The 243,793-nt window shown below is 41.1% G+C and overlaps 3 protein-coding genes across 8 annotated transcripts; 1 reads left to right on the top strand and 2 right to left on the bottom strand.

Annotated features, from left to right (window-relative positions):
- The first annotated feature begins 645 nt into the window (after positions 1-645).
- Positions 646-95,118, top strand: DNAH7 (dynein axonemal heavy chain 7). The gene is made up of 64 exons (XM_075429739.1): positions 646-702; positions 4,265-4,330; positions 4,810-4,918; positions 5,032-5,185; positions 5,537-5,630; positions 7,164-7,344; positions 8,220-8,295; positions 10,326-10,451; positions 11,945-12,064; positions 13,533-13,716; positions 15,214-15,393; positions 16,327-16,602; positions 17,534-17,661; positions 17,844-17,922; positions 20,858-21,082; positions 22,439-22,585; positions 23,076-23,761; positions 26,131-26,317; positions 31,355-31,548; positions 32,668-32,866; positions 34,347-34,487; positions 38,614-38,826; positions 39,730-39,839; positions 40,300-40,468; positions 41,789-41,891; positions 41,993-42,120; positions 42,791-43,003; positions 44,094-44,192; positions 45,897-46,145; positions 46,989-47,138; positions 48,216-48,398; positions 49,141-49,317; positions 49,614-49,745; positions 50,373-50,597; positions 52,443-52,640; positions 53,269-53,424; positions 54,231-54,399; positions 56,749-56,875; positions 57,749-57,968; positions 59,175-60,047; positions 60,896-61,125; positions 61,667-61,997; positions 62,469-62,815; positions 64,093-64,273; positions 65,531-65,716; positions 66,386-66,549; positions 69,196-69,350; positions 70,283-70,473; positions 72,808-72,941; positions 73,321-73,656; positions 75,925-76,051; positions 77,245-77,439; positions 79,249-79,341; positions 84,429-84,605; positions 85,633-85,794; positions 86,523-86,723; positions 87,239-87,400; positions 88,696-88,881; positions 89,389-89,526; positions 90,414-90,644; positions 91,654-91,806; positions 92,781-92,958; positions 94,305-94,408; positions 94,788-95,118. The coding sequence occupies exons 1-64, from the start codon at positions 688-690 to the stop codon at positions 94,992-94,994; spliced, it is 12,030 nt and encodes a 4,009-aa protein (XP_075285854.1). The 5' UTR covers positions 646-687; the 3' UTR covers positions 94,995-95,118.
- On the bottom strand, positions 80,185-83,403 carry LOC142362358 (baculoviral IAP repeat-containing protein 5.1-like). Its single transcript, XM_075429745.1, has 4 exons — positions 83,266-83,403; positions 82,115-82,224; positions 81,541-81,655; positions 80,185-80,370 (listed from the first exon to the last, which is right to left on the bottom strand). Exons 1-4 carry the CDS (start codon positions 83,401-83,403, stop codon positions 80,185-80,187), a joined length of 549 nt encoding a protein of 182 aa, XP_075285860.1.
- SLC39A10 (solute carrier family 39 member 10) lies at positions 89,520-211,654 on the bottom strand. 6 transcript variants are annotated; one of them, XR_012764971.1, is made up of 11 exons: positions 133,983-134,056; positions 117,717-118,787; positions 116,490-116,691; positions 110,130-110,299; positions 108,932-109,150; positions 107,441-107,561; positions 105,121-105,489; positions 103,223-103,303; positions 101,241-101,431; positions 97,840-98,415; positions 89,520-89,967 (listed from the first exon to the last, which is right to left on the bottom strand). XR_012764971.1 is itself a non-coding variant. In XM_075429742.1 (11 exons), the coding sequence occupies exons 3-11, from the start codon at positions 118,776-118,778 to the stop codon at positions 98,257-98,259; spliced, it is 2,574 nt and encodes an 857-aa protein (XP_075285857.1). In that variant the 5' UTR covers positions 118,779-118,787; positions 203,805-203,879; positions 211,563-211,654; the 3' UTR covers positions 95,194-98,256. The 6 variants fall into 6 exon arrangements, 5 of the variants coding, with proteins under 5 accessions (XP_075285857.1, XP_075285856.1, XP_075285855.1 ...); XM_075429742.1 differs by lacking the exons at positions 89,520-89,967; positions 133,983-134,056 and adding exons at positions 203,805-203,879; positions 211,563-211,654 and having other exon boundaries at positions 95,194-98,415; XM_075429741.1 differs by lacking the exons at positions 89,520-89,967; positions 133,983-134,056 and adding exons at positions 203,805-203,879; positions 211,438-211,512 and having other exon boundaries at positions 95,194-98,415.
- Positions 211,655-243,793: the final 32,139 nt, after the last annotated feature.

Genomic DNA, 243,793 nt, shown 5'->3' with positions numbered 1-243,793 from the left:
GCTTGCTTGAACCCCCTGAGGTAGGTTGAGCACCAGGGTATTTCTCCTTGCAAAATCACAGCCAGGCGGGGGCCCTGGTTTGGGAAATGCACCGGGAATCCCAAGGGCTGATTAATTTTCTACAGCTGGATGAAGTGGAAATGCCCTACTGCTTCTCTGCCCGTGGTGGTTCAACAAAGGGGCTGTTCTGTTCACAACCCGATGTGTGAACGTGGCTGCAGGTGCGGGTCAGAGCTCATTTAGGGTGATTCTCCCTCAGGCTAAGGCCTTGGTGCCCCCAGCGCTGCCTCCTCCCCGCTGCCGCAGCCCCTCTCCCCGCCCCGCCTGAGGGGCCGAACCCCGCCGGGGCGCCCGGAGGGAGCACCCACCGCCTGCCCGCGGGCCGGGAGGGGATTTTAACGTGTCTTGTCTCGTGTTCTTTAATTTACTGCCCCGGGGAGGCTGCGCACCAGGTGGGCGGAGGGCGCGGTGCGGCCCCTGGACGACCCGCGGCAGCTGTCGCCGTTTCGCCCAGCCGCGCCCAGCCCTCGCGGCTCGTTAAGGACGGCTGAGGCGGGAGCCCGGGCTGAGGCGGGAGCCCGGGCTGAGGGAGCCGGGGCGGCGGCGGGCGGCGGGCGGTGGCCGCCCTCGGCACTGCCAGGAAACGGCTGCTAGGAGACGGCGACGCCCCGACGGCGACGCGCCGAGATGGCCGTCCGGCGGGTAACCGGGGGCTGGGGAGGCCCGGCGGGAGGCGGGCGGCCTCGGGGCGGGCGGGGGACGGCGGCAGGGGGTGCAGGGGAGCGGCGGGCCTCTGAGGGGAAGCGCGCGGGCAGTGCTGGCCGCCCGCGACTGCTGGGGGGGGGGCGGGGGGAGGTTTCAGTGCTCTGTCCCGTTCGCTGCGGGCTGGTTGCGACCGGTACCCTCCAGAAAAACATGAAACCGCCGGTGCGTGCTGCCAGTGCCTTCCGCCGGGTGTGGAGAAGCCCTTTTAGCCGCCCAGCTTTTGTTTGGCTGGTTTTGTCTTTGTTTTCTTTTTAAACGTGAAACTTCAAGACGTTCTGACTAATTCAACCTGTTTCTAGAGTTCCAGGAGGCTGAAATGCGGCAGACAAATGCCAATAAAGCTTCTAGCTGGGAGCGTGGGTTTAAATTGCTGGGTGTTATCCGATACTGATTTGTGTTATTTCTCCAGTGGCCTGATAGGGCTGCCACTGGTCCATGTGGCTGTAAGAGTCTGCCCTCTTCAATCGCGTTGTTCCCCTGTTAGTCAGGCCTGTTCCTTTACTCACTTTTGGTTTTGATGTTCCCGTTCGCATTTGTTTTCCTCGAAGGCAATGTGTGAGATTTTTAGTGAAATCATGCAGTAACTTCCTTCGGTGAATTCAGAGTTCACCCGTTTTTCTTCAGGTGTTTCTACTTGAGATGTGTATCAGAGGGTGTGAGCTGGCTGCTCGTAACTATCCCACATAGCCCTCACTGTCCACGACTCGCTTTTTACTACAGCTTACTGCCAGTAGTAAGTTTGAAGTGTCATATTTTAAAATACTGGCACTGCCTGCAGTGGAACTAATTTCATCACAGAGTTTATCTGTGCCAGCAGCTCAGAGGTGTAAGCTGCGGGGCTGAATTCAACGTTTTCCCACAAAAGAAAATCTAAACAAAACTGTGTAATGTTGTGTGTGAAGACACGGTACAGCCTTAGTCATTTTCGTAGCCATATTATTTGTAAAAATACCCAGGGTTCTGTTACTTCTTCCTAACCAGGAATCTAAGAATGAAGATGTGGACCTTGCCACTGAGAGAAATAGATAATATTCTTCCAGGAATTCAGAACCATTTTCTCCTGTACAGAAGAGTTTTTTCCCGTCCGTTGCCTTCAGGGGGTGGTAGATAGCATTCACCATCTGCTTTAAAATGGGGACTAGAAAATAATAAGCTTTATGTTTCAGTCTCACTACCCTGCACTCACGGTTCAGAACCACCTTAGGGGACCCTGCCTGGGCCAGCTCTGGTCCAGCGGCTGTGAGGCTGTGGGCAAACCAGAGCCCATCAGATCGCCACGGAGATGGTGAGGGGGCTGGAGCAGTCGGTGTGTGCCTGAGGAGCGGTGTGCGTTCAGCTTGGAGAAGGGAGGGAGGCAGAGGAACGTAGTTACTGGCTTCCAGTCCCCGAACGAGAGGGGAAATGGTGGCAGGTTCCTCTCAGTGCTGTGCAGCAGCAGGAGGAGAGGCAACGCGCTCGGGTTGCGAGGAGGGAAATTCTGACGGGACGTAAGGACGACGCTCTTCGCAGCGAGGTGATTCAGCAGGGGAGACAGATGCCCAGAGAGGCAGTGGCTTTAGAGAACTTCGGATCTCAGCTGGACAAGGCCCTGTACAATCTGACCTAACTTTTTGTACTGCTCTGAGAAGGAGAGTGGCTAATCAGAGGCCCTTTTCAGCCTAATTTTTTTTTCTACGGTTCTGTCGTAGCGTATTTGTGTAGAGATGTATCCAAAGCAGTCCAGACTCTGTCCGCAGGCTACACTGCATCCTATGGGCTTACTGGCTTGGTAAGCAGCAGGTTTGATGCAGCACAGATCCGCGATTCGGAGGTGTATTCGTGCTAGTATTAAAAAAGGCTGGTAGCTGTTACATGGGCTGTGGTAAGAATCTGTTTGCTGTTGAATATGTTAGAGAAATAGATGGCTTCGTATTTTCCCAGTAGAGCTACAACTGCTCCAATTTCCAGATGAAAAGCAGGCTCGTCACGTGAATCTTTATGTATTGGTTGTGATACTGCTTTTCCCTCATTTATGCTGAAATAAGTTCATCTTGTGTGTCGCTGCAGACTATGAGAACTGGTATGGGCATGCGAATTTTGAGGTGTGAAAAACCTGGCACATGGGCCATGCCTAACTGGAAAACAGACGGACAGGAGCGTTAAATGAGGGACTGAGGAAGATACGTGGTTATTGCAGCAGAGTCTTCAGTTGCCTTTTTTGGGGTTGCCAAAAGGCTAGATTAAATACACTAGAATTGATCTGATCGGTGTTCAGAGTACTTTAGTTCACCAGGAATTGTGATCTCTGTTCAAGGCGAAACCAGTTGTGTTTAATCTCATCCGGGGAGAGAAAGGGGGAGAACGGATCTTTTGTTTGTTGAAAGAGTAGTGCTGTTGATTTTTGAAACAAAATGCTTAAAACGTTTTGTTGTATGACTCCCTCTTGCAGCGAGTGGTAGTCGAGGAGCTTCTCCCCGTCACGTTAGGGGAAGAACTCCCTAGAGCTGGGAGGAGTTTCTCCCCTTCCACAAGTTGGACCACAGATTAGTTTGCGAAGGGATTGCTGACAACTGATAATGTATGTCTATACATATTTTATCACTGTCAAAATCCTGTGTTTTGAAGGGGGTTTTCTCTGGAGCCTGGCTGATTTTTGGTCCCCTTTGGAATTGCCAGTGTTTACCCTTGACTGCAAACTTCATGTAAATAGTTAAGTGCCTACAACTTGTGTAGTTCTACGCCATAGCAACTGCGTTGTAACCAACAGCCAGCCGGATTTGTGTAAGGGTAGCTCGGGTGTGCCTGCACAAACTTTGTGTGCTTTGTGTCGTTCCTGCGTTACAGCCTGGGCATGAGATACAGGGCAGAAAGAGGACGGCTGCAGCGTAGGCGCGCAGTGTTACTGCGAGCGCAGCTGCGTGGCAAGAGGCGGTGGTGTGAAACAGAAGAATGGCCAAAGGCAATTGTGTCAGAGCCAATTTTAAAGAATTTGTTTATAGGAAGGTGCTGTACCTTGCTAAAATCTGCTAGCCAGAGGCCTGGGTGTGGCCGGAGGGTGCTTTTGGGCAGGCAGCTTTGGTGTCTGATCAGCATTGTGCAAAAGTAGAGAATACTGGACACTCACAGTTTAGGGATTGGAAAAAAAGGACCATTTTGTATTTTGAAAAACGATGGCTGAAGAACGGGAATAAAAAAGTTGTTTATTTGTATTATGTCATGGTATCTCGTAGTGCTTTAATGTATAACTTGGCAAAAAAGTAACATAAATGTTTCCCAGCCTAAAATTAATTTTTTAGAGCTGTGATTTTTCAAAAGCGTTTGAGAAAGTTGAATTCTACATAGAAACTCTCTAGGAAGAATAGGAGAACTGATAGGAAATTGTATGTGTAAAAATTAAAAATAAGAGCTGAAAAAAGAGTTCTAGCTAGATTACAAGTTAGAAGTGTTCCTGGAAGTCTAATATTAGTAGTGATTTAAATGTCTAGCTCTGATTTTCCTTTTTTTTGTTTTTTCCTCCAAGCCCAGTCCAAGTGACAAAGGGAAGTTGGGAAAGACAACAGCGAACTTCCTACCACAGTTGCCTCAGGTAGTTTTGCTGACTTTTTTTGTAAGCTTTCATTTTCAAGTATGCTTCACAGCATGGTTATGTGACGACCGTGGTTCTCATTCAAATATATGCTGAGGTGTGTATTCTCTCTCTGCACTAGGTGTGTACATGATATAGGTGTATTATATGTATGTATCTGTATGTGGAGCACTGTTTATGTTTCAGTATTTGGAAAACATTGAAAGTGGACTATTTGAACAAGGTTGAAAATCGTGAGGTATAAAACTGAAGAGTTTACAAATATTACATAGAAGTTTGACATGCTTACCTCTAATGGTCTGGATATTTAGAATTTGAGGGCAACATATGCGCAGTAGTTGGTTGTGTGATCTTTATGCTGCCTTATTCCTGCTATTAGGCTACAGTTTCTTTGATTTCCTATATTTAAGAAGTGTTGAAGTGTGTGTTAGTACCACCTACAACAAGTGTGAAGCTAAGATATAAAATATTTTTTCCAGGCGAGGTCTAAACCACTGTGGCAGCAGACTTCTCCTTTGTTCCATCTGAGCAAAGAACAGAAAGATGATCAGTCAGGTGAGTTTACTGTAAAAAATGAGTATTCACCTGGTAAGACTAAAATCTTTAGTACTACTAAAAAAACCTCTCAGAAACAATAAACATCTGTGATACATGTGAAATTATTTTTTTTAAACTTAATTTCAAAATGTATTTTCTGCAAGGAGAACATGCGATGCGGAGATGCAAGAGACGCAAGGTACAGGATTCTACAGATGATGAAGGAGGTGCTGGACCATCGACTTCTACATTGCAGAGCAGCAGTCGTCTGAAAAAGAAACATGAAAGTTTCAGAAGTGCTCTTGTTAACATTATATTGTGAGTTTCCTTACCTTTGAATAATGCAGTTTTCCTTTTTGATAGATGAACAATGTTTTAAAATTAAATTATTTTAAAATTTTGATGATTGCAAGTGGAAACTGTGTATGTGAGCGTGAACTGTATCACCAGTGTTACAAGCTGAACCGTAGCAGATAAAATACAAACTTGGTCACATGCTTCAGTGTTCATTTTGAATCAGAATGTCTTGTGCCCATTGTAAAGTTTTGGCAGTCACCTTTTTTGGTTTTGTTTGCTCACAACTGATGTTGAGGATGGCTGTACATTACTTATGCCAGTAAAAAGTGTCTGAGAAATGCGATGCATACTTTTTTGTTTTTTTAATCTCAGACAGCAAGACCTTGCTGAAGAGCAGCTTCCACCCCTTGACGGATCCCAGCCTCCAAGAACAGATTCTTCTACACCAACAGAGAAAGATATTTTGGTAGCTGAAGACTGTTTTCTAGAGTATTAAATGAAATACAGTGCCAGTCGTTTATTGTACATATTGACAAGATGATTGACACAGTGAGAGATGACGGATAGTGGCATATTCTTCCACTATTAGTTTCTCACAGTGTTATTTTTAGTGTTACTGTTGAGAATGGAGCTTTAGCAATGTATGGATAATTCAAAGAATTGAAGAATGGAATAGTAACTGGGGGGATAACCGATGTCAGGAAGTAACAAATGAGTATTTTCTACGCTGGTGAAGGTGAGAATAACTTGTGAGGGAGAGTGCACTGCTTTGTCTGGGCAGGTAGAATCTAAGACAGTTCTCTTTGGGTTCCCCTCATCTAAGGGCTAGGAAGTTCTTCGTTCTCGTTCTGGTTTAAGATACCTTGTATGACACAATTATAAAGAATATTTCTAGGGGTGAGGCCTCCACTGCCTCTCTTGGCAACCCATTCCAGTGTTTCACCACCCTCATTGTAAAAAATTTCTTCCTTATATCCAGTCTAAATCTACCCTCCCTTAGTTTAAAGCCATTACTCCTTGCCCTGTCACAACAGGCCTCACTAAAAAGATCGTCCCCATCTTTCCTACAGGCCCCCTTTAAGTACTGAAAGGTCTCTCCGCAGCCTGCTCTTCTCCAGGCTGAACAGCCCCAACTCTCTCAGCCTGTCCTCATAGGAGGGGTGCTCCAAAATCCACAACGTTGTGATTTATTTATATCTAAAATAGGTTAAGTTCACTTTGGGATAAATTGGTTGAAATGGATTCATGTATTACTTCCTGACATTGGCAGCCTTCCAGCTGATATTCCATTCCACATTTCTGTGTATTTGGGCTGATTTATTTCTTTATCTACGTTTCCTTTAGTGCGCTGAGGTTTTGTTGGTTAGATTTCACACGTTTGCTTAAATGCTGGCATATACAAGCAGATGTACATATTTGTGGTTATGCATTCATATTCTGAGCAGTGCATTAGCTCTACATTGCATTTCCACACGAAAGTCTGTGGAATGCGTGGCTTTCTTTTGGAATATATCATCCAGCCCCAGAGCTAATGGATAATAGTGCCAGCACTGGAATCGTGAGATAGATGATTGTATATATTGAAAATTTATTCAAGGGAAAGATTGGTACTGGGACAGTGGAAAGGAGAGGCATCTCTTGAGAATCGTAACAGCAAAATCAAAACAAAAACCGGATTTTTATGAGCTATGTCCATTCTTCAATGACATTTTTGTTATTTAGCTCTTACCAGAGAACTAGAATGAAGCTTATGCCACTATGCCCCGTTTTTCTATCTCAACAGCTTTTTAGAGTTACTCTGCTGACTAGTGTTTGGCAGGCTGATGAAGGTATTCACATCAGATTTAGTGATATGTATGTAATTTACAAGGTAAATCAGTATATAGTACTAATTACATTTATGTTTACTAAATAAGCCTGTATCTCTAGCTAAACCTGTAGTAGCGATGACTTTCTAGTCCTGGGCTTAACTGATGCATCCTATTCCTTTACCCTGCAGAAATACTACTATTACATTCGCCACGGAATTGATGCAGCAAATGTGGCCCCCATGGATGAATTGTGGCTAGACCACGTCTTAGCTTTAATTCCGCAGCGGCTGAAAGTACTTGATGAAAGGATACGTTCACTGACAGATGAAATGAAACAAGACTATCTTCTGAGCGTAAAAAAGGCTATAGGTAGATTTCTAGGAGTTTACTTGCATTTTCTCCTAGGTTGCTAATATTCAGACGTGTTTATTGTTGAGTGCTGTTCACTGCTGAGAGCTACTGTTGTGGCAGAGTTATATAAAAGTGCTCATGTGGAGGTTAGAGGCACATTTTAATAAAAAGAATACGCAGGTTTTCTTATCCTTGTAATGGTCAAAGCTAATGTTATTCAGTATTTTTGATCTTTCAGCAGTTTTTAAAAATATTATTTTATTTTATTAATCCCTATTCATTAGTATAGCTTTCTCCTGAATCCCTTTCCGTGTGTCTAGATAGAACTGTTCATCTCAGTGCGTTGGGCATTTGGGCATTTTGTTTGAGACAGTGAGGTGCTGGAGCATGTCTGAAGAAGAGCAGTGAAGCTGGTGAAAGGTCTGGAGCACAAGCCCTGTGAGGAGTGGCTGAGGGCGCTGGGGCTGTTTGGCCTGGAGAGGAGGAGGCTGAGACGGGACCTTCTCGCTCTCTACAGCTCCCTGGAAGGAGGCTGCAGTGAGGTGGGGGCTGGTCTCTTCTCCCAAGTGACTAGCAACAGGACGAGAGGAAATGGCCTCAATTTGCATCAGGGGAGGCTCACATTGGAGATGAGGAAAAATTTCTTCACCGCAAGGGCTGTCAAGCACTGGAACAGGCTGTGCAGGGCAGTGGTGGAGTCCCCGTCCCTGGAGGTGTTTGAAATACGTGTACAGACAGCGCTTAGGGACACGGTTTAGTGGTGGACTTGGCAGTGTGAGGTTGACGGTTGGACTTGATCTCAAAGGCCTTTTCCAACCTAGATGATTCTATGATTCTGTTCCTTTGCGAAGCTTATTTTGGCTTTTCTTTTTTTTTTCTTATACTTTTTTCAGTTGACTTTGTTTTAAGAGACACCAGGGAAAAAGATGAAGACGGGAAGAAAGATTTTCTTCTACCTCATCGTGCAGAGTAAGAAAATATATTTATTCAAAAACGCTGACTAGAGAACAGTGGGGTAGAATAGCCTGTATGAGGAACGGTCTTAATAGTGGTCGTCAGTGTGAGCTGTAAAGAAGACTTAATTATTAGTTACGCAAATTCAAATAATGATTGTACAGCATCTTTGGAAAAACCCTGGAAAATATGTGTCTACCTGGAAAGGCTATTTGGAATTCGTTTTGTTTAGCAGCGCTGAACTAGTAAGAAGTCTCACAGTTAATGCCACAGCGTTTGAAAATGGGATGTAGTAGGCCAAATGCATGTGTATAAACTGCATCGTAATCAGTGGAGCAATGTCGTGTTCTGCACAGATTTCGCTGGAACTCCGTCCCGTTTACAGGTTGTGCCAGTTTGGCTCAATACATCCAGGTTTAAGAATGTAATAAACGCAGAGTGTTCTGTTCCTCAGAACAATTCAGCAGTGTGCAGTGTGAACAGTGGTAGGTGCCTAGCTTTGCTGGCTGGGTTGTTCAGGTTGCAGCAACCTCCGCACTGGAGAGGGTGGATGTGGCCTTTGTTTAGAGTAGTGGCCTATCACCGTTCCGTTCAGACTGGCCTTACAAAGCCTGCAGTCTGCTGAAAGCAAGTGTGGTGCTGCTCCCAGGAGCAGACATCTGCCCAGAGTGGATCGGCTTAACTAGTATCAGCTTTCCTAGAATGTACTTGAATTCTTCCCACGGTGTGAAAGTGAAGAGGTATCCCTTTCAGAGTTATAGCCAAGAACTGGTAAAATTGCTTTGTAGGGCAATGACCTCTTACAAACGCTGCAGAACGTTCGACTGATATCAGCCAGGCCCTGTATTGGGGGTGGCATTACTGAGTGATTTTAAAAACTGAAAAGCTTTTGTTACAAATAATTTCTAGCTTGTGGTTTGAGGTAGAGTCTTTTAAATATCAGATGGTAGGCACTGGAATAGAATGGAAGGGGTGGCTGTGACAGATGTTATTTAAGCAATTTGCAGCTTAAAAAGAGAACTAATACGTGATGAATTTATTGTTGTTACTGTATCCCCTCGGTAAGAGGCCATCCTACATCTGATTCTTTTGAGATCTTCCCTATCCTCTAGGAACCATGTAGGACATCACAGCAGTTTGTACACAAGCTTATGTCACACACTTATGTGCAAATGTACAGAATTCTCCTAGTAGAATGATCGTTGGTAAAACAGTTCTATTCCATCAACGGTATTTGACATGTGAGATTTATTCTAAAGAAATATGTAAGATGGATGTGGGAAAACTTGAAGTTTTTTAAGTTAACTTCCTGTAGCTACTTTTTATGTCTCCTACAAATATGGAGTCACTGAGAAATGGATAAAAGTTTTATACCAGAATTTTTTTTTGGGTAGGAGTTCATTATGAAAATGGGAACAAAAGTGTTACAAATATATGACACCTTTTTTCCGTTGCAATCTAAAGGTTGCAGTGTTTACTTCTTAGGTTGCAATGTTTATTATTTTAATAGTAAAATCAGACTGCCTGTAGAAAATGACAACAATTTTTAAAGCAAAGAAAAGGCTATGACTATATAAAGAAAACTCATCAAAATAGTTTAATTATTTTAAAATTTGAAAGCAGATCAACTGAGTTTATGAAAAAGCTCTAAATTTATGAGTTTTTACAGATTTGATATGATGAGCATAAACATAGATACTACATATTGCAGAAAATTCCTGTTAATTAACTTAATACATTATATACGCATTATGATTTTATTAGATGCTAAATACAAGGGACCATGTATATGTTACAGATCTCGTAGGGTTGGAGCAATATTTCTCTCTCTTTTTTTTTTTTTTTAACAGGACGTTTTGTTATCTGAATAATGAGCAGAAAGCTAGATTTATCTCCTGAATTCTGTGCTTTCTGGGATGCAGTTATCTTAAAGCAAATGTATAAACATTTCGGTTCTTAGCACAGCTACATTCATCCTTCTGTTTCCTGTTGGTTTTGTGGTGATTGTGGTTTTTTTTGTTGTTGTTTTATTTTTTTCTTTTTAGTCTAGAAGTAGTGCCAAAACCTTGGAACAAGTCTTTCTTGTCAGCGTGCAGATACCTGAAAGAAAATTTGCATGCATTAAATCCTTCTGTGATTGCTGTTCTGAACTTATGGGAGACCTCATTTAAGTAAGTGTTACCCATATCTCTTAGGTTTCGGCTGCCCAGGGATTGTGAAATCTGTATAGAGAAATAATGTATGGTGACATCTGAAGATTTCCAAGTTGCCCTATTGAATTTGGGACTGCCACAATACACGCATCTGAACACTGGTCGTGGATCTGATGGCTTTGGTCAAAAGTCATTATCCCAAATATATTTGTCTGTGTTCCCGCTAGCTGTATGCTTTGAAAAGCTTCTGCTAACTTTTCCTCTACAGAGGTCAAGCTTTCTTACCTGTACTGCCCCAGAAATCACATGGAACGCTTCGCCATCTTCATTTCCTTTGGTATCTAGACAGTTTCAAGCAAGAAGCTACACACGAAAATTGAATAGTTTAGCCATTTTGTACTTGATTTTCTTTAGAGCTTGGGTGAAATGCTGTCTGGACCTGGCACTTCGTGATTTTGTTTTCTGGTTTGTGGATTTTTTCTGCAGCCTGTTCCACTGACTCTTTGATTGAAGACACCATGTTCCTTGTACAGAAAGGCTCCAGCATGGAGCTGCTATGGTTGTACCTTCCCTAAGCCCTCTTCCTCCCCTCTCCCCTCCCCCCCTCCCCCCCTTTTATTTCGCTTACAGACTCTGGCAAGCTTCCTGCTTCTGACATGTTTGAAAAATAATTTATCTTTGGATATCACTCCCATTTCTTGCTTACAGTATAGTCCCTTAATCTCTATTTAAATTTGACATCTTTTTTTTTCAGTCTTCCTCAGATCAGGAATATTCAAAATAGTCTGTCTCCCAAGAAGAGAAGGGTTGCTGTCTTGCCTCCCGGGGCACTTAGGTTTTTCGTCTGATCTGATTAACAAGGGAAAAAGGCATTAGATAGGCTATTATTTTCTGCTTCCAGAGCAGGCCACATGGCTTGCTTATTTCTTGATTGGTGATGCAAAAGAGAACGAACTGACCTGTCCAGGCTGGGTGCTGTAACAAGTTGCAGGGAGTGGTTTTTTTAAAGTTTTTATTGTATCTGGTAAGTAGGAGGCAAAATTCAGACACCACCTTTAAAAAACATAAAAACTGGAAATTATTTTGAAGCTAGGTTTAGATGGTTATTTATTTTTATATTGTTTTATAATACTTGTAAAAATCCATCCAGTCCTAGAAAGGAATGCTGTGTAACACATTCGGAATTTTTAATGTTTGATCCTATATATAATAAGTAACATATGCACAAACTCTGATTCTGAAAATAGTTATTAATATGCTGAAATGTAGTAATCACTACTTCCGTTTAAGACCAGGTATACAAGACAGTACTACAGTGCTTATATTCGGTTGTTGTGGAACAATAGAAGCTAATTTCTGAAAATAACATTATTTTTAAGTGTTTAAAATACACTTGAAAACCTTTTGTGTTTGAAGTGTGAAATATGAAAAATGTTTTATGGAAACAAAAGACTAAAAACCAAGATACAGTGAATATGCTCCTAAAATATTTATGTTATATTCTGTTTCAGAAATTTACGCCTTCTTGATACGGAAATATTTCACAATAAACAAGAAGCTGAGGAACTCTCATTTTTCCAGAATACAGTCGTGAAGGAAATTGGAAAATCCAAAATGATTCTGTCTAAGAAGTATGATCCAGTGTATCCGTATTTTTTAAGTTACAAGGAAGTCTTTAACTTTTTCTTCAGCTGTCTTTTGAAACTCTGAACTTTCTAGAGAGAGAAGGAATGACCCATTTTAACAGTACATATTGAAGAGATGCAGTGTTGGGAAATGCTTTGAGGCATATGAGCGAAAACTGCTTTGTAGATACTGAGCATGGTATCATGATTTGTGCAGTTTTCTTATTCTGAATTTTGGTGTGGTGGTTTTTGCTTGCTTCTTAGAGGGACATTAACAATATGTGTGTTTTGGCCTGTTATGACAAAAGCTTTATTTTGTGGCCTCATTTGTGCTGGATAAAGAGAAAGTACCATGTTGCCCATCCCTGTTTCACACAAAGGAAGTGTCTCATTAATAGGAAGATTAACCTAGTATCACATCAGCAGCGGTATCTCTGTTGAACATCTGATGATGTTGGAATTTCAGTTTGTGTATTCTCTGTTGTGTAGCAGTTTCTGAGAGTAGAGTCATCTGAAAAATGTTGTATTAATGAGATCAGTTAACTTTAGAGATCGTGACTAAGATTTTCAAAAGTAAAGTGTTTGGATACCAGAAGGTTTGTATATTCAGTCTTCCGATATTTTAAAAGGAGAGAGGCAGTTTTCTTGGTAGTGCACTCAGTATGCTGCATTTAAGTTTGCAGATAAAGCATCAAAATTACTAGGTCTTTTTGTAGGTATCTGTGGCCAAATTGTATTGTATTTGTGCATCTGATCTAGCTTTAACCGATAATGCTTGATTCGTGCAGTTACGTATTACTGCACTTTTACTATTTCAGGTTTTAATGAAATAAAACAACTGTCGAGACTACTGTAGTCTCAAATATGTGTTTTTTCATGCTATTAACAGTGATGGTTTTTATTTATGTACTTGTCTATGATTCTGTTACATATTGCCTTTACCATTTTCAGAGGTGTTTCTTCCTGACCCTGAAGATACCTTTCTGCTTTTAACTGAAGGCTGCATGCTTCTGTGCTTCCTTCCTTCCTATTTCCCGTCAGTGCCAGAGCCAGTTTCATTTTGGTTAAGGGCGACTGGGCAGGATTCCCTTTGGATTGCTTTCACATCTTAACGTTTGCTAAGGTTACAGGGATGTGGAACGAACTGCACAGCTTCTGCGACCTAAGTGTGCTGCCTGTGAAGCATTTCTGGCCTGAGAAACAGGAGACCAAAGCAAGATAGCACATTTCTCTGTCACAGTATTTTGTGTTTTAAATATGGTTCCATAATAAGAGATAACATTTTCAGAGACACGATTCCTTAGAATGTAAAGATTCTGCCATGTGACCTGCTTAAGTTAAACTAAAGTTTCCCAAGTATACTGCAGCATATTTTGACTGCACGTAATATAAGCATTTATACCAATGCACTTAAAACCACAGATTTATTAATGCTGATCACTTGAAAAACTTAAAAATATTGTGTTCTTTTAAGGTGGATTCCAGAAGTGCAGAAAATCTTGTACCACGGTAATAAACAAAAACAAGTACCTGGCAATGCCAGCATCGCTAAATTAGAGTCTTTCTTCGATTGTGCTGCCACTTTAATGACTCGTCAACTGCAGCAGTTACTTCTGCATTCAATTCAAGACTTTACAGATTTAATTGTTCAACCAGCAGTAAGTAGTCTTTCACATGCACACTAACAGCATTGTTTATCTGTGTACATAAAATTTGTTTCCTGTTTATTTTCCTTCTTTGGAAAAAAACTAGTAGGAAAAAATGTATGAACTGTCGTGGCAGGGGCTTTCTGTGAAAAAAGGAAAAGTATTTTTAGGAATGCATTATTTATTAAGTGGAGTTAAACCAGCTTTTGCTTTTTTTTTTTTTTTTTTCCATGTAAGAAGGGAAATACCAACATATTTTAAATCTGATATCCTCCAGAACACACTGCAGTCAGTTAGACATAGGGTAGAAGTTCATTAGGATGGAGGCCGTTTGCGTCCTGCGCTAGTGCGCGCTCTCTGGAATACGCATCTGTGAAGAAGTCTTACCTTCTCTCTGCTGTGCCTAGCTGTCTACTACGTGCTTTGGCAGAATGGTTCTTGGGGGGGTAAAAAACGTAGGAAAGAAGGAGTTTCTCTTTTGCACTCACATAATGTCTGTTGTAGAGGTAGAAATTTCCCAGTGGTATTTGATGTCTTGGAGTGCAACTGGATCTTTGCTCAGCTTTTTGTTAATACAGCCTTGCCATGGCTCCAGATAATATTGATGAAAAAACACGCAGAGAACGTAAGGAAGTAAGGAGTCATGTTGTGGAAGCAGAGTATATGTTTTTCCTCTCCTACTCCCTTGTAACTGCTTTGTATACTTCTGAGTTAAGTGAGCTTTGATGTCTATGGTACCGTTTTCTGTTATTATTAGTAATGGGTATGTATTTTCTAATCTTACCCTTCCTAACGGTGATCCTGTGCTACCTAGTAGTGATAAAACGCTTGCTTATGTTTCCTAATTAAATTTTGGTGTAGTTAGAATGTGTTAGCAGATGTGGGAGCGTTAAGAGATGTCTGATCCAGATTAAAGATATGATGAAATATCAATTTACGTCACTAGGGACAAAAGCATACGCAAATTTTCATACTGGAATACATGGGAATCTGTACTGCAGATACAATCCATGGAATACTCAGTTTTGTTTTTGAGGATCGGATTCTTGTTTACCAAATAAATTTGGATGTAACACCTTTTTTTTTTTTTTTTACATTAGTAGATTTATAGCCACTGCTCCAGATGAGGAATTCGTGTACTGCTGTACATATAATAATTGATATATTGCTACCTTTGTGAGGGCTACTACTGTAAAGCTGCTTTGCCTCAACCTGTGCAAACAACTTTATGTTGTTGGCTGGTATATAAGGGATGCCTCTTGTGCCTACGAAAAATAACATTGTATTTCATCTTAATGAACGTCACTTTCTGTGAATTTTATCAGAGACACACTTCTTACTTGCACAAGTATTTTTATTAGGATTATAGCATGTCATTTGCAGTTACAGTCCTGACAGCTTAAAGTACATATGCTGGAGTAATTCTTAATGATGCTTTGAGTTTTGCTGCATCAGTTAGGTTAACTAATATTTTACCCTCTTTTTTTTTTGTGTGTGTGCACGTGTTAGATATCAGTCCAAGCCTACAAACACCCAGGTTTAATCTTGAGGCTAATCCTTGAGAATGACAGTATTAAATTTGAACCTGACTTCAGTGACTACGAGGATGTATTACTGAATGTTTATGCTGTTATGATTCAAGCCGTCAGTGATATACCAAGAGCTGAGACCAAATTATTTCCTAAGCGGGTAAGAAATCACGATACTGATGGGTTTTGTTTTATCATTATATTGTTGCTACATTTAGTTCCTAGATATTTTAATGAATAGCCCTGTTGTCTGAACTCACGTAGTAATATCATAATAATCTTTCAGATTTCTTTGAAATACTCTTAATTTTATTATTAAAAGGCCCAATCACTGTTCTCTAAGCAAATAAAAAGCCAAGAATTGACTGGTTTCCTCTGTGAGTTATTTTCTGCAGCAGCTACTACAAATGTACTACAAACAGAATTGATGCATTTAAATTTTAAACATATTTCTGCAGTATTTTGTTGCCCTTTCTGTTTAGCACCAACTTGAATTTTAAAGAAAGATACTAACCCTCAACATTTTTGTTAATATGCTTGACCACATGACCAAGCAGAAACCTGAATGGTATGCTATGCTTTATAAAAGCACTAATCAAGAACCTGTGAAAAGACAAATTAGAAGCATCTTAAGCATGTCTAAATGCACCAGAGCAAGGCTTCAGGTTTTCTGGGGGACTGCAGCAAAGTGTTTTCCATATTTCTCATGTTACAGATTCATCAGTTGCTAGCAAAAATGAGGTTGTGCCTGTGGTGTGGGAAAAATAAAATCTGTGAAGATTAAATTTAAAATTGTTGAAAGAATTGTTTTGGGTGGATAAGTATGTGGACTTCTGAGTTTCTGAATGAAGCAGCTCTGATTTCTTACTTGTTGGAGGCAAACATCCGTAAGCTAGGATTCACAAAAAATTTGGGAGTAGAATGTAAATAGCTGTATCTACTAAATTAGGTTTGTAATCGAACAGTAGTTAGAAATATTTTAAAGTAACATTTAGTTGATTTTCTGTCCTATTTATCTTCCATGACGTAACTGAGCTACAGACATAACTGTAATTTGAAAATGTGTTTGGTTTTTGTGTGTTTTTTTTCAAAGTTGAAAGGTGAGCCCTCATCAACTGTGTTGAAGCCTGTTATCTTGGATGAGATCTTGGATGAACACAAGAGAAGGATCAGAGAAGAAATCATCAAACAACGTGCTGCACCTGTGGACCATCTCAAGCTGTATGACAAGTACAGCTTCCTGATGAACAAACAAGCTGAGCAAGATGTTGATCGGTTCCTGACAGAGGAACATACTTTTGAAGAAATGAAAAGGGAAATTATAAAGTACAAGCAACTTGCTAAGGAAATAAAATATACTTCTAGGAAGGTAAATTATAATAATATTCTTAAAGAGATATTGTTATCATTTTAATGTTGTTTTTTATACTAAGAATCTTGTCAGTTGAAGGTGATGATAATTAGCTGTGAGATAAAGTGAATTAAATTTTTTTTTTTCAGAAGAAGAGTTTTTCAAGAGCTAGCATTTCTGGGGTGTATTTGCCATACTGAAGTGAGACTTAGTTATTTTTGCTAGAAATTGTTTTGGGACTTCTGGAGGCACGCAGAGTATCCTTTGCTTAGATGTGAAGGAGGAAGAGAAAGTGTGGGTCCAGCCACCTCCGGATTCCTCCCAGACATCTAAGTCGGAGAGAGAATCCTTAACGTGAGCCGCTTTTTTGTCCCTGTAAGGTTATTCTGTGGTAAGAATCCTTTGTCCGTGCATTCTGAAAAAGAACTCGGAAGGCTAAAGTGGTCTTCCTGAAATTGTTTCTCTCCTAGCATTCAGTGCAAACCTCAGTTCTGGAGGAACTAGAACTTACAGGCCAGTCCTGAGGGCTTCTCCCTGTGGAAGTCGAGCTCACTTGCTAACTAGTCAAAGAAAGCGTTGGATTCGGAGGCTTTTTTTAATCCTGAGGAATGTCACGTGTCTCTAACAGTAAAGCAGGCTTACCGCATTTTAGATGTATCTCAAACTCTGTGATTTCACCAGACACCATTCACTGCTACAGGCAGTAGAAGCCCTTCTTTTTTGAGGAAGTAGATTACTTGTCAACGTCAAAAGTGATAGAAGTAAGATGTGCAGATGCAGAAAAATGATTATTTGCAACTCTAGCTTTTTCTTTCCCTTCTTCACTTGAAAGTTCTAAAAGCATTTTATGATTTAACTAAATTCCTAGGTGACATTCCTGCTTGAGACAGTGAGAGAGAACAGGTAAAAGCTGTTCAGTGTTCTGACAACTGCTGTATTTGTTTTCCAGTGTCTCTGTCTAGGAATGTTTGAATTGCGTTGTGATGAATTAATAAGTGCTTTGGTAAAGCGAGCAGACAATATTTGTGAAAAAGTTATTTCCAGAATATTCAAAGACCATCAAGACGTAAACGCGAGGTAACTCTCAAACTTGAAAATGTGTATTGAAACGTACTTAATTTTGTTTCCACTACTGAATTTTTTCAATCCTTAAAGTAGATGTTGATCCGATTTTTTGCTGTTATAAATGTATGTGATTTGTCCAAGGATGATTAAAATAAAACACACGTGCCAAACTGGTTATTTTATGTATTTTTCAGACTATGTGATGAGTTTGAGAGAATATCAGAAAAAGCCCTTACTGCTCCATCTAATACACAGGAACTAATGGAACTTAAGGTACTGTCTTCTTTTTTGTGAGTGCCAATACTATTGCTCTGGCCTTAAGCAGTAGCATATGCAAGGTGTGCCCCCTTTAAAGGTATGGTTCTGGCCTTGTTAAAGTCACTGGTGCTGCATGTGAGTTACAAAACAGGTCTTTGGCCATGAGACTAAATGTCGTAGCCTGATGCATACAGGTACGCTCTTTTCCCCACCAAAACGTCATGGCTGCAACCAGACTGCCTATTTGGAACAGTCCTTTGTCTGCACTGTCGCTTGCCCTAATCAGTGGCATTATTGGCGAGAATACCAGTTGGCATAGACCAAAACCCTGTAGGGCAGCTCTCTCTGAAGTGGGAGTGTGTGCCCACGGGTGCACAAGATGGTCCATTGGAGTACGTGAAAGAAATAGTATTTATTTTTAATCTTTAAAAAGTGAGAAAGAAATTGAGCTTTACCAATACTATACATTATTATATATACACATTGTTATTACACATTTTTATAGATACACACTGGTGCTCTCTGTAGGTCAGAGGCTCCTGCGTCACATACGTACGTGAGGTGTCCTGAGGAAGGAGTGGGTGTTCCACAGTGCGGAGGGATTCACAGTGGCACCCTCACTTGGTTCACTTGCTTTCAGCTTATTACTATGTATTGCAGTTTGTCTGCCCAGTTAAGTAGCTTTGTGGATTATGTTAAGCTAGTTTTAACTAACCTAACCCTCTCAAAATGGGCATGTGCCTTACAAAGATTCGCTCAAAGAAACTGCAGATTGAAGACAATACTAATAATGCGAGCACAAGTGATCAACAAGAAAATGGCAGAGCTGACACTTGTACCCCTAGTATGAGCTATTCATCATCCACGTTATGAGGTAAAAATATGAGGTCTAATCAGATTTCACAAGGAGGTAAAAAAAAAAATCTAAATTATCAGGAAGAGTATTTGAAATACGAATTTGCATCTAGTGTTTGTTAATGGTGAACCTTACCTGAAATGTCGGTTGTGCCTTGAGATATTAGTTAATTAGTATGAAAATGTCACACTTGACATGTAAAAACTAAGCATCCTGAGCACGTGGAGAAACCTCTACAATTTTTTCAGTGAAGTTTCAAGTCATGCGACACTCAATCCAGTAGTCTACACAATGTAATGATCCATGCTCAGAAGACTCAGAAGCCGCCTCTTATTTAATAGCGACAGGGGAAAAGCCACATTCCTTTGGGGAAGCACTTGTTCCTCCTGCTGCTGCTTCGGCAGGGGCTTGGACTAGGTGACCCACAGAGGTTCCTTCCAACCCTGACCATTCTGTCATTCTGTAATATATGAAAAACAATACGGTGATAAACTAGAATGCATTTCTTTGTTAGCAAATACTGTCAGAAGGCCCGTGGAAAACATTGCTGCAGATTTGCAGAAACAAGTGCTAGAACAAATTGAGTAGTGTGGGAGATTTGCTGTACAGCTGGCTGAAACTACAGATGTTTAACGAATCTCAGTTTATGGTATTTGCTAGATTGTGTTTCAGTAATGAAGCACAGGAAGAACTGCCTTTTTCTGAGCCACTGTAGGGAAGGTGTATATTTACAAATACCACTTCTGTGATCAAAACCCTGCTGTTTCTTTGATGTGTTCAGGCTCCAGTTCAGCAAAGCACTTAGATTCACGCTTGAGATGTAACGTGTCTTAGTCTCTTGCTGTTCAGCAAAGCTCTGATGTATCTGCCCAGTATCAAATGTGTAGAATTAGGTGTGTGCTTAAAATAAATTGGGTGCCTGAGTGGTTGGCTGAATTTGGTCCTAGTGATTTGAACTTTTGCTACAGTGAAGTTTATTAATACAGGATATAACTGGAGTAATTTTTTCAAGTAAAAGGTAAAATGTTTAGAAGTTGAACGATGTGCTGTCTGAGAATATAGTGCCTTTAAAATGCATACATGTTATGCTATAACTTGGTGTTGGAGAATAAACGAATTTCATGTAATACTATACCAGCATCATACCCCTTCTGCTTCCATCTCAGTGTTGAAAAGATGTATCGGTCGTTGTTTGGGGTATTCTTTTAATAGCTGAATATTTTCTAGATCCGTAGCAATGAGTATATTCTGAAGCACAGAAACTGCTGTTAAAAGAGCAGAAGCATAGATTTACTAGATTATTTATTCCTATCTAAAAATGTTTCCAGTGATACCACATTGTGTCATCGTATTAAATTTTTCTGTATCTTCAATTGATGGATATTAATTAATATTTTCCGTATACTGGTATACTAATCATCTGTCCAGTTGGCCAGCATATGTACTAATACAGCTCTTTTCTTGTTAAGAGGCTTTCAGAGTGCTTTGTTGTGGATTGTTGTTTAAACTGGGCTGTGTTGCTGTTCTGTTAAGAGAACCCCACAGAACGCTCTCTGTCTCAACGCGGTTTACTGCCAGCTCTTGAGGTCTGAAAGAACAGCGTAATTTTAATCATAATGAGCAATACAGTGGCTGTCTATATTTCTTATATTCTTACTCTGAGGGAAGACCTAATCTTGGGCCATCCAGCGTGTTTCCCTTTCTGAAGTGAAGTGTGTCCTTCTTTTCTCTTGTAGTGATTTTACTGGATTTTCCTTGGTAGCACCACGCTTTCTTTCCCAGCCCTGCGCCACTTCTAGCAGGCTGTCTGGGTTGGCTTCCATTAGTCCAAACCTTTGTGCATGCTGCTTCAACCGTTCTTTGGAGATTTATTCAATAAAATAGCTAGTAAGACAGTTGCATTAACAAGTTATATCCTGTAAAAATGGATAATGCCATTCCAAATAAACACCTTTTCAGATCGTGTATTTCTAATTTTATTTAATTTTCCTTGTAAGAAAGAAGCTTTTAAAGTTACATATTAACTACTTCAGGCATTATTTTGGCATTAAATTGTATAAAAAAATGTCTTACTTTTAAATTTCTGTTCCCCAGGCCTGTCTGCAGAAAGTGGAAACATGTGACATGCTTGAATTGGAGCAGAAGTTAGTAGGTGCTGTAAAGTGTGTTGCTTTCCTGATAGAATGCGTCAACTTTTCACCAGCAGACATTCGACTGAACAGTAATGTTTTTCAATGGTATGCACGGATGCCAGGTATCTTTGAAGAGCACAGAAAGATAATTAAAGAAAAAACAGATGAATTTCAAGATGGTCTTAAGGTTTGTAATGTCAGTATTTTAAAAATTCTTGAGCTGCTGATTTTGAATGCCATATAGGACATGAAATAATGGATGGAATAATCTCTTTTATTTTTCCGTATATTTTAAAAAGAAGTTTGAAGTAGATGTGTTTATATTATTCTTGGTGTCAGCTGATTTTTACCTGCTTTCCACTGATTTAATATTTTTCACATATCCACAAGAACTGCAAGACAAGCCAAATCTCATGCTTTACACTCTGAAAGCACTTTGGTTACAGAACTTCTAGTGATGTTGATAAAAGTTGTCTGTATATGAAATAGTAAAATTCAGATATATCCTTTAAAGACGTGTACGTGGTTTCATTGATGCACGTGAGCAGTCCCTTTGGAGTCAGTGGCAGTATATGGAATTTCTATGATAGCTGAAGTGAAAAATCTGCATAGATTTGTAAGTGCGATTTTGCTGTTAGGATAATGTCACATAAGGCAGGTTTGGTTTATTTGATTTTATTTTTTAATCTCTTACACTTTACATGTATTTTATTTCTGTTAGAATTTTTCATTACGTTTGCTAGGCTTTTACATACGGTTTGTTACAGTATCCAAGCAATTAGGTCTCTCCACAAGGACTGCTAATTACTGGGCTGCTGATCTGTTACAGTTACTGCCCGTGTAGCTGCCTGCTTTGGTTTTCTTGTGCTCCTTAGTCTCATCATCAATTTGTCTTAGATCATGCATATTTTGAGATAGTGAGCTTCTATGTTTATGCAGTACGTTTAAAGAAGAAGCTGGTAGGTGTTATTTGGTTATAATAAATGTGCAGCATAGACTCTGTTATCTTGAAACATGTTATTGTGTTATAGTTTGGTGCTTGGTTTCAGACTTTGACCGTTACTGATGCTCAGTGTGAGCTGCGTGTTGTGGATTTGTATCTATGAGGAAAAAGCTATCCTTGAACTGTGTGGCTTTAAGAGACACCTCTGTCTTGTGAAACTGTTTAGCTTTGTCTGTCATTTGATTAATCCTATTAGTCTATTTTAGTTTGAGATATACTAAGAATTTAAATTTGGGTTTCTCTTATTAGCCTGCTGGCTATGTCCATCACAGAAAGCAGAAATTTCTATATCTGACTATATCCTGTGACATAGAACCCAGTCGCGTCTGTCAGTTAGCCCAATAAGTCACCATAGGTAACGGTAAGATTCAGGGCAAATTCTGTAATTTGGGTGGAATAGATGCTTATGTGCAAATATATTGGATGTCTTGGATTTTCTGCAAGTGTAAAATAGCAAATCAAAATAGTTATTCCTTCTTTTTACCGAAATTTGTTGTGATTTTTGATAAATAATTATATGCTTGCTTGATGTTTAATTAGGTACGCTGTGAACAATTTGTTGAGGACTTGAAAAGCTACTCTAAGCAGGCTGAAGAACTTAGCACATTTGGAGATATTCAAGAAGTCAACAAATATTTGAAGAAAGCGCAAGCATTAAATGCGAAATTGGATCTTGCTGCTGATAAGGTACAGGTTATAGTCTAAACTGGTCCAATAGTATAAATTGTAAATCTGAATACTTGTGTTACCAGAATCAAGTTTGCTTAGTAGTGCAGTTACTAAGATGTGGAAGAAGAATTCTTAGTTCAGCTATGAAATACTTTTACATGATTTTCAATATAAACCGCAAATTTACTGAGCATGGTTACTCTGTGGTCATGAGTTAATACAGCAGCACTTGGCGTAGTGAAAGAGTGGATGGAGTTTGTGGAGGTTTGCATGGAAATTATACTTTTATGTTCTTGGAAGTGCAGTTCCTGATACTTATTACTACCTCCCATCTGTTAAAGCCTCCATGGTACTGCAAGTTGTAGAGGAATGCCCAGGTACCATTTTAAACCTCTGACTATGTTCCTCTGTTGACTAACATGAACAGTCAGCTGTTACTGTTTAAGATTGCTGTAACTGGTCTTGGACAGCTTTGCTTGTATTTCAGACCTTGTTTATGTCCCAACAGATTGATCAGTTAAATTCAGAAGAAGAGTCCTTTGGATGGCCAATATCTCAGTACCCTGAGCATAAAAGCATCCGGAATACTCTTGCTCCGTATCTTCGTCTTTTTGATATGGCTGTTGAATTCGACAGAAAACACAAAGACTGGACAGAGGGGTCATTTATAGAAGTGAATCCAGACGAAGTAGAGGTGGATGTAGGAAGCTACTGGCATGGACTGTATAAACTGGAAAAAGTCTTCCACGATTCTCCGAATGCATTAGCTATAACAAGGCAGGTTAAATCAAAAGTAGAGGAATTCAGATGCCACATTCCTCTAATCCAGGTGGTTTGCAATCCTGGTTTGCGAGAACGGCACTGGGAAGAGATGTCCAAAATTGCTGGTTTACCACTGTCTCCTTCTGAAGACTCAAATGTGTTGTCATATATTAACTTGCATCTTGAACCATTCCTAGAAATGTTTGAGACGATCAGTGAAACAGCCAGCAAAGAACATTCACTTGAGAAAGCTTTAACAAAAATGATTTCTGAATGGGATCAAATCGAGTTCACTCTTCTTGCCTATAGAGAAACAGGAGTTCATATTTTGTCGTCTGTAGATGATATTCAGATGTTATTGGATGACCACATTGTCAAAACTCAGACTATGAGAGGATCTCCGTTCATTAAGCATTATGAAAAGAGAATAAGGTAATTTTTCTTCTAATACAAAGTCACCAAGTAATGCTACCAAATAAGAAATCTTTTCTGCTTAATCTAAAGCAAAGGGACTTCAAATGCTTTTGTTTATCCTCTGAAGCGGTGAATTAATCTCATTTTAAAGGGCTAAAGCTTTTGTCCCCTGTCAGCTACATGCTATTTAACCCCATAAAGCTGACTTTTACTTTTAATTAACGATGTAGGAAGTGCTAAAGCATTGGACAGGTTGCTCAACATTTTTAATGCACTCTGGTACCACATCATCTTTGTCTTATCACATAAAACATATCTGAGGTGTAGAGGAAAGGTTGTAGACAAAGAGAATATAGTCTAAACTGTTTACCTGAATTATAAAACTACTGAAAATTTTAACTCTTCAAGAATTAAAAATGTAAGCGAGATGAAAAAAATGAAAACAAGACAAATTTCAGGGAAGCAATGAAAGATTTTTTTTTTTTCCATTGCAGGAAATTAAGTTCCAGAACTTAGCATTGCATGTTAAAAATTCTGTACTTCCATCTTTGAGCATAGACTTTAATGTGATTTTGTCTCTTTTCTCAGTAAATACTTGCTTCTTAAATCCCCCAGACATAGCCATACGGTGGAAAACAAATATCTTTCACCTGAAGTTTGGCTATAATTATCTAGGTATATAGGTACCTCCAAACTCCCATTAACCTGCAAAAATGCTATGTCATATTTCAGCACGTATTCAACAAATATGAATACGGAAGTACAGATACATACATGTACGTTCCAATAAGTATTAATTCTCTGACTACTACTGTACGATAGTGTAAGAGTTCCTTATTGAAGTAAAATGTTAGGTTTTGCCTGTTTAAGAAGAGAAAGTACACCATGGTAATTTTATCAGAGTTTTTGGTGACTGACAGCATTTGTAATAATGCAAGGTATTGCTCTTACTTCAGTCTTTGAGATCTAGGCGATTATACAATGGTTGCTTTCTCAATAACCCAACAAATCTTGTAGAATTCTGGATTTCTGCCAGAGATTATTCCAAATTCCTTATCTTAATTTTTGTGTATTTTTGATGTAAGGAAATTAACTGACCTGCCTAACTTTCTTCTTGGAAAGCTGCATTTTTCTCTGCTTCTTGGTAGAAGCAAAATCACCAGAGATGAAATACCAGTACCTAAAAGATGAATGAGGGACTTTAGGTAGAGGAGAAGGTACACGCAAGCAAAGCCGTCTGTTGTTTAGAATCTGTGGCAGGTAAATGAAGGGAGGAAGGAGTGAAGTAAGCTTTCCATGTGTATTGTTGTATAGAGCTCAGTGCAGCCCATGTATGAGTGTCCTGTTAAGAAAATTGACAGTGTTCATTTATGCAATACGTATTTTAACAGCATGTACTTTTTGTAATAATTCTATCTGTACTATCCAGTGATATGAGTTGTGTAAAAAATTATACTCACTGGTTTTATACAGGAAAGAAGAATATATGTACTTGTTATAGAATTATAAATAGTATTTGGTTTTTATATATTTTTTGCAAATTGCTTATGTCAGTGAATTAGGAATACCTGTGATATTAGAGAACTCCTCACATCTGTCTGATGTTGGTGAGACGGTAAGAAGTATCAAATGGTGGTGTTAAATTTAAAATGATGCAGAAAAAATTCAGGAGACTTAGGAAAAAATGATAGAGTAAAGGAGGTTGTATTTTTGGCAATCAAAAGGAAAGACTGAATGGCTACTGAATTATAAGATTGTGTACCTATAGCGGCGTGCAGTAATATAGAAAGACTCTATAATCTGTCAGACGAATGTGTTCAATGTTCACTTCTGACTTCAGATTGAAAATGTGGAATGTGGCTTAACCACTGGACTATTTACTACTTGAAATCTTTTGATGAAGTCCACATGTCTTTTTAGGACAATGTCTACATATTTTTGGTTTAGTAGTTTAGGTTGCTTTCATGTCTTTCTTTTGCCATCTCAGCCTCTTTGTCCTAGCAAACAGTCAGAAACAGTAGCCTGGCCTTTGGTGTGTGCCAGAAGCCAGATTACGTGCTTGACTGAAGTGAGTTTGTCGACAGATGCTAGTACGTGCTTAAGTGTGTGCTGTTTATTCCCTGATGCTGTTAGTCTATTTATTGGATTAACCTAGTTCACAACATCCTATGGTCAACCTTACAGATGATCCAGCTGCGGAAACGAATGTGGACTTTGTTATGCAGGAAGCCAGGCTTGGTGAATATGATATTCTGCTGAAATCTTAAAACTTAGACCTGTTGCGCTTGCTGCTGAATATGCAAATTGCCAGAAAGATCTTATCAGCGTGCTGGAAATATTTTGCTGGAATCATCAATTAATGTATTTGAACTAATGCTGTTTTATAGGGAATGGGAAGGAAAGCTGCTATTGGTACAGGAGATCCTGGATGAATGGCTGAAGGTTCAGGCTACTTGGCTTTATTTGGAGCCAATTTTCAGTTCTCCTGACATCATGGCTCAGATGCCTGAGGAAGGTAAACGATTCAGTACTGTGGTTAAGACATGGAAAGACTTAATGAAGTCAGTTTTTCAGGTAAGTACTGCTGTCTGAAGAATAGAGAGTAAATTTGTAGTATGTACCAAAAAAGAAATCGTTTCTGATAACACAGTAATCTGTTTTCATCTTCTCCCCCTTTCTTAGATTCTTTTAAAAATTATTTTGTGGAACTATTTCACATAGAGTCGTAGAAGCATTTATTGGGAGGGGCCACTGGAGTTGAGTTAGTCTAACCGCTTTCTAAAAGCAGAACTTTTGTCAGCACAAAAGCCAGGTCAGCCACAGCTTTGTTCAGCCAAATTTGAAAAATCTCCAAGGACAGAGATTTATTGCAGGTTATCTCCAGACACTTCAGTGCTGCGGTACCTTCCTAGTGAATAATTTTTTCTTAATGCCCAAGCTGAACCTCCCAGTCAAATCTTTGTACTTGTTGCCCCTTGTTGCCCAGCTGTCACTGCTGAGAAGTTGGCCCTTTTTTTTTTTCCATCCAGTTGCCCTTCATATATTTTCTGGCTACAGTTAAATTCTACCTTAATTTCCACTTTACCAAGCTGAACAGGTCCAGCTTTCCCAACCTCTTCTCATAGACCGTATGCCATTCTGGGGAACAGAATTAAGCACCACACAAAACAAGGTAACATAGCAATGATGAGCCTGGCACCGCAGGTCGATTGGCATGAATCAAGGAAGTTTGGCACCAATCGTTCCTTTTGAAAAATGCTGTTTGTTTGCATATTGAATGGTAGAGACGCCTCTATAACTTTAAACTGTTTAGATATTTGACTTGCTTCAAAAGTGCTGTTCTGATTTACTACAAATCAGTATGTAAGGCAGTTGTCAGGCACCATCACTGCACACCTCTGGCAGAACAAAATGTTACGGTCTTGCCAGTCTGCTGCTTGTGTGACTCTTTGCAGAAGTTAGCGCTGTTGTTGGGATCAGTTGGTCAGCTATATGAATGCTCTTTGCTTCAGTCGTTGGATGTTCTCAGGCTTGGGCCGGGTTGGATTGGCTGCATTTGCCAGCCTGACTGGCTGAAGAACGCTCCTGCAGTCTCTGCCGCTGGCTGCGGAGAGGGCGGTCGGTCCTAGCGAAGAGGTGGTGCTAGCGAGGGAAGAGCTAACGGCTGCAGCTCGTACAGCTGATTTGTCGGCAGTTAGCAATGAGAGAAAACTGCATGCATTCTGAAAGAAAACTGCGTTCATTCTGAAAAAGTTCCCTAATATCAAGGACATTTCTAGTAGGATGTTGCATTTTTAATATTTTTTAGCTGGGCTTACAAACTAATCAACAGACTTGAGAAGATCTATGACGTCCAATGTTCACCAGGGTAGGGATATAAGATTTTTGTTTGAACGAAAAAATCAGCAGCTTTGTTTTTTCATCCATCTCATGCCTTTGCACAACTTTCAGAGATCCGGTACGTCCTTAGGACAAATGCTAACATCTTCACTCAGTCTAAAAGCTTTTGGTCTGAGCTCTTCTCAGACTGCAGATATGGTCTTAATGTAGGAATACACAAAATGTATAGTATTCAAAAAGAAGCATTTGACTCATTTCCTGGAAATTCAGCTTGATCACTGAAAAAGGAAGGGTTTTTTCATTTTTTTATTCTCTTTTTATTCTTTCTCCTTCCCTCCCTTCCTTTCTCTCTCTCTTTCTCCCTCTTACAGTCCTTTGCGCCCATCTCCCCACAATGTTTCTGAACACTGTGTGCTGAATGATCTACTTCTAATTCAGATAAATGTGATATGTGTTACCACTGGTAGAAAAAAGAGTAATCTCTTGTTTGTACAGGGGAATGTAAATGCCAGAATAGAAGTTTAACAATCTAAAGTTGAGCTTGGCTAAAGAAGTAGGTGTTATTTTCCAGAAGATGGCACTCCGTTTCTGCAAATGCAATGTTTGAGTTTCACGGCTTAAAAGAATGCTCTTCCCCAGTCTAGATGAGTGGTCTTTCTTAAAGCATAAAGCTAACTGGAGTCTGTTTGTGCTTTTTTGCATTTGTATGCCATTGTATTATAAAATTGCTATGTATTATAAAATTTCTTTATTTGCTTAGCTTTTCATCACAAATTTGAATAATCAGATATTATTCCTTCATTTTAAATATCTAATTAAAGCAGTGCACATTCGTGAGGGTTAAATTACTTAGTGGTTTAATATCTACTTCCCATAAATTAAAAAATAAAATATAAAACTAGGATACAGAAGATTTTCTGTATTTGTGGGGAAGAAAGCAGGAAAAAAAAGGTAAGAAAAAAAATCCAAAAACTACCCCCCTAGGCTGCAACCTGTGATACGTTAAAAATTATATTTGGAAGCTGGAGTTAGTGATGGTATTTTAGCAGGACATGCAAACTGTTTTTATACACTTGATTTATATTATTTTCTAGATAATTTTTTTTCCCCGTAATTGACGCTGACAGTCACTGACAAAATAAGTTACTCTGCTGTTTTGAATGGCTGAGAGTGATGGCATTCCCTTTTTTTCTTCATATCTTAGCAGGACTGTAAATAGGAAAACTATGTTGAAGCATATTTTTTTTTTCCTGACTTTTTCTCATCTGAAAGAAAAAACAAGCAGGCATAATCCTATTTATAAAACTGGCAACACAGCTTTGATTTGCTTTACCAGTTGCACTTATTCAATTTGCTGCTGATAAACATGCTAAGAAAGGCAACAAAAACTCTTTTTGTTGATAGTGTATAGTTATACCGTTGTCTGTGCATTAAAAACTGTTTTAGAAAACCAATTATGAACTATGGTTGTGTGCTGACAGCTTAATTGTCTATGTACAGATGAAAAATGTATGTAGTTATTCAGTTTGTTCTGGTTTGGCGTGATGCAAGAGGCGCGTAACGGGAGGTGAATGTATTTCATGTACAAAGGTACACTGTGATTATTGTATTAGTGAAGTGCACCCCCATGAAGATCAATTAGATAAACATACAATTCTGGGTTTTTTTCAGTAGGTGGGCAGTATATGTGTAACGTGGGCAGGGAATTGATCCACATCTGAATGCGCACTGAGATGGTTTCAGAACGTTAGGAGTTTTTGAACTGAAACTGGACTTGAAATTTATGATTAAATTCTCCAAACTGAAGCTGAACAGCAGTCAGGTTACTGGGTCAAATCTGTGTCGTCACCCTGCAAGGGCTTTGTTTCTGACGGATGCCTTCTGCACCTCCTGGGCTTTGCACAGCAGCCTAGCCTGTCTCTCCTCGTCTGTCCCTTACAGCCCGAGTCACCCGTGCTTCTGCTCTGTCAGAGTCTGGTTCTGCAAACCCTGTCAGGGACTTTGCGGAGAGGGATGTTCTGTGTCTGTACTGGGCTCTGACAAAGCTGTTCCAGTGGCAGTAGGCTGAGTGCGACTTTGATTTCTTCTGTCTGTTGCTGGGAGTATTTTTTGTTGTTACTGTCAGCAGTTCTTACGACCCCTCAAACGACTGGCTAGTCTGAAATCCTCCCTGCCGACCTCTTTGGTATTTCTTACGGTTGGATATACCCCCGTGTTGTTTTTTTGTTGTCGTTTTAATCCAGGATACGTGTTCTATGCTGCGTGCTTACAGGTGCAGACTTACAGGGCAGAGCAGAGGGGTCCTAAATGTTAGCTCTGTTTCCAGCTCACTTGTGGGCATTCTGCCCCTGTCCAGATTCCTGGGAAATGCAGCCTGAGGCAGGTGGTAAAGGAGAAGCTATGGCAGGAGCTGTGTTCCCAGAGTGGCAAGTGAAGCAGGGGACTGTGATTTACCATTCTCCATTTCTTTGCCAGGACTTTGTCCTCATAGAACTTATATATTGCAACATGAGTGGGTTTGAATCAGTTCCCGGCTGACAAGTCACTTAATGTACTGGTGCAGGCCTGAGCTAGGACTGAACTAGAATAGATTCGGTCACAGAGGAACCCAAGCCTATACTGGAACCCAGTAGAAGCATTTGCTTGGTTTGACTTCCTCAGTCATAAATCTGCATAATTTCCTACTTTTCAATGTGTGTCTCATTTTGCTCCCAAGACCCCATACTTACTAAGCAAGATTAAAAAAATGCAATGATGACTAGACTATAAATTGGCCATAGGGCATATTAAATGCTGGAACCTGATGTTCAGACAACTGTATTTCTTTAAAGATTCTTAGCGTGGTAACCTTTAGGTCTTTTGCAAAATCTTTTTTGTGTGTGTGTTAATTGAGATAATTTTCATCTTACGCAGCAGCTTTTCTAAACATTTACGTTCATTTAATTTGAGAGGTTAATTTGGAAAGCACTATATATCTTCATATATTTTGTCATCTACACTGTATATAAATAGAAGCAACCCAGTGCTTATCCAATAGCGTATCTTGACAGGTGTTATTCAGGTGCTACTGTAAAATGAAATAAAGATACAATTTTGTATATTCCTAAAGCAAGTATAACTTTCACGTTTTGCTAACAAAAATCTTTAAATAAGTATTTAAGCTAGTAACCATATTGGGATCAGAGAATACCTTTGTTTAGATCACATTGCGAGTTAATGTTAGTACTGAAGTGTCAGCGTTGCCTACGTACAACTTTGCCAGCTCAGTACTTGGAATCTTGCGTATACGTTTATATATCGTATATGGAAGGAAAGATTTTTTTCTTTTTGCATTGGACTCTTATAGATGATTAAGAGCTAAAATGTGTGACTGCATTGTTGTCATAAAAGTACCCTTTTAAAAATTCCTCAAGATGTTTTAATTGTTTATGTTGCTTAATTACATAATCCAGTTGAAAAGCCAGTGTAAGTTGGTGCTGCTCCAACAGAATGATGGGACTTGTGCTGTTTGATGAGTTAATCCTGTTCTGGAAAATATCTTCAAAAATAACTAGTTTGTGTTTTGAAAAATTTACTTTAATACCAACTGCCGAACTACTTTTCCAGTGAACCCTGCGATGAAGAAGGTTACGGAATTGTAAACCTGACAATGGTTTGAGTAAAGCAGAGTTTGAAAGAAAGATTCATATTGCTTAAGACTTCCCGCAGTGCTGTGTGGTAATTTACTTGAGAAGGCATTAACATTTCTGTCTGAAATAATTTCTTTTCCAGGACAAACATGTGCTGGCAGTAGTAATAATAGACAAGATGTTGGAAAAACTGAGAAAGTGCAATGAATTTCTGGAGCTGATTCTCAGGGGTCTTAATGAATACCTAGAGAAGAAGCGCCTGTTTTTCCCGAGATTCTTTTTTTTATCTAATGATGAACTCCTTGAGATTCTTTCGGAGACCAAAGATCCTACTCGGTATAGTAACTTTAAATAGATGTATTTGTGACTCACAGTGCATGCAGATAGTTTTGTCATATTGTTTCTCTGAGCCCCCTCTCTTTTTTCTCGCTGACCATTATGGTATTAAGTATCTACCTGGTTAGATTTTATAATAGGTGAGCGCAGAGTAATTTTTAACATGGGTAATTAAATTCAGTTCTGTTTTCTACACTAGTAACCCTTCTGTGTGCTGGTTTTCAGAAGACTCAGAAGTCTATACAGTAATGCATGGTGAAATTAACATACCTGATTTTTCCCAGTGGAAAATTGAATGTCAGATGGAACTTGTATACTGCTGGCCTGAGTTTTACCTTTTTAGGGGCAGTCCTAATTAAAGTATTTCAGAATTTTTTGCCGTGTTTTAAGTGTCTGGGTTTTCTCCTCCCTAGCCTCATTCAGGATTAGACTCCAAAAAATGCAACTCGGTATAAGTCCTTCGTATACTGAGTGGAAGTAACTTTACCCAGAGCCCTGCAAAAGCAATCTTGTTAAGCAATATAGCCTTTGCTGTAAGCAGAGGAACTGGGGTTTGATTCCTAATATGCAGACTTGATAGCATGCAGTGAATGCAGTGCAAGGTCCTATAAAAATAAGTAATAAAGTGCCAGCTCAGTCACAGAGAAATACTCATACGCTACAATGAACAGAGCGAGGGATCTTGTGAGGGAAAAAACTCTAAAAGGTTTTTCTTTTTTATGTATTACCAGCTGTTGTGTTAAGGTACTTGGTTGATTTACTCACATGCCTGAATGTTTACTATAGTTTGCTGAGAAGGTATAAAGAATGGAATTTTATGTACTGCAGGTGGATTAGCAGTTAAAGAAAGAATACTTGTTTATCCTTAGTAGTTTGTATGCTGCAGAGACTGTAATATTTTACGTCTTTAAACTGAGCTTCAAAAAATACTGTGATAGGCATCTTGTAGGGGCTAGTACACAAGAATTATTGTTGAGGATAAACTTTTTTTAACAAACTTTAAATTATTTTTTAAACTAAAGTGTTCAGAAATATTTTTTTTTTTAAATTAGATCTTCTTTGGTAGTATTGTCAAGAAAAAAAAGTCAGAAGCTGTTTAATACTAGTTTTGTTTTGTAGAGTACAACCTCACCTGAAAAAGTGCTTTGAAGGAATTGCAAGAGTGGAATTTACTGATACGTTAGATATTACACACATTAAAAGTAGCGAAGGCGAGACGGTGGAACTCATAGAGACAATCTCGACATCAGAAGCTAGAGGTCAAGTTGAGAAATGGCTAGTTGAACTGGAGGCGGCGATGCTGAAGTCTGTCCACAAGGTAACACGCCCTAACCTCTCATTTTCTAGGCGAATGTCATTCAGTATTGATTTCTGCAGGAAACATTGACGTGTGCTGGAATCGGTTTTTATTCTTTGCCCCTAACATGAATGTAAAAACAATTAATTCGGTCTTTAAAGGTTATACTTTTTTGTTGCTGTTGTTTCTGATGTCAGTTTCTGGTTGTAAAATTCTCTAAAATTCTTTAAGTAGTAGAGTCAAAAACATTTGCACCAAGGATTCTTTTGCTAGAGATTGTTCTACATTTTATGTGGTATTAAGGAACAAGATTAAACTTACAGATTGCCCATGTTTGGTTTTTTTTAATGTTCCTCTTAATGATGCTGCCTTAATCAAGACCCTTAACTCTTCTTTTCAGATTGCATCATTCTAGTCTTTACAGTATCTCATCATTGTGTCCTATATTTAACCATTTCTGTTGTCTTTTTTGTGGTCCTTTTCAATGTCAAGTGAGGTAATTAAACGTGCACATACTTCCCCAGACACTGTCTTACAGTACAACAGTTTAATTATTCTAGCAGCATATCAGTCCAGAGGAAAGTGAATAACCAGGTCTCTTTGGTGTGTATCGGACATGGGCAAACTGAGCTGCGTTGAATAAGGAATGGTTAAGCACTGTTTGTCTGCATTTAGCCTTGACTACAAAACTTTTATAATGATCTAAACCAGATAACACTTACATAGTTTTAATGTCAATACAGACAATAATTTCCCTCTTAGATGCATTTTTTTATGGATACTGTTGTGTAGATTTTTATAAGCAAAGAGGCCTGGAGCTACAAAACAAACGGAAGGTTTTCACTCAGGTAGTTCACCCTGCTTGTCTCAGGAGCCATCTAAATCTATTGAGAAGTTTGTTGATAATAAGACTTTATTCTTGCTTGGGTTTTGTTAATGGCAGGAAAATACCCTGTTGGTTATAGACTGGAAGGTTTTTTCCAGTGCAAGTTATGATTTCATTGGGATTGTCCTTGAGTGGCTCTTGAATCAGGTTAATTATTCTATTATTAGAAAATATACTTGAAGTTATATATAAGTTTAAATAATAAGATCTGCAAAATTAAAAGCTCTAGGTTTTTACTAGAACGAATAGATGACAAAGCTTTCAGTCTGGGATATTACTTCTAACTAAATTGTATTTGTACTTCTTTTCTGGTTTCATTGTAGATGGAGCTAGAAAATTTTAAGTACCTGATGGCAAGAATCATTTTAGAATGTGTTGTGAAATCAGTTCTCAAATTTTGTGTGATCACTTCGTTCACATTACGGTATTTTAGGGTTTTCTGAGCTTTGTTGAGAGATTTGCTTGTAAGATGTCAGTATTATAGAGTTAAGTTTGAGGCTGGAACTAGACCCTGATTTATTTTAATTTGCAGTAATACAAACTAACCTAAATAAATTGTAAAGCTGAACATTACCTGTTTACACATGTAGTTATGGTGTTCTTTTTCCTGTCTAGGTCATTGGGGATGCGCTTGAAGCTTATCCAAAAACTCCACGTGTTAATTGGGTAAGAGAGTGGCCTGGACAAACAGTTCTTTGTGTATCCCAAACTTTCTGGACAATGCAAGTACAGATGTCTATTAGAAATGGCCAAAAGGTAAGAATATTTTAAATTTAAATTTATGTGAAATTGATATAATGCAGTAGTAAATCAGACCTTTGGTAATGATGATTTTGGATGAATTGATGTTCAATGTAATAGTTAATCTTTTGAGTATCTACTTCAAAGATCTACCCGAAATATGATCCTTGAAGACTTTGAAGTTAGTATTTCCTTTTGGATATAGAATCATAGAATGGTTTGGGTTGGAAGGGAGCGTAAAGGTCATCTAGTTCCAATGCCTCTGTCATGGGTACTTTCCACCAGACCATCCAACCTGGCCTTGAACACTTCCAAGGAGGGGGGGGCATCCACAGCTGCTCTGGGCAATCTGTTCCAGTGCCTGACCACTCTTGAGTGAAGATTTTTTTCTTATATCCAGTCTAAATCTCCCCTCTTTCAGCCATGATCCCTTGTCCTATCCGTACGTGCCGTTGTCAAAAGTCCCTCTCCAGCTCTCTCACAGGCCCCCTTCAGGTACTGGCAGGCTGCTCTAAGGTGTCCCCAGAGCCCTCTCTTCTCCAGGCTGAACAGCCCCAGCTTTCTCAGCCTTTCCTCATAAGAGAGGAGTTCCAGCCCTCAGATCTTTTTTGTGGCCTCGTCTGGCCCCGCTCCAACAGGTCCATGTCATCCTTATGTTGGGGACCCCAGAGCTGAACGCAGGACTCCCAAGGAGGTCTCACCAGAGTGGATCAGACGGGGAGAATCTCCTCCCTCGACCTGCTGGCCACGCTTTGTCATGGTTTAACCCGGCAGCCGGCAACTAAGACCAGACAGCTGCTCGCTCACCCTTCCCCTTCAGTGGGATGGGGAGGAGAATGGACAGAACGTAAAACTCGTGGGGTGAGATAGAGACAGTTTAATAAAGCAACAGGGGATACTACTACTACTAACGAATATGCAAAACAAACAATAGACAATACAATTTTTTTCACACTGCCTGACAACCGGTTGGGTTGCCAGTCACTGAGCCGCGATCGCGGAACACAGAACTTGTGGATTTCACAAATTTCACAGAATTCCTGAAAAAAAGTCCAAACTTGTGGAAAAGTTCAAACTCCACAAAAAAAAGGAGATAGTTGAAACTCCAAGAAAAGAGGAAAAAGAGGTCCCTGCTCCCCAGCCAACCCCCTTTCATAAACTGAGCAGGATGTTTATGGTATGGAATATTTCTACTGGCCACCTTGGGCTGTCTGTCTGGCTATGCTCCCTCCCAGCTCCTGCACGTCTGCTCATTAACGGAACGTGAGAAACTGAAAGAAGTCCTTCATTTCGTAGCAACAACTAAAACCATCAGTGTATTATCAACGTCCCTCTCATACTAAATCCGACACACAGCAGCTACTGGGAGGAAAATTAGCTCTACCCCAGGCAAAACCAGGACACGCTTCTTTTGATGCAAGCCAGGATATGGTTGGCCTTCTGGATTGAGCTTCTCGTCAACCAACACCCCCAAGTCTTTCTTCTCTTCTCAGTCCATTCTCTGCCCAGCCTGTATTTGTGCTTGGGATTGCCCTGACCCATGTGCAGGACCTTGCGCTTGGCCTTGTTGAACTTCATGAGGCTGGCACAGGCCCAGCTCTCCAGCCTGTCCAGGTCCCTCTGGAAGGCATCCCTTCCCTCCAGAGTGTCGACCGCACCGCACGGCTTTGTGTTGTTGGCAAACTTGCTGAGGGTGCACTCAATCCCCCTGTCCATGTTGCTGACAAAGATGTTAAACGGCAGTAATCCTGATAACCCCTGAAGAATGCCACTCATCCCTGGTCTCCACTTGGACATTGAGCCATTGACCGCAGCTGTTGGAGTGTGACCATCCAGCCAATTCCTTATCCACAGAGTGGTCCATCCTTCAAATCCGTGTCTCTCCAGTTTAGAGCAATGGCTGCTGGTAATAGTGGCATTTTTGAGCAGCTGCTCTTCTGATGTGCTAGGAAAAGAAGCTTCAGAGTGTCTTGGAAGAGGGAATTAAAGGAAGAAGAGGACATTATCTGCTAATACAAGGAGTAAATCTTGCAAAAGATGGGAAGATTTGAAAAAAGACTTGAGAAGATTTTCTTTTCCTAGTAGTAAAGGAGATCCTCAGTTTCCTGGGTAAAGAAATAAGACTTCTACATACTCTGCACCATTTATCCTCAACTGATGAAAGACTTTCAGGAAGGAGAGACAGGAATTCTGATCTTAGAGATTTTAGGTTTAAAAAGAAAATGAAATCCAACCTCACCTTAATGAGTCTATAGTTAGTGCTGTTAGTGAATAAAAGAGGAGGTTAAGCAAGGGTTAAGTTAATTTGCTTTTGGGACTGTTCATTACAGAATTGTGAGCCTAGACAAAAGCTCTCGTGCTTCTCTGTATCAAGCCTTTTCTGCACGTGGGCATGCAGGGAAACCTGTCCTTCCTGCAGCTTTCACTCAAATTCTGGCATAGTGGGAATTCCGCTCACCTGGCTTCAGCCCAGGAATCTTCGTTCTGCTGTGGGCAGGGGCGTTGTACGGACTGAAGCAGTGGAGAGGCGTTTGCATCTCCTGACGATCTGTCACGAATCTGTGGCAGGGAGAACTCGCAGTCTTGCAGCCTCCAACATTCTTTCTCTTTTCCGTTCCTACGTTGTATACTAAAGCGTAAGAAACGCGACAGAGCGTCGGTGACCACGTGAGAGGCCAGCAGTCCTGCATTCTGCCTGAACCGCTGCAGTGCTTTCGGGGACAGGAGGCCAATGTCATTGAAGCCACTCATTCATATTTAAATGTGTGTTCGCACATACATGCACGTGCGTACACACGCGTGCTCCCTTTCAAATATTTTGGAGTTAGTTCTTTTCAGCAAAGAACTATTGTACATAAAATCAAACGTGCACATTTCTTATTAAACCAAACAATGAACTAAGATGCTATATAAAAGCAAAGGTGTTTCATGAATTTTGAGAGTATTGTCTTGTGGACCACGTGTGTTCTCAGTGAATACAGTCCCGTGGTCGGAAGAATATCAGCAAGGAATGTTACTGATATGGGAGCTGAGGATGTGTTCTGTCCCTCTGCTGATACCTTGTGTTTGCTGAAGAAAGCTTGGTGGAGGCCAGTGGGTTATCATCCCTGACTTGAGCGAGGTGTTTCCGGTGTTGTCCTGGTCGGAACTTCTTAGGCAACACTGCAGAAACTGAACTGCTTTTGAACTCTGTGTTTACTGCTTTATTCTCATGAATAAAAAAAGTCATGCTAAGCAGATGGATTATCCAAGCTTAATGTTTGGAAAATAACTGAGATGAGAGATCTCAAAATCATTATAATCTGTTGAGGATTACAAGTGCCAGTGTGTTGGGAGACGAACAGCAGGCTAGCTGGGAGAAAAGTGTAAAACAGGCCTAGATAAGTTTTTCCCCTGACAAACAGAAGCCATTCCTCTGTAGAAACATGCTTTGGTGTGAATGTATTACTAAGGTTAATTCCCACTTTTTTATTCCAGTTCAGCAAGGCACTTCATTAGATCCAAGTACTGTCATGATACAAGCGCTTTCCTTAATTGGGCCGTTCCTTTTTACCAGCAGCTTATTAGCATGAAAGAAGCTATCAATTATCATGTCATTGTTATTAAAAAAATGTAATCGTTAGTAAAAAAACAATTAAGATGTCTGAACACAGACTATAACCAGAAGTCAATAAACTGAAAAATTGTAGAAAAATGCATTTTCTTTTTAACTTTTTTGAATTATAGATGTGTTATTGTTTCTGACTGTTGTGGGATGTAATGGTGTTTTTCTAACGCAACAGTGTCCCTTAAATATAGAAAATGTATTTCATACGTGTAAGTAGATTTTTAAAACACATGTGGCATCTTCCTTTTCTTAGAGTGAAATGTATAAAAAGATAAGGACTATTTCCTCTGTTCCAGGAAGACAATAGTGTATGCTGTTTCGTTTGGAGATATTGATCATTGATGTTTTACATATGGTTCTGTAAAAGTAGAAAACAAAACCCCAACCTGTTGAAATAGCAGTGAATGAAGGACTTTGTAGTACTGTTATAGTGAGAAGGAACTTTTTAATACAGAGAAATAAAAGTAATATAAGAAAAAACAATCATGCCTTAGACAAGACATGCAACTTCTTAACTTTTAAAAATTTTTTCAGGCACTAGAGGATTTTCTGGAGCAGAATAACAGACAGATTGAGGACGTTGTCACCTTGGTGCGAGGAAAGCTGTCTAAGCAGAATCGAGTGACTCTAGGAGCACTTGTTGTGCTTGATGTTCATGCTAGGGATGTTCTTGCGTCTCTAGTAAGCAAGAATGTCAAAGATGAGAGTGACTTTGAATGGTTAAGTCAGCTTAGGTACTACTGGGAGGTAAGTGTACTTCTCAATCCTATTAGAAGGTAATTTCTGTTTACAATTTTTCATCTTCTGCTTGCTTGCTGACACAGAGAATGGTTCCACTTCGATGAGAATTTCTGCTGATAAGAGAATGCCTATAACCAATCATTTTATGGATTGCTAAGTAGAATGGTCAGTAGCCAGATGCAAACGGTTTTTAATTAAAATTTCTTTTTTTGTCACTGCTGAGTCTCAGTACATTTGCTGAATTTTCAGGGGGAGTTGCAGACAAAGTTTGTTCACTCAAAGACTGTTTTGATTTTCTGATTCTGGAGGATAGAGAATGCTATAGGGATGGCAATTTTCAGTTAGAGATTTTAATCTGACGTATTGTCAGTATTATTTTATTTGTGCATTACATCTATTGGAATAATAACTATGTTTATACTGGATAGTGGTAGGACACAATATTTTACATTCATCAGGACAAGATTTCCTGTAATACAGAAGATACTGTATGTGAAATCAGAAAAAAATGTATGTGTAGGAATCATACACTGCTGTGTTAGTCATCAGATTGACCATAACTACAGCTATTGGTTGTGATTACTTCTGTTTACCTTTTAGAAAGGCTGTTAACTTTCTAAGTAGCTACATGAGATAGTTTTACTGTGTCATGTGGTTGGTAGGATCTTTTTTTAGATAACAGTTAATGTCAGAAATGGTCTTTTTGTTTGATGCTTTAGCATCTATTCCTTGGCTTTTTTTCTTTTACTTGAGTCACATTGAAACTAGTGTCTCGGAGCAATCAGTAGTCTGTCATGCAGTTTCTAACACCATCGGGCCTGTTAAGGAAGTTGAGAAATAGCGTTGACTTGTGGGTGTGGGTTTTTAAAAAAAATATTTAATCTATAAAATGAGTGTCTTTTTTCTTAGGAAGGGCATCTACAAACAAAGATGATCAATGCTGGACTGAAGTATGGATACGAATATCTTGGCAATACCCCTAGGCTGGTTATTACTCCACTTACAGACAGATGCTACAGGTAAAACTGCAAGTTACTAAATGTACTTCATTAGCAAGAATTTATTTAGTTGAGATATTTTAATTAGTCCTGAGAACAGATGACTCCAGAATTGTATTTTTTTCCTGTTATAATAGGCATAATCAGAATAGAATACATTTCTTTTGATGGAATAGAATTGGTCCTGTCTGAATATTTTAATATAAATTTGTGATAAAATTAATTTTTTGTGACACTATAATTAGTGATAAATTAAAAGAGTATTTAGGTATAGAAAGTGGAAAGTCAGCTATTCTCTATTGTGAACTTCTGGTAAACTTCAGATATTACTACACATTTGAACTATAGCTGGCCAGAAGCAAGTAAACTGTACCATCTTAGGAAAATGCAGACATGAAACAGATTTTGAAAAGTTAGAGCAGCTGGAAAAATAGCATAAAAATTCTTACAATTTATTTCTTTTCTATTATTTTCTTTTCAGAACCCTTTTTGGTGCACTACACCTACATCTTGGAGGTGCCCCTGAAGGTCCTGCTGGAACTGGAAAAACAGAAACCACAAAAGATTTGGCAAAGGCTGTAGCTAAACAGTGTGTGGTTTTCAATTGTTCGGATGGATTGGATTACCTTGCATTGGGAAAATTTTTTAAGGTTTGGATAAATCTTGAGGGTCTTATTCTCAATTATATTGAAGTCCTTTAGTTATTTTTGCACTTCAAGTGGTCTTAAGGTATTGTAAATGTATCTTTCTCCACTTCCAGGCTGCTATGTAATTCTAGTATTGTGCACGTAGGTTTTACCTCAGTTAGATTCTTACTTATGGTATCAAAATGCTTTTTATATGCTTTGAAAATGAAGTTAAAATTAATTATATAACATAATGATTTTATTTGCTTTAAATAGGCAACATAGATGCTGTTTCAATAAGTGCATTTTTAATAGCTGATGGCAAATTTTAGGGGACTTAAGGTTTAATCTAAACTCTAAATAAACTGGTAAGGGTCATTATATTATACAAATCAAGCATATATAAATTTCTATATTAGCCTGAGTAGACATCTCTGTATTATGAAAATCTACCCTGAATGGACATCTGTGTCTTACAGTCCGGTGTCCGAGTTTGGACTGGAATGATACAAAACTAGAGCAAGTATGTTTTCCTCCCTGGCATTATTCCTACCTTCTGAGTCAGAGGTGGATTGGAATGATGTGATTTGTCTTCAAAATTCAACATGATGGAAGCTCACCAAAATAAGCTAAATTAAGATGCTTTATTTAGAATGATGAAAGCAAAATTCTGTGTCTTAAATGGAAGCTTTAGAATTACTGTTAACAAAACGTGAGATGCCATTGAAAGACTACCAGTGCTGCAGAGACTGTACAGTAGCATTTGGGGAGCGTATCTCAGAAAAGACCTAGGAATTAACCAGAACTGTAGGAAAAGAGAATCATTCTTTAGTTGCACTTTAGGTAATGTGGTATGCTATAAGGCGCTCTAACCAAGCGGTTAATTTTAGCCATGCAGAAGTCCTGATGTTGCCTTTTGTCACCGTGAACCCCGTTAGCACAGATGCAAAAGAAAAGTAGGCTTTTTGGAGGCTTGTTTAGTGCTGAAATCTGCTGCTTTGTCCAGTTGCAAAATACTGACTATAAAGGTAAAACATGCAAAACGTGTATTTGGTAGGCACTTTGCATATGACAGAAGTAGGAGGATTTTAGATTAGTTTGTACAGGTTTTTTGCCTTGATTGTTGGGGTTTATTTTACAAGAAAACTTAGTTTTTAAATTTCTGTAATTCTTTTTGAAACAAATTCTATCTGGAGTGATTTTGTTCAGAAGTTAGTTCTCTGGAGAATACGTAGAAGTCCTTTCTTTGCACGTTGAAACTTTTTCTTGTTGCGGAATTGTTTTGATCAGTGTGTCCAAAAGAAGTAGTTATCTATTAATTAGCCGCATGTCGGTCTCTTGTAGGGCTTATTGTCTTGTGGGGCATGGGCTTGCTTTGATGAATTCAACAGGATTGATCTGGAAGTACTCTCTGTGGTTGCTCAGCAGATTTTTACTATCCAAAGAGGTAACCTGTTATTTCAATCAGATCTTTCATTTGTATATGACAAAATATAAAGATGCAACAAAACCTGCCTGGCAATGACATGAGTTTTTATTTCTCTGTAGGCATTAATTCAGGATCTGATATAATAGTATTTGAAGGAACTGAACTGAAACTGAACCCTACGTGTGCTGTCTTCATCACCATGAATCCTGGTTATGCTGGGCGTTCAGAGCTTCCTGATAATCTTAAGGTATTGTAACACTTTTCATTTTATTACTTTTAATAACTAGTACCAAAAGTAAAAAAAGAAATCACTTTTTGTCAAATACGGAAATTAGAAACAATATTTAGTTTTTGATTACACTAGTGTAAAAGTCATATTCTCTCAGAAGACAAAGAAATTAAAAAGGATAATTAGACTGCAAAATAGGAATGAACTAAATTTTAAAATATCAGGAAGTGGTTGCTTGATTCAAGGTCTGACGGTCAGGGTAAAAGAAAGTTAAAAATTTCATGTGCTTCTTGGCTAAGCAATTGAAAGTTCAGAAATTAAAAGGAACGCTTTATAGTGTACAAGCAGTGAATAGTATCTCAATGTTGAATACAAATGTAGGATTTTATTAATTTCTGTTTTTTTCTGGTCTTTTGGGTTGATCTGTGGCGGTTTTAATGTGAGAGATTTCTATTTTGTTTCAGTTTATTACTGAGTGTTTCTAAGCATTTATGGAAAGCCATTAAATATGTTGTAGTCATAATCGTGATAGTTTAATTAGCTTTTTGTTGTATATAATAAATATATAAATAAATATACATAATAATATATAAAATAAAATAAATGAATATAGAAATAAGTACAAGTTGTATATAATAATGTGGTGCAGTTTTTTTCTGATGTGATTTTTCGTGTCTATGTTTAATAGGCTCTCTTTAGAACAGTCGCTATGATGGTTCCTGATTATGCCATGATTGCAGAGATTGTTCTGTATTCTTGTGGGTTTGTTACTGCTCGACCACTGTCTGTAAAAATTGTAGCCACGTATCGTCTGTGCTCAGAGCAGTTGTCCTCGCAACACCATTATGATTACGGAATGAGAGCTGTGAAGTCAGTACTCACTGCTGCTGGCAACCTGAAGGTAAATGATTTTTTGAATTTTCTTTGACATCCCATCACTTAGTAACGCGTCCCTTCCCCAGCAGAAGGTACGCTCTTCTACATAATGGCAAGCAGCTGTTTACAATGTCATCCTGTGATGCCTATGGAAGTTAAAAGGGTATGTATTAGGGCATGAGCTAAGGAAAGTCAAGAAGAGGTGAAGCTCCCTGGCCAGTCACCACGCCACTTGTTGCTGAGTGACGTGCCTGCGAAGCGTGCTGGTCACCTTTCAAGGATTCTAGCTAAATGCAGGTGTACTGAGTTGTTTGGCGGGTTGGCCACTGCTTTGCCCTGCTTTTCTTACCAGATTCAGATGCCAGTTGCCACAGTATGTGAACACTTTCCAGTAACATGCTGGCTAATATCTGCCACCTGTGACTCTGATCACTCTTTTGTCATTAAGAAAAATGATGTAGGATGTAGTATTTTGTTTTGGCTTGCCTTATGGACAAATGCATACATTCTACTAAGAAACTAAGCTGTTATTTTATTAATTCAGTAATTTTTATTTAAGTAGACTAGTATAATTTATAATTCTCTTCCATTCAATTTTTTTTTTCAACCTATAATCCTGCTGTTACAAAAAAACCCGTGCAAAACCCAAAATCAGTAATTAAGCTTTGTATTGTGGCAAAAGAGATGCATTTTTTAAGAACTGGGGTTTTTTTGTAACCTGGGATCTGTACGCAAGCTTTTAGAATTTCCAGTTTGCTGAAGGCAGAAGTTTTATGTCAAGGTAGGGAAAATTATCCTTCCTAGGAAGAAAAGGAATACATCTTAGAAAGCAAAAAATCAATGGTGTCGGAAAAAATGTCATATCAAATTTATAGTAACACCCATCACTGGGCACAAACTAAAGTGAAATTGGCCTGACTGTAGAAACCTACTGCAAACAGCTTGAAACGAATGTATAAACATACGTCCAGAACATATGTTGTTGTCAGTGGGCCCGAACCTGCCAAAATAATTGGAGAGATGCACAACAGGAAATGTTCAGTAGAACAGGCAAGTTTGACAGCTGGGTTTTTAAACTACAAAAATTAACTAACACTATCTTTGATATTTTTTAGCTGAAATACCCATTGGAAGATGAAGAAGTTTTGCTCCTGAGATCCATTACAGATGTCAACCTGCCTAAATTCTTGTCTCATGATTTACCACTTTTTGAGGTAGAAAACATACAGATTTTTAGTAATGTAAAGAGCTCACTAAAAATACGCGTTGATAAAAATGCTAAGTAACAGGTTTATCAGACAGATGCACCAAAGACTTTTAAAATCTACCCTGTAGTTATTTTAAAACTTAGTCTTAACTGTTCCTTCATAGCAAATACAGCGAGCGTTTGGGTTTTGATAGCTTAGACCAGTGAAAGTTTTTGCCAAGTCTACGGTTTGAAATGGTAACACGCTGTTTTTATCTGTCACGTATTCAGGATTTCAGAGTACCTTATAAGTATTCTTATGAAATAGTTTGCAATCTTCTGTGGTAGCTGTTAGCTTTCTGTGTGCCGTTAGAGAAAGGAGAAGGGAGTTGGGCTGGTGTATATAGATGTTTGGAAACTGTGAAAATACTGTCCTTCGTATGTACTTTTCTAAACATTAGTGGAAAGATCTTGCATGGAAAAAAGTCAGTTTCTTCATATACAGCAATGGGAATTTGTGTGCAATTACAACATCAAAAACTCTCAGGAGTTGTTTTGAATAGCAGTAGGTATTTTTTAGCAGTCATACGTGTTGCAGTTGCATTTTCAGTGCATAATGCTTATTTGGTATAAAATGAGGTAATTTCCCTGTATTTATGTCATCCATTTTGTAAGAAGGAAATGATTAATAGATCTTTTTTTTCCTCTCATCAAGTTGTAAAATCTAATAGGCATAGAAGGTCCATACTCTAGCACACATGTATAAATCTTCAATTCTTTAACAGAGAGTGTGGAGGAAAAGTGCAGATGAATGACCAATGACACTGTTATATCAGATGTGTTTCAGATGAGAGCAGCTGCTCACCTGGAACACAACTTGATATTTCTGCTTGGGAAATATGATTATTTTCATTGGAAAAGCCCTGTTTTTGTCATAGTCAATTGTAAGACGTACTGCTTGTAGCACAGAATGTTAAACATATATTTTAATACACTTAAATAAGTAAAACACTTGAAGGTCAGGATGCGATATGCTCTTTAAGAAGTTAACAGTGAAAACTTAACAGTGTTAAAAGAAAACCGTGACACGTAGTATAAGGAAACCGACATACATAGTAACAGCAAAAATGTTAACGTGATGTGATTCTAAGTTCACCAATAATTGCTGTCACTGTCACTGCTAAAGAATATGTTTTGTTAGGAATGTTTGTTCAGTAATCTTTTCTTTCTGAGTTGGTAGTGCAGGTCTGTCTGATTGAAATGGTAGCCTAGAGATTCTTTCGCTCTTTTGTGATGTCTTCAGTTTATTCTGTAACTGTCTTGTTTTGTTGTAAGCCAAACCGTGGGATCTTTGCTTTTAAATTTAGGTTTCAGTTAATTATTCTTCAGTTATTGAAGAGAAAAGTAAACTTTTTCTCCACTTTCTAACTGCAGGCTTTATAAACTAGTTTAATAAAAGCTAATGTTTATCAGGAAAGAATATGTTTAGATAGTTAATACCTTCTGTGTGTGCCCAGGTAAATAGGAAAAAGATACATGAAATAAGTATCGATAATAAATTACAAAGTCAGAATTTTGGCTCAGACAAGGGTGACACATGAAATTCATAATTATTTGATTTTAATCAAATTAAATATTAGTCTGCCTAGCATCAACAAAGGAGTGATTGCATGAGTTTCAAACCAGACTACTGTGAAAATAAGTGTACTTTCCCAATTAATTGTTTGGATAGGGTATTACTTCCGATTTGTTTCCTGGTGTGAAGCTACCGAAACCAGACTACAATGACCTGCTGGAAGCCATCAAAACAAACTGTGATGCTATGAATTTGCAAATGACCGACGTGTTTACTATGAAGATCCTGCAGATATACGAGATGATGATTGTGCGTCATGGCTTTATGATAGTTGGAGAGCCTTTTGGGGGAAAAACGTGTGCATATCGAGTTCTGGCAAGAGCGCTGGGAGACATGTGTGAGAAGGTATCTAAACATTTTTATAAATATTGCTGGTGAAAAACTATTTTCAAACATTTTATAAACATATTTTAGTATTTATACGGAATACAGAATTTACTTTAAGGAACTTAAAAGATTATAGTAAGACTATCGTAAGTAACTTAAGACTATAGTAAGTGAGTGTTCAAATGAGTGTTTGCAGTTTGCCACTTGTGCTTTTTGTGATTCATTCCTGTAGAACAGGGGTTTTCAGCCACCTGCTCTCTGATGTGTGCAGTATGCAGTGTCATATTTGGTCACAAGGAGAGCAGAAAAGAATCAGCTGAAGTTTAATCAAAAAGTAAAATTAGATATCTTTATATGGTTTAAGTAAAAAAAAACCCCAAACCCAAAAAAGAGTCAAAAAAACCAAAACCACACCAAAACCCAAACCAACTTTGTAATGTCATTTTGACATGAATGTCAGAAATTTACTAAGGCAGTCATATTTATTCCTTAAGCATGGGACAAAAGGGCTTGGCCTGTTGTAATCCCTGTAAGTGTAAGAATAGAATCTGGGTCTCTCAACTGACTGCCTGCTTTCCAGTTTACTGTCATAAAAAAAAAAAAAAATTAAATCAGTTTTCATTTATCAAGCCACTGTTCAGTATTAAAATTAGACTTCCAACAATGTATGATAAAGTTGGGATAATTGTCTTTAGGCATTTGTAAACCACCTTTCAAATGTAATATGTGTAATGTCTTTCCTGCTGTAAACTGATGAAATTTTTATGAAGCTTTAATAATATATAATGGTAAAAATAAAACAAATGACATAATAAATTGCATGTGTGGTGTTAGCAGATTTAATGAGTTCTGCGTTTTCAGGGGCTGATGGAAGAAAACAAAGTTGAGATCACAGTTTTAAATCCCAAATCCATAACAATGGGCCAGCTGTATGGACAGTTTGATCCAGTGTCACATGAGTGGTCTGATGGCATCCTGGCAGTGAGCTTCAGAGCGTTTGCTTCCTCCCCGGTAAGTGCCTAACAGGCTTTTAGAGCGTTTTGGGAAATGACTTTTCAATTTATACGTTTTAGATTTTAGTTCCAGGTTGTTTGCAGAGCCGTTGTAGGATTCAGATGCTTAGTCTTTGGAGTGCAGCGACTGCGGTTTGGCTTGATTGCAGTATGCTCCATGCAGAGTACTTTTTGGATGCTGATGAATGAAGATTTGTGTTTCGGAAGTCCTTGTGTGACAATAAATGTTTTTTTTGTTTGTTTCTATGTGTTATAAATGAATGATTGTAATGATATTATCTTTCTACATACTGTCATTCCTGATCTTGTCTGATTATGGCCCAAATCTCTCCTGTTTATGTATGTGGGCATTTTGACCTTTATTTTGGAAGAATCTGCTGTCTGAGTGTGGCTTAGGGCTGACCTTCCATCGAAATATTTTCACTGTGTGTAATAAAAAAATGTATCTGCCTGACAGATATTTCACTTCTTGCTAGTGCTTGCAGCATCGGACTCTTCACCTCTATAAACTTTAGTAAGCTAATAGTATATTGAAGTTGATCAGTGTGACGTTCACCATCTCTAATACCATTTGTAGAACTGCACAGCTGCTTCATACTTTGCTGTAAGAAATATGATGAACACCTATGACTATTTGCTTATATTGTAAAAAACCAGGCATACTACATTTAGATATTACAATATTCCTTAAATTAGCCCTATTGATTTCCATGGTAAGTGTGCAGTAGGTATTACTGATGAGTTGTAACTTGTTGTATTAACAGTCTCACGGTGTCATAAGTCTAGGTATTTGAATATTAAAGTTTGACAGAAGCAATGTACTGCATTGTAAGTATAGCTGACAGAAAACAAAACTATTAACCTTCTGTAGTTAACTACAGTACATACTTTAAAGTCATAAGACTACATTGTGAATCTAGATTGTGATTTCAGAAACTGCTTGTGAATACAACTCTATGAGTATTTTTATTACTTTTTTTGTGGAAAATAACTTCAGTTCTAAAATATTTATTTTACATTAAACGTAATAAAATAAATAGCAAATATGTGATGAAAAATATTTTCTGCAAACCAGACTCCACATAGAAAATGGCTGGTTTTTGATGGACCAGTGGATGCAGTATGGATTGAGAATATGAATACTGTGCTTGATGATAATAAGAAGTTGTGCCTTATGAGTGGAGAGATCATCACAATGTCAGAGCAAATGAGCCTTATTTTTGAACCAATGGATTTAGAAGTTGCTTCTCCTGCTACTGTAAGTAACAGTCTTTGGAAGACTGATTACAAATGTCTCTGGTTATTGTGATATATATTCTAATTTTTAAAAAATACACTTAACTGAGAATAGGAATTATAAGTTTGTATTTCTTGGGTACGTGTTTAAAATAAAGAATACTAGCTTGGTTTTCTTGTTAAAATTTTTCATAATCTTACAATGTGTTGTGAAACATTACATAAGTAATGCAAATTACATATACAGAAGGCCCTGTAACTGTTCAGTCTGGCCTTTGCAAGTGCCTGACAAGAAAAATAAAGTCATTCATCTGCAAATCTTTACTCTGCCAGACAGATTCTCGTAAAACCAACAATCACTGCATTTCGCGTTCAGATAATAATATAAACATAGCAAAATGTCTGCATAGTCATACTGGGAAGGAATTTTTGCTTAAAAATTATGTAGAACTCAATTAAAAATTAAGTGTCAGCACTCTACTAGTCAGTTTATTATCTTTTGTGACCTTAATATTGGGAACTAATTGTATTTAAGAGGAAAACCTTTGTTGTTAGGTCTCCTGTTGGCTGAAGAAATAAAGGTGGGCTTGAAACTCGTCTGTCTCAGGGCTCACAGAACCCCACTGTACACTTTGTACCAGCTTCTAATAATCCCAGAATCTGTATGCTGTAACACTGAATGTTATTTTAAGTTCTTGTAAGTAGGTAAAAACCTTTGGAGATGGCATAAGATAACACGCACGTGTTTGTTTCTTGATTTTTAGGTGTCAAGGTGTGGTATGATCTATATGGAGCCCCATATGTTAGGCTGGAGACCATTAATGGTGTCTTGGCTAAACACAATGCGTTCAGGAATCAGCCCTGTGCATAAGGAATTTGTAACGGGCCTGTTTGACAGCATGATTCCGCTCTGTCTGGAGTTTGTTAGGAAATATGCAAAGGTAGGATAAAGAGCTTTTCTGAGAAACTCAGAGTGTATGAAGTATTTTCACTTCCAAGTGCCAAAGGAACAAATCATTTTATTTGGACAATATTAATTCATATTTATTAATTTTTAAAACCAGCTGTAAGGCGAAGGCTGTGAGCGAGGTTTCTGTGTGTACTGTTTAGTTTGCTTCTGAATGTATTTTAGACACATTTATCTGCACAGTGAGGCAAACAAACCCCACCATCTAGCAGTCTCTTTTCAGTGGGTAAAACACACCTGCAACTGAGAGTATTTCTGCTGTCTTTTCAGGAACTGTCTCCTACTTCAGATACAAACTTAATTCGATCATTAATGAATCTGATGGACTGCATGATGGATGAATTTGCTGATGAAGCCAAAGTTAAAGCTATGAATGACCATGACATTTTCTCTTGGCTTGAGGTAGACACTTTGTTTAACATACAGAATAGGGAATTCCAAACCAGGCTTTAGTGAAATGGACTTTACAAGCAATCAAGCTTACATTTTGTCATTAGAATACATACTTTGTAATGTCCATTGAGGAAAATACTGTTATCTTCTTTTATAATTGATACATAGTTGAGTCTGACGTGTTTGATGTCTTGATATAAATTTAATACATTTTATACATACCAGCCAAATGATGTATGATTCTCCAGTTTCTAGTAGTTAGATCAATGCTATCTAAGGGTTACAATTCAAGGAAAGCCCTGTTAACAGACGTAGCCGTCACTGTATGCGATGGGCCTTTGAATAATCTAAACAGTTCTGGAATAAAAAGCAGTCTGTGCTTGAGCTTTCTCAAAGTAATGGCTCTGCGCTGAACAGGTCAGGCATTGTGCTGCACACCAAAGGTGATCAGATTCTGATAGTTAAGAAGCGGTGTTCTGTGTTGCCCGCGGCATGATTCCATGCTATATACGTAAAATCAAGTTGGTCTAGTGTAATTCTGTTGTGATTTGTGGCAAAGGTTTCTTTGACTTCTGTGGATAAGAACTTTGTAATACACAGGTACTGAAGTTACATGTTGTTTTTCTCCAACTCTAGGGTATATTTTTGTTTTCGCTGATCTGGTCTGTGGGAGCTAGCTGTAAGGAAGATGATCGACTGAAATTTGACAAAGTTGTGCGAGAAATGCTTAATGGACCAATTAGTGAAGAGACAAGAGAACGATACAAATTGTTGAGTAGTATTGATCAACAGCCTGCAAAAGCTTTCACGGTCCCGTTTCCAACAGAAGGAACAATTTACGATTATCGGTTTGTCAAAAAGGTGAGGATTGCAAACTAGGATGTAGGCTTGCATTTTGAAGTAATCTTTTATAAAGGCTACGAGGCGTGTATTGTTACTGTAAATTTGTTTTTGCTGCTTGCTTCTTTTGTCGCTGGCCGGACATCCAGCCTTGCAAGCCTAGTGTGCAGGCTGGGACTTGCAGTACCAAAGCCTGTCTTTTTGGCTACCGCAAGAATTGCCTGTTGTGGCAGAGTAAGTTTGCAGAAATTCTCAACCAGTTATTTTTTTCTGTTACTTTTTTATTCTTGATTTCTTGCAAGATTGTTTTATTTTGGGTTTCAGCCCATTTCTTAGGTTGGGGAAGCGCTTGATATACCTGAGGCCGTATCTTTCATTACTATAGTAGGCTACTTCTCTGCCTCCTCTGCCCCTTTTTCATGGGATTAAGACGTGAATCCATGACGTGTGTCTCCCAGTGGAGAAGAAAACTTCACACACTGAATCTAGTATGCTCCAGACACTCCGAGATAAAATGGATGTAGCTTTTTTTGAGTTTGTCATTCCTGTGAAGCCCTGTTGCAGTACAATGAGAATTCCTTTTGTCTAGACTTCAGCTCGTGCATGATGCCTGCATCTTGCCAAGGAAAGTGACTGATACTTCAGTCAGCAGTAAAGGCTCTGTGCCTTCTGATCTTAATCCATAAAAACATGTTCTTCCAGTAAAAGGATTTTTGTGTTCAGAGGTGGGAATATGCTCCCTCTAAGACAGACATAAGGAGAGGGCAATCTCTAGGAATTGCACAGAATCATAGAATAGTTTGGATTGGAAGGGACCTTTCAAGGCCATCCAGTCCAACCCCCCTGCAGTGAGCAGGGACATCTTCAGCTGGATCAGGTTGCTCAGAGCCCCATCCAACCTCACCTTGAATGTTTCCAGGGTTGGGGCATTGACCAGCTCTCTGGGCAACCTGCGCCAGGGCCTCACCACCCTCAGTGTAAAAAATTTCTTCCCTATATCTAATCTCAATCTCCCCTCTTTCAGTTTAAAGCCATGACCCCTTGTCCTACCACTCCTTACCCTTGTCAAAAGTCCTTCTCCAGCTGAGGTACTGGAAGGCTACTCTCAGGTCTCCCCACAGCCTTCTCTTCCCCAGGCTGAGCAGCCCCAGCTCTCCCAGCCTTTCCTCCCAGCAGAGGGGTTCCAGCCCTCGGATCATTGCGTCCAGTCCATCAATTTCATATGACTTTTATCTCAAGATAGAAATTTTTGGGGATAGGATGGAACATACAGTTGTTTCAGGGCTATTTCCAATTTTTAAAAAACTCCTTACGTTATTTTACTGCGGGAAAGTTTTGACATGTTTTGCGACTCCTCTAGTAGGCTGACTTAAAAGAGAAAGCTTTGCCATAGAGGTTCAGCACTAAAATTAATCTGCCCTCAAATCCATAGCTTGGAGGTATTTATTACAAGCGAGAGTCTGTGAAAAGGTTGATTATGCTTTTTTATTTTTAGTAATTAAATTTATACAGTAATTTCCTATTTTATTATGTATTTATATACTATGTGTAAGGTATAGATAAATATACGTATTTTTCCATTACGTATATATATAATATGCATACTGATATAGAAGGTAAGGTAAAGTCCTCGTCTTTCAGTATTTGCATGCTTCACGCACAGGCGTTACATTTCCTTTTAAGTACTTTCAGTTGAAAGCACTGAATTCCAAAACAAACCTGTGAAATTATTCTTTCATCTTTTTAAAAATTGGTTGATATCCCTAACTGTTAAATCATAGAACTTTAATTTTTCTGTTGCCATTGGTTCTGTGCTGTTTTTTCCTGTTTGTTATAAATGTATGACTTTCATCTAAATTAAAACAGGGAGCAGGAATTTGGGAACCCTGGGTGGAAACACTCAAATCGGCTCCTCCTATACCTCAAGATATGATGTTTAATGAAATAATTGTCCCAACTCTGGATACTGTTCGATACACGGCATTGATGGAATTGTTGATAATGCATCAGAAACCTGCTTTATTTGTGGGGCCAACAGGAACTGGAAAAAGTACCTATATTACCGTAAGTACTATTAATACTGAGATTCGATATAGTTATAAAAGGGGTAAGATGATGAATAATTTAATAACTTTTTTTAAAAAAAGAAAAATGAGACATGAGTTGTTGGATATAGGCAACTAAAAATGCAGTAGCAATGCAAAAGGTGGTGGTTTTGTTTTGTTTTGTTTTTTTCCTTGTCTGCACTTCCACCTAAATTCTTAAGAAGCACCCAGACATCCACGGGAATAAGCTGCTGATGGAACCCAAACAGGACTGTTCAGTTTGGTTCCTCTATTGATTCACTTTGCATTGTGATTACAGATATAGTCGGGATAGTCCACACGGACTCACTGAATTTATACAATACACTAGGTTGGGGTTTTTTTGAGAAAACATGAAGATGTCTATAGTAGAGGTAGAAATTTTTCTCTGACAAATTAAGTTTATTATGTTTTGAATGATTCAGTAATACTGGTTTATCTGATGAAATATGATTATTAGAGTTCTCTTAGAGTTAAATAACTATTTTATCATTTTAAGTGAAATAAAAATGGTACAAAAACATGTTTGATTGCTGTTTGCTAAAGTGCTATAAAATTTGTTTATCTATGAATATAGTTTAATTTTCTCCTCCTCACAATCCTTCCAGAACTTTCTTTTAAATAATTTGAATAAAGAAGTCTACAAGCCACTGCTCATTAACTTTTCAGCACAAACTACAGCATGTCAGACTCAGAATATTATAATGTCCAGGCTGGACAAAAGGAGAAGAGGAATTTTTGGACCTCCTCTTGGGCAAAGAATGGTAACTGATATATTTCTGTATGTAAATAAGTGTTTAAATGCAAACAAATATATAAATGTGTTATTTTCTCAACTGATCGCAGGCGATACCAAGAAAGGATGCTCAATTTGAAATCAACTGTTCTAATTTTTCTAATTTAGATCCTCCTATTTCTCTTCTTTCTCCCTTCTCCCAGTAATATGCATCCTGCTTTAATCAACAGGACATATGTGTGATATATGATTTGGTCTGAATTACTGTGAATGGCATTGTCATACTTCCCCCTTCATATTTGGCGATATATCCTTGAGATAAGAGTTCTGTATGGGTAAGCTTGTTGCTGGTGTGAAATCAGTGTCAAGAAGTCAGCTTCGAGCACGAGGTTGGACTAGAGGAACTCCAAGGTGCCTTCCAACCTGGATAGTTTGATGTTTTTGGATGAATTAAAGAAAATTTGAATCTTTTATGTTGTTATGACTGATGCCTGCCAAACCCTTCAAGACTAGTGGAACTCTGAGTACTCACAAGGTCAAGAAGGATATTAAGAGTAGACTTCTTTTTCTTTTCTTTTTTTTTTTTTTTTTGGTAGTGAGCAAATCCTTTTCTTCTGTCTAGAAGAGTTGCAATGAGACTGAAAATTGAAATCTAAGGAGTTTCCATTATCTCTTTTTTTCCCTCCATCCAGATGAAGAAAAAATTTAGCTTTTAAGGAAAATTTAAAAATTGTTATGTTTAAAATGCGGTGTTTCCAGAATCAAGTGAAATCATGGAATATATTCAGTAAAATAAATAAATGCAAAATCCTTCCTTTATGTTTTTCTTTTCAGGTTGTGTTTGTAGATGATGTTAATATGCCAGCACGAGAGGTCTATGGTGCGCAACCGCCTGTTGAATTACTACGGCAGTGGTTAGATCACTGGAATTGGTACGACCTGAAAGACTGCTCCATGATTAAACTTGTAGATGTTCAGATTGTGTGTGCAATGGGACCACCAGGTAAGAGATGTGTTTTGTAGGCTTTTTGCTGTTTCTTTGGTTTCCAAAGCCTGAATGCTCATTGCTGTGTAGTTTTACGGTTTGGGTCTTGACGGCTAGGGGTAGGACTGAAGGAACCCTTTCCATGTAGGAAATAGTCATAGTAGAGTGGTTGAGGAGCAGCAAAGAGACTACACAAGCCTGCCAGGAAGAAATATGCTTTTCAGGAAGACAAGAATGTATCTAGAAAGTATTTATGAAATCCCTTTGGTGTAATGAGACCCTCCATTGGCCTTCAGTCAATCTTACGCTTTAAAACTTTCCTAAATAGCACTAGCTGATGTTCTTAAGCAGATAAACCTCATTTGGCAAAAAACAAAAAGTAAAGCATATGATATAAAGAGGTCATTATATTTCTGATAGCCTGCATTCACATTGAGTGTGAGTTATTTAGTTAAAAAAATTGTATCTGGCATATTATATCAGTTAAAATGAGGAATGAATGTTTCTTTGATGGTGATCTGTTTGCTTTTAAATAATTTATACAAATCTATTTCCTACACTACAGCAGGAATCGTGTAACAGAATTTCTTTTCACAGAATTGTTCGTAGCCCTGTCTCTGACATCCCACCTAAAAAGTCCGTCATAGCTGAGCACGTTTACAGTGTTTAATCAGGCTGCAGTTGGTGCTTTCCTTCTCTCTCATGCTTCAGCCTCCCTGGACCTTCCTCTTCTCTTTTCTAGGGTTGTTTACACATACAGGAACATGCCAGGGAACTACTCTGCTGATCCTCCTGCTCTGTTTGGGACAGTGATGGACTGTGGGATAGGCGTCCACTGCTCTTCCACCCATCTGGTTTCCTGAAGAAGCAAAACTGCTTCTGGCAGTCAGTTTAAATGAGAGGCAGTGTACATCCACAGTTTAAAGCACTGGATCTAAGTATCAGCCAGTGGAGTAACTGTGCAGAAGGAAACTGTGGAAGAATTTTCAAATGTTACATCTTCATTTTTCCTAAAGCTTAGGTGAAGTCATGACTTACACTATGTTCTGGCATAACTTAATTGCACAAGTCTTTTTTTAAAACAACAACAACAACAACCACCAACCCATCAGCAATAGCCAAATGTCGGAGGTGTGCTTTTCCTGTAAAGCATCTTTTCATGCTGTGTTCCTCTTCCAGGGTGTAGAAGTGAATTTCAGCTGCTCTGAAGTTGAGTCAAATTTTCCTTTCCCAGGAGAAGTTTGTAGCTTATTTTGTTCCAGTACTCTTCTGGTTGGATGGTGAAAAATGGACTGATCAAATGTACAAGTTCTGGTCCTAACTATTTGTGTCAAATATCACAATTCAGCTTCAGGCTGACGAATGTATTTTAGTGGCTTTATACAGGGAGCTACTTCCAGAACTCACAAAAATTATATTCTCCTTTCCAGCCAGTGTTGATTTTTTTTTTTCTCCTAATAAGAAATGAAAATTGAAAATCTGCATGTGTATATAGTGCTATTGGAGCAAATATAAAGCTATTTAAAGAACATTTAAAGCTATTTTGTTAAAGTTAGGTTTAAAATTTATATTAGGAAAATACTATCTTTTGGTAAAATTCATATTTATATCCCAGTAGCTTGTGTAGTTTTGCCATCAGTGCACCTATAAACTTCAAGAAGTGTTGTGAACTGCTGTGTCTGAGAGGTGACTTTGGCTGGGGTAGAAGGAGGTAGGGCGAATAGCCAGCCTATTTAGCATAAAACGCAGAGACTCCTCAGCAGATACGAGTAATGCATGCAGTTAAATACAGCCAGTCACTAGTTCTGTTTGCAGGCGCTGGTGGCTGAACGTGAATCAGCTCCAGGCCAGGAGTTGTTTAGTTTCATTAGCGCAGGGTCATGCCTGAGCTGCAAAGCTGTGTGTTTCAGAAGAACTTACCATGCGAATTTGGTTGCTCATAGCTGTGTTCCTGGCGTTAGGGATGACATAGTGCCCACTTTTCAGCTACTTTTTTCTGATTTGCTGCTTTAAGAACATTGAACACACTGTGCAGCAGCTTAACCCTGAATTCCAGACAGAAGGTGCACGTATCCAATAAATTTTTTGGATACCATTTAACATCCCCTTATTTCGATACATAGCTTCATTGTCCAAATCACAGTCTAGTCATAAAAACTGCTAACTCTGGAACTGAGATAAAATGTACAGGGGACCGGATTGACACTGAACTGCGTGTTGCTTTCGTTAGGTTTATGACAATGTGTGGTGCTTTTCAGTGTAAGCGTGGTAAATGAATCAAAGATGAATATTAGGAAAAAAAAGCGAGGCTTTCACTGTTTTATTTTATTTTTTTCTCTTACGGTATTTGTGTTTTCTAATACTTAGGTGGTGGTCGAAACCCCGTCACACCACGATTCTTGCGACACTTCAATACAATTACTATTAATGAGTTTGATGATGAATCGATGTACACAATTTTTTCTAGAATCTTGGACTGGCATCTAACAGTATGGTAAGTGACCTCTGTGTGGTAGGGAAAATCAAAGTCAGTGTTTAAATTATGGTACTGAGAAGTCTCCAAGATATGTTTGTAGGACATTGCTCTTGAAAAGAAATGGTAGTCTTCTATATCCTGTGCTTTTGAGTTATTCATTACTCCGCAGAAGCAGGGCTCATCTTGTCCAGTGGTAAAGTTCTTGTTCTGAAGTCTCTAACAGAAGTTTAGATGAGCTGAGGCTAATTCAGTTAGCGGGGATATTTCTGTAATAACAGTATTCTTTGATGTATAATAAACAAGAATAGTATTTGGTTAGTCACTATTCAAAGAACAGAACTGGAAACTGGTCTTAAATTTCCTGTGGTTTGAGAAGGCTTACTCTTTCTTTGGCCTTTCACCACTGCAGAATTTTAAATTCCATTATTAGGAATGGAGTTCAACTTTCATGGTCTGCCCATTCTGACAGCAAAGCCCCAAAAAATGCTCATAGCCTGTTTCCAGACCGAGTCTGTGATTTGGCAACTTCTGACCCTTTGAGGGAGAGAGGTCCAGAAGACAGCAAGGGCTATTTGACCTGACTTCCCTGTTGCTGCTGTTAGTCATAAAAATGAGGGGAGGGAAAGGCTATAATTAGCTGTTTAACATGCCCAAATTTGTCAGCATATTCCACAGTTACTAGATTTGATTTGCAGAATTAATCTGTTAATCCAGTGAGAGAATTAAGATTTGTAAAACTGCCTGTGAAGAAGTATAATCATAGAACTTAAAAGCTGGCATGAACTTACAAGTAAATCAGAGTTCATATACAATATTATTTATTAATTCATATACTAGCATGATGGAATTATGAGAATCATTCTGTTCTTACCACCTTTTATAACTTGTCAGTTGTAGCTTTCCATCACAATATGTAGAACTGACTCCACAAATTATTAATGGAACTATGCGTGTGTATAAAGAAGCTGTGAAGACTCTGCTTCCTACCCCAGCCAAATCTCACTATTTGTTCAATCTCCGTGACTTCTCACGTGTTATTCAAGGTGTTTGCCTGTCAAGGCCTGAAACAACAGAATCTACAGGAATGATAAAACGTCTCTGGGTTCATGAGGTACATCACCTAATACTAAGAAATGGTATTTATTATAAATAAGAAGAAGATGTGGATTTGTGTATTATAATAGCTGTGAATTTCCTCCTGAGGAAGGATTTTGTATACTGTATGGGCAGAGAAAATCAGACTTTTTCAAAGTATGAATCATATCTTAGTAGACAAGTTGATTGTTGGATACCTTCACCTTCATGGGATTGTCGTCTCTGTTTGCTGCTTTGACTGCCTGTTTGCTGCTTTGACTGCCATTTGTTCGCTCCTTTCTCCAAAAATACCCAAGCAACATAGAGAAAAAGAGCGAGGAGTACTGGGTCACTGGCAATTTTGAGTAATTTAAAGTTTGGTCCCTACATTTTTTTTTTACTTCTGTGCTCCCTTTAGAAGAAATTCTTGAGCTTACTGTCTTCAACAAATGCTTCCTGGTTTTCAGTCATAATAGGATACGTATGCTGAAAGATCTCGAGTGAAACATCCCTTTTAAAAACAAGAGGAAAAGGCCCCGTATAGATGATATCTGCTCTTTGGTTTTGTTTTGTGGGGTTTTATTTTTCTTTTCCCTGGGTTAGAAGAAAGCAACGTCATTGATAATTGTTGCTTTTTAAATATTTGGCTATAGTTCATAGAATCAAATCAGCATAAAGTGACCATGGAAGACATCTTTGGTGATCATCTAGTCCATAATCCTTCCCCAGAGCAGGATCACATAAAGAAAGGAACAACAGTAACTTCTGAAGTGTTTTGTTCCAAAAATTTCTTACAATTCTCTAAGGATGAAGGATGTTTAGACTTCCAGGAAATCTGTTCATCTTCTTCGCTATGTTTTTCATTATAAACATTTTTTAATACCCAGCTGCAGTCTTCTTTCTTGAAATACAAACCCGTAACTAGTCCTATCTAGCTGTAGAGGAAAGACCAAGGTGTTGCTTTCCTCTTTGCAGTAGCCTTTTATGCATTTATGTAATAAAGTTTATAAATATATATATGTATATGTGTGTATATGTATTTTTGTATTAACTTTCACTTTAATTCAGAAGTAGTACTACTGCGCTCAACTGTTTAAATTAATTCTAAATATCTATTTTGTTTTTTTTCTATGTAGTGAAGTTTAAGCCTTTTCCATAATTGTGTTTGTTTCATCTTATTTAAAAGTAGTGTAAATTCAAGAGCAGAAGCACCTATTAAAAGAATTACATTTTTATTATACAGGTTCTTAGAGTGTATTATGATCGCTTGGTGGATAATCCTGACCGGGCTTGGCTTGTTGGATTTATCCAAGAAGTAGTGAAAAATGACTTGCTTGAAGACTTCCATGAACTTTTCCAGAATCTGGACTTCAACAATGATGGCAGAGTGGAAGAAGATGACTTACACAGCTTAATGTTTTGTGATTTTCATGACCCGAAGAGAGAGGACACTAAATACAGGGAGATCAGTGATGTGGATCAATTGAGATTAGTTGTAGAGAGTCACCTGGAAGAGTTTAATAACATGAGCAAAAAGCCAATGCAGCTTGTCTTGTTCCGATTTGCTATAGAACATATTTGTAGAATTTCCCGTATTCTGAAGCAGCCTCGCAGCCATGCCCTCCTTGTTGGTGTTGGAGGTAGTGGTCGACAGTCTCTTACTCGATTAGCAGCCCATATGGCTGAATACAGCCTTTTTCAGGTTGAAATAACTAAAAGTTACGGTGTCAGTGAATGGCATAAAGACTTAAAAGTCATACTGAGAAAATCTGCTGCAGGGGAAATGCAGGGAGTTTTCTTGTTCACAGATACACAGATTAAAAAGGAGTCATTCTTGGAAGACGTGAACAACTTACTAAATGCAGGTGAAGTACCAAACCTCTTTGCAGCAGATGAGAAACAAGAAATTTGTGAACAAATGCACAAAGTCGATCGCCAGCGGGACAGGACGAAACAGACAGATGGCAGTCCGATCGCTCTCTTTAACATGTTTGTTGATCGCTGTCGAGACCAGCTGCATGTAGTACTGGCAATGAGTCCCATTGGAGATGCTTTCCGTAATCGTCTTCGTAAATTCCCATCTCTTGTCAACTGCTGCACACTAGACTGGTTCCAGGTAAACCCAAAGCTTCTGTTGGGCTTGTTACTCTAATGGAAATGAAACAGAAACCTGACTTCAGTCCTTGTAGCAAGTAATTATCTTTGGTCCAGTTTGCTGTGAAAAGTACCTTGGATTTTCTTAAAGTCGTGGTTTAAATTGTTTGCACCGTCAGAACCGTTCTGACTGTAATAAAGGCTAGTATAGGCTGAATGCAAAATCATCAAGAAAATAACTGTCTGATTATGGTATAAGAGTATAACTGAATTAACACAGTACTGTAGACATTACAGATTTAAATATATAGTTTTTTCTTCTATTACCGGCATTACCAGAATCTAGGGTGCCAAAAAAGTTTGAAACTGAAATACCTGTCAGAAATACAGATATCTTTGATGCAGAAAACCAGCTTTTCCCCCACTACTCTGCAATAAAACTATATTCTGTTATGTGCCAAAGACCTTAGAATATTTAAGATGTAGAATTTAATCGTATAAAGAATCTGAGGAACTTAACTCTCATCAAGTTTAAAATGTAGTACTCTGTCTTCAAAGGTCATTTTGAAGAGGAAGAGCAGAGACAGTTACACACACGTATGGACATACTGAAAATGCAAAATTTTCGTTGTAGTAACAGTGTTTCTACTGGATGAAATAAGACAGTGGGCTCAAACAGAATTCCTAAGTAGTTCAGGTCTTTCCAGTTCTGTTATTGTCCTGTTTGATGATCTTTTCATCATGAAGCCATTTCTCTGTGCCTCCATAACTTTATCTATGAAATGGGGTAAAGAAACTTCTGAAAAATGTTAGGAGATTTAGGAGTGTGAAGCGCTGAATAAGCGAAAGGTATTTATTCATTTGTTCTAGACATGGCCTGAAGATGCATTAGAAGCTGTTGCCTCCCGCTTCTTGGAAGATGTCGAAATGTCAGAAGAAACTCGAAGTGGGTGTATTGATATGTGTAAAAGCTTTCATACTTCTACCATGGTTTTATCTGACTTGTACCATGCGGAGCTTCAGAGACGCAACTATGTTACACCTACTTCATACTTGGAATTGATCTCCACTTTTAAAAGCCTGCTTAGAAAAAAACGCACGTAAGGAGTTATTACTTGACTTTTTCTAGAGGAACTCGAGTTCACCAGAAATATTATTTTCTATCTCTTATAGCTAGAGTGAATGAAACAAGTGACTTGGTTTTAGTTAATTTGAATTGCCGGAAAGGTAGATGGACAAAATGTAGTCTAGGACACACGCTTTCTTATTGGACAAAAGGTCTGACTTGATGCTCTCAAAATATACCTGCATTAGACCTCTTCTGACGTCCCTGGTGATATTGTTACATCTTGATTTTGTAGCTCCTGCCAACAAAGAGGCAGAAGTTTAACAATCGCTTGTTTACCTGTAAGTGATCACTTATTTATCTATATCCCAGTCTCCGAGTGTACATGATAGAGTAGTTCAAGACTATGCATCAAGTGATCCCTGCTATGTTTACTATTTGTTGAGCAAATAAAACAAGATTGGCAGAGCATCTGATTATTCAGAGTGGTGAGAAATTTGGGGAATGGATCCCAGTGGATGAAGTGATCGAGTACTGGCAAAATATCTTTATAATAAATTACTGTTTGTTTTCAGTAAGGTGATGAACATGAAGAGACGATACGAAGTTGGCTTGGAGAAACTGAACTCTGCTGCGTCTCAAGTAGCCTTGATGCAGTCTGAGCTGGAGGCCCTGCAACCTCAGTTACGGGAAGCTAGCAAGCAGGTTGATGAGATGATGGTCGTTATTCACAAAGAATCTTTGGAAGTAGCCAAAACTGAAAAAGTCGTGAAAGCGGATGAAGCAGTGGCAAATGAGCAGGCTATGGCTGCAAAAGCCATCAAAGATGAATGTGATGCTGACTTGGCACAAGCCATGCCTTGTTTAGAAAGTGCTGTGGCTGCCCTTGACACGCTCACTGCGCAGGTATGGCTAACAAGGCGTATTCACACACTGCAGAGGTATTCAGATATACAAAAGCATGGAATATCTGCCTTCTCAGAGCGTACATTATACTTACGCAGTTTTATAATTTAGAAACTCCTCAAAATCTTTCAGTTTTGTAAAGCAACATTATACTCTGTCTTTATTTTCTAGTTCTGTTTAGATGTCAGTGTTAGTGTAACCTGTATGGCACCTTAGAGAAAGGAATAGAAAGAATGGAACAAAATTAAGTAACAATTTTGCAAAAAGAAGAAGAGATAGATATGTATGGGCCGTGCAGGCCTGTGCTATGAACTTGAGGTCATAGTGTATTTAAAATTATCAAGTATGAGAACAGCAAAAGTATACGGAAAAATATTATCTTGACATAAAAAGAGTTGTTATTGTAATAGAAGAATTAATCCACCTGTGTTCAGAGCTCTAAAGGTGTTTTTTTTTAATTATTCCCTGAAGGATATTACAGTGGTGAAGTCCATGAAGAGTCCTCCTGCTGGTGTCAAGCTTGTAATGGAAGCTGTATGCATCCTTAAGGGCATCAAAGCAGACAGGATTCCAGACCCAGCAGGTTCTGGGAAAAAAATTGAGGATTTCTGGGGTCCTGCTAAGAGACTTCTGGGTGACATAAGATTCCTTCAGTCTCTTTATGAGTATGACAAGGATAACATTCCCCCGGCTTACATGGCTATCATAAGAAAACAGTATCTCACAAATCCCGAGTTTGTACCAGACAAGATTCGAAATGCTTCCACGGCAGCCGAGGGTCTGTGCAAATGGGTCATAGCCATGGAGTTTTATGATACGTAAGTATGTATAAAAATAAAGGTTAAAATATATTTCATTAATGATATCAACTTATTTTAGCACCGAGAGAAATGTGAAATTACTTCTTACTAGTGGGAAACTTGTGCAAACAAGCAGTCATAAAGATTCATTCATCTAAGATACCCAGTGTTAAGGTGCAGAGCCTGATTTTCAGTTCTGAATTTTTCTAAGGCAGCACGGGAGCAACAATCTATTCAGTTAGCAGATAAAGTTAACTTCATTTTAGAGTGTTGCACCAAATAGAAGCATTCTTGAAATGTCTTTGGAAGTCTCCAATAGACGTGTCAAGCCCGAAGAACAGGTTTTGTTACACATTGTATTTGATGCACTGAAAAAGCATGCTTGTGTTTGATGATATTTCCTAATTTGAAACATCTGGAACCCACATTTAACAGTAAATCAGCACTGGGCAACTAAGGTCAACTCGTGGTTTGAAAGCTGAATCATGGTAGGTCGTGCATGCCTTCATTTGACAGGATATTTTGTTACTTGACTGAAAGATTACTAGATGCATGCTTGGCAGACTTCTTAAATGGAGAACGACTTTTAAATTACAAGTACAAATTGTTAGAATATTAACTAAAAAAGTGGACTTTAAAGGAAATCTGCGACTTAGACCAGTATGAGAGGGGATTCCTTAATTATGAGGCTAATACTTGTGAAATGTTGTTTCAGCTGAGCGTAGGGATATTCTAGCATGTTTTCTTTCTTGTTTTTGGAAAGATAAACACTATGTTTTCAGGTATATGTTACTTGCAGTATTCTCCTCAAAAATATCTGTGAAAAAGACTGAAATCCACAAAACTGGAAAACAGATCCCTGGATGTGAAAATCCGTTAATTTTTTTTTTTTATTTTGCGTACACAGCTGGCAGTGTGTGTGTATACAGTGTCTGTGACTTTCACTTAATATATATGGTTATTTGTGTGTTTCTAATGGCACAAATCCATAATGGGTTCTGAATGGTGATCAGCTGGGAAACAGTTTGGAGGCATAACCCTTTCTGCTTTTCATTGTTACCTGTTATAGAAAAATTTGCAGAAAGTGCATTAATCAGTCAATATCAGCACAGAAACAGGTGATTAAGTGAAAAGCAGTTGTCTTCAGGTATCATCGTATTATGAAATGGAATATTGCATGAGCTGCCGAGTTGCTGAGGTCTCCCTTCATCTTTCCTATGTTCGTTTTTTTAATAGTAACCCTGGAGTGAGGGGGTATCTTTCAGATATTTCATTTATTCTTTGACTTTATTTAGAGTGACAAAAAATGTTGCACCCAAAAAGCTGAAGTTGAATCAAGCTGAAGGAGAACTAAAGATTGCTATGGATGATCTAAGAAAGAAGCAAGCAGACCTGAAGGAGGTTCAGGATAAATTGGCTATACTCCAACAGACACTGGAATCCAAGAAACAGGAGAAGGCTGACTTGGAAAATCAGGTGTGTGATGCAAAAGATGAACCGTTGCTCTACTGGTATCCAGAAAAGTTACTTCAAAATTGCTTCTTTGTCAAATGGTATTTGTTCCTTTAGCTGCCAGTGTGTTGAACAAGTCATGCTTTCAGATAACCATCTTTGTATTTTGGTGCAATGGTCCTGAAGTTATAAATGAGCAAAGCGTGGGGAATAAATGCTTTAAAGTAATAGAAAATGTAGATGCTATTAGTTTACCAACTGATAGCCCACTCCTACATCCTCACTCATATTTGCTGCCTCGTGAGGGGATAAATTTTCAAGATTGTACTAAGAGTTTGATTCATCCATTAACTTGCAAGTCTGTACATTTAAAGTTTTGAAAGTTGATTTATGCCCTCTGTGCTAATGCAATTTTTGAGATTTTTTTTTTTGTAAACTCTGTTCCTGACTGCTAAATGGCTGTTACGTGTGCAGAAATATGCACCATTTAGAAGACAGTGTTATTTTTTTGAAGATTTGCAGTATATCATCTTGAGCTTTTTTTTTTACAAAAATAGTATCAGAATTTGAAATGGAGCCTTAATTCCTGTGTGTAGTTAAACTCGGCTCTCTGTGTTTCTTGTGCAGCCTGAGATGGTTTGGAAGTAGAAGGGAGGGATAAACTACACAAGCAGTTTGCTGCTGTGGTTGGCAGAAGAGAGGGAGGACTGTAACAGCCGCAGGAGTTGGTATCATTTCCCTCCTGTCCCGTGGCTGAAAGGTGCCTCTGCTAGATAGTAAAGAACTCCATCAGAGCTGGATTAAAGTCCTGTGAAATCACAGCTTTCTGTTAGATTATGAATATGCCTGGGAAGACGGCTTAGTCAAAAACCGATGACAGGAATGCAGATTATGTATTCATAAGAATGTTTCTTTGCAGAAAAGAACATACCTACTTCCGTGAGAAGGTGTTTTTGTCTCTCTTATGACATGTAGCTCAATTCCTTGACTATTAATATTTTTCTTATCGCATACAGAGCTATTTTGAATTGTTTGTTTTATACTGGTCGTCTTCCTTTATTTGGATGAGAATGTAACTGAGTAGACGTTACTGTGCTGGTACTGAGATTGGTTTTGCTCTTTAAACATTTCCATTATAATATGAAGATACTTTCTTTCTATTTGATGACATTACTCAAGAAAACATCTGCACAGGAAAATAATCCTTGGATGCTTTTAATATTTCTAAAATGTCTTTGAAGTGATCATGGAATATAATCAGCATTTGTTTTTTATTCTGAGGTTGACCTATGCAACAAAAAACTACAGCGTGCAGAACGGTTGATTGGTGGCCTTGGGGGTGAGAAAACTCGCTGGCACGAGACCGCTGTGGAGCTGGGAAGGCAGTACATCAATTTGACGGGAGATATACTGATTTCATCAGGAATTGTAGCTTACCTGGGAGCCTTTACATCCAGCTACAGACAAGTAATGTGTACTGGGATTTTGTCCCCATGTTTTGTAATAATCAAAATGTTATTAATTTTTCTTCTAATATAAAGTTTGTATTTTTAAATTACGTTTTAATAGAATTCATAAGTGGAACTGAAACTACTGTAGGATTTTGACTTTTGGAGTAGATACTTAAAGGTGTGTGTCTTCATTGTTGTTATGCACCATACAAGCATGTAGAGTTTCCACAACTGTGGTGAGACAGGTGATACAGAGAACAGCGAAAAGCAGCTCTAAATGGTTTTTAAGGTGTGAAGTTTGGTTAGTCCCGACAAATGCTCGTTAAGTGTGTCCTGAGAGTCAAATAATGGTTGGGTTTTTTTTAGTTAGAATATGTGCATTTGTTCTACGCTCATAGCATAGAAGACTGCTGCTGAAATGGTAAATAAAATCATACCAAGGCTCTGACCAAATAAACTTACATTTCATACATAGAAATCACATACAAAGGCATTTTTAGAGACATTTTTAGACATTTTATACAGAAGGATGAGTTTCTTTCAATTTGAAAATGGAAAAGAGGATACAGTCATCTGGTATGTAGCAACTGTTATGGGAAATGGGTTGAAAAATACATTTGTTAATAGTCTGATAATTTTGTGAATAGACAGAACTTCATTTAATACTTGCTTTCTTCTTACCTAGATGCAAACTAAAGAGTGGGCTTTGCTATGTAAAACAAAAAACATTCCTTATTCTGATGATTTTTCCTTAACAAATACCCTGGGAGAACCAGTGGAAATCAGAGCCTGGAACATTGCTGGACTACCTTCTGACGCATTTTCTGTTGATAATGGCATCATTATCTCGTAAGTAAAAAACAAAACGAAAAAACAAACCACAACCAACCCCCCCCCGCCCCGTCGTGAATAATTTTCATTAGATTCTTACAACATGCTTTTCAGTTACCATTTTTATAGACCTCTTTTTACTGTACATACAATTCAACAAACAGTTATAAAATGACTGTAGTGTTTAAATTTATGAGAAATACTATTAATATTTTTTAACTTTATAGTGTAAAGTTTTCAATCTGTGAATTCGCTCTGGGTTTTGGGTCAGTGTAGGGACCTCTTGAGTAGGCATGATGAATGGGGTCGTCTTTGCACCCGGTCCAGCCCTCAGAAATGTGAATTCCTAGCAGAGACTTGCTGAAGGTAGAGGACATATGCTGGGATTAGGGTTGTATACGTAACTTTTCAGTAATTACTGTATTAATAATTCAATCGCTCAGGCTAAAGAGTTGAGACGAATGTTAATGAATTCAGCACTTCTGCAGTACATCCTAACGCTTCACTTCTGTAAAGCTTTGATCAACATTCTCTTTGATCTAATGGAAAGATGATTAGCATTTTAAAACTAAATAATGATAGCTTTTAATTTTGAAATGTGAGATAGAACCTACCTCAGATTGATGAGACATATTATTCCTCTAGTTACGAGTTCATGGCTAGATGAATTTTATATTAGGACCCAGGAACTGTGCAAAATGCAACTCAAGCTTTTGTAACAACAAATTTTGTAAAAAGCAGAATTAGAGAGCTATTCAAGGATAATTTGCAAACGTACACAGTGACTGCTTAGGCATTCCTGTCAATGAAGAAGGATTTTATCGTTGATGGAGGCTGTGTGTGTTTGGCTGTTATTAGAGAACTACTCTGTAGTTACTCAGGCTCAAGTCTGTTACACAGTAAATCTGAAATGGGATATGCCGAAAATAATACCTGAATGAAACTTTGAAGTCATCAGGGAAAGAAATACATACTGCAGCTTTTGGCTGAGGTTTTCTCAAATCTTAAATGCCTGTTTTAAAATAAGAACAAGCAAAATTATTATGAGCAAATTACATAAATATTGTCTTTTTTAGAATGTACTTAACGTAAGTTTACTGTGTTCAGTTTACAGTTTCCAATTGCTGTATCACCTTGTATTATCTTACTCTTAAAATCATCTGGCTGTGTATCCCTTGGGTCTCCCCTGAGGTTCTCATCAGCAACTGAACCACCTAGCCATTTGGGTTACGTGCACGTTACTGTGTGTTGTCGTGTTTACACATGTGTAAACAGGCCTTACAACTACCCTTAGTCCTTAGTAAGAAATTTGTGGAATAGAGATTGTAACAACCTAAGGGAGTCTTCTCTCCTAAACTGTGCTTTGCCTGTTTTAAAATTACTCTTTTGAAGGAAGATCAAGGTTTATAATGTGTTGCACAGTTCTGCCTGCCAGCAATTTTAACAAGCCTGCAAGAACTTAGACTACGTTCAGCTAAGTTTGTCTGAGCATTGTCTTTTAGAATTTACACTACATCTACAACTGCTTGCTCTGTATCTTTTTCTGATCCAAGGTTTATCGCTTTCTGCTGACAATTTATGGAAACCTTTCATAAAACATCACTCTTTCTAAGAAAAGGTATACTTGAAGATCAGACAAAAATGAGATTGGCTTTTACTTAGTTGCATACATTTCATTTTAGCATTTTTATGGCAAATAGGAATACAGATGCAGACACATTTACACGGCAAGGTGTATTTGTGAATCAGAATTTTTCAAGAGATATAGGTTCAATTTAAAAAAAAAGGTAAGTGGCCAGTGTCATTGTACTTAAGCTAACTTGTAATCATGACAGAGGCCATAGAGGTAATCTGAAAGATTTCTTTTTGTGCTGAATCTGGAAAAAAAGGAATTGCCGTTTTTTTCCTTCCAATAGTAAACTATAATATATCTCCTAACCAGCTGGGGTCTGACTGGGCCCCTTGATCCAAATTTTTAGGACCACATTTATTTTGGAATTCTCACTTCTGCCTGCTTAGATATTTTCTAACTTAAGTGATTATTGCTGTAATAGTAATTGACTGTTAAAATGTGTCACTAGTCTGAGATATCTTGATATTGTAACTACATGTGGTAGAGAATACGGTAAAAATCTGTGAAGTAGTTACTAAATCTGCCACAAATAAATTCCAGAATTTCTTTGTGTCCATTGCTGCTTAAGGATTAAAAGGTAGATACCTTTGAATCTGCTTATCTATTTCCCTTTCTAATAACTCTGAAATGCCTCTTAGGTGGAAAATTCCATCCATTTTCACTTGAAAATGCTCACTTATGCATATGACTGTATTAAAACTGTTCAAAATTTCAAAACTTAGAGTGATCTTTTTATTTTGAAGGTGTAACAAAATCGAATGCAATTAAACTTTCTAGGAATTAAGAAGTCTTATTCTAAGTAGATTCTTTGAAAGTGGAAAAATGTTTTTTGTAAACAAAGAGCTTTAAGATAGATCAATCTCCTGTTAAATTCATCAAGGAACATACCTGAGCATGTGTCTACTACAATTTCATACTGATGCGCTTTGGTTTTAGTGACAAAAGGGAATAAATTACCTTAAGATGTACTTTGAGGTAAACCTTTGAAGAGTTTGTATTTCAGTTTGGAAAGTTTGTATTTTTCTCTTCAGTAATGCAAGAAGATGGCCCCTGATGATAGATCCTCAGGGTCAAGCAAATAAATGGATAAAGAACATGGAGAAAGCCAATAGTTTGCATGTGATCAAGCTCAGCGACCCTCAATTTGTTACAACACTGGAAAACTGCATTCAGTTTGGCAGTCCTGGTAGGTCAATGCCTAATGAAGGTGTAAATTACAGGAGAACCTGGAGGGGGCACAATTAGCTAAAAAATGAGTCTCCAGTGAGTAGCAAATGTTCTCACAGTTCAGGAAAAGAGAAATCTTTTTGTCGTTTTGAATCAAATTAGTACTATAGTAACTGAAGTTGCCACCCAGGTTACAAGATACTGCTTGGCACAATACAATTCTAATACTCAGTTTAATTTGTATCTTTTAATTGCTGTATGAGATTTGCCATTTCTTGGTTATCATGTTACAAGAATTTTATTTCTAAAAAGTGATGTTGTTCTTATTTGGCTTTCCAAGAGTATAAATACCAGATTGCTAGACTGTGATCATTACTAATTCTTGTATTCTCTGTAGTATCTTTATTGCAAGTAGACTTACTGCCCTCAAATAGAAATAAAGGAATGAAACACATAGTTACAACCTCAGCTATTTTTCAGTGGCTAACTGGACTACAAGTAAAGAAATGGATTGTTTATTCTCCATTATTTATATCTTGATTTTGACAATCTTATATGCTTACTGTGAAAACTGAAGCAGGCTTAGTTACCCAAAATGATTTCTGTGGCATGTGGCATTTAACTTGTTGTTACTGCCCTTTTTAAAAATGGTAGCCTCAAACTGCTCTTCTAAGCTATTGGCAGCAGTAATGGTGATAGCATTTTAGTTGCATTTTTACAAATTGATATATTAGAAAAAGATATTAAAGGTATGTTTCTTTGATTCATTTTTCAATCAGCTGAATGCTCTAAGAAGCATTAACTTTATCTCTAGATATTGCTTGATTAATGTTTTTAATTGTTTGCACACTGTAAATACACATTATAAATACGAACTGTAAAGAACAGTCAATCAGTTAATATAAATGCCAAGAAAGTCCTGCTAATTCTTATTCTTACGTTATTTTGAAGTGCTACTGGAGAATGTTGGAGAAGAACTTGATCCTATCCTAGAGCCCCTTCTGCTCAAGCAGACATTTAAGCAGTCAGGGAGCATATGCATTTGCCTTGGAGACTCCACGATTGAGTATGCTCCTGAATTTCGCTTTTACATTACAACTAAGCTGAGAAATCCCCATTATCTTCCTGAAACATCTGTTAAGGTGAGAATTTTGAAAGTGAATGTTCATCTGGTTTAATTTTGCAATGATTCCTTGGCTAAAACCAGGGAAGAATTTCTGCCATCTGTTTATTCCTCCTCCCCTGCCAGCACTGGAAGGCTGCTGTCATCTCAGAGGTGTTGACATGTCGCATCTCTAACACTTCACCTTGCAGTACTGCCATTCTTTCATGCTGTCAGGAATTTATTGATGTTAGTAATTCATTTTATTACCTTTCCCCGTCTGTATCTCCTGATGCTATTTAGTCACCTTTTATTATAAAAATATTTACAAGGACTTAGTATAATAGTCACCTCGCAGGCAAACTCTGCATTAGGCTTTCACGTTCGCAAATTTTATCTGTAGCATGGTTAGGGACAGGAGTCTGAGCCATTCCTGGCTTTGTGCCCTGTTTATAACAGATAGCAAAGGTATTGACAGGTTTATATGTCTGATAACCGTAGCTATGCTTATTTTTCTATGTTAGGACACAAAAAGGTAGTTTCTGGCTTTAAAGAATAAAATTGGCGTTTTAGTCTTTTTTTAAGTTACTTGGGAGATGCATTATCCCTTTTATTTTTTAGTATTTTTGAAGAACTGTTTATAGAAAAATATTGCAAATTTACACTTTGGTTAAACATAGACTATACTGAAACACAAAACCTTGAAATTGAAACTTTTTAAATTATTATTCAGTAAAATGGAACAGTAAGTTGTTTGAACAATGGAGGAGTACTGATGCAGGAAAAGTGGACAAAAATTAATGAAAAGGAGTAACTTCTGTTTACTTCCACGCACGTCAAATCACCTAGACGTTGAACTTTTATTGAAGACGGTAATTAGCTGCATGTTCGGGAAATAAAAGATGAAATATGAAATGAAGAGGACCACCAAAAGCTTTCCTCTTAGAGGACATATACATTTGAAAGCTATATGAAGGTTATTTCCTAGGGAAAGATTTTTGTTGAGCAGACAATTAAAATCTCCTAGTTGCCAATCCACAGTCAATACAGTCATCTTCCCACCCCCACCATATAAAGTTTCTAAAGGTTAATCTTCTCTAGCTGGGTTCCACGCAGTCAGACACAAGCTGTTAATTGCTCTAACGAGGAGCGGTTGCTTCCTGGCATGGCTGGGTATAGGCCCAGCTACGCCACGCACTGCTGAGCCAGCTGGCTAAGGTGGCTCACGGGCAGGGAGCAGAAGAGTAGTACCGAAACATGGTGGTCTGCAGCTAACTGCACCGTCCGTTGGTGGGTTTGTCCCGAGGATTACTCCAGAGCCAGCTAATGGGAGGAGGCCGGGGAAAGCGGTTAGTGATAGGGTTACTGGAACTGAACATCCTCTCAGAATTCCTGTGTGCAAGAGCAGTGTGCTCCTGTTCTTTTTTCAGATGAGGCTTACTATAACAAAAAACCATTAGCGATGTATTTTAAGAAAATTAAAACACTACCCCTCCTAAGTTTAGAAGCAAATATTTGGACAGCTTTCGGATATAATTAGCGGCAGAAGCAGGTCAGGACAAATTAGCTTCCCAGGTATTCCACGTTCTAACCAATCACTATGTTCAAGGCAAACGTTCTTCTGAAACACAAGTCAATGGTAACTGTACCCACCAAAAAAGCCCAAAGAGAATCTGCAGTCACTATTAGCTAGCCAATTAATTCAAACCAATTCTTTCATCAGGCTTGATGAATGACAAGTGGATTATTTTCTTGGTTTTGAACTACATGCATCTAACTCTTTTGTAGCCTTTTGCTGGCAATGTATTTCTTCACTTTCTCATGTAAAATAGTATACTTTTTTGCCACTTCTTCAGCAAGAGCGTACAAGTTTTTTCCATATCCATTATAAATATGCCATGGGATGGGAATCCTTTTAAACAATAGATTTTTTTTTTTCTAGTCGCTTGTTTTCTCATGCAAAAGAGAACATGATGCTATCCTAATTCTAGGCTACAAATAGCCCTGTGTAATAACACCACCAGAAACTGCATGGGAACAAGGTTATTAAGGGGAGAAAACGTACGTGGCAGAGGCAATAATGTTCATTCATGTTATGTGGACCAGTCACCTGAAGCACTGATATTCAAAGCTTCAGTGTAATTTTGAGGAACAGAATGAAATTATAGACATTCCTGTCACATCCCTTTTATGGTGAGCTTTCTGGGTTAATCCTGGAGTTAGCTTTCCAAGCCTCAGCTGCAATTCATTTACTCTCCAAGTTTGGTTGAGCATATTACGTGATGTCTACAAACCTCATTTTGTAAATGAAGAAGCATTTTAATTGCATCTAGCCATAAGTGTGCTATCTCTCAAAAAATATTTCTTCTAACAGGTAACATTACTGAACTTCATGATAACTTCAGAAGGGATGCAGGATCAGCTGCTTGGAATTGTCGTTGCAAGAGAAAGGCCAGATCTTGAAGAAGAAAAACAAGCCCTCATCCTTGAAGGGGCAGAGAATAAAAGGTATCAAGATAACTTCCCTTGCTCGGGACAGACGCAGATTGCACTTTAAGGAAATACATTTCCGGACCTTTTGTTTGTTTGATTTCACAGGAAATTCAAGACTGCTGTTTTTTGAGAGCCCAGACTCAGGCTTCTGTTTGTTTTTTAGGCTGATTTGGTTGCATGCATCTTTCCCCATGGGTCAAAGCATGAAATGCGCAGTATTCAAAGTGGTTTGTCCTTTCCTCCCTTTGCTGTCCATTTTTAGGCTGAAAGAGGCTAAATTGTTGAGAAATTTAAGGGAACATTTAATAAGAAGGGGTTTTTTGTCTTATTTTATAGAAACTAACAGAAAACGGCCGTAATTTTCATCTGTGAAAACTCTTGTGTATTGTTTTAGGCAGCTAAAAGAAATAGAAGACAAGATTTTAGAAGTTCTTTCAGCCTCAGAAGGAAATATTTTGGAGGATGAAACTGGTGTTCAGATATTGTCTTCCTCCAAAGCTCTGGCTAATGAGATCTCTGAAAAGCAAGCTGTAGCTGAAGAGACAGAGAAGAAGATCGATGCTGCTCGCATGGGCTATCGTCCTGTTGCTGTCCATTCGTCAGTCTTGTTTTTTTCTATTGCTGATCTAGCCAACATTGAGCCGATGTACCAGTATTCACTCATGTGGTTTATTAACCTTTTCATCACGTCTATAGAAAATTCGGAGAAATCGGAAGTGTTACAAACAAGGTGAGAGTGATAAGTCACCATTTATAATTGGTGATGTATTCGTAGTTACTCCAGAACTGTTACTGTCATTTCTCCAAAGTGCATTGTCTCCGGCATTGCATTTTGAAATATTCTTTGTACATATATATATATATATGTGTCAGATACTTTTCTGGAAAATGATTTATTCATAGAAACAAAATAGTACAATATATTACCAGTGCAACATACTCCACTATTTCTATTTAGTAATTGCTACCTCAAGTCGTGTGTGAAATTAGAAAGTATCAGATAAAAGTGGTCCACTTGCTTTGATTTTATATTTCATTTCATGTAGTGACTTTCTGTGTCTTCAAGAAATGCACAAGGAACTTTTTCACGCAACTGGTGAGAGAGAATGAAGTCTTGTGAGTGGGCCTCTTGGCTGTGGAGGGTGCAAGGCAGTAACTTTGAACGCAGCCATTTTTTTAATTCCGTTTGATTATTGCTGTATACTTAAAGTGTCCCTCCCTCTTCCAGCTTGTTCATGAGAACAAGAGAAACTGTGCAGTCTTTAATGATCTGAATTTATTCTCCATGTGATGGACCTCATTATCATGATCACATTAGGATTATTCAAAATATGCCCTTGAAGTGATTTGTCTGCACAGGGACTGTTTAAAGAAAGTTTTTCAGTGTTCTATCACATCAGTTACTAAACTCTATTTAGTGGCTGTATTTGATCTTCAGTCACAGAGCACCTTGCTTCTGGTACTTAGCTGCTTACCTGTGCATCAAATGAACAGAGGGTGGAAAAGGAAACTACTCTCCCAATTTGTACATAGAAGTTTTTTCTGGTTAATACTGCAGATTTCTGAATTATCTATTATTGTCCATATTTTATTTAAATGCAAGGAAGTTGTAGTACGTGGCAAGGTAGTACTTCGTGTGTAGTTTAATGTCTAGTGTTCAGTTTAGTGGCATACTGGTTATGAAGGTTATTTTTTTATTAGAATTTAGTCAAGGTCTGGGCAATTTAAGTCTAGCATAACTGTTTCATCAAAGATACTGCTACTAATCATTTAAGTCGGAGATTAATATTTTGGTATCGTATTTGAAACCACATTCAAGGTAGCCTTTTTCCCATAAGGCAATCCTTGTTCTATAAATCTAGCTCTGTGACTTTCAATTTTGCTCTTTTATATCTGAAAACCCCTGTGTGCTTAAATTCAAGTAAGTAATAAATAAAATATTCTTGTTTTGATTCAGAACCTTCCTGTCAGCAGCAATGTAAAGACACAGGACCCGAGTCCCAGCTGGCAGTATGCATTCCCAGGGAACGATGGGTGCAAGCCCGTTTTGATAATTTTGCCCAGTGAAGGCAGAGGAAGACAGACTCACAGAACATTCTATGTGAATTAATAATTCAGAAGACCATTTGTCTTGGTCTGTCTTCACTAGGAAGACATTTTTTACTACAGGGTCTGTGCTGAGACTTCTTTTTTAACCATGCTTTTCTGATGCAAAGCACGTTTCTTTCGTAACTTGACAAAAGTTTACATTTTGTCCCATGGCCATCTTTGCGTCAATATTTTGTGTATAAATTGTACGTATGTCCATTTAACTGCTGAGGAATCAGTAATTTTGAAAGGACTTGAAATGCAAATAAAAAGCCAGGAGCGTTTATATATTACAGTAATATTTTATATATTATTACCTTTCCCTGTCTTTGTTACTACCCTGAAAGGAGCATTTGAAGCAATTGTGCCAATTGGGACACTTCATTTTTAGCCACCCAAACGGACTTTCCCTTATTTTGACTAGGTATTCGAGGTATTCAAACTTAAGCCTTTCTAAAACAATAGATGGCCTCCTTGCTTTGTATTTAAAGGAAGATATTGATCAAAAAATCACAAAGTTTAAAATACATTGGTATTAGAGTGTATTATGGAAAATACTCTGTAGAATAGGAAACATATTTCAGATAACCTTTAAAGATGGACTGTTTTGATTTTGCCCCTGGTATTTATATTCATAATGAATTTTAAAATCGCTGCTCTTTTCTGCCCCCTCCAAAAGGGACCTCTCACTGCCTCTGAAAATCATGTGTTAGTAAGATGTAATTGCACTTGCATGTTTTTTATGTTGCTTTGCTGACAAAATGGTCCGTGCATTTACTGATTGCTTTGGGGTAAGTGACCAGAGGGCTGACTGGAACACAGGAGATCTAACTGGTTTGTAATAGGTTTCCCGAGCGTGCGCTCTTCAGAGCGACGTTAATGGAAGATTGTTCTTTTCTGACACCTGCAGGTTGAAGATTCTCAAGGATCATTTTACTTACTCGCTTTATGTCAACGTCTGTCGCTCCCTCTTCGAAAAGGACAAGCTGCTCTTCTCATTTTATCTAACTGTGAACCTCCTGAAATATGAAAGATTGGTCAGTAATTAAAAACAATTTGCAGTTTGATATGATATCTATTAAACTGCGTATACAAACTATCAGCAGTAGGAACATACAGGATAAGAACAGAAAAATAAGTTTGTATATAGTTATATCACCTAAGCCTCACTTTTGTGGTGGTTTGCTGTCATTTTAATAAGCAATTCTAAGCATTGACAAAGATTCTCTAGAATAAAATAAATATATAGCAAACAGGTATGGCAAAACTGGCTACATGGCAACAATTTTTCTAAACGTTACTTAAACCAAAGCCCGGCCTATGTTATTCTTACAGCGAACACTTTGCAAAATTTTACTGTAATGTATTCCAAGTTCTAAGAGCATACAAAAACGAATTGTAACCATTGATTTAAGAAACTACTAATATTTTTCACTTAAGGTGCTAAACGTGTTGATTTTTTGCATAGAATTCCTCAAAATCCAACACTTGTGCCAACTGAATTCTATTATTTTCTAGTAATCCTTTACAAAATATTTCTTTACAGGATTTTAAAAATTCATGATGAAATACATGCATTTTAATCATATCATCCGTGAAACAGTACTTATGGTTGCTTGGGGTTGTTTCTTTCAGTGAAATATGGAAACCTTTAAAAATTTAGAAACTTTTGAGATTTTTATATTGGGGAGTACACAGAAGTGAATTCTTTCCAGAGCTGACAGTAATAATCATGGGACGCCATTCTCCCATTCACAGGGACTTTAATTTACAAATTCAAGCCATCAAAGAAATTTTGAGATAAAGGAGTGTTGAGAGAGGAATGAGACCTGTAATAGGTCGATACTTTTTTTTCGTATTTAGACTTTCATTATAGGAACAGGTTGCAAAATGCGTGGTTCCCTGAAATATTTCCAGTATTTTTTTCCTTCAGCATTTTGGGATTTGAAGAATGGGTCTAAAAATCTAATCAGTTCACACTGTTCCTTCCCCGAGTCAGGAGTGCAGATGAATTTTTAAATTGGCTCATATCTTAGTTTTTTTGATGCCTTAAATTCACGTTTAACTGAGAGCCAGACACGGAATCCTTTGGGAATAAGCTTTCAATATTTGTATAGAAGCTTTTTCAACTTGTGCAAGAACTCAGATAAACGTATTGATTTCCTACATAATGTACTAAACCCATTAGATTTTATTTACTTAGTCCTGAGAGCAGCGTTTTTCATTATAGATCAATGAGGAGGAGCTGAAATTTCTGTTGACTGGAGGCATAGGTTTGGACAATCCGTTCCCTAATCCATGTACCTGGCTTCCTCCGAAATCGTGGGATGAAATTTGTCGACTAGAAGATTTGCCATGCTTCACAAGCATTCGTAAGGATTTTCCACAACTGAAGGATGGATGGAAACTTGTATATGACAGCTTGGTATGTTACTATTCCTGATTGCTTGCATTCATAAGGTAATTAACACATTGAAAATAGTTATTCAGGGAAAAGAAAGCGCTGTCATTTTACATGGCATGTTCTTATATGTATATGAATGTAAATATTTAAGCAAATGGTGTGTAGTAGTAGGTTATTGTCAGTTAAGTGGCTTCTGAAGAGCAAGTCATGAATTGAATTGGGAGGGAAGAAAGGCAACAGGTCCTGGAGCGGTAAGGTGATAGTGAAGTTTGCTGAGCAGAAGGCAGCCGCTGTCCCTCGTCAGTCTATACACTTGTTTACCGTGCTTTGAGGCTTCCTTTTCCTGCTGTTAGCTCTCCTGGAGAAGTGTGAAAAACAACCCTCACCACGCAGAGAAACTAGAATGGGTCTTAGGAGGAGACCTGCGGTTCCCATCTCTCACAGTGACCTGATACATGCATGAGTGACTGACACTGTCTTTAACTTCATCACTTTTTCCTTAAAATGCAAACTCTTTAGATGAATTGTACTCCACATTTGGGCACTTGCTTCATCTTTAATCTTACTATTAACTTTTTTTCATTTTATCATACTCCCCCTTTCTGCTTCTTGACATGCAAAGTGCTCATCGTGCACATACCTCCTAAACAATGATTAAAAACCTTATCCTTTTTTCCTGCTTGCCCCATATCTGACCACAACCGCTTCCATGTTCAGCTAACACTGTCCCTTTGTGCTAGTCCATTGAACCACCTGTTAACTTAAATGATGGACAGTTATCACCAATGTTCAGTCAAATGACCCAGGGCTTCTCACACCTATTTATTGTAAATGTCAAGGATTTAGAAATCCTTTCCATTTAAAAAATGGGCTTAAAGTACACAGAGAAAAAGAGTGGATTTTTGGCTGGAAATGCTCATAAGTGTACAGTGAAAGACATTAAAGTAAGCAGCTGCAGCTCCTTCAGTTGTCCAGGGCGTAGGAAACAGGCGGCTAGCAGAGACAGAGCTTGGGCATTTACAAAAAGATACAGCAAGCCGAGGGCTTTAGTTCTTCTTTGGGAAACAGTTGCTTGGAAAAAGAACAGAGGAACCATGGCATTTGAAAGAGAGACTGAGGGAGGGGCCTACTTTGGTACGTACTTCAGGATTACAACTTTCGAAGGCAGCGCCTAATAGAAAGGAAAGGTGCTGACTTCCAGCAGTAAAGACTCAAGATGTGTGTGATGGCTGCATGTGCACTCACACAGCCAAACTGAAATAAATACAGATTCCTTCATTTCAGTGGCATTCAGTAAAATGAGATCTGTAGAATCGGGTCATCAGTTAAAGAATCTACAAAACAGTAGGACTGAAGCCAGGAACATTCAGTCACTGCACCATGAGCGCTAGAACAAAAGCGATAGCATTATCTATAACTGTCCTGATAGAGAAGAGCTGCTCTGCCGTTTACTCGTTACCTGAAAACGTTTTGTTACCTATCTAGCTGTAATACTAGTCCCTTCATGTGAAGGCACTGCAATTTTCAAAAATGCTAGTTAATGGGTCTTGAGGAAGATTCCTTTTTGATAGCTGTATTTTTTTTTTTTAATCACCAGTATAGTTCATCCTCAGTGATATGCAACCAGCTCTTCTCCCCTAGGAGAGAAGCTTCTTAGACAAACATATACTTAAAGTGGGGATATTTTTTAAAAAAGCTCTAAGCATGTCAGCTCCATTTCTATAGATTAAGAAAAAATACATCATGGATTGATGCGTTAAGAGATAATTGACTGTCACTATAGGTAATTCACAAATGCTTTAAAGAATGTTGAAACACTTCTGTTCTTAGGATCCCCAGCATGAGGATTTTCCTGCAGAGTGGCAAGACAAGTTGGGGGAGTTCCAAAGGATGCTTGTCATTCGCTGCCTGAGACCTGACAAAGTACGTACGAAACTTTCACCTTAGCTCTGTCCATCTTAGAATCCAAGAGTATTTACTAGTCTGCATTTCAACTGTGTTGCCTACAACCATTCTACAACAGTCTATTGTAAAGCAAAATAGGAATTAATGAGACTTCAAAAAAAAAAAAGGAAGTTTGAAATTGTAACGAAAACACTTCTCAAACCAGCAGTGTCAGCCTTTAGCTGTTGTTAAGTTTCAGTGTACACACCAAAAGCCACAGAGCTCCTCCTCAAGATTGTCTTACAACCTTTAGACTTTCCTTTTTCAGTACACCTGCTGCTTTTGCTTATGTAACTTTTTGGATGGATGTCACTATGGTAAATTTTGTCTGATCTAGGAATGTGATTCAGTGGTAAGCAGGGGTGTAGATAATGTAGGCGCTGAAAGGTGTGAAATCGCAGACACACAGATCCAGTGTGTTCTGCGGGATGTGTGCTGGAGCAGAGCCGTTCTGCTGTCAGTCTGTCTAGCTGTATGTGTTTAATGCAGCACAGATCACAAGAGGTGCTCAGTTGTCAATCTTTATTCCAAAAAAAGTCAACCTACTAAAAACCAGAACAGAAGTATCTGTTTAGACATTTCTCGTACAGTCACAGGTTAGCGGGACTACTATTAGTCCACACCTAGCCACACTGACAAAGCACACTGTTTGTGCTAACTCCTGTCTTTCACAGTTATGAACTCTGTTCCAGAGAGCCTGTGAAAGGAATTCTCTACGCTTCCTCACACAACTGTTCAGCTTTACATTAGTACTCAGATAAGAATATGAACGTTTGTACCGTATAAAGAAGAGAAACCAGTCGCAGAGTCAGACTTTACACTTCACTTCTGGATTTTTTTGGCCTGGCAGTATGAGCTTTTGGAACGTTGGGCAGGTGGCTCAGCTGGGAGAGGCACTGGCGGCGGCAGCGTGTACTGATGCTTGGAGACAAAGTTGTCCACAAGACGCTGCCTAGTTGCGGCGACTTCCTCTTCAAAAGAGTTTATTATGCTTCTGCCGGTTTTGCACTTAAAGCAAAGCAAAAGATTGAGACTTTCAATTGAGCAATTTAACTGTCTAGTTCAACTACATTCAAAACTTAGAGCCTCAAAAACCTACTGCTCTATCACCAGTTTGAGCTTGGAAGCCTACCCTGGCTGCATGGTGCAGAGCAGCTGGGTGGGTGTTCCGGATGCGTACCCCCCTTCCGTTCAAACTCCGCCGCCGGCCGTGCCGGCAGGGCTCGCTTCAGTGACTGCTTCTGGTTATGTCTGGTGTACTTTCTCTTCTAATGTAAATTGTGAACCTACTATTTAGCTGTATTTTAAAGTCACTTCAGGGGGGAGACTTCAGTTTGATTCTGTTCTGTGTGAGGAGGCATGATCTCACTTCTCAGGATGCATTCAGATCCTGGTGCTTCAAGATGGCAGCACGCTCTGGATCAGCTGCAGTGTGTAGCCCTCCAGGCTATTGGTGACAGTGTTCTTGGGGGCAAAGTGTCCCCACTTGAAGCTGCTGCTTCAAGTTTTCTGTATGCTGTACTTGGAAATAAAGTAGTATTATGGCCAAGCCCCATTTTGTACCTGGGAACACTGCTCTAAATCATTTGCTGTTCAGGTTAGATAACAAAAATCTGCTTGCTCTTAAGTCCACCTTTCACGATGCCAAGCTGCTCCCGCTGTGGGATATGATCCTATTTTTATGTATTTGAGTCTGTTGTATAGGGACCTTAAATACTTAGCCTTGGCATCACCACGTATGTTTTCAATACCAAATGTTACCAGCAAGGCAAGGATCTGACTTGTGCAAACCCACCAGGAAGCAAGATGCAGAACCTTTACTGTCCCTCATCAGGGAACTTGGTTTACTCAGTTCTTACTATCCCTAAGATTAGAGGTCATATATCAAAGACAGCTGATCTTCATCAACTACTTGAAGCAGCTCAGTTTTGTATGCTTTTGTGTTATGTCAGCACTATGGCATGCATGAAATCCCAGAAGTGGGGAGGAGCAAAACTGGGTAACTAAAACATATGAAGTGGACTTTAAAGTTTGAAAGCTTGATTAGACTGATTTACATGTAAAATTAGACATGTGAAGCAATCACAATCACTCCTTGCTGTTGCTTGGAAATCTTAGAGATGGAAGTTCTTGTTTACATTCTAGCTTTGAGTCTTACATTAATCGGTTCACACTTACCAGGAAGGTTCTCAGCCGTGTCATCTCCAGCATGTAGTACTCCTCCATTGTCAGGTCATCAAAGTGCTTCGTAAGGGACAAAAAGCCACAGCTGTGACGTTTGGTGTGTTCCTCCCTGCAGTGTAAACCCAGAATAAGAATAGATATTAAAACCATGAAAGTCACATTTCCAGAGACAGGTCTCTTCAGTACTTCTGCTGTCTATCAGTAGAAAATGTGTCATACAGAACAGGCATGAAATCGATTTTAGTGGATCTCAGATAGAAGCTGGTTGTGAGCCAAGAAGATACAAGTGAAGATTTAGACGGAGTTCACAATGTTGAGAGGAACTATTTTCTACTTTGTTGAATCAAAAGCATTCTCTTTGGAGGCAAAATGAAAGGAGCATAAAGAATTGCATGGGGTATAATTAACAAATATGAACTATTTCAAGGTTACCGGGTAAGATAAACTTTTGGCAGGCTTCAGTTTTGTGAGCTGTTACAGAGAGGTTGGTAATTTTATAAAGAGTAAGGGGATGTTGTCAAAGAAGCTTGGAGGAATACTTGAAGAACTTGGCGACGTTTGTGCTTACCATGGGTCGTCATTCGGTTTCCAGCCTTCCAGTTCTATCAAGCAAAAGAAACATTTTGCCACATCTGGTTCACTTGCATTTGGACAGTGGACAAAGCCTGCCTTTGCCATCTGCAAGTGAGAGGTTAGAAGTTCAGAGCCTCATCCAGCACACAGCTCGTGTTCACATCAGGAAGCTGTTTCTGAGAGCCTGCAAATAACGCCTTTCCCCACAATGTCTGTCAGCACATTGCAAGCGTGAGGGCTGCAAGCAGGTAAAGAACCAACTAGTAAAGGGACAAGGAATAGGCTACAAGCAGTGAACAAATCCTTGCACTGCTGTGGTATCTGCAGGCTACCAGAGGAGCTTTGTTCTACCAGAAGCCGTGCAACGCAAGCGTTGCGGTAGCACTGCATCAGATCTGCCATAGCCAGGACATTAAAGAATATTTTCAGAGGAAAAACATAGCTGACCATGGACACAGAAAACCTTTAAATACGAATTATGTGAATAAAATACTACATCTTTACCTTCAGTGTTTCCCTGTCACTTTAGAATCACATCTGGTGAGAACGCTAAGAATGAAGTAAGTTTGTTTCAGTTATCAAACGTCACAGCTTCTCAGGTAACTCTTGCAGGCATAACTATGCCTCATCTGAGGTCCAGCCTGGACATTTCAGGTGTGTGCCAAGGTGGGGTTTTTAATGCTTAAGTCAAAGGCTGCAGGGACATGAGCATGAAGTTTTCTAAAATTTTAAGTAATTTCAGTTTCTGAATTTTAAGTAGTGATCATTCTGCTACTTCATCCTTCCTGCTGGATCTGTACTTGTTTCTTCTAATGCAGGCTTCATTTTTATGAATGAAAGCTTGCAATCAGAAAGACTACATAATATAAGACATTAAATAACAAGAACAAAAAATAAGAAAACAAGAACCATAACTATATTCAATTCTGTAGCTAGACCAGGGAACTGAACGTGAAGCAGCTAGTCATCCCACTACATTATTCCCAAGCAAGGAACAGAGGAAAGTTGGAATATTCAACTTTTCATCTCCTTCAGGACTAGTAGAAGCTCACAACCCTTCCTGAACATGAATATACTTAACAGTGATTTAACAAGCACAGTATATAAAAAATAAGGCACAGTCAAAATACCTGTTTTTAGACTTACATTCTCCGGGGTGCACTTGCAGTTCTCTGTAAAAGGCCACTTTGTGAAGGTTTTTAAGCGGTTCTCATATTCATACATATCCTTAAAATCACTCAAGAACTTGGAAGCCAAACCAAGCTCTTTCAAAAGCACCTCCATCTGCAAAGCCTGCAATTGCTGTAGCCCAGGGCCTCCCTCCTGCCCTGGGATTTAAGGCATTGCACTAACTGGTGACACACTGCACCTGTAACGCAGGGCAAGTTTTAAAGGGAGAGAGAACACTGGTGAGTTTATGAGCAGGGTGATCCCTCCGTCCCGTTCTGTGTACTTGGTCCCACTTTATTGACTGAAAGCACCTATGATAACGCAGTATGACAATCACAAATGTTGTAACTGAAACGTCAGAAAGGCAAGTCAAAAACTCTAGTTATGAATACAGCAAATTTACCTATAAAATTTTAAAAAATATTACACTGATTGTGACCAAAGTGGTTGAATTAGCATTGCTGTTTGAAACCTTTAGCACTTCTTGCATTTCGTGTTCGGAGATTAAATGTTGTTACCACATTTGCAAATACTGTTGCCTTTCTTTTAAACGGGCGGTGGTAATTATAAAGTATTCTAGAGTGTGTCCAGAGAGAGAATGAATGGTGATATTCAAAAGAATTATATCTGTAAGTGTTTACAGGCTCAAAGTGTTAAGCTGTCATTTAGTAAATTGTCTCTGTCTGGGGGCAGAGCCCGGCTGGACAGCAGCGCGTGCAAGGCTGCTGTACGCAGCAGTTCTCCAAGCCAAGGTCTGAACGCCTTGGAAAGGTGTTGCACTAGGAGACTGGAAAATTGAGATCCTCTCCGTAGTGCAGATGGAGTAAGTGCAGGGAAAAACCCAGCTTCCTATAAGAGCAGGTTAGTCTGTCCAGGTGAGGTGACAGAAAGGAGATGAAGGAGCGCTGGCATAGGCTTTCCAGTTTCAGCCTGCTTAGAGCATCTTTGAGCTCAGAGCCTGTTTTTTGCCTACATTTACACACACTGAATCATCGATTCCTCCGGGATTGTACTTGTATCTGATTTTATATGCAGGAATACTGTCCTTGAAATTTATTTTAAAGTGTTTATAGAGTAATATGTGTTCATGCTTACACAAGAATAGGATACTTTAATTCTGATTTTTGGGTTTCTTTTAGGTAATACCAATGGTGCAGGAATTTATCATTCATAACCTAGGACGTCCATTTATCGAGCCACCTCCATTTGACTTGGCAAAAGCATTTTCTGACAGCCACTCTTGTGTACCACTGATATTTGTACTTTCTCCCGGTGCCGACCCCATGGCAGCCCTGCTGAAGTTTGCTGATGATGAGGTATTTTAACATCTCCAGACTTTCTTAATACAGTTGCTGCTGGTGTGTGTGTGCACGTGTATGTGCATGAGCATATGTTTGTATGAAGTAGTGAACTTCATGTAAATAAAACTTGAAATGCCTCAGTAGGCTCAAAAACCTCTTTTTAACTGCCTAAAAACATGTTAAAATTGATCTCATGGTTCTTTTTAACATAAAGTGCTAATGAACACAAGTGGATTGTTTTTTAGGAATAATTTGTCCATTGTTTATAAGAAATTTTATGTTAAATATTTGTGGCGTATTCTATGATGTTGTGATCTCATGATCTACTTAACTAATTAGTTTGTGTAATCTCACATGGAAAACTGGATCAAACCCGTAATGGTTTAAACATTCATTGTAAGGAATCTTATCTGAAAATGGTATTTTTTTTTCCTAATAAGTATCCTGTGTAATTTATTACTTAATTACGAAACACCGTAGTAATATAGGAGCTTAGGATCTTGGGTGGCATTTACACTGCAGAATTCAAATATGGATTTTAGTTGGCTTTGTCATTATTACAGTATTCAAAACAAAAAATTCCCACCAGCCTAAATGAGTTTGTATGTGGAAGAGTACTCTTATAATACCAGAATATCACTGTTTTCTGGTAAGATGGGTTTCTTGCATTTCATGACTGTTGTTCTGCCAGAATTCTGTGCTGTTGGGAATGAGAGACATCCTTCAAGGCTCCAGCCCCCACGCTGTGAATGTACCCTGCATTTTATGGCAGGCTGTCTGCATCCTGAAAGAGCATACTCCTGCTTTCAGGAGCACCTTGAACCTGTCAGAATTTCACTGTTCCAGACTAAATGGGGGTGTAGTTGGAGCTTTTCACTGACATATATATAGAAGAGGTTTTAGTCAACTGGCATGACGTGGGAGAGAAAGTATACTGTACGTACATTGAATATTTCAAGAATACCTATAGATGTGAACTATTGCCCCAGAAGTTTTAGTGTATTTGTGCAATATTATTCTTACTTATGCTTTCTACATGCAGGGATACGGTGGCACAAAGCTTAGTTCTCTGTCACTTGGTCAAGGCCAAGGCCCAATAGCCATGAAAATGATAGAGAAGGCGATGAAGGAAGGAACGTGGATAGTTCTGCAAAATTGCCACCTAGCAAGTTCGTGGATGCCAGTTCTGGAAAGAGTCTGTGAGGTAAAAATACGTATTTTCTTCTTATAAATACATCTGGAGGCAAGTCTGACCCGTACAGCAAGGGGAAAGCCAGCCTAGCAGCCCTGCTGTTGATGGCCGTTGCGTAAGGGTAATCGCCACAGCCAGACCCTGTCTTTTGCCTTCTGCCCCCGGGAGCAGAAAGCGCTCACAGACATCGCGGGTCTGGCCCTTCCCCGAATGGCAAATCATCCGACGGCTGCCGCTGCGGAAAAGCAGTGTGCTAAGGAGTTTTGCTCTCAAACAGCTCTAGGTTTGCACAGAGGTACTAGCGTGTATGTCTGTCTTTCTTACACCCCCCCTGCCCTTCGATAAACTCAGCACATTTCTGATGTATATGTGTTATGCCTGTAGCCCTTCCCAGAAGAGCTGTATGATGGTAAATGCAGTAAATGGGCACAGTTTACATTCCATTGTTCTTGTGGTAGAGAGCCTGCGCTTGGTTTTGTTCGTATATTCCACAAACACGCACAGAGAGGACAAATTCTAGTTCACAATACGGGTCTTCAATAAAAGGACACCAGCTGTAGAAGGGAAGGTGTCGTTCATAAGTGCAACTCTCACTGTAATCACATACAAGCATCTAAGAAGTTAAACTTTGGACTGGTGTATTTCCCCACTTAAAAACTGCTTCAATAATAACACTCAAGGTGTATATTAATCTGTTCTGTCCTCAGTTGCCTGGTTTTGTATGTGTTTGTTTATTGTAGGAGCTAAACCCTGACACAACACATCCGGGGTTCCGCATTTGGCTCACCAGTTACCCCTCTGCCACGTTCCCGGTGTCCGTACTTCAGAACAGCGTGAAGATGACTAACGAAGCACCAAAAGGGTTGCGGGCCAACATAATCCGTTCGTACCTGATGGATCCCATATCTGATCCTGTCTTCTTCAACAGCTGCGGAAAACCTGTGAGTGATGTTGTGCTGTAACTCTGTGAAGCAGTTTCAGCAGACCCTGATGACCGTGTGTGTGCGCTCTGGGGGAAGAAAACCTCCAAAATTAAATAGTTATCTTTCACTGCAATGAAGCTGAGTTTGAGTACTGGCAACAGCAAAGTAAATTTAATTTTTATTTTATTGCTTGTCTCCCACTTCTTCAATGGAGATTTTTGTGGTATGGCATTAATAATACAACGTTAGCTTAAAAAAAAAAAAAAGACTGGGAAAAAATCTTAACCCCACTTTTCATAATTAGATGTCTGTGTGCAAGCATATTTTACATTCTATTCCTCTAATTAATGTATTAATTCCCTGCTTGAAAGCCTTTGTGTATCAAGATAAAGCTATGCCGACTCATGAACAGCGTGTTACCAGAGCAGGAGGTGCTGGGTTTTGAGGGACAGCGGTGCTGCGCGGGACGGGAGCAAACACGAGAGGGTTTAAACCAGCCGCGCGTTATTAACGGTGGTGCATTTGGTTCTAAGGCTGTGTTCAAGACGTTGCTGTACGGCCTCTGCTTCTTCCACGCGCTGGTGCAAGAAAGGCGGAACTTTGGGCCGTTGGGCTGGAACATTCCGTACGAGTTCAATGAGACCGACCTGCGCATCAGCGTGCAGCAGCTGCACAGCTTCCTCGACCAGTATGAGGTACGGCAGCCTCTCACAGCGGGCACTGGTCCCTGGGGCCGGCAGGGCACCTACCAGTCTAGGGGGGCAGTGACTCGGAGACTCAGTGCTTGCCATAGCACTGACCAGGTTCATTTTAAGTGGTTAGTGTACCATGATCAGTCTATAACTGATGGGGAAACCTTCAAATTACAATTCAGAAGTTCTGCCACGCAAAACAGAGCAGTGCGGGTTCTGCAGAGTTGCCTTATTTGTTGGCATCTTATCCTGTCTCTAGGCAGGAGCGGTGGAGTCAGCGCTAGGTGATGTTACTGCAAGCTGTAAAATACCCTGCTAAACCGCTGAATTGCTAGCTGTGATTTACTCAGGGATAGGGATAGTAGACGACCCTGGACTGCTGCCGATTAGTAACAACATAATGCCTGTAAATTTGGCGGATGAGGTTTCCTTGCCTGTTCGCAGAGCTAGGCAGCGTTTCATAGAAGCCCCTCTGGAATTTGCTTGCAATACAGGGCACTTCTTTATGTTCCAGCTTCCTAAGCAACCCACTGCAGCCAGAATCTGTGGAAGTCCTGGCCGCGGACAGGGTGTAACTTTCAAAGCACTGTCACCCTGGAGTGGTTTTGGTTATCGGTGTGGTTAATAGGGAAATTGTGATTCAGCATGAGAAAGCAACTTCCTGAAGGGCTGTGTTTCTGTTCTGTTCTGTGGGGCTGAGGGGCACGTCCTCCCCTCATATGACCAAAGCTTATGAGCAAACCTAGTGCCTAGCAGGGAGGCAAGCATTTTTTTTTCCCTGAAAGGTAACAACTTCTACATAGTAGAGATTTCTTGGTACTGTTTTCAAGTGGTTGTCTTTATCCCGGTTCTCAGCATATGGCCCACTCTTGCCCTGACTTCCTGTAAATAATTTATCTCTTATCACTCAGTTTGTTCCTTTTATGCATATAAGAGGAGTCTGGCTTCTCCCAACCTCAAGACTTCAAGCACATTTGATTTTTTATTTTTTTTTTTTTTTAGAAAATAAAAAGTAAAATATAATCTCTGAGCACAGCTATGGCCCTGTGCCAGCATACGTTTATTTTAGCAAGTATTCTTCAAAAGAAGCAATGCTGGGTGATTAGATGGATGATTATCCAAGTATTTGACGATGAGGAGATCAATGGTACAAGCACGAACTAGCAGAAGTAAAGAACAGCTTTTAAACTTTCCAGTGAGTTCTGGATGACTTCCAGATCAATATGTTACAGGATACCAATATGGCTGTCCAGAGAGGTGCGAGGCTGCAGCTCTGATCGTGGTCTTGGTTTTTTCAGGAGGTGCCCTACGATGCTCTTCGCTATATGACTGGAGAATGTAATTATGGTGGCAGAGTCACCGATGACTGGGATCGGCGTACACTCCGTAATGTCCTCAACGTGTTCTTTTCCTCAGAAATAATTACAAATGTAGATTACAAATTTGATCCAAGTGGCCTCTATTTTGCTCCTCCGGAAGGAGATGTAAGTATCCCAGAACAGACTCTGCTTAGGGGACAGCAAGGGAGAAACCCAGCCTGCGGAAGTTAAAAGCATTATAAAACAGGCATAAGAGCAGGAGTTGATCATACCTGCTGGAGGCAGAAAGAACACAGTAATCAGCTTAGTTGACCTTATCGCCCGGGAGAGTTGTTACACACCAGTACAACGCCTTCGGACACTGGGCAGCAGCGGGTCCTGTAAGGGGCTGCAGCCCCTCGCGCTAGGTGTCTGATTTTGTAACCGAATTTCCAGCAGCTGTCAGGAACTGTTTAAGTGAAGCCAGTCCTGATTTCAGGGTCAGAGGGGTGGATCCGAGGAATTTGTGAGGCACAGTCAGCCCCGTATTTCCTTCTCTGTCTTAGTTTACACACTGTGTTCGTTACAGCAGGGAGGGCTGAAGTGGTTCTGAGACACAGCTTGCAGCCTGTCATGGGCTGCTTGCCTGTTTCTGTGTCTCCTGTAAAGTCTGTTTTTCCCCCCTTTTTCCAGTACCAAAGCTACATTGACTATACAAAGACACTTCCGCTGAATCCTTCCCCGGAGATATTTGGAATGAATGCAAATGCTGATATTACCAAGGATCAGTCAGAAACGCAGCTGTTATTCGATAACATTCTTCTTACACAGGTATGTAAAGCGTAAAAGTCACACACCTTCTTACCCTAACTTTGTCTCCCCATGAGTATGTTCAGAGTTGGTTTTTTTGCAGTTTTTACTGTACCTTACTGTGTTGCGTCTCCATTCTGTTGAAATCACTGTTCTGTTTCAGAATCTTTTAGGTCTTTTGGTGATGTATTTTTCCTGACTGTCTTTCTAAGGAAACACAGCTTCTGTGGCTGTACAGTCAGTTTGTGCATCTTCTACTCGCCCCGGCTTTTAGCAGTTTTCAGTCCGGTTTGTAAGGCAGGTACAGTCTAGGTGTCCTACAGTTCCTGTAAGCTCCCTGAGAAGAACGAAGCGCTGGATTCAGGGAGCAAGAGGGACAGCGAGACGGAACTCGGCACTGCTTGACAGCACCGGGCCAGCCAGCGCTGCTGCCGGGACATCAGAGCTGGGGGCGAGAGTGGTCTGCAGGAGAGACGAGATTTCAGCCAAGAAAAAGGAGGAGGACACAGATCTGTAGGACACCACATTTTGTTGGTTTTAAGATGATAATTTTTGCAATAATACAGGAAATGGGTTGCGCAGAGAGGTGGTGGAGGCCCCATCCCTGGAAACATTCAAGCCCAGGTTGGACAGGGCTCTGAGCACCCTGATCTCGTTAGTGGTGTCCCTGCTCGCTGCGGGGGGGTTGGACTAGATGACCTCCAGGGGTCCCTTCCGACCCAAAACTTTCTATGATTCTATGAAATTCTGTAACAAATTAATTTCAGTTGCAGGGGAAGTGTTGGAACTGTAGTGCTCTTTTAAACAACACCTTTATAACAGCTCTATTTTTCTGCATTTTAACTACTCACTCTCCTAAGTTCCCTTTCCTTTTCTCAAAATAAATCCAAATTTTTGTCTCTCTGTAGTCTTGGGCATCTGGTGGTGGTGCAAAATCCAGCGATGAAGTTGTTCTTGAAGTCACAGGTGACATCCTGAGCAAACTCCCTCCAGATTTTGACACTGAAGCAGCAATGAGGGCATACCCAACCACTTACACTCAAAGCATGAACACAGTGCTCGTCCAGGAGATGGGACGCTTTAACAAGTTGCTGCAGACCATACGGGACTCCTGTCTTAACATCCAGAAAGCAATAAAGGTGAGCTGAAGATAAGCTTTAAAGGCCCATACCTAGAACCTAGACTCGATCTATTGGAGCTATTCATGCTAGTACCTTAGAGAACTGACCCAGGCGTCTGATGCAGGTCGGTCAAACACCTTAAAGAATCCGGATTCCACGCTGATTTAGTGTTCTGTGTCTTAGGAGTACAAAGGAATACAAAAGTACTATTGTGCCTACTGTAGAGGCACCCAATCAAACCAGGAAGTTTTTAACGACAGATGTGCTAGCACATAAGACAAGCAGTGACTGGGTTCACATCTGTTTTTCTGCCTCGCTGGCAGGACAGACTGAAGTACCTCACACAGATCCTTACAGGTGAGAGCAGATCTCAGCACCTCAAACAGAAATTACTGCCGGTGAGGATTCCGTTAAGGTACCACAGTCCAAAGTCACTGTTTGGTCTCAGTAGGAATCAAAAGCTACAGCTGTGCAAAAAGCAGGAAAAAGTCAGTTTGGGTAATTTTTGTTTATCCTATTACAGCTTAAGGCTGACAAGCATTTAAAGACATCACCTTATTTCCCCCCCCCAAATCCTACTCCTCTCCCCATTACAGCCAAACTACAAGCTGAAAAGTCTGCCACGTTAGAATAAGGCACTTGGAGCAATGCCACAGAGTTTTGCGGAAATTTTAAATAATAATAAGAAAGAGCATTTACAGTTAGTAAAACGTAGAAGTGCTCTGGGCAGACCATGTTTCTGAGGAAGGATGCAAAGGGAGAGTTTTCCAGTCCACGCAGTTTTCTCCCAAGAGGCTGTGGACCCTCTCCCTGACCACTCTAGTGACTAACTACCGGATCAGATGGAAGATGGCAGCAACTTCTCATGACATCCGTTCTGTCCATTACTCTTGTTTCAGTGTTGCTCCTGACTCAGCTAGGAGTTCCTAACAGCTGTTGGACAGAGCGCTATGCTGACGTGTAATCCTTAAAGCAAGCCCGGTGGGCAAAAGTATTTTGACGTCTTCCATTCCAAAATTTCTTTTAGGGGCTCGTAGTGATGTCTGATGAACTGGAAGAAGTGGTAAACAGCATTCTGAAAGGCAAAATTCCTGGACTATGGATGAGGAAGTCTTACCCAAGCCTCAAGCCTCTGGGCAGCTACGTGACCGACTTCCTTAACAGACTGAAGTTCTTACAGGTGAGCACGCCCCACTTACGCAGAGTTGTTCAGTGCCACTTACTGGCTCTGCCTGCTGATGTCAGGTGACATCTCCACAAGTGAACACCCACGCATGAATTACTTCCACTGAATAACTGATGGGTAAAGTTCAACTCATTTGCGCATCTGTTTCGTATAGCCATTATTTTTTTCAGATAATATTCAAAACTGATTGTAACAATCAGAAAAATGTCATCTTCCATGCAGTAAATAGTCACCATTGCAGCAGACCTCATGTGTATTACAACCAAATCCAGTGAATTTTGGCATTTTTAAAAACCATTTTTATACAGAGACATCCACAGTGTAAGCTACTAAAACAATCCCAATAAACCAACCAACAAAACACAAACAACAACAAAAGAAACCCTCCCCACCCCCCCCCAAGTCAACAGAAGTTTAATTAGGCCACAAATCCTCCTGATGAGGAAATCGTCCCTCCTGTACAGGCTTCCCTTCCCTTGCTGTACAGCCTTACAACATCGGGCTTGGCCCTGGGAGGGAGCTACGAGCCTTTCAAAGGGAAAACAGCCCGTGGAAAACCCCTGGTTTGCACAGAGAAACACAGGGGATGCTGAACAGCCATCAGTGGCGCGGGGGGGAGGAGAAGGGAGCCCTCGCTCCGCGAGCTCACAAGGCTGATGCTCGTGTAACAGATGAAGTCCTTCACCTAGGCTGGGTATTTCCAGGCAGCAGCGCCGGGGTTGTGCTCTGTGTTTGGCTGGGTTTTGTTTAAAACAGAAGCTAGTGACATTTTAAAGTTGTTTAAAAAGACTTGGCAGCCATCCAAAACGCCAGTGCTTTCAGAAAGGAAAAAGACAATCCTGGATGCACAAAGGGAGAAATTACTTCTGCTGTTATTCTAGAAGATATTTGCTTTGCTAAATACTAAAAAAAATAAAAGGCGGTTTGTTTTTTTTTTCTTCTTCTCCTCTCTCTTTGGCTGCCCACAGCTATGGTATGAAAATGGAACTCCACCAGTCTTCTGGATTTCAGGATTCTTCTTCACTCAGGCGTTCTTGACAGGTGCCCAGCAGAACTATGCCAGAAAATACACCATTCCCATCGACCTGCTAGAATTTGACTACGAAGTGCTGGAAGATAAGGAATATGACATTGCTCCTGAAGATGGTACGTAAACGCATGACACCATTATCTGCCTTTGCTGGTGTGTTCACAAGATAACGTTGATGTGCAGACTCAGAGTTATGCAATTAAGTTAATGAATTCTGCTGGAAAACTTACGCAGCCGCACTGCTCCCCATGAGATGCACAAGAAGCGAAGAGGCAAAATACTGCGGAAATCCTCAAGGACTGCTGAGATTAGTTCACCTCCTGTCTTGGCATGCAGATATAAAATAACACCAAAGGACACTCCTTACCCCAGACTTCCCACAACAGAGCCAACTTCACAGTGCTATCTAGCTTGCCTTTTTTGTTTTTTCTTTATTTCACTCCATTAGCGTATATGTCAGAAAATGCGTATTTTCCTAAGCCAAGGAAAACCAAACATTTAGCAGAGAAGCTGGTTATGCTACTTTAGCCCTAGAACAAAACCCTATGGATACATCACAATGTGCAATAGGGAGCACTCTAAGGGGGGAAAAGCCCTATTTTTTATCAAACCATTCTATTATACATTACTTACCATCGTTCCAGTGGCAGATAGGTTTGTTAGCTTGCCCTTCCTCAGAAAAAAGGACAGATGAAACCGACCTGTTCTTCATACTCTATTTTATGCTTTTCTGAGGATCAGTTTGACTGAAGTTGCGTAAAAAGAAGGGCTTGGCAGGTTGCCTGGCCAGTCCCTTTCGAGTCATTTTCTGTTGGGGCAAGTTTATGTTTTGCTCTAGAAGTTACAGTTTTCAGCCTACAGAGCAAGAAGGTGCGAGTTTGATGAAAAAGAGAAATTGCAGTAATTTACTGTTTTCTTCGGGAAAGCTGATGGAATGACAGCTGTCATTCTGTCATGTCATTATGTCACGACATTATGACATGTCAAAATAAAGATAGTTATGTTTTTTAAACATTTAAAGGATTATTTTTTCCTACGGCTTCAATGAGCCACTTCAGAAAGGTGTAAGCAAGTGACAATTTGAAACACACGCAATGAAACAACGTGAAGACTAACTAGTAAAAGCCTGTTTATATGATCCGATCTCCAAGTTTGGAAACACTAAAGCTGACAAATAGCGTCCTGTACTGATTTTTAACCTCCGTTCTTCCAAGAGGCTGGATACGCTATGACATCGCTAGACATTGTCACTTTATCAATCTTTACAGCACTGCAATCATGCTGCATTGTAAGGCAGCACAGGACTCTGTTCTACGCAAAATTGTTTGATCATCACTCGGAACACACAAAATTGCCCAAGTCCCCCACAACCAGCTGACAGCACAGCACGTGGCCCCAGCTGCTGCTCTCAGAAGACATTCTGAGGTTGTGTGTGATACAGTATCTTTTCTCACTAATTCAGGGGTCTACGTTCAGGGATTGTTCTTGGATGGAGCACGCTGGAACAGGGAAACGAAGAAGCTAGGAGAATCTCATCCGAAAATCCTCTACGATACAGTACCTGTGGTCAGTATCTTTCGTTTGGTGACATTTTAGAGTATTATATACACCAACAAATACTGTAGTCTTGAAGGAAGCACCAGGGGAATTCTTTAAAAAGAATAATAATTGAATTGAAATGGTTTGTGTTGAAATAGAAATGAAGTGTTTGAGAGGAGCTGAGAATCCTCTGCTGATAATGACAGTGACAGAAGTTTGATGTCGCCTATTTTGGGAGAGGAAGCAATCTGCTAAGAAAGAGGAAACAAGAAACAGGTTTTCATGGCTAGCTGTTAAAAAGCAAACGAAACAAAAAACGTCAAAATGCTTTAGCCAAGCCAAGACCGTTTCCCTGCTTTTTGTTTTTTATCTGAGATGAAAAGGACTATTGTGTTCTTTGCTGCAGATCTGGCTGAAGCCGTGCAAGAGAGCAGACATCCTGCCGCGACCCAGTTACCTGGCCCCAGTGTACAAGACCAGCGAGAGAAGAGGGATCCTGTCAACCACGGGCCATTCCACCAACTTTGTCATCGCAATAACTCTCCCTTCGGACAAGCCGCAAGAACACTGGATCCGACGGGGCGTGGCGTTACTCTGTCAGCTTAACTCGTAACCCTGTCACAATTTATGGAGGTAGGCGCCCTTTCTAGGCCTCTCAGAAGGGATGTGTGTCAGTCTTGAAATGCCACTTAAAAAGAGGAATCAAAATGACGTGTTGACAATGTTGCACTTGTCCCTTGCATGAGATCTGAAACAAAATACTAAAACAGAAAGGTGCGCAATAAAACCTTATAAAAGCCAACAAAAATATCTGCTCCTTGAATCATTTTATTTTCTGAAGGTTCCTTATTTATAAGGAACATACATAAAATGAACACAACACTGTTGACAATGAACAAAACAGCATTTGATCATTTCCAGCTTTATAAAATTTTAAAAAATGATTTAGTTATAACAAAAAGACTGGTAGCTCAGCAAGTCATCTTATAGGACCATAATCACATTTTAAACCATGGACTCAATTGTTAATGGGAGGGGAAAGAAAAAAAACCTTCGGAAAAAAAAAATCACACTGCATCTAGCAACTACAGTATTTTCTAAGCATAATCACAGCGGATTGAGTGCAATGTGATCTACATCAAAATTCATACGGGATGTCACACAGTGACAGCATTGTAATATACAAGTAACATTTACGCCCTCCAACAAATACAAGTTAAATGAGACTCTGGATTCAAGCAGAATGGAATGTTGAAGCCAAGTAGAAATGTAGTGGAATTCAGATTGTCTGTAACACGATCAAAAGTGTACATTAGAATCATCTGGAATTCAATACTGATGGAAACATACGAAGTCACAGCTGTTACACTGCTCTTCATAACTTGTAATAAATACTAGAAAACAAAAGGAAACAACCCATATTTAATGAAAAATGCAGTACCTACCTTCAAGGACCATGTTTTTCCCTTATCTGAAGATGGTCTTGGAAGGAAGTTAACTGTTTTCCTACAGAGGCAGTGGATTAAGCTATAACCATATTCCAACTAATACAAAAGGAAGTACACTACCTGAAGTAATAGAAATCTTCATTTGGAAAGAATTAAAAGAAATAAACTTTAAAAAATGTTTTGACAAAGTATCAGTTCAACCACGTAATGACCCCTTTATACTCAACAGAATTAACAGAAAAGGAAAATTAAGGGTCAGTTTAATACATACGCAACACAGGTTGTTTAAACTCAGATCCTCAGAAGTTATCCAGGGAGCTAAGCCTCTCTGAAAATGGTACTCAGTGACCTAACGCGGGCACTATGAAAAATGTCACCCGGGATCTTTCCACTGCAGAAATTCAGTAATCTGAAGCTAACAACAGTGTGTCTGCTAATTAGGGTCCAACAGTAAACGCGCTGAAAGAGGAAAAAAGAAAAAACTTAAGTTCAGAGCATCAAAGGGCTGCACGCCCGCACTCTGGGCTTTTGGCTTCTTCACTGAAGAAACTGCGCCCTTCTTTGAAATGGACCCTTAATACTGTTTCTTGATACTGCATCAGGAAGAAATACTGGCAAGAACCAACCGCTATCTTTAAAACACACGAGCTGCTCTCAGTAAAAACTAAATTGACCAATGAAGCTTCGAAAAGGAAAGGGCCACAGGAAACACAGTAACTTGAAATGGAATGAAGATGCCCACTGGCTCTCGTTAAAGGCGCTGGGATCAGTGTTTTTAGCAGCTCCACTGGCACCAAGCAGACCGAAACAAAACTTACGGCACGTACGCAAAATACAGCTTTTACCTGGTCATACACGTAAAAGAAGACGAACGGTATGTTTTAAAAAAGGCTACTACCATGCTTAGGACTGGTACTACAGACTCAGCTTGCACTCCTCACGAACTGACACGTTTTTTTAAGGAGATGGGTACACAAAGAACGAACTCGTGTCTGGCAATCGAAGCATACCAGCACAATCTGATCCAGGACAGCTGATCCCAGCAAGTTAAGGCCCAAATTTTCAGTCTATCCTTCCAAATTACACATACCATGGATCTATCACATCTGCTTCTTAATAATCTAATTTAAATACCAAAATTGTAAAAAAATATCATAGAAATGAACTCCTTTACGTGGGAAGTAGAAATCTTCTTCCATGCTCTCTACTGCCAGAAACGGCTGGTGCTACAATGTCTGATATCAAGGCATTGTAGAAACAGGTTTTGACCTGGCATTACAATATTGTAAATAACCTACCAGGACTGCACACACAGAGCAGAGTTTAACCTTTGTGCCCAGGTTCAGTAACTAGCGTCTTGCACTTTGGATTGTTTTAACATGAAGAGGAAAAAACAGTCCAAAATAATTGTTAAAAAAAAAAAAAAAAGGAGAAATTCTCATATGGATTCTCTGTTAAGAGTTTGCACAAATTCACAGCCACAATTCTTCAGTAGTTTATGCTGCAAGTGGCACACAATACATCTTTAGCATCTGGGAAAAAGAACCAGAAATAGCTCAATAACTCCAACATCAAGGATTTCCCCAAACTAACACTAATTCTACTGCATTTTGCATTTTCCTACTAATATCAAGGAACAAACATCAAATAAACCTTAGGAAAAACATCCTCCAGCTGACCCTCGCCAGCACACGGCACTTTGCGGCACCTCCTGCAGCAGCTTGCCTTCTTACACGTGACGGTTAGCAGGGTGGAGCGCAGCTGAACGCAGGCTCTTGAGAATGGAACAGTGTTTAGGTTTTGGGTTTCTTTTTTAAATTTAAGCCAGCACAGTGGTTTCCAGTCGTGTGCTGGTGTAAGAGTTAAAACTTGAAGTCACCACTATGCAGAAGAATCGGCACAGAATGACTACGTATACGCGCACACACATACATATGTGCATGCATATCTGTATATATTGACATATCTATACATACAGACAGATACATATATGTGCTGCGTAAGACTTACGTGGCACTAAAAGCTTACTCAGGTTCCTTGCAGAGGTGTGAATTTCAGCCGTCACGTTGTCTGGGTTCTGTTCACATCTACCAAGGAAACAGTATTTTCCCAAACGCGTGGATCGCTCACTGAGCTTTTTTAAGCAGGCAGTGCTTCCTGTACAGGACACCGACCTTGGCGTTTATTTCTCATGTTTAGTATTTCCTAACTGTCAGTCACTCGAGTTTAGAAGATGCATTGAGTAATCTCATCTGATTTGAATTAGGAAAAAAGCAGAAGTTAATCTACACAGAAATGAATGTACTGTACTCGTGTAAGTAGTGCAAGCCACTGCTTTTCCTCTGAGCAATGTGCGTACAGTGAAACAGTGCAGACTCAAAGCCATACAGTAACGGCATTGTCACCACAGTGATTACCAGAATTAGGTCAGAACTGGATGTCAAGCACAATTTTATCTTCATAGAGGGCAATCACCAGCATGATGGCAAATCCAAGCAGCAGGCCCAGATTCTGAAGAATAAACTGCCCCACGGGACAATAACCGTGCTCTTCGTTATCTCCGTCTCCATGAAGCATTTCTGGAAGCTAAAAAGGAAAAACAATTTAGAAAGTTATTTCACCTCTGCTACATTTATACTTGGACAAGTTTACAAGATGGCATTGTTGAGAATAAACACTCCAGGATTCAGGTACAAAACCAAGACACTAAGCCATAGCCTGAACTCTACCTAGCGACTACATTGGGTAAAAACACAACCCCACCACGTATTTACAAAACAAACTAAAAATGCCTTTGCTTTCCTCTGGACTCCGTTCCTTAAGCTTTTACTGGATCACACATCTACTTCAACTTTTAAGTTCCTCTAGAACGTCAGGCCCAGCATCCTTTCAGTTCTGCTCTTTTGAGTTCTTTTACTTGGTTAAAATGGTAATGCTTAATGAAACATAATAAAAAGCTTTGACTATTTCTACAGTAATTACACTCCTATAAATATACCCTTTATAATGACTTTGCTGATTAACTTGGCCATTCATACATGCTTACATATACTCGCATACATGTCCCTTTTAAATATGGGAAGAGTAGCTTGTTGTGGTTTCACCTGTCAGCCAAAACCAGGACATAGCTACAAGTAATTCAAGAGAAATTGTGTGTGAAGCTATAAAAAATTCTGAAAGCTCTGGATACTCCTTATATTCCTCACCTATGAAGAAAAGTCAAATAGTACTGACAAAAGCAACAAACAAATAGTAGTGCACTTGGAAGATGTAAAAATAAATCTTACGAAGTGTCTTACAAAGCCACCCATACAGAAACGAAACCACTTTACATGTTTTACAATGAAATTAATTCAGGAAAGCATGAGGTGAAAGAAGGAATTCCTTCAATACACACTTAGTACAGAAAAATGTAACACAGAACGGAAACTTCAGGCAGCACACAGCACAAGTCTGTCTTTATTGCTCTTCATTAAGCTAGGTTAGAATAGTTTTGGTTATTCTGAGTACCTGAATGTGGCACAACAGACAAATTACCAGAGCGTCAAATCTGCCAAGAACCCAAACATACTACCCATCTGGTCTGGTATTGCTGTATTTCAAAAAGATATGTAAAGCTGACAATTATTTTGACCCACTGAGTACTGAAATATAAAAAAATACACTGTTGTGAAAAATGTTTCTCACCTATACAATAGACCAGGCAGCTGAACAGCAAGCACTACACCAAAGTCCTGAAGTCAGTCAGTCACTAAGAATAAATGAAGTAATCACAGACTTTACACTACTGAAGACTGCTATACAGCTCTCGTGGTGTCGGGCAAGGCTTCTTGCAGAATTGTTTTCTTTTTAATAAATCTGAGTTGTATTCACCAAGTAATACAAAACCTCATCAGGGAATGGTGGTAGAATTACTCTGCCCATTCTCACCTTCATGTTTTTTGAATGGAAAGATCTGCACATAATTCAGGTTTTGTAATCAGCTTCTATAGAGACACGTTATTGCTGTTTCAAATCTAAAGACGCTCTTCAGAATAATCCAAGAACATTCTGGCAGCTGCTTCAAAGCCTAGGAAGAGGACAGTGCTCTGTCTCCATAACTTCCAAGGCTTCTGGTCACAGGCACGAAAAGGGAGAGCATGATGAGCAGAAGTGGAGGTCTCAGCTACGGACAGTGACAGCTGTCACACAGTCCCACACCCCTGGAACTGCACAGCCAGTAACAGACCCCTTTAAGCTAGGAAAAAAGGTTATTTGACAGTAACCAGTACTGTGGGCACACTCCCCATCTCTGTCTTCAAAATACTTACTTTTACTGTCAAAATACTTAGTATTTACTGTTTTACTCTTGTATATTCACGTTTCCCTGGAGGCAGATCTCCCTGAAGCGCCTCATCCGAAGAGGCCCTGCCCCGCTGCTCTGCGCAGTGCTGCTGCCCCGCGGCCAGCGCTGCCGTGCTGCAGTAGCTGACGCAGGTACAAACAGAACTTCAGCCAGCAGCTTGGCAGGCATGAAGAAGAAACTTTCCAGAGGAGGCACAGATGTTTTTTTGACATCTGGTGGAATATGCTCCGGATTAAAAAAAAAAGCTTCACCTTAGCATTACTATAATGGGCTTTAACACTGCCGGTTATCTACTTTGACAGCGTGTCTAAGGATCACTAAACCTACTGCTTTGTTAGCTACTGATGTGACCAGTTTTCAGGGACCATATAAAGAGTCTGGTCCTGTAACAGACAAAAAGTAACACCCTCCTGAAGCTGAAAGCTGAATAGTTTCAGCCCTAGAGATTATTATAGAGAAATCCAGATTGCCTAAGGACTGATACCATGTGCACAAGAGCACTACTGCCTGAAGGGTCTGGCTCTGTGGTGTACACACACTAAATGTAATGCACCTCTGCTGTTCTTGAAGCAGCAGCGTTCTTCCACCAGATAATTTTTTAAAAAGCTAATCACCACAAGAGCTATGTATCACCAGCTGTTCATGCTAAGGGCTCAGACTAAGCTTTCCAGAATCAATTATATGAAAAATAATTTTAGTGAAGAACAATTCTTAATCCTGGATTGAACTCCAGCATCTAATGCTTCATCCACAACACCAGAGAATCATCCTATCTTTATTAGCGGGAAGCATGAGTGTCTTTCCCAGCCTGCCTGTAGTTTTTGTTTTTTAACAGGAGTCACTGGCAGACTTTGGTAGCAGAAGCCCAAACAGGCAAACAACTATTCAACTTCACTACATTTCTGAAAGCATCTGCAACACCTTAAAAAGTCATAGAACAGAAACAGCCACCTACTCTCTAGATATTTTATGTGTTACAACAAAAAAAGTTCTGTTGTAGGTGCCACTTCATTCCTAGGTTTTATGCATGGAATGCAAAACCGACACAGACTCAAGACAACCTTACCATGTCAACCAAGGCCACGTAGAGGAACATGCCTGCAGTGATGGCGAAGATCCACAACGTGATGTTGTTGGCATACTGTCCCACTGCCGTGCCTATCAGCATCCCGACGTAAGCCATCATGGCAGACAGGAGGTTGTACACAATGGCTTGCTTCACTGTCATTCCTGCTTTAAGCAGCACAGCAAAGTCACCTGAAATGGAGACAGAACACAGGAGTTTAGTGCCACTGCTTCTCGGGACAGTAAGCAGAGAGATCAGCCCACATTCCCGATCTCACCAATGCAAGGCACTGCCAAAGTGAAAACGCTGCTACGGAGGCTCAAAGGAAGACTGGGCAACAGGACATGACAGCTCTTACCAGAGCTGTATTTATGTGCAGCAGTCCCTTGATGAAAACATGATCGAAAGGCGCCTATTCCTCACGCTGATTGTCAGAAAGGTAGGAGTGATTAATGGTTAAAGGTGAATGGAGGGGTCTAGATCTGGTGCTCCCACAGAGAATCCATCTGTGCGTACAGACTTGTCTTTACTTCACAGAGGTTCTTCATGGCACGTAAAAACCAGAGGCGTAGTTTTGATCAATACCTGTGAAAATTCCTCTTCACTATATACACCTCATTCTGCAAATTCACGAGGAGGGTAAGGAGGCATTAGTCCTCACAGAGGGCGACAATGAATTTGAGAAATACAGCACTAGGAAGAGTTACATTCGGAAGCAATGACTTCACAGCCACGCTGAATCAGTTTGCTGGTTTAAGACACGCCAGGTTAACCTGTTTTATTTTGAATTCGGGACGGCTCTGCTAAAATTGCTGATAGAGGTAGACGTTCTATCAAGATTAAATTTTCATGTTGTAATCAGCTCTGGTAGTTTTACTCCCTTCAAACTGGACTCTTGTGAATATGAGGAGTGGAAGACGATATGCAGTCATAAGGGTAATATTCTCATGTCAGATATGATAGAAATTAACTGCTCAATCTAGAATCAAAACGAAAAACAGGTACAGTGAACTACTCACTTCTCGTACAAGGTTAATTTGACCGTGTTAACCTAGCACGATATAAGCACACCAGTACAAACTGCAGTCCTTCATGTACCGCAGCAGCTTCACTTGACTAACGATTGTGTAGCACCGCTGTCAAACCACGAACACCTGCTCTGCTATTTCCCATCTGTGCCCATTACTTACCTTATACTTAGTATCTGCCCATATGTAAAACGCTTTCACTCATCACCTCTAAGGGGTTTTGGAGTGCTTGTTTTACCTTACTTTACATCATTCAGAGCTGGCAGCTCATCAAGTAAGCAAGCTGTGAGTGCATACACAGTTTAACACAATTTCATGCTACTGGCAAAAAAGACGACTCCTCTCGAGCCGCTCTTTTTGTCAGCCTCAGGGTGCACTAAAATTCCGTGCAAAGTGCCGTACGGCTCACAGGAAAACACAAAGTTTCATCATGGTTAGCTAACCCCAAGAAGAAATGCTTCAGTTAGGGGGGAAGAACCAACGGCACTGGCAGCAACGCCTGCAGGCTTTCCCCTGACCAGTCACACATGCCCGCTGGACTCGGCAACAACCGGTACAAAGCATCTTCTCCACCAAGAATTTTACTGAAGTAAACTCGTGTTTACTTACACAACTTTGTGTAAGACCATGCCACACAGAGTAGTGTGAAGCTCTCTCATCAAACGCAGAGGTGTACCACCTAAACGTAAACTGGGTGCTCCTAAGAACATTTTACAGCATGTTCAGAAAGCTTCCCAGAACTGCTGTAACTAGGTACCTGCCACCGTAATCCTCTATTCACAGTCTCGTTACGGACTCTGAAGCAATACTGCTCCATTACTCTCTGCAGTTCTGGTCACCCTTGCAGCACCTGCACTGCATTACACTTATCAAGAGGAGCATCACAACAGCTTTTAGATAAGTATTTTGCACAGATGAAGAGACTGAACACGCTGAGTTTATAGAATTAGTTACCTAATTCATGAGGAAGCTCATGACAAAATACTGCTATAGATGTACTGATTCCTCCTGTCAGTCCAGCACTAAAAGCTGCTCCTAGGAGGAAAAAAAAAAAAAGAAAAAGATTCAAATGATATTTTACTATTTTCAAGTCAGAAAATTTAATCAACAGAGGTGACACCCTTCTATTAGAACGCACACTCTAATATTTTTTCATTATGTCTGTGTCCTGTCTGTATGTAAACTGAAAATACTGGAAGTATCCTGGCTGTGTATTACCACCTCACACTTTATTACTAGCTTATCTGAAAGACAAATCCTGGGAGAGGAGAACACCACTGAGCAGAACAGAGACAGAAAAGCAACAAGCTCATAAATAGCACCACTTCCTCATTTTTAGGATCTCTCAAGTACATCAGGACAGTTAAGAATGCACATGAGCAACAGTCTAGCCCTCTGCTTCCCAGGCTGGAAATCCCAACTAATATGTACTCATAACCTCTCTGTTTCCCTTACGCTTATTTGCAGAGCATGTCTCAGCAACATTACTAAGCCAGACCTGGAAAATAATACAGAGAAAAACATCGGCATAAATCTCTTTCAGTAACTTTTGTGTAAGCTGATTTAATTCAATCAGCTTGAGATTCATACCTGAAATAACTGTGAGATGAGAAAACTGCTATTAAATTTCTGGACTGTAGCAGAGAAAGGCAAGGAAGAGCCTGAGGTGAGCAGTCAAAACAGGCGAAACAAAGCAGAAAGAGAAGACACAGTCTGAAGACAGAGAGGAAATGTAACTTTCCTCTGGATTCCTCACAGTTTGATACATTAAAAGGATGAACATGCTTTTCTAAAATCTGCATTTTACCAAAGAGTCAGGTGTTTGGGCTCAGCACAGGAATATTTAGAAACGGAATTTCGGTGCAGTGACGCTCTCGGCGGATGGCGTAGTGACCCTGCGTGGCCCTCGGAGCCACTGTCTAAACGTCTTACCTGTTTAATGTGACACTCGAGCAAAAAGTTAACTTTTTTATGGAGTTTAGTTTAGCAATTGTTTGGAGACAGTGGAGAAACTGTAGTAGAGTCCATTGGTAACTCCAGACCCTAGTAAGTAGCTTATCCCCTATCCTTCAAAACAGGCGTGTTCCTTCTGCTAGTAGCTCCGCACGCTGTGTACTCTTAGTAGCTACCTTCGCAAAAACTTAAAATTGTGCACTTCAGTACTCTCGCCATCATTTTGACTCATATGACATATACTGAACTGTAAAACACATTAATTTGAAATCACATTTAGAGGTCTACGTGAATCAAAGTTGATTTAATAAATCTAATAAAATCTGTTTGGTGCTTCAATTTCTTCCACATTTGGCTAGAAATAAATCTATACTGACCATAAGCCAAAACAATACTTTGCTCAAACAAAACTTAAATTATCCTAAATAGTACTGTATTATTATTTCAGTGACCTGACTCATAGCACACTTATTATGTACAAGTACTGTACAAGCCTATGCATTAATAATAATAGAAATAGTATTATTATTATAAATAAGCCTGAAAGGCACCTATTTATTATTCCAAAGCAAATACGAAGACCCAGGCAGCAAACGTGCATTACACATGCTCCATAACTCACAGGGAGGTTTGTCTGCACCCGTCTCTATTTGGCAGAGACTGCTACTGTCACTGCTAGCCATGCAGTAATCCTGGTGGAAACGGTCACCCAACATTGACAAAGGGAAGACCAGTACCACTGACGGCCGTTTAATTTCCACTCTGCAGGAGATTAAACACTGCCAGTAACCGCAGGAGCCCACTGGAAGCCTTACCTGCGATCACTGCTAAGTTAAACAGTACCAAAGTGACTAAAGGTAAGAAGAAACCGTTGAGAAATGCTCAGTGCTTTTGCTTACCGATTGCTAAGCCATCACTAAAGTTGTGAATGCCATCTCCCATAATTACCATCCAAGCAATGTTAGCTATCCCAGTATCTTTCAGGTCTTTCCCAGAGTGACAGTGGCCATGGGAATGATGGGAATGTTTGTGATGCCAGTGGTGACTGTGTTTTCTAGCTATCATTTTATCTTCGCCATGGCTGTCATACTCTGAATCATGAAGATCATGGTCTTGGGCAGCACGCGAGACATCATTGTGAGAATGGTGCATATTGTTGTCCTCTTCTACGGCCAGGAAGTTTTTGGGAGGGGATTCCAGCTGCCCATCTAAATCAGTCAGTTCCGTTTCATTGAGTCGATCTTCAGATAAAACCGAGTCGTCTGCTCCTGCGGTGAAGCCAGTTGGGGGAGACATTGCATTAATTCTCATTTAAAACGTCACCAGCAGCTACTGCGTCGTGGAGCTAACAATCTCACTGCTTTGCGAAAGCAAAAGAAGCATTTTAACACATCCCAATCTAGTAAAAACTTTGTTGTCAACGTTCAGCCAAAAAAATAAATCTCTCGCTGCCCCTTTTTTCACGAATTTGCAAGTGCAGCACACAGAAGACTCCGCTACATGGCAACAGCACCGTATCCGTCACACGCAGAGCCCGTTTTAGCCTCGACCTGGGCTTGTGTCTGTAATTTTGCTCCTGACAAAGTTTATGGCTCAACACTGGAAAAGGACAGTTGCCAGAACGATAATAATGGCTTATATACTGCGGAGGGAATCTGAACGGCTCAGGAATCCTTAACCGGCTGCTCTCTGTGCACGTCCACAGGGGTCACAACTCGGCCTCCACCGAGCGTACCGGGCTCTGCCACCGGTACAACAGCTCTCTAAATAGTGTCTGTGCGGCGTGCAGCCTGGTGTCAGACCCTCGTGCCACGCAGTGAGCTCCTTCAGCACAGCTCATTGCCCTGCTAGAAATCTGAGCCATTTTTACAAAGAAATACAAAGTGAAAGCAGTGCAGGAGGCGCACATGCAGGACTTTTCAGTCTACTAACATTTCTAAAGTGTTAATAAACAAATGAAACTGGAAATCAGTGCTCCAGCAACAAAACCAGTGGTGGAAAAAAAGCAGTTCTGGACAACGAAGTTATTAGCTCACAGTAATTCAACAGAAATATTTCAGGGTCAAAAATAAGCAAGCGGTAAGTGGAATTCAAAAACCAGACACAGAGTACCTAAGCAGCAGACAAAGTGTTCTAGATAAACAGGCTCTTAAACATCATTTGGAAGCTGTTTAAAAAGAAAAGCAATGGCCATTCAGGTCAGTGGTAGTGGCACTGCAGTTCGAAATTCAATCCAGCACGGGCTTCCCGTGCCTGTAGTAATAACGATTTACTGAGCAGCAGAGTGCGCTTGCAGAGGAACAGTGTTATAAAGCCAGGACGTGCTCCATGTTATTGGAAGCAAAATTCCTCTGACTGCCCGTTAAAAGAAAAGGAAGACATTTCAAATATCTGCACCACCATCCTCACAGCTGAAAGTCTTTCTGTGTTCTGTGACAATGTCCCAAATCCGATTTTAGGTTGTTTGGGCGGAGAAGGCTACAGTCCTAACTCTCCCTTTTCCAAACTATTCAAATGAACAAAACTGCAGTTGGATAAATATAGCCTATGGGGTCTTCATCAACAAATTAACTCAGCAGCCACGCAGATGACAGAAAGGGAAGGTTCTGCAGCAGAGCCCTTCCCCTTCCCTCACCGCCTGGAGAAGGGTGATACGGCTGGGTACCTGCTGCGCGAGCGTTCCGACTGTCAGGAAGGAACAGTATCTGAAAGTGCTTTTGCATAGTTGTGGAACATTCAAGATACTTGGTTGTATTTATGAAAATAAGTTAAATTTTGTTTAGCCTTCTCAGCCAAACTCTAATTGGGCAGAGGCTGGAATCTTCAAAGTGAAAGAGATATCCCCTTGCAGGTTGTGCGCGTTCATTTTTGATCTAATTTTTTGCCAGGGCTGAGCTAGGCAGGCACAGCTTAACCAAAAAACCACCCTGAATACAAACAAATTAAAAAAGCCCCAAAGACCACAGCCACCCAAAACCTGACTGCTTCAGAAGTCTGAGAACCATTTGTATGGCACATTAAGAAGTGTTCAGAGCGCTCTCAGATCTAAGGAAAACAAAATAAAAAAAGATTTAATAGGGAAAGCCTATTAAGTCTTATTAACAGTGATTTGCATAATAGCAGCAAAACCGTACAAGAGGTTACATGCTACATGCCACAGGTTACATGCCATTACTTTGAGCCTCCTCATCAGAGAAAATGCTGAAAATAAATGCCTACCTGCAAGGGGTTTGAGCTGAAGCCAGTCAGCATCTGGTCTATTATTTAATTTGTGATCGGAAAGTTTCCTTCCAACTGGTGATTCCTCAGTCTGCTTCTTCTTGCACCATTTCTGCTTACTCTGCAACAGGAAACGGGGAACATCCAGTTAGTGAAAGGACAGCGATGGAAATAGCAGAAACTGAAATGCTGTCCAAAAATCTCTTCAAAATAGACGAAGGCACTCTCTCTCCATACGCCTAACAGAAGGTACGTGACTACAGAGCACTGTCTTTTTAAGACTCAGCAACGCTCTCGATGGCAGTGGAAGTTCTCAGCTCCCTACCACCCAGCCTCTCTCGCTCCCAAACACGCAGGCGGAGGGTAACGGAGCACTGACAAGGACTGCCCGAACAGCCCAGAAACATGTCTATGCAGGTTTACTGTATTTGCTGGTTTTGTTCAAGAAAGCAAGCGTACAGCAACAACAGCTTCTCCATTGTGTTCAACTTTCCTTTTTTTATACTCCTACAACCTCCTCCTTACAGAGAAAAGCTTGCTGCCTTCCTGTCTGCAGCCCATACAACAGAGACCATGGATTTGCCAAAGCAGCCTAGGGCATGTAATTATTTAATTAATCTCAGAGAAGATACGCCCAGTGTGACAGCTTTTAATCTCTTTAGCAGAAGATCTAAGAAATGCCTCCTCCAGCACAGAAAATCTGCTGCTGCCTGTCCAGCTGAGGCAGCAAGTCTGACGTGAAAGCAGAGAACTTTACAATTTTCCACACTCATTTTGGCAGAAGCAGTTATAGGTTCACCAAAATAACTTTCTCCCCAAAGTCCAACGATGGAGGCAAAAGTTAGAAGTGTTTTTATATTGACTGCTGAAAGAATACGGCTCGAACTTCTACCCACCGTCACGCTCCCCCTGAGGTACTCGCTCTCCTTTTATACCATCCCCATGAATACAGCATGCTCCCAGCCCTAAAAATCCAATCATTCCTAGGGAAACAAGTTAAAATTTGACAGGCAATTTATAGAAAGTGGGAGGTCTGCAAATTTGAGTATTTTCTCATGTGGAAAATCTGAATACTTCTGCGACACTGGCATCATTAGCTGACAGTGCACAGTGAACTTTCCTGTAAATGGCCTGACAACTGGCTGGCTCTGTTACCAGCTCTTTCTTACACACCGCCTTTCGTATTTTAAAAACGATGGCGCTTTAGAGAAAGAACTGTAATCTCTTTTACTTAGATCTACCTCAAAATACATCTGGCCGAAAAGCTGCAACCTCCTCTATCAGCCTTCTACTCTGTCTTCCCAAATCACCTCGTTAAGAAAAGCAACCTCTTTTAGAAAAGGGTTTCCTCGCGTACAATCCAACGGAACGCAGGTTAGCAGTATTTGTGCTGTCCACAGAGGAACGAATGATCACACAGACAACTCCTCAACCCTCGGAAGATAGCTTCAGGTAGGAGGTTTTAAAATAGCACGCAGTTTTAGGGCATACCTTTTGTTTATTGTAATGCTTGTACATTCTTATACAATGTTCAATGATGAACAAAACGTAAATGCCTCCAAGCGCCACAAGACCTTTCAGCACTGGATCATTTTCTTCGAGAAAGCCTTCAGCCCGTACTCCATGTCCGTGGGCATGCCGATGAGCGTGCTTGTGTTCATGAACATGACCTTGGCCATGGTGGTGACTGTGGCTGTGGCCTCCATGTGACTAGCAGGAGAGAAAATAACACCACAGCATGAGCTGGTGCCGTCAGGAGGCTGACACGGCTCCGAGCTCAGACGACAAAATATGTAACCTTGCCAGAAAAGAAGCATAAAAGACTTTAAAAGTTGGGTTGTGCCTTTTTTTTTTTATACAAACACATATTACCATAGAAATTTTTCATTAGACTATTCATTACCCTCATCAATCAAAAAATATTCCTCTGGGGAATCTTTAGGGGGAGACTGGGAGAGAATCTTCTAGCTTCAGCTTTTTTCTGTCACAATGCTGAAGATAATGAGACTGTCACAATGCTAAAGATAATGAGCCCAACACTCAGAAATGTCACAAGGAATTACCATTCCTACACTCCCGTCAGCAACCAAACCTCATGATTTTTTTAGCTATTGCAGTCAATTACAGCCTTAGTTCTGATCTGAAACAGAAACTTGCAAAAAAAACCAAAAGACTGAAAACTTATATTAAAATTTACACACAGAAAACATGTAAACATTAGTCTTTCTGCTAAAAAATTAAGGTAGCAAAATTTTAGAACACAATTCCCCCTCTAAGACTTACAGTATACCATCACAAATTAAAAACTGCTTACCGTCCCTGGAACCTGGACAACTGCTTGATTCAGCAAGTCAGAGGTTACTTTCTCCCCAAAAGCTAGTAACCAGCAAGGCTAATCCCCCTGAAATATGTTTATCAAGAGACAGCAATACTGCTAAATTTAAAATACTCTTGTCGGTCTCATCAGACGTTTTATGCTGTGACAGAAGTTAAACTATGAATACACAACAACTTCTTTTCCTTTTTGTTAGTGAACAGCAAGTCAAACACTGTTTCAGGCTGTCCCTCAGAGCCAAGCCGATCTCCGTCTGCATCAGTGAGCAGTTATTTGTTGACACTTGTCAAGCCAATCTCTGCAAATTCTATATTCGCTTACAATTAAGAATGAAGTTAAGGAAACAATACTTACGTGTGGCAGCAGATGGAGCAGTGCATCTCCGCTCATTGTTCCTACAGCCAGAGCTACCAAGAAAGTTAGAAGAAATTTGAAGCACCCTTGGTTAATGATGGGAATCAAGATCACCCCTAGCAAGGAAAGCAGGCTAATGACGGTGATAGAGATGATACCGCAAAACCAGGCTGTGGGGAGAAACGAACACAGACAGGTTATCAGAACAGCCCCTGTAAAACTTCTAAGACTGATTAATGACTTCCGACTGTCATTTAAGAAGATGACTTTCCTTTAGCCTAACTTGTGTGACTGTTCCTTCAAAAAGGTGCTGAGAAATATGATGGCAGGGCTGAAGCCCATGGCAAAAAATGCCCGGGCTCGTACACAGTGCAGCACAACGCAGTGAACGGCATCCGAAGACCATCAGCCACAAAAGACCCAGCAACACTTCCCGAGTGGGAGTTCCGGGCTTAGCTCTCCAGCCCTCAACGAAACACAAAAAGATTTCATGCTGGAACAAAAACAGCTCCGCTGCTGAACTTACTAGGGCTCTACGAGGACTAATTCATATTTAATGTTTAACACAATTCTGATGCAAAATTGAACTGGACTCCGTATTTCTCCTCCTTTGTGAGGAGTACCATGCTCAGTCAGGCACCACTCATTTCACCTGCTGCTTCCAAACACACAGTTTGACTGATGAGAAGTAAGAGTCAACCTTTGACAGGGGAACGTCAAAATCTAATGCTACAATAAGAGCTTGAAGAGCTGAAGGCAACTTGCTACCAACAAAAAGCAGTATATATATTTTTCTGAGAACCTCTATTGTTGTCATTAGAAGAAAAAGTCATAAGGGGATACGGTACACTCGACATAATCCTGTTAATTAGGGAAGATATGCAAATTTCTGTATGACATAGAAAAGGAGGAATTACACAACAAATAGATCCTACAAGCAAACAAACATGGCTCTTGCAATCTGCATCTCACCCTAATAAAATGTTTTTTCTTCTACTTTTGCAAATCATCAGTAAGGCTAAGAATTAAACACTGTTGGGTGTTTTTTCCTCTCCTCCTGCTTCTCTATCACTTCTCTTGTTTCTTCCCATCACAGCAACTTCAAAGAACAGTAAGTAAAAACTGCTTAACGCCAACACCACAGTTCAGAAGGTTCAGAGTCCCAAAGGCAGGAATAGTTGGTACTCCTATTTTATAAACATTAACTGTCTGGGCTGAGGCCTTCCATGAACATGACTTCCTCAGTCTGAACTTGTTTTTTATTTTTTAAAGTTTTAGCCCAAATGCTTCAGGTTTTTCTAAGGTCTTTTCCTAGCTTCCTTCTTAATCAAAACCACCTGCACAGCTTGCCAACTTTACTGAATGTTAACAACTCCTGATTCAAAATCATTAGCATCTCCATGCTTGCGTGCACAATCTGACTTCCCTTACATCTATGAAGGTCCACTCATTTTTGATCAAGTGGGGGAAAACATCCTGGGAAATACAGGGGGAAGGAGAAGAGAGGAGGAATGGATATGTTGTAGCTGCTCAATGAGTTTTAGAAATTAGCAGTCCAATGTCCCAAGAATTCTATCTGTACCAAATACACTACAGACCAGATTTGACAAGACTTTGCCACTAGAACTGTGGCTGCTGCAGGCCCGGTCTGGTTCAACACCAAAACTTACCACATCTGTTGTTTTAACTTTTATTTTGGGATATTTGTTCTTTCAAAGTCTGTAGCTGTCATTCCGCAACAGTGCAGAAAAGCAAACAATCCAATTCAAATGCAGAAGCTACAAGAGCACATCCACCAGGAGAAACTGACTGGGAAAAGCTTTAGAAAGCACGCGGCGCACACCAAAATGCATGTTGATAGCCAGAGGAAAACAGTTGGTGAAAAGGCAAAGACTGCCACAGATGAGGAGCTGAAAACCAGAGGCTGGAAAACGGGAAGACAAAAGCATGCTGAGAGCGGGCGCAGCACCTCGCTGCCCAAAACCCTGCCCCTACACAGCCTTGATTCATCCCCAGAGCACTTCAGCCACGTCCACGTACTCTGGATTCACAGGCTCTGCGGAGAGGAACAGCGTACACGGACGTGTAACTCAACACCGAATCACGCATGCACACACGAGGAGCCCAAATAAAAACTACACAGCCCTTTGGCAGGACACTGGATCTCCAATCTGGGCACCGGCATCATGATGTAAAGTGCCAGGTTTAGATGACCAACAGCCTTCCGTGGAGAAAAACGAAAAGGAGATCATGCAAACTGGCTTAAGTTTCATATATCATAGCATAGATTTGGCAAACGCATCTCCGAAGGGCTTACACACTCTTAGGCATGATACATTAGCTAAACCGTGATTGAGATGAGGCACCTGCGTGTTAGAATACGGAATCTGTGCATCTCTCAGATCATGGTCATCAGATTCTGTCTCTGTTTAAACTCTTAAAAAACAGTAAGAAACCAAAATTATCAGCAAAAGGTTGCTGGCACAAGTCAAAGATAAAAAAGGTATTGTACACCAAAGCTGTGCATGACCCCACCGTTACATATATGTACCAACACTCCTCATATAAAAAGGACCACTAAGGAAGACTTATGACCAAATTCTGACACAAAATGTTACTGAAGGATTTCATTCAACTGTAGTGTTCAAAACACTACAATACTATGGAAGTGGAACTAATATGCAGTATTACGAGCACTGCAAGAGCTCTCAAGTTATAAAAGATCTTGTTGTAGAACACCCCTAGGAACACTGCACAAAGCTTGGGCAATGAGCTGAAGCTATTATGCACTGGCTTATAAAAAATTTCTGTAGGAAAAAAACAAGAGGCAGGTGACTGAACAATTTCTGCCGTAAGGGACCTCTGTTCAAGCAGTGGGTAGCAAACAAAAGGCAGCTGCTCGCGCCGGCTTCGGACAGCTACCTGTGAATTACAGAGACTCACAGGGTAGCGAGGCGGCCTCCTCGCCCGGCCGGGAATGGTGAGCTGTCGGCAAGGAAGCCCACAGAAAGGCTCCGCTGGGCCACGGCCTGCCTCCGGCGTCCAGGGAGCATCAGCAGCTGCACCGGCAGTTCTGCAAGGTATCTCTGGTCTGAAATGCTTTTAAACAACAGCTCTAACTGATCTCCATCTTTAAAAAAATGGCTCAGTTTACTGGAGAGCAGCTCTGCGGAGAGGGACCTGGGTGTCCTGGTGGACGACAGGTTAACCATGAGCCAGCAGTGTGCCCTGGCTGCCAAGAAAGCCAATGGGATCCTGGGGTGCATCAAGAAGAGTGTGGCCAGCAGGACGAGGGAGGTTCTCCTTCCCCTCTACACTGCCCTGGTGAGGCCTCATCTGGAGTACTGTGTCCAGTGCTGGGCTCCCCAGTTCAAGAAAGATGAAGAGCTACTGGAGAGAGTCCAGCGGAGGGCTACAAGGATGGTGAGGGGACTGGAGCATCTCCCCTACGAGGAGAGGTTGAGGGAACTGGGCTTGTTCAGCCTGAAGAAGAGAAGGCTGCGAGGGGACCTTATAAATGCCTACAAATATCTGAAGGGTGGGTGTCAGGAGGATGGGGCCAAGCTCTTTTCAGTGGTGCCCAGTGACAGGACAAGGGGCAATGGGCACAAACTGAGGCACAGGAAGTTCCGTCTGAACATGAGGAAGAACTTCTTCCCTCTGAGGGTGACGGAGCCCTGGCCCAGGCTGCCCAGGGAGGCTGTGGAGTCTCCTTCTCTGGAGATATTCAAGACCCACCTGGACAAGGTCCTGTGCAGCCTACTGTAGGTGACCCTGCTTCGGCAGGGGGGTTGGACTAGATGACCCACAGAGGTCCCTTCCAACCCCTACTTCTGTGATTCTGTGATTCTGTATCACTTCTATGAGCTCGATTCACAGCTGGGTGTACTTTGCCTCTGAAGTTGTTCAGGAGCCCTCAAAGGCAAGAATGCCACCTCTTCCAGCAGGTACGCTGTGGAAGCTCAGCTGAAAATCCTCTGCTGGAAGGCGCTGCAGGACTGTCTGCCAATTACAGGAAGAAAACCCAAGATGGCTTCGTAAGTTTTCAGTCATCAGTTAATTAAGTTGCTTTGCTGTAGAAAACTGCACTATTTGAACTGAGGGAAACCTCACAGGTCAGTACCAAGGAACAGAAGCAGCACTGGTCTATTAAGTGTTTTGGAAAGCTTTAATTAAGGCTAAAGAAATCCCCAGAAAGCTAGAGTTTATAAATGTGTGCATCCTATCTTTGGCAAATATTTCTATCTAAAAATGTTTACATGAGCTCAGGCAAGCCCACATTTTTATTTTAGTAGAATTCTACAACCTGCAGGTTAAGTTTGTCCTACCCCTCCCACAATCCCCATCTAGCAGTTCTTTTGTGATTCCCTTCCTTACTTAACAAGGGAAAATGGTTACTGCATCAGCCGAGGTCTCACTGTGGTGAACGCAGCAGCACACAGGAAATTGTTATGACGAACAATTTATCACTAGCTAAGCAAGCTGACCTGTTCTAGAGGTTACTGTTTGTCTTCAGAGCCAAATCTCTAAGTTAAAAACCATTTTTTTACAATGAATCGGCAAATGTGTTATTTATATTCAAGATATCAGATGCTGTAAAACATGTTAAATATTCACAATAAACTTCACTAATTTTGCAAATTAAGTGTCTTAAAATGGTAAAGGTCTTCAAGCCAAGTTATTCATCAACTCCCTTACTCATTACAGAGAAAGAAAATGTGTTCTTTTGAAAAGAAGCACTCATCTGCAGAAACCTCCTCATGAAACTGGCTCAAAGCGTGTGCAACCTGACAGCTCTGTACATGGTTTCAACATTTTAAGGGGCCGAAAATGCTTAGAGCTACTCTACGAATCCTCTTGGTAGTAAGGCAGGGGTCAACTCCTATTACAATGAGACTACCCCACAAAACAATTTGCTGCCATATAAAACACACAGTATATTCAGTTTACAGCAATCTTTAAACAGTTAACGAGACAGCAGCTATGTCACTATAGGAGATTTACGTATAACAAGTTAATTACGACTCCAGCACCGTTAAGAAAGATTACGAGCAATGCATTGTTTCCAACAGTTATTAACATCTACGAGAGTGCAGTCACTTCAAGCTTTATTTCTAAAGATGCTAATAAGCACCTCTGTACTAATCAATATTCACAATTACCAATATTTTTATTTTCAAAACATGGACACTGTAGCCAAGATTTCTTATGATTTTTGAAGTTTCACTGCAGTTAAACATCCGTCAACAGTTCTGTTATAACTTATGAAAGATCGCAGTAGTAAACATATATTTAAACAGTACACTCAGTTATGGAATAACAAGGGGTGCTTCCCTCAAAGTAACAACTTTAACAACAGGAAAAATACTTTTAGCTTAGAACTGTGGTAAGAAGAAAAAAAAGTCTACTGATTTTTACTCAAGGCACACACACAAAAAAACCGAAAACTGCCGACAGAGGATTTTGATTATATACTTCTCATATGCTGAAGAGAAGAGTAGTATAGAATTATTGACACTGGAAGTCAGAAAAGGGAAGTGTTGTCAGAAATGGCAATTTAAATGTTCTTGTATCTTGCTTAAGTCTTTCTATTTCTTAAGCTCACGAAAAATTCTGGATGTCAATTCTACAAATTTGCATCACTGCTAGAATATAACAATGGTAACACCTGAAATCATATTTTCCAGTGAATGAACCGTGATGAAGGTGCTGTTCTCTACTCCTGAACGAACAGATCCAGGTCAAATTTATTCAGAAAATTTGTGCCAGAGTAACACTGCAGCTTCCCAACTTGGAGACAAACATATGGACCACCTCAGGCACACTAAGAGACCTAATATATTTTAAATGATGGGAATAATCCAAACTGCGGGTGGACCTGCGCATCCCTAGAGGTCCTTCTGTCTCCAAAGACTCTGTACCTTGCCTACGTTCCTACTACAGAAGACTCCAACGCCTAAAGATACGTGGGAGGAATCCAGGCCAAAATGCCCAGGCCATAGACCCAATGATAGGATATCACACCTCAATGATAGAAGACAAAAAGAGAAATAAAAATAAGCAAACATAAAATAAAAAGTGAAAATAATGAAAAAGGATAAAAAGCTACAGGAAAGTAAGGTCGTAAGGTGTGCCTCCCTCAGCCGTGGTTCCTTATGAGAAGCTGTCACACCACCACACAGGATGCTGTCTCTCCTGACTGAAAGGAGCACGCCATCCCAGCATTCTCCTAATAAATATGTTAAATTTCAACCATTCCTTTACTCTACAGTCAATGCTAAGCTGTATGACATTTCAAACTCTGAAGTTAATATTTACAATGCAAAATAATTTTGAAGGCTTTACATGTTACACACCTACCTGATGCACCTGTTTTATCTTTATTCTCAATTGATGCATTTTTACTTTTCATAAAATCTCCAAGCTCGTCGTAATGTACAATACAAAGCCTCCTCTCAATCTGGTACAGCAAAGCAGGACACATGTATACAAACAGTTCAGGAGATATTGGAGAGCTGGCTTCCAGACCATAATACCGTAGCAGCTGGGTAACATTTAAGCACTGCAAGCAAATTGTAGAAACAAATTAAACATGAAAGTAACTATTTCATTTAAAATTACAGTTATGGAAAATTTAGCATATGATTTGAGAACACAAACAGAAAGCAGAAACTCAGGCCCACAACATTCCACCAGCGCTAAAACACGTCTAAGCTGATCTAAGTGGTTTATGAGGGAAAGAAACAGTAAAAATACCTGCGCTACAAACGCAGTCTCCAAACACCTACATAATTTTTGATAAACGTCAATGAAAATGAGTTTCCATATTCTTTACCATTACAGAGTACAAGCTATGAAAAAAGAGCAAGAGGAAAGGCGTGGAAGAACATAAATCCAAAACAGGTTTTCTAATACTTCTCTTTACCTACCAGCCTCCTGTGTCTGGAGTTTCACTTTTTAGTTCAGTTTAAAACCTCAAACTTGGCACTCCACCCTTTCCTATCCTGACTTCTAGTCCTGCTTCTGTCAACTGTAAAGGGGAAGGGAAAGTATGTTTATGGTCCTGGCAGAAATAACGGATGCTGAAGGGAGAAATGGAAGAGCTTCCACTGCAGAAGCTACATCTACATTGCTTCACAATCTCTTAGGACAAAGAAATTAGAAGCACATTGAAAAGACGCAGGTGTTTCTTTTAGTCTCCGTGCAGCTTCCAAAAACGTTAATGATCTTAGATTCAGAAAGAAGTCCAAAAAAGGCGTGTGTGGGGGAACTATTCACTACTACTGGGAAGGGAAGAAAGCCCACCTGTAAACAGGGTACCTCAGCAAGCTTTGAGGATCTCCTTTATACAGATAAACAGGCAGGAAGCTAGATGTCTGAGAAAAGACGGGCGATGGGCAGACAGAAGGGACAGCCTATCAGTTTAACTCGGTGCTGTGGCAGTCACCTCCAGTGCTTGTTTTCACTGTGGTACCTGCATTACGCAACGGTCGCAAACATGCTTCTGCGTTACTCGTGGGTATGCGCCTTCAATTACTGTGCAACAACAGCGCAAGTCAACTTACCGGTTCTCCACTTCACACTCACCTCTTCGTGATCATGGTCATCTTCGTTATGATCCTTATGACTACGTGTTGAAAAAATTGCATGTTTTCTTACACTAATCTGCTTATGAGGTGCCTCTCGCTTGCTGGTATGGTGGTGTCCGTCCTCACGACCTAAACTGGAATCTTGATGTCCATGACTAGTAGAACGATCACTACTGTGTTCATGATGGTGTACGTGCAAGTGAGATGCATCGTGTACATGATCGTGTTTATGAACACGATTGTGCTCGTACTGATCACCTGGATCGTGATCTGGGGCATAGTCCCGTGTAACACCTCCAGAAGTCTCGCTGATCTTCTTTTGCTTCTTCTTCTGTTTCCGCTGTTTTCTTTCTGGCTGATCCTGAGTTGTGTTTGTCTCTGTTGAAGGTTCATGGTTCTGTTCTCCATGTTCACCATGACTAACCGAATCATTACGAGAATGATGGGTACCGTTACGGTCATGATGATGTAGACGAGGGTGGTGACGATGATGATGGCGACTCTGGTCATGAACGTGTCTGCCATCCTCCTTTATTGATGACAATACTGCGTCTCTCTCGGGCTCACATTTGTGATTTCTCTTTGAAGCCATCCCAATCGTGGTTTGCTTTTCTGAATCTGTGTGGCTGTGCGGATGGCTATGAGAGTGAGAATGCTTCCCTTCCTGTACTTCTAAGGCATATAAGTGAGAAACATGATCATGGCCAAGATCGTCATGATTTATCATCACTACTTTCACCTCTCCCAACCCAAGACTTGTTAACAGTTTTTCCAGGCCAAAAAATGATAATCTTCCATTTTCACCATAACGATCAAATATCTTTTCAATGTAGTATTTTTGTTCATTTTCAGCTTCCAACGTTGAAAATTTACTCAGCATAGATTCTGTTCCTCCACTCTGGAAGTAGGATGCATTTGAGATCTGATAGTCATCATGGTAGTGTACATGCTCCTCTTTAGGACCATGGGCATGTCCATCTTTATTGCAATGATTGCACTGATGAAAGACAAATGTCAGCAAACAAACGATGCAAAATTTTGTGTGCATGTGTACCTTCATCTCTGTTTCCTACAAGAAACACAAGAGGAAGCACTTAGGTGTAAAAGCAGTCTCAACATTTGTACCACATCAGTATCAGCCTGGTACTTCTTTGTACCGGTTGAGTGACTCTCAAATCTTTTTACATATTGGCGTTAACAGAGTAACAATTGGCACTATTTTTACTGCAGAAATTGTATTAATGTATTTTTCTTACCCAACAGTAAGATAGACTCTGTGTATTTTAGAGATGCAGTCTTACATACTGTACTTACAGGAGGCAGGTACAAGAAAAAGATCAGCATTTACAGTCAGTCAGAACAGAACATTTTTGTGTCTCTTTTCAGAGGCATCTATGCTTATGATAACCGATAATATTGAAAACCATCTTAAAACACAAGTTAAAAAGAATAAAAATGATTTAAAATCAACAATACCGTATTTTCTTATCTCTGGCAATGGCAGGCAGCTAATACAGTTGAAAACCCACATATCCTTTCTCATGTGCTCCACTAACCACACACACTGCACAATTCCCTATTTTGATTGGTAATTAGTGATTTGAAAATAAGTTGTCATTAACCAACTTCAATATATTGCTTAAATGTTTGTATTTTTAGTACTTTTTACTTACAAAAGCTTACTGATTTCAAAGATCTATGTGGACATTAATTTAAAAATAAGGTTATATGGAAAACATCTGTTTATACAACTCAAAAAATGCTGTTAATGCTGACACAGTCTAGCTCAAAGTAGTTAGTACTGATTTTCAGAAGTTATATCACCTAGACAATGTGCTTTTCAATTTAGTATTAAATACAAGAAACTTACTATTCAACATCAGGTAACGAAGAGGACACTGCAGAAGTCTATCTTGTGTTCAGGGTTGAAAACAATTCGCAATTTTACAAAACATGACAGCTTTATTTTGTTTACATCTGCTAGCAATATACATATACAAAAACGGAGTAATTTTTATAAAAGAAACTTTTAAGAAAGCAAAAGCAAGTTTATGTAAGAATGTTATCAAACTAGAAAGCTAACAATAGGCCAAGAACCGTACTTTATGACTCCTGTTTTCTAGAGACTCATTTTGTGTAAAGAATAATGTCTAAAAGACGTTTGGGTTTTTTTTTTTTAAATATCCATTTAAACACTGCCGGGGTTTTCTAGCAACACTTAATTTGTTCTGCTTGGCACCAAGCCAATAAACTGTGTAGCATTTACAACAGTTCTGGTCGGTCCGCGCAGCGGATCACCAAGCCCTCCGACCAGCAAAGGAGCAGACAACGAGAAGAAAGAAGCCTGGAGCCTCCCGATCCCTCTGACCAGTGGCAGGACTACTGTGAACGGTTTAACAGAGTTGGCTCAAATAGACAGAGGAAACAAGTACGGGAGCAGCGCTTTTACACATCACTCGTTAAATTTAGAATCTGACTGCGAAGGAAGCGAGAGCAGGGAGAAAGGGCAGGGACAGAGCTCCACTCCCCTGCTTGCTGCATGCTCAGATGCTGCCAAAGCACCGCAGCAAACGCGAGGATGTCAAGCGACAGCAAGACGGGTCGAGTACGCTTTCATCTCCTTCTACGCTGAAAGCGGTTTTAGTTCCTTCGGCACACCTCGACTGGAGCTGCGGCTCACCCTGCCTTCACAAAGACGCACGTGACCTGCTCGCCACATCCCAAAATGCTGCTGACTTTCAGCCAAGAAATGGTGAATTTAGTCGTCCTTCTCAAGCCCACCCCAGCCGCTACGACCTGCTTCGTGACATCAGTCAGGAACGTGCTTTGCAGCAAGGCACAACATTTAAAGTCCGTTTTCGTTGCCTAAAATATCAGTGCTTAAGCACTAGCAACCACATTGATGCACCAAAACACAAAACACCTCTTGGCAGCTCCTATACTTGCAACAGGTTGACAGAGAAAAGGAACCAGAGGAAAAAAAGGAAGGGGCTATATTTTAATGACTTCATATGGCAAATAAATGAGTCAACACAGAAGACTGGGGAAAAAGTTTTTCCTGTTAACCCCTACGCACACAAAAGATGAAAGTTCACTTTTCACTGGAGCTTCGAATGCTTGCAAGACTAAAACAAAGCTGAACTCTCTTTTGCAACACTGACCCAGTTACGAATGTAAGATCAGAAGAATATCTGTCAAATGGAGGCATCTACATCAAAACTGATCCCAGGGGCACCAGACAGGTCAATGGGTAATCATTGCGTACTACTGGGTTTTTTTTATAAGCAACTGTTCAACCACCCATCTGGAATGACTGCAGTTGGTCTCCGGTTCAGTCACCTGCGTTCCTGTGATTTATGGGCTGTGACAAACCTTCTCAAGTCATTTCGTATGAGTTCATCCCCCATATTTACTGAGGTATTATTTCCACACAGTCTTTTTCACTCTCAGACTCTTTCTAAGGCATCCTTAATGCCCCTATAAATACATCACCGGGACTAGTACAGAAACATTACAAGCACCTCAAAGCACCTTCCAGCAGCTTCTTCCATTCTCCTTTGAGGAAACAGGTAAGTACAGATTTGTTACCGGTGGAGTAGAAAGAAACAGGTTGCAAATCTTTATCCAAGAGTCACTGGACTAAGCCAGCCCTCAGACTGTGTGATCGTCTGGAAACCCATTCTGCAGCCTTTCACCAAAGAGCAGCCGTGCTCCTTCTGCGACAGGCTGAGCACCTGAGCGCCGTGACTCCCACCACCCCAGGCAGCAGCGCCGTTCTGGCAGTCGGGCAAGGTACAGGCTCAGGAGTACGGCTGGCGACAGACAGCAGAGCTCCACGTTTCTGTAGGAATATGCTGATCTTCATCAACTGAGGATTTACAGTGTTGGCTGTTACTTCATGCGAAGAGCAGGTTCAGGATCTGGAACAAGCGGTTAAGGTACGTGCAAGACAAGTGAAAGCCCTGGGAGAACGACAAACTTCCATACGCTTGCACAGAAGACGGCAGCAGCAGGTAAGTACACACAGCACACTGTAATGGTCTAGCAAACTGTTCAGTGGCTTTTAAACTTCAGTTTCTCAGCACTGAAAACAGCATCTCAAGTTTAAGAAAATTCAGTTACTCAAAGGACACTACTTCTGTAGGTAAGACACCTTTTCTCCCCTTTTGCCACATAACGGTAATACAACCAGAACAAGCAAAGTCAAATTATTCTCGTTTAAACAAGCACAATCCAGACTGAAACATCTCTACCAGGAAATTCATGACTAAAGCATGACCATAATCCTTTTCACAACCTCATGATCTTTTTCATGTGACTGTCTCATACAATACTATTAAAACATTGCTTTGAAACTTCAGTCATGCATCCCTAATCGTGGTGTTTAGCTTTGAATGGTACCTTTTCTCCATGCCCTAATGGTTAAAATGGTTGGTAACCTATGATCATGATTCACTGCTGAAATACAGGAGCTCAGCATTATCGCACCAACTTCAGAATCCATTGGACACCTCACCATTTTCAGTTACAACAGTAATAACTCTAGCGCAATATTTTAACCTTCTATTATAAAATCTTCTGCATCTTCTACTGTAATTCTCATTACAGAACAAAGATGCTTACAAAACAAACATACCCATCATAAAGTCTCAACTATTAAGAGTTGATTATTTGTTTGTTTCTTTTTAAACAAGCTTCATTATTCTCTAGGCAATAATAAATAGTTGTCATCGTTAACGTGTGAAGCAGTATTTGTAGGTGTAAAATACTGGCAAGCTGCAGGCCACGTTCTATGCATGTCAGTGGCACAGAGTTGTCTGTAGCTGATCTCAATATAGGAACATTAAGAGCCTCGAATCCTTTCACAAGAACATGGTACAGCAACCTGAGGACAAGGCTACACCAAAGCTGAGAAAGATCCTGCCTGTTCCGCTAGCCTTTCCTGGTTTTATTTGCTCACTTGATTCCCTGCTGCCTCCCCTCCCTCCCTCCGCGGCTCAGTGATGGCCAGGCACCCAAAAGGGCGAGACGCGAGGGAAAACATCTCCTAGCTACGTGTTGGGTAAGAACCTGCTGGAAATAACAGTGCCTACTATGTTTTGTTGAACTGCAAACAAGAACAAGCCAAGTCTTTCTGGGCACGCTCCGGCAGCGGGACAAGCCCACCCGAAGTCAGAACAAACGTGTCAGTTCACAGCGGAGCAGATAAATGGTGCTGCCACACCAGGTGACGCTCCGGCCATCGCCCACAGCGCTGCCAAACGCACCCCCTCCCCTCCTCACCCATCACGCTACACGCAGTACTGATGGCATGGCCACACACGAGGTTTTTAAACCAGAGCCTTGAGGTCACTGGTCAGAGCAGTACGTCAGCAGAGAGTTCTCTTTTCTGTATAGATAACAGTATCTCAGCGCTAAACCACCGTCCGCCTGTGGTGGTCATCTGTTAAACTAAATGCACCTCTGATGTTGGTATTTTATTTTCTGTTTACAGTCTTTTTCACTTAATTTCCCTTGGATTCCTGAAACTTCTCCACAGTGCCTACTATTTCAACTGTTCTTATTTTATAGCACTTTATTTTTGAGAAAACTTCATTTAAAGCCTGCAATATGAACATGATTTTGGGGAAGATTTTTCTTTATTTATCATCAACCGCTTCACTGAAACTAGAAAACTAGTCTGATAGTTAGGCCTTCCTTAAAACAACAAACTTTGATCCAAATAATGTGGTCATACAAAATTCAAACTCAACTGAAAGTCACACCTATCATTTTATCGTTTGCAACCCACATGCTACAGCATTTTTTGTTAGCGTACAGCGCTGACTAGAATATTCTAAGTGCCCAACTGTCTTGCCCCCAGCCTTTTTCCTGTCTGCTCCCAACAGTTTTAATAACCTGAAATCTTTGTAACATAAATGCACTGGATTTCTCCCCTTCCCAAGTTATTTTAGTTTCTCTCCCTTTTTGTTCAATTTTCTTTTCTTGCTTTATCTGAAGACTGTTCCGCCCCTTTTTTTTCTACCTGCAGCAGAGATCTTCAAAAAATGTCTTTGACTCCTCTAAGTAGTTACTCAGCTTGGACACCACAGCGACAGAAGCGCCTCAGCAAGCCTTCATGGGTAACCAGCAGTTTCACACCAAACAAAAATACCAAACACACACACCAGCCAAGAGAGAAAGAGGAAAGGTGTTAAAAATAAAGGCAAAGCAATATTCTTACCAAACTAGGATATTCTCTCTGTTCAGCACTGAAAAGTTAAGCACTTACGTCACTCATTCCTATTAAGAACTACTCAGAGTAATAGCTCTAGGAGAAATGGCAATTTTTTGGAGAGAGACAAATATTTCTTGAAGGAAAGTTGCTGACTACGTAAAGACAGTTTTACTTACAATTCCTGGAAATTAAAATTCTTTCTTATATTGTAAGTATTTACTCCAGTGTACATGCAGGAGAGATGCCTGCAGCCCCCCGCCACTTCCACTCCAGCAATTATGCAATATTTCATACTAACATTCAGTTCAAAAAGAGGCTGGAATCTGAAAATCCAAACGAACCTACTCTTTATTTCCTAAAATTCAAGTTTGTAACAATGCCAGAATATAAAGTCCTATTAATCTAGCACACATTTGTAAGACAAATTATTTTTAAAAATATTAATATGAAATTAACATATTGCTGTTACTGAAAGGCATTTTAAGAAAGCCATAAAAGCATTTATCTAAATAATAAACTCATTTTTATCAGTCTTAAGCTGACATTAGCTTCTGGGTATACAAATAGGAAAACAAGCTACACATCTAAAAAGTTACAGTTAACAATTTCTAACTTCAGTCCTCACCCATCTCCTGTATTTTCTTCCCTCTTCGCTGTCCGTGAAACAGGTTTGTGGATTTCAGTCAAACTCATTCCTTTGAGCATCCACAGCCCGGTAGGAGGGGCACTTTGTAAGAACAGACCATTAACCAATTGATCCAAGCCCTGTTTGCCAAGTTAATACCAGATAAGACTTAAATAGCACAGAAAGCATTTATGCATAGCTGAGCACACCACAAAAACTTTTTAAAAACGTGAAACGTGAAGTATTTGAAATGCCAAATCCCAAGCATACTAGAAAATGATCCTAAACTAATACATTAGCAACCTATTAGCTCGCTCACCCAGAAAGGGACATTTATTTTATTCTGAAGAAAACCTGGCCAGCCTTCCTCAAAAGGACAGTTACTTGTAAGGAACTGCTGAGTATGGGATCCTTCTCAGAGCTCGTAAGAATACAAAACCATCAAAACAGCTGGAAGTTCTGTAAGTATTAGTTTTGCTTACCAAGAATTAATTTTCAGTCTCTCATAAACAAACTAGATGTAGTCCATAAAACATCCATTAATGCAAAAAAACTTATAATGGAGCTGGTCTGATTTTGTGCCAATATTCCACTGCTCAAGTTAGTTCCTATTAAGATACCACTGCTTGTAAGAATAAAACACTTAAAAGGAGAACCAGTTACCCCTCCATTTTAGTACTTTATCTTTCTACTGAAAGTAAGCAAACGCTTTTGTTAGAACTAAGGCTGATGTTCAACGAATCTTTTAAGACGGTGTTGCACTGAAAGCAGCAGTCCTGCCCTGCCCCGCTCATTCATTCCCGCTCCCACGCACCCATTTTTGTATACCAGCACATTTGTTTGCTGATCTGTTCACTGCGCAGCTGTACAACTGCCTTCTGCTGAAAAACAGCCCAGAAAAAGAAAAAAAGATGATTTTCAAGACAGATTACTTTTCCTATCTGGTTCCCTGTGCAGCTGCACAAACACCACAGTGCCCCCACAACAGAGCAACCTCGCTTTTGGTGGCAGCTCCAGCTCACAGGCTGGGCTGGGCTGCACCCGACAGAGTATTCTGGCTACAGCGCAAATGGAACAACTGGCCACCCCCAAATGTGCTCAAACAACACTGCAAAAACAGCAGTGGACAAATTGCCTACTGAAAGCCGTTTGAGAATAGTTTCTCCAACTTTCCTTTCAACACAGACTATAATAATGTTTGCAATAAAGTGTTAAAGCCAGTTGCAGTATTTTTATTCTTCCTATAACTTCAACCACTATACCTATTTCATCCCTGTGCTGTGTTAAAAGGCATTAAAGGCAGGTATTTGACAGGTGTTTAATGCCTGCACTATTACAATAAAAAACCCTCTACCGCAGCTACAATCCAGAAAGGAATTGTGCATGTCTACTATTAAGCCAATGACTTCTCTCACTTAAAAAAAAAAAAAAAAAAATTACAAAAGCTGTGAAGTATAAAAGTCCCTTGAGAAATGGGACTAAGGCACGTTTCTTTCACATGTGCTATGCCAAACTAGTGCCTGGCGGATTATGATTATTAAAGTCCATTTCTAGAATTCAGAGGTTGCCAATTTTTCACTTGACAATATATACCATTAATTCAAATCTGTACTTTTAAATAGGAGACTTAATTAATGAACCACTGTCACAGATTTTATAAGGCCATCTATCAACATGCCATTCAAACTCTTCTTGGCAAATTCATTCTGTCCGAGTACAAACGAGAGAACTACTCCCCTTCTCAGGCACGAACACAGCCTTCTCTCCCTGCGGGTGTGAAGGCAATCTGGGTGACCGCAGGCTACTGGAACCACTTACGTCGTGAGTTAGCGGGCTCCCAAAGCTGTCTCTGTCCAACAATGGTGGGAGACAAAAGTGTTTGTAAAGACACCTCGGCAGATTCAGAAGTAACGCTGAACCAGTCTGACAGGCAACATAAAATAGCTGCACATATTTCAACCAGCAGATCCACCAAGCAAATGCCCAGCTGAACCAAAATGTGACATTTCCATCACATTCCAAGCGAGACCTCAACAGAAGCCGTAACATTGCCTAGCCCTCATTTGTTTTCGCCGAGATTATTCTTAAAGATCTACATGGCTACCCATTTCAGGTCTGTGTGGTGATTGAGGCAACCATTCAAACTGACACAAACACCGACTGGCTTCAAAAATCACTCACCATGAACTACTAACTTTTCTTAAAAAGGTATTCAAGCAACTTTGAAGGGACACACCTTTGAGGCAAATGAATGAAAATGTAGTATTTAATACCCAATATTACTCTTACTGCAAGAATAGAGACAGAAAAGGGGAAAGGAAGCAGAATCCTTACAGCCTTACTCTAAAATGCAAGCAGAGAGGTCGTCTTAGCCAATCAGGTTAAAAATACCAATGGGCTAAACCTGAAATCTTAACAATATCATTACGTCTATGTAGTCCCCTGTGTCCACCACCCTGCAAGTACAGGAACATTCTAATAGTACATTGTCATATTCCAAACCACCACCTTGATTTGTCCACAGTCCAATTTTAACAAAAACCCCCATTAAAATAGTAAAACCATACATTTTTTTAAGGGTTTCTTGGCTTAAACGATACCACAGTTACGTGTTCCTATGCATCAGAGGCTAACAAGTACCATATTAATACTGTCTTTCATTAGACAAATGCAGCCACTCAGCACTGACAAAACAGCAGTTTCTATGGGGAATACGAGACAAAGTACTGTCTTCAAAGACAGCAAAAGTATTTTTACATCGCCTAGCATTACTGTTTACTGCAATTAATTTGAACCACAGAGTTGGATACACAGAAAACAGAAGTGAGTAATAGTAATTTGCTATAGTTGCTGCATTCTTATTAAAGTATCTCATCCTAATCCATTCTTTTAAGAGTCAGCATAAAACCCTCACGTTCCTCCCCCTACTACTGAACACAGGCAGTTAGCAAAAGCCAGCACGGGAGATTTTGCCCAGACACACTAAAACTGAACTTCTGCTGGGACTCTGCACCCTACTCTGCAAGATGCAGATGCATGAATTTAGACTACACACTTTGCAAAACTCAATCTCTTACCTGTAGCGCAAAGACAGTAACTGCCTAAAAGAGCAAGTTTTACATGGGAGGCAATTTAGGCTGTTTTTCTTCGATACCAAGCAAACAAAAGAAAAGTCTACAATGTATTACAAGCATTAAGAAATTAGCTATGGACATATTACAAAAAAAATGAAATTTGTACATACATCCTGCTGCAGCTACTGTATATTTGCTGAATGTATGGTACGAGTCTTGAGAGCAACTGGACCACTCCAGCACTGTTAACCTAACGCCATGCCTCCGCTAGACAACTGCCTCAATACGCAGCTCAGAACAGGAATGACGGAAAGGCTAGCCTGTTTATGTATCATCAGGCATCAAATCAATGGGAATGGGGTTTTTTAGCGTAAAAATGTAGCAATGCAAGGCTATCACATTATTTGGAATGCAGCCAAGTAGTTTATTTCTTAAGTTTTAATACAAACTAGTACAATTTCGAATTGTACTTTTAGGCCGAGATATTGTCTTCTGTAGACACACATTCAGGTCAGCAATAAATAAAATGCTTCTCTGTTCTGCAATCGGAACTAGCCAATAAATGTGGCCTACGTTACATGGTTTGTGAGAGTACTTCTCAAGGTAGTGGAGCCCTGATGAAAAGAGGTCTTTCTTTACAGGAATGGACTGCAGAAATTGCATAGAGCCTTGAGAAGTAATATAACCATCAGTTCCAACGTAAGAGTACAATATTCCACTTGACGGTAAGGAAGCTCTTCCGGACTGTTCTGTATACGTGTAGTGCCTACAGTGGTAAAATAAGACTTAGATGCATACCCGCTCCCTACTGCCCCTTATAGAAAACACTCAGCTGCGGCATTATTAGTTATTTTGCAAGGCGAGTTAAACTCAGCTTTCAGTTTTACAAATGACATATGGTTACTGTCATGGACAACCTTAGACCCAGTCATCCTGGGACACAGTGGTACTCAGTCCCACCTAAAATGCCTCCCAATATTAGCAAAGAGACAAACACTACTTCAAGAAAGTCCACGTCCAGAATCACATGGAGCAACACCTATTCGAGGAGACTACCTTAGAGATTACACGTGTTTTTCCTTTGTTTTGGTTTGATACTCCACCCTAAGCGTGGCTGCATGCCACCACCAGCAAGTAGCTTGGTTAAAAGAGGAACTATGTATAGATACCCAATCACCAGCTGTAAATCAATTAGCATTTCCACCTCTCCTTCAGAATTCCAGGTACTATTTTTGTCCACTAATAATCAGCACAATGCAGTCATAAAAATGCAGCTGTAATAAAAATGCACAAAGATCACTTTATGAATGCAGTACAAGTCAGATAATCTTGAGATATCTATCTTTATAATCTGCATGACAGCACCTATCTGGAATTCACATTTTATTACAGTCATCTTTAACGAGGAGCTGTGATTGGAAACTATTTCTAAAGCGTTTGTAATCCACATGCAGAAACACTGCACCAAATCTCCTTTGAGGAGTGTATTTGTAATGTTATCCAAATCTTGCGTAAAAGTTCCTTCGCACATTCTTAATCTGCAGCGCTTTTTCTCTCACAGACGCATTTTATCTTACAAAAAGACAAACCCCAGGAACACTTTTACCGGCCTTCACTTGATTAATGAGTTTCAGACATGACCATAGCTATTCGTGAACTTCCAGGATTATGCAGCCTTCATCTCAATTCTACCAAAGAAAGTCTCTCTGGGACCGCAGCACCAAACCGACTGCTTACAGAACACCCTTTTCTGCACCTCTGCGCAGTTCAGAAGCTGCAGAGCGCTAACTGCTCCCCAGTTAACAGCCCACATTTTGTACACGCTTGATACTTTGTTGAATACTGAGATGATGCAACTGTCAATACAGAAGAAAAAGCAGGGGAGGTTTCTATAGCAAACTTCATCATAAGACTACAGATCTATTCCTCACAAGTGAAAAGGAGATTTCTCTTAGGACTGCTCTTCAAAAACAAACAAACCAACCAGCCCAAAACAAAAAAACAAACCCAAACAAAACCCCCCAAACCAAGCCTGGAGATGAATTTTATTAATTTTCACTGCCAAAAACTTCTAGTAAGCACAAGCAAACTGACCCACAGCTTGCTCGGTTCATTTTAGTGATGTTCAAGATCTGTTCAGCAGTATTTCTTCCTCTGTTCGTGCTGTCCACAGAGCAGCAGTCACAGACAAACATACCCACATTCTGGCTCTCCAGACACCGCAGTCTGAACTCTGTAATGGGCCACCCGTTTTAGTAGCGATCTAATTCTGCATTAGTGAAACCAGCGGGTTTCCTTCACTCTCATCCCACCGCTTTGGAAAGCACCACGCTAGAGAAAAGGCGACAGTCGGATGAGAAGGAAGCTCCTAGGTCATCAAAAGCCAAGAGAGAACAGACAACAGCTGAGTCACTCCTCCTCTGCAGCGACAAAGAAGTCAGAAAACGGAAAGAGGGAATACGAGGCAGCACAACGTGATACCCAGAAGATGAGAACGTTTCCAGTGTAGTGAACCGTGTCCCCCAGCACGGGCACAACGCCCTATGAATCATTTCAACGTCCCTTCTTCTCATCAGCTTTTCAGACTGACCTCAGGAAACCGTCATCTTCCCAGTCTTTCATGCTGGCTTCCAGCTTTTTGGGTATTAAAACCTGTACAGTGTTTGGATTACCACGAGGTAACAAAACACAAGTGACTTCAAACCACTATTTTTAAACTTCTGTACCCCCCAGATTTCCATGACACCAAAAAACCTGGAGAAATCGCACTAATGTGATAGCACACAAAATATTTTGAATAGGTGGACGGATGCAGCGCATACCTTTCCGTCCTTTAGGAGGTTACAATGTAGGCAGGACATGGTTCCCAGCATTTCAATCACTTTTTGAAACTTAAAAACCCCACACTTGTTTTTTATTAGCTTTACCTAACTGGTGCACATTTCCTTAGCAGACTTTATTAGGTGTGTTTCAAGTAATATCTCAGCTGCAATTTAAGAATGACCTAAACCCAATCTAAATTCTTTCTGCATCAGGTGTTACTTCAGGCCTTTATCACCAAGCTAAAATTACCAGTTCTCATTTAAGATAACGCCAGTAGCCCACGCCCCGAGATCGTTTTCATAGGATAGAATTGTTTTAAATAACTGCTCTCTAAATGAAGTTGGACTCCCACAGAAAACCAGGAAGCTGCACTGACTTTCCTCCCATCAGGAGACAGGAATTGCTCCCCGAAAGGCACACATTCTCAGCATTCGCAGAGCTCTCCCTGCACCGAAAGCTCAGTTCTGTGAAAAGCATACCTGCACCAGGAACAGAACAACTGCCATTAAGCTTTCCTTCTTTGAAACTTCTACTGACGTTTCTAAACGCGTTAAGGAAAAAGTCAGGATACATTAATCCAACAATTCTGAAAACACGCTATAAAGTAACACGCTAGAAAACAGCAAACGTTCTGACAGCTGACAGTCCAACTGTGAAGAAAATGGAATGAGGTTTTCTTGTTCCGATACCATTCTTATTGTTGATATGTGCAGTTACGTCTGTCCATCCCCAATTCTGTAAAATAGTTTGTAAAGATGCCACAATCTTTCCACTACGTGTCACCACGGTTACGGACCAAATCTTAACTTACAGGAAAACTTTCACGGAGCTTCGCTTTTAAGTAGCTTGTGTAATTTTAATTCGGTAATTCCATCTGATGAAAACACGTAACTGTTTCCAAATCCAGACTGATTTATCCAGTGCCCATCATATGTTCAAAATAAACTTCCACTTCTGTAAAAACTGTGGCAGGGACAGGAATAACAGTCATTACAATAGGCACCATCATGATCAAACGACTAAAACCGGACAGCCACAGCAAACAAGTCCAAACACGCTTCCTTCGGGTCTGTGTACACCCAAGCTCGAGGTCCGTGTGAGTTGGGCACCACTTCGAGTTTCTTCCTACTTGAATCAGCCATTGCTTTGCAGAAAACATGCTATGAATGGAAGTATCTAAACCACAGCTGCTCGACCTAGTGCAGACCACAAAGAAAACCTGTGCCACGTTGGATACATTAGTTTTGCCACGTGCATACATTTATCTTACTTAAGTCAAACTACACAAAACGTATGTATCTTACTAAGGTTTCCCACTGAATATCCAAAAGGAACAGTTTATTAACATACAAGGCCTAATACTCTCCAGCTGACTTTTCACCATGTAACTCTAGAAGATGGATATCGTTACATGTCACATAAATCTCAGTTTGAGGTGACTAATTAAATGAAGTATCTCCAAGCAAAGGAGTAGCTGAAGGTCAGCACCAGGATCTGTGCTTTTTCATGTCAACTTTCTGAACACGCCTGAATTGCCCTGATGGTCCAACTTCAGTGGAGCAGGTTTTTTGTAATGGGAGAAACAAATGTGAAGACAGCTAAGCCTGTGAGCACATCTGCACCATTTTAAACCACTTTTCTGTAATTGCACATTTTATGACTGTTTGGATACATACTCCAAACTTAGTAACTGGTTTTTATCTAAGCCAACATGAAAGCAAGGAGTATTAATTAAAACAAACCTCATTGTTTTGGAGAATTTTTATGTAGGCAGAATCTGCTTTCATGTTGCCTGTTCCAGATTCGCCATTGTGCACAACCCTTCCACATCCACCTCCCGTGGACACCGAGGCACATCCCCAGATGGAACTGGCACCATCCGTCTCATAAAACACACACAATTAATTCACAGCATATATACAGGCCCTGTTTTCTTTCAGAAATAGACTGCACGGCTGCATAGTTTTTTCCTCAGAAGTACGTAAGTGTTGAAAGCAGTTTAAAAAACAAACAAACAAAAAAAAAGCAGTGCAGGACAATACAACCAATTCTATTGTAACAGTTGTTTTTGAACAAAAATCTAGTTAGGAAATTCCATAGTCACACTGGTCTCCATGTTCCTGGGAACCGTGGCACTTTCTCACCTTATCGGCTTCTAACGCCTAAGAAGTAACCATTAGGAAGTCTCGGAGTCGAGCAGTATGCGTCCCCAGTCACAGAGAACACCTACTCCCCTACAGATCTAATGGAAAGCACGTTCGTAAGCGAAGGAAAATCTGAGGGCCTTCTCTGTTCAAACAGAATTTTTAAAACCTCACAGGATACCTGCTTCGTACAGAAACAGTCTTCTATTTCTGCATCCTTGTATCAATTACTACTACCCAAAGGGACACTAGAACGTACCAGTCCGAAGACGGCTGAAACTACTTTTGTTAACCAGACGGCAATTGCTCCCACATTTCTGCAAGCTAACCAGGCCTCCCAGCGTGCATTTCTCAGTGCTGTATCCGGCTTCACGCACCACAGCCTCCCTCAGTATCACGCTATGACATCCTACCTTAATTAAAAAAAGGTGACTGTTACTTGGAGCCACGTAGTGTTTGGAGTGCTAAAAACCAGGATTATTTCTAACAGAAGCAAGAGTTTAAAGGCTAGCCGGTATAAACACTTCTACAGAGCCCCCCCAAAAAAGACAAAGATAGCTAAAGATTTTAACGAGCAATTTTATTCCAAAGTTTCAACGCCAGGCGCACGTTTCCGAAGGATGCGGCACAGGCAGCAGGGAACGTTCGACAGCAGCAATTCAACTCCCTTCAGCGGCGATGGGCACCTCCGGACCCTCCCTCACCTCCGGCCAAGCCTCCGCGCGGGCTACCGCCGGCGCGCACTCTGCGCGGCCGCTCCCGCGGGACTCCACGCCACGCAGGGCCCGGCCGCGCCGCCCCGACCAGCCAGGGCCCTGCGCGGGTGGGGGAGCGGGCGAGCCCCCCGCCAGCACCGCGGCCCCGCAGGAAGGGCGTGGGGGGGAAGCGGGAGCACACCGGGCCCGCGCGGCCCCGCCCGCGGCGGGAATCCCCCCCCCACCGGCGCCCCGCTTCCCCCGCACCGTCCCTCTCTCCGCCCAGCCCGGCCGGGGCCGCCGCCGCGTCCCGGTGCCCCGGCGAGGGGCCGGGAGGGGTTTACCTGCCGCCCGGTGGCCTCAGGAGGAGGAGGAGGAACGGCGGCGGGGGGATGCGCCGGGGCCGCGCCTCGTGCTCCGCCGCCTCAGGGGAGCGCCCCCCCCCCCCCCCCTCCCGCGCAGCCCCCCGGCCCGGCGGCGGGTCTCGCCGCCACGTGATGAGGCGGCCGCGCCGCCGAGTTCCCCCGCACGCCGCTCCGCATCCCGGTGTCCGTTACCGCCGATCGCCGCCGCGTCCTCCTCCCTCCCCGCTCCCCCCCCGGCGGCCCGGTGCCGGCCGCCACCCTCACCGCGGCGCCGGCCGGTTGTGGGGGAGGGAATGTAAACAAATGGGGTTTTATAGCTACCTCACTCGAGTGCCGTGTGCATCTCCCTCTCCGCTCGGTACCAAACCGCCGCGGCGCCTCCTCCTCCTCCTCCTGCCGCCGCTACGCTATTCACCAACGCCCGCTACGCCAAGCGCCGCCGCGCTCCCCCCCGCGCCGCGCGTCCCCGCAGCCCGCTTTACCCAATGCGGAGCCATTTCCTCCCCGCTCCCCCCTCCCCGGCTCCACCGCGGGCTACGAAAATGGCGTAGCGCGCGTCCGCCCGGCCGCACGCCCCCTCCGCTCCGCTCCCCTCCCCTCCCCGCGGCGGCTGCGCTCGTCACTCCGGCGGCCGGGGCCGGCAGCGGGGCTGCGGGCAGCGCCGGGGCCACCGTCTGCTCGGGCCGGAGCCGGGAGAGCCGGCTCGGCCGCTGCCCGGTGGGGCCGGGCCTGGGGCCTGGCTGCCGCCCCGGGAGCGGGCTGCTGCGCCGGCCTGTCGTGAGAGAGCAGCGGGCCTGCCCCTCGGGGTGCCAGGCATGGCCCCTCTTCGGGGGGGGGGGGGGGTACCACCATACCTTCGAGTGCTAGAGAACAGCTATAGGGCGCAAAGAATAAAAATAACGCGATCCCTTACGTAAATAAAACCTTCCCTGGAACCGCGCTGGGGAGCGGTAGACATCTTGGGACTCCAGTGCAAGACCTGCAGTATACGGGAGTCCTGCACGGCAAATCCCGTGTTAAAATAAACCAGCTGGCTCTGCGGGGGTTCCTTACAGGAGCAAACAACAGCCCAAGGGCTGTTCATCGTCGGAACGTTTCAGCCAAGTTTCAGGCCATTTGGTTTTTCCCTCCGAGGGATCCGCGTACAGCTGCCGCCGCGTTTCTCCTCCCCAGATCACCGCTGTTCCCGCAGCGGGCTGCGGTCTCCCAGCCTCCGGCCTCGCGCTGCGGCGGCACGCGGTTCCCTTCCCAACGGAGCCGACCCTCCTCGGCCCCGAGCCCGGCCTGGCCGGGCCCAGCCCCGTCCTGCCCGGCGCTGACCCACCCGGCGGCCTCCCGCAGCCGGCCGGCCAGCTCGCCCTCGGCAACCAAGCTGCTTTAACACGTAAGGGATTATCAGCGTTCCTTGAGAAACTAAACGAAAATTGACACCCAGAAGACTCCAAAAAGCACGTTAGCACAAAACTGAGGCCGCAGCGCAAGAGGAAACCAGAGCCAACGTTTCCAGATAAGGTGACTTCTCCCGACAACACCGACACCGCAGCAAACGGACGACGAGAAAGACGCGTGGGCCTACCCAACAGCTCTGCGCCCGCGGCCTCACCGGCTCGGTGCGCTACGCACACCAGGCCTCCGTCACGCCATGCGGAATCCTTACTGAACTTTTCCGACCACTCCTCCCTTCTTTACCATCATTTTCACGTCCTAGTAACTTTCTAATTTCAAATCTCCTTCGACGGCTTTTTCTCTCTTTGGTATTCATTTTGAGGGGGGAAAAAAACCCATCTACATTTCCTCCCTCATTGTTTTCAAAATACCTTACCAGATCAAACACTGAAATACCAATCATATTAGTCAAAAAAATTTGACAGCCGCTCCTCAGGCCAAGTTTTAAGGACCGTTAAAATTATCACGAGGTCCCATACCAAACTGCTGCCCTGGGTCACTTCTACAGCGCTTTGAGCAGTTCCTGCCTCAGAGCAGGTCCTTTACGTCTCCGGATTCCTGCGCCGCACGCGAAGCGCAGCTCTGCCTCTGACCGCTGCCCGGCAGAGCCCAGCGCAGCGCCCGCTGCTCAGCGCCAGGCCTGACCCATCTGTGTTGCTCTTTGGTCTGGAAAGAAACCCACCGAGTGCAAAGGACATAAAAAATATTAAGTTTTCTATCTTCTTCCTTCAGAGTTTATTCTGGGTGAATTGTATATGGTAATAAATTAGAGCACACAGGGTTTGTCAGCTTTTCTGACTAAAATTCAAATAATGTAAAAATCTTAGGAAAAAAAAACAAAATCAAGAACTCCAGTAAGAGCACTACAATGGATGGACTGAAATTTAGATGTTTAATACAGAAAGGTCCTTTAAAATTTGAGGATTGATTGATTTTGTACTAGTTGTACTGTATTTAGAAAACTCAGAAAACTCAGGTAGGTGGGTAGGAAGCTTTTCTGAAGGCAGCTTTGCCTGAACGTGGAGGTACTGGTGCTACACGGCCACTTTCCAGAGATTCACCCCAACAAGGTGTCCCAATAAACCAGTCTCCGTCCTGGAGGCTTCTCCGTGCAGGAGCAGGCCTGCTCTCCAGCTGCTACATGCTCTAACTTGTACCTGTGTCTCTTAAAGCCAGAAGGGAGCACTGGCAGGCCTGCCAGCGCTACGAGGCAGGGTACCTACCCCTGCCGGATAGGAAAAGAGGGTCCCATTTGTATTCTGAGGTGGGCTATAACCTTCAGGATTAGTCAGCGGATGGCTTGCTCTTGATACTTCGCAAAGCTTGTTTGTATCCACAATTTTTTCCCTATAGTTGTACATTGTATCTCGCAGTTAGGTTACTCCTCCCTAGTTTTAACTGTATATTTAAGAACTGCTTGCGAATCAACGCTTCAAGAAAAGAAAGTACGAGTTTCTGTACCTCAACTTCAGGAGCCCAGAACAAAAGCGATTAAAGGAGGCATTGCGACGAAAAGCACGCAGCCAAGAGGCGTGCCCCACCGTGGGACAGCTTGCTCTGCTGCGGGGAACCTGGTGCACCAGTGCACAAACACAAACGCACGCAGCAAACCCAGTTGGACTCTCCAGGCTTCAGACAGAACGACAGTGACTGTACTTTCAGAACAGAACTGGCTTTTTGGTCCCTCTGCTCTCACAGGGCACTTGTTTGAGCAACACCGGGCGGTTCAGCGGTTCGCACCCGTACGTCGGGCCGCAGGAAGGGAACACAGAAGGGCTGGGGGTGTCATGCTGCAAAAGCAGATTGTGGCCGCTGGCAGGGCTCGTCTCGAGATGGGGTCCTGTCTAGAGGCGCGTCTCCAGCTCCAGTACAGCGACTTCCTCCCAGTAGCCCGGGGAGCGTTTGGTCAGCGGAGCCGCGCCTGGGCCAGCTGGCTCTGCTGGCACAGAAGGTGATGAGGGAGGAGACAGGACACAGCGTCACGCTCCAGCTGCGAGATGCAGGCCTGAAGGCCTGTGAGGCTGGACAGAGCTGGACAGACCTCGCACGCTGATCCCTCTTCCTGTCCTCCCTTGTCACGACCCAACTGGACGTGGGGGACAGGAGGCTGGCATACATACCTGTACACAGAAGCAGTTTGTTTACAAGCAAGTTTTTCCTCGCTATTAATTTACCCCCTAAAGCACAAACCACTTGGCAAATCCAGATTTTTGGCTGAAGAATGCAACTTAATTTTCTTACTTTTGAAATACTGATGTCTCAAGAAGCAGCCAAGACGATGCCTTGAAACATCAACTTCCTCCTTTACTTGAAATCAACCTGCTCAAAGGTTTAATTAGAATTTAGGGCAGTCTGAATGCCAGCATAGCTAGGCTTGTGGTGTATATCTGACATGTATATTTTCTTTCCTGTTCTTTAAAACATTTTTCTAGCTTCTGTCCTTGCCTTTCATTCATTCTAAGAGCCTGAATCACAGCCAGAAATGCCATTTCTTGTTTGACAATGGACAACAAGTATTACTCAGCTTGCTAAAGGGACGAATGGAGGTTGCAAGTGGCAGAATTAGCCTTGAGGAGGCAGAGAATGGCTAACAGGGCACAGCTACTGTCAGTGCCAACTTGCCAAGAGGAGAGATGTTGCCAAATTCCTCAGGAGTGAAAGAGCTTTACTACAGGAGGCTTTGCTCCAGAGTGCACTAACAAGAGCGGCTGGAGTGAAATATCAGGAAATCCCATAGAAGACATTTTCTTTCATGACATAATTTTTTTAGATCTCTGACTACGACCTGTTGACAGTTGTCTCTTCTGCTTTTCATTTACTGATGTACTTAACTGTATAACCATACGTGGCTAGTTGTATCGTGCCAATTTACTTGTACCGTCACTCTCTGGCCGAGAGGTCTGATACGCGCTCGTTCCCAGGCTGTGGAAGCGGGCGCTGAGATCGGGTGCTGCAGCAGCAAAGCCTTTGCTGACGGAAAGGCCCTAAGTGAAGGTGTTCAGGCATCAGGCTGAGCTTAAGTATCACTACAGGCGAGTAGCGATTCTGTGATTAAAGCTCACGCTTGGAAACAGGCAGTGGTGTCCTCTGGAAGGTTCACTGCCTCAGGACTTCTTGGCTTGTTTGCAATGAATTTAAAGCCCAGGTTTTTTTAACTCCCAGGCTGTATGTAAAAGTGGTGCTTTTAGTAGAGACTATATATGCTTTTTTCACATTCCTGCTCAACTGGGTGATCTTGTTTAAGCCTTTGCTTGGCAGATGTGTTTAGTTAGTTCCAATTGGTTTCAACTGTATAAATTCCAATGATAATTGAAAGTAGATCTGGCTAGTTTTGCATCAACTAGAAAGTATAATTTGAAAGTTTCTTTACTCATAAAATGGGACAAAAAGGGAAATCCATCCAAGCTTTTGTTTGTTTATTTGTTGGGATTTTGTTTGGTTTTGTTTTTTCCTTTTAAAAACAATTCTTAGCCTTCTTCTCTTACAACAACATGTACATACTCCCCTCTTCGGACAGTATGCATACATGCATGGGTGTATGTGCAGGCTTAGAAGCAGAAGTACTGCTGTCAATGACACAGTCTGCATGATTTTAAATATGGTACTAGTGTAAATATTAACAGGAAATTAGTTTAAACAGAAGCTTATTTTTTTTTCAAACTCGCCAAAACAAGACATAGGATTTAAAGATTTTCATTCTGGAAGTTATTGAGTCGGTCTCTTTGTGGGGAAGGGCTAGGCTTTTTGGTTTTGTTTTTAAACACAAGCTGACATTTTTAGTGAAAAAAAAACTTAGAACCTTTTCCATTGGCTGTAGACTTAAGGTTACACAAACATCAAAGGACATAAGCAAAAGGGCGTGATGCTGCAGCAACAACTGAAATATTTGCTTCATACAAAGCTTTTCTCTGCAATATGGAAAAAAGCCAGTATGACTCGCAGACCTTTGGTTAATTTTGCAAAGCTAGCAAACACTGGTACAGCTTATCCACAGGAAAACTCTCCCTGGGAAAACTTTATGAAACGACTCTCCCTTTGTTTTGTTATTATTTGTTTCAAACACCACTTGCCAGTCCTACTGCCTAAAGCATCCCAGAGCCCCTTCACTGGATCCGAGACACGGGGGATTTGCTAGTAGCAGGCTTGGGGTAAGACTCAAAGTGGAAATATTAGAAAACAAGGACAGTGTGTCACAGCCTTCTTCCTCTCTCACAGACTCGGGTTTATTTATGTTTCCCTCTTCCTTCCTGCCTGTTGAAAGCACCTGTTTGCCTGCAGCACCTTTTCTGTAGGTGCTGGGTGCAGAAAGATCTCATCTCTGCACCAGAGGAAAAGACGGGAAGGAAAGGGCGGTCAGCTGCCTCCTTCAGCACACGACGCGGGTGAGGTGGCTGAGCACAAAGAACTTTTGGTCATGTTCATAGAAGAGCCCTGTATCAGTAAAGATGGGATATTCTCTGCTGGAGCCAGGCAGGGTTCAAAGCCTTAAGCCAAGCTGTGCTAGCTGGCTGGGTGGGGTAAACAGAAAATTCCTCTGAAGGCTTACACTTCTGAAAGCAAGCTGGATCGATTCCAAAACTGACCCAACTTGCCGAAGAGGAAATATTGACTTTAATGTAATCTCTTTACATGCTGAGGAACTTGTTTTACGCCCTCTTCTCCAACAGAACGGAAAAATTTCATGATACTGTCCCTGCCATTATTTGAAAGAACCAGCGAGCAGATTAAACTAAGAAAATGGAGGACAGTACCTCTCCTGTCAGTCCCCGCCAATTTTTAACCACTAGTAGTTTGGCTATTGGCAGTCTTTATAGATAACCTAGACACGCTTCAGTGACTGAAGCTTGAGTGAATGGGCAAGGACGTTGCACAGCCTCATCCCTTCTTTATCACAGATCCGAAGCCTTGGAGGGACATCTACAGAGAGGGCAGGAGACAAGAGCGTGCACTGGCAGGGAAAACAAAGGTATTGTTTGCAGAAATAAAGCAAATTATGATACGGGTGTTTTGCTTGCTTCTCTTTACATCAAATTATTTCTTTACAATCAAAATTATTGATGACTGGCCCACCGTTTAGGGAAAGAGTTAGCTTAAGCTTAGCTGTGCTTAACCTTCCGTGCCTGGTAATTACACAAATGGGAATTTGAGGGAGCAGTAGGATGCTGGCCTTCAGGGTGCCATCAACGTTAAAAGTACGTGATCTTGACTTTGCAATGTTGGCATGTACTGAAGTTGTTGGGGTTTTCCCCCCACAATTTACACTTTTTTATTCCACCTGTATTCCATGGTGTAAACGCCTGTTAAAATCCTGTTTCTACAAAAAAGAAATAACGAGGCACCGGGGGAGTATGATTGACATTAGGAAACATCCCTATTTCCAAATCCTTAACTACAACCATTTGACAATGCCACCAGGTGCTGCGGCTCTATTTTCCATGTTGCTGCCCCAAAATGCTTTGCACAGTGGGATGGTAATTACGGTTTTAATAACACAAGTAGGAGTGTGAATTTAAGCATGAACAGCTACGACAAAGAGAGCAAACTTCAGCAGATAGGCTAAAAGATAAAGCATAGCATAGAATATGGCCTAAGTGATAAGAGATGTGAAAATCAGTGATGAATGGCAGGGAAATTACACAGAGGGCCAAGGCCATGTGGGTGCTGCCCAGCCAGACGCTGGGAAGAGAGGCAGAGGAACGGGGAGCCTGTTTCGCCTCTGTTTTTCAGCTGCATGACTTGGCAACCTCACTTGATGCCTACTGCTGTAAGCCAGTAGCAGCTCCACTGAGAGCAAGCTATAGCAGCAGCAGGACAGCGTAACACAGGGATGAATAAATCCCATTATCCGTTAGGAAAGGAAGCGAAGTTTTGAAGAGTGTCCTTAGGGGAGCCCGCTTGCGGAAGAGGGGCTGTGGTCGTGTGTCTTTGCTGACATGTCAGGTGATGAGTGTGGAGTGAGGAGACTCGAGGGCGAGAACGCCAGTAAACAAGCAGAGAGAAAATAAAGCCGCTTCTGTAATGGTTGAGTTGGACCAACGTTGCTAAGATAACTAGCGGGCTGTCAGACTCGGGGGAAGCAAAGCAGTTTGAGACAAACTTCATGCCAGTTTTGACAACACTGAAATTGGGAAGAGGAAAAAAAAAAAAGAAAAATTTGTGTCTCAGAAGGATTGATTTCACTCACACTATTTACGTCGTCTTTCCACCCCTCTCAGATAACCTTCCCTTATCTTATCCCTTAACTCTTACTTTATAAAAATAAATAAAAATTCATTCCTGGATACACAAAGGGTAAACTCTGATGAGCTTCTGTGATAGCTCTAGTGAATTCCTGTGGAGTTCTCCAAGAAAAACATACGAGTTTGAGTTCCTGCCTCTTGCTGGTAAAGCAGTGCATCCCAAGGATACTGAAAATAAAAAGCTGAACAGCGACAGCCATTCCTTACAACAGTTAACATTACTGAATCCACACCAAAATGCTCCACAAGCATACAGTGATGTACTTCAAGGCTGAAAATTAACTGAAAAAGAAAACAAATACTACTGCCCTTTGGACAGTTGGGGGCAAAAGTCTTGGGACTGAACTGATCCTTATTTTCCATTTAATCATCATGCCATCTCTCAGTAAATGTGTCTGCTTTTGGAACTGCTCCCAACGGGTGGCTTTCTCTAAACACACGAAGACTGCATCGGTGTAACTACTGAATAGCTTTTCAGTATAAGTTGCTGCTGAGCTTTTTTAGAAGCAGCAAATAATCACCCATGAAGGTGCTTCACCCTCTTCATATATTGAAGTGAGTGCCTTTTGGTTATCAGACCGCTTACGCAGCTACCTAAACCTAGTACTTTAACACAGTTATTTGAATCCTAGCCTTACTCTGAACGGTGCTTACTTCAGAGAATCACCTTTCTCTGTTTTTTCCCCAATAGTTTAGTATAAAGTTCTTGTAAATGGGTAAACACTGTGACTTCATTCACATTTTCAGAACCACTTTTCTATTAATTCAGTGTTAAATAAATGAGAGACAAATCCACTGGATTAAGTGCAAGTGAAATCACAAGTTCAAAAGCCTGCAATCTATCAAATTTCCAGTTCACTAAAATTCAGAGAATAAGCTTCTGAAGCACAACATAATATCCTTTGGCAAATCTATATATATGAAGAAAAGAAGGAAATTTAACAGAGGAGCTTCAAGACATTGTTTCTTAAAACTAAATAGAAGCTGAAACTAAAGTCAATGCTTGCTAATAATTTGCAAGGAAGCTTGGAACGAGAATATTTTAGGCAAGGCAGCTACTTGCAAAGAGACTGCTTGGGGCTCTGTGGCTCACATGTACCTGAGCTGGGCTGGCTCACTGACAAATTCCCACGTGAAGCAGGGGCCAGGTTCTGGGAAATTCTCATCCCCAAACCAGCTCACGGAGCTTTACTGAAGCTTATCTCAAATGACCGAGGAGGACTTAGTTTGGACAGTATGATTCTGGGATAACATTATTTATATTACAGGGCGTGCCAAATTCGCAGCCTAAGACGGACAAGAATGCACTGCTGTTTGTCTAAGGGGGCTTTGGTTTTAATGTAATCTACGCTTCTTATCCTCAAGTAAAGGTATACAAATTTTGGCCCCGTTATCTCAAACACACCAACAGTATCATAGCTATCACTAATGAGACAAACCCAGACCTGATTACGCAGCTTCTGAGCGGCAGTGGATGAGAAAACGAGGTGCCAGCCACGCCGCCCCAGGCCCTCCTGCCCGCACCCCGGTCCCGGAGCGGCACGCACGCTGCGCAGAACGGATCAGCCCACTTACGCGACGCCGAGTGTCTGCTTCATCATTCAGGACAGCAGCCTCTGACTCTTTTCATTTCGCTCCTCTTCCTCATTTACAGGAGGGAGAGCCTGCGTGGCCTATACTCACTTCCCTCAACAGGAATAGTTGCTATCCATGCAGTTTCTTTTTTAAACTACTGAACAGGGCTTTTTTTTATTTATTGTTATATGGAAATTGAACCTTGAGCTAGTAAAAACAATATTATGGTAGTGCTCTAGTTCTCAAACCAGAGCTGCTGTTTTCATAGGAGGACACTTCAACTTGCTGCACAAAGCTTTCGGCTGCTGAGCGCCGAGATGTGCGCAGCGTACAAGCCCCTGCAAACAGTGAGCAGCAGAAGGCTGGTGTTTAGAGGTTATTGCTGAGAGTTTTAATTGTAATTCAAAACCTTAATGCAGAGTGAAGCAATTTTTGAAGGGGAGGGTGGGGTGGATCAGAATTACTGAAACTTTTTCCATTTATTTTTTTAAATACCACTTGTGATGCACTGCAGAACAGCACAGAAACTGCATTCGTCTGGAAAGTCAATGATCTCCTGAGGGCAAAAGGCAGAGAGTCGGTCTTCACGCTAATGTAAGCTGATCGGCAATCATTCAGAAAGCTGAGTGGGGAGGAAGTAAGGAGCCTTTGAGGATTTGGCAGAGGCAGATGGAATTGCCATTGCACCCAGAGCAATTCTGTCTTCCCCTGGTATCCCACAGCTTTCTGTCTTGCTCTGGCTCACGTTCAGCCCTTTCACTGGAGCCACCAGCAAGGTCACCAGCTATTTGGCTTATAACGCCATCGAAGTGAGGACAACACACCACTCTGCTCTGTCTGGTCCTCGGAAAGCCTGCTTTCCAAAAGTCTGACACGTCTAGTGACAATACCTTGGCCACGGAAACCTTTTCAGAATTGACTCAGTCTGCATAAAGCAATACTTTCTGTTTTCAAGAACCTTAGCCAAAGAAGCCCACTTTCTTTTTCCCAACATGACTCAGACTTGCGGTCTCATCTGTGCAGAGGCCCCAGAGACACAGACATTCGGGTTTCCAGTCGCAGGAAATCAGGCCAGCAATTTTGCTCCTTCTGGGGACAGCATGGCCATGTCCTTCTCTGGCAGGGTATACTTCAGCAGAACCTCACCTGGGAGGCAGGTGGAAAATGTTTGCCAATGGAAGTGGTAACTTGTCTGCTCCTTTGGTAGAGCAAAGCAGAGCAGCGTACTGCTTCCATGTTCAACGACCTGTGCTGGGGCAGGCCTCATGGGTGGATGAAACTGGACTTTTTTTTGTTATATGGTCTATGACACCAAAATATCTTGGTGTCATAGACCATGCAAGAAGACCTACAGAAGAGTAGGAGAAATGATTGACAGCAGGCTCCTGGTTGTGTGTGGGCATTTTGTTTGGCGTTTTGGTCCGTCCCCCCGGTCTCTCTCTTTAATGATGGAAGAAAAAATACGCATTGGTTGTCTGTGCTGATGGTGAGGTGTGTGCATGATAAGGACAGTCATGTCCACAACAGACCACGGCCTTGGAACGCTACAGAACCAAACACATTCTATCTAGGAGATGCTCTAAAATAGATTTCTCCCTCTGAAACAGTATTCCCTCCTCCAGTTCCTCCCACTGCTGTTACCAATGCAGCTCCAGAAAAGCCACGTCGGTATTAGAACATGACTAAATTGTCATCTGAGGGGTTTTTTTTGAAGGTCGGGAAACATCGTACTTGAACTAGTGCTGCTGGTTCCTCTGTGACAGCATTTGCCAAGCCGCAATTGTCACTGAACAGTGACAGGTACGGAGGAATCGAAAAGAAAACCAAATCTGTCGCTGATACGGGCTCAGCCGTAAAACTCCAGCTATCTGCCTCTCCTCGCTGCCCGGTCCCTCTCCTCATCGCAGGGCCCTGCAGCCGCTGACCGCTGCCTGTTACTGCACAGCAGCTCGCTCAGACAGCCCTGCCCTGGAGATGCAGAGGACAGAGGACACACAGGTATTCTGTTCCTGACATACCAATAAGGAATAATCTTCACAGAATCAGGTTTTAAAACAGTCCTCCTCAGCATCGTCCAGGAAGAAGCTCCTTGAGGGCACTGGGCTATCTGAAGCCCGCCCAGTGCCACACACCAGAACGGCATTTCGTTCTGAGCTGAGCTTAACGCCCGGGCGGAAACAGCCTCTCCTCAACGGGCTTCGCTTGCTTTATAGCCCGACTTGATTTTCAGAGGATTAAAACTTTACAATAATATTTGTACGGTCTTGAAACTCTCTCTGTTTTCGGAAAAAAGCATGTTGTTGATGTAAGTTCACCAGGAGGCAAAAAACGCTTTCGTTCAGTTTCACTTTGTCACATTCTAAGAGGAACAAAAGCAGACACCAGAAACCTTCCACTAAAAAGCTGGCCGCCAGAGCTTTTTCAGAGAACTTTCAACTTTGGTCTTTAAAAAAGGTTTAAAAACTGTTGTACATAATTTTGAGGTACCTATAGCAATACTACTTCGTTGAGGTGTTTGAAGATAGGATTTAATACGCTTTAGTCTGAAGTACTGCCAAGCATCCACAAACTCAAGGCAGGAATGGTTACTGAAGCGCCTAAAACCCAAGCAAGCCAGATGCGAGCGAAACAGCTTTCTTCTTCGCCCAGACACCCAAAACACACACATTGTCACTGGCAGGAAGAGACTTCCCAGGTGACAAAGCCGTGGGACAAACTGCCCCTGGCGCTGGGCAGGGAAGAGGGAGCCCTGGGGCTGCCAGGCCTTCCGCCCGCTGCCCTGCCTTGGGCCCGGCTGCTGGAGCTCCCAGAGGATGCGGAAAAAAGAGGAGCTGGATTCTGTTACCCTGAGGCAACCATTTCCTGTAGTCACCAAGTGAACCTAAAGGAAGTCTGCTTGGTTTAATTTTTTCCCTTGAAAATGCTGATAAAACAAGTTCATAAAGGAACACAGTTCTTGGGCTGTATCAGGCTTCAATTCAAGGGTTTCAACCACAGTGCTGGCTTTACACAGGCAAGGATTCACCTCTGCTCAGCTGCTTTGTAGCTCCTTTCACACCAGCGAGAACAAATGTGTGAGCAGTGAGGCACGTGCCTTAGGGCCTTGCTGACTCACGTCCTCTGCATGTCACAGTCATTATGGAAAAATGTGGTTGCGACCTGTACACCGAATTAGGAGAAGGGCGTTTGTCATGGAAGGAGCATTTGTCATGGAAGGAGCATTTGTCATGGAAGGAGCATTTGTCATGGAAGGAGCATTTGTCATGGAAGGTCCAGCGTGGCAGGACACGAGGCTGCTGTGCCTGTGAACTGCGGGTGTGTCTGTGTGCGTGTTCCTGCCACAAGGCTACCAAGTGCTTAGAGCTCTTCCAGGCCCTGCCATGTCTGGAGCAGTCCAAGATGCTACAAGCCAGGCATTTTGAAAGCCACGTTATCTTTTAGGTACATTGCATACGCATTAAAAATAAAACAAAAAACAAAAAAGCCAAAAACCAACCAAAAAAACCCAAATCAAAAAACCACCCACACCCAAACATCCCTCGATTTCTGCCAGGTATGTGACACCGTAACAACGTAACGAATCTGTTTTCTTACGAAGCGATTCACGCACACTGAATTCGGTACAAACCAAGCTGACGCTGCTTCTTTCTCTATTTGAGAGTAACATTTAGGCCTCTCTAGTATGCAGAGAAATGTGTGTATGCTGCTCCCAAAAGCTATATGGCTCTATGAGAAAAGCGGTATCCCAAACGACTGATGCAAAATCTACTAAAATTAGAACGTTCACTTCAATAAGCTCTCGATTAAACTTTGAAATTAGTTATATTTCTCAAGTTTCAGTTTCAATAGAGATTTTTTAAATGCCAATGGAAGAGAAAAATAGAAAAGATCAAATGAACCTCGACGATAACAGTAACGCACAGCTGTCATGCAATGGCCCGGCTTGGTTTCTTTCCCATAGAGATCTCGCACGCGCAGAAAGGGTCCCTTCCCTCCACCCCTTCAGAAGATTGTTTTAGCTTCTAGTTTCTTTGAGCCATCATAGAAAATTTCTGAGTATGTGTTACTGTAAGCAGCAAGGTGTTTCATTGCTTCCAACTGCCAGAAGGTGTTAGAGAAGTATGAAGCATAGATAATCCAGGAATGATGTACCGTCTGCCTTAATACATCGCCTCTGCTCTGCTTCCATTTGCTCACGTTCATATTATTAGCCTTATTATTAGTATAATTATTAGTAATTATTGAACCCAGTTTACTCATAACGACAGTTCTGTGTCACAAAAACCCTTTCCATTTCTGTGCTGAGGAGATGCAGTTACAACATTTACGTTTAAGAGTTCTTGTTTTGCCACTTTGTAGAAGTTTTCCCGTGGCTGTTCCGGGGCGCGCTCCTGCAGCTCAGCCGTAGGAGAAGCCTACCTGGAGCCGGCAAGGGTAGCAGGGGAGGGAAGCTGCTGCCGCACACACTGCCAAGGCGGCAGGACCGGGGCTCCAGACACACCGAGCGGCAGGCACTAGCCTGTTCTCCTCAAATGGATTCAGCACAGGCCCCTTCCCCCAATAGTTCAAAGTAAAATCAACAAACAAGATACCACCTATAAGTAAAGGATATGTAAAAGAATAAATAATATGAACTAAATACAAAGGCAGACTGCGATATGTCCAAAAACATAGACAGTTGTATTTTTGCAGAAGTTTAGATAATTTTCATATTATTACTTTGTGTTTATGTTAACAATTTTCTAAGTTTCAAACTCACCAAAATCTCTTGGTTCTAGATTCATAGAAATCAAAAGCCACTTTCAGAGCTGCTGATGGGCCCCACATAAATTTACTACGAATTGTGTTTGTAACATACGTAATTTCAGCTCCAGCACTGTAGTCCTGGAATTGGAGTAACACCTATTACCAGAAAAGGCACTTTGTTTTATGAACATAACATGACTTTGAAACTCCAATGTCATACCTTTTTTCCCCAAGATACACAAACCTGAACCAGCAACGAGTTCTCTGAGATCTCATCAGAATGTGCCGAAAGGAACAGGAGCACTCTGTTCATTCATCTTTGCAGGAATAAATACAATGTTGTTCAGTCAGTTCTTTTCATCATCTTTCCTTTCTGATTTTTAAGATTAAAAATATTAGATAACTACTTAGTTTTCAGCTACTCGGTTTCCTTGCTCAAAGTAGCAGTGCAGCACACTAAACAGACACCATTGCTCCTGGTTTCATGGCATTCCTGAGCCGTGACAGCAGGCTTCAAGGTGGACTGCAGAATACCTGAAGCTGCCTCACATTTGACTGACATTTAGTCTGACCTTTGCAAGTTTTTTATGGGAATCTTTAAAATGCATTTTAAATCAAGTTATGCAGCATAGAGAGCGAAGTCACAACCATTTACAGAAGACCAAACCACTCAGACTATGGTACCCAAAGATGCTGCCGACATCAAGAATCAAAGCCCAGCGCCACTTTTCCAGCTACAGCGCACGATGCTGTGATGTTAGCTGAAACCCCAAACCTGACACTCCCTTGAATTTGGGTAAAAAACCCCTGGGTCTAACTATCGTAATTCTGTGCTTCACGTCTTCGAGGCAGTTTATAATAATTCTGATAGGAAAAACTATTAATCTGGACGAACACCTTGTTCATATCGAAGTCATCACTATTCCAGCAATGTCTTTAGCCTGACAAGCATGTCCTACTAGCTTTAGTACAGCTCCTTTTCCAGGGATCAGCTCCCTCCGCGTACTCACAGTCCAAATGGATTCTGGTTCTGTTTCCCTAATGCTTAGATACGCCCAAATCTAAAAAACATTTAATGCCGAGCTGGAATCGGGGTAAATGACCTCGCAGAAGAATGGAGCAAGCATCTTGTAGTTAAGGAACTAAAATATTTCCGCGTGTTCAGAGGTGGAAGTTTGCTAGATTCCGGCGGCGCAGCAGGAACAGCAAACTGGCTGGGCCCTGGGGAGGGCTTTCCAGCGGCAGCACAGGGAGATGTGCCCAGAGAGCAGTTAGCTCCGCCAGACCTCACTAGGGCCACAGCACCCAGCTTGTTCAGAGACTCTCTCTCCATTGAGCAACGCCTCCCATTGGATCAGACTTTTGTATTAGAAGAACGGGGTTTTACCAGACAGATTAAAGCTCAGTAACCGGAAAAGGAATGACAGCCTCTCAGTTTATCTGGTAGAGACCTGAAGAATGCATGCATTTAACTTTGTATTGTCAAGCATAAATTACCACGCTCTTTCCAGAGTGGGATATCTGTTGTGGGAATAACTGGTTTGTTTTAGCAGTCCTCTCCATGGTTGCACGTTAACCAAAATTAATAATGGTGCTTTCTTCTATTTGCTTACTTCGAACATTTATTCGTACAGTCAACTCTAAGCTACACACCAACGAGACTTCAAATTTAAAATCGCAGTGTTAAATAAAACCCTCCAAAATACCCTTTAAATATTTATAACTACTTTAAGAAACACAAGAACACTGCCTACAGCATTCCCCAAAATATACACACATACACTATAACAATAATTGCTGTTTTTTTTCCTGTTTAGTGTCCTGTGAATTCTTTGGGATGGTTTCCACTTCCTTATGAGGGACAACGATTTAATGTTTTCAAACGTAGTGATTCAGGATAATAGTAGCTTACCCGACACTTAAAGAATATATAGAAGATATAGTCATTTTATTTATTTAGCATTGAAAAAGCAGCACGAAATTTGCTTTTATTGTGGTCATCACAACAGTACGCTAAAGGTCTGAGTTTTTCAGGTACAATTTTTGGACACAGAATGAAACAGAAGAAAAAGAAAAACCCTTTCAGGCAGTAAAGCTGGGTTTTTAATTCCAGCAGTGATCTGTCTTTGTCCATTAAAGAGAAGATGCTGGATGTTGTATTTTTAGACTCGCTTAACCCCACTATTGGCATGAGGTTTCTCTGTGCAGTAACAGGAGCAGTGCTCCACTGCAGAGGACTGATACCCCATCTAGGCAGAGCCAAGGTGCTTTCTTCTTTTGTACGAGAGCTGGAGACCCAGGGTTAAGCCAAGTCTTCGGCCAAAGAGATACGGATCAAGCAGCATTAGGTCCGATGTCCCCTACAGTAAGAGAGGAAATGGACTTTGGGCATCAGAACAGTGTCCTTCATCTAAGTCAGGAACAGATTTGCCTCTCTTCAGCTACAATTTTTACCTTCTGTTCTTCCTTCTGGCTACAAAGACTTTACTCAGGTGCAGATTTACGGAAAGCAGTGTGTGAAAGTGGTCTAATTTAACTCTACCATTAGTCCAGCCTCTTGCTGTCTTCCTCCAGCATTAGCAACCAGTGATCAGAAACTGGAGGAGGGTGTGGGAATGCCTACCAATGGAGACAATAGTGAACAAATTGTTGAGGAGGTGGTAAGCATCCTTTATCCAGATGGAATTATAATAATGATTCTTCTTGGATAAGGCAAGACAGATACAGTCATAAAAAGCCATGGGTTTTGACATTCTGCTCATCTAATTGGTCTTGTGAGCCCAATTTGTTCATACCAATGGGGAAACATTTGAAAATCATAATAGAAGGCAGGCACAAAGTGAACAACTAACGCTCTTAAGCAGATGCACTGCCTTGCCCTTGCTTCTTTCCCGAGAAAAGCGAAGGGGTAACGGTCTGCTGGCTACTCCACACCTGAACTGGAACTGGGTTCTTAACAACTGCTGACACTGCTCTACAGAGAGGCTTTTAGAGGGCGTGGGAGAGGGTGTTAGCTACACACCTCTATTACAGGATGCAGTTCAGATGTATCTGAAGCCTGGATGGCAAGACTCCTGCCTTTGAAAAATACCATTAAGATGTACAGCGTGGGCTTGCTTCACAGCAGGCTTTTAAATGCAGTTCAAGATTATCTCAGGGGAATTAAAACCAAAGGGTCAGAATCAGTTTCAGACAACATTACAGAGGTGCAGCATGCACATGATTACGTGTTCACTGATTTAATACAAGAAAATAAATGGTTTAACCTGAAGAGAGGCAAAATGGAAACCAACCTGGAACCGATGAGTGGCACTGGAGTCACGTGTCTGAAGGAACTGGTGGTGTCAGAAAGCTTTCTGCTCCCACCTCCCCCTTTGCAAAGGTGGACAGCAGATATGTTGAAGCAGTGTTTTACAGAAAATTCAGAAGGCATTACTGAGCTGGAAGAATGCCTGAAAGAAAGTGTCTGAGAACATTAAAGTAGCTCAACTGGACACATTTAACCAACTTTTGAAGTGACACAGTTTATGAGAAATTCGTTTTGTCTTCAGGTTCAGCAATTTTCACACTGTGCATTAATGTTCCTGAAGCTCTTGGAAAGCAGTTCTAGCTATTTGTCATTCATACATCCATCCCTCTTCCTAATATTCAGGCTCTGACTAGATTAAGATTCCTGCTCCTAGATTTCTCTCACTGTTGTACCTCTGGAAAAAAGCTTAAGCAGCTGCTTTACCAATAGAGAATTACCTCAGCAATGGCAAACTTTCTAACGCTTCTAATATCCACGCATCACTGCGTGGAGATCTGTGGCACCCTGCTGCACCTTACCTGCTGGAGGCCTGGGGCTCCCTCCCCGCGTGGCGCTGACGCCGTGGCACAGCGACACCGTCCTCGCAGCCACCGCGTGCTGGCACACAGGAACCCTCGGGCACGGCAGAGCTCTCGCACGGCCGCTTCTCCCAGGCAAGAGGAGGAAGACACAGTGATTCAGATCTTCCTCTCACAGCCAGCTTTGGGCAGGCAGCCCCAGGGCCTGCATACAACCTCAAAGGTGATGTCCCTTCACCCCCGACAGAACGGAAAACTGAGCCTTAACTAACAGGAACACAGAGGAAAAATATTGTCTCGACCTCTCTTCCAATGGTATCTAGATGATCTTGTTTTGGACAACGAATATTAACTTGACATTTCAATTTCATATTAACTGCCTTCTAAGTGATGACACAGAAAAAGAACAGCACACTGTCATTTCTGCTGCTACCGCAGCCCTGTGCAGAGGCAGTAAAAGTGACTTAAAACCAGTGATGAGAAAGGAGAGGCAAAAACTAGAAGCCATTTAATATATCTACCTTCAAATAAAAAAAAAAAAAAGAAACCAACAAAAACTATCTTTGTTTTTTAGTAGTTTTCCTGTATGGACCTAAAAGCACACCTAGCGCTTCAAAGTTAGACATACTGAATTACATTAACATTTCTACTGGTCTGAGGAACAAGACTTGTAAATGAATGCAAATAATTAAAGTATGCTAGCAAGAATTAAGACAAGCATTGTAGCCCCTAGGCTTGGAGGTTGACATTTGAAGCACAAGACAATCCCAGAAAGTTACATACCAGGACAGATGTACAAATGGAAACACCATACAGAATTTCTGACAGTTCCACTCTGCCTCCTTGCTAATAAAGCCTAATTTTCTTTAGAAGAAAGGAGTATAACTCATGCCTATTGCTTTGAAATGATTTAATGGCCAGTACTTCTTTAACACCGCTGCACCTGGAATGACATATCAGTGTCTGAATGGAAGCTTAACAGAATGAGTTAGAGAGAATAATGAAGAGAATAGACCAAATGATGGGGGGGGAGATGATAGAAATACTAAAAGAAGATATTTCTCTTGGACCAAGTAAGAAATCACAAAGGCAAGGGATAATCTGGAATGAAGATGAGGGTATAAGTTGGATGAAGAGGAATAGATTTAAAAAATGCAAATATGAGATTAAAAGAAAAAGGGAACTGAGAAAGAGACAGCAAAAGTGACGAGGGAAAGAGTCACGGGGAAGTTTTGTTGACTGGGCAAGTGCTGTCACCATAAAAGACCAAGTTTGACAGAGTGAAAGACTAAGTAGTACTTGAAACCTTAAGGAGATATTTTAAGAGGCGAGACACTTTAAAATTATCAAGATCAATTTTGATTAGGATTTGATTTTGTACAGTTCCAGTTCGGGGGAAGACAAAACTCCTTAAACCCCTCTTTGATGATGACTTTGCTCCTGAATGCCCTGAAAGTTGCCCAAAGACAGAACTTTCAGAGAGGGTATTGTTGATTAATCCGTATGCCTGTATATTCACCATATAGAGGTAAATGCATAAACAGAGTTAAGCAGGCACAATCTAAGCAAGGCGATACCACTTTTAAAGCCTCTATATCACCTAGGACTAGACTCTCCAAAAGAATATACGTGGTGAATGTTTCAATGCCTAAGTCAAAGTATCCTCTCCCTAAAACACAACCCGTGGCCCTGCACATTGTGAAATACCCTTCGTAACAGCTGCCCCACTGAGCAGAAAGCTGCCAAAAGGAAACGTGAGCGGGCCCCGCTATCTTAATGCACATCAAGGAGCTTTTTGGCTACTGCTGCCAACCCAAAAAGGTTTCCTTGACCCACAGCCCCGCACTGTCAGCTCTGTGGTAGCCCACACACCTCAGTGGAGGTACACCTGGCCATCCTTTGGGGACCTTGGCGGGGAGTGGGAAGGGCACAGCAGGAAAATGGCCCAGCATCCCAGTTCAAAGTTCATCGTGCCTGTAAAGGGTGGAATACCTTGATATTAGTTAGGTGTCTCAAAGCTGTTAAAATCCAGATTATTTAAGAATGAGTAGCAAGACTGTTTAGACAAAATCCCAAATAAATGAGTTACAAACAAAGCATTTACAGACAGAGGACAGAAATGAGAGGGAACCACACAAAAATCTGCTTATCGCAAGACCAGAAGTTTCTTCTACTTGCCTTCTATCCAGCCAACATACTGTTAGATTCTGAACACATATTCAGAGATTCAGTCTTTTTGCAGAGTTTATATCCTGAGGGATACAGGGAGTCTAGCTTTGGGAATCCTTCCTCTTTTGTACCACCAACACCTGTCTCTTGGGGAGTTATTAAGATTGAAGGCTTCCTCCTCACGCCGCTCTGCTGAGAAGGATTTCTTGATATTCATTTGGTCCAGGTAACTTCAGAGTTCCTCCCTCCTTGCCACCAAGTGCCCCCTTTATGCTTTCAGAGTGTTCAGTTCCCTTAGGCCTATCTAGAGCAATTCTCACCTGCCTATACATAACCAGATTATGCTAATGGTGCTCCAGAACTCAAACGTTTTAACCTGCTGGGATGCAAAACACTCTTTCTTGTTAAGCAGTTCAAGACCCAGGCTGATGCTTTTTTCACACAGCTTATCATGCAACCTGGTATTTTACATGCATAGGTAACCTGCAAGTCTTAGTTGATATAACTGCATAATTTGGTTTACTTGCAATTTATCAAAGATCACATCTTACCAGAAATGAAACACTGCAGCATTTTGCAAAAGTGGGTTTGGGAAGACTATCCCTTCTGCACCCCAAACCACTGCCCTCCAAAAATTGTTTCCATGATCTTGCCACCCCTAGATTTGATACCTAACTTGAGGTGGCACCCCTAACCCTTGATTGGCTTTAGCTGCTGATGATCCATCACTGGCAAATTAAATTTCAGTTATATAACACGTTTCTTAATCTTAAAAATCCCATTTTTAAGCACACTGCCTAACCTTCATTACCTGACAAGAGTGTAATAAATTTACCATAACCCTTTTTGAATGCAGGCATTCGGTGAATCCTTCTGGAAAGCTGAATCGTCTTCTGCTCTACCACTTTCACATCACTATTCACCCGTCTAATGTTGAAAACAACTCTAAAGAATAGTTCAAGAGGAAATGATGTCATTTCATCGGGTTTTTTGAGCTACTTCTGAGTGTATGCCATTAAAAGTCTATACACGCGTGGTGGGAGAAGTCACGATGTGTCATTAAAGACTGATGATGGTCACACTAACAGCACATTCCTCTCATTCATTACGGCTTAACACACCTGATTCACCTATATTCATCACTTATTCCATATGCCTACTCTTTTTTTTCTGATCATCCAGCAGGTCTTTACTATCAGCCTGCCGTTTTACAAAGGCAATGATACACGCTGCTAGCCACCTACAAGCTATTCATCCAGCTGCTGCGTGCGTTCGGTGTGCCACAGGCTTTCATACTGCCTTTAAAGCTTTAACACCCGACCCTCCTACATGAAGAAGTTGCAAAATTGCAACAAGTCTGAATTAATACAAGATATGGTCCAAAATGTCATTATTACATCTGATACCATGGTTCCCACTTGTGAACCAGCTTCCTGGGAGTGCATTTTATGCTCACAACAAATTTTAATCTGAAAATATAATCCTCAATTTCCAAGCTTATTGTGTCTGTTCATAAACTGAGGGAATACTTCTCTCTCCTTGCTCCCCCCTGACGTTTCACAAACAGTCTGTGGGCCAGGAATAGCTAACTGACTTCCTGTAACTCCTGCTTTAACCAAGTAACCAATTCTGCCTTCCGATTTACACCTGCAGACTTACAGTCAGGGAGATGAGAGCGGACTCGAATTCCTGCTCTGCAACTGCAAATTTCATAAAAATTCTGTAGAAGTTGATTCTATTTCACCATTTCGCTGTCTGGTAACACACTGTCTGCTCAGCTAGGATGACCGAAATAAATGAAATATCCTATTATATACTTACTGGCTATTCTGGAGATGACAGGACTCTGTCTTCACAGGCGGAGAAGAGAGATGCAATTTTACTCTACTGTCTGTGAAGCATTCCCTGAGCCTCTCGTCCACAGCAGTGCCCTAGCAGACTACTGGGGTAACGTTTTATGGACAAGGAGGTCCAAAACACACACAGGATGTTTATCAAACGAGACTGCTACCAGGAACTGCCCACGAAGTAGGGCACTTTTGGGAAAATGCCTGTAATGACAACTACATAAAATTCTGGCCTCTGACTGCCAGTAGCGGCTCTGTGGATTCCCTTGAGATGATTTACAAAGGACACCAAAGTGCGTGAAGGACACAGTTATGGAATTGTGAAGTAATTTCTGTGCTACTGAAATGAGATTGTGGTAGCAGAAAATTATTTCCTATTTATTTCTTGCATCAGACAATAGAACATCAAATACCAAAGAATTAGGAAAGTTCACTTGTTTCCCATTGCTTTTGTGTCCGTTTTGACAGGAGGTAATTACAGGTAGTTTGTTCAGACACGATACTAATACTCTTGGTGTTTCTGCTGGAAAAACTGCGCATTTAACTAAATAGGATATAGCATGATAAATGCTAGTTATCAGCTGTACCTATCTGAGATCCCAAATATACAGCAAATATCTGTCTGTCCTAACAAGCTGCTTCATCACTGCGAGCAAAGTTTAGACCCGTGTGTTTTGCTGTGTTAAACATGCACACTATTCAAACCAGGACAACCAATCTGTAGACTAGAGTTATTTGTGCAGGTAACTGAAACAAATTAAACTCTCTCCATTACAAAACCATATTTTAGCGCTAAATATTTAATTGTTCAACTGGGACAGAGTTATATACTAACTTGAAAAGCAACATGGCTGGGAACTGAGGTCAGGCTATTCTGCGCCACGTTTCAAAGTCTGTTTTCAGGTGCTCCTAACCTAGTTTTAAGTTGTTTTCACTATTAAATTCGCATTATCCCCAGGAGCCCTTAGCAGTCCGGCACCGAGCAGCACTTTCTTCGCGCCAGGGCCAGACAATCCCCCCAGCTCCGCGCCCCGCAGCGGGCGACGCGCCGTACTCAGGCGCACGGGAAAGGACGCTCCTCCGCCCAGGAAGGTCTCGGGACCACGAGGGAGAGCCTTGCCTATCCAGGTCCTTCCAGGAGCATCCATGGGCATTGGAGTTGTTCAATCATACAATTACAGAGCCAAATCATAGCAGCATTTGGTTGCCTGTGTTGGATAAAATGCTAGAAGCCTGATGCAGCTGTTTTGGGAAGGCTTATTACTTATCTGTTAGGCAAAGATTCCAGTTCAGCATTAATTATCAAGACCTAATTTAGATAATCAAATTAACTTTTCATTTTTGCACTAATGCATTCTCCGTATAATTTAATGTTTTGCTGTGAACATCTTGTATTATTACAAGAAATTATATTAGGTATGGTAAGATTTTTAAATTATGTGAAAAATTAATGCACCTACATACAGAATATTTTAGTACCCAGAGAAGTAAAAAATCATTGTGATTACAGAGCATGTAGCAGGACTGCTCAAAGATTTTGTCTCGAGTCCTAGGACAGAAAACAATAACAAGCAGCTCACTAGAAATTCACATTTAAATATGAACTTCCTTCTAGGTGCTGGACTTTTATTACAGGGTAAGGCTGATACAGCTCAGGCTTGTAAACCCATGACTTTTCTATCTAGATAACTCTCAAAGCTCTTTTGAGAAAAGGGTCAGAAACTTTTTCTTTCTTGCAGAAAAGGAAAAAAGTGGGTTTTCCAATTTCTAGGTCCCCCAAATTTAGAAGGAGAAGAAAGTTCTGACTGCAATTATTCTGTCAAATTTATGGGACTTCAAAACAATCTAACTGCAAAAACAGACTGATGGAACTAAGAAGTAGTTAAGGGATAGAAATTCAAGTATCTGCTATAAACGAAAAGTAATCTTATTTGCAGGTGATGCAATAGCCAGAAAGAATAGAACTGCTAGATCCAGACTTTAATTCACATACAAGCCCTGAGGCAATGAGTGTCACACATTTTAATGCAGATAAACGTGAAACGACGAGATAGGACCAATGAATAGATATTTGCCGATAAGAAAGAAACAAAAGAGATGTGAGTGCAGGGGAAATAAAACCAGACGCATCTTCCTTTCACAATAAACCTAAAATGTCCAAAGCGATTGGGGAGAATATCACCGTGTAATGAGGGTGGATTCTAGCAAAGAAACACCCCAGCTGCCTTTTACAGAAGAAACAGCAGCAGTGACCTGATTTTATACTTTTTTAGATACGACCCTTTTTATGATACAACACAACACAGACATAAGCTGTAAATACGTTTCAAAATGCTTAGGCAGAAAACCAGCAGTGGTGCAAGGACCGCTCTACACCACCACCAAAACTGTTACTCGAGGCCTGAGTTCTGCAGACACACGGTGCTTGACTTCTTCTGCAGTCCCAGTCACTCCAACGCCACTGCATTGCCATCCTGCAGTTCTGTAGAGGTTGTTTAACAAAAACCCCCACATACCGTAAAACTACAGCCCTGGAAGCTATATTTTAGCTGCCTAAAGGATGGCCGGAGAGTTTCCAGTGTCACCTTTTCCTCCCCCCCGCCGCATGAAGTAACAAGAGAATTCATGTGTTTTCATGAAATTCAGATTTGGAACACTTAGAATTTGACATGTACCATGTCACCAAAAGAATAAAAGCCCCACACCCCCAAACAGAGCTACCCATTAACCACGTTATTTGAAAGCAAACGTTGCCACAATCATTTCTGATTTTTCTGGGAAGCAAGGGGAATGACGGCCGAGAGACCTGCAATGAACCATTCCAGGTGTGTCCCACAGGTAAGGCGCAGGAGGACACTTGCTCTGTTTTTCTCCCCAAAGTGAACGAATCAGCAGGAACACAGCCAGTATCTTGCAAAAATCAGTAGGATAGGCCCTACAGCCAAAACAAAGAAGGATGAAGAAAATTGTCCTGCTTTTGGTTAAAATCAAACTCAGAAAAGCACTAGCAATTTGCCTTAGTTTTGGAAAGGTGAAAACTACAGGAGACTGGAGCACCTATGCAACCAGGGTGATAGAATCAGTCAGCCATAAATATGAACAGTGTCGCTCTGTCCCTTGTGCAGCCCGACCCACCTGGGCAGTAGGTCTGGGAACAGAGGGTCTAGTCTCTAGGGAACCATTAACGCTAACCATAGCGGGTAATTGTGTTTCTGGCCAGAGAAAAGATGGCGTGTGGGTCTGTGAAGAGGACTGAAGAGACTGAGCAGGACTGCCAAGCCTGGGAGCCGAGCAGGTCAAAGGTGATTGCGGCAGGGGAGATGGCAACCACCGACTCACTGGCCCCCTACTCAAGTGATGCCACCTACTCAAACAGGAACAAGGGAAGAGGGTGACTGAGTCTGGGCAATAATTTACATAGGAAGCAAGAAAGTTTACACCAATCAACAAAGAGAATAATACTGAATACGCATGAATAAATATGTCTATTTTTGATCTATATAAACTGCATGGAAAAAGTATGAGGTATGCACGTTCGGTGGAATTATCCCCCGTGCATCCAGCGCTCTAATAAAGAATGCCTGCCTTTTAACACTACATTGGTGTTACGAGGTTTATTCCCGGATTTTCGGTGACACCTAGAACTTGATCTTACATTTTCTTAGAAAAGACTTAGCCCCCTCCCCCCAAACACCAAAATACACACACAAAAAACCGACCCAAACTCCCCCAGCATATTTGACTGTAGCAAATGGAATGTATGTGGTGCCCATGGAATTAAAAAAAAAGTTGAATGTCTTTTCTATGCAAGTTGCTGTTTTGGATTGCCAGAAGTAGTTGATTAATCATGTGATTATATGATCTGGGATAAGATCTGAAATATAGCTGTGCTGTCATTTAGACTTTCACTCTTCAGATGCAGTTTGAGCCATTCAGCTTTTACTAACTGGTACACGATGGTGACCTCTGAGCACGGTAGTAACCTGCCTTCTGCCCCCAGATCCCACGAGCTCTACGCTTGCTACAGGGATGGCTTAGCTGGTGCCAGCTATCCATATCTACAAAACCAAAGCGTTCCTTCTACTTCCACCATTTCCCTTCTGAGCTTTCTTTGAAAAGAAGCAGGCATCCCTTTACATGGGTTCCCTTTTTGGCCTTGACCAGCGCTTCTGGCTAGAGGTCCTTGATCCAGCCCGGCTGAACCTCTCGGGGCCAGGCTGCGGTGAGCCTGACGGGTGTCCCCAGCTGGAGATCTGCTAGGCCACGTGCTGGGCTGGCCACACACGCGCTGCACAGCTGCTCTGCCTCACTGTGCCGGGCAGCAGCAAGCCGCTCTCGCCTTCCCCTGGCTCCGCGGGGAGCGGGCGGTCCGCACTGCTGGGCACCCGGTAGGGCACGGCTCAGAGGCAGCAGGGTTCGAAGGCCCAGAGCATCGCCAACGCTGGGCCAACGCACGCCAGGCCACCCTGGCAGCTCGTTCAGTGTCAGCAGCTCGCGTGCGAAGGGCTGTCTGCCCACGCTCCCTTCCACGCCGTGACGTCTGCTGGTCAGAGGGCCGTGGAGCTCTCTGCCCCGTCCCTCCATCCCTCCGCTCTGCCATTCTGCGTCCTTCACCAGAATTTTCCGCTCAGTGAAATCCTAGCTTGTGCACAAGCTGATTTGGGTTTTTTCCCCCCCTGGAGTTTGAGCAAACTTTTTCAAGGGACCCTCATTCCCACCTCCCCCCTCCTCACTCCTGGTGGCAGGCTGTAGTTGTATGTTCATACCAGTAAGCAGTTAGAATTATTTGATTTCAAATTCTGCAGCTTCTGACGTATGGTTTCAGTTTCTAGATATGACTTCTGCAGGGTACTCAGAAGTATTTCCAAGCTTATAGCATGCTAAAGACTCACTGAAAACAATGGCCTCCTGTTTATCATTTGCTGCTTTTATACCCACAACAGGATTCTGGGACCCAACTTTGACAGGCATTTTTTGGTAAAGGCAGTATCAAACTGGGCTGAGAACAAGTATTCGCTCTAATTTAACCATACTGCCTCTTACTACCACGGAACAGCCTCTCTGGAAGAACAGAGGGTTATCATCAGTTTTGTAGGATGCATTGAAAAACTGTAAGGGTCTTTGGTTATCAATAAAAACCAAACAGCCTCTTCGGTTTGGCAGATTGAGTAGGCGGGCACAGGCTAAGCAAAACGGGAGGGCCAGCCGCAGAGAGCAGCGCTAAGCTGAGTCTGTGCCATTATGAAACCAACGCCTGTGCCTGCTTCTGAGATACCAACTCATGGCTTGAGGTGCCTTTTCTGGGAATCCAGATCAAAGTTCTGATTATATACGGTCATTAACAATTTGATGTCTTTTTCTGACCCTTTTTTATTTTTGCAAGAGGGGGCGTGTTGCTGTTTGTAGTGTTCTTCCTGCCAAAACCCCGTTTGGGCTGCTGAACACTCCCTATCCAGCACAATCTGGTTTTGTTACCGCCTGTTTTATTGGAAAGAACCTCATGCTGCAGGGTATGCATTTGATAGTTCACATACTTATTATCAAGCGCACCTTTTGCAATACCTCTGCATTTCAAAACCAGGAAGCCCAGCATGGAAGGATCCCAAAATTCCAAGTGTTCCCTGTTTTTTTCGCTGGGACACCCACCAGCAGCAGTACCGAGGTTCAGGAAGATCCCAAGCTGTTCGAACCAAGGTGACTAACGGTGGCCCATATTAATCACCTAAACTAGGAACACAGTGGCCTTAACTCTCCTACAGAGAGTGATTAAAATCTGGACAATTATTTGAGGACGAAGCCATCTCCCCAGAGCCCGTACCTGGAGCTGCTTCACTCGGCAGTGTTGCATCTGAGTTTGCTAATTAGCCTCGAAGGGAGGGAACAGAGTAATTCACTGCGTACAGCAGAGTCAAAGCAGAGCTGTGATGCCCAGCAGCAGCAACCACGCCACACTGAAATCTGGGGCTTCTGCAGATTCTCAAGGAGAGGAGGAGGGGGCCAGACCCCCATACCCACCTGCTCTCATCCAGCAGCGCTCTGGTTTGAGCTGCCTGACAGTCAGCAGCCATCCTGTAAAAGTTAATTTTTTGACAGTGAAAGCTGCTCGCATGCAAGGTTACTGGTGGTTTGGAGGAAACTGGGTTTCTGAATTGTGTAGGTGTGACTGCCAGTGTCTTTTGCCTCCCTTTCCAGACCAGACACGTATTTCCCCACGGTAACGCAAAGCCTCGTTTCGCTCAGATGCAGAAAGCAGCAACATTAGCATCAAAAGATCACGCTAACAGCATATTTGGAACTTAGGCTTTTGTGAGCAAGGAAACAGCTCCCATGAATGTGGAAATGTTTGTTTTCCTGTTCGGCACTCCCCCCAAGCGTTGCAGCCGTTTACCTATTTTACCAATGAGCAGCTAAAGGGTAACAGCAGATAATAAACATTGGTAACCAAGGCTACCTCCTTCTGCTTAATCAGAACTCGGAGGGCATTCAGCATCATCCAGCTCCTGGTGAGTCAACAGGAACCCAGGAGCTGAGCTTCGCCTCCCTTCTGGCAAGAGAACTGCCACCTGGCAAACCCCTTGGAAAGGCTGCCAGCAGTCATCTGGTTTGCAAGCAGGCTGGGAAGCCCGTTGTTCTCACAGAGAATACGCTAGGGACGCTTTGCTGCGGTGACACCCATCAGAGGGGCCTCAGGGTGACAAGAGGTGCACGGTAAAGGGAAGTGACAGTGCTCATGGTGCAATGCCCAGCTCCCCACGCTTCCGATACAGCTCCTGGGCAGGTGCTCAGGTATTGAAAACTCAGTTGTTTGAAGGTCATCCATTCTTCTGAGCTTAAATAAAGTTTCTGGCAAAGTGTTAGTCATTCTCAGAAGAATTAAACCATCAGAGACGCAGTTTCATGCCAAGAGATCATAATATGGTTACCCTGGGCCCGAGGCCAAAGGGAAAGTAGTTTGTGAAGCCTAGTTAAAAAGCTTGTATAGCTTAAGAATTTTCTAGGCTCTCTTCCATCCTTAAAATCGACACCCACATACATACACAGTTGAAGCGTTACATATTTGTTTGCAGGCTCTTTAATCAGCTGAATTAAAAAGCGGTCACTGCAAGCTTTCGTAAGAAGTTTGTGGAGGCTGCTAGATTTACTGGCATTGTATGTTACCTGACCTCGCTCTTCTCTGCAGGGATACGCTCTTGCCAGCATTTCCAACTTTTGAGTTAGCACCAGTCCATGAAAGAGAGATCCAGGACGAAGCAATCAATGATGCCAAATCAGGAAAAGCCTGCTGTTTAAGACGGGGCAGTGTGATGATTTGAGGACTTGTCTACATTATATACTGCAACGTACTGCAAAGATCCCGAGGCCAGTACCAGAACTGAAGGCAGTGTAGCTGGGCAAATGTGGCTCTCTAGGACTGCAATTAGCTGCTACTCGTTGCTTTCGGTTGTGACTGGATGTAGGGGACAGAGAGGATGGTGCAGTCAACGGATTTTAGTTGTGGATACTCTGGTCAAAGATTAGGAAGAGAGGTGATTCCTGGTAAAACTGAAAATATCTTCCAGAGAATGGAGAAGACATTTTCTTTCCTTCACTTAGAACTCCCCTCCCTGCCCCCAGCTGTTTCTCCAAGTTTGTGACTATCACCTTTATTTTACAGAGTATGTCCTTTCTTCTGTTGAGCCCGAGTGCCCGCCAATGGGAAGGTCATGTCTGTCGTGCTACCAAGAGACAGCTGGAGCTGAAACGGCGTCAGGCTCGCAGAGAGGGAGCGAAAGAGCCCTGCTGGAGCGCAGGAATTTATGCTGACAATTCTACTGAGATGCCACTTTTTTAGGCTCCCAGTTTCCTTCTAGCACATCCAAAACAGAAAGAAGATAGAAACAGCCCGAGTACTAGCTCTGCTGTGGACTGGATGGAGCTCTGGCAAGCCTGAAGGGAGCATGTCTGCAATTTCCAAAGTTATCCTGTGCTTTTGGGAAGGGCAGTTTTGGAAAAAGCTTCAAAGAACAAGAATCCCTCAGGCTTTTAAATCTGTTGATCAGTTTATACTGTTTAGACTTTCTGCACTACAAATAGACTAGAAACATTTTGATGAAGGCAGTCTAGTCCAGCAGCTGGGCTCCTGACTCGCTGTTGCTGTTCTCTTTAGCTCCTAAGTTGGAAAGATGAACAGTCTTTGCTGCAGGGGCCTCCAAAGCCCCACGCACCTTCGGTGCTCGGTGCATCCAAAAGCACAGGTTTGGGATTGTAGGCAAGAAACAAAGAATGAAAGAAAGCCAGGAAGTCATCAATCTAGGAAAAAAGCAAGAGTTTTAACTTTGGCTCCTCCTGACGACTGATTAAAGGCTAACACAGCAGTTTGGCTGGAAAGACTGCTTCCCTCCCAAGCCCCAAGGTAAGCAAGTATTGTCAATGCGTTGGGGGAGTGGCAGCAGAAAAAAAGGCAGAAAATTGCTTTTAGCATGGACTTACTTGAGATGGGCCCAAACAAATTCTAAGCAACTCTTCAGCTATGAGGCATGTTTATCTCGGGTATGGATCGGAGTTCTGCAGCTCATAACCATGGTTAACTGAGAATTTTATGTAATATGTTTAAACAGAAAAACTGACGTAATACAGCATACGTATGTGTTTGCAAGACGGCATCAAGCAAGTGACAGCCACACAGAAACATGCACTCACATTTGATTTCTTTCAATACAGGCAGTTTTACCATTCAAATCAGTTCCCTCAAATGATGGGTTGAAGACAAGTGTTCTACACAGAAATGGGCACCATGTGGAAAGTCACCCGTGAGGTGGGCCAAGCTACAGACCTGAAGATACAGTGGTATTATGCTCACTGTCTACATCAATGATTATTGAACTTTATTAAAAATATATAGCAGGCAAGAGTTTAGAAGTTTTTACATTCTTTTGACCATAAGTGGGAAAACTGTGAGCTTTTGGTGCTGTTGAACTGAAAGGAAGTAGAATAAGAACACAGAAGTAGCTTCCCTAACATTCAGAGGTTGTCACGTGCCAGCATCATCTCGATTTAACAACAACAGATTAGCAGGATCATTAAAACAAAAAAACCAACACAAAACCTCCAAACCTCAACACCCAAACTACAAAGAATGTATCTATTTTCAGTGAAGAATCTAGAAGAAACTGCGAGTAGCTATACTGCCAGGTTTACACAATGTACATTATATCCAGTTATCAAATGCCATATATATGAACTCATTTGGGAGAAGCTAACAGAAGTGCAAAGGATGGAATACTTTGCATTATGATGCTGAAAGGGTACAAGCTAACTATATGTCCCTATAAAGCTACTGAAAATATACAGCTAATTACAGGCCATAAATGAAACTGAAAGCAAGACAGCAGGAAAAATAAGCAAACCACCCCCCCCCCAACTCCACCACAGAATAGCTAAGCATGAGATCCCCTCGCTGGCAGAGTAAGTTGGGACGTGGAAGGCACCAACACCACAGCCACCAGCAGTTCCAATGCAGGGTAACTTCTGAAACAGAAGCTGAATAAAGAGCACAAACGAAACCTTCCCCTGCCCCAACTCTTCAGTGAATTGATGACATGAATGCGGTGTTCATATGCTAACTAGCCACGGTTATCCACTCTCTGCAGGACACGCTGCTGTGCCAATGATAACTCACCCCCTGACTGCAAGTTTCTCCTACAGCAAAAAAAACCCACCCCAGATCAAAAAACCCTACCTAGGTCCACCGAGGTTTGGAAGAACAGTAAAGCATGAGAAGAAGCACGCGCCTGCGCAACTGCTGCCTGCCAAGTTCACGACAGCTTGAGACGAGCCGAACTGTGCTCACTTGCACAGAGCTGGGCCGTGGGCTGGAGGTGCCAGGCCTTTGAGATGTCCTTCTGGCTCTGCGCAGAGGCTGCGGCCAACGGAGGGGCGGGGGAGAAGAGGAACGTCAAGGCGGCAGGAAGACGCAACGTTGAGAATAAGTAGACTGTTGAGATCTATTTCACACATCAGAGCTTTCTGTCAAGGCAGGTACAGACACAGTAAAGTCAGCGTGTCTTTAAATCAAACAGCTAGAAGACAACACGTTGGGCTGAGCCTCTTGGGAAAGTCCGTTTTATTTCCGCTAGAATTCAGTAGGCATTGGGCACCTGGGCTTCACTGGACGCTGAGAAGTCTCAGCCTTAAATTTTTGCTTTAAAAGTGTAAGGGAGAATTTTTCCAGGTTATTGAGAATAAAGTGAAGTGGAATAGAGAGAGAGACTCTTCAGAAATTCACACCGATTATGTTGCTTTGGTAGTAGGAGATCACACAAGTCATTACCAGATTAAACATACTTTTCATTCTTTGGAAGCTTTGCTGGATCACATGGCTCAGGTAGTTAATTTAGAGGCAGCCCCTTTGACTTTCCCGCTTTGTTGTACAGAAACAAGCAATTCTGAGCACAGTTGGGCATTATGTTTTTGGAAGCTACTGGAGCTCTTTATGTTTTCTCATTGAAACATCACCTGTGAAACAGAAAACCAAACCAAACATTATGGGGCATTTTAATACTTACAACAACAGCAAAGCACACAAAACCTAAACAACCCTACAATCCAGCACTATTCAGTTCCTTGAATTAAATTTTTCTGCCTGACATTTAAAATTACTTCTACCTTTCAACCCATATCCATAAAGTATCACTACTCAAAAAACCAACCCAAAACTATTTATACGTAACAGATGGAGAAAAGAGCAAAATGGAAACGCAAAGTCTGGTTACCAATGCCACTTCCAGCAGACAGACCGGTTTCAGGAATGAAGGTACGATACAGCATCTCTACTAAGGGGGGAATTCTATTATTAATTATATATTATTCCTACAGAGGTTCTAAATACAGCCAGCACGTTTGGCTCGATTGGAGTAGCTGGGAACATAGACAAAGCCGCTGAAGGAATGGCAATGCCTACTGGCACTACACATGACTAAATGACAAAACTGGACGTGATTTTTTTTTTCCCCTTGTTGCTGTTTCCTTGCTTCGAGTCCTTTGGAATCAAAACACTAGGAGATATTTTCAAATTTATTTCTTTCCAAATTCATACTTTGTTCATCCTGAAGTCACAAAACTAACTTGCTAAAATTCTTTAACATAGGGAGCATGACAAATGCTTTCTAAGTCTGATATAATAATCACCCTTACTTTTATAATAACATGGCAATACCAGGGAGACGGCCTCAGAACTCGGTTTAAAAATGTTAGATACCTGCCAACACAACCAAGAACCCATCCTCTAGGTCTGTCCCAACTGAAGTTAGTTGTTTGCATGCTTGTCACATACAATTAGTGATGAATGCATTTTAAACTGCTGGCAGTGGAATTCTAGGGAATTTCTTGTTCTTCATACAGCATTTGTTAACCTCAGTTACTGGTCTAAAGCAGTAACACAACTCGGTTTCATTTTAACATATAATTTGTTGCAGCGACCTGTTAAATCACATTTACGTTTCAAGTAAAGGCCCCCTTACTAAAGTTTATTCACCTTTTTCAGTGCAACTGTGGCAAGAATTACTGCTGATAATCGTGCATGATATTGATAAAATACGCTACAGTTTGGCTTCACACCAGAGCAAGATCAATCCGCTGTTACTGACGACCCACGATATTTATTGCAACTTGACCGTGAAAACTCCTGTTTATTCAGTCTTGCAGCCTGCAGATCAGCAGCTCGTTCCTCCACATTTCTGCACGCTTACCAGTAGGGCAGCAATACAGCGTTCTCAGAACCGGGTTAACACTGTGGGATGCTTACGGGGACACAACGCTGTCACCTAACCATGCACATGCACACAGAGGATTAAGCGCAGTCATACAGGCTCGCAAGAAGTTCTGCTCCGCAGCAGCGGCAGTCGGTCCCTGCAGGGTCAGCAGAAGGCATTTTATTTGCACACACAGACTTACTTAGCTTTACATATGGCGTACACTCCAGTGAAACAAAACCAAGACGATTTATGTGCATAAAATAAGCATACATGGAAGTCTTCAAAGGCTAGGGACTCCAGTTTTTAGTCTTGTGTTCCCCACCTAAGCATGCTGGATTCTCACTACTCGGTCCCTTGCACACTCTCTTCCCTTAAAGGCCCCAAATCTGTCACGTGGAGGGTAAAACGGCATGATCCCTGTGCACTGCAGACAGCAGCAGTCAAATGAACTTCACCTAGTATGAGAGTTCTCAGCTTAAAAGATGACTTCCAGTTTTCACTGTACACATCTTCTGATCCTAAAATTCATACCATAACTCCGGAATCTTCAGAACTCGCTCTTCAGGGTACTGCCCTAATATTTGCCTTGTATTTTAGTCCCTTTATTTCCCTGATGCTCCAAGACTCTCTGCTCTCCTTTGAGTTTTATATTGAAGAGGCAATAAAATGATTTGTTGCCCGTTCAGCTTCCTTGATCCTATCAGTGTTTCTGCACTCAAGTGGATTGCTTCCAAAGACGCAGTATATTTTTTCATGCAAGCTCTGCACTACCTCACCACGGGGACAGATAAAGAGTGTCCACGTAGACTATTAATTTGATTCATTTGGCAGGTAGCTATTTGTAAAATATTGTAATTTTATTGTGTGCTGAAACCACAGTTCATGCAGTCTGTGAACAAAGACTTGCTTTCACTTATTTCTGACTTTCAACTAGCAGCCTACTCCCCAACGGACTGCTATTTAAGGGCTGATTATCCTTAATCTTAGTCTTGCCAAGGTTTTACAGCCTTGCTTTGCGTAGGGCATAGTATTCAGAAAAACCCTGGTCTGATCGCAGCTAGCTTGTCTAGATGCTAGAGGTATGAAAGCACACCAACGGGGAGGAGCTGGGTCTACTGCCAGTTACACTGACACTGAAGCAAAAGCGAGTAGAACACGCTGGTGTGCGCATCAGGGCACTGCCTAGAGCTGAATAGTTGGGTTTGGACCAAGCAGAACTAATGAGAGATGGGACAGTCTGCATATGCATTGTTGGTTGGTTTTTGGTTTTTTTTTAAAAAACATGTTTGAGATCACACCATGCCAATGCAAGATCAAAAGCAGACCAAACTATGAGAGAGCTGATACTATGGAAAATTGACTCATCTTTTGTGCCCATGGAGGAGTCGCACTGGGAAGGGAAGAGAGGGCAAACAAAAAAAAGAAGAGAAGCAATGTGACTGAGGAGGCTGGAAAATGAGGGCATGCTTCAAGGTTTCACATACGCCAGTCCTTCCCTTTTGACAGCTCCGTTTCTCATAGTTGTTTCAGGCTCTGATTAAAGCTTTTGCTTCTTCAGTGGGGCACTGATAAGCTTTTCTTTCACTGGTGTGTTTATTCATTTAGAATCTCTTAACATCAACCTAAAGCACTGCCTTTCCTTCATCAGGACACTTCCCAGTGTGCTCTCTCCTTTACCTGTCTTGTGTTTTGCCCTCTGTCCTTGCCCATCAACTGCCACCGCTTAAGAACTTCATTACCTTTCTGTTACAGAAGTCGGTTTTCTCTCTGAACTGTAGCTCTGTTCCTCCTGCAAGCTTCGGGTCACTAGCTCACCATTAGCTGAGGTAGCAAGGCTCAAACCACCTGCAGGCCAGGGAGCGCAGATACTTCTCCCATGTCCATTTCCACGGCGTCACTGGAGCAGAGCGAGTCCCAAGAGCTTTACGGTAATTTCCTGCTCTGCATGAGGCTCCTAGAGTGTTAACTTGTGTGCTGAGATTTCTGTACTCTCTTTTGTTCTGGCCTAATTTTGTCTTCATTCTCCACTATCGCTTATTTATTTTCCTGAAACTCATGAGTTAGAAGCTTTTTGACTCCAGCCCCTAATTTCCTTACACCAATTTTAAACCGAACATCTGTGGCTCAGTTGTAATGTTAATAAATATTTGAATACAGCACATAGTGTACTGCTAGAGATTAACCACTGTAGCTACACTCAGTTCTTGCAATAAACATCTCTTCCACATCTCCTTTTCTCCCCACTTCATCTGATAAGGTACATAGCGGCTCAAAGCTTTGCCCCCCTACAGAGAAACTGGCAACAGAAAGGGAAACTTAACTGCTCCATCTATCAAGCTTCCCTCTAGCCCAAGGCTGTGTACAGTCCCACAGGGGATCTTCGCTGCAAGCACATTTTGTGCAGCAGAATGTGTGCTAGTTTACATCCTGTTTTCATTTCTGCAGATGAAAGTTTACTTCCTAGACAATAATGGCCAGAGTTCTTGTATTTTCTTGATCAGACAGGCTACATAGGAAGCCATGTTCTTTGAGCAACAGCAATCATAACTGGAGGCTTGAGTTCTACACAAGGCACATGGACCCTCTTGAGTCCTACTGTTACTATGCACAGTGCAGTTGTGCAGGCCAGTGGGATTACCTTTGCAGAGTGTATTAGGAGAAATCCAGTTGCTTATTGATTTACCTACAGAGGAAACCATAGCAGTTACATTACCTCCTGGTCTTTGCCTCTGTGCTACCACTTCTAAAACATGAAGAGATTATATCTTACTAATGCCTAGCTGTTCACCATCTCTGCTACACTTGCGCTATGTGGTGCAGGCATTTCCAACAACACCAATCGATAGCAATACCAGGTTTCAGAGTATCTGCTGCTCCAGCCTACTTTCTCTCACCTTTATATTCAGCTCATGCATTTGATGAATTTTGTGTCCTGGTAGATAATAGCTTCCCTTACTAAAGCAAGAGTTTCACTATTTTTATCTTGTCAGCTCTACAGGTCCAGCCAAGAATATGCTGAAGACTTGCTTTTGCCTTGTTCTTCATTAAAAAACACCAAAAATATGGAGGCTGGAAGGATAATTGCTTATTGTCAGCCAGCAGCAACTCTATAAGGTTATGCAATTGTCAATGAAAATCTAGTTTGACCTATATACATTTTATTATTGATGATGAACCAGAATGAAGGAACCTATCTTGGCATTCAACTCTGAGTTAAAACTTAACACTTAAAAGAAAACCTTATTATTACTATTTGATATGATCAATCACCTTTGATGTGAACATACAGAGAAACAGATAGAGGGTTTTATCCTGTTTTCCAATATGTACTCATCGCTCTTTGAAACATCTGAAGTGCCAGGATGCTTCAGACTTAAACCCTCCAAGAATCAAACCTCATTTGTCTTTCTCACTTCACCAGTCTCATAACAGGTAAGTGAACATGACAGATAAACCATAATTTGAACTGGTTAATGGCAAAGCTTGTAACATTAATATGTATAATACATATATTTATTTTCTAAATCTTATCCTAACCTCAGCAATGTGCAAAAGAGTGCCTACATTTAAAATTAAACACATGTTAGCTAATTCAATCCATCCTATCCCAAGCCAGTATTTTAACTACGGACTTCACTGCATCTTGCAGCTTATTGTCCTTACCCAGCACCTCTAGTACAGTCTATTTTCTGAGGACTGGCCTTCCACAGCTTCTCCACTACGGCTCACCAAAGGCACTGTAGGGCTGTCTCATCAGCTATCATTTTGATATTACTTTAAAATGGCAGCTGTAGAAAAAAAGCTGGCTCTTCATTTACTGTCCTCTTCCTGCCCCCTGGCAAACCCCATTAAAAGGGGTGAATCTGTGGAGTTTACTTCATCACAGGACCCCAGCTTTAAACCAAGAATTCAGGTGGAGAGTGGTAGGATTCCTAGGTATATGCACATTATGGGCACAACTAGTGGTGAATTTGATGTGGCATGTTATTCACTCTAGCTCTTACTGCCTAGGGATCTACAGTGTACACATACAAGTTAATTCTTTGCCTTGCATGTGAAAAATAATAGCTTTTTTCCCCCCCTCGAAAAACCTCTTCTCAATAGTGGCAGATGATATGACGAAGGGCAACGGTCACAAATTGCAGACTGGGAGATTAAAACTGGGTGTTAGGAAGAGCTTCACAAAGAAGGTAGTTGCGCAGCACTAGAACAAGTTATCCAAAGAGACTGCAGAATCTCCACGCCTGGAGAGATTTTAAGGACTTGCGTAGACAACGCCATGGCTGATTGGACCCAGTGGTGATCACAAGATGATCTCCAGAGGTCCCTGTCAAGCTACATTCCTGTGACTGCACTGCTCTCAAGGGTTGATATACTTCTTACAGATACAGCCAGGCCCCTAATATGGAAAGTACCATTTGCTGACTACCTCTGCTCCTCCTTCCAGCCCATGACCCTGTGGCGTCTCGTCATGAGGGTACACCGAGAGACAGAGCTGAGAGAAGGGAACAGCCTAGTCTTTTGGAAAATGCCCGAGTTTCTGCCCGCTCCTGAAGCAGCTACTCTTCCTGTCTCTGCTGTAGCAAATACCCACCATCATCGCAGGTTTGCTAGCACAACCTCCACGGGTGCTGGCCACCTTCCTTGAGGGACCCCCCATGACAATCATGCCTTTTGGGCAGCAGGCAAGAACCTCCACGGGTGCTGGCCATCTTCCTTGAGGGACCCCCCACGACAATCATGCCTTTTGGGCAGCAGGCAAGAACCTCCACGGGTGCTGGCCATCTTCCTTGAGGGACCCCCCACGACAATCATGCCTTTTGGGCAGCAGGCAAGAGCCCAGACTGTATCTCAGCTACCCAGGCAGGAGGCAAGACAAGGCTGCCTGAACAGCAGTACTTGCTTAGTTTGCTGCATTGTTTTTTTCTTCCTGGCTATATTGAACCTTGTTTTGCTACCCAGCTGGTCTAGCCATTGTTTGAGCACTATTAATTGCTCCTGGCTGTACAGGACTTATGTTCTAAATCTCTATTTTTTCCTGTAATTTGATGGCCTTATCAGTAAAAGTGCTTCCCTGTAGGACAGCTATATTTAGTCAATTTTGGATTCAGTCTTTAGTCTTATAGTGACAGCTTGGCCCTCAAAAGTACCTTGTAAACAGGTAGATGGAAAGGCATAAAGGGCTCCAGGGGCTCACCAGGATGGGAAATGGGCCTACAAGTACACGACAAATAGGATCCCCGAGGGGATAAAGATAAGAAGTAACTATAGAGACCCACTATTTTAAATGAATGGGATGATGCTAATAGGTAACATGAAGATAGAGGAAGGGGTTTTGGGGAACAACATAGCTGAGCTTTGCTTGGGTTACGTGTATGAAGTAGGATCGTGGTAGTGCAGACAGACTGTAAGAAAGCAGGGTCCACTGCTTTATACAGGAGGAGAAAAGGGGGATCTCTGCTTTGTTAAACAGTAGCAGAACAGTTAAGAGGAGAGAACAGCTCTTTCCCCAGCAGAGCAAGTATGCTCCTTGTTTTTTGGAGATAGGGCTCGTCTCCAGCTAGGAATTCCCCTCAGTGACAGTCTTGAATCCTCACAACTTCCAACACATTAACTGGGGCATTTACAGCCTTGGCAGGGTACATTAGTGAGCTGTGACGAAAAGCTGGTTTAAAATTACTTCCTTAGCAGCACAGAACAATTCTGTCAGAAAAACAGAAGCCATAGTCTTACCCTCAATCCTGCACCCTTGGCTTCTTCTACTCTACGTCCCCACGTTTCTTGCGCCACACCGTGCTTATTAGGAGGAGACCCTGCAGGTTGTCTCAAACCTTACCAGGATCAGCATGGTAACACCTAACATATCCATGGGCAACTTCTCTAGCACTAGCTGCAGCAACTCTCTTCCCTGCTCACACAACAGCTCTCACAAAACTTTGGCGAACTTCACCATCTTTAAAAACTCTCCTGTCAAATTTGGTTGAAAGTGGCCAACATCTCCAAAGCTGTCACGGGACAATGAGACAATATAATCCTACAAGCCTCGGTTATTTTAGGTCCTTAACTTTGCATTCTAATGAAGCTTGCCAAAGCTGTAGCAGAGGTTATGTTCCTTCTGCGCACCTGTTAGAAATACTGAAAGTATTTGGCAAGTGGTTAAGTTTCCTCTGAGTCTCTTTGATTTCCCCATACAAGAACTGCAAAGCACGTCTCATGCCAGGAAATCCAAAACCATTTGCTACCTTCTCTGCAAAAGCCATTTTCACCTGGCTTCCTTTTACACTTCTGCTAAGTCTCTGCTAAGCTTTCTCTGAACTATCATTATTAAGAAACTTTCCAGTAATAACAGTGTATTGTTCAAACAGTTTTCCTTAACTCCCACTCATTTCTCAGAAGAAAAATCCAACCCAAAAAGCAAGTAACCCTTCCAATCCCTCATGAAGTCAGAATATACGCCTACACAGATGGGAGGGAGAAACATTAGGGCTGGTTCGTACTTATGTCGAAGGCACAGCTGTATTTTTAGAGCAACCTGTTTTATCAAAATCTTTGTTCGCTTCAAGTAACTTCGTGGTTTAAATGCCCTTTCTTTTCTATGTTGTCACCTACCCACACGAAGTTTGTCCCGGGTCTCAGCAAAGAATGACATCCAGCAGAGAGAAGTGCGTCTCCAGAGTTGTTGCCCGGCCACCCAGCCTCGGCATCTTGCACTGGTCAGAGGCCAGTCTATGTCTGGCCTTCTCCATGCTCTTGGTTATCCTGACCCACTAGAAGAACCCACTTGAGGGTGATGTGATTTGGCTCACGAAGCTTTACAGAATTCACACTTCATGCTTCAGCATGGTCTCAGGCAGAGGTCTGGGATTTCACTGAAGAAGAGGAAGAAACCTAAGTGCACGCAAAATGAAGGCTGAAAAGACTTATTTCTGCATCAAACATGGAAGAGACAAGGTTGCTTCCCGAGCGGCTGCCCTTGTCTTCAACCATTGCTGAAGCGGCCCAACTTTCAGCTGCCAGGCAGGGGCTGCAGCACCTGCTTGCTCACCATGGAGACAGCCTGATGTGCTCCAGCCCCGTTCACCTCTGGGCACAGCTGGGCTGTCTGCAGGCAGCTGGCAGGCGCTGTGGCTGCGGGGCAGCGATTCACAGCCAAGGCCAGAACCTGACCGCACGTGAGCGGTCCTCAGCCCTCGGCTTACGTGTCTGGGGCGAGCGGTGCTGCGTCTCCCGGGCCAGGCATTCGTGTGCTGCCGGGCTCCAGCCCAACAGCTCACTCCAGCAGCAGCGAGCAGTGCACAGGCTTGTCACGAGGAGTATTTTCAACAGCTTTTCACGCATTCCCCAGCACGCATGCACTTTGTGCCCACCGTATCCAGACTCAGCACAGTGCAGAGGTTGTTAGCGGACCTGGGAGCTACTGAGTTCCACAGTTCAGCCTGGTGTTAAACAAGCCAGGCAAGTCACGCAGCAGCGCTGGGAACTTCACGCCTGGCCCAGATACGGAGGTAGTTACTGTCCTATGTCATCCAACATTTTGAAAATGGTTCTGTAGCTGGTTTGTTCTGGCTTATATAATTGAAAATATGCAATACATTAAGATGGTGCAGAGCAAGAAAACCAGAAAAACTCTTGTGGTCTTTCTCTATTGTTTTCCAGTGAGTTTCTCCCATTTTGCACCAAGAAAACAGAGTCAAAAACAAACAGTGTTTTAGCTATGCACCCTGACACGGCTCATCAAACTTTCCCAGCACTGTAGGTGCTGTGTGGCTATCTATACCCACTAAAGGAAAACTCACTTAATCAAAGTGCGGATAGCAATATGCTGTATACCCACTGTTCACTCAACATTTGCTGTAGGCACTTTAATTCATCTGTACAATACCTGGCATCAATTTCAAAGACAACTTTTCACCCGAGGCGTGTCTATCACAGCTTCTCAAATGGAGAAAAATATTTTAAAGGAAAAAAAAATCACGTCGTTTTCAGGAGATGTTATAAAAATGTGTATGTAAGAGCTGCAGACAACTCATACAAGATCTTTAGTTTGACCTATCAAACAGTTTACCTGTGCTTCAGAACACATGGAAAACAGGTAAAAATCTTGAAAATGCTAACTTTAGTCTCTGCTTACAGAAGCATTTTGTCATATTGTTTATAAATATTCTGTTCTTTCTTTCAAATTCCTCATTGCCAGTGAAAGTTTTCTCCAACTGACAGTAAGCCACATCTGAGAGGTTGTTTTGTTTTGCCGTGCCTAAGACCTTGATATTAATTGCTTAATGCTTGGTACGGGCAAAAGCAAACCACAGAAACCTGGCAACAGCATTTGAGTCACTAATGCTCTTTTTCAAGCTCTGTATTACTGCCAAGTAGCCCCCAAATTAGCGCAGATTAAAATGAAATCATAAATCAAAGTCAACATTTAGGGAAGTACACTGACATTTCTGTTTGCATAATGGATCAAAACTAGAGCAGCTCCAGCTGGACTGTGCTGAAGCTTACTGCGAATAAGCAACGTTCATCAATGGAAATGTCCAAGGACAACAGACCACGGCAGCACCAAAGAGTTTGTGAGATTAAAGTTACCAGCCTGGCATGGCTCTGATCCTGTACAACACACAACCTACTTCATGCACATGGAATTTTATGATTTAGCTGAAAGGAAAGGTAGGTAAAGCAATTGTCTAGCAAGTTTTCAGGGTTAGACTTATACACTGATAAAGGGTTGTAGCAGCTTTATACAAGAAGTGCCTAAGTAAATCATGGAAGGAATCCACAGATTTTAATCAAAACTTAAATATTTGTCTTGATTATGACAGAAGTCTTACACAGAATACAATTAGTTTTTCCCACTTTTCCTAGCCCTTTCATTACAATCAACCAAGCTGCATATGAAGTCAATTATACCAGTACAGTAATTCCTGTCCCCTAAATGAGGTTGCCAACATAAGCCATATTTTATTTCTGGATTACCATTAGTTTAGTGTGCACAGCCAGAATCCATACTTTGGATTTGCTTCTTTTTAGTCCTTGTGGCACCATTTTCCTCTCTTCTTAACAGTTGCCCAGGAGACAGCTCTCTATTGTTTTCTTTTGAAGAACACCCCAAACTATACAGTGCTATATATGAAACTATGCCTCCGCACGCTGCGTAGTCCATGCCTGACAACACCCATTGAGGCTTGCTCTTCAAACACGCTGCTTCCGTGAAAAACAGGGTTTGCCTGCCTCCATATCCCCAAATACTTCCTGCCCTCTTTCCTCAGGTTCTGGTGCTAGGAACAAGTCCAGTCCCAGCCATCCACCAGTTTCTTACAGGCTTCCTTTGCCTTGCAGAGGCAGCTGCCCAGTCAGCAGCAGCACCAGGCATTGCTCTGTGCTGGCTGCCTGTCTGGATCTTGTGCACCTGCCCCATGATGCCTCACAACTGCGAGACCTGTTCAGGCAGCAGGGTTTTTTCCTTTAGCCATCTAAGAAATTCCCTTAGTTAAAAAGCACTGCTGTATTTCATCTCATTTTCTTAAGGATTAAACAGGGTACAGAAGTTCAGCAGAAGATACACTGTGCCCGTCTGGTAACCCTGCTGCTGCTTTCTGATCTTCAAGACTCCTACCAATGCAGTATGGCTGTGATTGTAGCCAGTGGCTCACCTAGCCAAGAGCAGTCTCACTGCAGGAAGCACCCAGATCATCTTCCACCATCACAGAAAGTTATTCCCTCCCCTGAAGGCTTTACAGCACAAGGAGCACAGAGCGCTCAGATTTCCCAGACCTGCTGCCCTTCCTGCCTCGAAGTGTAGACTGATTCAAGTTGATGATTTCCAGACTCTTAGACTTTCAGTGTGACTTCTTGGCCTTTTAGGTCACGGCACTACTTTCACTTGCAGGGATTTTGTTTGTGTGAAGATGCATTCCCAATGTCTGCTATCAGCAGCCACCCCACTGTGCACTGCTTTGTTCCAGGGTGGGCTTACCTCTGTGCTCACCAACACACCGCACTTCTCTCAGACAGATATTGCCTTCTCCTTCAAGCGCTGCCCATTCACATTATAGAATGCACTTTCCCTATGGCACATCTCCTGGTGTGAGGTCTCCTCTAGCGTTTCTGAGCTTGCTTGCTCAGTTTGGTGAGCTCCTTACTCTGATCTGGAGAAGTCTCACAGCAATGCAACGACCGACAAGATACACACAGTGCCCCCCCCCCCCACCATGCCAAGACAGAGGCTCTCCAACAGAGCCTTTTGAAGGCAGGGAAGGATTTTGGCAGACCTCCACTGTCCAGTCCTGTGACAAGAACTGTTTCACACAGTAATCTGACTTTATGCACAAATAGCCTTTTAAAGAGGCTCTGTTGAAGTGTACAATCCTCAGAACACTTTGGTCCAGATTGGCAGATAGTGATCTTAGTTATGATCAACTAAACTCAGTTCTCTGTTAACAGCACTGAGGCTTAAACGCAAATATTACAGAAAATAAGCTGAGAAGAAGCAAGGTCTATGTGCTTCTTGGCCAGGTGCTGGGACCACCACAACTGTCAGGTGAGCAAGGTTGTGAATAAAAAAAAAAAGTCCTGAAACAGACAATGTCTAGACAGACATTATGCAACCTGGTGAGTATTAAATATTGCTGTCACATATCACAGAATCACAGACTGGTCGAGGTTGGAAGGGACCTCTGTGGGTCACACAGTCCAACCCCTTGCTGAAGCAGGGTCGCCTATAGCAGGCTGCAGAGGACCTTGTCCAGGCGGGTCTTGAATATCTCCAGAGAAGGAGACTCCACAACCTCCCTGGGCAGCCTGTTCCATATATGGCCTGGGGTCTGACCAGCAGATTTGCCTGGTTAACAAAAACCTATACAAAGCAGCAGAAAACCTGTACACAAACAGTTGTTATCTGTCAGGTGGCAAAACATGGACAATGTAGGACAACAACAGAAGAATTGTATTGCACATTCTTCAATTTCTGGGAGACATCCCGTGAGGTACTACAGAAAAATCCACCACAGCTAGCAATGCGCCTTCAAATACCTACGGAGAATGCTGCTTGCTTCATCTGGCCAGTGTTCTGTGCTTGTTCACAGCAATAAACAAGGTGACCACCTCAACTATGGTAACTTGCACACCTTATTTTATGGACAAAGCATGTCTAATATAGCACAACTTTACGGTCCTCCTTTCAAAGGAGGATCTCCATCTCAGACCTAGTCTTAGGGAACAGGAGAGAGGGAAGCTTCCAAATTGCCTTTGATAGTATTTTTTCTCTTCTGTTTGTTATTTAAAATACTCATTTTGCTTTCTGGATCAAAGCTAAGCAGACTCACAATGAGCAGAAAGGTACAGCAAAAAATGAAGCATGAGCCACAGTGGAGGTTACAACCTGCATAATCACGCAGTGAAACTAGCCCCATACGGTGTTTGTACACTTGTATATTATGAGGGTGTTGTTTGTATAAAGTTATGCTATTATTCAATCATGCTATTAACAACCCTATCAGCAGTAGATAGGCTGCTTTGCATATTAAAACTTTTTCATCAAAAGGTACTTTTAACTTTTCTTGGTGCTCAGATTCTACAAGAGAAATCTGACCTTGATCTTCTGTTTACAGAACAAACCCATTGCATTAAATATACAACAAAGAATAGTCCAGGTCCAACAGAAGTCATCGGCTTGAACTAGTCAAGCATTAGTCTCCTACTGGATTTCTGAAAGGAGGATTACAGTACTTGCACACACCTATTAAAAGGATAATGATGCTGAAGAAATTAAATGACCTACACATGATGCCTCTAGCTGTTGTGTAGTTTTCTTGCAGTGTGCTTTAAAAGGCCATTGACTGCGTCCACTTTTTTCCAGATGCAGGGAAACACCTTCCTTTGAGACGGTGCCAATACAAGCTGCAGAGTTAGTCATAGACCATAATGGCTTAAAATTTTGAAGAACTCCAAGATGAGAGCACCAAGCTCATGTTTGGGCTGGAACTGTGGCCCTGGTTGTTTCAAGTCCAAGGACAACCCAAAGCCTGACTCAGTTCCTACGTGATGTTGTAAAACATTTCTAAGAGTCTCCCTCTTAATCATTTAGCAAGAAGTGCTTCTTATCCCAGAGTTACGGGGCATAACTGGGCAGCACAAGCGAGTTATGTCAACCAACAGCGCTTGATGAGGGCAGGGCTCCAGCTTCTCATCAAGCAAAAGCTTTTCAACAACAAGTCCCCTTCCCCTGCAACTGGCAAGCTGGGCTTGAAAAGTATCTCCCCACCCCTCCCTCTGCAGCAGTCAGCATGTAATAGTGCAGAGAAAACAAGAAACAGAGAAACTTCAAAGAAGTTTCTTTTTTTTTTTTTTAAATTTAAATTAAGACACCAACTATTGCAGCTGTTCTAACAGTAACCATCAGGAACCAAAACCAACAAAGGCTTTTAAGGTTATTTTACATTTTATTCTTGCTGGAGGTATGCAACAGGGAATCTCTGTGGCAGCCAAAGCTTGCAGAGATTTAGATGACCCATTTCCCTTATCCAATGGATTCAGGTAGAACTGCAAACTTTCTAAGGTTTTAAACCGACAAACACCGAGACACTCAACATGAAATTGAAAGACAGCTCACGCTCAGAATGTGGTGACTCTTAAGTCAGTTCAGGAAACCAAGTTTTACAGGTTTTAAATTACTGAAGTATAGAAGAGCATCTGCCTTGATCATCTCCTTCACAACTGTCCTTCTCAGTGAAGTTACTGCTAACAAGCTGCAAAGAGGACAGGACCAGGTTCTTCCCAGTGGTGCCCCATGACAGGACAATGGACACAAAAAGCCAGGAAATTAAATCTGAACACAAGAGAACAGTTTTTGTTTATGTTTTTTTTAAATGTGAGTGTGGTCAAACAGTGGAACAGGTTGTCCAGAGAGGTTGTGGAGTTTCCATCTGTGGAGATACTCAAAAGCCATCCAGACATGGCCCCGGGCAACTTGCTGTAGCTGACCTTGCTTGTGCACCACTGAAGCTAGAACTTGGATGCCCAGCACTAGGCTGCAATTAATGAATTGTGTTTATTTACATTGCTTGCACACTGGTTCCTTACATTGAAATAACGGGATTTTTTGATGGAACTTTCAGAAGTTTCAGTAGGTTTTCACATCTATACACATTGGCAATGTCGACGTCCCAAAATGTTGTCTTAAAGAACATTTGATCTACACTGATTAAACAGACGTCCCACTAAGTGTTACCCAAAACTTGTTAGGAGATCTTCAAGGATGTTTTAAGGTCTGGTAATTTGCCTGAATCCTATTTCTAACTGAGATGGCAGAGCCAGACTTTTCTGGGGCTGTATTGACATGACCGGAAAGCTCTGACTGCTACTACAAGTTGACTACCAGAATACAGAACAGGAGCAGCTGGCAAAGTAGCCTTTTCTCAAACTCACCTAAACCAAGCCCTGACAAAATTAACATGCAGCCTTTACGATGTAGCAAGAACACAGAGCCACTTGCTACATCAATGAGGTGCCTTTCCTCCGACTTCCCTGGGGCTCCAGTACATCTGTGTGTATTGCTCTTGCAGATAACACAGAACAGATCATGCTCACATCTGCTGGAGAAAGATATTATGGACCATAAGTATGGCTTTAGGAAGTCTTGAGTTCAACATACATTTCAGAACGCCCACATCTAGAATAGGGACTCAAGTAAAGCACATAATCTCACTTACAGGTCTAGACCTACCTGTCAGTGCTACTGTTCTTATCCATCTGCAAAGACAGCAAAGTAAGTTCTTGACTTTCTCGTGTCAAGAGGGAGAGGACGGAAGCGATGGGGAAATGGACCGAGACACAGAACAGAGGGAGGAATAATGATACATCAAGGTAGTGTCTTTTCAAGAGATGCAGCCTGCAAGCGCTGCTACACAGCTGAACAGCCCATCAACACATCACAACACTGTGCTTACACTGCCTGAGAACTGCCTCCGTTGTGCTCCATCAGAGAACACAAGAAATAGAAAAACCTCGAACAAGGAAAGCACTGAGTAAAGCCCAGGATCTATTCCTTCAGAATAGCTTTTCCCTTCTCCTCCTAAAGCAAGCACTGGGGAACAAAGGTCGAACTCGTACCTCACAGTGGTATGCCACACATTTTATGTGACTACGTGAAGAAGCTAGGCCAGAAGTAAATTTTCAGAACAGGATGCCCAAGGAAAATCAATATCCCAGCAACAGCTAGTATTCAAGAAAGATTTCTCAAGATTACCCTGTTGTTCAGATGAGAGTACATGCCTTTTAACCGTATGTGCCTCAAGCTGTACTGTTGAACGACACAAGACTTCAAAGTTTTCATTGTACTTCATTTGCAGGAGATGCAAAGGAACGAGCAAAAACTACTAGAAATACATGCAACAACAAGAAGCACTAAGAATTTCAAGGCATCCCCTCTCCTCCCCTTTCCTATAGAAACTGGAGTAAAAATGACAGTTTAAATAAAACCCAAACCCCCCCAATTCCCCCAAAACCTCCACACCATGAAAAACCAGCCTTCTGAGACAGAAGCAGAAGCCAGATGCTCCTGGAGCCTGTCTGTTGTTTCTGGAGGGGGGGTCAACTGGACATTGCCTTAGTTCTCTTTCCAGTTAGCTGATATTTTTAGGCTATTCTCACCTCTTGCCCAGTATTTGCTGAAAAGAACGTGCAGCTGCAGCAATAGGTTATTATTTAAGTCTCCCAAAGCCCCTCAAACCCTCACAGAAAAAAATTTAATATGTGGAGTTCTGTTGTATACAATCATTCTGAGTTTATGACTAACCATCTTGTATGGTTTATATATGACTATATTATTAATATGTAGCAAACAAATAAAAAAATTCTTTATATGTTCTGCTTATACCTAAACGCTTTCCACTTGACTCAAGGACCAGTGCTTAAACAGCACCTGCTTGTGCACTGGAGTAAGCCTCCTCCAAAGCACAGCCAAAGCAAGGGCCCAAACCCATCATTACGGCTGAGTGCAGTCTGTATTACTGTGGCTAGTCCCATCACACCGCTGGTGAGGTTTGGCACGACCCAGCCTTCCAAAACAAAGGCAGACAAATCAAATACAGCAAAGATCCTCTCTAACAGGCTTAAGACCTTAACAGCAAAACCCAGAATGTCTTCAAGCTGCCCCCCACCCAGCCAGGCAGCACAGAGCCCGTGCCCAGCCTCCAGCACGCTGCAGAGGTGCTGGGCATAACCCCTTCCTCGGCCGCTGCTCAGCACCGCTTACCTGGATATCCGTGGGCTACCCAGCCACCAGTCCCGGGCTGGGCCCTCTGCATACGGCCGGCCTTCCCGTGCTCGAGTGAAGAACAACTGTTTATGCTACTGCACTGATAAAAATCACCTCGGAGGGGCCCAGAGCTGCCCTCCTAGCTCATAAATTATATAGCTTTACTCCGCTTGGCACAGGCTTGAACCCTGTTATAATTCAGGTTAAAAGACAAGGCAAAGTTTCTGCTTTTTCAGAGCCCTTCGGCAGTTTTGCTGCCGAACCACAGGGCCTGGTCAGGCCCCTACAGGTGTTCTTAATTAGGAGAGAAGCCACGTCAGGTACTAGCCTTAAAGATACATGTCTTTTAAGCACACGCCTTCAAAACTCAGCAATATCGTGCCGTCATCTTCACCGAGCTGTGCTTACAAAGAGTGCAGATAAAGCAGCATTTGATCAGAACTGCTGCTTCCCTTTGCAAGCAAAGGATCGTGACATAGCTATCCTGCAGTACGGAAGCACCGAGTTATCTCATCCTAATGCGAGCACCTAGTTGATTCACCTTCCTGCCTTCACCTTGCTTTAACATTCAGATTTAAAAAGTACTCCTGTCCTTGGAGGCAAGAGGAATGTATAAAAACCAGCACAGACACTTCTTGCAGAATTTGATTATCTCTGAGAACAAGTCAACTGGCCTCTTCACATTTTCAAGAGAAGACTGAATGACTTTAGAAGTAAAGAGTTCAGAGAGACAGTGTGAAATCATGTACAGAAATAAATACACAGCTGTGGCCTGGGTGATCGTTAACGGTGTACAGCCACTACACGTTTCCATTTACACGGAAATAACAGTCTTCATTTTGATGGAGTCGGAGGAAAAGCAGGCCCAAGCCATCACACGCAGTACCACAAAACATATTAGACCCTTTCTTGATGCTGGATAAACTGAGACAGGCTTACAAAGCACTGACGTACTCCCAAGGGTTCTTCGGGGCAAGCGCCCCGTCCTCCCACAGAATCACAGAATCACAGAATAGTAGGGGTTGGAAGGGACCTCTGTGGGTCATCTAGTCCAACCCCCCCGCCGAAGCAGGGTCACCTACAGCAGGCTGCACAGGACCTTGTCCAGGCGGGTCTTGAATATCTCCAGAGAAGGAGACTCCACAACCTCCCTGGGCAGCCTGTTCCAGTGCTCCGTCACCCTCAGAGAGAAGTAGTTCCTCCTCATGTTCAGATGGAACTTCCTGTGCCTCAGTTTGTGCCCATTACCCCTTGTCCTGTCACTGGGCACCACTGAAAAGAGCTTGGCCCCATCCTCCTGACACCCACCCTTCAGATATTTGTAGGCATTTATAAGGTCCCCTCGCAGCCTTCTCTTCTTCAGGCTGAACAAGCCCAGTTCCCTCAACCTCTCCTCGTAGTGGAGATGCTCCAGTCCCCTCACCATCCTTGTAGCCCTAACCATCCCAAGCACCCAACGCCCAGTGCAGTCTAGCAAGGAGCCCACCACATGCAGCAGTGAGCAGGACTGAGACCGCAGACATTCATCACGTCAAAGGTTACAAAATGCTGCCAGCGGAGCCTTTTCCTGACCCTGACTATGAACAGCAGGGCTGTTTCGTGGCTGAGCTGGCCGCAGCTTCCCTTTCGCCTGTTGAAGGGGCGAGGGTCATTCCTAGCCTGGGGAAGCTCCATCCCAGGCTTGCTGCAGCGGGACTGTGCTCCTGGAGGTTCCTGCCCTGAGGCTGCCAGGCTGCTCCAGGATTCTTGCTGTCATCACCTCCAGAAGGATTTCTGGGGTCAGGGCAGGATTCCACCTGTGCAAGAGCAGCGTAAGGCTGGTATAAACGGCTCTAGGCCTATGCTACTGTGTTTGGGGTCGTACCTAGAGCATTCCTGAACGGTGAGGGCTAACATAAGGCTGCCTTTGTCCTCCCAAAGCATTGGACTGTGCCACCTCAATTACAATTTTAGGAGACACAAAGAAAGAGGGAATATTCATTCTGCTCCGTTTGAACCTAATTTGGATGTTATTGTGAACCATGACCTATAATAGCCCCCATGCTCTGCCAGCGTTTACAGACAGCCCAAGAACACCAACCTCTGCATTTGGGCTCCTCATCAAGACGTCTGAAGTATGTGAATAACTTTATAGAATGAACATCTGAGCTGTGAGGAAATTTGGATCACCTGATAAACTCCCAAAACACAGTTATGCAATTTCTGTGGCACAGATCAGCAGACCTAAACATGAAGTTCAATCACAGGGAAAGTCTTCCCAGAGAGAATCTCTGGGTTAGATTTTGATCTGATTGATCTTATGCTAATGTAAGTAAATTTTCAGATGAATTTAAGAAGGGTGGTTTTAATGTCTCGTTATTCCCACACATACTTGGCTATTTTCAGAACTACCCAGAGTACATTTTTATTGATTGCAGAGACCAAACACGACTCTGCATGCCCTTGGTACTAGATGCACAGCAGCTGCTTTCCAGGACATTCATGGTGCCGTAACAGCAGCCTGAGCTGAAGCTGCCCAGCACCCTCATCTGCCCTGCAGCACATGATGCCAAGCCCTTCTCCAGGAAGGGATGTTTTCTCTTACTGATACTGGCCAGTGGTTGTTATAAGAAAGAATAAACAGAATATATGATACACAGCACGCCCATCAAACTATGGTGCAATAGGTGGATTTTTAGCAGCAGGTACCCAAGCTTGCCTATGGGATGCATTTGACTGTGAGTATACACTCACAATGCGGGTTCAAGGGAGATTTGGGTCTGAGGATGAGCTGGTGCATATCCCAGTTGCTGTTCCATACTTGTCAGGAATATACCATAGTAATATTTTGATTCAGTAGGTGTTGTTTCTGAGGGCTTCTAAATAGTTGCTGAACCTTCTTCACCATCTTTTATGCCAGAAGCCTCCAGTGTTCCCAGCCTCCAGTTTACACCCAATAAGGCATAAATATAGATTGCATAAGTTTGTAAGGAAACACTGTGGGAAAAGAATTGTTGGGAGATACTGACTTTGCACTTCACATTTGCGCCACTTCCTCCTAACCTGATATAAAAAAATAATCCATAAAATTCTGCATTCAATCACATTCTTGTAAGAGAAACTTTATACAGATATAACTGAAGACAGAACTGAATTCAAGGCATTACCACGCAAAATTAAATGATATTTGGTCATATTAGTCCAGTTGCTTCAACTTGTGTGTTTGCACCTCATTCTGAGAACAGATAAGAAACTGTCATGGTTTAACCCCAGCTGGCAACTAAGGGCCACACAGCCGCTCGCTCACTCCCCTGCAGTGGGAAGGGGGAGAGAAGTGGAAGGGTAAAAGTGAGGAAACTCATGGGATGAGATGAAGACAGTTTAACAGGTAAAGCAAAAGCTGTGCAAAGCAAAGCAAGGAATTCCTTCCCTGCTTCCCACGGTCAGGCCGTCCGCAGTGCATCCGCCCCCAGCCTCCTCGCTGGTGGGACAGGGTGAGGGGCAGGAAAGGCCTCGAGTCTGTGCAAGCGCTGCTCGGCGACAGCTAAAACATCCCCATGTTATCAACTCTGTTTTCAGCAGAAACCCAAAACATAGCCCTGTAGTAGCGACTCTGAAGAAAATTAACTCCATCTCAGCCAAAAGCAGTACAGATACCTGCTACAGCCTTCATGGATATTTCTAGGTGGAGAAGATCTGGGGAGGGTCAGAAGACAACATGGCTAAATAGGTACAATGAATACAGTGTTCCAGTCCACCTTCAGGGCTGCTCTGAGAAGATGGTAGGATTATTTTCCACATCTACAATGTCTTTTCATTATCAGCTTTCTGAATCCGTAACTACTCGAGGCAGTTGTATAACTCTCATCCGTCCCATCCCAACTATGAAGAGATCATTTCTCCATCTGACATAAAGTAAATGACAGGTTAAGCTAAACTTCTAAAAAAGCCAGTCGCATTCATCACAGAATTCTGACAGTTCAGAGTACAAAAAAAGGCTGTATTGAGTACAACAGTTATAAAAAGCAAAATCACTGTTTCTTACTTTATTTGGCCTTAAACTGATGTCTTTTCTGAGCATATAATTCTAACAACGCTGTCCTGTACTTTTTACAAGAAACCTAAATTTCTAAAGAGTCATCGTATAGGTATAAAAAAAAATAAAATCTTGAGAACCAACCCTAATGAGCAGCACACAAGTGCCTCACCAGAGAGAAAGAATGTCTAAATTACGCACATAGGACAATAGTGAACAGAACCTTTCTATCTCCACTGAATTCAGAGGTGCCCTGAATGGACTCGCTGGCTTAGTGTTGGTCAGCATCACCAGCTGAATGAGGAAACCTACAATTGGTAGTGGGGTTACTTCCCACTATCTCTTTCTGGAAGCGTATTTTCAGTTCTGGATGTCTACAAAGTCCTCAGCATCACCTCAACAACCAGTGCCAAGTTGCCACTAATTTCTGAAAAGTTCTAATATGAGACGCAATTATGGAAAATAAGATTCTTGGCTGGAAGAAACTGATGTTATCATTAATAAAAAGATCTGGCAAAGCAACAGCGGTAACGATAAGAAAAGGAAATAAGCATAGGAGATAATATAAAGATGCTGAGCTGGGCAGGAAATTATTTCTAATATGAACTAAGTCTCTATTTTATAATACTCATTCCACCAGAATGGATGCATCTAAATTGCTGTTCAGGTGCCCTTATTCATTGCTGTTTACAATGCATGAGTTTAAATGCAGAGTTCATTTAATTCTGGCTAGGTCAGTAATTGTGCTAATGAGCAAGGTGTACCCTCAACCATTTGCTTTAAGATGAATAAATGCTCATTTACTAAATAAAATGGCTTTCTCTTCGTAATTTCATAGAGGCACACAAAACAAAAGTGCTGATCCTGTGCAGGCTCAAGTGAAAAGTTAGATGCCGTGAAAGTTTAAAGACAAGACAGTTTCTCATGCACCGTAAAGTCTATGACTGCAATGAAACAAGATTCTGCTTCATCTCCATGCACTTTAATTCTCAGCGATAAAAGTCACAGAAAAAGCAAATTTATTATTATTTGATTAACGAGTTACTTGTATTGTTACATATAATTTAGAGATGTTTCCTTTTTCCCACTGGTAACCCTTGATACAGAGAAGTTACTTCAGTATGAATTATTTACAAATAGTTTTGATTAGAGCCTTCATATTTTCCATGAGTGTTTCTACTTTGAATTGCTGTACAATGAATAATCATTAATTCAATCCTGTAGTGAGAATGTCACATGTATAAAGAATTATTTAATTCACTACAAAATAGATGAGGAAGCTGTCCAGAAGTGTAAAAGTTCAGCTTTATAAAATGGTTGCCTTGCTCTTCTTGCCTTCCCAAATAGGGAATGGCTGTTTGATTTTTAAAAAAAAAACAAAGTCTTTTTGGGTTCTTTCATAATACAACCCAAAGGTAAAGAATTTTTCTTTGAATCTGCTAGCTCATAATATCCTACGATCCCATTTCATCCTTTCTCAAAGGGCCCAGTTCAAAGCTTTGAAACTAATGCCAATCAGTTTCTTCGTTACTTCATAATAACGCACAGCGCGACCGGTGAGTTCTGTGAGACACCTCTGGGTCTGCTGCATCCTCTGCAGAGGGTGCACTGGAAGGCAGTTCGATGTATGACTGGGGGCACAGCGCGACAAGTTAACGCAAAGGACAGAACCACAGACATGAAACTTAACTGAGGTACGAAAAATGTGGCAGTGGATTTAGAAGTGGTGCCGTTTTGCAGCATAGCTTCCATGGAATGGCAGTGGTGCCAATGCGCTGCCTGGCAACCTTGAACGCTGATGAAATGGTACATACGTCTCTGAAAGAGTACGCTGTATTTGTAACGATAATAAAGGCACTTTCAGTTTTGTAAAAAAGAAGAAAAATGTGAAGTTAGGGCTTTGTCCAGTGATGCAGAAGATCTCTCTTCTTTTTTTAGCAGTGACATATACTTTAAAGGTGCACTGGCAAACCAACAAATTATTTATTACCTGCGTCAATCTCCCAGCTGTAAAATACTTTTAGTAATGGAGGCAAAGCAGCAAAATACCACATTCTCAGTATCTATTTTCTGATGGAAAGAAACAGGAAGAGAAATGAATTGTGATGTGCAAGCAGAAACTGAATGTAAGTAAGTAGCTGGGGACAGTAAAGTGGAAAAGGACAAGCATTTGGAGAAAAGGATATGAAGGAAGAGAAATGTGAAGCAAAAAGGAGCAAGAAGCAGATAGGAAACAACCTGGTAAAGAAAGTAATTTGATACAGATACTAATCTACAGTAAAAGTACGAAGTCTTCTTAAATACACAACTACAATGCAAAGGAATATTCTTGCAAAGCTTGCTTTGCCCAGGTGCCTGTTACGGAGTCCCACAAAACTCAGTTACATTCTATCTCCGTGTTAAGGTCAGAAGGGCTCACCTAGTCCAACTTCCATTCCGTAGGCAGCGCATTTCATCTGGCTTTTGCTGCATTGAGCACAGTCAGCACACAGCTGGAAATACCTGGCATTTTTTAAAAATCTATTTTAAAAATCTGCATTTTCCATGTATTCTCTGCACCCTCTTAGAATATCCAAACCTTCAATTTATTGAAGGCACTAAGTATAGGCTCTTATTTTATGTGGGCAGAGATCAGTCAACGCGTTCGTAGAAGAGTTGCCAAGAACTAAACTGTCTTTGAGAATGACTTGCTACAGTTTTCATTTTAAGCTCAAAACCTTTGTAGATGTTATTTTGCTCATTTAATGCAAGCATTCAGTGATAACCTGCGAATCCAATTACAACATATTACTCAGAGGTTTTCAGTTTTGTTAATTTCTTTACAACCAACAGAAATGTTCCCTCAAGAATGTGAAATACCTTTTAATTTATGAATTCATTTGAAGAGATGCCATCGTTCCACTTACTAGCCATGTGTTAAATTAGTACTTTTCAATTCATAGACTTCAGCAATGAGCCTCCAGGACTTTTCTCCTTCCCCGCACACAATAGGACTTCCTACCTTCCTTTCTGTCCTCAACAGAAAAGTGAAGTCATTGCCAATGTTTGGGCTCTAGGCAGTTTCTGGCCCCCCGTTTTTTTCTCGCAGCTCTCTCCTCCCTCCACTGCAGACGCAGTGGTTATGCCTGCGATCCGCTGGCGTGTCGGTGCCTGCATACCTAGCAACCTCAGCTTGTCAGCGGGGCTCTGCCTGGGCACTAGGGACAGGAGCGGTGACTCCAGTGCAAGCCGGGATTGAACTCAGCACCACAGGGCTGTGTTGCGCCTCCTGCACAACCCTCTGAAGCAAAGGCTGCCCCACCATCCATGGATCTTTATCATTACTCAGTCCCCAAACCTCAAAGTCCAAAGAAGAGAATTCACCAGCGGCTCAGAGCACTGCGTCCTCGGTTTACTTTGGTACACAGAGCCAAGTTTTGAGGTTTGAAAATGAGCCTCCTTCCCTCGAGTTCGCTTTCTGTTTGGTGAATGTTGCTTTTATGCCTTTTGCTACTTCAGCAGCAGAAGCCAGGGTAGGTTTTTTCTTACAGTCTGTTTGGAAAAATCTTTTGAAATTGCCCCCACAAAATTAACTTATTTTGGTTCAAATTCTACAAGCAATGAATTACTTGTTGCCAGACATTCAAGTTTTGCCATGTTTGCATTTACACCGGTAGCTCTGATATTCTGACTTATCATATCATAGGTCAGCCGGAGTTAAGAGTATTTTTTATTAATTGAATCCTGCTCCAGTTTGGTGGAGATTTTTTTTTGAAAAAATCCTCACAGGCATCTAGAAGTACAAATATATAACTCTTCTGCTTATGTTCCACTGAGTATGCTGAAGAACATTCTGAACTAAAAAGATCAAATAGGAGGCTACAAAGCAAGCAAACTAACTAGAATTTTATCAATAAAATCTTACAAGGTAAGAGGGGATCCAAGCGCTCCACTGACTTCCAAAGGGCATGCATTAAGTGTTTAACAGATATTCCATTCAGAGCATTTTCCTGCCTAAAAATGACTCTTTTGTTTGTGAAATTTTTCAGCTATTAGGTGAATCTTTATAATCTGCACTCTCTAGTGCCTGAAACCTGTGTTGGGACTTGCATTCGTTCTCAACTCCAAAATGATGTAATGAGAAAACAGCTAATGTGCTTAGTCCATTAAGGAACTAACATGGAGAGTCTTGGAACATGTATTTTTGTAATTAGCATGTTTGCTGACAAAAGCTATTTGTGTGTTGATGGCAAGCTGCATCCTTACTGTGTTTTATGTGCAGCTGAGGCTGCATGTAAGTACCTTTAGAGCTGAAACATCTCTGATACCAAGCAACTCTCCTCTCCTTTGGAAAAAGCCTAAAGGGCACAACTGAAGAGAAATTGCTGGGGTATGGATACCAACTTTCAAGGTTAAATCTCAACTACAGGGATAATTTATACCATCTTATATGAGACTGTACTGTGTGCCATTGCTTCTATTGCAGGGTAACGTGATGGAGCACAACGCTGCTGCTGAAGCTGAGACATCCCTGAAGTGTTGACTGTATCCATTAGGCTCTGAAAATTGCAAACCGCTGACTACATGAATTACTCTGGAACAGTTTAGCATGTGTGTATGGAGTTTTCGCTATCAAAAAGCTCTGGCAATTCCACATTAGCAAGTAATTTTCCATATGGCTTACTGGGAATTTAGGCACATAAACAGATACTCAGCAGCGATATTTAATGCAGTTTATTGAACAGGTTTACAAATTAGGGACATAATTTTCAGAGCTTTGTCAGCTTCTGTCTGAGCACGCTGATTATGTGCTGGGGAATGTGACTCCCCCCCTGGTATTTTATTTCCTTTGTTCTCCATTTTGATGATAAGAGGTAAATGCAAAGGTAGGATTGTGCTGATGCAGTAGAAACATACTTCAGTGTAGTTTATAGACGAAACCTCCGCAAGAAATAATTTTTATGTGATCGCCTTATTTTGCTGCAGATGTTATAGATTAAGCTTCTCGCTACACAGTCCGTGCAAAGTACATGAGCAGATACTATAATATGTTGCATAGAAAATTGATATGGAATAGAAGCTGATGTGAAACTGCAATGAGCAATTTAAGCACAGACACGGCAATATCTAGCTGTTCGCGCCTAAGTGTTTATGAGCAGAACAGTAACTGAACACAAGGACCTGCTCCATAACCAGGTCCGCTGGGTGCCCTAAGAGTATATAAATAGCAACATATGGGGTATGGATTCATTTGTACTCTACTCTCAACAGTCTTGAAACATCTTTCTTTTCATAGAAGGAAAACAACCAAACGCAGCAAGTACGATCATGTGCAAATCTCTCACAGCCAAGGCATAAGCAGCCATGGTCTCAGCTATTTGGTGCCTCCTCCAGAAGGAGACGGGGAGGGCCTGCTCTGGGCCTACAGCCACGTACAGACTTTCTGTTCAAAGCCCTCAAGGAAGCCCAGGCTGTCAGCACAGAGCTGGATCAGGAGAGGTTCTGTCCTGCAGTAGAAGGGAGACCTTATAACCATTATAACCGCTGTTCTCACCACACTTACTACCCAAGTAATATCTTGTCCAGGAGGAGAAACGTCCTTCTTGACTACGAAGACTTTGTGGACCACAGCTGTGCTTAATGTCATATTGTATCAATATACCTATCCCACCATGTAAAAGAACCACTCTAGCTGCCCACAGATTCCTCAGTTTATTGATGTGCCTCTCAAAAAGGTTCCTGAATGGGTGCTACCTCAACCACCCTTCTTCCACAGCCCTGGTACAGAAGAAGAAGGCTGTACCATCTATGAGCTCTGAGCCTGTGCTGTGCAGGAGCTACTTGGCAGGACAGATGCTTCCAATCGACTTGACGCCACCTGACTTCATTGCTCGGAGGAAAGCCACCCAACAGACACGGCACGGTGGCACCGTTGGTGACGTGACCTCTGGGGAACTGCCTGTCACGTCACATCCGTGGGTTTTGCCATCCAGAGTTCGGCCTTCAATAATTACCCAACTCTGGTCTGGAAATTTGGGGTTTTTTCTGCCCTGTAAGCAGATTTCCTTTTTCCTTTTCTCAAACCTGCTTTTCTTGTTTTGTTTTTGGATTTTTTTGGTGCTTTTAAGTAAAATTTGGCACTTGAAGTTAATCTTTTTAAATAATTGGCAATATTTCTCCGGTTAATGAAGGTCATGGCTAAAGTTCCAGGATTAGGTACTGTTAAAAACTGCTGTACCAAGTTCCTCATAAATCACTCAGTAGATTTCTCTTCTAGTATTTGTCATGCTAACACGATTTCAATTCAGAAAGACAAATCTTATTAGGCCTCAATGAAGCAAATACAGGAAAGGATCATTTAACATAACACTGATAAAATGGGCAGTAGATGGCACGAAATTTCTGGTCTGAGTTATGCAAATGTCCTAACTTTCTGTATTTATAACATTTTCCTTTGAATCGTAAACTTTGCTGTGTTAGTTTTATGGGTGAACAGATTTTTGTTGCTTTTTTCAACTTACTGTAAGCGTCCTCAAGAGAAATACTTTATGTATAAATTTTGCAGCCTGATTATGAATTGACAGTATTTTTACATATAGCTCTTAGCAATAGAGAGAGAATTTTGAAGAGATCTGAACATTAAAGACAAAATACACCACAGTAACTGAACAATACTGCTGTAATTTGTCAAGCTTGACGTAAGCACAAACTAACAGTGGTGTCTTCACCTAAGATTCCCAATATGGGCAGGGAGTCTGGTACCAAAGCACCTCCATTTCAGCAACTAGTATCATCCAATCTCAGCAGCAACTCCTCTCACCCCAAAAAAGTCTGCTCTTTGATGTCAGCGGATACCGGATCAGACTTTAAAGGGAACGCATACGTGATTGTATTCTAAAAGCCTGAGGTTCCTTTCTAGTTTTTATATGGATACCTCAATGACCAACATTATGGATTCCTTTTGTTGTTTTGTTTTGTGTTTGTTTAGGGAAGGGGGGAGGAGAAACAGATTAAAGTATACCTAGTGGGAGAAAAGGATTCCCGTCATATGAAACATTTCAAGGTTTATATATCCCTTTTCGATGTGAACCAACGTGAAAAGTTAAGATTTGGATTTTCTGTGTCTGAAGGCTGAAATGTAATTCTGAAAATGCTCTCAAGCCTGAAATAGCTCATTTAAGAAACTGTAATACCTCTTTTTACTTTGACTCTCTTTTAATATAAACTGTATTTCAACTTTTTATTTTACCAAATCCTAGGAATTGGTCTGTATCAAAAGAGATACACTTGGAATAGTACTTCACAGCTTTTCATATGGCAGATCTGGCTTTATCAGTAGCAACTAGTGCTAGTTAAGCTGACATTCTAATTCGCATTCTAGTTAAGCTGACACAGAGAAACAAAGACACTCCTCACGACAGCAAAAAGTTATTTTGGTGTTTGTGAAATATCTCATCCCAGACACAATTTTTTAGAGGAGCCACATGACAGGCAATTGACAGTGCTCCTTTCCCCTCATCAGACATGACACACCATCTCCCATGAAGCAGCCCGAAAAAGGGGGTGCATATTACGAGGCAGGGTGCAGATGCTCTCTTTCATGGCAAGATTTATGCTGACAGAGCTCGCTTAGATACCTCTGAAGAAAAACAGCTGGAAAAACAAGGCCTACGGATGAATTCTTGAATTTCTTCCAGAGACAACATGACCCAGACTGATATCTGTATGTTCCTGCAGTGGCAGGAAAATGCATACATATGTCCCAGAAGTAAATCCCTCTCCCAGCTTTACATATTTTTATTCTCCTTACATTCACGCACAGGTGACACTGTTAAAGAGGCACAAACCTCTGATCTTTCCCAGACTCTAAGGATTTCCCACTGTAAATCCAAGGAATGCTGCAAAAATTATTAAATACTATATTGAAGGGGTTCTGCAACTCAAAAGACTGAGGCTCTAGTTTAATGAATTTTCGAGCTGTTACCATCCCTCCTTATTTGCACATTCTCCTTTTTAATTGTCATTCTGATTGCCTGCAAAAATTCCACTTCAGAACAGGTATTTTCAGTCTCATCCAGCCTTCGTGGTTCCCCTATTAATATATATGCAAAGCATTAATTACTAAATTGAACTTGCAAACATTTAAAAAATGGTTTCCTTCTCTCTTTGAAAGCATTTCATTCACAGTACAATTTCATTCATTAAAAGCACTGAATCATCTCAGGATGCCTGCATCTTTTTTTTTTGTCCTCGGCTCCTGGCTGATACAGTAACCCGCATGCTCTCCTCCCTCACTGTCCTGCTCGGTGGAGCAGTCAGGCAGAGGATCCCCGGCAGCCTCTGGGATTCAGGAAGGAGGTGCAATGAAAAGGCTGCAGAAGGAACACATCTACAACCAGCAGGAGGGAAGACTGTCTTGGGAACGGAATTAATTGCTGGATTTTGCGGGTGTGTGGAAAATTAGGTCGCCCTCATTTTTCAGACTATTCTAAGGCCAGATAACTACTCAAACCAGTAGTGCAGTAACGCCAGACAGTTTTGACAGGGCTTTCACAAAAGTCATAGACACCTGAACAAGCCCAGGAGCTCACAGGACATGTGAGCTCACCAAGGAGGAGCTCAACAAGGTTTCTGCTGGATATGCTACCACGTAAGCACTTCACTTTCTGAATAATCACAAAATCTCATTCAGTGGACCTCCAAAGCCAACCAAGCCAGGCAGTATCCTTTGCTTCTTAAGCCATAAGCAGAGCCTCTCCCTGTCCCTCTCCCATGGAAATTCTCCAGGAAATGTCAATGCAAATCATGCCAAGGTGCCAGCAGGTTGATTTACTTACTAGACTTCTAGTATTTCTCTGGATTTGACTTGTTCCTCACAATGGCAATTACTTTGGTTATGCAAAACCTCTCCCCTGCTTTTTCACATCAAAATGTAGAAACATGAACACTACTGTTTCTTTCTGGATTATTTTATGTTTTTTCTCCATCCCCCCCCTTCTTTCTTAATGCTGTCTTGACAGCCAGCCAATTTTCTTTACCTCCTTCCAAAGCAGCTACTCAAAAGGGCAGAAGCACACGAGCTAACTCCAGAGATAGCAAAGCGGAGATGTTTTTAGTGTAAGGGAGACACAAAAAAAGAATTAGCTTATTTCATTTGAGATGCATGAATGTCCCTAGCTTTGAGGCAGGCTGATGGCAGGTCTGCTACACTCAGGACAGACACTTTGAAGCGCAGAGACATTCTACGGCACTTCAAGGAACTTCCCCATCTGCAATTAATGCTGCAGAAGAGACACTCAAAGACAAGCAGCACAGCACTGCAGAAAATCCAGGTGGAACGCTTAACAAACCTCCCAGATTTATGAAGTAGGGGAATTATATTAGGAGTGTGGACTATTTGCTTTAACACAATCTTTCACTGGGAGAAGAGAAGCAGAACTTGCTCTATAAGTTCATAATTGTTGAAATTAATAACTGTGGCTCATCACTCTCTGCAGGACTATATCAATTTACTGTGCTCTTTTATCTCAATTACTTTCTTGGTGTCTTATATTTCTCTATTAAACCTCAGTAACTGTAACACTATGGTAATAACATTGACATACTGAGTGTTATAAGATGGGCTACTTTACATTATTCTGCATTATTTATATTATAATTATTAGTGTCTATATAAATGTGATTCATTGAACTAATAAGGTTTTCAGACAACTACCACAGCTCATTGATTTTCTTCTCTTATGCAGGAATTTACCTTGCACTGGTAGCTGGATTTTCCTTCACTTTTAATGCTGGCATTTGTAGAATAAAGGCTTTCCCCTCTAGCCCCATAGTAATGACACTGAATACCTCATTCTGTCTTGATTCCATTAAGCTGACAAAGCAAAGGGGAAAAAGTTATATTTTCTCAACTGATCTGTTCTTTTGTTCAAAAGTACTTCCAAAAGCACCCGACTCGCTCATCCCTGCAGAAGTGATGACCAAAGCATGATTGTCTGAGGTTAAGCAGTTAGCGCTCTGAAATCTCACGCAGATTTTGGGTGGTACATTAGCCACGCAGTTCTCCTCCGAGAGGAATTTGGGTAAGGTCTTCTGAATGGCACAGTCTCTTAAGCCTTTCTGTGTCTGCAAAGTTGAATGGGTTTATGTCTCACATGCTACTTACCCTGTCTATCCTGCCATGACCCTCACTTGCAATCAGTTCTACCACAATTTGAAAGTCAGTTAAGAATGGGGTAAATGAAGATGAGACATAATCCAGAAGGCGGCACTACTGATGATAACCATGTCTTGTTCGGGTCTTCTGCATGTTGTGGCATTTTAACAGCTCCTTCAAACTACATCTAGCACACCACTAGCTTATAATATAAAAAATATACATATAGTAGATCTCATGGTAATAAAAAGATCGAGGTAAGTAACACAAAACATTTATTTCAAAGAAATAAGTAATTATGGAATGTAAAAACCAACTTTATTTATGGTTCCCCTCCCGTGCCCTGGTGTAAGACAACTCAGTTCTCAGCCATTGCACAGGACCAGATTAAGACTTCTCTCTGGTGGAATGGGTTTGTTTCCAGTTTCTTTGCTTTCTAAACAACTATGACAAGAGGGATTTCACTCCATCTCTCTTGTTATTTCTGAGTATTTGTTGACAGTAAGCTGTGTACAGCACTGTGCCTTGGGATAGTAGTACGTTATATTTTGTGCTGGCCCTTTGTCCTTGGCATATATTGATTTCCTTTTTACTAAGGCGACCTTCATACTTTGGCTGTGTTGAACACAAAGGGTTTTTATTTCAAGCTCCTTCCTTACGTGCTTAGCTAAGTCCCACTGATGCTACAAGAAATTACAGCAGAGCCACGATGTCAGAAGACCCCAAATTGAAAATGCACACGGGTCAGAGATCCCAGCACTATGGTAAAACACACGCTCAAAGTTTTTAGTTTTCCAGTGTCTGACTTGCATTTCAGATATCGATTCCAGCTGCTTGGAAACAACCTCAAACAGTGACACAACCATCTGGCGGGTAACACCTCTGTAAAACGTTTACCTTTCTGTAGTCACAAGAATTTAAATGGGATAAAGAACTATGTAATGTGAGTGAGGAATAGAATCTAACACAATCAAAGGTCTGTGTTACATTTTTTTCCCCTTCTGTGGGTGTGACATTTTGTCATTAGTGGTACAAATTCCCTGCTCTGTTTATTGATGCAATATGGATGCAAGTACACTCCTTATTGCTTCTTCTAGCTAACCATGTGGATAGAACCCATAGAGGAGATTATTTTTGCACAGGCAGTGACTGTTAAAATTTACTTTAGCAAAGTTTATGTTTGCTATAGTAATATCTAGATGCACAGCCTCATTATTAATGCTGGCAGTTCTGAAAGTAGGAGCAAACAGTAAGAAAAATGGCTATCAAGGCAATTATCTTGCAGACCAGGGAATATTGTGGTATACCTAGCTGATTTATCTCTGTTTCTGCTCTGTCAACAGAACATTAATGCAGTGCTTTGAGTATCTTCTCGGCGGAAAGAAAACAGACAAAATATGGACTTAGTCAAAGAGCAGCCACGTAGAACTGGGATCTAGGTCTGGAACACCATACTCTAGGCATAAATAATTTGCATTTTTGCTGCAAGGCAGATGAGAGAGATGGTGGATAAAAGGTTAAAGTCTAGACTAAATTAAAGCCTTTTTCATGCTTTGATTTAAGAATTTCTGTTGGTGGCTATGCAAGGATTGTACAGCTATTCCCAGACTACATTGGAAAGGAATGGGAGATGATATAGCCCCTCAAATGTTAGTGTCTAGGTAAGAGACTGCCACAGAACCTCAGTTAAATCAAACAAGAGAACCAAGATTTGACTCCTCTCTGTAGTGGCCCAGAGGGATATTAGGGACAGCTATCACCTGTATTAATATTACTAACAGAAGAATCTCAAAAGGTTTGGAGAAGTATTTGACAGGTCAGTAACCATGGAGCTTGTAAAAACCACTACAGAATATTATTCAGATTTCCAATGCTTCTTGCTATCATCTGGCCAGAAAATAGGTAAGACTGATAGAAATTCCAGCTATTCCTAGGTCTGCTGATCCTTGAAAAAGCAGCTGTCAGTAGTTCAACTGAATGTTTCTTCTCATTTTCCCAGCTGATTCAAATACAGTAGAATAAATCTATCCCTCTGGCAACTCCAGAGATTTGTTGTACTACATAAACTGTAGTGAAGCTCCTCAGCAGAGAACAAATAAACCACATCCACAAAAAAGTTAATGCTCCCCAAAGATCTCATTTCCCAAAATTTAAATATCCATTTATGAGTGAAGCGACTTTCTGTCATCACAGAAGTAAAACTACTCTCCTATTTTCAAAGTGCTATCTGGTTACTGTGCAATGTACACTCCACCCATGAGTAAATATCAGACTTTCGCACCTAAACCTGCCATTTCTGGCATCCTAAAAGCTGCTGCTTTCATAGCTTCTCCATTACTGCCTCTCCTGAGCTATGAATCAAGAAAGGTGCACATTCCAGCTCTTCACAAGCTCAGATATGGAAATCAATTTTACTTCATGAAAGAAAACCATTGGACTGGAAGATTAATGAACAGTTCCAGTCGCCTCACAGCAGCAGAGTCTTGGTGATTGATCCCAAGCCAGACAAAAGCCTTGTACTGCATCACAAAGCTGGGATTCTGTACAAAGAGAAAGGCAGACTGCTACATAATTTGTGCGTGTCACAAAACTGCTTCACAGTTCAACGTAACTAGCAGTTTATGCAGGAAAGACCCAGAAATAGAAACAAGCAGTCTCTAGTGAACTGGAGGATAAAAGCCAGAATGCTCGTCCAGTGCAAGGGTGTTACTTGCTTCTCTTCCTTTGTTTTCCACAAGCACTAAACCAAGCCCTAGACCAACATTTGCCACATTTGAGCAGGAGAATTAAGCAGATTCTGTGATTACATCTGACAATTATTTTTGTCTAGAGTATCTTTCTGTGAAGATAAACTGTAATTATCTGCATAATTTAAAATACATTGGCAATATAATTACATTGCGGACATTTTTGCAGTGATGATATTGTCCTTCTGAACAAGGTGATCTTTCAGGACCGTGCATTTGAATGGGTATTAAAGAAAATAAATGGATGTAAAAATAATTTAAATAAGCATTTAAAATTAATACTATTGGATTGTCACCTTCATGTTTAAAAATGTACATTAAAGCCAGACCATCAGAGCAATGCAATTAAGATATGGCTTGCAGATGCAGCATCTATAAATCACATTTCAGAAAAAAGCCCCTAAAGAATAGCCTTTGATTTACACTAGAAGCAAGCCCTAGCTCTTGTTTGCCAGAGCTTATTTGGCTTGTTAGTGCTTACTTGAGTCTGCAGTATTCAGGTCCAAATCCTAGCTTCCCCACAATCAAGAGTATTGCTTTATTCCTACCCTTTTTGTGTATTTTCTACATCAGTCAGTTTGTCTTTGAAGGTTCCTCCTGTTACTCATATTACAAAGAGAGTTTTGCCCTCTTACGCCTTCTTGAGAATCTCACAGGCAAGATGTGTGGCATCATCTTGAGATACTAGCAAATGTTTAGTAGATCTAGCACAGGATGCACTGAAAAACTACGATTTGTGTAAGACCATCTATCCGAGAACTTCGTTCTCATGTGAAAAAGATACTATAGGTTATTATGGGCACATCATACCTTGAAGTCATAGCTGGGAATGAACTTTCATTTGGGTTCCTACTAAACAGGTTGATTCTGTCACTTCTGTGTATTGGCATATCATGGGTCAGTTTTCTTTTTAGTGCTAAAAAGGCTGCATGGACTATTGCTAATATTTCCTGCTAGCATATGTCAAAATCCTTTCCCTTAGAACACGCGTGACCGCATGGATCAGACTGGAGATGCGAGTGGTTTAAAGATCATTTACCACACAGAGCCATTGCTCTAACGCTGCTGTAGCTTGAGTAAGTGGAAGGACACTCAGGGAAGAGAGGAGAAAGGTGCCGTAGTTGGTCTGACTCCAGTACACCTACGACTAAAATCCGAACAGGTCTGGTACCTGGAAGGACCCCTTACGCCACATCTTGCCTAGAGCACGCCCAACGTCTGCCTGACAGCCAAGGAGTCAGATACAATCTAGAAAGCCACGCCTGGCTTCCTACAGGTGCCCCGCACGCTTGGGGTTCCACTGGCTACAAACCACTTAACTTCCATGGCTTTAAGTAGCAACATGTTTGAAGTGTGTGGGCTACACGGTTTCAGAACCAAAATGCTAGAGGAGAAAGAGAACCTAAGAGGGTTCTCATTTTACTCCTGTGTTTGTTGCTGGGTCTGAGTAATTTTAGGGTACAGCTCTATAACTCACTGATGCTTTGCTGAAGTTAAAAGGGTTAGTATTTTCAGGCTGGCTTACTTGTTGAAGGGTTGCTTGTTAAAAAATCACCAATGCATACAAAAATACAATCATTAATTACATGAGAAAGCACCATTAGCCATTTAAAGTTAAATGTTACAGAAACTGGACTTACTGTACAGAGCGTCTGCCTATGTATGAAAAACTACAAAGAATAAGAATTATTTTTAGAGTCAGACCAGTATGAATGAGCAGTGAATTGGTAAGGGGCTTTCAGTCTGTAGTCTCACATGAAACGTCTGAGACCAGCTTTCTTGCTGTTGGCACATAGTTACTATCCCTAGCAACTATTTCTGTCAGGACATCATATGGTAGCGAATGCCATGAAAGCTGACTTAAGAGTTACATTACGTATACTATATACAGTAGTGGTGCATAATAGCGAAACTCTAGAACGGAGAAGTTAAAAACAACAGAAAAAAAATATTTTATAATGGCTTACAAAGATCAATGTAATACTCATTCAGATAACTTCTGCCTTCACTATGAGACTTGGATTTTACAGGAAGATATGATCTGACCTCATTTTAGAACAGAGGAACATATTTTAGCAGGCATTAACTTGATCTTCAACTAATAACTGTATGGTGCTGAACAGCAAGAACTAAATCCAATGTCAGCAGAGCTCATTGGAGGTGTACTCCTAGTTGTATACAGCACATTATGTAGAATGTAAAGTACTTCAGCGTTTTTCAGTATTGAATTCAATACCATGGTAATTAAGAATAGGTGCATATAAATTAGAAGAGAGGCACTCTAATTGTTATTAATGAACTCCTTTACAATAAGAACTTTACATAATGAAATGCATAATTAAACATTAATGGCCAAGATCATTACTGGCAATTTTATTCCACTTACACATGATTTTGGCCTTAGGTGAAGCCTAATGTTTTAGTAAAGCCATCATTGACGCTGCTACTCCTTTGTTTGCTTTACAACCACATCTTATTCTAGCCTTGAAAATCTACTGGCTATTGATTTCTAATATGGATTTAAAGGAACTCCGCTTCCAGGTTCAATCCTGCCTCTAGCACTAATGACATAGGGTGGCAACCTAATAAATTACACCAGGTATTATGATGAACCAGGAAATCTTGTGGTCCAACAACTCTACAAAGCATTCAGCAGGAAATCCAGCCAACCACGTAAGTACGCATGTTTTGACATTTTAAAATGCACTTCGGTTTTCTCTAGCTCCTTTACAGTGACAGCTGACATTGTCCAGCTTTCCTTTCATGTGACTATTGTTACTGCAGTCAACACCCCGCACCCTTTTCCTTTTTCCATGTCAGCCACGAGGAAGACAAATGATGAAATAGCTGCTTTTCCATGGCTGCTGTCTTACCCTTGGAGCTCAAGCCTAGCCTAGCCTTTGGTTATTAGAGCCTCAATACATGATTCTTTGGGATTGAGCTGCGCAAGACTTTGCCAGGAGGCTGCACTGGCCCAGCAATCACTGAAACGGGGCCAAACAACAGAAGAGACCTTCAACCCGCTTACATACTATATATAATACGTGTTCAAAGGAGAAAGGCAACTCACATTTCACTTGAGCATCTGTAGCTCTGTTTAAGTAGCTGAGGAGGCTGGTGTCACAGTAACATTTCTGCTTGGTCACCGATTCAAAATCCTTGCCCCGAGAAACGCCAGTTACACAGTGAAGAGCAAGCAATATTCCTAGAACTGTGTTTGTCCAAGCTTTGTGATAGGGAGTTGCCTTAAATAGCTGTATTTCCAAGGAGTTGTTTACAGCGGACTATCTGCTAAATGTCAATAATATATTTTAAAAAGACCCCATTGTTTCTCATTTACTTGTTTTCTACAATTGCTTAGATAACAAAAGGTTGGGTATAAAATATCAAAGCTTATTTCCTCTACAACTCTTATGAAAATCAGTAATAGAAGAACCTCTACAGGTTTAGAGACAAAACCATCGAAAGCTCAATGTCTGTGGAGTGGGTCAAATGGGACAGGACATTCAACAGATTTCCAGAAATTCTTCCTACAGCGTGATCCTTCTTACCAGATTCTTACTTAACTATTTGTGCTCCTGCTCAAAAAGAAGCCGATCCAAACATAGTGCCTCATCCAAACATCTGCTCCTCTTGTAATACTACATAAAGTGTCTTCTCTGATCTAGAATAGTCAAAATCTATTGATTTTTTTGTGCTCTTACCTGATCTCCATTTAATTCCCAAAATACAAACACTTTTTTTTCATTGTATGGCATTTGTACTGTGGCTTTTTTTTCATTTTCAGTGTCCATACAATACTTCCTACCTGTTTGGAGATTCATAATTTGCAAAAACACAGCCTGAATTGCAAAAGAACCTTACAAGTTTAAGTAACTGGTTAAATAAAACAGCAGGTTAAATCAAATACAAATAAATTAAGTCAATGATAGGCAGCAGTCATGCATGAGATCATGAGTTCCAAGCTGAACATTAGGACTCAGAAATCCTGGTGTTATGACAGTTGTACGAAAAAGTCAACTTAGTGCTCAGTAACAGTCAGAAAGGCAGACTGGATGAAGGCATTCCTCTGGTGCCTGCATCTCAGAACCAGAGAACTCCAGAAGCGGAAAACATTTGCCAAAACTATGCTCATCTCAGAATGCCCCGGGACTGCAAACGATTGCAGGGTAGGAAATACTAGTCGCACATACACTGGGAAATACTAGTTGTACATACATATACACTCTACCTATTCCTACGCCCTTCCCTTGGCATCACAGACAGAAGACTTTGGCGTGACCTAGTACAGCTGTGCTATGTTCCTATTTTCAGCAATCCACAAAGAGGGGATATTTATATATATGGAATACAAAGATTAGTGACAGAACTACGACTGAAAGGGTTTGCTGTGTCTGTAAACGATGCTTACCTTGGTCTTGCTCTGCCTTCAGCGTGGCTGAACAGTGTGCGCAGCCAGGATCAATGCACTCACCACTGTTACGTCCTAGGAGAGAATATGAAAATTATCAGCATGCTTCCATTCCTTAAGGTAGTTAACACATACAGACAGCAGAACGAAGAAAACAGATCAGTTTTGATCTCTGTTTGGCCTGCTGTGGACCAGATGACCCTTCGACTTTTGTTTCTACAATACTAATGTAATGTAATGCTTACGCCTATTCTTGTCACATCTTTGGCAAGGAGAATAGCTATTTGTTCATAACCATTTTCTACATGATATATAATTTGTATATAATATACCAAAATCTAATAAACATAGACACAGGCAATCCTTTCAGGAAGTTCCTAAGGAAAAGACTGTAGGAAATTGGGAAGGAATATCAAGGAAGTTATCGCTGTATGGTTACCCAGTTTCAACACTCTTTGTTTAGACATCTGCCATGAGCTGTTTTCAGAGGCTTCTGGTCCATCCTGTGTGCGTTCAATCTCATGAGTCTCTGATCACAGAACCTATGTTTGTAGAGTAACAGTGCCAAGCAGCACTTGCACAGTCTTTCACAAACCCCAAGAACACGAGATACTATTTTCAGATAAAAACACTGACATAATAATTTACATAACTATAAATGCCTCGGTTGTATTTCAGCATCTTAATTAATGAAATATTCTTCAGAAGAAAGAAAGAGATTGGGATCCTGCTCATTTTGCGTGCATGCAAAACATCCTCATTCCAGTGGGTGGTTTGAGCAGGCCAAGAACCAGGAGCTGGCTTAGAAAAGAGGTGGAGAGAGCCTGTCTGTCAGGGAGCGGTCAGCTCAATCTCCAGGCGCAGCCCATGCTCAGCAGCCAGTGCCAGCTCCAGCGATGGTTTGTGATTAGGCAGCCCGTGCCCATCAGGAAAGATCAGACCTTGGAAATGAATTGCGTGTTCTGCAGGGAGCCAGGGCAGAAAGTGGCTAGCAGGGAGCTGGCAGCTCTGCAGAACTGGAGCTGTCACAAAGCAAATGGCTTCATTCCTAGCTATAATGAATTGCAATAATCAAGCCTAGAAGTGTGTGTGCATTGCTGGTGCCAAATTAGAGTCCGATAAGAAAGGACAATCTTTTGGTGCTCTGCAGAAAGAAGGTGACATTTTAGCAGTCACTGCTGTGGATATTTAGGTGCAGAGAGATCTCCAGACAGCACATTTCTCCTGCAAACAGAGGCCACGTACCTCTGGAATAGTGGTGTAACTGTGTTTATGTTAGTCTTCTACCACCAGCTCTCTCTTTCTGTTCAAATTCAGTTATTCTTCAATGGAGTTCTCATAAATTTGAGTTTGCCAATAGTATGTTAAGGTGATACTGTTTCCTTGTGCTTTGTTATTGTCCCCGATCTGCTGCTCTTCACTGAGCATTGTTTCCCACAAAGGCTTCACACAGGTGAACTAGAGAAGGAAAAAGATGCAAACCTCTCCAGACTTCTCTTGTGAAGGGCAAAGAGGAGCAGCTGGCTTTTCCAATGTTTTCTGCCCCAAGAGCAAAGATTTGAGCTATCTGTTTTTGTCTTTAACTGATATAAGTCTGAGGTTCATCTGCTGGTGAATAGTGTTAGATACTAGACTCCTCAAAATAAGAACGATGCAGTACTTCTCACTGGAAAACTGAGTTAAAAAATGATGTTGACTTTTGGTGTGTCCTGAAAGTCTACATACACAAAAAACAAAGTTAAAGGAATGTTATTTTCATATGTTTATATAAAGCAACAAGAAGATGATGTATGGCAGTAGAGTACCTTGCCTCTTATATAAAATCCCCAAACTTTAATTTTATTGTGAAAAAAAATAATTCCAAAAGAATTCTCCACCAGTGATCCCACTTTGGAGCTTCAGGTGCCTCTAGCAGATGCAGATTAAAGTTTTATCCAAAAGAAAACGAAAATAAAAAGCAACTGCCTAGCAATTTTGCCTAAAAGGAGAAAAACAACTACATATTTTAAACAATAATGTATATACCACAGGGAATTTACTGGGGGAAAACACATTTTAAAATTAAGGAGGAAAAAGCACCTTCAACACTGTCATAGATATCAAAGTGTATGTACATCTTCCAAGTCAAATCTGCCTAATCTAATAAAAGGTTTTAGTATTAGCAGCAAATGGGAAGATGACATTAATACAGACAATAAAGACAGCATATTCTGATCATGCCTCATCCACCACAACACTATTAGATCTCATAATGGAATTTTTAATGTTGATCGTTACATAATAAAAACATATCTAGATTTGCAGTTTGCTAGGGTTCTGTAACAAAAATCTTGTACAAACTATTGGTTTATGCAAATTTTCGGTATCGCTGAAGGTCGTACTTCTCTCTGATTCTGCCCAGTCACTGGTATTCAGTACTGCTCACGTGCTGAATGATCACATAAGTGCTCTTGGATGCCTGCACAGTTCAGTGGCACGAAATAAAAGCAAGTAATACTCTAGGTAACAAACTTCCACTTTTCCACATTTGTGCACGACTAAATTCTGATTTTAGTTATATTACGGTCATCTCATTTATCTAAAAGAAACGTATGCTGATTCTGAGCTGAGGAATTGTTCAAGTAAAATGAACTGCAATAATTTACTAGTTATTCTCTGACTCATTAGCAGCAGTACTTTCATGCACTGATTCTGAAGAAATATTTTACATAAACTGAGCTTTATTTAAGAAATAATGTACTTCAGTTACAAGGGCATCATAACTACTATTATTATTATTAGAATCATAGAAATAAGCAAATCTGAAAGAGCTCCGTGTCTGGAGCAGTTATCCTTTGTAATTTCTGGGATTTTTCTATTTGTAAGTGTATCTTGCCCAGGAAAGCCACTTGGAATTAAAAAGGAAAAAGCAGCTCATATTACGACAAGAATATTGGCGTGATTAACTACTACTCATAGTTAGTCAGCTAAACTGCCATTGGCACTCAAAGACACACCATACATAGAAATACCAGCCCTTTTTGCTGTGTTGTTTCTAGAAGTTTGTAAGAAAAAAAATATTTCTAAAACTCTTCAGAGACTGAGATTTCTCATTTTAGACATTAAAAGCATTCTGAGAAACAAAGGTTATTATGATCCTGGCAAGGGTTAGGAGTGCCAGTCGTACTTACAACTGATCAGGAGATTAGATAAACAGAAGATTGTGTTAGCCCATAACTCTGTGGAAACACTAACTCAAGAATGAAATATTGTGAAACTAATATCAGAGAAGCTAAAGCACTGGTGAAAACAGCTTTATTTCATGGTATTATGGCACCATTCACAAAAGCAATGAACTATCAAAATCCAGATTGGTTTTATGCTTGTGCAATACAAGCAAAAAATACAAGCACCTGCTGGAAGGTAATGCAGCCTGAAAGGTGATTTTTTGCTGAACAGAGCAGAACTTAGGCCTGTACCACAAGTAGGAAGCTCTCACCCAGAGAACAGTTCCTCTTTTGTCAGCAGGAGGGTCAAACACTCCACTTGGTCTCAATGGATAAAATGCTCCATGGCAGATGTCTGAGCTGCTCCCCCATCCAGACACAATACAGTCATCTCCGTGTCAGTGATGCACGGCCACTTACAGCACATCTCATCCTCCCCCCTCAGCTTTACTGGGATATGAGGCAGCAACAGCAAGCACTCAAGAGTTTGAAGATACCAGAGATTGGCTTGCTTCTTATTATATCAGTATCTTCTAGGAAATGTGTGCCTGCTCCTACATCTACTGGGCTTCATTTGTAAGCTTTCATCTGAGGCACATAAGTGATCTCACCCTGGCAGTACCAATCTGAAACGACAATACTGGTAAATCAAAAGATCCATCCACCCTGAAGAACACCAATGCCTTTCATAGTGACAGCTAAACACATCTGTAGGAGTGCAGCTTTGTTCAGAGAGATGGAAAGAGGATCATCTCTTCTTCCTCTCACTCTGTGTATCACATCATGCCTCACTCTCAGCCTGTCACCGCCTGAATCATCACCTAAAGGTTTTCTTCACTGTGGGATCTTCATCGGTTCTGGGCTGTGCTGTTGATGATGTGTTGGGGTATCTGGATCTGAAAGATGACTTATGTCTGTCCTTTTTCTTTTTTTAAATTAACACCCCCACCCCCCCAGCCCCCCACATTTTCTTTTAATGGCACTGTTTGGACCCCCCCCCAGTGGGCTGCAGCTCCCCATCCATCCAGAGGTAGACTAAACAAGGGAATCGCTGCTAGCCTGTGCTGCCCTATAGGTTCAGTTACCTCAGCCCTCTTCGCAAGGCAAGAGAAGGGCATGGCAAGTCTCTCCAGCCATTAGCATCCCTGTGAACGTGTCACTGTCCTCTGTATCAATCACACAATTAACCAAGCATTTCCCTTGATTCAGAGCCATGTCTAAAACACGCTAGCTCTTTCCACATTGTTCCTCCAAGACATTGTCCCTCCATTGTACCTATCTGCTCCCTGAGACTCGAACTGCCTTTTGCATCCACATCACCGCAACCTGAGTCACTGACAAAATCGTATTTTCCATCTCCATTTCCAGGTTCAACACTGGCTTCCCAGGGAGGAATACTTGTCTTCCTATGCTTTGCTTACAGCATTTCTCTGAATGGAACTGAACCAGAAGAGTAGCTCCAAGTTCTGTAGATTGTGGGTAGACTGCTTTAGGTAAAGAAGGTTCCTTTTTAAACAAACTGTGGACTAATACAATAACTAGATCACTTTGTGATGTTGACATCACATTGACAGCATCTTTACGGACTCTCCTGCCTTTCAGGAAGCCACAGAAACATGTAAATTATGTCAGAGATACAAGGTATTTTGGAGAGACAATGAAGAAAAAAGCCCGAGCTGACAAACAAGCAGCAAGATTCTGTCAGATACCATGGCTGTTTGCACGGCTAGCTGCTTGAGAATGAGAAAAATGAGTCTGTCAGTTTTGTTACTGACAACTGCATAATTCACTTCCTAAGTGAACTCCATTAGAGGCATAGCTATGGATGGGGAAAGGCCTAAAGCTAGATTACGGTCTATAAAAGGATTATTACCTGATAACTGTATAATGGAGCGTAAGCAGCTACTTCTGTTATCTTAGGAGTAGCAAAGATGTGCTTAGTAAAGCAGCTATTCAATGCTAATGGTGGACTACCTTTGTGACAGAGCATTGATTTCCACGATCTATCCAGCCAAAGCACAAGTGTTGTTAAATAACTGTCATGAGTTTAAGAAATATATGCAGCTTGTCACTGTTTAATTCAAATCCAGACTCCGCTGTATAGCTAGAATAAACTTCTGTAGCCTTTCTTCATAGCCTGCTTCATAAGAGAACACTACTATTCCTTTTCATACCTCTGTCAGGATTCTGCAGTGCGTTACATCAACAGAAGGTCAAGGAGCTGCATTTCCTATACGGTGAAGGCTTTTATACGTCATTGTGAAATTCAGAACTGGCCCAAGAATTTTTCCAGGACACCTGCTCATTTAACCTTCAGCAAAGGAAAAATAGCAGCTTGCTTCTATTTTCCATGAGTGAGTCCTGCATAGTTGCCCTGGTGCTGACGAGCAGCAAGCTGCACTGCCACATGTTCTCCAGGCAAATAATGGTGATTTCACTCCAGTGTTAACGCGCAATGTCCAGGCATATAAGAAGGCAAGAGGCAAAGAACAGAGAAAAAGCTAGAGGGGAGCAGAAGCAATCAGACCTCAAGGTCCTGCAGGAGCACAGAGAAGCTGCTCAAGAACTCAGGTGAAGCTTTAAACAAGGAGATCTGAACAAACAGCAGGAGCAGAGCAGGGCAGCCATACTGGCAGGGAGTGCAGCCTTGAAGTGGGGATGGAGCAGATGAGGTTACAGCTGCTATGACCACCACGACATTTCAGTTCCTACTGCCCCAAACTGAAACTGGGCTCTAGATTTTAATTATGGGGAAACAGAGAAAATGATGTTTCTGTTGCCACTTTTTTCCACAAGTCACTTTGTTACCCATGAATCAATCGCCATTCTTTTGAGGTGTAGCTCTAAAAACACACCAAGAGCAAGCAACCCACTAAGCTAACATATGCAAGATTAGGGGAAATGGAAATATTTTTTACAGAGCTTTAATTATTGGCTGCTTGGGACTGCTTACAGGGACTAGATTAAAACCTAAAGAAACACAGCTGTGGAAAGAGAACAGTAAGATCTGTTACATGCAAATGCATCCCACCTCCGCTCTGCTTCACTGGCCAGCATCTCCACACATGTGTGCAGGTAGCAACTATAAAAACTATATGTCATAGGAAAAATAACTCTAAAAATGTCTTATCGTTCATGTTTTGGTAACTTGAGGTGAGCATCGCACCTCTTCTTGTTTACATGACCAGAGAGAGGTTCACATGTTGGAAGTAAGTTCCCTCTTAGAGGGCATAAAAGCCAGATTATCCTGGCACGCTAGAAAACAGAAATATTTCTCATTCTGTAAAGAATGAAGAGAAGACATTTGAAAAATAAATGTAACAATCCCAGTGGATTTGGATTTACTGCATGTATGTACAGGGATTTACATAATTTTTGAGGAAGAACTACTTTTGAAAGCCATGAATTATAACTTCAAGAACTGAATACAACAGGTTGATTATTCAAACACAGCTGAGGCAGAGAAGCAATCTGATTACAGGACAGAGCTTTAAAATTGGATTTTTTAATTCTAAATTTAAAGAAAGGCTCTCAAAATCAACAGCACTGTGTACTATTACAGACATGTGATTAATATTTACTTTAAAATATCATCCATTTTTCTTGCATATTTGAAATTGATCAACTAAGGGTAGGATACACGAAGAATAGGACAGATCAGTCTCTGCTGTGAAATTTAGATCTGGGTCTAAACTAAGATTAGGCATGCTTAGACCTGAGTTTTGACGTAGTTCTTTACAGAAATAACAATCAGCTGAGCAGCTGTGACTTGAATGCACCAGATTTTGATGACATTTATATTCAGACAAGTTTCTGCATGACACGAATATTTCAGGTCTACAGGATCTGAGTAAACTCAGACATATGTCCATACACAACATGAAAAATACTCCCCAAAATATTTGAAAGGAGCATTGGTTCATTAGCTTAAAAAGAATCTTGTAACCTTGAGTTCTGTCCACAGAATTTCATCACTGGTTTACTCAGGAAAACTTAATGATGTGCTTAGGGAGCACAACATCAAATGTCAAAATATTAGTGTATCAGAAGTACAAAAATACAGCTTTTTAAATACGTTTTTAATATCTTTTATTTCTGCAATACCTTCAAAAACTCAGTTACTCTTTCACTTGCTGTTCAACAAATAATGCAGTAGCTGTTTAAATGTCTGTCACACAATGCATTTAAAGGACTGTATCCTATTTTTATCCTGAACTAAAATGAAAGACAGTCCTGCTAAAATATACAGTACTTCAAATAGCCACTTCAGCATATTGCAGAACACTATCATACGAAAAATATTGATTTTCTGTTTCCCTTCAATTGGAATTAAAAAAACAAAGCCCAAAATTCAGTTCATTCTAACGCCAAAAACGCCTTATGAAAGGCACTCTTTGCAGAAGGAAGAAAGAATTTGGAATTCTTACAGTAAATCCAAGCAATCTTTTCCACCCTATATCCAGAAGACAGCACGAGGACAGGACAAGAAACAGCCCAGATTCTGAACGATGATGGAACAGACAGACAAAAAGACTTGCCCTCCCCTTATTACCTCATCTCTTCCTGTGCTCCCAATTACCTCCCACTCTGTAGTTCAAGTGCTTTGCCAGCTCTTCATCAGACCTGCTTAAGGCTGGTTGGTAACTCAGCTGTTATTATCATGTCTTTATAAATAAGTTTTGTTGTTCCTTCCAAACAACTCTACTAAGATCATGGCTCCATATCCTGTTTCTCCTCCAAAATGTCGCAGGAATTTTTTTTCTTCTTCTAATTTCACCAAGCTGCCTTCCCTAGGTATCCCTGTCATAAATTAACTCAAAATCATCAGAGCCTGAGGGTTTTTACTGACTGATCAACCATTAGAGAACAGACCCTCTAGATCAGACCCCTTATCTGCCTGCTGTCTACACACAGTATATAAATTGAAGTGTTAATTCTCTGCCACTCACAGTGGTAAGAAATGCCTCGAGCCAGCAGTGGGAGCACACTGTATTTCTCCAGACACCAAACCAGAGCAACAAAACCTTCTGCCTGTCTCTTAGACTTAACACCTGACATAAAGACTAGAAATCACTGATTGAAAAAAAAAATCTCACAACATAAACCTGTTTTAAAATGCTAGTGCTAATCCTTTAGCTATATTTCTATATTAGGGACTGAAGTAAGGAATAAGAAAATACTAACCAAATGTTAATTTTAATAACTAAAAATTCTGGGCTAAGCAGTTATTTCTGAATTATAAGGAATTGATATGTATAATCCAAAACAACAGGCAACAGACTAATCAAAACCCAAAAACAGTTAATCAGATGTCCACAAATAGTGACAAGTTGAGACGTATTGACAGATGTTTTCATTAAAAGTACACCGAGCACAAAATGCCTTTACAACTGGCCTGAAGGCCCCCTCTATCTTTCACCCTCTTTAAAAAAAACATATGAATGCTGCAGTTGCTAGGTAGGTTCAGCAAAAGCAAGTAAGCTCCTTTTCTCCCTATACATTAAGTGAAACCAAGTGCTTTCGCATCTAGCAATGAGTTTAAATATGAAAGTGTGCAATGAATGTATAATGCGCCGTCTTGAAATTCATTTGAAATAATGGCTTCGCCAATTTTTCACTGATTTTAATTTTCAAAGAAAATCACTGTGCAAATTTTCCTCTGTATGAAAAATACTAGTTTGATGACAACATGATGGAATTGATTGCCTTTAAAGGAATGCATAAAAATTCACCAGGATTCATTTGGAAAAAATGAGACTGATAATATCAGCTTCAATTCCATATAAACTTTTCCTCTTCATAGCGTTGGAAACCTTTATGCATACTGCTGTGCGGTTTTTTTGTACACTTTGCCACTTTCTGTTAGAGAAGACATTTCCACAATGGTTGAAGAGATTCCTGGGAGAATGTACTTCTTAACTACCTCTCTTGGGTGCTATAGAGTATAACTTAACTTCCGAGATCCTCCAATGAACGATGGCCTAATAAGACAATATTACAGACTGCTACTGTTAATAAGCAATGAGAATTGAGTCTAACATTGAGTGAGAGGGAATTCTATCCGATGAGAAAAACAGCATACAACATCTTTGCCTCAGTGGAATACATGTACAGCCAGTGGCACACAATGCCTAAATTCCATTTTACTGTGTAGTCTCATGCATTAACATTTACCAGGGAGTAGCTGTTACAAATTCACACCGCAGTCTGCCCCACGCTATTCTGCTCTTATGTCCCAGCACAAAATACATTTAAAATAGAGGAGAGAGAGAAGATTGAGAAAAAAATCTACATGTGGGCACAGGACAGATCGTTGTTCCCTTACTTTACTGTATCTTGAATCACAGGATACTTATGCACACGTTCAAAGTTTATACCTCTTCAAATGCTTACCTGAATTATAGAGTGCATGATTGTTCTGAGCAAGACGTTTACCAAATGAGTAGCACAAATTGAGAACTGATCTTAGGGGAAATAATATGTAAGAGGAGTAATGCTGGCAGAAGACAGTTTAAAATATTCATAAGGCTATGGAAGAAGACTAAGCAAAAATTTCATGAGGATAAAGAGAGGCGTTCATTGGAGAAAGAACCTGTTACAGTTAAGCCAGCAGCTAGAGTGAGTAACATACCAGCTGTTTCCATTAAAGATCACACTTTATACATCTTGTCTCAAAAAAATCTGTAAGTTTTTGATACTCCCTAAAGGATTTTTGCCTGTATGTGGGTGTGCCTGAGTGACTCAGCAAGCAACTTGGTGGATTGTCATTCTGTGTGCAAAGCACGTGTAAGGCTGGAATAACAGATGAATGCAGGACATGGAAAAGCCTCCAAGACAGACTTGCTCAGGTCACTCTCAAATCTCCACCTGCACAATACCCACTTCAGGAACAAGAAAATAAAAAGAAGAATAACCAAGCTAGAGTTTGCTGACAAGTGCAGACTGGGACCGTGCATACCTCTATTTCAAACAACAGTGATAGCAAGGAGTATCATTTGGAAGGTGTAGAGTGGGAAGAGGGCTTTTGAAGAACAGAAGTAGCAGATGGAAGAAGCAGATTAAGATAGCAATGATGGGGTAGTTATGGGTAGCAAAGAGCAACAAATCTCCCCGTGCTGGATGACATGAGACAGCCGGAGCCCAGTGACAGACAGCAGAAACTGGGAGGAGAACAGTGGGTAGCAACTGCCTTGGAGCTTGAGAGGTATCTGGAAAAAGCAGCAGTAGGAGTCAGGGGCACGTGGCCAAGGGCATCAGAAAGGACTACTCGCTGTTAAAGAACCTCATCTGGTCAGCTGCTACAACCACAGGCCCTGTTGTGGCCATCAAAAAAGATAAACTGCAGCTGCGCAGTGGCTAGAACACCACCAAGCTGCACACATAAATCAGAGGCAGAACAAAGAGCAGCACTGCTGAATCGGTAGGGATGTTTCCTCCCCCGTGGCTTTCATGTCTGTTCCGAGCCTTGCAAAATGTCTTTGCAAACTGACACACAGCACAGACAGCTCTCTCCAGCTTTGCAGGCTCTCAGCATTCCCTATTCTGAAAGATGCTGGCTATTAAAAAGCTTTTAAATTCTGATTTCTGAGGTGCTTAGCCCTTGAAACTCCAATCAGTCTCAAAGGGAACTGCAAATAAATCTTCCTAAAATTGTATTTATGGAAAAAATTAAATTATCTTTCAATTGCAAAGCTGAGATTGCTTATTTTTCATTGCAGACTGACAGATTTTCTTCCTTTTTTTGCCATTAAGAATTTATCACAATAATGCTATTGTTTTACCTTCAAATTAGAAAAAAGGCATGAAGGAACAGACAAAAGACCCACTTCCTTCTCTCCTTTTCTGTGCTTCTTGGAGTTTTTCTTTCTGGTTTTTTTTTTTTTCATATTTGTGAATTCAAAGTTTCGAGTATACAATAAGAAATTCTAGTCCTGCAGCTTCCCTGAAGGCAATTTACTTTATCTGACATGTACACCATCAGAAGGTTAAATCTTTGTCATCAAAGTTGTGAATTCTATGCGAGCAAGCTTCTGTTCCCATTGGAGCTGATGTTGCTTGGTGCAGATCTAGGGCCCACCTCTTGGCAGCAATTTGAAAAGGAAATATTGCTAATTTAGCGAAAACCTGAAGACTGGAACAATAGTTTTGAAAAGATTAATCAAGATCCCTAAGCAGAACAAAGTATTTTAATTCAGACATTCAATCAAGTCTAATTTCATTTTCATGTGTTGGAAATTATGAGTAGCTACTAGAAGCTTTTGTGTTTTGGAGCATATAATCCCCAGAGACTACGATCAGGAGAGCTGGATGTAGGATGGCAATTCTGTTTCCCATGCTGACACAGACTGTTCTCTTCAGATCAAAACTGTTGTGCAGGAGGAAAGCACTGTTTGTGACAATCACGAGAATTAGAAGTAAGCTATATTAATAGTTTCCCATCTGTCGAGAGGGAAAAGTCAGAAATGCGGTTAACTTAGATGCTTTCACTCTTTTGCTACTAAATAAAGTTTAAATTTAAAGGATATATCCCTGAACAAACGCCCAGTTAAATGTCAGAATGTATTCCTGCTTCAAAGCGGAGGCTCCAATGTGTGCAAAGGGTCCTTCTTAGCCTCTCTGCACGCCTTCTCCTTAGCATTAAAAAGCAAACACAAGCAACCCAGCTTTAAAATCACTATGTGAACCAGAGTCACCTGTGCATCCCAAAAGTCCTTCAAACAAATGGTTTGTCAAAATCCTGACAAAGGTAGGGATTAAAACCACTGAACTTACTGCATTAGCGACAATACACATATTTGTCAGGTCACCCTGTCTGTAAGAGTTCACCTGAATGTGCCAAGCAGCCTCTGCGCCTGCCAAGTGTGCTGCCCTGCTTTCCGCATGGAAACGTTCCTTTGGACAAAGGGCTCCAGACATTGCGGTGGCAGAAGGCTCAGAGTTATCGTACAAACACCGTCGACATCTTTTACACAGCTATTTTACTCTGCCAAGGATGAGTACAAACGGAACGGGGCAAAGGAACAAAATTGGAAACTATAGCAATAATTCTGAATAAATGGGGTTTCTCTTGCAAGATCATGTTTCTTCTCTAATTACCACTAATTAGTATTGGAGGAAATGCCAGTTCTGAAAAAAGAAGAGAATGGGTACTGGCTTAATTTTTTCTTTGAAGATACATTTATTATTCATTTCTTGCAGCCATTTTTAGATTATTGAAGGAAAAGAGGTCAATAACCTTTGGTTTGTGGTAAACCAGAGAACTGTCACTTTTTCCCGTGTCTCCCACTTTACCTCCCAACATTGCCTTTAATCCTTGTTATTTACCTTCTACAAATTTACAGGAAGACTACATGGCTTATCATACATTGAGACATGGCCAACTAGAACTGGTAGGCCTTGGGCCACAGCAGGTCTGCCAGGCCACTAACGGGTCCACACACCCAACAGCACTGGAATGACAGTGTCTTTGGAAATCACTGGTGAAGGTCTGAAGTCAAACGCGGATAGGTGACGGTGCAGCACAGACGATGGCGCATCAGGGAGTGGAAAAGCTTTACTAGAGTACAGAAAACTGTTAAAGAATCCTATTCTATGAAACGCTTTTACTCACTGCCCTGACTTGCAGTCTGACATGCAACATACCTCCGCAGGGTTTTTGTACTTGCTTCTTCCAAGGAAGGGCCACTGAGCTCTAGGGAAGGCAGACGGACAAATACCAAGTGGATCACAGGCTGACATCAATCCATTTAAGGTCCATGGTTGAGCTGCAGGGTCAATAGGAATTTTCTTCATCCTTTTAGCGTTGGAAGTATCAAAATCCATGATTCTTCTAGAAAGGGGAAAGACCAAAGATTCAGTCAGCTAACGAGAACGTAAACCCCTGAGATCAAAACGCCAGTACAAGCACTTGGTGTGAAATACGGGGTCCTAATCACTGGAACCGATGGGTAAGAAGAGAACCATTTCACCTCTGACAAAGCAAAATGTAATTATTATTAAAGTGGTGATAGGGCAGGTAAATGACTTGACCCCAATTTTAACTAGTCAAACCTAGTTAATTATATCTCTGCTAATACAAACAGCAGTGATAAGACTCTTACAGATTGGTGAAAAATTAATGAAGTCTCTAATGAACTTTATGGCAAATTACATAAATCAGAGCTGACTTAATCAAAGCCCAGAAGATTTTTAGTAGCGATTAGATTTTTCAGTTGCTGAAAGATAAAGAAAATAACTGCACTAAAAAGCCTCTCATTTACTGGAAGACTCTGAAATACATTAAAGTAGTGGAAACAGTGCCAACGAATGATAGGTTCAACAGGGAAATCATTAAATAAGCACAGAGTTTTATTTTTAAATGGTTATTTGCAGAGCTGACCAGAGAGCGTTTTGAAAACCCTGCATATCAAACAACAAAGTCAAGGTTTCTTTTTTGATGAGTATGAGGGAAGGTCTGTGCATGTTGTCTAGACACACACACAAAACAATGTTTCACACAGTGAAGGTTTTGCTGGACTTGCAGGAAGCAATAAGTAGACTTTATTTGTAGAATTGTTTCAATAACTATTTAAAAAAACCCCAGACCCCAAAGAGGAACAAGAGGCACACTTAGTTTTCAACAGAGACAAGTCAGATTCCGAGCACTTTCGTAATATCAGGGCTACTCACGGCACTACCGAGATAACTTTGCATCAAATGTCCAAGCGTTTGGACATAGACATATTTGTAAATAGGCAAAAACTTCAGAAGAGAGATTTAGGAATAGGCAAACAGCACTTGGGTCCTGATTTCCATCACATGTCAATATTATGTTTAGAAACTTAGCTTTCATTCTTGCCTCTGAGACTGTACTTGCAATTAAACCATCAAGAATCATATGCTGAAAATTTATTTTAGATTCAGAGAAGGGCCTAAGCCTCCTGAAGGTCTTCCTAATTTATGTTACTTACCAGGGACTAGTAAGGAAGAGGGGAAGACAAAAAAAAAAAAAAAAAAAATGTGCCCTGTCTCCTAAACCACCCCAAAAAGCCTTGAGCCAAATTAGTCACATGAGAACTGCAGGCAAAGTCATTAAAAATGCTAGTCTATTCCTGAATTTATGAAACTGGTAAAAAGAAATAGTCTTCCTTCAATTTCAGACCTGTAGAGGTGTATCAGAAATAATATTCTAAACATCTATGTCTGAGCCTATAGAAACAGAGAAATCCATTGCAGGAGTTAAGGATATCGCGAAATGGTGAATGAAGAACAGGTTTTGCGACTTGCTTTCAGCAAGTTGGCTCTGTATAACTGTAAGACCATCACATAATTTCTAAATACAATGACCTTTTCTCTTACTGTTGTATAAAAACCCTCCCCCCAATAAATCTGGCCACTCTATAGCCTCCACAGCGCCTGGTCACACCACAGCAGCAGTGATCCCCCCTACGCCTTCCATATTTCCACCAGCAGCCCAGCCAACTTGCGCCCTGGCTACCTGAAGAGCCAGTACATTGCAGACAGGCACAACAAACTTCTTGAGTAACTCCATTCCTTGTGGCTTGCTGGCAGTTGAATCCACCAAGCAAAAGTCACACTGAATATTTCCCCAGAGTACTACAATCAGTTCACGAAAGCAGTGCGTAAGAGTTGCCAGCTTAATACATCCTAATCAATGATATTCTGCCTTTTCCCTTCTTTTTTCTAGCTTTTTTGCAATTTCTCCTTTGAATCATAGTGCAAAATGTTTTGAAATTTCCTATTTCAACCCCAAATTATAGCATGAAGACTTCATCCAAACTAATCCTCAGTACTGTAACATGACTTAATAAAAAAAGACTTGTCCAGACACTGACAACCATAAAGACTGTTTAATAAAAAACAGACAGACAGGCATTTAGATGTTGAATTTTATCTTAAACATTGACAATTGCTCCAGTACTCACACTGACAAGCAAGTAGATCTTTTCAACACTAGGCATCTAGTGGCTTGAGATTATATAGGAGTTACATTCTGTTCAGTAAATGTGCACGCTCTGATGCAGCCAGAGCAATAAAATGTAGCAGAGTAATAAAGAAAAAAATTCTCTTAATAACCCCTCCTCAGCAGGACAACTGGCTGCTTAGAGGACGTTTGTCTTTAGACAAGGAGGCTTTTGAAATAACATTTGAGCACGGTTACAGGAAAGGAGACCAGAGCAAAGGTTCTGCTGTTTGTATTCCATACTGTGAGCAAGACAGCAGAAAGTGGAAATGGAGAGGCTTAGCGCAGCCTCGGAGTACAAAGCCAACCAAAGGTAAGTCAGCACGGTCTTTCTCCTAAGGCAGGCTGCACAAAAGCACTTTCCATCCCAGCCACAGGAAGGAATGAGGACAAGTTTTCAAAGCAGCAGTACCGTCTCTCACACAAAAGGTTGTTGCCCAGGCAAGTTGTGCTGTCTCCAACCTTGGAGGCTTTCGAAACCCAACTGGACAAAGCCCCAGGTAACCTAGTCTTACCCAACAGCTGACTCTGCTCAGAGCAGGAGGTCCCATCAGAGACCTCCTGAGGTCAACCCCAACCTGAATTAGCTGATAACTGTGTGCAGCTGGACCATCACTGTGCCCATGCACAGAGTTTTGCTTTGAGACTCTCCTTGTAGCTCCCCTTTCAAAAGTTGAAAAAAATGTGTTCAAACTATTTGTGTATAAACACGCAACAATGGGACGAACATGCGCTCCACACAGAACTGTGCTGTAACCGTGGCAGCTTCCACTGAGACACATCCATTGTCAATCCAAGGATCTCACCTAGAAGAGGTTTAGTTGTACTAGACACCGATTTATGAATATTCCAATCACGTAAAAACCACTCCAGTTTCTTGCAGAATTGTTTTTACATAGTGCAGCTGTGTGAATAAGGATGTTATCAGAAGCATTTACATTGAATAGTTTCTAAATTTGATTTCATGATTCTTCTGCAACTTTGACATTTTAGAGGCAAAATTGGAATCCTTTTCTATGAAATCATTGGAGGTTTACTTAGTCTGGCTTCTTAGTATTCCACTGTTCTTCGCCCTATTATGTTTTTCATATATAGACAACCAGTACATGTGTGTTTCTTTAAATACCCAGCTTCTTGTGGGAGGGTAAATTCAGAAATGAAGAAGGTTCCCTCCCAAACTTCGGCTGTAAACTGTCCTTAAAATCCTTTGCTATCTGCTGCCTCTCACCTAAGACAAAATGCTGAACCAATGTTTCCCCCTGGTTTCTGTCCATCTTGTAGCCTTTCTCTGGGGAATATTGGCCTTCATTTGTCACTAACGTTTTGTAAATTCTCAGATGTCAGACTTGTTTCTAAGGTATCAAACTCAGTGTTGATATTTGGGACAGTGGTTTTGTGCCTTGCTGACAGACTGATTTACCTGCTTACAACCATAGTTTCGAATGCACAGAAATACATCCTATAGAAGAGATTCAAAATTTGCAGAGGACACCGAGATTACAGCTTATGCATATATTTTTTTACTGTTGGTTTACTAGCACAGTCAAATGCAGTAAGCAAATGAATCATGAATCACCTAAACTCTGATTTTCTTCATACTGGAGCAGAACAAATCCCATTCAAGGCATGTTTCTTTGCATGGGAAGGCATCAGCCAGACATCAATAAAATCAACACATTCCAAACAGTATTTCAGAAATTCAGAGTAGCCTCCTCAAAAGAGCACAGCTCTGGAGACAAAATAACACTGGTGATGTTCGATAACAGAGCATACTCACAAAGCAAGTATGCATGTAGCACAGCTAAATATATCAGTAGTCATTTGGATTTTTTTTTGGGGGGTGTCTTTTTGTGATACTGTTCTGATCCCATTTACTTGGGTATTGAAAACAGCTTCTAGAGAAGCCCAAAGGCCTTCTAAAACTCTGCCTGTAGCTTAACTGGACAAAGATACGAGAGTCTTTGGGGACCGTCAGATTACACACATCCAAGTTCCTACAGACCACCCGGGTTTTGTACTGACAGCAGAATTTCTGCAGATTTTACAGGCCAGTAATATCTATTCCTGAGAAAAAGTGACATACCTCCTGAAACCATTTGAGAAAAAGTCAACGAGTCCATTATTAAAACCCATCCGAAATGCCTAAAGCAGGCCTGGCCCTCCACGTAGATGTGTTTTAATACATGAAGATTAACTCATTGTTCAGGAAAAAAGTAAAATACTTCCACCACTCTCCCGTTAAATTTGTCTAATGAAAGAATACTTAACTCTTCAGGGATGTTTAATTTTGGAGGACTGTTTATGAACAATACCAAGCACATTGATGTAATTACTCATTTCTACACTTTCCTTCTCAATGAGAATAGAAACACTGTTTGTACAGCTGCAATGCTTAATCCAAACTCCCTTCTCCAGTACTCCAGCTCTGATACACCCAAGCATTTATTCGTGTCTTGACCCTGTTTTTTTATCTCTTTACAAATCAGATCAGTCCTCGGGAAGATTCTCTTTATCAGCAACACTGTATCCTGCTGCACAGATAACACAGCTCGCTCCCATGTTAACTGTGCCTGTAAGGCTACAATTCTGTTAGATACCTTCTTGGAAAAGGAATAAACATCATAAATTTTGGAGGCGGCTATTTTCTTCAGCGTGCCAGAGGGTTAAAAGCAATTAGTTGCATCTCATCAAAATGGCAGTCTTTTACAAAGCATACACTTGTCCTATTTTCCCATTTACCTTCTGTTCAGTACAGTGGTTCAGGAATGTGCTTCAGAATGTGAGATTTGTATTATCCACAAACTCAGGGCACTTCCCCCAGGACTTTCCCCTCACCTAGCGAGCTGCCACCAAACACAGGCTGAGTTGTTCTCTCCCATACAAGCAGCTGAACGAAGGCAAAAGCCTGATGTGCACAGAAGCATGGTTAGATAGGTGTATCCAGTTTAAGGTACATATTAGATCCCCACGTGTTTTTAGCCAGTGCCTTTGGAACTTTCAGTCTAGTAATCAGTTTGCATTTTTAAGCATTCCTGTAATAAAGGAAGGTCTTTTTTATCATATGTCAGTCCTTCATCCTTTACTGGAAACAGAGATGTGAAAGGCACACCCAGCTTATGGGATGGATGGGATGAACAAGCTTCCACTTACATCTAGTTACTGTGGCATGCAGTAGTTACGGACTGGGATTTCTTTGTATTCCATAAACTGGAATCTGAAGTTTCCAAGAGCAGCCGCTCTTCCACCGAGACAAGAACCATTTTGTTCTGACTGCAGTTGACAGCATTCACCCGTGAAGTGCTTTCCTCATGGGAAGCTCAACTTCTGTTTCTTTGAGTGTTAATAAATGCCAGATCAAATATAGGCAGTTGCCCTTTGTCATGGAAAACACAACAGTGCTGCTGCAGCTGGTTAACTCGGCAGTAAAGCCCAGGGACAGGAATAATTCCCTGTGCTCTCCTATCACCTGCCAAGTGAGTACAAAACTATCTTAAAAAAGGGTTCTGAGCTGAGCTGTACTCTTAAAAACCTTCCTCTGGTCAGGGCCCATCCTTTCAGTTTCATTTCCACTTCAGTCTCTCTGCATGAGTGTACTTCGACATGGATATCGGCTTTCCTACACAGCTCCAAACCATCATCTAGCTGCCATATCTCATCAGGCTGGGCAGCAGGAGGAGCTGATCTGATTGCACATGGATTTCATGTGGCTGCTCATTTGTAGAAATGTAAGTAACCATACCAGACACTTGCGTAAAATATTTAATTGGATAACTTATCCTAGCTATTGTCAGAGCCAGACTAGGGGATAAGCAGAACATACCAAAGCCGTCAAAGCCAGCACCTACAGCCAGTAACACAATTACATCAGCATCTCAGATTTGTTAACAGCAAAACAAGATGATATTTCTAGCCCTTAATTATAAGAAAAAAAATTAATCCGGAAAGCCTGAAGGCATCTCTGTCACAGTACTGAAATATCCTAAAAACCCCAGGCTGCCTTAATTCAGGCCCAGGAGTCATGCCCATCTTTACTACCTAATTAATTGTAAAGATTAGCTTGCAGGAAGCGCAATTATCTGGTCTTTTCTGCTGAGTTTCAAGTTATTTGGCAAGATATAGGCAAAATTTTCAATTTGCTGAGCAGGAAATTTGTCACTCATTATCACTTCAGGAAGTTAAACTATCTGCAGATTTGGCAAATCACTTAAGTCAAAGTAAGGGAATTTTACAAGAAACAATGTTTAAATTTTGAATATAGCTTTGTTCAAAATAACTTTTTCCATTTTAAAGTAGATTTTTTTTAAAAAGACAAAAGATTTGGAACAAGATTTTTCAAATACAAGACAACTCATTCTAGAGCTTAAAATGCCTTATTCTATTGTTCTCTTGTAAAAATCTGCAAAAGGAATTAATTGGAAATAGCTATTCCACCTTAAATATAAAAGCTGTTTTTACATAAATTAATGACTGCATAGAAAGATTCTAACTGAACAGTCTAAGTCTAAGCTCTTCCTACGAACTTGATTTACAAGATGACAGGGGATCACCCACCACTACTGGAAATCGGGAAAAAGCAGCTAAGTCTGCCCCAAGACCCCGTGTCCAGACTTACGGAGGTTGTGCTAGGTGGGACAATGCCAGGAGAATGCTCACTGTACAGGCTCGGTGCTTCTCTTGCCTGAAAAGTTGCAACAAAACACAAAAGGGCATAGACCTCAAGAAGAATGTAGTAAATAAAGTGTAAGAGAGTGTACATATTTATTGCAATCACAACAAGCAAAACCATCTCTGAATTTTTAAGGTTGGCTTTTAAGCCCAGCAAAATGGAACAGGAAGCAAAACCAGAGATGGAAGCAATACTACTTTGAAGAAAGAAAAAAAACCTAGCTCTTAAGACTTGAAATAATGTTGCTTTGAAGCCATCCCCCTTCTTCACTGCTGTTTCTGTCCATGCCTCCAGAAATGATTCATCTGCAACTCATTAATATTTTTCTTATTGCATCACATCTTTGATTTGCTTTTCTACTACTGCTAGAGTGGGTTTACTAACTCTATCCAGTCCTCAGAGCCCGATAGTCCATGATCTTCCGATACACCTGTGCTCCCCCTCCTCCATAAGTGCCTGTGAAGTCAGTGTTAGCAGGTCTAGTGATCTTTGCAGCTGCTGAGGAAAGCTTCCTACTTCTCTCACGGCAGCCTTGGGATACACACTTCAGCATAACAACTGGGGCCACACAGGAGAAAATAAAGGGTTGAAATTGTCCTGAATAGCACACCTTAAAAGTCCCAAAGTTTGGTGTGCTCTTGTCACTCCTACTTGCTGAGAGGGTCCTGCTGAGCTTTTTGTTGTTGCTGTCATGCAGTGGACATTCACATTTTCCACGTTTGAAAATATTTCTACCATTTACTTGGTTGTGACCAGAAATACTGAGTTCAAGGTAAAAATAATATAATATAACTGTAATCAATGTTACACTATGAAAAGTTTTTTTTCTTCTCCCTCCTTGCCCTGAAGCTCTTTGAAGTGAAAGATCTTTGAGACCAGATCTTTGCTCCAGAGTTTGAACAGGCTGTTAGAGCATATCATGCAGCTATTTAATTTGCCCTGTGGCCAACACAGCTGAGTGACAGAGCCCTGTGAAGAATTCTTCCCATCTGGAGCACTCTGTCCAGTTCTGGGCTCCCCAGTTCAAGAAAGATGAGGAGCTACTGGAAAGAGTCCAGCGGAGGGCTACAAGGATGAGGAGGGGACTGGAGCATCTCTCCTATGAGGAGAGGCTGAGGGAGCTGGGCTTGTTCAGCCTGAAGAAGAGAAGGCTGAGAGGGGACCTTAGCAATGCCTCTAAATATCTGCAGGGTGGGGGTCAGGAGGACGGGGCCAGACTCTTTCCAGTGGTGCCCAGCGACAGGACAAGGGGCAACGGGCACAAACTGAAGCAGAGGAAGTTCCAGCTGAACATGAGGAAGAACTTCTTCCCTCTGAGGGTGATGGAGCCCTGGCCCAGGCTGCCCAGGGAGGCTGTGGAGTCTCCTTCTCTGGAAATATTCCAGCCCCGCCTGGATAAGGTCCTGTGCAGCCTGCTCTGGGTGACCCTGCTTCGGCAGGGGGTTGGACCAGATGACCCACAGAGGTCCCTTCCAACCCCTACCATTCTGTGATTCTTTGTATGCCTCACAACAGTAAACAATGGCACAGGGCAACAAAACCTCCTGGGCTACACAGGCAACCAAAGATTTCTCAGCTGTGGGAAATCAGACAAAATGAAAGCACTTTCTTAATTCTGATATATGAAACCAGCCTTGTTTGCCCCTAATCTCTCTCCAAAGCAGCTTCCCTGAACTGGCCATGTCTTCTGCTCTTTAGCTGAGTGTATAAGTAGTTACGGGAACAAGGATGTAAATTATTTTAGATGACAATGTTGCAATGTTTATTCATTCACCCAGCTTCAAGAACGCCTGCCAATGCTGAAGGAAACACAACCCTAAAGAAGCACTTACACAATGTCACAGAAAGTCTTTGAAGTATTCATTAAAACATATTAGAATGCAGAATGTTTTTCAACCACAAAGACAACCCTATTACTGCAAATTTCATTACAAATATTCAGTGGAGATAGTCATACATAATTTAATATAAAGCGATAAACCTTCTAATGGTATTTTGGTTCAATCTACACCATTTAAAAGAAGTGTAAGAGACTTATTTTCTAAAATATCAAAAATCAGACAGAATTGTCATGGTTTAACCCCAGCTGGCAATTAAGGGCCACACAGCCACTCGCTCTCCTCTGCTGGGAAGGTGGAGAGAACTGGAAGTGTAAGAGTTGAGGAAACTCATGGGATGAGATGAAGACAGTTCAATAGGTAAAGCAAAAGCCACACACACAAGCAAAGCAAAGCAAGGAATTCCTTCACTGTCAGGCCAGCATTCAGCCATCCCCAGCAAAGCAGGGCTCTATCACATGTAAATTTTGGTGAACTTCTCTAAAAATTACAATCTACAAAACAAATCAATTTTTCCCTTAATAAATGAGTAATAAATGAGTAAAAGTGGTTCATGCACCAAGATACTACTGATTTTCAAGCCTTGAAATGTGTAAGAATGAGAAGCATAAGAAAACATGCAGTATCCACTTGTAAAGGTGGCAAGACCTTGTTGGTTAGTAGTAATTTTTAGTGTGGTAAGGAAGTAGAAAACCTAGAAAAAAATTGGCTTGGATTCTCCTGTTTTCTTCTATAAGGCAGTTTAATTCTGGTAGAAAAAGGAGTTAATACTTTTAGTTTTCAGCCCTTCATTAATGATTCTTTTTCTTTTCCTCTCTCCCCCTTGTGAGTAGGGTACTGCTCTAATGTTAACATGCACAGCATGATGATTTCATTAAATGATTTGCTAAGACCTCACGCATAATCACCTCATTGAAAAATAATGAATAGCCATTTATGTCTTGTCAATTAGTAATGTGCAATAATAAGGGCTGATATTGGTTTAATCCTTCCACCATACCCGAGGTGGTGAATGCAGCTTGGTGAGAGCTGGCAGAAGCAGCTAGACCAGCAGTGGCACACTTAGAGAAGGCACTTCAGCTACTGCACATTAACTAGATAAGAACGCCTAATTGAGAATTTGGTCTCACATACATCAATCATATATTATTAACAGACAAATGTAAGTTTTATTTTATTTATTGATGATATGCAATTGCCAGCAGGCTTCTATCTGCTCAGCTGCTTTTAGGTTCCTTAAGATCTTTCCCTTAAAGGTCTTTCCAAATTAATAGATACAGAATTTCTATGGAAAACTAAGAGTTTACTTATCCTAGGAGAAATATAACAGTATTGTATTGGCACAGAAAATACAGATTGATTCTCCCTTCTATTATATAATTCTGTTAAGATTATGGTAATGAAATCTTTAACAGGTAAGTTTACAAAAAACCTTTGAAATCCTCTACAAATATTTCAAAATAAAGAGAAAGAAGAAAAATGGAGGCTTCCTGTAGTTGGCATTTAGCATCTTTAATGATGCCTGCCTTCAGAAAGAATATACAAGCACAGAAAAGATGAGACTGTCTTCGCTAAGCAAAAGGATATTTTCTTCACAATGAAACAGGGTAACTATCTTGCAAAACCCTACAACAAAAAGTAACTTAGCTTGATTTACTTAACCCATCGACCAGCTCATAACTCCGAGCTGCAGAGTGAGAGACCACTTTCTATTGCTCCTTGTCTACAGTAGGATTTAAGGAGGACTCTTCCCCCGTTCAGCAAGAGCATACCCAACAACATACTCAGTCTCAAAAAACAGCTGGACCAATACTATACAAGAAGGACCTACAGGGACTCCTTGAAAACATAAGAGCCAAGAATTCACCTAACTTACCTTCATCTAACATTGACCATATTGACTTAAGTTTTGCTGGAAAAATTGGTCCTGCCCATGGCTTTTGAAAGCACAAACTGTAGAAAATCTTCTCTGAGATTTCTTTGAAAGTTTGGTGCTCCACTACTCTAGTAGCACGCACAAAAATTACTAGAATTGTCATGCATCTTATCCGTTTTGCTGGAGTCAGAGAGCTTACTAGAAATATACATTTGATTGGACTATTTTTTTAATACATAAGGTATTAAAAAAAGTGACAGTTCTACAGTGTTGTTGACAATACTGTAAAATTTCATGGTCACTTGGTTACAGCCAATTTGATTGGCACCTGAAGGGAGGCCAGTCAATATTAAACAGCTCTCAGCCTTTTTTTTGTCAGTAGAGGAGAGATTAAAAGTGTTTTTGAAGGATTCAGAGACTGTTTCATATGATATTTTATTAACTTCTGCAAACTGTATGAAAACAATTCAAAATATCTCTTAGATAAAACAGCTTTAGCAAATGTTACAAAGCAAAAGTTTAGCAAACTAAATTGAGTCCCACGATTCAGCAATATCCCATATGGTACCTCATATGTCAGAAAACCTGCCTGGATCTTGAAAGTGCAGGTGATTATTTTTTTTCCCTGTAGGACTGAAATCTGCATTACAACAAACCAAACACAAGTATGCTCTACAACTTGGAAAAATGCTATTTTTATGTTGCTCTATTCTTACAACACCATGAAATAAATTTAGCATTTATCTTCCAATGACTACTGCCTGGGCTCTTGGAGCGCTCGATACTTGCAGGCACGAACCACTGAAGAACCTGGCTTATGAGTGATCAAACACACAGAAATCAACTTCCTATTGCAAAATGGAGATAAGCACCTGCATCTCAAAACAATTCCTGACACATTGTCCCACACTGGCCTTAGGTCTGCTATGTACAAATTTCAAATGAAAGATCTGGGACAGTCCTAGTTTACCACTGATTGACAATCATTTTTTCCTTGCATTTAGTTTATTCTCTGTGCTATCTTCAATGCCCTTTTGCAAAGGAAGATGGTCACACAGCTCTCAACTTGCTAAAGCATGGATGAGCAATAATAAAATGACTTATGTGGGAAACACGAAGCCACGTGGAATTTCTTTTATAGCATAAGCAGGTCTTTATTTGGAGATTTCTTAAGTAACTTCCAACATTCACAATGGGAGAACACCAAATCTGTGGAAATGGGGCAACTCTGGCACTCAAACAACTGCTGCTACTCTAAACGGTGGGCATTGAGATGCACGGGCAGAACTGGCTGCGCATTTGCCACTCCTGGCACCTGATGCTCCGAAACAGAAGGTTACTCGATGGTACACTACGCAAAGTCAAACCTGAAGAGAACACATTTATGCAGTGGTCTGCTGCGGGTGGGGAGGGCAGCTGACATTGCAACCAAAGCCTTACATCCAGAATTTTTCCCTTTTCATCCGAAACCCAAAAGTGCATGGAAAAAACCCCACGTACAAAACCAGTTCTAGTCATAACTGAAACAAAAGATCATGAAAGGAACTATTACCTATTAATCTTGTGTCTTCTAAAACTGGGCTGATACCAATATCACACCAAAGTAATGGCTGTTGAGCCATGAAGTGGATAAATGGAATACATGAAGAGATTGCCAAAGCAACTGCAGGTAATAGGCACATGAGGAACATTAATGAAGAGCTTCATGCTTTCTGTATAACACACACGGACTGAGGCCATACTAATTTTTTTACCTGCAAAATTAAAGAACTCACTGCTAGCATCTTCTAGTTTGCAAGAAACAAAAACTCATTAGCAATTCCAAAACTCAAAATTTACCGAAACTCAAAAAAAAAATCTGTATGCTAAAGGTTTGAAATAATCTTAGAGCATCAACTGGAGACATTCACATAAAATGGCTATAGTCCCTTTATGATGATCCTGCTTTTACTTTTCCACAAAACAGAGCACGATTGCCTGCAGATTTTTCTCACTCCATCCTGACACATCAGCTGCTTCCGCAGCAGCAGTTGAATTACTTGAATTCTCACAACTCCACTGGCAAACTGTATTTCACTCTACTAGTTTGTTACCCTGGCAAGGGAAGTGATAATTATCGAGATCACAAGGGCACCATCTAAAAACATTGCCACCTTCCAACTCAGTGGCACAAATACACTTGTCCTACATGAACAGCAGAGAACTTACTATCTATGCCAAAATTCACTTATAGAAACAATTTCACATCTGTAGCTAAAATAGTTGCAATTTTTTGGAAACACTGATTATTTGATTATGATATTTTTAGAAAGCACAGCAGACTGACTTAAGTATTTCATTATTTATATTATTCACAGATCTTTAACTGATCTGTCTTTAGCATCATTTTTAATGCAAGCAATTGCACAACTACTATTTTCCCTGTAGGTCGCAGGATTGGTCATTAACTCAGACTTTCCAATGACTCTCATCCAAACTCATGTTCATTCTGCAGTCTCCACTGCTACTCTCTCCAGTGGTCCCTTTGTTAGGCTTGTCTTCTGCATAGGCACACGCGTTTTCTGCCTGTCTGAGTGGTCTTTAACACCGATTCCCTTTCCTTTGTGTTTTTGGCCACTAAAATGAAAGCACTAGTCTTTTGCAGACTATATTTTGACTAGGGTAATCCGAACACTTGGTAAAAAAGTTGGCTTTGACTTACTCCTCCTACTTGTCACAGAACACACCACCTCAGGTTAGTAGACCTTTTCTTTCTGGAAGAAAAACAATTACCTAAAAAGAGAAAAATGGCTGTTCACAAGTCTACCAAGAATCATTTACTGATTGATAAGGGAGAGGACAACTATCATAAAAGCTGTTATTTTGCTGATTATAAGGATGAAACCATCATTTAAAGAGCTTTCTGGCAGCAGGCTCTAATTCAAGAGTTCTATCAATTTTGGTTTTCCCAGCAGCGTTATAAGTGTGCTACTTCACACCTGTCCTTCACAGAGCTCTGCTGAAGAAGGAAACAGGGGAACAGCTTGCCACTAGGTATCTACAGTTTACAAAGCAGTGTAGGAGAAAGAAGTGTGCACTATCCTAGCACGACTAGATTTTCTCTGCCTTGAAGATTCCTTACCCAAAAGCACATTTTGCTGCTGATTCTTTTTACTGTTCTACTGTTAAAGACTTGTAGTGCAGTTGCTGATTTCCTGTTTCTCTTTGAGAACAGTGCCACATCTTCCTCAGCACATACCTCTTTAAAACCCAGAAGTTGCCCTATTCTGGAAAAAAGAAATTTTACATAAATATTATATGGACAGAAAGAATCAGAGCATAAATCCGAGGATGATGTTTACTTATAAAACAAGTGAGAGCTTGTGTGTGTATTTAAAGGAAAAAATATTCAGTGACATAATCAGAACTGTTTAGAACAAAAAAAACAAGAGGTATGTTTCAAAATCAAAGACAAAGCAGAAAAATATTTTGGAAAAATTCACATATGAATAAATTCCTTAACCACGTGGTGTCGCTCTTAACTCGCACTTGAGTCAGCACAGTGCTTGCTATGCCAGCAGGAAACATAGCTGCAATAAAGAAACCTGACAGACCGGGGAGGATTTCACTAGCTGTATTTTGGAAACAAAATTCAGATTTTCCGAGATTCAAAGAGACTGACCCACCTATTCTGCAGAGGTTGCATGGTGGAGACATGTTTTGTAAGCACTTGATGTCTCCGAGATAGACAACGACTGTTCATATTCCCTGTTGTCTGCAAAATTTGATCTATTAAACCTGACTTTGATTTGTTACCATCCCCTCCCTAGTTCTGAACTCGTATCACAAATGGAAGAACCTCACAGCAGCCATCTTTGTGCACTGTTCTCAACAGCAATGAACTTGTTTGAAAAAGTGTCACAAAACCTGCCTTAGTCACTCTGGTTAGCGAATAACTGCACATTAGTTGCAGGGTTGGACTTCTTACATGGGCAACCTGCAACCAACCAATTTAAAACTTTTTAAAACAGTAGCCTTAAAAGCTAAGCTGGTAGTTTGTTTCTAGGCTCTTGTAGGCCAAATTGCTAAAAAAATCTGAATAGATCCTGCTAACGTGGACAAGTGCAAACAGCATTCTATTCCATGCCCAACAAGCATCAGGCAAAAGCATCACAGCCGCCCTAGTCATCTTGTACTGCCTTTGCACAGGACATCATCTCAATGCAGCGTGGAGATCACTACCAGGAATACATTTTTCCCAGCGTTATGTTAGCAACAACATTTGGCTTTCATTAGCATCATTGGGAGTGTTACTGGGACTGAGATAACGATTTCTCAGCAGAAATGTCACCAACAACGCTCCCTTCTCCTTCTGTTGGCTTTGCCAATGGGATGAAGTGAGAATAACGGGTGGAACGGAAGGAGCAACACTGACCTGATCACAAACTGCTTGAAAAAAGGCAGCTAAGGAGACAGACAACGCTATTATATTACAGCTTCTTAGTTCTGCTAGTTTCCAGGGAATCAACTTTTATATTTATTGCCCACAGAGAATTTAGAAAAGCAGTATTTTTAAAAGAGCATACTCATATTTATAGTGTGGCTTATTATTGAGAATTTCAGAAATGATATGCTCCGGGATTTCCAATACTTGAGTACTGACAAGAAAAAAAAAAGTAATGAAGAAGCACTACTGGCATGTCCTCTGCTGCCTTCCTGTTTACTGGCAATGCTCCTGGTGTTGGGTATTTGGAAAGCATGTCAGAATATCCTGAGGTGCGTGGAGAGAAAAAACCCAGACACCTGCAGCAATTGCATAACACTTCTCCCTGTTTTTCATCAGAAGCTTACTAATATAACCCTGTTTCTAAAGAAGTATCAAACAAACTTCTTGAAATCGTCTTTGAAGTGGATACTATTTTTTTTGTAATGTCTTGGCACAGAAAAGTCCCAGCAACCACTAGAGAGGCTTTGCTGTCTGCAAGGCAGCAGGGTGAGGTCTGGAATGTACTCTACTTGAACATTTCCTTTTTAGCTCATCATCTCTCCACACAATCTGCCTTTTTTTTTAAGTTCTTTCTATTCATTCGTCATCTTTTCTTCTAATAACTTTTGCAGTAGGAAAGCAGCTTCTCTCCTTTCTTTTCCCATCCTACCATCTTTTTCTAATGCTTGATTCCATCTTTCTTCCACAGAGTGATTCTGAGCACCACACATAGTCATTTTTCCTGGTACTAACAGCAGAAAGGCAAATGTGATGCTGGTGAATCAGAATAGCATTACTGTAACTCAATGAGATGCAAAGAACCTGCCACTCCTTGCTTCAGTGGACACTTTCCCCCTCAATAGTATCTCTACTCTCAATTATCTGCAATAGTTTGTAAACTCTCTTCTACTGCTATCAGTCTTTCTCAATAACATTTAAGTTAACCTACTTTATCTACAGATTTTCTCCTGCGAGCTTAAATTTTTATTCGATTTTAGTAAAGGGGGACTGCAGGCAAAATAGATTGATTTGTTCAACGTTACACAAGAATTCTGTGGGGTAGCAAAGACATGAACTGAAGCCTACTGAATGACAGGCTACGCTACCATATCCTCGCTACCTTCACTAGCTACCTTAGACTCCTGTACGGATTTTCAGATTTCAGGTTCAGTTCTGATTCTGACTGTGAACCTGGAATAAATCCATTTGAGAGCTGCAGTCAGCAGCTCACATTTCTGGAGTCAGCAAGGATGAAACCTGCAGTGACCAGGGTTTAGCTTTGTTTTTGTTTCCTTGTTCCGCTTTGTGAAGTTTCCTTCCAACACAGAGCCTGCCTTCTGGAGTTTTCCAGTCCTTCTGTCATAAATATGCCCTTATTCAGTCAACCTCTTAGATCTTCCAACAAAGCTGTTCAGATCAACAGCTCCCTGGCATCTGCAAAGCACATCGCTGCTAGACCATACTAAGCTTAAGATGGTAATATCATCTAGTTTCACGTTCACACCTTCCATCTGGCTGTACTGCAACAGAGAGCTGGTCTGCAGCACAACGACATTAGCTCCCAAATGCAGAGCACCCTTGAAAAAAGGGAATGGCCCTGGCAACGCACTGTTAACTACAGCTGGGCTAAGCAGCCGTGGACAAGCAACTTGCAGCTCTACCAGAAGAGCTGTGTGATCAGAAATGGTGTTCCACAGCAAGGGCATCAACCAACCAAACTTGCTAAGACAGAACAGTCTTTTCAGCTCATTGACAAGCCAGTCATCATGCTGATGCAGCATCAAGCCTATTCTTCATTCATTTGGAGTACGTCTGAATTAAAAGAACACCAGTAAACATGGTGATACAAATTGGTTAAATCGGGCACAGGACAGGAGATCTTAAAGAACGCTGCTAAGGCTCTGTTCGTAGGGTCATTGTCTGATTGTTCAGTTCTGACTGCTCTGTCACAAAACCAGCATTTGCCTTTTTATCCCCAAGACTTGTGACACAGCCTATAACCCATCAGCTGAGACTGGCAAAATAGTACCAACTTCCAGATCATTGTCTTCCCAACATAGAGGCCTTCAGCCCACCATCAGTTCCACACAGCCTAAAAGTCTTCCAGCTTAGGATTCAAACACGTCAGCGAGGCTGTCTTCCCTCAGAAAACCCCGCAGTGCTTACCGTTACTTTGCCTTCACTGCAAAAGTCTCAGCTAATGATGCACAGGTACTGGAAAATAAGTACCAGCACTGGTTCCTCCTACCACGTCAAGCTGCAGCTCCAGCTGGCGATGGAAGGACTGCCTGTCAGCCATCACACCATCCCTGACAGCAACCAGCAACAGGCAGCTTTCCCTGGCACCCAGGTTGGGGGAATAGTGGGCCACATGCACAGAAGTGGACAAATTTAGGATGATCTGCTCCAATCTTCTCTATTTCCTTTATCTCAAATCTCTTCATCATTGCCACAAACCCTGCTTTTGTCTGCAGATGCCTGTAATCACTGATCCCCAGTTTTCTGTCACTCTCACCTCACTTTTTTCAGCAGGTTGCCTACCCCTTCTCTCCTAAAAAACAAAGAGAACCAACATAGGTTGATTCAAGTGAATTTTAGTGAATCAAAAGATACAAAATCCCCTCAAAACCCAGGTATGATATACTGCAACCATTATAGAGAGCTCCAGCGCATACTTGCTAGCGTAGGGTGGTCCACTGCTGCAGGTCACCACCCCCCGAGCTGAAGCTGTTCTGCTGCTCCACTCGCAGAACAGTTTTTTCAGTATGAAGTGAAATACGATGATTTAAGTGAATCTGCCCAGATGCAGAATAAGTGCCACCTGTTTTGTTGTCTCACCTACAGAAGTACCTTGGAGCTTCCAAAGGGACTAAGGGAGGGTAGAAAGGGAAGAGAAATAAACATACAATTTGTAGTTCTGTGAAATAAATTCTAAGCATCTAATGTTAATGCCAGTATTTAGGGTTTGGCTTAAATCTTGAAGCACGAAGATTCTCTTTCACAGTATTTTTGGATACTTACTCATTCATATAACCTCTGTTATTTTAAAAAAAATTTAAACATTTTATCTTGTATGGAATCTAAACAAGTATTTGGCAGGTGGCAGTAAGTTTTACTGCCATGTTGAATGTTCAGTTATAAATACCAAACAGTTATTCTCAAGACAGATATTTTTCAGTAATCTTTTAATGATGAAACTATAGCAAGAAGAGAAGTATTCGATACACTTCAAGAGATGTGAGGGAAAGCAAGGTCTTACAGCTCCTCTGTCTAGATGTTGCCATGAAAGCCCAGGAGAGAGGGTATGGCTAAAACTACGTTGCTCCAGACAAAAACCCAGGAGACCCACAGAAACTAATATGAGCCTTCCCTGCATTTTCCTTTTTTTCCAGGAAGATGTTAGCTATTAGCTGCTGATCCCTACAAAGATCCATGTAGTCCAAAGAGGAGAAATTCGTATTTCCTCTCTTCGGTCCCTGTCATACCCTGGCTTTTATGTATTTTGTGTCAATTATTAAGCATGACTGCAATTATGATACTTTTAGCAACATCCAATTATTATTTTTTAGTATTATTTTTTGATAGAATACTTGAAATCACTGATAGCTTTGTTCTGCTCATGTTATTTCTCTTATTAAATTGTTTTCCTGTATAATATAGAAGGTTCATTAAGAAAGCAGTAAGCTGAGGGATATTACTGAGGGTATGTACTTAAAGTACATAGTCAATAGCAACATATTAATTGGTGTACACCACACCACAATGATTCTTTTGCCAATACATTAAAGTTTTATGAACCATTTTCTTTTTTGCTTATGTGGAAAGGTATTAATATTCAGTCAGTTGAACTAGGCTACATCTATACTCTATACCTTGCATATAACTGCCTGGTTCTGAAGATCTCAGCAGAGCAGGAGCTGTTCATTGCTTTGCACGCTTCACACTACCAAACATTGCCTAAGTAACTTTAAAACAGGGTAAGATAATAAGATTTATCATGAGTTTGAAAGCATAAAGAGAGAGAGGGACCATACATATCAGATATTGTCTCCTTTACAAAGGAAAGATGGATTGATAAAAGCTATTAAAAACTTGAATTAATGCATATTTTATAGACTCTACAGCATTAAGTGGAAGATTAAACTTAAAGGTGGCCATTTCAGACTTTATGCAGCACTTCACAATTTTATTTTCATCCCTTGAAGTAATGTGGGTGTAATGCCAGCAGACCAATTATGTTACCAGAATGAAGTAACCATCTATAACGGCTTTGCTTAAGACGCAAAACTGCAGAGGCATCTTCTCGCCAGAACTCGCTGTTTTGACACCATACACAGAAAATGTCACTTTTTTTTTTAGGAGATATATTTTTTCCCCTTAAAAGTTTATTATTTTGGTAGATTTCAAGAGGTATTAAAGATTCTCTAACAAAATAGTATCAAGAATGAGGGACTAACAGGATTAGTTACTATAATTTGAGTGAATATGAAAGACTCAAAATATGATATAAAACCCATTGGAGCTAAAGAGACCCACTGTCCGAAGAAAGTAGCTTTCTGTAAAAATCACTTAAGTTCAGAACTAAAAGCCGGTTCCCATATTTCTGAGTCTTGGGATCCCACATGTCCTATATTTGAAAGTCGAATCTGTACTGGCAAGTCATTCAGAAACTAGAAACAGCGTGAGGAAGCCGAGGGGTATGGAAGGGCAAAAAGCCCAAGCCAGCCCCAGGTGCCTCTTGTAGCTGCAAAATCAAAGATAAAGGGAACAAAACTGAAGAAGAAAATGGAGGAGTGTCATAAAGAAAATTCCATTTACGTAATGCACAAAAAATAGAACCACTCTTACAAAAACCCTAGTGTATTTGAATTCACCGCCTTTGTTGGATCGAACCAAAAAAAGACAAGAGATCTGATCTACCTGTTTTGAATTTCCACGGGGGAGCTACATGAAAGTGGGTAAGTTTATTACAGAAGGAATCCTTCCTTTTATTACAGAAAGTTAATTAAAAGGTGCATTCAAAAGAGTAAAGTGGTTTTAGGCCTACAAAGATTGTTTACAACAGTTACAGTTTATAGGCCTGGAGAAAATGCACATTAGTTACTAAAAAGTTTTTTAAAGAAAACTAAGTTGGTATAATTAAAAAAGCGGTGTAAATGACATTATTTGAAAGGTGATGTTTAGATTTTTTTTTTTTTTTTTAATACAAATATAGGCAAGATAGATGTAAAAAAATACCGGAAAGACTAAAGTTCACTGATGAACTTGTTAATAGCACAAAACCTAAAACCAGCTTCTTTCAAACAAGCCAGAAGCAGGGATGCTGCCTGAGATTCTGTAAACATGTATTTGCTTACAGAAAGAAGTCCTTAAAGAAGTCAAGAGAATGAATTCTTTCTCCTACACTCATTGAAAATGAATTTAGTGAAGTTATACCACAAACTGACTTTATGATGGACTTCTTGTCAGATCACCTCGAATCTAAGTGTCAGTAGAATAGGACGGAATTAGGAACAAATTGGTAAAATGAATAAGCAACAAATCCCCAAGACCAAGTGATATTCAGTAAGATGTTCTAAAGGCAGTCAGGTATGAAATTACTGTAACATTGTAATATGTCACCTTTTGCTTAGAACTACCTTGGAAGCAGAAAAATAGAGGTGGCTAATGCAATGCCAAGATTTCAAGACAGTTCTTAGGGGATTTAGAGGACTACAGACTAGCAAGCCAACTACAAGAAGTTTCAGAAGGAGCTCACGACACCAAAGCATAAAGCCATAAAAGGGCACACAAAATGTAATGTACAAAAATCTAAACTGATAAAACATGGAAAAAAAATTGTAACTTTAGACATAGTTAGGACTTTATATTTGCATTGTATTTTTCATATTTATTTTTGCAAAACATTTTGGAAAGCTCTCATCTTATTTCCAATGCAGATCACGTTTTTTTGAAACCTCTGTTTTTTGAGAAATGAAATCCTAGTCTTCCAACAATTTGAGCAGTGCCGCATAAGAATCCAAATTTGGAACCAAAACTAAACTTAGAGCTAAGCTGTCCCAAATTGAAATGTAAAAAATGAGAGTATTTCCATTTCTATCCTTATTTATTTTCCAATAAATTTTAGCCAACTGGAAAAATCAACCACTGAATCCTCATGCATTTGATAAAGTTGTATCCCTTGTAATTCAGAATCCACTTGTATTTTGTTTCCTTAATTAAGAAAGAGGCACATTTTCCTTATTTTCAGTCTTTAATCTCCACCTTTTTATACTGTATACTGAACAAACCAAATACACAAAATTCATTTCCCTACCTGGATGCAATTTAGGGGCCAGGACTGATTTAACTCTTCAGATTATTTACCAGTGAGCTAATTTTTCCTTTTGTTAATGAAAGAGTATGGTACAGCTCTAGCTGGTAAGTACGCCTCTGTCAGCCCTCTCAGCCAGCGACCGCATGCAAACTTCCCTGAAAAGTCTGAAGTTCTGTGAATGATGGGTGGGAACTACTTAGGTTGGTGAGAACACTCAATACACAAAAATTTCCGACTAAGCACTACATGGATAAGTAAAGAATACTTTCTTTGCATAAGGTGGGGAGGTGACTTCATTGCTTAAGACAGAGACTATCGAGTATTTTAAAGATACTTTGTAAAAAATATTTGTAAAAACTACGTAGCAGAGAGATCGACAATAGAGAATATAGGTAGATTTTTATGAACACAAGCTTGTACAATCTCCTGCATGAATTTTGCTTATTTACAGAGGAATTACACCATGATATACTTCAAAACACACTAAAAAAGATTTATAAAAAAAAGACAGTTCAGGCCAGCAAGTTGCATAGAGTACACTGGGGTACCCTCCAAACTCATCACTGCGCTTTCCCATGTCTCTACCATGTGCATCTGACTGCGGCTTCGTGGCAGCTCACACTGCAGCCTAGTCCAGCAGGGAACCCAGCCTCAGTGGGCACACCAATACATCCCTAAAACCCCTCTTGGCACTCTTATAAAGTGAGTGGCATTGTCAGAGCCATGGCCGTAGCAACAGCACTTGCATAACCACAGTAAATAATGAGAAAATAGAGCAAACGGTAGCACAAGGAACTGAAAAAGACTGCCTTCATAGCAAAAAAGTGCTTTCACATGTACTCCGCTTTTTTTTTTTTAAAAATTAATGTCTTCCCCTATGTGACATGGAAGGAGTGTTTTTTAGGAAGTATTTGAAGACAGAAGGATCTCTCTAAAACCAAAATGTCTTCCTCTCTGAAGTAGAGTGCAGTAAGTGATTAACCAGCACTAGAAACACAACACAACTCTTTAGGGCAGGATTTGAAGAACATAATCACCAAATAATGCAAATTACTGTTAATCAAATAAATTAATTCATCTCCCATGATTAGTAAAGAATTCAGTTCCATCTGCAAAGTGCTGTCTGTAGCAAATTCAGCCCAAGAATATGCAGCTTGATCAGTAAAGTTTGTAAATAACTTTGCAGCTGAAGTATGTTGTTCAACTAGTGAAGATGTAGCTCAGTTGCCAAAGTACTTGAAAACATCCACAGCTGAGATATGGAGGAGCTCAGCTAGAGAAACAGGTGCCCGGATCTGTGACAAATTAAACTAAATCAGGAGTATATTCATCTTCACTAACAGTACAAACAAAGAAGAATCATAAATAATATCTCCATTATTAAACCCTGCAACTCAGTTAGCAAAATATATAACTATACGACCGGGAAAGTGTACTGTTAAACGAATGAGTGCATCTCAGGCAAGACAGGGAGGGAGCCTGGTCACTAACCCACCACCATAGCAGCCATGGTATTTAGAAATAACCAGGGGAGCCTGCGGCCAGCACCCTTGCCAAGGAATAGTACTCAACTAGGAAAACAGGGTCCTCTTCAGGACTGAGGTGCCTTCTCCAGCGATGCATCATAAGACTATGGCTTATGATCACCTAGGACAGCTCATTTCTGTTTGGAGACAAGAGCTAGGATTGAAGTGTCATTTGTTGAGATGTCTTCTAACTGCACTATCTTGTGACACTGTATATTCTCTCTGGATGAGCGCTACACTACCTGCGGTTATGGCAGGGATAGTTTCTATTATTTTCCTGTCCCAAGTTCGAGGTGACTCCACAGTGGTAGGCTGAGCTTTTGCATTCAATAGTAGTGCTGCTCCAACTGGCCTACGTAGTTAACCCTTGTATTTTGCTGTCAGTAAAGGAGTGACTCAAACCAGAAATTAAGGCGGCTAAGAACAAGGTCTTTCCCCTTCCAACCTTCTTTCAACAAACTAGAGAAGCCCTGCTCTCATCCACTGCTCAGCAACACAACCAGCTCTGGGAAGGGACAGTGGAGGGGCAGGAGCATGTGCCAGGGTCTGCCAGCACTACTTCTGCAAGAGGTGCGGGAGGCCCTACGGCCTCACCACATTTGGAGGCCTTACGAAGTCACAGGCTGCATGCCGGGTTCTGGACTGACCTGCTCACAACAGCTACAATCTCAGATTTTGAAGTCAAGCAAGAAGCTGGAACTGGGGCTATGATGGCAGATGAATCAAATTACAAGTATTTCCACAGTAACATTTGTCTGCAAGACTTTTGTAAGGACAAAGCTTTTATTGCTATCCACTAAAATGTGCAGAGTCAAGAACAAGACTCAGTCTTAGATTCTATATAGTTTTCACATTGATTTCCCACATTTCAGCTTTGAATTCTACCAAAAAATAAAAAGCAACAGGATTATAGAAAAAAATTCTAAGATGCAAGTTTGCTCACTGCGTTACTATTTGAACTTATTTGACATCACACTTTCAATAAGCTGTATCAAAAAAGTTAATTCCTAAACATAGGTGTTTAAACACACCTGAAAATACAACATGCTAGAAGCCAACTAAAAGTTATAATACATATGCGCATCGCATCGTGTGTAAATACCACTTGCTTTAATATAAGTAACACCTAACTCCCTACAAGCTGAATTAACAGTGACATCGGAACTCTGTTAAGTTGTTTTTCTATTGGTTCCATTACACAATCCACTCAGTCTGGAATCACAGTGAAATTTTACTCTCAGGTGCTCTTATTAAAAGTTTCACTGATTTTTTTTCTTATTAATTTTCATACCAAACTAACATTTTAGAAGTAAAAAATTAACATGGCAAATATATCCTGAAGTATAGAAAGCAAGTGTTTCTTGCACAAACTCTAGTAACAGAAATTTTTACCAAGTCAGTTGATGATTCAAAACCCTTCCTTTGTCAACTCTTATTTGTTAAAAGCACGAAGAACAACACCTGGAAAACCTTCCTCTAGCACTGTAGGCACTTAGGAGGCAAATCCCTTAACACTAAGATGGTCACATGCATTCATCTGTGACCACACTTTCACACCTCAACGAACCAAGACACAGATGGTAAGAAGAATGGCACAAAATTCACAGTTTTACAGAAGGAATGGCTTTTTAAGAAAAAAGAAAGATCATCTCAATTTTAACGGAAGCACAGTCCACATCAGAAAAATCACAAGCCTCTTCTCTAGGTTTTAATTTCACAGGTTTAGCAATTACTAGGACTAACAACATGCTATATTGTAAGTACAGACTAAAAGCACACAGTTTGTAAAGTTTTAACTCAAAACTAGCAGAACCTATTTATCTCACCTTTGCAGGAAAACATGTATTTTATATTTGACCAAATATATGTATTTTATAGCCCACTGGTGAGTAGTAGTTAAAAGCAATAAGACAGATAAGACTTATTAATAAGATGAGATATTTAGATATCCCCCTTAATCCTGCACTGAACGACCAAACAACCACTGCCTTCATTGGGTCACAGAACAAAGCGGGAGAGAAAGATGTACACAGCTGTTTTTTTTATCAAGTTGAGGTAAGCAGACCACGGACTGAATGTCCTGTATTCCTCGAGGAAGGAGTGGCATTAAAATTTACTGGCCAATGCCTTGACAACCAGGCATAGGACTGCAGGAAATGCTCCGTTGTGAATAATTTATCTGCAACTTCCCAAATCAAGAGTGCAGTCTTGGGATCTGCTTGTGAAGAAGCGCAGCAACATCACAACCCATATTCAAGGTACATTGCAAAGGTATGCCTCGTACATTTTAATATCCTACATTCTAGCTGAGCATGCAGTTGTGTCTTGCATCTGTTCTAAACAGCAGCAATGCTGAACCTATCAGTCTCCCCGTACGCACTCAGTCCCAGTCTCCACGCAATTTCTATGGGCATAGCTTTATTTTCTGTTCAATTCCTTTGCGCTTTGTAAAGCATGGAAGCCGCAGCAGAGGCTTTCTTCTTTGTGTTCTTCCTTTCACACTCTTAGTTGCCAAGTTATTTCTCTGCCAAAACCAACATGCTTCAGAACCTTTCTAAAAAGAGGTGTGATTAATGTATTTTGGGGTCTTTTTAAAATGTTTGAACTCTGAAATGTCTGAAGGGACTTTCCCCTCCAGTTCAAAAAGCCCAAAAGCAACTGTACCAAATTAAGTGAGCCTCAAACAATCCTTCACCTACCAAACAAAAAAGCAGCATAACAACCCTAAATTAATCTCCATTTTCTTTAAGAAAGCAGATCAAATCAATTTTAGCTATTGTGAAAAACCTACTTGGTGAAAATTCTGACATTATCATTAATCACGCTTATTGTACGAGTTTGGTGGAACAAGACCCCTGGTACTCAAATAGTACAACAGCAGTAACAAAGACCTGCACACACAGGGGTTACAATTTACCCAGAAAAGATACAAAGAAAGAGATGGATTGATGGAAAGAGTGTTTTGCAGCCCGGAATCTGCAGTGAACTACATGTTCACTAATCAGAACTATTCTGTTACCTGAACTACGGTATTTTCTACTGCTAAAGGTATAATCAGAAGTTCAGTTTAATGAACTATTTTAACAAGCTTTGACAAAGGATGTTACACTGCAAAGGTTTTATATCAGCATATGCAAGATCACATAGAACAGCTACACATTTACTAAGTAAATGTATCAAACTGTTCATGTGGTATTCACTACGTGCAAAGAGCCTGCAAAAATAAAATGCAAGAGATCCAGGCACGGAAGGGAATCCATGTTAGCATTTCTATTTACAACTGCGTAGAACAGTGACTTGAAACATCTGGGACTGTCTGTCTAATTGATTCAAATGTGCACTCAACTTGTTTAGATCATTGAGCTGATTATGTAAGTCAGCTTTCTATGGAAGATGATGAGTATGGTTTTTTCCCCCCTTGGGTTTTAGTATGGTGTAATGATGATAAAAAAAAATTGTCACCAGGACAACAGCAACAGCATTTAAGACAACTACTCTCCTCTGATCACCAAACAGCAGCTATGTGAAAGCCTGTGCTCCTCACTTCCCAAATGAAGTATTAGAGAATTTAACTTACACCGAATAAGAGGAATTTTGAAGGTTTATAGGCCCATCCAGTGTCATCATAAAAACCAACAATGAAATGTTTTTGATACAGGTAAAATTCTGCAGATCCGCAACTACAAGTTAATTCTTCATTATATAGATTTCTACCACCATGAAAGGTATCGGAATTCCCTGTCTTTTTGGGTCAGGGTGCATCACGAGATCCTGGGGGGGGTATGAACTGGTTTGCACCTTCACTGACTGCAGAAGCAATTTATGGCCATAAATAGGGTTTAGAAATTGGAGAAACTGGAGCTTAGTAACCTTGTAAGTGCTACAAAGGAGCTTTAGAAACATTTTAGGTATCACTCAGATGTCAGCTTTCCTAAAAAATAATTTCACAATTAATTTACCTGTCTTCTAGAATTGAATCTCCTAAATTAGGTATTACCAAGGGAAAACAAAGACCTATTTCCAAATGAATACATTAGGAACCCTAGACAAAACTCTTGCAGATATTACATTGCTAAGCATGTTTGGTGCTACTAGCCTTTGGCCTCTAAAATTTTGGGTTTGTAATTACGTTGT

Source organism: Opisthocomus hoazin, chromosome 9, assembly GCF_030867145.1.
Source record: "Opisthocomus hoazin isolate bOpiHoa1 chromosome 9, bOpiHoa1.hap1, whole genome shotgun sequence".
NCBI classification, from domain to species: domain Eukaryota; kingdom Metazoa; phylum Chordata; class Aves; order Opisthocomiformes; family Opisthocomidae; genus Opisthocomus; species Opisthocomus hoazin.
Note: the sequence above shows the minus strand (reverse complement) of the source record. Positions and strands in the feature narration are given on the sequence as shown.

Bases quoted from the DNA above. Each gene is read 5' to 3' on its own strand.
- DNAH7 (XM_075429739.1), top strand. The intron at 12,065-13,532 runs GTATGATCCAGT...TGTTCTTTTAAG, and splicing joins AAAATGATTCTGTCTAAGAA to GTGGATTCCAGAAGTGCAGA. The intron at 44,193-45,896 runs GTAGAAAACATA...TTGTTTGGATAG, and splicing joins ATGATTTACCACTTTTTGAG to GGTATTACTTCCGATTTGTT.
- LOC142362358 (XM_075429745.1), bottom strand. From the start codon at position 83,403: ATGGAGGTGCTTTTGAAAGAGCTTGGTTTGGCTTCCAAGTTCTTGAGT. The intron at 82,225-83,265 runs GTAAGTCTAAAA...TCTCACTTGCAG, and splicing joins GCAAGTGCACCCCGGAGAAT to ATGGCAAAGGCAGGCTTTGT. The intron at 81,656-82,114 runs GTAAGCACAAAC...TTTACACTGCAG, and splicing joins AAACCGAATGACGACCCATG to GGAGGAACACACCAAACGTC.
- SLC39A10 (XM_075429742.1), bottom strand. From the start codon at position 118,778: ATGAAGGTACACATGCACACAAAATTTTGCATCGTTTGTTTGCTGACA. The intron at 116,692-117,716 runs GTGAGTGTGAAG...ATTTGCTTGCAG, and splicing joins ATGACCATGATCACGAAGAG to TGCTTAAATGTTACCCAGCT. The intron at 109,151-110,129 runs GTAAGTATTGTT...CTCTCCTGCTAG, and splicing joins TGCTCCATCTGCTGCCACAC to TCACATGGAGGCCACAGCCA.